Here is a 261,681-nt window from a genome sequence, read left to right as displayed (position 1 = left end):
CCAAGTTGATAGCATTGCCATTCAAATGGTGTGTGAGCACCATGTCTTGTGATCGATTATGCAGTGCTTACCTGTCCTCCCCCAATATTTTATTCAAGTTGCCACTGCTGCAGCACACTAACCACACTTGATCTGTAAGCCAAGAATTGTGTGTTTGTGTGTGTGTTTGTGAAGCATCTTTTCCCTTGCTTCGAAAGTACCTGCCTGGACCGGCAGGCTGAGATCTGCCCAGCCTATCTAGAAGAAAACCAGCAGCCTTACTAGACATTGGCCAGTGTCCCACTGGTGGTCGCCAGGCACAATCCAGCTTGTGCCCACACCCCTCAATACCAAGGTTATGGTTTCCTGTAACAATTTTTTTAAAAAAGGAATATCCACCGCAATCCGATCCCCTGCATACGTTTGCTTGGAAGTGAATTCCACCGAGTTTTGGGGTGAAAGACCTCCTCTGGCTGCCTCCTTCCAGCAGAGATGATAAGACATTAGGAGCCAGATGTCTGAGATGACCTTGTCTCTGCCTGTTTCCAAACTTGGCTCACATCTTAGACTGGCAGCCAAGCCGCCTGGAGGGGTGGAGGGAGAAGGCAGCTGAACGCAGTCTGCCAATGAGTAGAGGGAGGGGGTCACCTCAGTCTCTGCTTTTCTTGACACAGCTTCGTTGAGGAAGACGGTTGTCAGTTTTATGTGGAGTTTTTTCCCCAGGTAGAAGGTTTCTGTTTTATCTACAGATTCTTCATCGCATTGGTTTTTCAGTCTCCCTTCAAGGATCTTTAAGGGACGCGGGTGGCGCTGTGGGTTAAACCACAGAGCCTAGGACTTGCCGATGAGAAGGTCGGCAGTTCGAATCCCCGCGACGGGGTGAGCTCCCGTTGCTCGGTCCCTGCTCCTGCCAACCTAGCAGTTCGAAAGCACGTCAAAGTGCAAGTAGATAAATAGGTACCGCTCCGGCGGGAAGGTAAACGGCGTTTCCGTGCACTGCTCTGGTTTGCCAGAAGCGGCTTAGTCCTGCTGGCCACATGACCCAGAAGCTGTACGCTGGCTCCCTCGGCCAATAAAGCGAGATGAGCGCCGCAACCCCAGAGTCAGCCACAACTGGACCTAATGGTCAGGGGTCCCTTTACCTTTACGGCTACTTCATACCTTGTTTCTCAAACCAGCTTCATACCAGTTGGGAGTCGTTAAGCCATTCCTAATTAACCCCTAGCAAAGCGTGAAGACCACTTCATAGGATAAAGACATCCCTGGCCCTGTCAATGCCCCCCGGTATACAAACAGAAATGAATCTGACATTAATGAAGTCCTGTGCTTTTATACTATGCAGAAGTTAACACTGGTTGAGAAATCAGAGAGAGGAGCTGAGGGAAGGCGTGGGGGGGGGGAGGGTTTGTTGGGGAGGTGGGAGGGGGGAAATAGGGGGGAAATAATGAAGTTGATTTGTTTTGATAATTTGTTATGTTTAAATTTTATTTAAAAATTATTTTTTAAAAAAAAAGACGGCATGGCTGAGTGGAGATTTGTCTCTTCCTGGTCCAAGTCTGACAGGGAATGGATAGGAATTGTTATTTTGCAGGCATTTAAAGGAGAATCTACCCAATTCACACTTTCCAAAATCATTTGGGAACCAAAATGTAGTCATTCTTTGAAAATTGCATACAAAATTGCATACAAAAACATGGGCGTAGCCAGGATTTTTTGGGGGACAGGCTTTTATTGGGGGGGGAGAACCTCAGATTTGTATTGATTTTTAATGATGATTTAGGCAGGAGGCAGCTGCCCCCCCCCCCGCCTAATGTACAAAAACAACATCCATTACTACAAAGGAGCTGTCGCTGAAAATATTACACAAACGGTACTCCCCAGTTATTACTGGCAAACCCTAATGTTTCTCCTATACATTGCAGAGGGTGTGGGATCTTTGGCACGCCTCCTGGACCCTGGAACCTTGGTCCCTAGATTGCGAGCCCTGCTCACTGCAGTCCTAGAGAGCGAACCCCAAAACCCTGGAAGCAGCCCAGACTACAGTGATGATCCCAGTGCCAAGGAAAGATCCAACTGAGCTGAGCTTCTGTAGGCCAAGTCGCCTAAGTGAACCAGGATGCCAAGATTTTAACAGTGGTAATGGCTTAAAGGTTGGATGTTTTTATTAACAAAGATCAATCTGGTTTCGTTCCAGGAAGGCATACAGAGAGCTCTGTTTGAAGGACACTCAATATAGTGCAACACAGCCAAACACAGGTCTCCTCTTTTTCTGGATATACTTGGGGCCATTGACAGCCTCGCATGGCTTTTTATGCTGTACCAAAATGGGGGATTGGGCCGCAGGTTGCTGAACCCTGAGGCGGAAATGTACTCATGCTCCAATGGCCATAATGCGACTGACACACCCTTTATCACCCTAGGTGGGGACACAGGGGTGTCCTCTGTCACTCCTTCATTTCACACTAGTGCAATAGAAGCTTTGTGTTCAGGGCAGCTGTTTACCAGCTCCATCTGGTATGCAGGCTGAGACCCTACCTGCCCGCAGACTGTCTCGCCAGAGTGGTGCATGCTCTGGTTGGAGGATGGATGGCGGCTAATGGATTGAGGTTGAATCCTGACAAGACAGAAGTACTGTTTTGGGGGGACAGGGGGCGGGCTGGTGTGGAGGACTCCCTGGTCCTGAATGGGGTAACTGTGCCCCTGAAGGACCAGGTGCGCAGCCTGAGAGTCATTTTGGACTCACAGCTGTCCATGGAGGCACAGGTCAATTCTGTGTCCAGGGCAGCTGTCTACCAGATCCATCTGGTACGCAGGCTGAGACCCTTCTGCCTGCAGACTGTCTCGCCAGAGTGGTGCATGCTCTAGTTATCTCCCGCTTGGACTACTGCAATGCGCTCTACGTGGGGCTACCTTTGAAGGCGACCCGGAAACTGCAACTAATCCAGAACATGGCAGCTAGACTGGTGACTGGGAGTGGCCCCCAAGACCACATAACACCGGTCCTGAAAGACCTACATTGGCTCCCAGTACGTTTCTGAGCACAATTCAAAGTGTTGGTGCTGACCTTGAAAGCCCTAAACGGCCTCGACCCAGTATACCTGAAGGAGTGTCTCCACCCCTATTGTTCAGCCCAGACACTGAGGTCCAGCTCTGAGGGCCTTCTGGCGGTTCCCTCACTGTGAGAAGTGAGGTTGCAGGGAACCAGGCAGAGGGCCTTCTTGGCAGTGGCACCAGCCCTGTGGAACGCCCTCCCATCAGATGTCAAGGAAATAAACAACTATCTGACTTTTATAAGACATCTGAAGGCAACCCTGTTTAGGGAAATTTTTAATGTTTGATGTTTTATCATGTTTTTAATATTCTGTTGGGAGCCACCCAGAGTGGCTAGGGTGGGGTATAAGTAATAGATTCTTGTTGTTGTTGTTATCACAGTGGTACCTCGGGTTAAGTACTTAATTCGTTCCGGAGGTCCGTACCTAACCTGAAACTGTACTTAACCTGAAGCACTACTTTAGCTAATGGGGCCTCCTGCTGCTGCCGCTCCGCCGAAGCACGATTTCTGTTCTCATCTTGAAGCAAAGTTCTTAACCTGAAGCACTATTTCTGGGTTAGCGGAGTCTGTAACCTGAAGCGTATGTAACCTGAGATACCACTGTATTAGGCTGATAAGATCAGAGCTGATGTTAAGATCAGAAAGACCATACTAGAGACCGTGATCATGTCATCTGTCTCTTTACTGACGACACTCCACTGATTCTTTCTGACACTCAAGAAGGCATCCACCAGGTTAAAGTCTGAGATTTAACACTGCAACTAAAAGGTTGCAGGGCTGGAAGCTGCTTGAAGTCACAGGCTGTGTGCTTTCATATGCAGTGACAGGACCACTTTGGTTCATGGGCATGGGGGGGTGTGCACCTGCCCCTACTAAATTAAGTATATAAAGATACTTAACTGAAAGTAGAAATAAGCAGAATATTTGAAATTGAAATGATTGCGGAGGTCACTTGGATGATTTTGTGAAAGGGGTTTCCAGGAAAACCTATTTTAGATAGTTTTATAAATAAGATGAAAAAGGCATGTTCTTTGTAATTTTGCAAAATATACTCATTAACTGCATGAAAGGTACACCCTGATGTTAATTTTTTTTAATTTAACTTCCTAGTTTTCAAATGACTGAAGATTTTGACTGGTTTTTCTAACCACTTGGGGTCAAAAGAAAGTACGGTACCTTAAAACAACTGTTAGAGAGACATTTCATTCCAAATCTGCTAGAAAGAGCCAGACAGAGGATGATGACAGGTGGGCGTCGTGCTCCCCCCCATAACATAAATCGTGGCTATGCCCATGTTTCGACTTGACTCATTTGACTGGTTTGTCCTTGCAGGCTGTGGGGCAGCTACAAAAGCTTCAAATACCTGGCAGCAATTGTCAAAAAAAGAGACTTGAATCATCGTAAAAGAAGGGAGATATTATTATATCTTGGTTGGAGTGGCACTCCTGTGCTTGGAATTATGTCCTTATCAAAAACACAGGGATTTGTTTCAGACTCTTCCTAAATTAGCTCTATATAGAAAAGGCCAGAAGGGAAGCTGAGACTGCAAAGAGAATCCTGTCAGCTACACCAATTGCTACTATTGGTTCAAAATAACCAGAATATGCCATAAGTCCTGATAGAATACAGTAAACTAGTCTGAAACCTACCATCTTTACCTTTCTGTTTATTGTCTCCTACAACACTACAGAAAACTGATCACTTTTCTTTTTAATCCAGCTAATCTGGAGGAGCCGAGACAGGGATCTGCACCTCACCTCTCCCCTAAGTGTCCCTAAAGCCAGTGCTTTTTTTCTTAGAAAAATAAGTGCTGGTACTCACCACGAAGTTGTTACAGCAACTGCCACACTTTTTAACAACAAGGTGTCGGTACTGTGTATCCTTGAGTACGCCCTGAAAACCAATCAGAAGGTCGGCGGTTTGAATCCCCGCGACGGGGTGAGCTCCTGTTGCTCGGTGCCTGCTCCTGCCCACCTAGCAGTTTGAAAGCACGTCAAAGTGCAAGTAGATAAGTAGGTACCGCTCTGGCGGGAAGGTAAACGGTGTTTCCGTGCGCTGCTCTGGTTCGCCAGAAGCGGCTTATGCTGGCAACATGACTCGGAAGCTGTACGCCGGCTCCCTTGGCCAATAAAGCGAGATGAGCGCCGCAACCCCAGAGTCGGACACGACTGGACCTAATAGTCAGGGGTCCCTTTACCTGTTAAAGCTATGTTGTAAGGGTTATATAAACCATGGGTGTAGCCAGGGGGCAGCTGCCCCCCATACAGTAAATACATAAAAATGCTTAACTAAAAGTTGAAATGATCAGAACATTTGAAATTGAAATGCTCACTGAGGTCACTTGTTTGATGTTGTTGGGGGGGGGGAATGAGGAATTTGAGAAGGAAGTGCTGAAAACCTTTTCAGCAAATCCAAGAAAACTCAGTTTAGATTTTTTTAAAAAAATTAAGATAAAAAGGTGTGTTCTTTGTAATTCTGCAAAATAAACTCATTAACCGTATGAAAGCTAATTTTTTAATTTAACTTGCTAGTTTTCAAATGACTGAAGATTTTGACTGATTTTCTGAGCTGACTTGTGGTAAAAAGAAAGTAATTTAAAACAACTGTTGGTGAGACAGTTGATGGCAAACACCGTTGAGTATGCTTTTTTCTTTTTTAAAAAGGCAAAGCATATTTTTAAAGAAAGAAATAAACAATAAACTGGCACAGTAGCTGAAGCTGCTAAACCGCCTTCAGCTGGGCTTCTAAGCATAGCCTTAGGTATAGGAGCACTATAGCCAAGCCTATAGCCTATAGCAGAATTAGTGGGACCCCAGACCAATTAGGAGGGATGAGCAAGCCTGGGGGGAACAGGAGAATCTTTCAAGGATTTGCTTCCTCCCTCCCTACACTTATTTGACTTCCACTGGTAAGATCCTGCTAGCATAAGACTTCTGCTTAACATGAGTCAACAGTGTGATGCTGTGTGATGCAGCTGCAAAAAAAAAGTGAATGCTAATCTAAACTGCATCAACAGAAGTATAGTGTCCAGATCAAGGGAAGTAATAGTACCACTCTATTCTGCCTTGGTCATCATACCACACCTGGAATACTGCGTCCAGTTCTGGGCACCAAAATTTTAAAAGGTTGTTGGCAAGCTAGAATGCGTGCAGAGGAAGGCAACCAAGATGATCAAGGGCTGGGAAACTAGGCCTTATGATGAATGGTTGAAGGACCTGGGTATGTTTAGCCTGGTAAAGAGGAGACTGAGAGGAGAGACGGTAGCCATCTTCAAATATCTCAAGGGCTGTCACATGGAAGATGGAGCAAGTTTGTTTTCTCTTGCTCTGGAGAGTAGAAGTTGAACCAGCGGCTTCAAGTTACAGGAGATTCCGACGAAACATCAGGAAGAACTTTCTGACATCAAGTGCTGTTCAACAGTGAAACGGACTTCCTTGGGAGATGGCGGACTCTCCTTCCTCGGAGGTTTTTAAGCAGAGTTTGGGTGGCCATCTGCTATGGATGCTGTAGCTGAGATTCCTGCATTGCAGGGGGTTGGACTAGATGACCCTTGGGACCCGTTCCAACTCTACATGTATATGATTCTATGCTCCCTATATTATCCATTAAAGGTAAAGGGACCCCTGACCGTTAAGTCCAGTCGTGGATGACTCTGGGGTTGCAACGCTCATCTCGCTCTATAGGCCAAGGGAGCCAGCGTTTGTCTGCAGACAGTTTTTCCGGGTCATGTGGCCAGCATGACTAAGCCGCTTCTGGCAAACCAGAGCAGCACACGGAAACGCCATTTACCTTCCCGCCAGAGTGGTACCTATTTATCTACTTGCACTTTGACATGCTTTTGAACTGCTAGGTTGGCAGGAGCAGGGACCGAGCAACGGGAGGAGCTCACCCCATTGCGGGGATTTGAACCACCGACCTTCTGATCGGCAAGCCCAAGGCTCAGTGGTTTAAACCACAGCGCCACCCACGTCCCTTATTAGCACAAGGCTATTGTTATACCAATATAGATTCCGTATGCCACTATATCTTTTGGCTGTGTTCATCATGCAAGGGTGTTTAGGTGGGGATTAGATTCTCCTGAGGGCTGTAACGCAACATTATTAGAACGAGCATGCACATGCTCAATAGAAACCATTGCTTTGATCCCTGAAGTCTGATGCAAGATCCTTCTCAATGAAACTGCATGATGAGGCAACGCCTGGGTAGCTTCCTTCTCTGGTCTGTGATAGATGAACCTGAGGAGACTGAGGCTTGCGAAACAAACCATTTCCAGAAGATGGCAGTAACTGTGCCATCCAGCCAGTCAATACCGTTGGCAGGCATTACTCCTTCCTTGAAGCAGCAAAGAAGCCCAAGGACAAAAGAGTGACTTGCTGACATAACAGTGACAAAGCCCTTACATTCCTTTCCTGGTGGTCACCACTGCTGTGTGCTGGCAGGACGCTATCAATCACATTTCCCAAAATGGAGCCGAATTTCAGGTCGTCTGAAATGTTACGTGCCTGCTCAAACAACTTGCCCCTGCTTTAAGGACAAATTTAAGATAGTTGGGTGTTGGAGCAGGAGCCATGGAACCTCCTAGGTCTGTTAAGGCTGTGTGCGCAGCATATTTTTAAAGCAACCCGCAAAACAAATCATGGGAAGTTTAAGGGCAAAGGAAATTGTCCCTCTGCGAGGGATAAACTCCCAGGATTCTTTGGGGGATGTCATGTGCTCATGCATGGCAAGACACCAGCTGTAGCGGCTTTATAGCCAGGGGTGTTCCCAGGTACATAAAGGGCACAGGGCTTTGGCACAAATTTGCATAAAATCTGCATGTGCTCATTTATATGCATAGATGCCGATTTTAGTCTCTTAGATGGTGGGTCTCACCAGCAGTGTGTTTTGCAGCATGCCTATAAGCAAATTGTGTGTGTGTGTGAGAGAGAGAGAGAGAGAGAAGGCAGAAAGGTTTGTGGGGTGTATGAAGGGGCAGAGGGCAAAAGACCTAGGGCTCAGCCTGTTAGTTTCTGTTTGCCACTGAGCAGCGCTTTGGAGTCACAAGACTCTGTTTACATTCCAGAGACAGTCCAGGCTGCTGGAAGTCTGACGGGAGACGGGATGTGACGTTAGTGGTTTTCCTGTTCCTTTGTTCCTTTGTTGTGCAGTTGCTCTCTGCTCTCACAGAGAGAGGATCTATTTTTCTTTGCTCTCTGCGTAGCTTAGTAATAAAGCATAGCATGTAGCCATAAATCTCATCACTTCCGTGTGCTGCTTTGGATTCTCTGCTGAATCGGGGATGTGCCTGAGGCCTCATCAAAGGCTCAGGTTGTTAATTATCGTCGGGGGCGATTCCGGAGGAAAATGAGCTTTATCAGCTTGGCTGAGCGGAGATCCCGACACAGCCCCCCTGGGCCACCCCTGAACAACACACCTATTTATAGCTCCCAGATTGTTCCCATCAGCCATACGGAAGCTTGACAGGGGATCACTAGGCTGAAGCATTCCCCCTATCTACACTATGGGCACTGGAAGTAGTGAAACAACACAAGGGCTTCCTTAAGTAAGGGCCCTGTGAACCAGGTGCCCTAATGCTAAACCAACTAGGCTGGGAAGAAATCCATTTAAAGGGTAGTCCTGCGTATCCACAATTTATGCTGCCCAGAGTGGGATGGGCAGGTATAGGCTGGTGGTGATGGGGAGGAGCACGAGGTTGGTGGTAGAAGAGGGTGCAGATGTGTGTTCACCTGAGCCCAGCGCCACCAAGCTGGCAAGCAGGAGCACCACCGCAATCAGAGGATAAATGATGGTCCCTGTTTTCTTATTGATCCGTTGCTTTAGCAAAGCTAGTCTCTACAGTGGATAGAGGGCCATTATGGTAGGAAGTCCCTCATCAATCATCAAATTTCCTCTACCCACCCGTCTTGAGTCCACATTCTTATTTAATATTATTTAATGGGCACTGATGGCTAGAAGATGCTCGCTTTAAATGATAATTGAAGGCTGGCAGCTATTGGACATATTTCACTTGCTTGGATGGTGAGGGAAAAGTAATTGGGGTTCTGCCAAAAGAGAGGGAAGTCTGAATTTTGCAGCAGTCTGGCAAGAACAAGCTGTTTTGGAAGGACTGTTCGGCTTTTGAGGAACTGTGTGCTGCTTTACAGCAGAGCACGGTCTTTTTGAATGCCTGCCTAACACTCCCCATTCTCGACTTGTAAATTTATGATGATGGTAATTGTAATCACTGGAGTCCATAGCACTTAATATACTTTTTAAAAATTAAAAACATACACCACCTATTCTGAAATATTAAGGTGGTTTACAGCTACCCAATCACAGTTGTCTCTAAGCAGTGTGCAAGAGACCCCATGCAATAAGGCAAAAATTAGTTTGAAATATAAAATCAGAGTTCTGTTCAAAAGCCTGATGGAGTGGTTTTTTTTTAAGCCTTCAGTCAAGGCCAGAAGTTCAATGGGTCTGAATGTGGAGCAGAACAAATGTTTGGATAGGCACCTGCTAAAAGTAATGAAGTGTTTGTGGGGTGTGTGTGACTTTTTCTTCATATCTGCATCTGAGTTATACCCTGCAATTCACCAAGATAAGTTGCCACGCTCTACTTTTCCGGACCCCCTTTTCTGTGCAACCGTGTCTCCAGTTTCCAATTTGGAGCAATAAACACATTCAGAGTGCTTCTCACTGGGTGTTTATTATGGGATGGGTGCTCTTTAATAGAACTGCAGCGTTGGAAAGGACTGTGAGGGTCATCTAGGCCTGCAGCAACGCAGGAATATTTTGCCCGATGTGGGGCTTAGACCCACGACCCTGAGCTTACGAGTGCTGATTTTGCATCTGTGGAAAATCAGAAGTGCCCTTCTCACAATCCACTTCTTGCCATCATCATAAAAACTTTGCGCATGCCCATTAATCTGCGTCCTCCCTTTCCAGAAGAAAAAATAATAATCGTTTAACAAAACAAAACAAAAAGCTGCTGTCAGCTACCAGTCTGGATAGTTAGCCTTGGTGAAGACTTGACGTTTTTATCCCCGAGAAAGTTTTGATTGAGTTTCCACTGAAATGAGGCTGCATTTTAATGTTTTAATCTTGTATGTTAATCTTGTTTTTTAAGCTGTATTTTAATCCATTGTTTTTATATTTGGTGTTAGCCGCCCTGAGCCCGGTCTTGGCTGGGAAGGGCAGGGTATAAATAATAATAATAATAATAATAATAATAATAATAATAATAATAATTATTAGGGATGCGGGTGGCGCCGTGGCTTAAACCACGGAGCCTAGGACTTGCCGATCAGAAGGTCGGCAGTTCGAATACTCGCGACGGGGTGAGCTCCCGTTGCTCGGTCCCTGCTCCTGCCAACCTAGCAGTTCGAAAGCACGTCAAAGTGCAAGTAGATAAATAGGTACCGCTCTGGCGGGAAGGCAAACGGCGTTTCTGTGTGCTGCTCTGGTTCGCCAGAAGCGGCTTAGTCATGCTGGCCACATGACCCGGAAGCTGTACGCCGGCTCCCTCGGCCAATAAAGCGAGATGAGTGCTGCAACCCCAGAGTCGGCCACGACTGGACCTAATGGTCAGGGGTCCCTTTACTTCTTCTTCTTCTTATTATTATTATTAAAACACTCATTCATATATATTAAGGGGTGTGTGCAGAGAAAGCTAAGGAAGACCTTCTCTTTCTCTTTCGCCTTGCCCAAATCCTGCCAATGTGTGCCCTAGTCTGGAGTGGCCGCTTCGCCACACTTCAAAAGGCCTTGGAAAGAAACCAGCCCGCGAAGGAAGAAGGAGCAGCGCTTCTGCTCCGCTCTGCTGCAGATCCCGGTTGCGGCTGAGGTTGCGGCATGACGTCACTGGCCCCCAGCGGAGCCGAGGATGCCGTCATCCCGTCTGGGGCGAGGGAGGCGGCGCTGCCCGTCGGAGCGGCGGCTGATTAGTGTGGACGGCACGATCCACTGCAGCAGACGCGGGAGGCGGGCGGCCGGCACGGAGGAGGCGGCCTCGCCGCATTGCAGCGCCTTCGCGGGGACCCAGGCGGCTGATGACCACCTTTGCGGGGGGGGGGGAGGCAGACGGCCGTCGAGGGTTGCAGAGGAGCCGCAGTCTCTGCCCTTCCTCTGGGCGCTGGCAGCGGCGGGTGCGAAAGGGTTAAAAAGCACCGCCCCACTTTCCCAAACGAATTTAGCCCCCCCGAGAATGCCTGTAGGTTTTGGACCTAGATGACGGTCAGGGTCCCTTCCAATTCTATGATTCTGTGACTTCAGTTCAGTATCTCCCAATCCCCCATCCCATCAACGATAATTCAAGCAGATGCTATTTTTGTTGTGCTGTAACTTTTAAAAATACAATAAATGTTATTTTTTAAAAAAGCATTGGTAATTTAAGCATCTCTTAGCCATAAGTGCCCATTAAAGGAATATTTGTTTCCAAAATCAGAATGTTGACTGACAGTGGAAAACTGGGCGGAGGAGGAGGAGGCGATGACACTAAGTGAGGCTAAAAAGCACCGCCCCACTTTCCCAAACGAACATAGCCCCCCCCCCCCCGAGACTGCCTGTAGGTTTTGTGTCGTTGTTTTGGCTGCTATGAAGTTTAAAAAGATCTGACTGGGGAATTCTGACCTACCGGGCTTCATAGAATTGGAAGGGACCACAAGTGTCATCTAGTCTAACCCTCCGCAATGCTGGAATCTCGAACCCAGGACCCTGTGGTTAAGAGTCTCTTGTTCTACCGACTGGGCTTGGTCTTAGGAAAGTGCAAAGTGCTCTAGGCTGTTGTTGTAAAAATGCAATCTGAGAAGTGGGCAGCAAGTGATGGGCAGTGCTAGCTTTTAAAGTTGCTGGCACGCGTTTCCTCAAGCGCTTGTCATAAAGGTTGCAAAACTTTGCTGTTTCCCCCTTTTCTTCCTAATGTCTTAATAAATGAAAATGATTTGTAAAAATGTTACATGGGGAAAAAACACGAGAGAGAGAGAGAGACACATTGCACACTTTTGTAAATCAACAAAATCTTTAATAAAAGAAAAAAAGGAAGGTTGCAAAACTGAAACTTTCCTCCCTATTGACTGTGTCCCGAATGCTTGCCTCCTGTACCGACTCAAGCATATTCCGGCTAAACACCAGGAAGAACTTTCTGACGGCAAGAGCAGTTTTGACAGTGGAACAGATCCCCCAGTGGTGGGTTCTCCTTCCTTGGAGGTTTTTAAGCAGGGGAGCCATGGTCACCTGTCATGATGCTCTAGTTAAGATTCCTGCACCAGATTGGACTAGACAACGCTCAGGGTCCCTTCCAATTCTATGATCCTATGACTTAAGTTCAGTGTCCGTCCCCCCCCCCCATTAATGATAATTCAAGCAGATGCTATTTTTTGTTGTGCTGTAAGTTTTAAAAATACAATAAGTGTTATTTCCAAAAATAAAAAAGCATTGGTAATTTAAGCAAGCATCTCTTAGCCATCAGTGTCCATTAAAGGAATATTTGTTTCCAAAATCAGAATGTTGACCGACAGTGGAAAACTGGGTGGAGGAGGTGATGGCACTAAGTGATGCTCTCTGCCTACTGTAAAGACCCAATGCAATGAGTCCACCTATTTCACCAGGGTTTGGTGAAGGGCGTTTTCCTTTGCAGTGCCCACATGGTACAGATCAAGAGAGCACCAGTAATGGGATGCTTCTGCAGTGGGGATGCTGTTTGTGCATTTCCTGACAGCTGATAACTGAACTTGTTAGTTCTGACTACTGTGGTTGCTAAAATCATGTTTTATTATTATTTATTTTTACATTGTTGTTACTGATTTACTGTTATTTATATATACGGTGACCTTTCCTATTTATAAACAAAGCTCGGTGCATAAGTTTTTACGTAAATAACAATGATATTTGGTATGTAACAAAATATGAACCTGCCTTTTTACAAATTCAATAAAAGGGCAGCCCAATAAGGAAATGCAGTATTTGCAGCTCTCTCACTAATGGCATGCAGCCCAACCAATCAGAGAGCAGAACACTGAAGTACTAGCAATCACTCTGTGTGGGGCTGCCTTTGTGTTTCCGGAATAGACTATTGACCAGAGTGAGGTGTTGGGAGCTGTGACGTACATAACCTGCATCGTTAAAACTGTCTCGCGGGCTTCTGATGTGTTTCTGGAACCCATTGAAAGTGCTGGTTATCTCCTAAAAGCAATAAATGGCTAGGAGTGTTTCAAGATGGGAGTTTATTGAGGAACCAGCGCTGCTCATTCCAATAATTTTGTGTTGCTCTTTTGTGGCTCCAACATGACACTGTTGCATAAAAAAAGCCAGCCATTACTACTTCTTCTTTTTTTTACATTTAATCCTGCACACACAAACCCCAAAGCACAAATCTCTAAATTCACTCACTGTGAGACTGGCTGGATAAAGTTGGTAACATTTATTCAAGTGCATTTCCTGAGATTAGTGGTGTTTTTTAAAAAATACCCGTGTGCATGCCCAGAATGGCAACAGGTAATGGAGGGTGTGGGAAAAGTGCTTGTGGGGAGGATTAAAAAATTTAGCCCGTCACGCTCCGCCCACCAACATAGATGTCAAGCGGGGGAAGAACAAATGAATATTGTGACTCAGAAAATTGGGAAGTCATGGAAGCGAACTTGTGAAACATGCACAGTGGAATTTTTTCGCAATGTAAAGTCCCTGTCTGGAAGCATCTAGGCCATATCGCTTCCTCCCTACTTCCTACGTCAAGATCTGTAAAAGAGTATCTGCTGTGTGACCTGGCAACAGAGATGTACCGTATTTTTCGCTCCATAAGGCACACTTTTTTCCCTCCTAAAAAGTAAGGGGAAATGTGTGTGCGTCTTATGGAGCGAATGCAGTGGGGAGGCAGGCAGGAAAAGCCCCCAAGAGCCGCTCACAAGCTCCACGTGGCTCTTGCGGGCTTTTCCCCAGGAGGGAGAAGGGACTGACGCCACCAGTCAGTCCCTTCTCCCGCCTCGTAGAAAAGCCTGCAGGAGTTGCACGCTCCCTAAAGGGTGTGCGGCTCCTGTGGGCTTTTGCGGGAGGTGGGGGAATTGCATCCCGCTCGCTGTCTTGGCTTCTCTGCTCTTTGGGGCTGGCGGGGGAAACCTGGGCTTCCCCCGGCAGCCCCAAGAAGCTCTGGGAGAAGCGGACAGGCTGTGCACAGCCTGTCTGCTGCTCTTTGGGACTGGGGGGAGGGAATAATATTTTTCTTCTTGATTTCCCCCTCTAAAAACTAGGTGCGCCTTATGGTCAGGTGCGCCTTATGGAGCGAAAAATACGGTACATGGCTGGTGCACACACCATATGTACACACCATACATTTAAAGCATATCCTTTCCCCCAAAGAATCCTAAAAACTGTAGTTTACCCAGGCAGAGCTACAATTCCCAGCACCCTTGACAAACTGCGGTTACCAGGATTCATGGGGGGGGGGGGGCGGTACTTTAAATGAATGATGTGTACGCAGCCTACAGCCTTCTCTTGGTGCATGTACCCAGATTGTGGAACTCCCCAAAGATGCCTGATGAACTGCCCCACGCCTTAATTTTTATTTTTATGTTTGAAACATTGGGATGCAACTCAGCTTGCCTTGAAAGCTGATGTGTCAGCATGGGAAAGAGTACGAGAGAGGAAGCCCCTTGTAGACTGTCCTTCCTGAGCTAAGCTGTGCTTGCCTTCCCTCTACACTTAACGGTTGCTGACCTAAATTTCCTACTTTTCCATGTTTTCAGGAAAGGAAACATCTGTTTTGGACCTCTCTCCATCTGAGAGGCAAGAGCAAGTTAGAACCAGGATTTTTCCTCTCAGGGATGCATTATCTGCAATAAATATTATTTATTTTCCAAAATGGAGAGTGATTATATCTAGGGTAAGGGGTGCTCCTCTAGCAGGGATTCAGTGTCCAGTTAAGCTTCTGTCAGTTTTTAACTCCAAAAGCAAATATTTTGGCTGCTTCCTGGACATCTTTTTATTCTGGCCAATGTGAGGCCTTGGGGGCTGTTTTTAGGTTATGGACTTTTTTCTTCTGTCTCGGTTCCCCATTTCAATTCTATTTTAGTACGCTTTGCTGTTTTTGACAACGTAAAGCGCCACAAGTGTCTCTTGCGAAAGGGTGGATTATAAACGATGCAAACAACTTACATAAATAAATAACAAAATTCCCCTCCAAAGACAGAAAATGAAACCATTATCAGCTGAGCCAGAAAACATTCAGTGTCAAATGCCCACTCACTGCCGTCCTAAGGTGGCCTAGCCCCTTCTAAAACCATATAACTGAGGCCCCATCTGCGAAATATATTTAAAGCAGTACCACCCAAAGAATCATGGGAACTGTAGTTTCCTAGGCATATGGAGAGTTGCTAAGAGATGCCCATTCCCCTCAGAGAGCTACAATTCCCAGAATTCCCTGGGAAGAGGGATTGGCTGTTAAACCTCTCAGGGGATTTTAGTTCTTGTAAGGGGAAGATGCAGGGTCTCTAACAACTCTCGCCACACTTAAAAAAACTACACTTCCCAGAATTCTTTGGGGGAAGCCACAACTGTTTCAAGTGTTACGATACTGCTTTAAATCTATAGTGCAGATGGAGCCTAAGACAAGAACACACAGCTCAGTGCTTCATTTTACTTACTTTATCCCACTTTTCAGATAATTATTGTCTCCCAAAGGGGCTCACAGCAAAAAAGAGAGAGAGGGGGAACCTGCCATCGAGCTGATGAACTTAAAAAACCAAAATGCACAACGAAAGGGAGCTGGAGGAGGAAAGTGCCGTGAGGAAAATCAGTTTTTAATGCCAAAACAGAATGGTGAGCTATAAGCACTGCAAGCATTTATAGCTTGCTAGGACCCGGGCAGACCTGCCCTTGCTGCTGTTCTTGCTTGAATAACGGCAGGCAGATTTTGTTCTTTTGGCTGATGCTTGAAGCCAGAGTGTCCTTTCCCACAGCACTCCCAGGGCAATAACAGGGAACTGGAGCTGGGTGTTCCTTCTGGCAAAAGCAAGCTCTGATGGAAGCCAGGTTGGTCTCCCTCTTGCCTTGATATTATTGCCGGGAGTCTGGATGAGTGGTGTGATGTCCCCTGTCCCAACAGCAGAAACCAGAGTTCACTTCTTTTCTGCTCCCCAGTTTCCAGAGCCAGTGTGGTGTAGTGGTTAAGAGTGGTAGTCTCGTAATCTGGGGAACCGGGTTCGCGTCTCCACTCCTCCACATGCAGCTGCTGGGTGACCTTGGGCTAGTCACACTTCTTTGAAGTCTCTCAGCCTCACTCACCTCACAGAGTGTTTGTTGTGGGGGAGGAAGGGAAAGGAGAATGTTAGCCGCTTTGAGACTCCTTAAAGGGAGTGAAAGGCGGGATATCAAATCCAAACTCTTCCTCTTCTTCTTCTTCTTCTTCTTCTTCTTCTTCTTCTTCTTCTTCTTCCACCTGTTTTTCAAAGCCACACCTTCCACTTTTGTGGTATACACTTTAACAATCTAAGGTGTACTCTTAAGGCTGCCAACTTTTTTAATGGGCCCCCTGCTCTTCCTCCTTCTTTGCCTTTGACAGAAGCTTGGTTTGCTTACCTCTGCTTATCTCTGTACAGTATCTTGAAAAGTACTACTGGCTGATTTATGCAGGTCATGTTGCTGTTAAAGAGATAAGTGAAGGCCAGGCGGTTGCTGATAAGAGCTAACAACTCTATTCACATTACGGATGTGAAAAATACAAAAAAAAAGCACCTTTAAATATGTTCAGTTCAGGAGAAAGACTGCCGTTCCTGGACCGGGACAGGGCGTAGCTTATTGCAATGCACCTAATGTAGGTCTACCCTCAAGATAGTTCATAAGCTGCAGTTGGTTCAGAAGTACAGTCATACCTCTGGTTGAAGTAGCTTCAAGATGAATATTTCGAGTTGTGCTCCGCGGCGACCCGGAAGTAACGGAGCGTGTTACTTCCGGGTTTCGCCGCTCGCGCATGTGCAGACGGTCAAAATGACGTCACGTGCATGCGCGGAAGCGGCGAATCGCGACCCGCGCAAGCGCAGATGTGGGTTGCGTTCGCTTCAGGATGCGAACGGGGCTCCAGAACAGATCCCATTGGCATTCAGAGGTACCACTGTACCCTCTCCAGGGTACAAGCCTGGGCAGTGTGTGTGGAGATCATGGGCTGCAAGACCCTCCTCCTGGCCTTGCTGATGTGGTCCAAAGGAAAGCAGAGTGAGGCATCTGACACCAGCTGGACTGCAGGAGTTGCCAAAAGGAGGCGTATAGGGTGCCGTCTCTTGGGGAATCCGCTCCTGATTCACGTAGGATTTTCTCCCTGGCCCTTTCGTCTCCCGAAGATAACCCTGCAAGGCAAGAGAGGTTTAGGACTGGTTTTCTTTCTCCTAAATGGGCTGCCTTCCCAGTTTGATGAGCCCCTTCTGCCCTGCACTTACCTCCGCAGCATGTGCAAGAAACTGCCTTTGCATAAGGCAGCTGCTCTCTCTGCTCCGCACATCATCCGCCGCTGCTGCCAGGAAGAGGCATAAGTTGCAGACTATCCAGCTGCCCTAGAGGACGGGGTTGCTCCAAGGACAAGATCTTGTGCATTTGGTGACTGTCACCACTGCATTATAATTTTTCTTTCAGAAAGTTTAATAAGTGTTCCTTTTCATTTACAGCCAGTCAGCTTAGAAGCCGGTGGAATATAACTGATGTTGCCGACTGCTTGGTTTTGCATGAGTGTGCGTATAAAACTTATTTGCCCTGTTGTTGTTTCTTATGAGGAGCGTGACCTTCAGAAATCAGCAGCCGGAGTGTTTCAGGATATTGTGCGTAAAATATCTGTGTTTGTGCTCCATTAAAGTGCACAGCCTAAACAGAAAAGACAGGTGCAAAGGAACAGAAAGGCTGAATAACTGCATCAAACCAGAAGGAAGTTTCCCTCACATTTTAAAAGAGTGTGTGTGTGTGTGTGTGTGTGTGTGTGTGTTTAGCTTTTCAGCAAGGGATATGCCAGTGTAAATAACACATGAATTCAAAAACTTATGTCATGTAGTATGGCTTAATTTCTAAATAAGAGGTATGGAGTAAATATTGTCTGAAAATAATACAGGCCTCCCTTTTCCGTGAAAACTCTTCTCCTGTCTATGGAAATACAAGGATGCACTATATGTACGTAGTGAAGAGACAATGGGACTCAGCATATATAAAATGGTGTATTTTCCTAAATGAGTGCTGTGCAAGTCCTATTGTGATTAAAACAGCATGGTTAAAAACTGCAGCCCTACCAAAGTCGACATGTTCCAGTCACCACAAGCAAGAGCTCTGCAACGAGACTCCAGGCCCTGTTTTGATTTTGGAAAGCAGCCCTCCACCAGTAACTTTCTAACTGAAAATTATGCGGCTTCAGCACTCCCTAGACCAGTGTTTTTCAACCTTTTTTGGGCAAAGGCACACTTGTTTCATGAAAAAAATCACGAGGCACACCACCATTAGAAAATGTTAAAAAATGTAACTCTGTGCCTATATTGACTATATATAAAGTAATTCTCTTGAATAGGAATCAAATAAACACAAAGAAAGTATTTTATAATTATTATGAAATAGTAAGTAAACAGAAATATGAAAAATTATAAAATACTTTATTCAGTGCGCAACCTGGGCCTGTTTGGCTGAACACAAAGCTGATATTCTGGCTGGAATCGAAGAAAGACACACATGTAGCTCTTCGCCAACAGCTCTCAGTCTCTCTCTGTATTTAGTTTTTATAGCAATCATGCTTGAAAAGCTCATCTCACACAGATATGTAGTGGAAAATGGGAGCAATGTCAAAATAGCTTTGTTTGCCAGAAGGGGGAACTCCTTGGCAGTATCCAACCAAAAACTGTCCAAAGGTAGATCAGCAAATCTTAGCTTGAAACCACGATTTCGTCTCAGTTCAGTTAGTTCCTCCTGATCCTGTAAAGTCTTGTCCTTTCCACCAACTGATGCTGAGCTATAAGGGTCCCTAACCCAGTCAAGGCATTCAGTGGAGACTGAAGAGAAATAAAATGACAACTTCTCTGGTCCTCCTGGTGACTCGAGTCGCGACGTCTTCTTCGCTCTGCTGCTGCGCACACTGTGCACGGAAGATGATGTCCTACTGTGATAGGTCCAGGCTGGAGTCTGGACCAATCACAGCCCGGACATCAGAAAAGTGGAGGGTGTCCCCCTGAGGAGCGCCAATCGGTGCCCCTGCTGGCCAAGGGTGGGGTCAAAAACCCCACCCCCCCATACCCAGGACCCAGTCCGGCGCCCGCCTAGTGGGCGAAAATTTGAATTTTTTTTTTCGAATTTTGCATTTTTTCCCACGGCACACCAGGCAAGATCTCGCGGCACACTAGTGTGCCGCGGAACAGTGGTTGAAAAACACTGCCCTAGACTACTGTATGGTCATGGTAGGAAGGCAGACTGCCATTCCAAGACTGATAATAAATAACTTGGAAAACAAAAAGCAACAATTCCTAGCAGTGCTTGATTTAAAACAGAACGCAACTGTTTTATAATACAATCACAGGACATCCCGAAAATAGAAAACATAAGAACATGAATAATTCCCAAAATATGAACAAGCCTCTTGCATATGTAATAGTAATTTATTATTTGTACCCCGCCCGTCTGGCTGGGTTTCCCCAGCCACTCTGGGCGGCTTCCAACAAAGATTAAAAATACATTAAAATGTCACACATTAAAAACCTCCCTGAATATATGTACCTTAGGTATGTATACAAGCTCATAGAGAATTATGTGTTTGTTTCTGCTGGATAATCTCAATTATACTCAGCCTAATTTGAGACAAACAAACTCTCCTCATCAACAAAAAGAAGCCTTTCTCTTTTCTTGTTTTCCACTTTTGTCAAAGTTGAAAATCCCTGTTCTCAACAATATGTCATGGAAAACCGTAGAAGAATCGCCAATGCCCTTGAAGAGAGGCATTGATACTGGTTCTGGTTGTATATCCTAAAAAAAATATTTCAATCCTATCCTATACTACGCTAAAATGTTCAAATGTTTCTTTGATTGTCCTTAACAACCACGGAGCATATTTTACCAGAACGGTCTGTGAAAACCCAATTGAAATGAACAGAAGTTACTCTGTCATTCATGTTCCTGCTTAATTTCTGTTCATTTTAATAGGGCTGGCGGAGAATTCCCCAGTAGATAGAATGTGTTCCACCACATTAATTAGTGTAAACCGGGAACACCATTTCCATTTTCCACCTCAGGCACTAAAACTTCAGTTTCAGATTTGTAAAGTACGCTGCTGCATTCCTTAAATGCTTATTGCTACTAACAATACCGTTCTCCGTATCTTCAAAGCCACAATTAAATCATTAACAATTACTCTTCGAGGCCACAGTTAAATCATTAACTAATTAATTAATCAGCTCTCCGGGATCAGCCTGGTACCAACTAGTGATAATGATCCAGCAAGGCAGAGAAATGTACAAAGGTGTTATTGAAAATTCCTACAGTGCGTCTGTTTGTATTTCAGTCGTTGGGAAGTCTGGCTTATTTCAAACCTGTTTATCTGAGGGTTCCTTGAATCATAAAATGTTAGACTGGTACCTGACTGGGGCTTTTTCTTTTCCAAATACAGAGTTCTGGTTTTCAGCTGCAAATAGCTAGAGGAAGCAATAATAATATGGGATATAGATAGAGGTGGAGAAAATTTAAGATAGCCAGATGAGAAGGAAGATGGGGATACTGCACTATTAAACAGTTGTGTAGGTGGCACTCAGGGATGTTGGATGCTTGCCATGCAGACTACATCTGCTGAAATCCCCTCTGTTTCACAACTATGGAATGTGTTATGTACTGAAGTTCCCACCCTGGGCCAGCAGGGGGATACTGTAGATAGCTTTCACTCAGGTCCACATATGCAAATAAGGAATTGAAAGTGACCTTCAGTGATTGGATAGTTACAGAAAGTTGTTACTGTTGTGTTGTAGTGGAGCTCTATATAAGCAGGCTGGCTGAACCCTTTAGTTCAGTTCTGTCCTGGCCTGTGAATAAGCAAGAGCTGTTTGAAGAATCACTATGTTGTCTGATATGTTCACCCACAACTTAACAGAATGTGAAGGAGGAATCCTTTACAAATATGAGTGGTGCTGTCTCCCTGCAACTGGAAAAGAAGAAATATGACTCTACAGTCATGAGCAAAAAAGAACCTGCAGTTCCCTCTTGCTCTAAGACAGTCTGAAATCTGAATGCCGTTGCATGCCTTGTATTTCTTAGGTATTTATTACACTGTCGTCCCACCTTTCCTGCAAGGAACTTGAAGGTGGTGCACATGGTTCACCTCCTCCCCTTCTCACAACAACCCTGAGAGGTAGGTTGTGCTGAGAGGCAGTAATTGGCCCAAGGTCACACAGTTGAGCTTCATGGCCAAGAACAATGATTTGAACCCGGGTCTCCCAGGTCCTAGTCCGACACTCGAACCTCTGACTGCATTGGTTTGCGTGTATTTTTTTCATGTATTTTAATGTCCTGAGATGTTTACATGTCAACAGTGCTGTACAAAAACAATCTGTTAGTGCCGATTAGCTTTCATATCTATGTAGAAGGCTGAATACTTCAGAATACTAGACGCTGAGAAGGGATCCACTTGGAATCTGCTTGGAAATTTTTCAGAAACATTTGGCTGGCTACTGTCCTAAACAGAACATGGGAGTTTGTGGCTCTTGGGCTGATTCAGCAACACAGTTTTGACATTCTGACTCATCAAACTGAACAAAAAGTATTTTTTTGCTGTAACATGGCATTGTTTGTTTTTGCCCGGATGATTGTTTGAAGAGAGGATATGTTCACCCTTTCCAACTTTGATCAGATGGATTAGGAAAACAGGTTTTACATCCCAGAAAATGAGCAGTGAAAACAAACAAGACGCTGCTGTAAGATCAGGTGGCTGCTTTTTGTCTCTGCCCAAAGAATTGCAGAAACGTAAAACTTTTGCTCTGTGTCATTCCCTACGAGCTAGAAATTTTCAATGTACTACAGCTCATTTCTGCATTCTATATATTTAACAGAGCTTTTTGTTCTGGTACCACATCAGGAAAGTTAGTATTCCAACAGGCAAACAGGTGTATTTGGTTTCATGCAACTTAATTGGTCAATTAAATCATTAAGCTGATTTATAGGCTCATTTGAATTGCGTTTCAGTTCCACTTTCAACACCAAAACTGCCTTGGTTGCCCTGAGGGCCTGGGCTTAGAGAGGGACAAGGGGAGGGCAACCCTATTTATTTTCATGGCTTTCTTGGCAGTTTTTCATGCCATCACCAATGATATTCTCCTGAGCTGTTTACGTGAACTTCGAAACAGGGGCACAACGATATGATGGTTACCCTGCCGTCTGCATAGCTGGGACATAGAGGATAGTTTGGAGGTTTAATTGTTTAAATCCCTCATATATGCACACCCTCCAACATTTCTCTGATAAAAATAGGGATGTCCTATTCCATTATTATTATTATTATCCCTCCTATCTGACTGGGTTGCCCCAGCCATTCTGGGTGGCTTCCAACATATATAAAAAGACCATTAAACATTAAAGAACTTCATTATACAGGGCTGCCTTCAGGTGTCTTCTAAAGGTTGTATAGTTGCTTATCTCCTTAGCTCAGGGCTATAAGCAAAATAAGTAAAATACTTCTTTTTAAAATGGCCTTTAATATATGTTGCTTATATCAATTTCATGCCAGATGGTTAACCACTCCTCTTCCTCCAAATAGGTGTGGATATTTTTCTTGTTTTTATATTATGTATGGTCTGTGAATTATCTCAAGATTAGGAAGGGACAGACTGGGAGGAAAGAATATCATATTTTATTTATTTAAAAGCATTTATAAGTGGGCTTAATATGTTAACAAAAAAACTACTCCTAGAGGTAGAAAGCATAAAAACAAAACAATAACGTTCAAACCAAAATACAACCTGAAACCAGTAAAACAGCAGTATGTAAGAGCAAATAAAAATGGGAGAGATTCAAGCACAAAACAACTAGGTCCAATCCTATGGGTCAGGGAAAGGTAAAGTCTCTACAAGCTGTGCGCAGAAACTGATGTTATTCCATAGCATACGGGGAACAGCAGAATATGCCCATTTTTTGGTGATTGCCTTATGATACTCTCATTAGAGCGTAGTGCCATAATTTCCCCAGATGATGTGTTAACATGTTCTGAAATACATTCAGAATATGAGTCATGTTAGATACCTAGCAACACTCCAGTTACAGCAGTACAGGACCTGCTTATTCTGTCTAGTCTGCCGTCCCATTATCTGATTGGAATTTGCTGACAGCTGATTCTGCAATGGCAACAGAATTCCAGTTCCAACCTAACATACATCATATACTAGACTATTATCTTCCAACAGAGCTTGCAGGCACAGTTATATTTTAAGGGCACAGCCAGCCAAAAAGTTCTCTTGCACCTCACTGAAAGGAGTGGCACGTGTGCAAGGAAACTACTGTGCTCTTCCCCAACTCTGTCAGTGGAGAAATCTATGAGACGCAACAAAATGCGGGTGGAACTTTGGTCCTATTCACACTATACATTTAAAGCACATGGCTTCCCCCAGAGAATTCTGGGAACTGTAGTTTGTTAAAAGAGCTAAGCATTGTAGCTCTGTGAGGGGTCAACTATAGTTCCTACGATTCTGGGTGTGTGGGGGGGGAACCATGTGTTTTAAATGTGCTTCGCATCTATGGTGTGGCTGTGACCTTTCACACAGGCTTGATTTTCTGAGAAAGCTGTAGAACAACAAACAGAGAGGTTTATGAGTATTGATGTAGATTTATGGTGAACACGGTGGTTTGTAGAATCATGTATAACTTTACAAGCTGGTCTCTGCCCAAGCCAGAGCACTTCTGCGGCATGTAACCAGCCCCAGAACATTGGTACCAAATGAGTGTCACATTTAGTGCCACATGCACTTCATTCTAATTCAGTAATTTTGGAACTTTCTGAAAGAGGGGAATTACATGCACTAAAATATATATTGAAAGAGGAAGTGTGAGTCGTTGGTGCTCCCATTCCCCAGTACTGTATATCTAATATATGTACATTTTGGGGAATGGGAGCACCGGTCACTCACACTTCCAGTTTACTGTACAATGTTTCCTCAGATAACTAGCAGAAATGTGCATGTTTCAGATTAGTGTGGAATTTGAAAATCTCACTGCGGGGAAAGGTGTGTTGTTCCCTTCAGCAATATACCGCCCCAAAGTAAGTAAGAAATTTCCACAACCTAATGTGGAAAATGTTGCACAATGCAATTCTGGCCCTTCTGAAGATCTGGGCGGATAGTTCTTCTAATATCTGGGTATCGCTGACTTGCAGTGGCTCTGTAAGGATCTTTCCTAGCAGCCTTATCTGGAAATGCCTGGGACCCCACCCCCTGCATACAACACATGCTACAGCCCTGCCCCAAAGTGCACTTACAAGGGAGTAAGTCTTTGGAAGCACACAGACTTCCTTCTAAGTAAACTTACTTAGGGTCAAACCGCATTCCTCAGGATCAGGAGAAAATAAAAGGGCCTGACTGAACATGCAATATCGCATCTGCAGATACTCCCAATTGCAGAAATTGGACATCTCTTTGCTTAGAGTAGCCATTGACACTTAGCCATATGAATATTTGCTGTTCTTCTTCTGTTAAAGAGTAAACGTCATGCCATTTCCTCTTTCATCCCAGCCTTTTCCACATTCTGAATAATCTAAATAGGATCCGTTTGTTTGTATATTTAGGTTACTTCCTAAACAAACAATGCAAAATTAATAGACAGTCTTTTCTATATACATAAAAGAAATAAGTGTTTTGTTCCCTATGACAAGGAGTGCTAGGATGGGAAGCATCCATGTAATCCACCTTGTCTTAGACACACAGCAGTGATAAATCAGAGGAGCACTTTGCTTCATTTAGTTCTTAAGGGGGAAAGATAAAGAGAGAGAGAGAGAGAGAGAGAGAGAGAGAGAGAGAGAGAGAGGTTGCATTGGAAGTAAGCAGGGACACCCCCCAGGCATGCCAATCAAGCACGTTGAATATTTCATTCCAGCTAAGCGTTAACCACAAGCAGGGTGCTACACTAGGATTACAATACTGACCATTGAGGAAATCCGCAAGATAAATGCCCTCAGGGCAGCGGACAGTACTGATGTTGCAATCGAGGCAGCTAAAACTCCACTTTGATGGCCCTGCCCCACCGAGTGTACGACCCCCTGGAGTCATCCGACGCCCAGGACCACAGACCTCCAAGCACTTGTAACCAGAATCCTTCTTTCGAAGAGGACCCGGCCAAAATAATTAGGGCTTTGTCTTCAAGCAGCCAGAAGGCCAGAGACAAAGACTTAATCCCGAAGGGTGTCCACGGGAGGGGCAGAAGACACCTAGGGAAGAAGCCAGTGCGCCATCTGCAGGCAAGAGGGTCACTGGGAAATGGAATGCCCACAGGCCCCACGCCCGACACACCCCACCCCCACTGGCTGGGAACAATAAGATTTCTCAAAAATGATTTCTTCTCATCTCTGTTCTTGCTCAAAGACTGTTGCAGAAAGCATGTGAACAGACTGTTTTTTTAAAAAATCATGCAAGTAACAGGACATCAGCTTTCCCCCCCCCTCCTTGTGCCAGGCGCTTGGAGGTAGCTTCAGAGCATTATCTCTTGGCTGCTATCCCAAGAGGAAAATGAAATATTCTCCCCAGCCAGCTTCCCTGAACCCCACACTGTCTGGATTTACAGTCAAGCGACATAAACCCGAAGGCCGAAGGTTACCCACCCCCCTTGCCCCAAGCACTAACCTGAAGAAGTGGCTTTCTTAAAAAAGCAAGTGAATGCTTTCTGTGAACTTTGTCAAAAGGATTTTTCTTTTTAAGGTGCAATTTTACTCTGAAAAAGGAGCCGCAGCATAACATAGGAATTTTGAAACTTTGAAACATTGCCAGAAGCAAGGAACACATCGTTACGGACACTAACAATCTTTGACAGATGGAAAGTGAAAATTTGCAACATGGCTTACAGGCCACAAAAGCTCTGAAACTTAGAGCACAGGAATGAGACTTTTGAAAAAATCTCAGCTGGCAAAACTTAACCCAAGGAACAGAACTGTTAACCCCTTGCGAAGTTTCCTGCCAAGCATACCCTTTTGAATTCATGTTTGCTAGGCCTCTACCTTATGTGCAAATGTTATCTATCAATATATTCTGTGCAGTCACTGCCGTCTTTGTTTTTCTGTTCTCTTAACAGGTGGACTTTTGCCAGAACGCCTTGTGCCTTGGTCGAGCCTCTGCATCCCTATGAACCAGCTGATGAGGACTCAGATTGGACCCAGACGCCCTGACATCACTCCAGCCTTGTTGGAAGAGACCCAAGACGTCCAACGCCCACCAGACGCCCGGACGCCCGTGAGATGACCACCCTGCCTTCCTGCATCACGCTGACGCTTTGCACAGCTGAAGAATCCAGCATGGATTGAAAAGGGGACATTTTCTTTCCTTTCCTTTTGCATAACTGAACTTTATATAGGTTGCTGGGCCCCTGGATAGCCTTACACCACCCCTGCAGAGAAGGGTATTTGTGTGGGACGTTCAATCAGGGAAATGATGCCCTAGCCCCCTTTCATTATCTTGCCACCTGTTAGAGCTCCACCCAGAGCCTCCAGAACTTAACTAAAGCCCCTCTTTGAACCACAGCACCGACTTGGTAATAACCCTGTGCACGAATGGCACAGATAAGGCTAGGTTCACCGAATTACTGGCTGGCTTTGTGTCAATAAATCAAAGAGCGCCAGTGACAATCTGACATGTACGTTCCCAGCACAAACCGTTACACCTGAGTCCACGCCAGGAACTCTTTCTGGCTTGGTGTGGCCTTCAGAAGTACGTTTCCGAGCACAATTCAAAGTGTTGGTGCTGACCTTTAAAGCCCTAAACGGCCTCGGTCCAGTATACCTGAAGGAGCGTCTCCACCCCCATCGCTCTACCCGGACACTGAGGTCCAACACCGAGAGCCTTCTGGCGGTTCCCTCACTGCGAGAAGCCAAGTTACAGGGAACCAGGCAGAGGGCCTTCTCGGTAGTGGCGCCCTCCCTGTGGAACGCCCTCCCACCAGATGTCAAAGAGAACAACAACTACCAGACTTTTAGAAGACATCTGAAGGCAGCCCTGTTTAGGGAAGCTTTTAATGTTTGATGTATCACAGTATTTTAATATTCTTTTGGAAGCCGCCCAGAGTGGCTGGGGAAACCCAGCCAGATGGGCGGGGTATAAATAATAAATTATTATTATTATTATTATTATTATTATTATTATTATTATTCAGAAGGGGAAGGTCATGTCTCTGCTCACAGACGTGTGTCAGGCAGGCTTATGGAAGGCAAGCTTCTCACATCCACCCACAGGGATGATATGGAGTGTGCTTCCCAGCCTACCTAATGCCTACCATGTGGATTCCTGAGCAGGTAGCCACTGCACCCCATTGAAGGAGGCGTTCGGCTGACCTAGCAACAGTTGCAGGAGGCAGCTCCCAGCTCCCAAACTTGGGGCAAGCATCAGTGGCCTCAAGAAAGGATAGTGGTCCATTTGGGACAGGCCTGGCGGCTCTCCAAAAACAAACAGGGGGGAATGAAGGGACAGGATACCCAAATCCTCTCTGAAATCACCCCAGGCTTCAATAATCACCCCAGGCCTCAAAACTGTCCAAAACTCCTTTTGTCTTCTAAAAATCCAAAACAGCTTTTCTCTGCTTGTCTCAGCTTTTCTCACAAGATGCTGTGCATAGGCAAAATGTTACTTTTAAAGGCTAATGAATAGGCTCTGTTCAAAGCAGGCCTGAGAAACGAATCTTATCTCATTCTAGTTGCAACATCTTTGGACAGACTGAACTGCTTTTCATTCCCCTTTTCCTGGGAAGGGTACCAAGAGTCCAAGAGTCCCGAGACAGCTTTCTGTTCATGCTCAGAGGAACTCATGGGGCAGGACTCCTGAGGGAGGAGAAAGGGGGAGGGAACTGGAAAGGGGTATATATGCTCCGTGCACATGACTGTGAACCTGTGCATGCTTTTTGTGAACTATCACACTTGCTCCTTCTACCAGTTCATGGATGGTAGAAATAAAGCTTTTTCTCTGAAACTAATCCTTGAGTGTCTGTTGACTCCCACTTCCCTTTCCCGGGCGCAATATTTTTCCCACCCGAGGGCAAAGCCTCATAAGGCTACAGGGGAGTGGGCTTAAGAGGAGTGTGATAGGAATTTTATGGTCTTAGATATATGGTAATGTTCATAAGCATACCAATCAAGCATGTACATAGATCAGCACAGGAAGACCAACCAGAACCATTTTGATTCCTAAACTGAGCAAATGTTTTCTCTGCAAGGTCAAAGTGGGAAAACCTCCCATTGTCTCTTTCCTCACAAATCCTGTCTTAAGGGCACATTTAAGATATGAATAGGGTGTGAGCCTGTGACCTGGCCCAGGAACTAAGTATTTATCATTACAAAAGACTGGCCAGGCTCCCCAGGCAATCCAATCAAGTAACCTGCCAGACAGGAGATAAACAAGGACAGGAGAAAAACAACATTCAAATTTCTGTTTTAGACGCCTTTTTTGTGATGTAGGTATGATGTATCTGAGGGGTGGTCTTAGGTTACACCCCTTCTGTGATGTATGTATGATGTTTCTGGGGGTGGTCTTGATCTACAGGATTTCGGAAGTCTTTATAAGGCCTTGTGCCCCATTTTTCTGGGTTCCTCCTCCTCTTCTGCGGGTGAGGGGAGCACCCTGTTGCAACAGATCAATAAAGAACAAGCTTACTAGCTGCTTTGCTTCTCAATATTCTCTGGTTGGCCTCTGTTATTCTCTCCTACCAATAGGGAACCTATGTAAGGACTTTATATGGGCTCTTAGATACCCCATAAGGGAAAAAGGCAAAATTTTGTTTACAACAGGAGTTAGCTCCTAAGCTGGGGTATGTGTTGTTCCTGGATCAATGTCTTTGCTTGCTTGGCTATGTGTAGCACCTGCTGTGCCTTTGAATGGCATTTTGCCCATGTATCACACTGATCTGAGCATTAAAGATTTTGGTAGACCCTGCAACCTCTAGTTCAAATTCTTCACTGAGCGGGAGGAGATGGGAAATTCTCCTCCACAGTGTGCTTTTCTAGAGATTCTCCTGACCCTCCCAAAGCCAGATGGGGGGGGGGGGCATGTGGATGTCTATGCTCTTCCCTTTCCCTATAACAAGATGTTCTTGTTCCTCCAATAATTTATATCCAGTTGTAATTGAAAGTGGCACCATGGACAAACATCTCCTAAGGCAGGGGTCAGCAACCTTTTTCAGCCGTGGGCCGGTCCACTGACCCTCAGACCATGTGGTGGGCCAGACTATATTTTTTTTTGGGGGGGGGAATCAACGAATTCTTATGCCCCACAAATAACCCAGAGATGCATTTTAAATAAAAGCACACATTCTACTCATGTAAAAACCCCAGGTGGGCCCCACAAATAACCCAGAGATGCATTTTAAATAAAAGGACACATTTTGACGTTTTCATTCCCAAAAAGTTTTTGATTTGAGTTTCTACTGAAATGAGGCTGCATTTTTAATGTATTTTAATCTTGTTTTTAAGTTGTATTTTAATCAATTGCTTTTATACCTGGTATTAGCCGCCCTGAGCCTGGTCTTGGCTGGGGAGGGCGGAGTATTGTATTATTATTATTGTTATTATTACTCATGTAAAAACACTCTGATTCCCAGACCATCCACGGGCCGGATTGAGAAGGCGAATGGGCCGCATCCGGCCCATGGGCCTTTGGTTGCCTACCCCTGTCCTAAGGGATCGCAGGTAGAAAATGGTCTTTCTAGCTTTTATTTAATAAAAAAAATCAAAAACTTTTCAATTCTGAAATTGGAAATATTATTTAAAACAATATTGTTAAATATTGTGTTGGTGTTGGTGTGCCAGGTACAGAGAAACATTTTTGTGTTGGATTAATTCCCAAACCCAGATAAAAAAAATAATGATATTAATTCCTTTTGCCTTCTTAATCTTCTGAATCAAGATCAAAAAATGTTCACAGCAGTCTGGTCAATAGTTTGAGTAGTAGTGCTCCAGCTGTAGGAACATCTGCCCACTTCCAGTCTTGTGGTTCCTTTAGAATTTCCGAAAAGTGTAATTAACCACTGACATAATACCTGCAAGTTCCTTTAGTACCCTAGGGTGCAATTCACCAGGCCCTGGAGACTTGAATTAGTTTCAATGGGCTAAGGGCTCCTGTATCATCTCTTCCCCTATCTGGGGATGCAACTCTGTCCATTTATCTCTTAATCTGCTTTTATGAGGTCAAGCACAGTTTCCATTGTGTGAGAAGACTGAAGCAATCCTGTCTGCTCCCTGTCACCTGCTAAGACTTTTCCGTCCTTCACACCGTGAACCTACCACTTCCTGAACACAGCAAAACACCCACCCACCCTCCTTTTGGTTATTTTGAACACCTCTAATAAGCCTCACACGCATTGTGAGCTTTAGCCCTGCTGATAATCTGTACAAGTTTGGCTATTTATCTGAAATTGCCCTCAGTGATTTTCCCTTTCAGAACTCTTTGTTTTCAGAGCTCAAGAGAATACCATATTTTTTGCTCTATAAGACTCACTTTTTCCCTCCTAAAAAGTAAGGGGAAATGTATGTGTGTCTTATGGAGCAAATGCAGGCTGCGCAGCTATTTCAGAAGCCAGAACAGCAAGAGGGATTGTTGCTTTTACTGCGTAGCGATCCCTCTTGCTGTTCTGGCTTCTGAGATTCAGAATTTTTTTTTTCTTGATTTCCTCCTGCAAAAACTAGGTGCGTCTTGTGGTCTGGTGCGTCTTATAGAGTGAAAAATACGGTAAATATGTTTGGACTGAACATACTTGGGGTGTTTCTAAAGTGGTCTCCCAGCTCTAAAAATGTCCTAGAAAAATATAATTGTCCATCACTAGGTTATCATACAGGTTATCATACGGGACGCGGGTGGCACTGTGGGTAAAAGCCTCAGCACCTAGGGCTTGCCGATCGAAAGGTCGGCGGTTCGAATCTCCGTGGCGGGGTGCGCTCCCGTTGTTTGGTCCCAGCGCCTGCCAACCTAGCAGTTCGAAAGCACTCCCGGGTGCAAGTAGATAAATAGGGATCGCTTACTAGCGGGAAGGTAAACGGCATTTCCGTGTGCGGCTCTGGCTCACCAGAGCAGCGATGTCACGCTGGCCACGTGACCCGGAAGTGTCTGCAGACAGCGCTGGCTCCCGGCCTCTTGAGTGAGATGAGCGCACAACCCTAGAGTCTGTCAAGACTGGCCCGTACGGGCAGGGGTACCTTTACCTTTACCTTTATTTACATAGATCCTCACTTTAGCCAAGATGCGTCTGTTCCACTCTAGAGATTAAACCTCTTGAGGTCCTCCTCTGCTTCTAGATGTTAATCTGAAGGTTTAACAAGATTTATTAAGACTCCTTCAAAGGGGAAATAGGGGCATATCAATTATTTCTCGGGTTGTGCTCTGGGGCAGGGAGAGGCAGTTCTGCAGGTTTGCAGCCCAACTGGTTGTGAATGTGGGTACCAATTATCCAGTCTATGATTCCCACCCTCAGACCATCCTCAGGGCACTTTTGCTTCTATTCTAAACACTTCCTTTAAAAAAAAAAAAAGGCAAAGCATGAATGCTTAAATTAATCTATCTATACTTTTAAAAGGAGGATTCAATGTGCCAAAATAATGTACAGTGGTACCTCGGGTTAAGAACTCAATTCGTTCCGGAGGTCCGTTCTTAACCCGAAACCGTTCTTAACCTGAGGTACCATTTTAGCTAATGGGGCCTCCCGCTGCCGCCACGCCGCTGAAGCATGATTTCTGTTCTCATCCTGAAGCAAAGTTCTTAACCCGAGGTACTATTTCTGGGTTAGCGGAGTCTGTAACCTGAAGCGTCTGTAACCTGAAGTGTCTGTAACCCGAGGTACCACTGTACTTCTATCCGATGAATTGGAAAGCCAGTAGGAAACTGTATTTCGAACACGAGTGAAGAACCTGCCATGACTAGTCTTTAAATATTGGGATGATTTAGATGTAATCTCAAGCGCCCACAGTCCCCATCCCACTGGCATGGCTGTGAGAAAGAAGTTAGAAGCTTTTGCCTCTGTTTCAGAGCACAGCTTGCCATGTTGTTCAAACCAGGCAACCTAGGATATCTGAAACAGGCCAACGTCAAGCCAGAGTTGACCAAATTGGTAGCTAGTGTCAACTAACCATAGGGTTGATTATGCTGTGTTCACATGACAGACGGAACTGGAGGTAATCTGAAATGGGTGTTTCTGATCTCTTATTTGTGGCTGCCCTGGAGAGGGGCATGGAAGAAGCCAAGGCTCAATGGGGCTTATTCTTGTTCTGTTAATCCATCTGTAGCACATGAAGGGGGTGGAGTGGTCGGGGCACCCTTTTGTTATTGTGATGCACTCACTGGGGCAGGGATGAAGTGCAGCAAGGTGGTGGCAAGGCTCGGGGTGAGTGGCATGTATGCTTTCAGGACACCAAGACTCCCAAACTGCAGCTCCCAAATCTCTCTGCCTCTACCCTAGTAATCTCAGGGTTGCCACCAGGAAAATCCCCACCCTGCTCACATGCCACTGCTTTGCTAAACCGAGGCTAATGCTTTATCTGAACACACTTGTGGAAATATACTTGGAGTCCTGTTGGGATTTCATGCTCTTTATTGCAGCTTGTAAAACAGTGATTTAACTGCCCCCCAAAGCTCAGGTTTTTATATAGATCATTTACACAATGAGTCCTGTCTGATTGGCTGATTCTTCTTCCCTCCTGGAACCTGATTGGTCTTTTCCTGCAGGCCAATCATTTGCTGCATTCTAGGATCCTACTTGCCTATTGTTCTAGGATCCAAGATTAGGACATAACACTTGTTATGCCTATCTTTGCATAGCTGTCAACGTTTCCCTTTTTTCCCAGGGAAATTCCCTTATTCTGAATAGGATTCCTCGCAAGAAAAGGGAAAAGTTGACTGCTATGCTATCTTTGCCCTATATCTAAAATCTACTAAGTGCTGAGGGCATATGTGCAGCAAATAAACATGAATCCATGTCGACTGCAAGAAGGTACTGTTTCTGTTGAAAGTCTCTCAACATATTTCTGTCCTGGAACCAATATGATTGGAAATAAATAACAAGTCTTTTAGGGAGAGCTGAAAGCAGTTTGAAAGAGGATCACTGCTTATGTTGTACACTATCATAAGAATATACCCTCCAACATTTCTCTGATGAAAATAGGGACATCCTATTCAATAATAATAATAATAATAATAATAATAATAATACTTTTATTATTTATATGCACACACCATGGGAAATGTTATCTCTCTCGAGCTACTTTCAGTACTCATAAAAATGATTGTCTGTCTCCAAGTAGCTGAAAAACAAAGTCCATTTCCATCAGCATGACTCAGCACACCATGTAAGAAAAGAAACAACCTGTGAAAGGGAAAAAGAAGAATTAGTGTTTTTAGACCACAGAACCATGAGAATTAAAATCAGATGTGAGGTGGTAAGTCTGTAGCTGCTTGGCTGTATAAATTCAGGCTACAGGTGGGGCTCCATTGCTGAGTTTTCCTACAGATTAAAAAAAACCCCTTAACTTTAATTTCACTATATGTAGAAAATTGGTGTGCCATGGAGGAGGTGAGGCTTCTATGTGTAAATGATTTTGTTTGAATAGAATAACATGCAACTATGCAAGCCCTTTGTGTTCTGAAATAGTACGAGTCAGACACAATTTGACCACCTGAACAGGTCCACACAGGCAACTTAAAACACAGCGAAGTAATTTCCCCACACACATTTGCACTAGCTGTACACACTAAAGAGGGGTCAGGGTCATTACCTGATTTGTTGTCTTGTCCCCACAACTCCTATTCAAGGAAGTTGTCATCTGCCCATGTGCAATGGCAGCTAAAACTGTGCACACTTCAGCCACGGCATGTGTTTTCAAACCGGATGTAAGGTGGTTTGAGGGAAAACACATCAAATGAGAGCATTTTTCGAGGAACTACAGGATGCATATGGATTGTAGCTAATATGCTCTGTGCTTGGTTTCCAACACCTGTGAAATATACTCGGAGTCCTGTAATGATTTCATGCTCTTTATTGCAGCTTGTAAAACAGTGACTGAACTGCCCCCCCCAACCTCAGGCTTTTATATACAGTGGTACCTCGGGTCAAGTACTTAATTCGTTCCGGAGGTCTGTACTTAACCTGAAACTGTTCTTAACCTGAAGCACCACTTTAGCTAATGGGGCCTCCTGCTGCTGCCACGCCGCCAGAGCCCGATTTCTTTTCTTATCCTGAAACAAAGTTCTTAACCTGAAGCACTATTTCTAGGTTTGCAGAGTGTGTAACCTGAAGCGTATGTAACCCGAGGTACCACTGTACATTATTTACACAATGAGTGCCATCTGATTCTGCTTCCCTCCTGGAGCCTGATTGGTCTTTTCCTGCAAGCCAATCAGTTGTTGCATTCTAATAATAGTAATAATAGTAAAAATAAATAAATAAATAAATAATAAATTTTATTTATACCCTGCCCTCCCCGGCTCAGGGCAGCTAACACCAGTAAAAATTACAGTAAAAACATAATAGGGGAAACAAAAATATAAAATGAAATACAGGTTAAAATGCAATTTAAAATGCAGCCTCATTTTAAAAGTGGCCTCTAGGATCCTACTTGCCTATTGTTCTAGGATCCAAGTTTAGTACATAACAACCTGTGTTGGTAGTGCCCTCGCTCCGGAGTAAATAAGTCGCAGTGTGTACAAATGCCTAGGGCAGAAAGAACAAATGCAGGCATTCCTGCACGTGGCGACTGTTTCTTAAGAACGGAAACAGCAGCCTTGAAATTGGTCACTAACTAAAAACCGTAATGGAATTTATGGGCTGGGCCAAGGACCCTCCCAATGAGAGCCAGGTAAATGCCTCAGGATACCCAAATGATAAGATAAGGCAAATCAATGGCAGCCTAGGAAAGTGGTGATGTGGAGAATTAATGGGTGACTGGAAAGAGAGGGAAAATTAGGGGCAGAGCAGTGTGCAGCTGACCTACTTCACAGATACGGCACACTTGTATATTTTTTATGTTTTTAAAAGCTGACGGCGGCCAACTTGTATTACAAGACAGTAGGCCTGGTATAATAATATTTATCATTGATACAGTGTGGTTTATGTCTGCTTTATATACATGGTCAACAACCCTTCAAGATAAGCCAGAATTATTATCCCCACAAGGAAAGAAAGGGGGGCTGAGACGAAAAACAGTCTTTCCCAAGCCTCACAGTTCTAGTGAGTTCTTGGCTAAAGTCAGAATTGAACCATGGGCTCCCCAGCTAACATCCTTACTCATGACACTAAGCCAACTCTATTCCATGTGTCATAAAGGTAAAGGAGGCCTGGACGGTTAAGTCCAGTCAAAGGCAACGGTGGGGTTGCGGCGCTCATCTCGCTTTCAGGCCAAGGGAGCTGGCGTTTGTCCACAGACAGCTTTCCGGGTCATGTGGCCAGCATGACTAAACCGCTTCTGGTGCAACAGGACACCGTGATGGAAAGCAGAGTGCACAGAAACGGCGTTTACCATCCTGCTACTTGCACTGGTGTACAGTGGTACCTCGGGTTAAGTACTTAATTTGTTCCGGAGGTCCGTTCTTAACCTGAAACTGTTCTTAACCTGAAGCACCACTTTAGCTAATGGGGCCTCCTGCTGCCGCTGCACCGCCGCTACACAATTTCTGTTCTCATCCTGAAGCAAAGTTCTTAACCTGAAGCACTATTTCTGGGTTAGCGGAGTCTGCAACCTGAAGCATATGTAACCTGAAGCGTATGTAACCTGAGGTACCACTGTACTTTTGAACTGCTAGGTTGGCAGGAGCTGGGACACAGCAACGGGAGCTCACCCCGTCACGGGGATTCGAACCGCCGACCTTCCGATTGGAAAGCCCAAGAGGCTCACTGGTTTAGACCACAGCGCCACCCAAGTCCCTCCCTTCATGTGTCATATAGTGAATATGAATTGTAAAGTGGGCAGTCATTCATGGGAGTGTTCTCAACACATTCCCATGATGAAAAACCATAAAAATATTAGCTTTGGTCACCCACATAGAGAGCCTCAACTGGCATATGAATGGCCTTGCCTCTTCTTTTACCTGGGTGGCATTCGGTTTTCATTCAGTTGCCCTTGTGATCCACACTTGTCAGGAAATGGTCACAGCCATGATAGCTAAAAAGAACTCCTCAGCTGAACTTTTTGTCCTAGGAGGGAATACAGTATGATCTCATTTCCCCTGTTGTGTGTATCATTTGAAGAGTTTTTAACAAAATTTGTCTCTTTTTGGAGGTGTTCCCTGCTGGTGTACATCTGGTTTAAGCTAAGAACACATAATGGCTGTCTATCATTCCCACATTCTGTTGGGTACGTTTTCCTTTCGTGCCCATGCTTTCCATCCAAAAGGTGTTTCTGGAGAACAACAGGCTCATGTGTCCTGTTAATGTAAAATCAGGTTGCACACAGATCCATCTGGTGCCTTTGAGACAGGATACACCCAGGCAGAATTGCCACTGAAGTTATCCCCAAGGGAAATATTGAGGTGAACCTCAGTGGTACAGCCTCTCTTCAAATATTAGATAAGCCACTTTGAATCAGAATTGTAGAATTGGAAGGGACCGCAAAAGTAATCTAATCCAACCCCTTAATGCAGGTATCTTCACACCAATGTGGGGCTCATAAACCTGAGTTTAAGTCTCATTCTCTACCAAAGGAGCTATCCCTCAGGGCTTGCTATTGTTTGGACTTTCCACAGCAACAGCAATACCTTTGCATGCATAGCATGTGGGCATGTGATGTTTTGGCGCCTGAAGCAAACCACCAAATGGTGCCTCCCCCCCCAGGAATGAAGTGAATATCTAAATCAGGAACAAGGGAGAAATAAAAGATCTACATTGGGATCTGCTGCCCTTGTGGACTCTGCCACCTGAGGCAGTCACCTCATCAGTAGGCTGAGAGAGAACAGAAAGGACTGAGGGATTAAGAAAAACAGAAACAATTTCGAAAGAGGGATTAGATTTAAACTGAAAATTATGTCAGCCAGTTGCCAGCTGATTATGCCAAACTCCACTCTTGAGTCAGCTGCTGTTTGGTGACTGGTTCTTCCATTGCATCATCAACTTGTGACTGATGGGCCTCCATAATTTTCAACTTTCTCAAGTGGGCCCTGTGGTTTGAGAAACCCTGGCTCCAGATTGTCGTGCTCTTCTGCTAGCAAGGAGCAGGATAGCAGGCTGTGAAGTGCGCACGGCTTCATGGAAATGGGTGCATGATTGCTCCACAAGGAAGAGTGTCTGGCTTTTTCCTGGTACTCATCTCATAGTGTTCCTGATGTGCAGATATAGTACCAGGCAGGGAATGTGGGGCTTTCCCATTAGCTGGGTCAAAACATAATGATCTACACTGGCCTTCCTCAACTGGTGCCTTCAGATGTTTTGAAATACAATTCCCAGGCCAGGAAAGGCTAACCATCTCAGATAATAGTTTTCAAACTGTTCCGGGGAACTCCAAGCTCAGGAATTGAGCATGTGCCATGTAGCTCAGTTCTGTGAAGAGAAAAGGCTTGTTTGCTGGCCAGTAAGAAGCCAAAAGGGACGCGGGTGACGCTGTGGGTTAAACCACAGAGCCTAGGACTTGCTGATCAGAAGGTTGGCGGTTCGAATCCCCGCGACGGGGTGAGCTCCTGTTGCTCGGTCCCTGCTCCTGCCAACCTAGCAGTTCCAAAGCACATCAAAGTGCAAGTAGATAAATAGGTACCGCTCTGGCGGGAAGATATATGGCATTTCCGTGCGCTGCTCTGGTTCGCCAGAAGCGGCTTTGTCATGCTGGCCACATGACCCGGAAGCTGTACACCAGCTCCCTCGGCCAATAAAGCGAGATGGGCACCTCAACCCCAGAGTCGGTCACGACTGGACCTAATGGTCTGGGGTCCCTTTACCCTTTACCTTTTAAGAAGCCAAAAAGTTTCAAAGCCACTGATCTACAGTGTTGAATCACTTCCCTATTGCCCCATTCTTTTTGCAAGTTTATATCCTGGGTTGGGGTAATATTTCAGTGATCCTTCACCCAGTTGTCAAGATTTCAACAACACAGCTGAACTTTTGCCGCTTTTATTCTGTGCTCCTAATCCCCAGGTGTTTTCCTTAAATCACAGAGACTTTCTGCCTTGGCTGTGGTCTGGGAAGGTTACTGACCTGACGGCAGCTCCATTCCCTCTTTGTCCATGTAGCACAGAAGTCAAGGGTGTAAACTAAAACCGGTACCTGCCAGGCAACCTGAGTAGTAGGAAGAACACCTAGTTTATATCTTTACAGAGCTCATAAATAGTTATGTACGTGCCATGTGATTTAGGGATGGGCCTAATGCCCCACCCTGTCGAGGGAGGTGTCACGGAAGGCTTTCTACAAGATAAAAGAGAGAGAGAGATCTTCGCCCCAGTAAGAAAAAGAAGCTGGAGACGCAGATTGACACACACCCCTTACTCACTCTTTTGCAATACGCCACCCATTTCCTCAGCTGCCTTCCTGCTCTTTTAAAGAGGCCCAGCTGGGAGGGCAAAAGAGGAAAGAAAAACGTTCTCAGGTGGATAAAGGAGACAATACTATTTGGGGGGAAAGATCGTGAAATCTAAGAAGGGGTAGCTCTCTGTTTCTACACTCGCAACTTCCTCCTGGGATGTGCCCTTAAAAGGGTGAAGACGGGAAGCTGCTGGCGTTTCTTCTCTTGCTGGGAGCCCTGGCAAAGGAGCTTGCAATCAGTTACTGGGGGATGACAACAGGAGAGAAGACCTCATGGCTGAGGCTGGTGCAAAGCATCCACGTTTGGTGAGTGACCAGGGCTGGTCAGGGGCTGCTGCTGTCAGAGACTTGTCTGAGTGCTGCTTGCGAAAGTAGCCGAGGTGTGTACATGCATGCGGCAAAGTAAAATGAAAAATACTGAGAGCATCGGTCACATGTGTGTTTCTGTTTAGCAGCAGAATCCTTTTACAAAGCTTTAAATGACCTAAGTGTAGTTCCTTCTGTCCTGTGCAAGAAGTCAGCTGGTGCTCAGACATTGCAATCACATTTGTATTTACTCGGGAGTAAGCTGTGCTCAGTGTGGTTTACTCTCTACTAAGCCTGTTTAGGTTTGCAGCCTGAATTATGAACAAGCTTGATTGGTAGATAGGGAGGGGGAAAAGCACAAACCCACTAAAGTAACTACTCCTGTAAAGTTGAGCCAGCATTTCCAAACTACTGTTGCTACTTTTGTCTTCCGCCATCATTATTACAATACTTCTTAAGCTTTTTTTTTTAATATACAGATTTAACAGCATCTCGAGGCTGTGAGCTGTCATTGATAATATATGCATGCTTCATCGTTACATTGCAGCAATAACCATGAATCATAAATGCAATGTATCTTAAAGGTTAACCAAGAAATTGGTGTTAAGTTTTGAATACTATTGCTAAGATTTAAAACAGTTTCCCATGATTTAAGAGTAAAGATGAGCTATATTTTTAATTAGTGAAGATTTGGCTCTCTGTGTGTAAATAGATTCATTTATAATATATACATGTTTACAATTTAATGTGCCTTTCTTTAAGGCACATGTGTGGCACTGTGGTCCAAACCACAGAGCTTAGGGCTTGCCGATCAGAAGGTCGGTGGTTCAAATCCCCATGACGGGGTGAGCGCCCGTTGCTTGGTCCCAGCTCCTGCCAACCCAGCGGTTCGAAAGCATGTCAAAGTGCAAGTAGATAAATAGGTACTGCACCAGCGGGAAGGTAAACGGCGTTTCCGTGCGATGCTCTGGTTCGCCAGAAGCAGCTTAGTCATGCTGGCCACATGACCTGGAAGCTGTGCGCCGGCTCCCTCGGCCAATAAAGCGAGATGAGCGCCGCAACTCCAGAGTTGGTCACGACTGGACGTAATGCTCAGGGGTTCTTTTACCTTTACATTCTTTAAGGAACGTGGTGTTTAGCAACCTCCCCTCCCCATTTTATCTTCACAATAGTTTAGGCTGAGCGATGGTGACTGGTCTAAGGTAACCTGGTGACTTTCATGGCTGAGAAGAGTTCAGAACTCACAACTCCCTCCCTGGTCTTCGTTGGAAGCTAACCACTACACCACATTAATTATCATAATTATGTTAAGTATAGGTATGCTTGGATTCGCTTGGGCTTTCTTTTCTCAAGTGTTAGTTTCATACCATGTATGATGCTTACATGACCATTTCTCGGCCATCTTGGATAGCCTAAACGCAATTGGAAGATACACAGTTAGAGACACTCTGAAAGTGGGTTTTTTGTGTTTTTTTAAAAAAACAAAACTATAGCTGCTAATCCAACTGAGCATGTGAGCTAGTTTAAAGTCAAAAAGCTGCTTGTCTGTTCAATCAGATGATTGACTATAGTAAAAATCTCCAGAATTCCCAGCTGTATGTACATATGGGTCAATGTTTCTGGCTGTTGGTGGTTCGGGCCTACCCTGGGACGGCATTACAGGGGGTTCGACAAGGTGACCCTCCCCTGGGATACCTTCCAACTCTGCAATTCTATGATTCTATCTCCCCTCCATCCTTCAGAATACACAGTGGTACCTTGGGTTAAGTACTTAATTCGTTCCGGAGGTCCGTACTTAACCTGAAGCACCACTTTAGCTAATGGGGCCTCCCGCTGCTGCCATGCCGCCGCTGCATGATTTCTGTTCTCATCCTGAAGCAAAGTTCTTAACCTGAAGCACTATTTCTAGGTTAGCGGAGTGTGTAACCTGAAGTGTATGTAACCCGAGGTACCACTGTGTTTGTGTGTGTGTGTGTGTGTGTGTGTGTGTGTGTGTGTGTGTGTATATATATATATATATATATATGCTAGATAAATGTATCTAGTAAATGGCACCTGTCCTGTGGAACGCCCTTCCACCAGATGCCAAAGAGAAAAACAACTACCAGACTTTTAGAAGACATCTGAAGGCAGCCCTGTTTAGGGAAGCTTTTAATGTTTAATAGGTTATTGTATTTTAATATTCTGTTGGAAGCCGCCCAGAGTAGCTGGGGAAATTATTATTATTATTACGCTGCTTTGTGAAGGTGAGATACCAGGAAAGGGTACTGCAGCTGAGAGACAGGTAATTTTTTCAGACCACTCCTGCCACTCCTCCTCACCCTTTCTTCCTTTTTCTTATTCACTTCCTTTTCTTCCTCTGTCCTTTGTTTGGGTTTTTGCAAGCACCTTCCGTCTCTGACTCTGCAGAGTGGAATTTTCCTGCGCTGCTGCTAGACTCAGGCGCACACAGAGCTTCAGTGTTTTTGTGTGTGTGTGTGTGTTTTTGAAGGCATGGGAAACGAGAGTCCAGTAAGAAAGCTATTATTAGTGCAAAGCAGAGGCCAATAGCAGAACTTCCTCCATCTGGGATTTCCCTGTAGCCTGAAAGGAGCAATGTCCATGAGTGGCACAGCCTGCCTCATGATGACCATGCATGCTTGCCTGAAAGCAGCTGCTTAAAAGGGGTTGTGTTGCTGTCAGACATCAAAGGGAACAACATGACTGTGCTGTGAACATGCAAGTGAAGCCAAAGTTAGAGAGCCATTTATTTCACCTGGGGAGCAAAGGATGCAGTTAAATCAGACTGGGTGACCCTCTCTGCTTTTTCATCAGCGCTGGGTATAAGTAAACTATTATGATTATTATTTAATAGGTAAAGGGACCCCTGACCATTAGGTCCAGTCGTGACCGACTCTGGGGTTGCGGCGCTCATCTCGCTTTATTGGCCAAGGGAGCCGGCGTACAGCTTCTGGGTCATGTGGCCAGCATGACTAAGCCGCTTCTGGCAAACCAGAGCAGTGCATGGAAATGCCGTTTACCTTCCTGCCGGAGTGGTACCTATTTATCTACTTGCACTTTGACGTGCTTTCGAACTGCTCGGTTGGCAGGAGCAGGGACTGAGCAACAGGAGCTCATCCCGTGAGGGGGATTCGAACCGCCGACCTTCTGATCAGCAAGCCCTAGGCTCTGTGGTTTAACCCACAGCGCCACCCGCGTCCCTCTATGATTATTATTTATTGCACTGGATTTTTTCCCACTGTTTACCTTTTTTTTTGCCTGCTTCACAGACCCCCTGAAGCCCATTCACGGACCCCCTAAGGTCTCCTGGTTTCATTTCTCTTGGGTAAAGCAGCATAGGAGACTTACAACGTCTTCTTCATGTTTTTTATTTACAATTTAAATGTACAGACAGAACATATGGGAAGCAAGAGGATTTCTGCGGCGCGCAGCAGAACCACTGATCTTGCGCCAGATTCCCAGAGCGAAAACTGCACCCCACTGTGATTTCATCTTTAGTAAACTCACAGCTGTGTCAGCTTTCTACCTGGCTCTGCCTGCATTGGCTTACAAACTTGCCCATCCCACTAGCCAAAAGGTGCTGCCTTTCAAAGGAGCAGAGAGATTCCAGGTTGTGAAGAAAGAGCTTCCCCAGCCATTGAGAAAACATAATCTTATCTTCCCCATTGGCAAGTCCAATTAGCTATTTTGGATCGATGGATAGAAAAGAGGGACAAATGATGTTGGGAAGTCTCACACAATGTAATCGTTGTGTGGGATTTGTTCTGAAATGTGTGGGTGGCATTCAACTAAGAGCCATTGAAATTAATGAACATACTGAGATAGGTCCATTAATTTCAATGAGTCTACTCCAAGTAAAGCTTAGTTGAATACCCCCCTATGTTTTTCTGTGTAGTTGCTTGATTCCATTGGAATTTGTCCTGGCAGCAAATTCCTTTTGTCCGATGCATATTGCATTTTGGGTATGTCCTCATGGCTATGTGTGATATTATACCTTTTGAGAGACGCAAAAAGCTATGTTGAAATGCTATTGTTGCCCATTGCTTATTTCTTGTGTCTCCCTAGGGTCAGTTTAGCGTGCCTTTGTTGCACTTCAGGTTCCACAAGGAAAGCTGGAATTAGTTCTCTGAAGTGCTGCATTTGGTCTTTTGTCTGCATCTTAGCATGACTATCACGGATATGTACTAGGAACAGTAGTTTTCAGCCTTATCAGACCACTTTTAACTCAATCATGCATGCAGGGGCTAATTTCTTAATTTAAAAAAATTGCTTAAAAAAACCCCAACAATCTATTTGTGTGGTGGTAGTGCTGTTTTTGCACGCACGCCCACAATTTCCAGCATCTGTGTCTGTGCAGATGTGATTTCCACCGCCATGGAAGCAAGTCCCCGTTTAGCGAGTGCACCGGTTTAGCGCAGCACAGGGGGACTCGCGGCTCGGTTCAGGGGCAGCTTGTGGGCCGGTTAAACGACCCCCGTGGGCCACTTGTGGCCCATGGGCCTAAGCTTGCCTACCCCTGGATTAGGCCATGCCCTGGCTTGGGTTGCCGACCTACCAGTTGAAGACCAGATGGCACTTCCAATTCCTAGTGTTCGCAGCAGTTTTGGACCAGTTTTTAACTTTAAAATTATATATTAGAATATATTTGCTTATCTAGATATCCGCAGGAGCATTCATGTAGCCCTTTAAAGGAACAGCACAATTTTATTCAAGGGTATCTATTTTCACTCAACTGTGACCTAACATTTTTCATCTTATCTGTCTGTCTATCTATCTATCTATCTATCTATCTATCTATCTATCTACCTACCTATCTACCTACCTACCTACCTACCTACCTATCTATCTATCTCCATGTTTTCCTTTGAGAATCCACTAGGGCAGGAGGGGCGGGGGGAACCTTTCGCCCTTCAGATGTTGCTAAACTACACCTCCCATCAGCCCTAGCAAGTATGGCCAATGGCCAAGGATTATGGTAGTTGGAGTTTGGCATCATCTGGCAAGCCAAAGCTTCTCCACAGTTGCACAAGAGCAAAGTCTAAGGAAGAGCAAGATCTCCGCTCATCCTCCTTATTCCAGGAATGAGGGATGTCTTTCAGCACAAGGGCGGAAGCCACATACTAGTGGCAGGTGGAGCAACAGAGACCACATTCCAGCCATGAAAAAGTCAGCTGTTTCCACAACCAGAGGCCACACACGTTTCTCCATCCATCCAGGAAGAGGTATTATCTCAGTTCTAGTAGGCAAAAGTAGTCGAGGAGGGTTGGTATGGCTTGGGGTGGGAGGGTACAGCTTGGGGAGTCCCGGGGGCCAGATACAGAGGGCCACATTTGAGCCCCAGGCCAAAGGCTTCCTACCCCTGCCCTAATCCTTCATTATGTTGTATATTTATCCTGGATGAGGACTAGTGCTTCAATAGCTGTAAGTGGTTACTTCATTGGAATGATTGCCTGTATATATTTGCACTCATGTCATCAGGTACTTGGCTTGCACATGGCGTGTCATTTGAGACCCTTGCCGTGTGCTTGAGTCGCATGTGCCCGTGTCTCTTCATCAGCATCACTGCCTTTCATCTCTTTGACAGATGCCCGTTCTTGCCGCTGCCCAGCTTTCTCGCATTGACTGCCACGCTCACCATTCCCTCTGCCATGTTATCCGCGTCACACTGGAAGAGCCTCCGTCAAACGTTAATGGTGCTGTTCACCGCCACGCTTCTCATTGGAATAACCATGCTGGCCCTCTCCACTGACATCAACCCTGTGGGGTTTTTCTTCATTGCAGTGGGGGGTCTGTGTTTGCTTGGCTACCTCATTAGTTTGGCAGCGGAGTTCTACCTGAAGCAACGCAATCCAGCGGAAGAAAATAATCCAGGCTCGCGGAGACAAAGTCAGGCTGGGTAAGCAGCTGCGTCTACTTTCCTCTCTCTTGCATATGCTGACCCTTTAGTGGTAATCTATACAAAGAGCAAGGGACGCGGGTGGCACTGTGGGTTAAAAGCCTCAGCGCCTAGGGCTTGCCGATCGAAAGGTCGGCGGTTCGAATCCCCGCAGTGGGGTGCGCTCCCGCTGTTCGGTCCCAGCGCCTGCCAACCTAGCAGTTCGAAAGCACTCTCGGGTGCAAGTAGATAAATAGGGACCGCTTACTAGCGGGAAGGTAAACGGCGTTTCCATGTGCGGCTCTGGCTCGCCAGAGCAGTGATGTCACGCTGGCCACGTGACCCGGAAGTGTCTCCGGACAGCGCTGGCCCCCGGCCTCTTTGAGTGAGATGGGCGCACAACCCTACAGTCTGTCAAGACTGGCCCGTACGGGCAGGGGTACCTTTACCTTTACCTTTATACAAAGAGCAGATTGTGGTAGATCGGGCTTCCTCACCCTCGGCCCTCCAGATGTTTTGAGACTACAATTCCCACCTTCCCTGACCACTGGTTCTGCTAGCTAGGGATCATGGGAGTTGTAGGCCAAAAACATCTGGAGGGCCGAGGTTGAGGAAGCCTGTGGTAGATCATGAAAAGAGCATGGCCAGATCAGACCATGGATCTGTTTGTCCTGCATGCTGATGATAATATCGTTTATACTCCACCCATCTGGCTGTGTTTCCCCAGCCACTCTGGGCAGCTTCCAGCAAAATATAAAAACACAATAAAACATCATTAAAAACTTCCTGATACAGGGCTGCCTTCAGGTGTCTTCTAAAAGTTGTGTAGTTCTTTATATCCTTGACATCTGATGGGAGGACATTCCACAGGGATGGTGCTACTGCTGAGAAGGCCCTCTGCCTGGTTCCCTGTAACCTCACTACTTGCCGTGAGGTAAATGGCAGAAGATCCTTGGAGCTGGACCTCAGCTGAACAATGAGGGTTTAGGGCTTTAAAGGTCAGAACCAACACTCCAAGTGGCCAACCAATAATTCTGGGAAGCTTACAAGCTGATCATGAAGGCAACAGCCCATTCTGAGGTATATTGGCTCTCAGCTGTTTAGCTACTTAACTGTAGTGGCAAATACCATAGCTTGTAATTGATATATTCTCCATTGACTTAAGCCTAAAGTCTTAAAAACTCCCCTGAGCTACCACTTACCACCTCCTCTTGGGTCAGTGAATCAAATAATGCATTGTATGAAATATTCCCAGTGGAGGGTCATATTAACAAAACTGCTCGTGGCTGGTTGTTAAAAGCAATGAAAACCATGAGTTGGCATTGCATCTGAACCAACCTCAAGAAAGCCAGGGGCAAGAGTGAAAGGATTTGTTATTTTTGGGTGGGATTCTATCTGGAAGCACCCTAAAAGTCTGTCAAATTCTACAGTAGGTTTAATAGTCACTCCTCCTCTGCAGCAAAGTTTGGGAACTATAGCTCCAGTGAAAGGGGTAGGAGTCCCTTAACAACTCTCAACTCTCTTGGCAAGCTACAGTTCCCGGAATTCTTTTGGAGGAAACCCTCACTGTTTAATAATAATACTAATTTTATTATTTATACCACAAACATCTGGTATCATAGTGTTTTAAATGCATGGTGTAGGTGAGGCCTGTGATTGTGGGGGCCAGAATGCACTTGATGATGTGCACTTGCTTGAATATGGTAGATATTATTGTTTGTTGAGAGCACAAAGAACCCTCCTTTGTGGAAAGTATGGAGCTATTATAATGTTTTGTGTTTTTAACTACTCCCCCTCTCTTTTACCAGCATAGACAATGAGGCCTATGAGGCACCGGCATATGAGGAGGTGGTGACTACTGGCTACTTATCGGGACCAACCATCTGGACCATCACCTCCAGCCCAGGGACAACCCCAGTGGAGCCCCCTCCGTACAGCGTGGTCATTGAGCCTCCTGCCCACGGAGAGACTGTGGTCGAGGCGTTTAGTGTTTCGGTGGCACCAGGCACACGGCGTGCCTCAGAGGCAGATCTACAGTCCAGGTTCCGCCTCAGGTTGCTCATGCCGCCAAAACTGCAGCGATTTGTCTCGGATACCCATGAACTCAAAGGTGTTGAAGAGCGGACAGAACGTCCGGAGCCCCTCACACCTCCTCCTGCTTATGAGAACGCAACTCTGGAGGAGGTCCTTGAAGAAGAATTTCAGCCCTCCAGGCTATGAGAACAGTGCACCACGGGCATTTTTTCATCAGACTTTCTCCAGTGCCTGTCCTGTTGCAATCCATACGATATGAGAAACATGGCCTGTGTGCAAGATGTTAGCTGCTGTACCCGCTTTTTAAGAACTCTCCTGAGAAATGTGCACATACAGGTCTGAATTTCTCATGGGAAATACAAATATACAGTATATAAAAAAACGAACTTGTGTTTTCTGACGTTTCCAGAATGTTCTTGGACTTACAGTGTAGACTGCTTGGAAGCTGGCTTTAAAGAAGGCTGGACTGATTGGTGTAATGATTGCTGCTCCTTTTTTAAAAAATAACCACATCTGAAACCAAATAAAATGAGAGGGCAAATCTAGGATCAAAACTACGAACCACATCTTAATGATTTCCAAAACCTGTTTAAAAGCTTTGAGTCTGAGAGTTAGCAAACTGAGATTAATAAGGAATTCAGCTTCTGAAAATAGCACTTACTCAACCCATATTTCTTTATTGTGGAACGAACTGCATATTATGTGCAGAACAGTGAATTTGTAAATATGTAAAATCATGAACATTGATTGTGTACAATTGAATAACGTTGCTGAGAAATGCAATTGCTTCCTGCCCTTTTAAGAAACATACCAGCTGATTACCAAGGAATTCTGTAATGAAAGGATTTATGAAATAATGTGATCACAGAAAATCTGTCTGTAAATCTATTGCAGCCAGGATACCAACTGATGGAACTGATCTGTTGACCAAGTCTTTTCCTCAACATTGCAAATAGTATAACTTTAAGAAACTTGAAAACAGGACAATCTGTTTAACAGCTGTGTTTATTGTCCAACATACCATGTACGCTACTGGGTGTCAAAAACAGATGACAGGCCAAGGGACAGGAGAGTATGGAAGCCTGGAGATGGAATGGAAAATGGGTAAAGTGTTGCTGTATTTAGTCATCTGAAACTGGGTCCAGAATGGACGGACATAGGGCTGACCCAATCCAAAGGCAAACTGAGACTATTCTCCCAGGTTACAGGGTGCGGGTGAATCCACTTCCAGATGTGGAAGCAAATTCCATTGATATCCAAGGGATTTACTGTTGATTTTAATAATCTTTTAAATGTTTTTAACTCTCTGTTTTTATCAATAATTTCAATATTTTATATTATATTTTTGTACACTGCTTAGAGATTTTCTTACGATAAGTGGTATGTAAATTTTATTAAATAAAGGATATTTTGTTCTACCAGCTTCACTCTGGCACCTTTAACAGCTGATTGACATGCAGAAATTAAACAGATGATGTTTTGCCCAGTAACAGATGGTAGCACCTATCTTTAGAATTATGCAGCAATCCTCTGCACAATTTCACACATTACAATCACTTGACTGCAGCCCTCTGTCTACTTAATCTGAGAGCAAGCCTCGCTAAACTCAAATCAGATTTACTGCTGAACAGGCAAGTATGGGTTTGCACTGCAAATTTATCTATGGCTATAAGAAGAAAGAGGAGAATGGCTGGTAACTGAGAAACAGACAGGCAAGTCTCTTTAAAGAGAAATCTCCAAATGAGTGAAATCTAATGAATATGCACATGTGAAACATGGAGACACTAGGTGCATTGGACTTTGGTTATTCTTTGAAGGGTTCCACCACCCTATTTGCCCAATCTGATCTCCATCCCACTCCACCATTGCGTCAGGCAACCTTAGAATGAGCACCATATAGGAGTTCCATCCCAATTGCAATATCCAGCTTTGTTGAAAGGTGTCCCTTCAGTTAAAGGGTCTCACGCTGCTCTAGGAGTCTTTTACTGCAACAAAGCAAGGGAACTTCTGTTTGTATTGGAGCTTCCACAGTGGAGTCCTCTCCTCTATTCCAGACTAAACACATCCAGCTCCCTCACCTTTTCCTCGTAAGGCTTCCAGACCCTTGATCATCTTGGTTGCCCTCCAACTTGTCAATATCCTTCTTAAACTGAGGCACCCAGAACTGCACAGTTTTCTACGTATGGTATGACCAAGGCAGAATAGAGTACAGCGGTACCTCTGGTTGCGAACGGGATCCGTTCCGGAGGCCCGTTCGCAACCTGAAAAGAGCGCAATCAGAAGCGCTGTATCTGCGCAGGTGTGCGGCATGATTTGGCGCTTCTGCGCTTCGTGAGTTAGCGCTTCTGCGCAAGCGGCAAAACCTGGAAGTAACCCTTTCCGGTACTTCCAGGTCCCCGCAGGACGCAAACTGAAAAGACGTAACCTGAAGTGTCCGTAACATGAGGTATGACTGTAGTACTATGGCTTCGCTTGATCCAGACACTATACTTCTGTTGATGCAGTCTAGATTAGCATTCACTTTTTTTGCCACTGCATCACACTGTTGACTCATGTTAAGCAGAAGTCTTATGCTAGCAGGATCTTACCAGTAGAAGTCAAACAAGTGTAGAAGGGGAGGAAACAAATCCTTGAAAGATTCTCCTGTTCCCCCCAAGGCTTGCTCATCCCTCCTAATTGGTCTGGGGTCCCACTAATTCTGCTATAGGCTATAGTGCTCCTATACCTAAGGCTATTCTTAGATGCCCAGCTGAAGGCGGTTTAGCAGCTTCAGCTACTGTGCCTGTTTATTTGTTTCTTTAAAAATGTGCTTTGCCTTTTCTAAAAAAGAAAAAAAAACATACTCAAGGAAGCTTGCCATCAACTGTCTCGACAACATTTGTTGATGCAGCCTAGAATAGCATTCGCCTTTTTTGCTGCTGCAACACACTGTTGACTCATATTAAGCTTGCGGTCAACTAAGACCCCTAGCTCCTTTTCACACGTACTACTGGCAATCCAGGTGTTCCCCATCTTGTATTTGTGCAGATGGTTCTTCCTGACTAAGTGTAGAACCTTGCATTTGTCCCTATTGAAATTAATTTTCTTAGTTTTGGGCCAGTTTTCCAAGGCAGTCATCTCGCATCTCAAGGCAGCTCTCACTTGTTGCTTAAAGGTAAAAGTAAAGGGACAGGTTCTGTACTTAGGGGTCTTAGTTGACCACAAGCTTAATATGCATCAACAGTGTGTTGCAGCAGCAAAAAAGGCTAATGCAAACATCCCCTATATAGCCGTAGGAATCATAGAATCATAGCTCTGAAGAGTTGGAAGGGATCACGAGTCACCTAATCCAAGCCCCTGCAATGCAGGAAGCTTTTGCCCAAAGCAGGGCTCGAACCCACAACTCTGAGATTAACAGTTTCATGTTCTATCGACTGAGCTGCCCCAGCTGTAAAGGGGCGAAAGAACCAGCAAGGGGGGATGCACCTGTCCAAACACCGAGGAGGTGGGTCTTATAGCGTCAGGCTTAAGAGAGTCTCTCAATGAGGGTTTTTACCCCAGACGTTCGGTTCCCAATTAACAGAACTTAACGTCCTCCATATGCGGGGCAGGAGGGCTGGAAGCACCTTTAACCTAGTGAATAAATGCACAAGGCTAGCTTTCCCTGCCCTTTGTTTGCATGTGTGAGTGGAAATTTGTTATGACCGTCATGGTCCCTTCCAGCTCCACAATACTATGAATCTATTATCAGCATAATTTCAAAGCCCAAAAGGGAACTTTGTTCTGCAGGAGCTTCTTCTCCTTTCGCCTCGTGCAACGGTGTCCAGGAGCAAAAAGAAGGCAGGGCTCCTGAGAATATGAGAGCGTGAATTCCTGCCACCCTCATTCCCGGTTGTGGAAAATGCTTGTCGCTATTCTATTCAATATGTTGTTGTTGTTGAGTTGTTTAGTCATGTCCGACTCTTCGTGACCCCATGGACCAGAGCACGTCAGGCACTCCTGTCTTCCACTGTCTCCCACAGTTTGGTCAGACTCATGTTGGTAGCTTCGAAGACACTATCCAACCATCTCGTCCTCTGTCGTCCCCTTCTCCTTGTGCCCTCCATCCTTCCCAACATCAGCGTCTTTTCCAGGGAGTCTTCTCTTCTCATGAGGTGGCCAAAGTATTGGAGCCTCAGCTTCAGGATCTGTCCTTCCAGTGAGCACTCAGGGCTGATTTTCTTCAGCATGGATACGTTTGATCTTCTTGCAGTCCATGGGACTCTCAAGAGTCTCCTCCAGCACCACAATTCAAAAGCATCAATTCTTTGGCAGTCAGCCTTCTGAATGATCCAGCTCTCACTTCCATACATCACTACCGGGAAAACCATAGCTTTAACTATACGGACCTTTTTTGGCAAAGTGATGTCTTTGCTTTTTAAGATGCTGTCTAGGTTTGTCATTGCTTTTCTCCCAAGAAGCAGGCATCTTTTAATTTCATGACTGCTGTCACCATCTGCAGTGATCATGGAGCCCGAGAGAGTAAAATCTCTCACTGCCTCCATTTCCTCCCCTTCTATTTGCCAGGAGGTGATGGGACCAGTGGCCATGATCTTCGTTTTTTTGATGTTGAACTTCAATATACAGTACTGCAAAACACGTGGAAACAACAACGACTAGAACTGGGGAGCCGGAATTCTGTAGCGCACGTGACTGGTTTCTGCCTGTACCTCTACGTCGGCTTTCCGTTTCCTCATAGGAGCGCGTGAGAGAGAATCTCTGCCTACGAAGGGCCGGCCGGCGCGCACGCGCAGTGGCCGGCCGCCCTCCCATGCTCTGTGTTTACATTCGAGGGCTGCCCGGGCGGGCGAGGGGGCGATACTTCCGGCCCTCAGGTGGCCGCGTGCCTTTCCCTTGACGTCTGAGGGTGAGTGGGTCGGTTTCACCTGTGGGTGCGGTGAGGTTGCGGGTGGGTGGGTCTCCTCCCAGTCCCGCGGCAGCGGCGGCGGCGGCGGCGGGTTCTTCAGGCTGGTGTGCCGAAATTGTGCCTCCGGTGCGCAGGGTTGGATCCTGCTCGCGGGGGTTCCCATGGCTACCTGGCTGGATGCTGAGGGGGCAGGATGGTGCGCTAGGTCAACCTCTTTGCGCTCGTTTTCAAGAGCAGGGAAGATTTCCAGGTGCACCGACCATGGGCGTAGGCGGGGGGGGGGCAGGGAGGGGAGCTGCCCCCCTAAAAATCAATTAAAATACTTAACTAAACGAGGTTCTGCCCCCCCAACATAAAGCCTGCCCCCTCACCAAAAATCCTGGCTACGCCCATGGCACCGAAGGCTACTGGATTGGAGGTTGGAAATTTTGGGGGCTTACCAGGCACCCCCAAATTCGGCCCTCCAGCTGTTTTTGGACTACAGTTCCCATCATCCCTGACCACTGGTGCGGTTAGCTAGGGGTGATGGGTGTTGTAGTCCCCAAAACAGCTGGAGGGCCAAGTTTGGGGATGCCTGGCTTAGCCCCTTCCTGTGCTTCTATCATAGCTGGTCTTGCTCAAAACAAGGCTTTGCAGCTTAATTCCTATGCTTTTGATTCTGCGGTGGGGTGCTGTTGCCGCAGGGCACAATCCATCTACGAGCAGACATCAAGTTACGAACATGATGGAACGCAATCCAAAAGAGAGCAATCTCCCAGAAACAAGAGCTTCACAGAAACTGCGCCTCAGTGTCTGCAGCTTTCAGATACTGCTTGTCCAAAGCTGCGCCCAAATCGAACACAGCCTCTCCCGACTCGGATGTTTTGCTCCTGATCGCATAATAACCAGTTCTGTGTGGGTCGAGGGTTCAAAGCTATAACTCTGCCCGAATGTACATGGCAATTTAGATTTTGATTTTCCCATCGTAACATAATTGAAAATTAATCACGCGTCTGAAAGTGCAAGGTTGAAATAATTTTGATCGTCACAATTGATAATTAAAACTTGTTAAGCAGAATTGAAATAATTATTTCTTGGCAGCCTTGACAAAAATCCCATTGTGTGCAGCATTTGAAATCCGTCAGATACCAGGCGCATTTTGCGCCTGGCAATTGGCCGCTTGCGACCAAGTGAAGATGACCGGCTGCCAGGATGGCATCTGATGTCTCCCCCATCTGGAGGTGCATGCCTAGGGATCCTTGGATCTGTACTGCTCTTACACACTAGCAACACATCCTGTAGAATTCTATCCACTATATTTTATCAGCACAATCAGAATTAAGTTCAGGAACCAAAAATTCATATTGGAAAATACGACTTTCAAGTCCTCTGGCCCCAAAATGGCAACTGGACATTCCATTTGGTGCCTAGCTTATCTATCTGAGTTTGTAACACTGCTGTGTGTAATGCATATTCTATATTATCCTACATATGTCATTTATTTTTATTAACCTCTTAGTTGAAATTATTTTCCCCCTTTTTTGTGTTCAGATCAGTTGTGTATACAGATACAGAGACTCCTGTTTCAAGTTTTTCAGTATGTTTATATTATGGCTGTAGTCAGATCAGTCTTGTTTCTGAGAAGTAAATTCAGCTGAAATTAGTTGAAGTTGCTCTCAGGTTGACTAAATGCGTTGAGACAGTCATATGCTGTTGTTTATAGTCATGTGATTGCTTGCAATGTAGGTCAAAATCAATGCGAAATATGTTGAAAACATGGAACTTGCATTTCATTACGGAACTTCCTCACTATTGCATGACTTCCTTCTTGGCTTTCAACACAAAGTCCACTGGAACTGCTTTGCTTGCGTGAGAATCTGACTTTGAAAAGCATTGACGTTGATTTCCTTCTGCTTCCCTCAATGCTTCATAGTAAAAGCACAACTTCAGGCAATACCAATGAGACGGAAACATGGAAGGTGCCTAAAGAAGCCAGGGTGGCTATCTAAAGAACTTTTAACTGAGTTAAGATTAAAAAAGGATGTGTACAAAAAATGGAAAAGGGGGGAAACCACCAAAGAGGAATTCAAACAAATAGCCAGCATGTGTAGACACAAAGTCAGAAAAGCTAAAGCACAGAATGAACTCAGGCTTGCTAGAGAGGTTAAAAGCAACAAAAAAGGCTTTTATGGGTATGTTTGTAGCAAAAGGAAGAACAAAGAAACAGTGGGGTCACTCAGAGGAGAAGATGGTGAAATGCAAACAAGGGACACAGAAAGGGCTGAACTCCTCAATGCCTTCTTTGCCTCAGTCTTCTCCGATAAAGAAAACAATGCCCGACCTGAAGAATTTGGAGCAAATGATTCAGCAGAGGAAACACAGCCCAGAATAACTAAGGAGATAGTACAAGAATACTTGGCTAGTCTAGATGTATTCAAGTCTCCAGGGCCAGACGAACTGCATCCAAGAGTATTAAAAGAACTGGCAGATGTGATCTCAGAACCACTGGCAGTCATCTTTGAGAATTCCTGGAGAACAGGCGAAGTCCCGGCAGAATGGAGGAGGGCAAATGTTGTCCCTATTTTCAAAAAGGGGAAAAGAGAGGACCCAAATAATTACCGCCCAGTCAGTCTGACATCAATACCAGGGAAGATTCTGGAGCAGATCATTAAGCAAACAATCTGTGAGCACCTAGAAAGGAATGCTGTGATCACCAATAGTCAGCATGGATTTCTGAAAAATAAGTCATGTCAGACTAACCTGATCTCATTTTTTGACAGAATTACAAGCCTGGTAGATGAAGGGAACGCAGTGGATGTAGCCTACCTTGATTTCAGCAAGGCATTTGACAAGGTGCCCCATGATATTCTTGTAAAGAAGCTGGTAAAATGCGGTCTTGACTATGCTACCACTCAGTGGATTTGTAACTGGCTGACTGACCGGACCCAAAGGGTGCTCATCAATGGTTCCTCTTCATCCTGGAGAAGAGTGACTAGTGGGGTGCCACAGGGTTCTGTCTTGGGCCCGGTCTTATTCAACATCTTTATCAACGACTTGGATGATGGACTCAAGGGCATCCTGATCAAATTTGCAGATGACACCAAACTGGGAGGGGTGGCTAACACCCCAGAGGACAGGATCACACTTCAAAACGACCTTGACAGATTAGAGAACTGGGCCAAAACAAACAAGATGAATTTTAACAGGGAGAAATGTAAAGTATTGCACTTGGGCAAAAAAAATGAGAGGCACAAATACAAGATGGGTGACACCTGGCTTGAGAGCAGTACATGTGAAAAGGATCTAGGAGTCTTGGTTGACCACAAACTTGACATGAACCAACAGTGTGACGCGGCAGCTAAAAAAGCCAATGCAATTCTGGGCAGCATCAATAGGAGTATAGCATCTAGATCAAGGGAAGTTATAGTGCCACTGTATTCTGCTCTGGTCAGACCTCACCTGGAGTACTGTGTCCAGTTCTGGGCACCACAGTTCAAGAAGGACACTGACAAACTGGAACGTGTCCAGAGGAGGGCAACCAAAATGGTCAAAGGCCTGGAAACGATGCCTTATGAGGAACGGCTAAGGGAGCTGGGCATGTTTAGCCTGGAGAAGAGGAGGTTAAGGGGGGATATGATAGCCATGTTCAAATATATAAAAGGATGTCACATAGAGGAGGGAGAAAGCTTGTTTTCTGCTGCTCCAGAGAAGCGGACACGGAGCAATGGATCCAAACTACAAGAAAGAAGATTCCACCTAAACATTAGGAAGAACTTCCTGACAGTAAGAGCTGTTCGACAGTGGAATTTGCTGCCAAGGAGTGTGGTGGAGTCTCCTTCTTTGGAGGTCTTTAAGCAGAGGCTTGACAACCATATGTCAGGTGTTTCCTGCTTGGCAGGGGGTTGGACTCGATGACCCTTGTGGTCTCTTCCAACTCTATGATTCTATGATTCTATGATTCATGCATTTGTTGGTGTTATAACATGGAAACATTATTTAAAGTAGCATTTTCATTTTCTGTTATGCTTTTTATTTATTGGCTGATGTTGCTATTATAAATTGATGATTCTCATCCTACCACCAATTTCATGTACAGTCATACCTCATGTTACGGCTGCTTCAGGTTTTGGGTTGCCAACCACAGGAAACACGGAAGTACCAGAATGGGTTACTTCCGGGTTTTGCCGCATGCACAGAAGTGCTGAATTGTGCTTTGTGCATACGCAGAAGACCAAATCGCACCGGCGCAGACACAGCGCTTCAGGATGCGAATGCTGCGGGTTGCGGACGTGCCTCCATCATGGATTATATCTGCAACCCGAGGTTCCATTGTATGAGCAGAAGCATTGCATGGTTTGTCTCAGAGTTATTCTGCTAGCTGTGCAATCATCTCTCTGACTTCAATGAGGCTTACTCCAAGTAAGTAAGTAAGTGTGGATTCTTGGCCCTTATAAAAATGTTGAAATGTTACTTACTACATAAGGAGTTATAGTGGAGAGCAACTCTTTTGTATTACCACAATCCTAAGCATGTTTACTTTGATGCACTTCCTACTGTTTCCGAAGTTCCTTAATTACTAAAAGTACAATCACAACATATTTAATCTGCTATTCTGATACTGGTATGTGATGATATAGCATCAATTTCACTAGTGCTAAAAATGGGATGCTGGTGGCGCTGTGGGTTAAACCACCGAGCCTAGGACTTACCAATCAGAAGGTCGGCGGTTCAAACCCCCACGACGGGGTGAGCTCCCGTTGCTCGGTCCCTGCTCCTGCCAACCTAGCAGTTCGAAAGCACATCAAAGTGCAAGTAGATAAATAGGTACTGCTCTGGCGGGAAGGTAAACGGCGTTTCCGTGCGCTGTTCTGCTTCTCCAGAAGCGGCTTAGTCATGCTGGCCACATGACCCGGAAGCTGTACCCCGGCTCCCTCGGCCAATAAAGCGAGATGAGCGCCGCAACCCCAGAGTCGACCACGACTGGACCTAATGGTCAGGGGTCCCTTTACCTTTAAATGTGGTACCTCTGTTGTTTTATATGAATCCTGCTATGCTCACTCTCTGCTTTGTTCAAACTCTAGGTTTTAGGTATTGGTCATGTGACAGTCGGGGTCGCCATGTCTGCTCTGTGTCCTCCTCCTTCTCCTGCTGTTGCCAAGACTGAGATTGCCTTGAGTGGAGAGTCCCCATTGCTGGCTGCTACTTTTGCCTACTGGGACAATATTCTTGGTCCCCGGGTCAGGCACATCTGGGCCCCCAAAACAGACCAGCAGCTTCTCAGTGATGGAGAAATAACATTTCTTGCAAACCATACTCTGAATGGGGAAATACTTCGTAATGCAGAAAGTGGTGCAATAGACGTGAAGTTTTTTGTTTTGGCTGAGAAAGGAGTCATTATCGTGTCCTTAATTTTTGATGGGAATTGGAACGGGGACAGAAGTACGTATGGACTATCGATAATCCTTCCGCAAAGTGAGCTTGGCTTCTACCTTCCCCTTCACAGAGTATGTGTCGACAGGCTGACACATATTATAAGAAAAGGACGGATATGGATGCATAAGGTAGGATACTTCTTCATGGTAACCACTTTTACCAGTGTGGTGGTGTGGTTAAGAGCGGTAGTCTCGTAATCTGGGGAACCGGGTTCGCGTCTCCGCTCCTCCACATGCAGCTGCTGGGTGACCTTGGGCCAGTCACACTTCTCCAAAGTCTCTCAGCCCCACTCACCTCACAGAGTGTTTGTTGTGGGGGAGGAAGGGAAAGGAGAATGTGAGCCGCTTTGAGACTCCTTAAAGGGAGTGAAAGGCGGGATATCAAATCCAAACTCTTCTTCTTCTTCTTCTTCTTCTTAAGTCTGGAGCCTTGTGATTGGCTAAGCATAATACTTGCCAGCAGATGGTGATCTAGCCAAATAAATTCAAAATCTTCCTTCTCCTGCTCTTGACTTTGGGAGCCCTGACACTCTCATCCATGCCTACACAAGAATAACCTTTTCCTTGCACACACAAAGCCACTTTGCTCTATCTGCGAGGTGCAAGTCCCACAGAACTTTAACATGACCTACAGCAACACAAGAATAATCTTCGTTCTTTGTAGTGTGTGTTATTTTTACTTAGTAAAATACACATACGGCTTTTTCATACGCTGCTCAAGACTTTGATGGCCATCCATGTGTATTTATTTCAGTTATTTAAATAGTTATCAACCACACTTTCATGGAAAAATAACAAGGCAGTCTACTCTCAGGCACCCTGTCTTGATCATTGCCTGCAAAAGAAATACACAGTGCACAAGGCTTTACTTCGAAAAATATCCAGGGCATTGGTCTTTCCAAGAAGTATAATCTTTCCAGTTCATTTTAGAATGGGACACTTGGGCTTTTTATTGGAAGAATCCTATGATCTGAAGTGCAGCTGTGTGGAAGTAAGTCACTCAAATAAGACGTTTTTCTCTTTTTTCTGTTTGTTGGACCCTACTCAACTACAGAGCTGCTCAAGGCAGCATACATATGTGGTGGTTTTATCCCATTTGACCTCACAAGAGCTCAATGGACTAAGTTAGGCTGAAAGCATCTGGCAGACTGAGGCTGCTTGCTGAGATCATGGCTGAACACAGATCTCCTCCTTTTAGCCTGTTTAGAATTGAATGTGATTTTGTTTTGACTAAGATACAGCAGCTTAGTTGGGTCGTTGTGAATCTGATGTATTTTTATAGAACACTGGGTGTACAGCGTGTGGGTTAAAACATGTACACATATGTACTAGAACCTTTCTTTTAAAAATAACAAATTTTCCCATGCCTAGGAAAGGCAAGAACACATTCAGAAGGCTGTCCTGGAGGGCACAGAGAGAATGGAAGACCAGGTAAGAATGATGCAAGCGGAGAGACTCTGCGCACATTTCAGTATTGACACTTCATGTCCCATCAATTTCAAGTGGAAGGAGTACAAGTGTTCTTGGTTCCTTTCCCATTCAACCATTCATCCATCTGTAGAAGCTGCTACTGCGGGTTCCTCTGGGTATCGGGAACGTTTTCTATAAGAGAATGATTTCCATGAAAATGGAATAGAAACACTGAGCAAACTGGAAAAAACATATGCCCACTCCATGTCATTGTGGAGTGAAGTAGAATTCTGAGTGGTATTTTATTTTCTTCATACACAGGCCATCTAAATGAAAAATTGTTTTTGTTTTTTTTAAAGTGTTGGCTTCTTCAGTTTATTTGTACTATCAACCTCCTGTCAAAACATAAGATCTTACTAGATCATTGGTTTATCTGGCAGAAGAACTGGCAGTGCATGTGTGTTGGGCTGCAGCTGGCTGGGAGAGGGTTTATTATACAGCAGGGTTGGGGAACATCAAGCCCAGAGACCAAATGTGCTCCTCCAGGCATCTTTGTCTAGCCCTTGGGACTTTCTCCAAACCACCCCCCAACTCACACTTCTCATTGGCTCTGCTTCACACCCTCCTAAAATGCTTTTGCCTGGCTGGAATATTTCCTTGAATTCTGGTGGCACCTTTCTGTTGCCTGCATGGAGGATAGAAGGGCATGTGTGAATGTGTACAGAAACAAGCCTGAACAAAGGTAACATTTACTGTCACTGTTCCACCCACACTTGCCTCTGGCCGCACCCACCCCTGGGATATGGCCCCCAGAAAGTTTCCTAGTAGGGAATATGGCCCTCGGGTTGAAAAAGGTTCCCCATCCCTGTTGTAGATGACCTTAGGGAAACGGTACTTAACAAGTATTTTCTCTTTATCAACTGTAAACTCTAGCAATACATTAACTTATTCATTTTTCTCTGTTTGTCTTATATATGCCCAGGCTCTTGAATTTTATTTAACCAAGCAGTCTAACACAACAGCTTAGAAACTCAGTTTTAAAATTGCATTCAGTTCAAAAATTATATTCATGGTTTACTAAGTAATTTTTCTGTTAGGTTGGAACAAATCTGGAAAATAAAGCATTGAATCAAACTTAAGTTATATTCTAAGCAGACTCATTAAAATCAATGGGTTCAACTAACTGACTTGACCCACTGGAGCAGATTTTGGGGACGTGGGAAGATATTGGGTTGGGTGGAAGGTGAAGTCCTGTCACACAAGTCCTGTCATGGAAGTTACATAACATTGGATTGTTTTACTAGTTTATTGTTATTCTTTCCTCTCCAAAAAATGTTCACCCTATTCAGGTTCTGTTCTTTAAGTACACACTCTGCTTTTTATTTCACAAAACATTATTTATTGCACAGGGCCAGAGCATCATTCCAATGCTGACAGGGGAAGTTATTCCTGTAATGGAGCTCCTTTCATCTATGAAATCACACAGCGTGCCAGAAGAAATAGATGTAAGTCTTACTGTTAGCTGCTTCATGAAAGGAAGCAGCTCTTCCATCTTTCTTTGAAGTGCCTTTAATAAAAAGAATTTCAGCTCATTAGTCAATGGATTTCTAGCTTTGGGGGGGTTTTTTGGCCAGTACAGTACAGAATTTATACCAGGGTACATTTATTTGTATGCCAACCTTTCAAGAGTTAAAACCTTGCTTAAGACTACTTACAACATGAAAAAATACATAATTAACAAACGTAGTCTTAAACAAAAACATTGAGAAGCGCACAACCAAATTGAGCAATATAAATCATAGTAAGATCTATAATAAAGATACCAAAAATTAAAATCATAACAGCAACCCCCCCCCAAACCTCTAAACAACACCCCAGCCCAAGAATCTGTTCAGCATTCTCAGCTTTTGTAGCTGGAGTCAGTCCTGGCCCTGCAAGGCAAACAGCAGATCTTCCAGGACCTGCAGCCAAGGGCACATCTCACAGACATCACAGCACTTTTTAAACTCTACTGGACTAAATTGCATGTGGTCTGGTCTGTACGTAGCTCTTTAAAGTGCAAAAAATTATCAAAATTGTGATTCATTCCACAGGTGTTTTTTAAAAAATCTAGGGAGAGTTCAAAGGTAGGATCTTTTTAGATCCTAGGCATTCTTTTCCTGGATCATTAATGCATCAGCAAAACAAATATACTGATATAGCAGTGGGTGTGGAGCTTGTAAAGCTGGCGGTGGGGGATTGTACAGGCAAAGCAATGAACATTTAGTTCCAAAGTCAGTCTCTCCCTTGCTTGAATTGTGAGAAAGGATTGGCACTTGTGTCCACGCAGGACCCTGGATGATAAAGGTCCTTTGGAATAAGATGTAGGATAGAAAATACATGAATAAATGAAATGTATTAAAATTCTGACTTCGTCTACCTCCTTATTTTGTATAAATCTCAGTATTTTTTTTGCATTAAAATAGGATCGGTTCCTGGGCTGTTTGTGATTTGTAGCGTATACACCATGACTAATCTTCCTCCTTGTGCTTTTATCACATTCCAGATAAGTGACACGGTGCTTAGCGATGATGACATTGGAGACAGCTGTCACGAAGGTTTCCTTCTTAAGTATGATCATTTGCTCTTGGGAAAGTACTTACTTCTAAAGCAGAGATTTTGGGAAAGAGGGAGGCGATTGGTGACTGGATGAGTTGCCTATAAGTAAGCCTCTTTTCAGGGACACATGTGGCACTGTGGTCTAAACCACAGAGCCTAAGGCTTGCCGTTGTTCGGTCCCTGCTCCTGCCAACCTAGCAGTTTGAAAGCACGTCAAAGTGCAAGTAGATAAATAGGTACCGCTCCGGCGGGAAGGTAAACGGCATTTCCGTGCGCTGCTCTGGTTCACCAGAAGTGGCTTAGCCATGCTGGTCACATGACCTGGAAGCTGTTCGCTGGCTCCCTCAGCCAATAAAGCGAGATGAGCACACAACCCCAGAGTCAGTCACGACTCCTGTCCTATAATGATTACTGCAGAGTAAAACAAGATGTTCACATAGGAGTTTAAGGCAATTCATACACTTACACAAAAATGTGAGTAGCTATTAAATGGTATCCTTTAATTTTGTTTTGTTTTGCAAATTTTGTCTGAAGTCTAGATTTGTAGTAATTTAATTTCAGGTGGCTGAACTAACCATATAGTTCTGGCCCTTGGTGTTTGATTTTAGTACAGACTACACACCACATTTGGAAACGTTAGTATCGTTGACAGTAAAACGCTTTGCAAAGTCTTTTTAGCTGCTGCATGTAAACTACTTGTGAAGTATTTCATATTACTTTGTATGCCTCTCTTTTCAATTTGCAGAGCCATCAGTTCACACCTGCAGACCTGTGGTTGCTCGGTAGTTATAGGAAGCAGTGCAGAAAAAGTTAATAAAGTAAGCACCTCCTATCTTATAAAGGTTAGATTACCAGGCAGAACAATATGCTGCCAGAAATCATAGGCGTTAGTCCTTTGATTTCATATACAGTATTACCTGTAAAGGGCGGGGGGAGGGATTATTCTAGCAACAAAATATGAAGCTTGTGTACTTAGAAAATGGCAATATAACTGGCAAAAAGTCATTTGGGTTCCTGTAATTGGCAAGTAGCAACTACCCAGTTACTATATCATATAACAATTTTCATTTACAAGTTTTCTCTTTGCTAAATTTCCCTGCCTATATAAGTATTTTTACAGTATTTTTGTATTACAGATAGTACGGACTCTGTGCCTCTTTCTTACTTCAGCAGAGCGAAAGTGTTCTAGGCTGTGTAGAAACGAAACTTCCTTTAAGTATGAATCGGGGCTTTTTGTGCAAGGATTACTGAAGGTGACGTCTTTGATTTGCTCAACTACATTTTGTCAGGAGCCAGTAACTTTAGTTTTCTAACCAAATGAAGTATTGTTGTGCTTAGATTAATCAATTATTTATTTTGTTAGCATCTTTATTAATGTCCTTTAAAATTAAAATACAGGTTTCTAGTAGGTTTTTCCTTTAAGTGAGGAGGTTGGAAGCATTTATCCAGCAGGACAAAGGAAGCATAGATTAAACTGCTAATTTGCATTAACACAACTACTATTTTTTAAGGGAAATGTACTTTCCTGTCTCTTCTTCTCTTGCTATGAAGTATAAAGATAAATCAACATCTTTCCTTTTCTTCTCACACTTAAATATGTCATATAGTGGAAACTGGAGAAATCTTTTTCTGAAAGTGATACTGGTAATTGACTAGAAATGTTTAATGTAAAAAATAGGTTGGTTTTTAAATATATATATAAAAAAATGACAATCCAAACTGGACCTTTAAAACTTTAAAAACCTTTAAAAGCAATGATTGCCCAAAAAACCCATCCCCAGGGTGGAGGGAAGAAAACTAGTAACAATAGTGAATAAAACTACAAACTGCAGTTGTGTTTCCCGCTCTAACACAGTCATAAATTTCATTTATGAATCACTTCTCATTAGGCATCATGAAGTGAATTACAGTGTAACATATATAAAAACCAGCTAAAGTATTTGCAGACACAAAAATTTCAGTGATTTCAGTGGAATACTTCCTTCTGAGTTTTCTATAAGGGCACTCGCTATCCACAATCTGGAGTCCCCTGTGCATTTGTGGAGTTTCTGTGCATGTTTACTCGTAAGTAAGCCCAAATGTAAGGCTGTAACAGAGTCTACTTTCTGAATGGAGAACATTCAAACTCTTATAATTCAAACCGTAGCAAGTTTACTCGTGTGTTAGCCCCACTAAGTTCAATTAAGCTTATGTCCACAGACATCAAGGCAGAAATCCTAAACCTGCACCCAAGGGATTAAGTAGCTTACTTGGTTAGAGCATGGTGCTGATAATGCCAAGGTTGCAGGTTCGATCCCTGTATGGGACAGCTGCGTATTCCTGGATTGCAGGGGGTTGGACTTGATGATCCTCAGGGTCCCTTCCAATTCTACAATTCCAGGATTCCTACTGAATTTGTTGGGACTGTGTATGTGCTAAGAATTGAATTGTATGGTGTTGAGTGCTGTCCATACAGAACACATCCTCAGTGTGACATATGTATATATCTGTATATATGTGTGTGTGTATGTGTGTGTGTGTGTGAGAGAGAGAGAGAATTGTCTAATTTATTGCCATATTATGACAATAAATCAAAATGTTTCAAATTGTAATCTGGTAGTGCCTTATAGTTTTTGATTCCTCTGATTTTTTTTTTTAGTAACTGGACTAATTGTTTTCACTGTGACAGGATGGCACTGGAAGTTTTACGTTGCCTTTCCGTCAAGTGATGTATGCTCCGTATCCTACCACACACATTGATGTAGATATCAACACCGTGAAACAGATGCCTCCTTGCCACGAACATATCTATAACCAGCGGCGGTACATGAGATCCGAGCTAACAGCTTTCTGGAGAGCCACTTCAGATGAAGAGATGGCTCAGGATACCATTATCCATACGGACGAGAGCTTCACCCCTGATCTGTATGTGTTCCTGTACAGTCGCAGAATTTCAGATGTTGACGCCTATCATGGTTTAAATGCAGGGTCTGGATAATGTTTCGGTTCCGTTTTGCCATCCAGGCAAAATTTCTGCCCTGAAATTAGGACCAAATTACCCAAGCAATATTGAAAGCCGGCAGTCATTTTTTCCCATTTTGCATGGGTGAGATTCTACCTTTTGAATCTGGAGTCTTTTGTTCTCCCCCAAGAACAGTAAAACAACTGAGCACTTGTTCCCTATGAGTTTCTTAGGGTGCTTCCGCAGCTATGAGAATTTGATTTCTGTCTCCACCCAACACTCTTCTGAGATGCCATCCTTTGGGAGGCTAACGGCATGAGAAGTAGGATCACCAAAGTGGTTATCCTCTACAAGATTTGGAAGCTTCTTAGCTTTTTTCATAAACTAGCAGCAAGAAGTGATCAGGTAGACTTGTCGCACAATTCATTCAACACTCGGGTCCAGTTTATCCATGCATGTATATGGGGTGGCTCCACTGAAAAACACAGGGCCAGATTCCACTAACCAGGTACATTAGCGAAAGCCTGTGCAAGGTCTTCTGCTAGCACACTGGGGCTTTCTCCCGTCTCTCTGCCCCCCTGTGCCTCTCCCAGATCTGCTCAGGAGGATCTGGAGGACCCCCAGTGGCAGAGGAGAGGGTTCCATATAGCAAGCAGAAATGCTTGCACTGATGGAACGATTGCCTTAGTGTGACACTCAGTTCCCACCATGGTGTTTGAGATGATGAGAGAAGACGTTCTCTGGTATTTGGTCAGTGATAGCTTATTCATAAACACAAATTAGCACTTGAGGCTGTAGTAATCAAGTCATGAGCCAGCCTTCGTCATGGGTTATCCTTTAATTACAATTGGCACAGTTTAGTCTCATTTTGTATATGAAGTATTGTGTGCTTCTATAAAAGTATTTAGTTTGCCTGCTATTTTTTGCATGATTTTTTTTTAACTAGCCCTACTTTATATTTTCCTTCCAACCTAGCAGTTTGAAAGCACATCAAAGTGCAAGTAGATAAATAGGTACCGCTCCGGCGGGAAGGTAAATGGCGTTTCGATGCGCTGCTCTGGTTCGCCAGAAGCGGCTTAGTCATGACCCGGAAGCTGTACACCGGCTCCCTTGGCCAAGAAAGCGAGATGAGCGCCGCAACCCCAGAGTCAGTCACGACTGGACCTAATGGTCAGGGGTCCCTTTACCTTTACCTTACTTTATATTTTAGATCACATATAAGAACAGTGGGACTTCTGTGTTTTCAAATGCTGTAAGGAATTCTTACAGATACCGAATGGTACTTCAACTTTGCATTGTGAATGAAACTCAGCATATTACTGCATGCTTCCTCTGTATTTTTACAGGAACGTTTTCCAAGATGTCCTTCACCAAGACACTTTAGTAAAAGCCTTTCTGGATCAGGTAACTGTTCATTCTAATGCGTTAAAACTGATGAGTGATATATCACCTGTTTTAATTTTTTTAATGAGTTCCTTTTGTGTAGTTGTAGCCTTAAAAAACACCACTCCAGTGGTTCCATTCTGTAGTATTTTAAAGCGTGATTTCAAAGAAGCTGCTCTAATCTAATACTAATGAGATTAATTACCTACTGCCTGTCTTTTCTCTGTATTTGCACTCTAAAGTCAAGTCATGTGGCAATACTGGGAAAGTGCAGGAAAGCTTCAAATACAGTTAAGGGATGTAGGAATAACATGTCTTTGTTCTGTATGCATTTAGCGTTTAGCAGATTAATTGTAGTTGTAATTGTAGAAGTATCAGCAGTTAACAAACCACTGACTTGAGTGAAATTTCTGAAGTTAATTATGGGACTTCAGGGCCAAAAATTCACTCAAATATTTTATGTTTATTGTTGATACATAAATATGTGCATCTGCATAATCTCTTTCTTTGCAAAAGCTGGTTCCCAGCATTGCCAAACACGAACACAGCAGAACTACACACATGAGCAGATTGGGTCTCAATGGCTGAAATTACCAGAGAAGGAAGCAGGTTTAATTCTCGCCCAAATGTGTTTCTGTGCGCATCCTTTTACATTTGCTATAAGTTGTTGCTGCCATTTACCTCCTACAGGTAAAAGTAAAACACTGCACTTGAGAGTGGCTGTTGCAGCAAGAACGAACCACCTCTCCACCCTTTTATTTTTATTTACAGAAATCCTATCCCACTCAGCATATAAATATCAGGAATATAAGAAAACCAGTATGATTTTCTAAAACTTGGCCATTCACAAAACGAAACACTAAAATAGAAAATTTCAGTATGAAACATAATAAAACAGAAAATTTCAGCAAGGCACATGGCTGGGTCACAGTGCAGGGAAAGCCTGCTTAAGTAAATAAAACACTTCTTGAGCAAGGGCCGAAAACAGTATAGCGGTACCTCGGGTTAAGTACTTAATTCATTCTGGAGCTCCGTTCTTAACCTGAAACTGTTCTTAACCTGAAGCACCACTTTAGCTAATGGGGCCTCCTGCTGCTGCCGCTTTGCCGGAGCATGATTTCTGTTCTCATCCTGAAGCAAAGTTCTTAACCCGAGGTACTATTTCTGGGTTAACCTGTAACCTGAAGCGTATGTAACCCGAGGTACCACTGTACTGTGTGTGCCTGCTTGATATCCAAAGGGAGTAAGGAAATTCCATAAACTAGCTGCAGCAGTTCTTAAAGCCCTGCTCCAGATGGCTAGGAAGTGAACCTAAGGAGTATATGGAGTAGCCAAAAGACAGTAGTAGCCAGGTAAGTGCATAAGAGAACAGGCAGTCCCTCAAGTAAGCTGGTCCCAAACTGTTTAGAGCTTTGTATACCACCAGCAGACCCTTAAATGTGGCCCAGCAGCATACTGGCAGACAGTGCTGTTTCTTCAGAAACTGTGGGTAGCCTGCTCTTACCAATGGTTCCTACAGAAGTGCATAATGTGTGTGCATGCAGAGCATTGAGATGCACTGCACCCTGCCCCACCCCCAGAGTCCCTGCAAGATCCACGCTTGTCCTCTGTGTAACCAACTCCTATCATAATGTATATTTTACTAGGCTATAACAGAAGGCAGCGTATGGGGTGAGCCATGCGAGAGAATGCCACTAAACGGAACCCTTTTCCCTCTTAATGTAATGTGTACTGATCTTTTATGTGGCAATTCTTAACAGGTCTTTCATTTGAAACCGGGATTGTCCCTGAGGCGTGTGTTCCTCGCACAGTTCTTGTTAATCCTTCACCGAAAAGCCTTAACCCTAATCAAATATATAGAAGACGATACGTAAGTATAAAGCTAAAGGGAGCGGTGTGTTTTCTTGGCACGGTTTTCACTGAAACCATTCCGTTTAACCACACTTTCCCCTTACCATCCCACAGGCAGAAAGGCAAGAAGCCTTTTAAATCGCTCCGTAGCTTGAAGATAGACCTGGACTTGAGGGCAGAGGGTGACCTTAACATAATAATGGCCTTAGCTGAGAAGATCAAGCCGGGATTGCATTCATTTCTGTTTGGCCGCTCATTCTACACTAGCGTGCAAGAGCACGACGTTCTAATGACGTTTTAAAGGTTTATTTATTTTTATGTGGGTTGGTATCTCTTCACAATGCTTCTCAAAGGTATTGTTTAAAGGGAATATAGCATTTCTCTTCACAAACACGTGTTGTGGTCCGGTGCAACAGAATGTGTGGTTGACACTACAACAGTCTTCGTCCCCAGCCCAGTGCTGTCCAGCTGTTGTTGTTGGACTCAGACTACCATCAGTCCCACCCAACATGGCCTGTGGCCAGGGATGATGGGAGTTGTAGTCTGCCAATGTTTGGAGGGTATCACTGTGGGGAAGGCTGCGGGAAAAGTCAGAGAGGCTGCTGTTTAGACCTGCGCAGCCCAGGTAGGGTGAGGTTTCTCACCTGCCTTCTGAGCACCAAGTGCCACTGCTGATTCCTGAGAGGGGAAGGAAGAAGGCACAGGAAGCTCCGTGTGGTTTGGGTTTGGTAGTAGGAGTGTTGGGTTGGCTCTTCCACCATGCCACTTTGCTCCCTGTGCCTCTCCCTCTCGGGAGCTGGCAACAACATTCTGTGTTTGGAAAGCAAGAGAACAGCCCTTTGCCACCCCACCAGTTGCTACTGGAATCGAGTCAGTTCAACTTAGGCATGCATCAGATGTTCCATTTTGATTACAGGGAGAGTAAACATTGGTGTGGTTTGTTTAAAGGTTAACTTAATGGCATTTTCGAAACCACAAAGTTGAGGACAACTTTTAATGGTTTTTTTAAGAGGATATTGGTTTATAATTTTTCTTTGGGTGTGTGGTATTGGGAGACATGTTCCATTTCCTCCTTTCTGTTCAGGGACTGTTGACTGCAAAACAAATGGTCAGATGTAATTTTAGGACTATCGCTTCCAGTGTGTTTGGTAATATGAACGGTGCCACCTGCTTTTTCTCCCTGCCCCACCCCCCATAGCCTTCAAAAGCCAGCAGAAACTTGCGGTGACATCTTAAGTACTTCAGCACAGGCATGGAACAGGCAATGAGGCAGTACTTTTAGATGATGTCATCAAAAGTGCCAAGCAAGTGCCAAGCAAGACTGTTCTGTTGCTAATTATGTCACCCATCATGCATGTTGCACTGTGTTTTGTCAGACATAGGTGCAAGTCAAACAGAGGGCAAATTAGGAAAGGTATGTTTTATGCTGATAGGAGCAATTGCCAAGCTCTTTCTGATGAGCTACTGAGTGAAAGCCATATAAAAATCTCCTGGATCTCCAATGCCTCTGAGCAGTTTGGGGTGAGGGGACTGGTTAGAGACAAACTTAGTTGGTACCACAACTGAAATAAGGGTGGTAGTGGCAAACTTCTACTTTTCCTCTTCAACTCTAGCATATTTACCTCTCACCTCTCAGCTTCTTCTAAACCGAACAAAGATAAACATTATGTATTTGCCTGTTTTCCACTGCCTTTCATACCTGTATAATATGGAATATTTATAATGGCTTTAATGTACATGTCTTGCAAAATGCAAAGAGCTGCCATAAAAGTGCATGTCATGTACTTCAAAAGGTTTTAAATGCATGCTGCTGTTTTTTAATTTCATTTTTTAATTGTTTGCCAGGTTGGGGTTGTTCCAATACACTAATATGTTTCTTTAAGTGCAATATTTTGTGTTCATGATTAGGGAAAATTTACTGTCAGAAAGACATCTCTAAGCTGTTATTGAGCATTCCTTATTATGAATTCTTATTTTCTTGGAAACCTGCTCTCCCTTCTCATCTGATGGCTGTTGCCCACATGTGATGGTGATGGCTCAGATGAAGGGTATCCAATTTAACTTTTGCATCTTGGGAAGTTGTGATTGCCAAACTTTCCCCTGTAGTAAAATGAGCAAGGTGCAGTATCTTATGTGAAGCTAACTGCATACAACAGGCGCTCACCATTCATTGGCTTATTACAGCCAGTAATTTAATTTGTAAAGATGTGAAGTTGCCATGTCAAAAGACTAAATATTATTGTGGAATTATGGGGCCTAACAAAGCAGCTTCTACCCTTTGGGACGACTGGGATGAGGGCAGTAGAAGCTAAGCAGGAATGAGAAATGCCTCTTAGCTTAGCTCAGTGTAGGTAGCATCCCAGTGAATGGCCTGAGCACAACTCTGGTAGCCTGTCAATAGCTCTACTGTTGAGATTAAAAGTCCTGTGCAGCCATAACAAAAAGACAGACAACTGACATTTTTCTGTCTTAGGGTTAGTGATAAATTTAGAGGGAATACTGTCAGACCATGAAGATGTGTTCTTTTCCATAACTTATTTTACAGAGTAATAGCCCTAGGTGTTGGTTTAAAAGCAGCTTAAAGATTTGAAACTAATATAGTATCCATTTACCTGGGATTTTCTGTATTTTCATGCTGCTACGTCTGTGGATTGCAAGGTACTGGAAAAATATCAGTAGGAGAATTATTGCTGATATAATCTAGTAATGAGACAAATTCCATTTGCCATTTTAAAAAATGCATACTAGGGATAGCAAGCTATATTTTAATGTTGTTGTTGAAGTGGCTTTAGCATTCTGATGAATAAATACAGGAGACATTGCCACACAGAGAACACATTCTTGAACCATATGCCTAATTGTAGATTGATGCATTTTTTGGCAAATAAAACTGGCACTACCAAAATGAAATCTCTGTTGCCTGAAATATATCCTAGTGTCATATTTTCTCTATGAAATGTCCAAATGCTAATAATTTGCTCTGATTTTTTGGTGCGCTTTTCCCATGCATGTACATTATAATAAAACGGATAAATACCTCCTTATTTTGTGTTGCACATCTTATTGCTCAGGGTAAGATTAGGCTGTTGAAAGCAATATTGCAAGAAGATTCATTTACCAAAAGGTCTTGGCTACAATACACATCGTCTCAGACAGCATCGCTACACTTTCTCCAGCACCTGTGTCACAGCACCATCCATAGGGACATAATTGCCATGCAAAACAGCACCAGTTCCTCCCTTTAGCTAATTTACCGGTCCAAATATTTGTTTCTTGTAACATTAGTGCAGCTTGCTTTCTCTAGGCTACAAGTTTGTGCCATTTCCCAACTACTGTATTGGTACTGGGATTTGACCAGAAAACAGCAACCCTGTCAAATATACAGCTTCTTGAACATTGAGGGCAGCCGGGGACAGTGTGGAATAAATAAAATGTGCATGGATTATTATTTATTTTTTTAAATGGATTGATATGATTTCTAATTGTTTCTAATATGCATTTTTATAAAACCATTGTACTTTAAGTGATCTCACCTGATGTGAACCACTTTGGGCACAATTTTGTGGGAAAGTGGCATACAAATAAGCAGAAGATGATGCTATTGCTGGAGCAAGTCCTCTTTTTTAAAACTAAGAACTACTTTTGAAACTGCTCTGTTCTTTTAAATAAAAAACCATCACCGCCTTCTTTACGGGAGTGAAGACAGAATTTAAGATCGGGCAGAATGCTGCAACAAAAAAAAGGGACCCAGGCGTGTGAAAGCACGCCTGCGCAGTAGAGGCCAGCGAACGGACCCAGCGGAATCCCCAAGGAATAAAGAGAAAGGCACGCATGCGCCCCACTATAGGCGGGTTCTGGGTAGTTTTGTTGAGGTATCGAGGCGTGCGGGGGAAGAGACTGGCCAAGCGAGTGGGTTGGAATGCGCGCGCATTCGCTCTCATAGTCCCGCCCGTCCTGCGCAGGCGCCCCAACCTAGTTGCAACCACGTGATCGGGAATAGTTCCTCCTCCTCCTCTCTCGCCCCCCCTCCTCCCCACCCCCCCCGTCTTCTTACTTGCAGGCCGTTGGAGGAAGGAGAAATTTTAGGCGGGAAAAGCTGCGCCTCCTGCCTCGCGCCCCCGCGGCCTACCGCGCGCCGGGAAGCGCCAGGCGACGGCGGATGCGAGTGAGTGGCTTTCGCTCTTCTTCGCGGTTCGCTGAGGCAGCAGGGGCCGGGCGGGGCGGGGAAGCGGGGCGAGAGGGAGCTGGAAGGGGGCGAAGCCCCTCAAGGGAGGAGTGGAGGCCGGGGGGTGGGAAAGGCCTCTGGCGGCAGAGCCCCAGGCGGGAAGCCGCTTTTGCTGAGGGGAAAGAGGTTTGACAGAGCCGCGCATCCTGCCAGGGCCGCTTCAGCGTTTCCTCCCTGGCACTTTCCTCCCTCCCCCGACATCCCCGCCTCTCTTTTCATCGCTCTTCATCGCAGAGCCACGAATAAATAATGCTTGGCCTTTATATAACGCGGTTTTTTTATTGTTCAAAGCGTTGATCAGTCTCACAGCAGTTTAATGGATGAGCTGTGAACTGATGGTAGTTTCGGTGTGGCTTGCAAATGTAAAATCCAGGTGGAGAAACACAAGGCAGGGGTGTGAACTTAAAATAAAATATTTTTTGGGAGGGCTAGGTCAGCCCTGCCCAGCATAATCGATGACGAGATGTGGCACATGCACACCATTTGAATGGCAGTGCCCATCAACTCGAGGGATCTGGCCCCCTCAAATATTTTATTGGAGGGGGCTTAAGGGACCTCAGCCCCCAGTACAGTGGTACCTTGGGTTAAGTACTTAATTCATTCCGGCGGTCCGTACTTAACCTGAAACTGTTCTTAACTTGAAGCACCACTTTAGCTAATGGGGCCTGGCACAGCCACGCGATTTCTGTTCTCATCCTGAAGCAAAGTTCTTAACCTGGGGTAATATTTCTGGGTTAGCAGAGTCTGTAACCTGAAGCGTATGTAACCTGAGGTACCACTGTAGTTGGCTCCTACCATCACAGGGATGCGGGTGGCGCTGTGGGTTAAAGCCTCAGTGCCTAGGGCTTGCTGATCGAAAGGTCGGCAGTTCGAATCCCCGCGGCGGGGTGCGCTCCCGCTGTTCGGTCCCAGCGCCTGCCAACCTAGCAGTTCGAAAGCACTCCCGGGTGCAAGTAGATAAAAAGGGACCGCTTACTAGCGGGAAGGTAAACGGCGTTTCCGTGTGCGGCTCTGGCTCGCCAGAGCAGCGATGTCACGCTGGCCACGTGACCCGGAAGTGTCTTCGGACAGCGCTGGTCCTCGGCCTCTTAAGTGAGATGGGCGCACAACCCTAGAGTCTGTCAAGACTGGCCCGTACGGGCAGGGGTACCTTTACCTTTACCTTAATGCACCATCAAATCTAATGCACATCTCAATTTTCAGAACTGTGAAACCAAAAAAAGTATTTGCTGGCAAATGTAAATGTGCCATTGAATCTAACGCACACCTTAATTTTTGCAACGTAATTTTGCCCAAAAAGGTGAGCATTAGATTCAAGTAAATATGATAGATTTATATTGAATAAAAGTCAAAAGAGCTACTATGTTGCAGTAACTATGTATGAACAAAGTATCTCTGTTCAGCATGCAGTGTATATAATACAGTATTTTGTTATGGCCATTCTAGTGTTTATAAAAACGATGGTTTTGTTTATTGCAGAATTGAACTGAGGAAGTAATATAGCAATCTTTCCCAGTTTGCATGTGTATTAGACTTGGTTTTAGTTGTTTTCATTTTATTGGTTGTGTGTTTGCCGCCTCGTGCTTCTTTGGGAGGAAGGGCACGCTATAAATTTAATAAGTAAATAAATTACTTATTAAAATAAGTAAATAAATTACTTACTAAAAATAAATTACTTTTACTTTTAAAATTGTTACCTTTCAGCATAGACATTTTCAAATTCTTTCTGAATTCCATAATTTGTGAGCCACTACTAAGCTGTGAATGTTTTCATTGTAAGGCTGATGTTTAGGAAACACTGGTCTAGAAAGTAATCCAATGTTTTTGGAAGATGAGAAAGTCAGAGCTGGTGGCCTATAATTTTGGTCAATAAACAGGGAAGCTCTTTTTTCTAACTGGTGTTATTTCTAACTCCTACACACTCCCATCAGGCTATTGGCGTGATCACAAAAGTTCTTGTTTTCCTTCTTCCAGCCAGCAGATCCTTCACCAATCTTTGTTGGATATTGCTGATGCAAAACTGTAGTTAGGGAGAGAGGAAAGAATGTTCAGGAATCACTGAAAAAAGGTGTGTGTTCTCTACTAAAAGATCTGTGTAATAGAATAAACAAGTGTTTCAAAGTTAGATTTCTTTTCATTCAGAATTCCCCATGATACCCCTCTTCCATTTACCAGACAAAATTCTATGTTCCAAAGAATTCATAATGGAAACACAAGTTTCACTTCTCATTTGGTGTATGGTTAATGTGAAAACTTGTTCCAGTAGATTGTTAGAAGACAAAGGATTTTTATCTCTTCTAGGATGCTGGGCGCATGTGGCATGCAGAAATGTCACCAAGAGGCTCTGAAAAAGAATCGTGTTTCCCTAGCAAAGCAGCTAGTTTTGAAGGAACTGATGGAACACCTCATAGAAAAGGATGTGATCACTGAAGCAATGATGGAGATGATACAGGTACAATTACTCTTGTCAGCAACTGGAATTAAAAGTTTAATTATCCAAAATTATCGTTGCTGTTTATGCTTCTAAGTGCCGCAATTATTCCTGCGTGTCAAATGAGATCAGTAGTATTCGGCAGCAAATTAGATAAAACAAATGTCATAGATTAAGACTGGTAATTAGGGATGGACAGCTCTATCTGTTTCCAGTCCATTTCCCATGTGTACATTTAGAAGTCCATTCTGTCTGCAATTTTCTTTTCAATTCAGTTTTTGGTACGCACCTTAAGTATGCATACTTTATATCCCTTGTGCTATGTTTTTGAAACGGAAAACCATACCACAAAATTGGAGAAGTGCAAAAACCAACCCCCCTATTATTCCAAGTGAAATCAGGGTAGTTTGCTTAACAATATGGACTCAGCTTCTTATGTGGTAAGAACTGTCTGAAAGTGACCTTTTTAAGATGGAAAAGGGTTAGTACCCTCTGTTTTCAGACTCAGTGTGCTCCAGAAGACTAAGGTAGGCCTTCTAAGAAAAATATATAGGGTAGGCTAATAACTTTCAAGGACATTTGTGAGGCTGGGCTAAAGAGCAAGAGAATGAACAGAAATGAGGCACTTGGCTAAGTTCTAAAAGCCCATGCTGGCATAAGTAATCAAACAGCTATTGATCCAAGCACCCCTTTTGTCACTTATGTCTCAGTAGCTCCTAAAAGTTACGGTAACTTTTTAAAACAAGTGTTTGCATTACAGAGCATCATGCCTCTTAAAACACTGGGTGCTATTGAAGTATTCCCATTCTATCATCATCTCTGCAGGAGTCCAGCTGTGTTGTTGGATGATGCAGACTTAACCAATAAATTCAAATAATGTAGAATGCTGGAAAGGGAAATAATTTTTCCAGTTCGCAAGCTGTGAGGCAGACTTTTGCAGTAATAAATCACAAACATTTTTATTTCTATGTATTTCTAAAGAACCAATATTTTAATATAAATGTATGTTAAACTATCAAGGGGATGCCAACTTCTTTGTGTGTGAATCTGTGTTAGAAACTGAGATATGAAAGCTAGGAGCTAAATGGCACCTTAAACCTAGGTTATGGGCACAGTTTATTTAGACACACTTTTTTATAACAAGAATACAAAGCTGACTGAATGAACCACAGCTAAAATCTTATGTTCATTTTTCACATGGTCTAGTCCTCATCCGAAGACTGCAAAAAATAAAGTCATGCTTCCCCTGTCCACCCCCATAATATGCTTAAGAGGATCTCTTCTCCAGTCTTCAGAGTGTGGCTGGAAGTGGGGAGGCAGAAGAAGGTCCTCCTTTCTGTCCACTGTGCAGTTTTAATCTGAAATCATAGGCACAGTACTGTACTACGCCCAGAGCTCAGAAATTGCTTGTGCTAATGAAATTCTCTGTCGCAAAATGTGCCTAGAACAATGGGAGTTTCGAACACTGGTGTGAATAAATGTGTAAAGTGTGATTGTCTGATTCACCCTGAGTAACGTTATATAGGGGTTTTTTTTTAGCAGCTGCTCTGTGTTTTGCGTAACATGACTTGGCCAGGCGTTATGTCTTGGGTATGGCGGATATATTCAAAGAGCCATATAACCAAACCAGCCCTCTTGTGAGAACCTCCCAAAGCCCAGTAAGCAAGGCAGACAGCTTAAGAACTCTTTCTGTGCTGGTGCAAAAGGAGCTTTTAAACTCCTTGCCTTATGTGCAAGTTGCGGGATTTCAGCTGGCCATCTTAAAACCATGTAGGCTTGAAATCACACAAGTTAATCGCGTGCAAGATGTGATTGTTCCTTGATGTAAAATATTTAATCCTCCCTGTGCAAGTTCCTTGGAGGTTTCCGTACAGGGTTGCTATATGGGAGACAAAAGGAGGAAAGAATAGTGAAATTGAATATATTTATTAAATGTATGTTAACATTTGCATGATTCCATTCTTTCAAATTAGGCAGCAATCCTAGTATACACACTAAGGAGTTCTAGATATAGGTAGGTAGCCGTGTTGGTCTGCTGTAGTCAAAGCAAATTTTTTTTAAAAAAATCCTTCCAGTAGCACCTTAAAGACAACTAAGTTTGTTATTGGTATGAGCTTTCATGTACATGCATACTTCTTCAGATATGCTGAAAGAGAAGTCACCAGACCTTTATATAATAGTAAGAGTGGGAAGAGGTATTACTCCGAAGGGTGGTGGGAATGGGTGATTGGCTGAAAGGTGTGGTAAACCAGTTGACGACGACTGCAATTGGTCTTACAGGAAAAAGGAAGGGGTGAGATGGCCAAAAATAGCTTTATCATGTATAGTGAGATAAGAATCCAATGTCTCTATTCAGATCAGGTCTCTCCATGGTTTTGAGTCTGGTAATAAGTTGTAATTCAGCAACTTCTCTTTCCAGTCTATTTCTGAAATTCTTTTGTAATATTACAGCTACTTTGAGATCTTGTATAGAATGTCCTGGGAGATTGAAGTGTTCTCCTACTGGCTTCTCTGTCTTGTGATTCCTGATGTCAGAAACTAAGGAGTGCGATTCATTAAACTCAGTGAGAGTTGCTTCTGAGTAGATACGTACAGGATTGCCAGGGTGAGAGCACTTCAAAGCTCCATAGGAACAATGTTGGTTCACCTATCCAATTCAGTGATCTTTTAACATGTTTGGTTTTTTTTCTGAATTCAGGGCAAGTCTGGAAGTTTTAGCCAAAACATAGAATTCTTGAACCTGCTCCCAAAGAGGGGTCCCAAAGCCTTCTCAGCTTTCTGTGAAGCTTTACAAGAAACCAAACAGCAGCACTTAGTGGAAATGCTCCTGAGCACCATTCCCACCCATAGCAACGGGAATGCAAGGGTAAGGAAGGATCAAATAAAAATGGGGTGGGGGGACCCCATATTAGTTTAGTGATCTCCTGTTGTCCTCTCCATGCTCCTGAATACCCTCACTTCTATTTTTCTTGTTATGCTGGAGTGGCACATGATTCCTGTGGTGTTTTATATGATAATTATTTTCTGGGGATGTATGTCGGGAGGTGGAGTAAATACATTTACACACCTGGCTTGAAATAAATATTCCCCAAAAGAGGACCAGGAATCCTAACTTAAATAGATATACACTTACATGTGTCTTATCTTTTCTGTGCTTTGTGTAAAGACTACCTAGGATGATTGGTGTGTGTATAGATACCCAGTAGACAGAAGGTGGTTCTTTTCCTTTACATCTCTGTATTTCTGTTTAATAATGCTGTGTGGACTCTTTCAGCTGAATTCTGGCTATGAGGAAAAGCTGCCATTTCCTATATCTGAATCAGAAATCTCTCAAAAAAGGCCACGGTGGCAACTTGGTAAGTTTATTTTTGTGAAATGTGACTATTGCAGTTGTAATGGCTAAAAACTTCCTTTTGTTGTTTACTAGCATTCTATTTAATCTGACACACTAAGAACAAAAGAAAGAAGATTTCTGTTGTGTGGGTAGGAAAATGCATGTGGATTTTCCAGTATTGCCTTTGGTTAAGAAAAGATCAAGCATTTTTGTTAGGTAAGAGCAAGCCTGAAAACATTTAGCCCCAAGGAGCTATTTTTTAAATATAAAAAAAAGTCAGAGATCAGTGTGCAAGGCTTTTGTAATCCAAAATAGATTTCCACCATCTTTGCTTTTGTTATGGCAGCCACATGGTGGTGGTGCTGCTTTATTTGTTTGGAATATTTATATATTCCTCCCTCATAAAGGCTATTTTTAGTAGTTGGATACTATAGGATACTTTGAAAATTGCCAGAATGTGTCCATTGATGAAATGCTATTTTTGCTTGAAATATCTATTTGAGCCAAGAATAATGTGTAGAAAAGATAGTATATATGAAATCACATAAAGATAGGGAACTTGTGGCCTATTTTTTCAGACTCAGCCTATGAAACAATATTATCTGACCAAATGCAGCCTTCAAAATTGTAATGAAAGGTTGCCTGCAATTCCATTTATAAGGAGAAATTCCCACTTTAATATTACACTTGTTTCTTTCTTTTGGATGTTATTCTCCAAACTGTAGTTGCTTTCTTTTGTGGTGTAGTTGCTTTTGGGACCTGGGGGCACATTCAGAAATGTAATAAACTGTTGTGAGCACCACAAAATGCCCTGTTGGTGTTGCTCAGAAATGAGCCAAACACACATAAAAAAGACAAATAAACAGACAAAAAGGTGGCTCTTCACCTACCACCCTAACAACAAAGCTAAAAAAGCACAATTTTATAAATTAAAAATTGTCCAAAACTGGGAGAGGCAAGAGGCTTTGGGGTGCAATGGGGGGCTTTGGGGTGCCATGAGCGCACCATTTTGGGGACGCAGGTTGCTTGGAAAATAAATGCTGCAAAGGGCTCTTGTATTTTCCTCTTGTTTTACTTGTATCTCATGCATATCGTTCATGGCCAGACTTCTTTGAGGGAAATTGTTTTCTCCCTATATATTTTGAAGGGACAGAGATATATTTTAAATAAATTAGATATAAATAAAATTAAAGAGAAGAATGTGCCTGAGATTCACATCTCCATAACAGAAATACTTAAAACTAGGTGACATGTGTTTTTAATAAAACATGGCTGGGATGTGTGGCAAATTGTATTTCAGTCCCCAGACTATTGTTTTCAGAATGGTGGCTCTTAAGAATACAATATATTGACTATAACGTTCTTATATTTTCCATGCAAAAAGCTGACCTACTTTTTACATCCAAATTTTATGGCCAGGTCTCTTGGTTTCGGTTGCATCCTGCTGATCTTCTAAATTGCAAACTGTTTTATTATTAACTAGCAACCAAATAAATTATTCAGGATATGCGTTTTTTATCCATGACTATTAACAATAGCTGTAACACAGAAATAACCACAACACTATAATTGGTTGCCATTAGTCATTATATTTGGCAGGTTGCACAGGGCAAGGTGGCTAGACTTGAGCAAGTCATATGAGTTTAACTTATGTATTAACCAGCTATGGCGAACCAGTGGCCCTCCAGATGTTATTAGGGTCCAACTCCCATCAACCCCAGCCAACATGGGTTATGGTCACAGAGGATGGGTGCTGTAATCCAAGAACATTTGGTGGGTTTTTTCTAAAACGTGGCTCTGTCTGTGTTTCACTGGTAGCCTCAACCCTTTCTCTCCTTGATATAGCCCCAACAAATGCCTATTTGAAGTTGCTACTTCCACTTCAAAGAAATGCTCCATTGGTGTCAATAGGGGCTTCCCTTGAAATGTAGAAAGCAGCATCAGAGAGGCTATTTTTGTTAGCACCATAGTAGGGAGAGAATTAGAGAATTGTAGAGATGGAAGGGAACACCAGGACCACCTAGTCTAACCCCTTCAGTATTGGAATATTTTGCCCAACATGGGGCTTGAACCCACAACCCTGAGATTAAAGGGCCGCATGCTCTACCAACTGAACTATCCCTCAGAGCTAGAAAGTAAATTTGCCTACTGTTAGGATAATTAGTCTGGTGCTGCCAATAAATCTTCCCAGATAGATTTATGGCCCCCTTTGAAGTCCGGCACGCTTCCGCCGCGTGAAACTCTGTTGTAAAACACCTTAGCAGAATAAGCGCAGCATACGTGTGATAAAGGCTTAAATTAAACGAAGGCAGATTCTTTCCTTAAAGTCTTTTATTGCTCCGATAACATTGGCAAAAAACCATCAGAGTTCAGCTCCATCTCTGCCAGCTCCTCTCACCGAGCGAGCTGCTGACACACTGACACTTTCGCTTTCACAGCACACAAAGAACATTCCAGTCTGCTCACGTCATTTCCTGGCAGACGTCCCAGGAAATCCCTCCCCTTTAGAGCCGAGGCATAGCAGTTTACCTCATTACTGCTACCAACATCTCCACAGCCATGAGGCTTCTGCAGCTCCCCTGCAAATGCTGCCTTCATAACAAAAAATGCACACTAATTACATTCATACACTTTATATCAAGTCTAATTTAACCCTGAGATTCTCCCCACTTAATTAATACACACATATGTTCTAAATATCACAAAAATGGTGTTTTAAAAAGCTACATAAACATGCATTTGATTTGCAATCATTTTGATCTCTTTCCTGTAACTGGGAAGTCCATTCTGGACTTACTCCTCCGGTGCTTAAAAAATTGGCGAGTTATATTATTAATCTGGTATCCCTAAGTAGTTGTAAATGCCAAGTTTACACCTGCACAGAAGTTATTTTGTTGCTCAGCCACTTAACATTTTGGTTGTTGGCCTGTGTCTCAGCAGAACCAGTGGAGCATTCTTTGGATGATGGAGATGGTCCTCACTATCCTCAGGTGAAGCTATGCACCCCAGAATTCTATCATGAGCATGAGCACATGGTGAGTATCCTGAAGGGTGGAAGTTTAGGGTTCCCCCCCCCCCAACAAGCATTGGGTGCTTTTATTGGTAATCTGCAGAAAGCCAGCTTCAAAATGTGAAATAAATGCCTGTTCAGGGGATGACATATTTTTTACTTTCGCATGCAGTTCTAAGAACATGAGCCATCCCAAACTGAAAAATAGAAGCAGGTGGTTTAATAAGTTTTATTTTGATGTGTGCTTCTCTTTTAGATACCTGTATTTTCTTCCCAAAGGCACTTACATATTTTCCTAGGAGCTTATGCCATTTCTGAGTCCAGTTCTTAAAGTGTGATAGCATGAGTTCCATTGCAGTCATTTGATTTAAGTACAGTCTCTGCCAGGCATTCTCTTCTCACTGGTGCTTCTACCAGACTGGGACATTTTTTTCTAATTCTTTAGGTAAAAGAATAAAGTTCTTTTAAAATCATCATTAAATTTCTAAATGGAAATCCTGTACACTGATAGAAACAAATATGAACTTGTTTGAGTGTTAGCATGAAACCTTACATTGCTGGGATTTTTCTGGCCATTAGCCTATAAATCCTTTTAAACTACAGTGTTTTTTCTGCTATAAATGTAAGGTGTCCTCTCCCTTTGTGTTTATTTATGTAGGTATGCAACAGGATTCTGACTGTCATGAATAAGTATCTTGTGATTTTGCTGTTTTACATAATATACCAGGAATCTGGATCCATCAGGTTACCTGTTTTTCACAGGCATACAGGATGAAATCACACCCACGGGGCTTGGCGCTGATACTTAGCAACGTGCATTTTAGCAGTGAGACGGACCTAGAGTTCCGTTCTGGTGGCAATGTTGACCAAGCTGCCCTAGAAATGCTCTTCAGACATGTTGGGTACCAAGTGATGGTACGGCATGATCAAACTGCACAGGTGAGCCCTGAGAATGGAACAAGCATGATGAATGTCTCCATCCTGGAAGTCATTTTTTTATAATTGGCTCCTCACAATAAATTGGGTAACTGACATCATTTCTAATGTGAATCTGGGTAGAGCTGGATAGCTCAGTTGGTTAGAGCTTGGTGCTGATAATGGCAAGGTTGCAGGTTTGATCCCCGTATGGGACAACTGCATATTCCTGCATTGCAGGGGGTTGGACTAGATGACCCTCAGGGTCCCTTCCAACTCTACAGTTCTATGATTCTATGATTCTATGATTCTATACTGGAGCAAGCATTTTATGTATACTAAGGATTGTATTTCCATGTAGAATTTTTATCTCTACTAATACCTAGATAGCATAATTTACTGTATTTTTATTAAGTACTTTATTTAGTTTGTTCAGTCTCACAATTTTATTAGTAAATTCCTTTATTTTAACGCATTTCACTTACATTACTCTCACACACGTTCAATAAAAATCTACAGAAAATTGCTTAGGTCAGTAACTTTGTTATAGTGATTAAATAACTTTGGTCCCCCAGAATTTAGAGGCTGGGCACAGCAACCAGAAGTTTCTCTCAGCCTTTGCCTAGACAGCCAGTGCCACTTGGGCTGTTTCTGCCATCAGGAGTCTTCTGCTTCCTACTCTGGAGTCAGTGGATGTGGTTAGTAGAGGCCCCAGGAAGACTGGCTGGCTGGTTACAGAATTTTAGAAATTTGTATCTCTGAATACTTGGATTAAACAGAATATAAAATCTTAAAATTCTCTGGAAATTGGGCCATGTTCAACCATTTTTGATAATTAATTAGCCCTCTTTGGCTCCCCATTAAGCTTGTTATTGGTACATGGCTTTGCTCTGTTAATTGTGCCTTTCCCACTTCTCTGGTATTTGCAGTTTCAGGGATTGCTGATTTTAGTTATCTCTTTTCTCAGGAAATGCATAAGGAGTTGGAAAACTTTTCAAAGCTTCCAGTCCACCGAGATGTAGATTCCTGCATAGTATCACTTCTCTCACATGGCATAGAGGGTGGGGTCTATGGAGTGGATGGCAAATTGCTTCAGGTAATTTACCTTTGTGGATTCCTCCTTTGGGTAGGGCGTGGTCATCTAAGGATGATGAAATTGGCAACCAGCTAGTGGCAAATAAAGTTATAATAGATTTTGTCCTGAAGCAGAAATGAAGGTATTTCTAGAAGTTGGAAAGCAATTAATGGAAACATATAGGAGCAGAATGTATATTTGAATGATATTTAGAATATTGTGATTGCTTGCCTATTTCATTGCCACCCTTCAATATAAATATTCTCATGATGATTTACAGAATAACATATATAACAATTAAAAAGCATGATTCAGATAAAGCCGGTTTAGCAGTTTTTTCTAACAAATGTTTACTGTGGTTTCTTTTCCCAGCTGCAGGAGATTTTTAGGCTCTTTGATAACGCAAACTGCCCTAGGCTTCAGAATAAGCCCAAAATGTTCTTCATTCAAGCATGCCGGGGAGGTACGTAACCCAAGGAGAAGGGTATGGGGGTATGGGGGTGGGGCTACCTGTGCTTCACAAACATTCTCCATTCTACACAGCTTGCGCTCAACTCTCCTCTTTGCTTCTCTCAGGTATAAGCGGAACCCACATTCACCTCCCTGCCTTGCTGTTGCCACTACCTCTCTCTGTAAGTGCTTCTCACTCTGCATGGCATGTGGTCAGCAGATTGCAGACCCTGCAGCACCGTGACAAAGGGGAGCTTTGTAATAATTCCCATATCTTGCATGTGTGGTGTGGGGCGGTTAGCCACACTAATCATAACCCAGCATGGAGATTTTACCTGCATCCTGGAACTTGATCACAGTTGCTCTTTGGTCTGGACTATAAATTTCCGTATCTTTTCTGGATCTGGGGGAAATGAAAAAAGCAGCAGTCCGAGGGCCAGTAACCCACCTTCTATGACACCATAACATAAAACAAGCACTATGAATTTCTTTGAAGAGAGATTCCATTGAAAAACTCTTTTATGCAGTTCCTTAAAACCAGATGGGGAACAGGGTCTTCAGCTGCATTTAGAGCATGTACAAGAAAATTTAGACATTCAAAGCTTAATGTCACCGTCTTCAGTGACATGATCCTTCATGGAAGAAACTCTTAAGTCCGTTGAAAGGAATTTTGGAAGAAAAGTACCAAGAAACACAAGAAGGGCATAAGCTTCTTGGCATAAACTTTCTAGCGCATCTTCCAATTATACTGTGTTTTAAGAGACCGTAACTTGTATAGGAGATGGTGGGAGATTCACAAAACAGGTCACTTTCCTTAGCCATTTAAGGCCATGCTGGAACATAAGCCTACAAGAAATGTAGCATTACTTCCCAGTAACCTTACTAATTCAAGCACAGGACCTTAATGAATCCGCCCCTTCAGCGAAGAAAAGGCTCTCAGAGTGGCTTCGAGTTCTTAAATGCAATAAAACTAACATGTACACGCGCCACCTCTTTTCTACCTTGCTCCAAGCTTGTGCTTTTCTTTCTTAATTGCCTCCTTCACATTTTATTTCCCTCACCGCCTGCCCCGCCAGCAAATGTCACTACAAGTGCCTCTGGGGCTAATGTTTTCCCAGTTGTTTTTCTGATCTGAGAGAGAGAAGGAAGAGGGGTCAGTTTGCTCTTGATGCTCCTTTTAAAACACCACTCTGTTTGAATTTCACCTGCTCAAATTATGCAAGAAGCGATCCCAAAATGGGACTGAGACATCCAGAAGTGGGATTTAGGCCTTCCAAGTTAACAATCAACATTTCCAACTGTGGTTTATCCGTCTTTAAGAAATTCGTAACATAGAAGCTTAAGTTCTTCCAAAATTCAGTTCTTGTGCCTTTGCTTGGTGGCTTCAGCAAGCAGTTCAAAACTGAATAAGCCTGGCTGGATGGACTAAACCAAATGAAGCTTTTGCAACATATTTGTGCTTGATGCAGGCCTAGTTTTTTTTTAAAAAAAAAATCTATAGACACTATAAAACCATTATGACCTGGAGATCCTTTGCACAGTATGCTTGGAGTGCATATATAGACTATATAGTCCAACTCCAACTTCTGAATAGAAAATGGTTTGAAGAAGGGAACAGTTCAGCTGATAAGAGAAGTAATGAAAAATAGAAGCCATTCCTTTTCATCAACAGTTGAAAGTTATAGCCCTCCTTCATGCTTTTGTATTTTCCTTTTCAGTCTTACCTTGATAGTGAAAAAACAACACACAGGTTTTATTCTAAGAAACAAATGGAAAATTTATAGTATCCCGTGCTCATGAAGCTACCTTGAAGGTTCTGTCTGTCAGCCTCGTACCTACCAAATTAAATTTCTTCTAAGCAGAAACACTGTGGTCACTTACAGAAGATTCAAGGTGCAGTTTTGCTAAATTTTGATTAAACCTGAGTAGAGATCACTTTGATACAGGAGATTCAGGGCTATTCAGATGAGCTTTAAAGCAGCAAAATTGAAATAAATTAGTCTCTCGAAAATAAAGCAGAGTTTCTGATCTTGAAGCAGGTTTTGGGCAGTAGTTTACCGTTTGGCAGTTTAATCCAACTTTGCAAGCTCACTGCTGGTGGAATAAATTGTGAAATTACTTTGCAAGCATTATTTGATCAAACTTCATTTTACTGGACACCATTAGAAACTAGCTTGAGGGTGTCACTTGAAATAGTTTGTCCTGAGTCAGATCTTCCCTTCTCGCCATGCTTTTGATAATGATGATGATTTGAAGTTTTAAATATCAAAAGTCACAGTGGCTAATGCCTGTATATGTATAGATCTTACTAGACATGTTGGTGATGCTGCTTGAGAGCAAAAATATCTGTTCTCAGTCTTTCTTAAAATGGTTTTGTGTGTCCGATTTATTAGTTGGTGGATGCTTGATGTTTTCAAAAGTGGTAATGCAATCCAAGAAGATTGTGCTGTTTGAAACCAGGCAGTTTTCATTCAAGTCTATCAAAAAAATGATCAAGGACTCTGTCCTACATTTTTCTCATTCCTTTTATCACCTCTAACCTATGTATACACATCTTTTGTACTGTTTAAGATGTATGGTGATTACAGAGGGAAAGCAGCTGGAACAACCTTTCCAAGATGTATAAATACTTTCTCTTCAGATTTTATTCCCAGATTTGCTTCGCCTCGGGTTTATACCCTTACTTAAATATGCTTAATATTACTTAATAACCTTAGGTCCCCCCCCCCTTGCTCTTCCTGTACATGTTGCTTTTTCCTGTTTGCTCTGGCAAGATGTAGAAAGAACAAAGAGTCTGTAGCACTTTAAAGACTTAATAATTGTGACATAAACTTCCTTAGGCTGGAGTCCACTGAATCAGGTGCATGAAGTATTCTCAGTTGGTTAAGTCTATGCCAATGGGATTTTCCTCTTCTATGGCAGGTGATTCTCCAGGGGCTGATGGGGAAGGAGAAAGCTAAGGTGAAAACAGTTGGGATTCTTAAATCAGTGCCTGGCTTACACATGACTACTTTGGACATGGGTTCCCAGAATTAACCCCATGTGTACCAGGGGAGTGGTACCAGTGCTCTTTGATCATTTAATTACTGCAAGGTAGATAAGTGGCTAATAAGACTATTGTAGGCAAATTTGTCATTCTTGCCAAAAGTAAGGAGGTCAGGGAATGTAGATGATGCTCAATAGCAAACCCTACTAATTGAACATACAATCAGAAATGTACCTTTAGAAAATATGCTTGACGGAGGTGAGTGAAATTCCTGCCTCCTTGTTTTCTCTTTATTAGATGAGACAGACCGTGGAGTGGACCAAATAGATGGGAATGAGCGTGCTGACTCCCCAGGTTGCGAAGAAAGCGATGCCAACAAGAAAGAGAATCCCAAGCTGCGTCTTCCCACTTGCTCTGATATGATATGTGGCTATGCCTGTTTGAGAGGTATCTGGATTAGTACCATAAAGGTCTTTTTGTTACGTTATTTTAATGAACCGCTTAAAGGTGGTTTTACATCTTTGAACTGAGCTGCTGTTGGTGGATCATCTTGCACTTGTCCCTCTTTTTCTACTTTTCATTGACTTTACTTACTTACTTACTTACAGGCACAGCTGCAATGAGAAACACCAAACGTGGGTCCTGGTATATAGAGGCTCTGACCTCTGTGTTTGCTGAAGATTCCAGAAATACGCATGTGGCTGACATGCTTGTAAAGGTGAGCTGGGATGCTGTGCTTCACTCTTGCTTCTCAACTAACTTCTAGAAGGTGCTGCACTCTTGAGATACTTGAGATACATTCTTGTTTAACTTTTGTTGGACCTCCTGTAGCATTACTTTTGGGGCCTCTGGGAAGCAAAGTGCAACTTCTGCAGACAGACATTTGATATAATTTAGGGGTGTGCTGTCAAGAGAACAAGCTGGTCATCACACTCCTTTCCAACAGCACAAGAGACGACTCTACGCATGGACATGACTAGATGGGCAGCATCGAAATCAGATTGATTATATTCTCTGCAGCCAAAGATGGAGAAGCTCTATACAGTCAGCAAAAACAAGATCTGGAGCTGACTGTGGCTCAGATCATCAGCTTCTTATAGCAAAATTCAAGCTTAAACTGAAGAAAGTAGGAAAAATCACTGGGCCAGTAAGATACAATCTAAATCAAACCCCTTATGAATACACAGTGGAAGTGAGGGACAGGTTTAAGTTCTTCTTAGTGCCTAAAGAACTATGGGTGGAGGCTCGTAACATTATACAGGAGGCAGCAATGAAAACCATCCCAATGAAAAGGAAATGCAAGAACGCGAAGTGGCTGTCCAATGAGGCCTTACAAATGGGTGGGGAGGGGGGAGAAGGCAAGCAAAATGCAAGGGAGATAGTGAAAGATAGAGGAAGTTGAGCACAGATTTCAAAAAAATAGCAAGGAGAGACAAGAGGGCCTTCTTAAACGAGCAATGCAAAGAAATGGAGGAAAACAAAAGACTGGGAAAAACCAGAGATCTGTTCAAGAAAATTGGAGATATGAAAGGAACATTCCGTACAAAGTTTACCATAATAAAGGACAAAAGTGGAAAGGACCTAACAGAAGCAGAAGACATCAAGAAGAGGTGGCAAGAATACACAGAGGAATTATACCAGAAAGATATGGAGGTCTCATACACCCCAGGTAGTGTGGTTGCTGACCTTGAGCCAGACATCCTGGAGAGTGAAGTCAAATGGGCCTTAGAAAGCAGTGCTAATAACAAGGCCAGTGGAAGTGATGATATTCCAGCTGAACTATTTAAAATTTTAAAAGATGATGCTGTTAAGGTGCTACACTCAATATGCCAGCAAGTTTGGAAAACTCAGCAGTGGCCAGAGGATTGGAGAAGATCAGTCTATATCCCAATCCCAAATAAGGGCAGTGCCAAAGAATGCTCCAATTACCGCACAATTGCGCTCATTTCACATGCTAGCAAGGTTATGCTTAAAATTCTACAAGGCAGGCTTAAGCAGTATGTGGACCGAGAACTCCCAGAAGTGCAAGCTGGATTTTGAAGTGGCAGTAGACCAGAAGTCTCGAGTAAACAAGTACCCTGTCTGGTTTGAATTTCAGTAGAGCATCTGAACCAAGATAAAAAAATAAAATTACTCAAAAATGAATACTGTTTTAAATTTCTAAACCTTTTGCCTTTTGTTACCTTTTCATTTAGGTGAATGGAATGATCAAGCACCGAGAAGGCCATGCCCCAGGCACCGAGTTCCACCGCTGCAAGGAGATGTCAGAGTATTGTAGCACTCTTTGCCAGGACCTTTACTTGTTCCCAGGAATTAACTCTGTCATCTAAGGGGGCCACTGCCTCTAAGGCCAAAGTCCATGTAATACTCTGTGCCATAGGATGACCTCCTGTAGAGGTCTAGGGCTACTCTTCCCTTACAGCATTTGATACTGAAGGTAGGGGGCATTAAGCTGTCCTGTTTAGGAAGCGGTTGACTGATGAACATATGATACTTGTTCTGTTGTTTCTAACAGTTTTTCTGATTTTATTGGGAATTTCATATGTTATCAGATATTGTGACCTATGGAAATTAGCATATAAATGTCTTTAAGTTGATCATGCCTGGCTAAGCCAGCTTTCTTACTCATTGTGCAGCTTTTTTACTCATTGTGCAAACTTCTCTAATATCACTTTTTCAGACAGACTTTGGCACCTTGTTGATGCTTGCCACCCAGTTCAGGGTTTGTAAGTATAGTGTGTTTATGTGCCAACATTGAGGTTAATGGGGAGCACCTAGGTAGCGAGTATTTATCACAAACAGGAGTGTGAGAAATAGCATTCATAAAGCTTTTATAAAACAAAAACAAAAACAAAAAGCATGCTTTATAAATTGAATTTTGTTTTAAGACAAATTTGTGGACAGCTAAGCAAATTTGGCAAAACCACTAGCTAAACTGAAAAGGAACCTTCTAAATAAATGAAGGACATGCAGACTAATAAAGGCAGTGTGGAATAGTTAGGTTAATGCTAAAGTCATTTTATATCTTTCATCACCTCCCCCCCCCCCAAAAAAAATGGATACACGTGCAGTTTCTATTTTGCTAAAAAGACAACCCTCCCCAAATCTGTTCTGCTTATTTTCTCAAAGAAATTGATAATTATTAGCACAAACTCACACCAGGACTTGGGAACAATTGAAACAGGTTTCCATTCCACAAGGTGTTTCTAATTATATAACAAGTTTGTCTTTTTGACTTCTCTTGTTGCTATTTCCATTCTCAATGGTAGCATACCCTGTGATTGACTATTGTAGACTTGTCATTTTATTAGGAGATGTTTGCCTACACTGTATTTGCCTATATTTTCTGCCCACCCATCCCATGATTCCCTATTCATTGTGGGTGAAATTGATCCTCATGAGCAGAGGCATGGCTATAAGCCCCCCCCCCCCAGCTGCTCAGATGCCACACATGGCTTTTTAAGGGCAAATCTACACATTGGCAGAGTTAGGGAAATCATCTCTGCATGCCCATTTGCACATCTGCTTTGCTCCTCCCATTGTGTGAGCAAACAATTCAGGAAGTCTTCAGTTAATTATGCATTCTTTTCTCCAGTACTGTAACGGCCCCCTTTTGCGGGACCTGCCATTTTAAGAAACTCACTTGCAAAATGAGGACAATCCTCAAGAGCCAGTCTTATTTATATGTGCAAATGTATACTCCCAGTGGTGCAACAGTCCTGGCACCCAGTAGCTGCAGGTGGTTAAAAGCCTGGACTTCTAACTGGTGCGTATGTTTGCTGTAGAGGACAGGAAATGTGCTCTATTCCCTCTCCCCCACCACTTTTTTTTAAAAAGTTGCATGCCACACCTAAGTTTTGCAGTTACATTCTTGTATATTGTTGCCTTTCGGCATCCTAATAACCCTGCAGCCAAGGACTGTATGCTTAAACCAGCTGCCCTTTATCATTCTCTTTTGCCTAAGATTTTGAAAAAAATATTTTTATAGGATTTTGATATATATTTTTAAAAACAAACATAATGTTTAGGAAAATAACATGAGGCAGAATAATCTAACAGGCCAGAAGCTTAGAAGGTCCTCTTGTCCTGCCCTAGTGCAGTTGAACTGCATACCACACCTGTTGAGCAGTAGCCATTTCAGGGCCAGTGAACAGCTCAGGGTGACAACTCAAAGGTTCTTTCCTCTGAGTAAAAATAGAAAAAAAACATGGGAGTCCTCTCTGGAAATTGGTGCTTGATAACTGTACTGTGTTAGTACAGATGTCTCCTCCTAGTTTGAGAAAGGAGAGGGCAGGTCTTTGTCACTGCCACTTTTTATAAACTTTGTATATAAACTATATCTCCATGTGCCAAAATAAAAAGTGATCTTGTTTTCTAACTGGCGTACTTTTTTTTTTAAATCCACTAAGGAGGCATGGTCTCTTTCTCTATATCTGCAGTGCAACTAGGTTACAGAACAGGCCTTTTACCAAAGAGCACTGGTACAAAACATGATTGATTCTAACCCTGGAGTCATGAATGTGGGTAAAGTTTTCATTTCTGTGTAGTTGTGAGTATGAGCCCTTTGTCTGGAGCATGGGTAGGCAAACTAAGGCCCGGGGGCTGGATCCGACCCAATCGCCTTCTCAATCCGGCCCATGGATCTGTGTGTTTTTACATGAGTAGAATGTGTCTTTTTATTTAAAATGCATCTCTGGGTTATTTGTGGGGCATAGGAATTCATTCCCCCCCCCCCAAGATATAGTCCACCCCCCCACAAGGTCTGAGGGACAGTGGACCGGCCCCCTGCTGAAAAAGTTTGCTGACCCCTGAGCATTCAAAACAGGGATCCTCCTTAGTGACACCTTGGTTGATTTTACAGGAGAGGAGTGTGGTTTATGATAGCTGTATAAATAGGGTTCTGACCTCATGTGACCACACTTAATCTTTATTAAAACCACCATGCTTGCGTGAATTTACCCCCAATAATTATAGTACTTGTTCACATGGTTGCATTGGATATGATGTCTTTTCCTCCATATCGTTATCTGGCCCACAGCATACTTTGAATTTGCAGGTTGCTTATTAAGAACATCTAATGTCTTAATTTGTAAATACACAAATTAAAGGATTTAAAAACCAAAGGAAAAGCCATTTAGGTTTTTCAGAAGAAAACAGCCAAAGAAAAAGGAAAACTGTAGCCTCAGGGAAAGTGGAAAGGAAACACTTTCACAAATATATTAAGCAGACACTGGGATTCTTATGAAAACGTCAATTGCATTAATAAGTAAAAATGAAAGAGGTCACTAAAATTGCCGGGCTAATGAGCTATTATTTTGCATGCTTTTGCTCATAATTATAGTCGGCTTGACTGAGTTGAAGGATTCACTTTAGTAACTGGAGACGAGTTATTCAGAAACCGTTTTTAGTGTGTATGTAGTTTGTATGTAGTTTGAGAAACTACATGTTGTGTGTGCATATTTTATTCAAGGTACTACACCATTAAATAAACCCTTAGGAATATGATTGTCCTGGGCTACCTCTAAGAGAAGAACTGTTGCCATCAAAGCAAAAGTGGTTTGGTAATATCCATGTTTTGCAGTCTGTACTCTTCTACTAAATAGGTATTTCAGAATCCTTCTAAATCAGTACAAGTGGGGGGGGGGGGCTTGGTAGTTCCACCACCTTCAGAAATTCCAGGGTGGCAGTGGTCTGGAAGAGGGCATTCTCCATGTGATTCTCCCTATGCTGTAGAATTCCATCCCCACAGGTGCACTGGGCTTCATTACATAGATTTTGTCATAAGCTGAAGATGCACCGGGTAGGCAGCTGGAGTGGTTCAGATAATTAGATGTGCATGACAGAAATCTGAAACAGCCCCTAGAAAAAGGGAGCCTTAAGTAAAACAGAAAAGGAATTGTTTAGAATGGGCATTGTGGAACAGAACAAGAACTAGTGGGACAAAATTATGGAAGCACCACGTCTCAGCCCTAAGCATGTTTACAGTTATATCCTGCTGACTTCATTGGAGCTTATTTGCAGTAAGGACTGTGGCTGTTGCCTGCTTATGAGAACAAACTGTGAAGCCTGTGGGATTTGAACTTAGCTTCCCAGGGGATGCTGTTGAGAGTATGTCAACAAGGGCATTCGAAATACAAAGCTTTGGATTATGGGCTGTAATGGTAATAGCTGGGCATTGGCACCTTTGTCACTAGGATATCCTTCTCAGTCTAATAATTTTGGTCATTCTTCATTCTTTTTTCCAATGCTTTTTCCATGTGTTGAACAAATGTCGACCTCCGGTCCACCTCCACCAAAACTCTACCAATCACCCTTCCAGTTCTGGAATCATTGGCCTTGGACAGAAACAACCCCACTGGAGCCAGGAGAAAGAAATCTTATCACCTTTTAATTTACTGGGCTGACTCAGTGCCAGAGCAGCAGTTAGAGGCATTAGAGCAGAGACACGAGTGCTGTGTCAGAGCATGAGCAGAACCAGGGCATCTGGTTACACATCCCCCCCACAGTGAGCCTTTAGCTGGAGCACTCACAACTTCAGTTTTGTCCCATTCCATGATCCTGCAACCGGGAAGCAGAAGGGAAGGCACCTCCCCCGGGATGCCCAGTTTCCCCATTTGCAAACACTGGATATGACTGGGGACAACCGTCCAAAAAGGACATTACAGTATCAGCAGACACTGGTGAGTACACTGGTGTTGCATACTTCTCATTTACCTTGGGCACCAGCCAGGGAGCCTTCAATTGTTGTCTCGTACCCTGTAATCTGCCACTTGAGAACCACTGTTTGGGATGCCTTTAGTTGTCCAAGCATCATGGAAAACCAGTGTAAAACGTGAAAAATCATTCCTACACTTCCTGGGTGGAGTGAAAATCCTTTTATCGTTTGAGAGGCAAAAGCAAAACAAAAGAAAAACAGAGTTTCTCCCTCCCCAAACAATTGTCCAAGCAGTTAAGTTCACTTAAGAGATAATTTGCAGTTTGGTTTTTGCCTGTGCTGAATTGGGAGGTAAGGTTGTTTGAGGTTCGAAGTTAGAAATACTGCCATTTAGCTTGCAGCTGAGGTGAAGAGTTGCCCCAGGATAAGGAAAAGGCAATAAAACCAATGCTTGAGTGCTTCAATCTTTGTAACGCCCGCTGCAGTAAAATTACTCTTCTGTCTTCCATCTATTGTGCTGGCAGCTATAATGTTTGGGTGGTTTGAGGTTACATTAGTATTCTGTTCTGTGTTGCTAAGCAGGGAAACGTTCAGCTCTTAGATTCTGTATTCTGTTTTTATTTGTATAATTTTGGAAGATTCCTTTCTCCAGGGAATGCATGGGGAATTATTGATGAATATTATAGAAGGTGTCTTAGCTACTTCTTTGAATGATCATTGCCAGTGACCTGCATACTGTATTGCAAAATAATGAGCGCTCTGTGCTGTTGTGCAGAAATGATTAAGCAGTTTGCTCAGATGGGCAGTGGTTATCCAAGGTTTTGGGCAGAGGTCTTTCCCAGCTTGTTACTGGGGAGTCTTTTAACTGGCAATACCTGAATGGTGATTCTGTTCGCTGCCTTAAGCATGTCAGTGGAAAGGCATTACTGTATTATCAATCTAACAAATTCTCAACACTCCAGAAAAAAATTAATGATGGAATCACAAGAGATGGACAGATAATGTGGGGAAAGTGGTTGCATGACACATTCGTTGTATTCACATGCTTTCAGATACACTATATGCTGAGAAAAGCTTTGGTATACACCTTAGAAACTGTGTTAGAAACTCATATATAGAATCTAGGTGCCAAATGACTCCTTAAACCAAGGTTGCAGTCACCAAAACGGAATGTCTAGTTGCCATTTTGGGGCAAGATGGCTGTAAATTCTTATTTTTCAAATGAGGGACTGACTGATTGATTCTCAGTTAAACATCTGGATAGTTCAGATGACAATCTTGAACTAAGCTAAGAGCTCTGAGAAGAAAAGTTACTTGATCCAGGGACAGTCCATATATATATTGACCTATACCGACTTCTTTTTCTTAATGGTGACTGCTTCTGCTCAAGCTGCACAGAAAAAGCATTTGGCTCTTGAAATTAATTTGATGGTGCAGGTAAAATATAACTGTCAGAGCTGGCTCCAGGTCCCAGCTCACAGAGGACCAACGCTAGCCGGTAGTAATGTACAAAAGTCTTTATTGAAGTACAGTTTCCATTTTCAAGCCGGAGCGCCCCAGCTCTGCGTCTAGGGTTTAGATCGGCGAAGCTCCATCTGAATCTCCGCCCCCTGTACACCAGTTTAAGATTCTAGCCTTACTCCACCTCTTCCGTCTCTCCTTTCTCCTCTGGGTCCTGCTACCCCCTGGGGTCCCTTCCTTCCTGGATTCCTCTGACGCTGATGCTGACCCCCCTGACTCCTCCCGCTCTTTTCGGCGGGCTTTGGGACCTGGCTCCCTATCCGGGCTGCCAACTGCGCCGCCCTCCTGTACATTTGAACTTGGCGCGCGCGCCCAGCCTTCAACCTTCCTCTCGACCGTTTCCTCGCTCTCCGATGGAGGCGTGGCCAATCCTGACTCATGTCCTCCCGCTGGCAGTGCACCGCCTGATCCCGATGCCTGGGACTCCTCCCCCCTACTGCACTCTGGTGTGGACGCTGGCACTGATTCCCGACGGCTGCTCTCTGAGTCCCCTCTGGCCCTTTCTTCCTGGGGTGCCCCCCTAGGCACCCCCCTTGCTCTGACCATGGGAGCCCCTTTCTGTGAATCTTCCGATTCGCTGGAAAGACTCAGAGACCTCGGACCGCTGTCATCGCTAACATTTCCTTCGGACTCCTCCCCCTCGCTCTCTATTTCCTCCCTTTCCTGTGCCTCTGCTCCTGAACCCCTGACAATAACTGATAAAATTCTACAGGTTGTGGTATTAGTGTGTGAAAACAGTCAAGATCTAATGATCCCCAGGCATGCACCTCCAGATGGTGGAGATGTCAGGCACCCTCCTGGTGCCCAGGTATCTTCACTTGGTTGCAAGTGGCCGATAGGTTAATTTCAAACACTGGCTAGAAACATAACTTATTACTTAAATATTTTAGTCGTAATGGAACAAACTGATAAAAACGTTGGAATTGTATTGGTTTGTAAATTTCAATTAAAAATAAGCCAGTTATTGGCAAGGGATATCCTTTCTTGGGGCAGGATTTTGGACTAAATAGCCCACTACAGGCCTCCCTATGCCACACCAAACAAGAACCCTTCATGCATTCTCAGTGGTGTACATTCATTTCAGTGGATGCGGTAGATTTGTGGAAATGCTGTTGGTGTGTTTGGGCAGTGGCGTTTTGTGGACACAATAAAGGTCCCATGCCCATTAAGAGTTCAGTGGGATAGTGTTCATTATGGAAAAGATCGTAGAGTGGACCTACAGTTAAAATAAATTAGCTGTACGTCTGCAAGACTGCGTTATTACAGGTTACCTGAACAAGCGATATTTAACAGGTCCTGAGAGAGACTGACAGGCCATAATTCATAACATAGCAATAACTCAAGGCAGCTTTATTGCATTACAGTTAATGCCAAATACCCAGAAAAGCTTCAGCTTGAAGGCAGGGATACTTTGTGCCAGCTGTCATCTACTAGGCTCATTTTTTAAAAAAGCGAAAATAAAATAGTATAATCATCACCCAAAGAATTTAATCACATTGATTTATTCACACAAAGTGAAGCATTTTGGCATAGCTGTGATGTGGGTTGGGCTATGAATGGGTGTAAGTTTCTTCTTCAGTTGAGATATTTGGCCTGTAAGTAGGGGCTGGCTCAAACCAACAAGCAGTACTTATGGCTATGAGGGTTGCCAGGCTAATTGGCATAATTTCTTTGGTGGAAGAACAATTGTACTGATATTAGCCAATAGTCCTTGCTGCGTTATTAGATGCCTGCTGAATACTATCCACCCAGAGACTTGAGTTGGCATCCGTCTGTCTTGAGCAAGTGTTCCTCCAGGGGTGAAGTCAAACCGCTGTTATAATTTAACTAATTATTATTATTATTATTATCTATTACCATATGTAACTAACTATACATGCTTTCAAAATCTTGCTGATTTTATCTATTTACTGATAATTATATTATTTTTGTATACTGCTTAGAGATTCTTAATGATGTTTACTGTTTTTTCTAAATAAATAAAAGCCTTCCTGTGTCTGCAAACAGGAAAACTCAAGACGGTGAAAACATGCCCCTTTCACCCACAATATGGAGGGAGTAACTGCTGTTGTCATGTATTTTTACATTTATTTTATGAATTTGTTCTTAGTTGCCTTGAGTGCTTTTTTTAAAAAGCAGAAGAGAGGAATTTAAATAGTTTTTAATAATAATAATAATAATTGGCATGCAGGGCAGCAAAAATAGCTTGAGCTGGCTCTGACTCATTTGTGTTTTGGAAATGCATTTTGAGAACGGCGACTCTTTATGTGACTCTGGTGAGCGTAACGTTCAGTAGACCAGACACCAGTCTGAACTCAACCGCTTTCATGCAAGCATCTCAAATGCAAAAGAGAAACACTTGCACCACTTTATGACACATTCCGCTTGAGGCCACATACCCTACTTTATAGAGGTATGCCCCCTGTTTGGAGAGTAGGGAGGGCTTTGAAGTTTCCCCATTTAACACCAGGGTAGCAGGCTGAGGAGGCACATAAGTCACCTTCTTCGCTATTGGAAGTGTCATTGCATTTCTGCTTAAATTTCTGTAATTTATAAATCTGCATCTATACTTGTAAACTAGTGTATGTACATATTCAAATCTGTTGCCCTCTTTTGTCTCTTTTTGGGAGATGCAGTTCTTCAATTTTGGCATTGTGCTAGTGACCAAACTAGAGACTCCAAGTTAATCCGGACTAATGTGGAATTTCAGCTTCCAGTGTTCATTGTGGACAGATCACTTCCTTGTGAGGTTTAGACATGTGATATTTTTGACTTTCCGCACGAGTGGTGGACAGGTTATAACAGCCACCTCCAGAGGTTCATGGATTCCTGAAGGGCACTGAAGAGTTTCCAGTATGCAAAGGCGGTACCTTTGTTGAGCCCTGGTCACTGTGTGGAAGTTGGAGATGACCTGGTAGAAAGGGAAATTCCATGCGAGAAGCAAAGAGGTAGAAGAGATTTTTGATGGGCTGTACAGGCAATCCCAGTGCATCTTTTGACGCCCAGCTGTTGCTGGACACCCTTTTAAAAAGTGATAGATGAGATCTTATTAAAGCTCCATTTAGATAGTCCACCGCTTTCCCCTCATGCTTAAGACCTCACTGTGGTGGCCACTCCCTTTGCTATTTCAAAGTTGCAGGAACTATTTGCCATCTTAGGGCTGTTTGGAAGCTTTATCCGGCGCCAAATGCAGCTGTCCATGTGTCAAGCTATATTTCTTTTGAGTGTTGGGTGTGTCCCAGTTTCTGTGCCATAAAGGAATGGCGGCAGAGAGTTCTCTCAACGGGTGGTGTAACAAATCTACTCCACTTGCTGAAAACAGCTGATGCCATTTTTACATAAACTGTTTTCATTTGTGCATCCATATAGGATGAGAGAGGATCTACCTCATTCAACCCTAAAGCTAATATTGCAATTTCAGCCTTGTTAAAAAGTGCAATAGTCACATGTAAGATCATGGAGGTCTTTTTATTTCCAAACACCTTAGAGTTGATGTAAACCATCTCCAATCTAGAAATATATGTCAGGGCTCTATTGAGCCATTTGTATGGCATTCTGGATATATGTGGTCCTTCATTCTCGCATTTAAAGCCCGAAGTGGACATTTGTTTAGCTAATAACTATCTCCAGCACTGAGAGATGTTCAGGGAACCAAGATGGCTGAGCTTGGCTGTTGCAAAATATGCTGGCAGACAAATATGAAAGCACTCTGGTAACTTCCAAAATGGATTAGACACCCCACATTAGTCAAATGTTTAGTCATTAGATGCGCTGAAATAAATGAATATGACTAACTTAGGTTCATTAATTTCAGTTAGTTTTCTCTGAATAGAACTGGGCTGAATACAACTCAGTGTTTCCTGTTTGTTATGTTCCTATTTATTGTTGGATCTAATATTACCCAGCTGATATTTTGGCCACATGGAATGCTCATTGTCTTTCAGGTCTGAGCACAGGCAATAGAGAGTTAAGGTGTGCTATAAAGGGATAAAGTAGCAGCAGCACTACTGAACATTTTAAGAATCCTAAGTTACTCCTGCAGGAACAAGGGCAGCAGCAAAGTCCCCATTTGGTTGCCGGGATAATTTCAAGTTGTTAACAGTGTCTCAGGTTACTTCCAGTCAACCTGTTTGTTGAGCATTCGTCCTGATTTGCTTGCACAAGATGTGCAGGGAAGTTAGATGAGGTCGGCAATTTAATGAGCAGTCTTTCTGATTTGTTGTACAAGAGCACCAAATCAACTTTGAATTGTGTGCAAGCTGAATTTGCTGGAATGTGATTAATCCCACTCCAAAACAGTGACCGTCTTGTTAGTGCCCTCTGAGTCAGGTTTAACTAATTTGCACTAAAAAAAGGCAAACTTACTGAATGTGCCGCTCCCATGTGACACTTCTCACTTGATTAGGCTCTTCACCTGAGTGTTTCCAGCCATTATATACCAGCTTCTTAAGGTGTAGGGTGACTTTAGAGTCCCTACCTCCCTACAGCTACTTTGTTCCACACTGGGCAGCTTGAAAAAGTACCACTGAAATTTAGGTAAAGGTAAAGGACCCCTGGACGGTTAAGTCCAGTCAAAGGCAACTGGGGTGCGGCGCTCATCTTATTTTAGGCCGAGGGAATGGGCATTTTTCTGCAGACAGCTTTCTGGGTCGTGGCCAGCATGACTAAACTGCTTCTGGCGCAATGGGACAGCATGATGAGTGTCAGAGCACACAGAAATGCCGTTTACCTGAAATTTAGGTACACTGAAATTTAGGTCACCTTCATAGAGAATATCAAGCTGCTGTTGAGCAGCTGTGCATGCAGGAGAAGGAGCTGCGGTTGAGCAGCTTCTCAAGAAGTCGCAGAGAGACTATTGCAAATGCATAAACCTAAAGTGGCTATTTGGCTCCCACACTTTATCCAAAATCACTCTGAATATTCAACGTTGATTCCTCCTTCCTTCTTTGAGTTGCCCTTTGTATGGCTTTATTATTTAATGCTAAAAGGTGTATCCTACCAGCTGGCCCGGATATGGCATCTAACCAACAACAGGAATAGATGTGCAATAAAAAGTGATTCAAACAATAAAATATTAAACAAATGAATTATTCAAGCAACCTTACAAAGTATTAAAAACAGCCAGCCAGCACTGAAAAAAGCTTTCCAAACAGCCAAACTTAATGTGTGGCAGATTCTCATGATTGGGAGCCCTGATTCGTGCTGAAAATAGAAGTAAGCAGTGGGAGTGAACACTTAATCTGGAGGGGAGAAGCAGAAGGCAGGGGGTGGGTTACTTAACCCTTACCCTCCTGCTGCTGTTCCCCTGCACTTCCTTCCCCCATCATTCCTCCCCAACAAGCACATCTATGCAGCCCTGCTTTGATAGCCATTCTCCTCCTAGCTTGGTCCTAAATAGGAATATATTTACTAGCTGCCTGTCAGTCCTCAGTGAACTGTCCAAATTGGCCTCACTCATCAGGGAGCAAACTGAGGAGGAAATCGTTTCGTGTTGCTGCTTGTCTTGTCTCTGACAGTGAAGCCACCTGAGGCAGGGAGCCACATTGGACATTCACACACATTCACACAGGCTTCAAAGGTTGACACCAAAGGGTGAATTGAAACTAACTGGGTTTCACCGAAACTCTCTTGAGGGACAGGTGAAACGTGCTCACTTTCAAATACCTGGCTGCTGCGTTCTAGATAGCCAGCCAGCTAAACAACAAAGTGAATAAGTATGTGTGGGTGATGGCTGGTGGGCTGGCTGCCTTCATTGAGGAGGCTTCCCCAAAAGAGCGAAACACGAGGATCTGTTTCTGCACAATCTGATTTCAAATGATAGATAACAAAACTTGTCCATGCAATTTTTTAAAAGTATCTAGGTCTGCACTGTGCTGTCATGTACAAACAGTGGAAATAAAGCCCCAAAGCCCACAAGTTGTATCCAGATATGTTGGTCATGCCCAGTGGATCCCCTCTGAATTGGGCTAACATTGGATTCAGCTACATATCTTAATTACGGTAATTGCAATGTGTAATTAATTCATTGCAATGTGTATGACAATCATGAAAACATGTTTGCTTATTTCCTTGGCCTCAAAAATATGAGATTCAGTGTCATTGTCACTCTTTCAATGGCCATATTTCATGATCCCCCTGCAACTCCAGTGCATTGTGGGAAATTTTTGGAGAAGCTTGTTCAGTGTGGAACACTGACATGACAAAGCCCATCTATCAATGGCAATTGCTTCATGAAGTCATTAGTTGTTATATTTATAGTACATGGCTGGCTGACTAGGACCAGTTGAAGATTTTGACACACTTTTCACAAGCAGCTTCATGTTGAGTGCATTGCAGGAAGTCATCCAAGAAGTTGCCACAACAGTCCTCCTCTTGTTTTTATGGTGTGCTTTGTTTTTGTTTGTGCTTTGAGCTCTTTAGTTAACACAGGATAATTGATTAAAACTGCACACCTCCTTCTGTACCATATTGCATTGAGAATCAAAAGTATAATTCCCAAATGGGAGCCCTGTCCTGATTGCCATCCTGAATGCACCAAGATACACCTCACTGCTGTTGATACAATTTGATACCCCAGACATGTGGTTTCCTTGTCAATATTCCTTCACCTTGTTTGCCCGGGAGACTAATTTTGCATGACACTTTTTTCACAGTTCCTGCCACCGATCATCACAGAGGCTCGCATCCAGGTTAGTCAGGTGAAATTGTTCCTGCAAGCTGTCAGTGGCTTGACGTGCCTGGCTCCTTGAAGTTTCTTTACAGCTGCTCCACAGGAGAGCACTAGGCTCCCAGCAGAGTTTTAAGTCACATTTTAAATTTAAACCCCTCGCATCCTTAAATGTGACAACGCTCGTAGCTTTGGACCAACTCATTTTGCAAACCACATTTCAGCTCCAGTGATGTATAAATAATCGTTCCTGTAGTGTTACAGAACGTTTTGTTAACAGGATTTACTTACTAATTTCAGAAACCCTGTTATTAAAGATTGTCAGTGTGGCACAAGTATACCTGTGTTTATTCTACAGTAAATCCAAATGAGTTCAAAGGGGCCAACTGAGAAGGGGGCAACACCAAAATGAAGTGAAGACCAGTATTAGGGAATGTTACAAAGGAGGACCATAATATACTATAACAGAGAAAACAGAGAGAGCAAACTGGGATGAGATATTTTAAAGTGCCAGCTCCTCTTCACTATCTTCCAGAGTCATTCATGCAAGTTAAGTGTGAATGTAAATTAAAACCCCCCAGTGCATTTGACCTTCATTGTGCAAATAAATACTTTGCAAAACTGCTTCAACCTTGTGGGGTGGGCATGTCTCCTCTTGGTTTTTGTTGTCAGATAGTGGGGTTGTGTTACATCTGTGAAAGTTGAGAGATGCTTTGGATATGACTTGTTTTCCCCCTGTTTATGGCATGGAGGGTTTGAGGGCAAAGAGAGGTTATTTTATAGGATGGGTGGATGGATGGGTTTTTGCTGCACCAAGAGACTCTGGCCAGGAAGCTGAAGGGCCTTGGGGCACAGGTGGCTTTTTCATCACTCTTGTTGAAGGTTACAACCTAGGTTACAGCCTAGGAAGAGAGCAGAAAATACTGGAAATAAACCACTGGCTGCATAGGTGGTATCATCAGGAAAGGTTTGGCTTCTTTGATCATGGTGTCTGCTTCCTTGAGGAAGGACTTCTGGCAGGAATTTGTTAAGATTTTCACAAACCTGATCAGGAGAGCTTTAAACTAAATCCTGAAGGGGTGGGAGACAATATTACAGACAACAGGGGAACACCTAGTACTGGGGATAATTGTGCCATTGATGCACAGAAAACTACCAGAAGGAAGCAGCTAGAGGGAATAACTCATGGTTTTAATTCTCTCTATGCTAATGCACAGAGTATGGGTAACAAACAAGATGAATTTGAGCTCTTAATGCAGGATGGCAAATAAGACTTGATAGGCATTACTGAAGCCTGGTGGGATGAAACTCATCAGTGGAATGTAGGAATTGAGGGGTATAACCTGTTCAAAAGGAATAGACTAAACAGGAAAGGAAGAGGAGTAGCATTATGTGTAAATGATGTGTGCACTTGTGTAGAGATCCATGCCTGGAGCATGGAAGAAAGATGGAGAATATATGGGTAAAAATTGGAGAGGAAAACAACAGTGACCTTACTGTGGGTGTCCTCTATTGACCTCCAAGCCAGACTGCAGATTTGGTTATGCCTTCCTAGAGCAGATTACCAAACATTCAAAAAGTAGAGATACAGTAGTCATGGGAGACTTCAACTACCCCAATATCTGTTGGAACTCAAACTGGGCAAATAATGTATGATCCAACAAAGTCCTTGATTGCCTCACTGGCAATTTCATTTCCCAGAAGGTGGAAGAAGCAACATGGGGGTCATCTGTTTTGGAACTGGTCCTCACCAACAAGGAGGAACTGATTGAGAAAGTGGAAGTACTAGATACCTTGGGAGGAAATGATCATGTCCTCTTGGGTTTCATGATGCAGAGGCAAGAGGGAGAGTTGAGTGCCATTGGGACATGCACTTTGGGCTTTAAGAAGGCTGATTTCAAAAAGCTTAAGGAACTACTAGGTGAGATACCCTGGTTAGAAATACTCAAAAAGGAAGGGCATCCCATTTTATGATTCTATACTAATTTACTCAGCATGAACAGCCAGGTCTGGTCAGATGGTTCATTACCTCCCCTTCCCAATATGTTTAATTCTTTCTTTCTGAGAAGATGCTCTATATTCCTCCTTCGTTTATGTCTCTCCCTCTCCCACTTTCCCCTGAGGAATATTCTAAATTTGCACACACAGTCACTCTCCATTAGTATATATGTGTGTGAGAGAGAGACAGAGAGAGAGAATTACATTTCACTGCTGTATGCCTCCCTGGCTGCGTCACTGCTGCAAGACTTAGTTCTAAAAATATTCCACCATGCTCTGCTTCTAAGGGGTAGGGTGGGGATCCTCTGGCACATTGTTCTCTCCCTGTGTGCTCCAGAAATGAATATTGGAGGGTGGAAAAGGAAGGGAGGGCAAGGGGCAGGACTGACAGGGGATCCCATTGCTAATTCTAGCCTTGGAGAGAGAAAGGCCAACCAGCCGGATGAAGACTGAGCCAAACTATGCAAACCAGGATACAAACAAATGCCAGGTGTTTGCTCCAAGCAAAGTGGAGAAGGGATTGAGACTTCTCCTCTTGCTGTGGTTCGGTGGGATCAGACATTACATGGGAGTTATTAGAAAGTGCTGTGAACTGCTCTCAAGGAAATATGGCCAAGTTCTTGCACTGCAGGGATGGGGCAACAAGGGATGGTGCCTATTTCATGGAGGCAGGCAGGGGTGGAGAGGGGAAATGGTTTATGTTTTCGATTGTCTGCAAGACGAACTGGACTTGCCCACTTTGCTCCTTGTCACCTTTCTGTTCACCGTGGCCAGATTTATAATGGTGTAAGTGGTCCAATTGCAGCAGGACCCAAGTAAGCCTCTAGCCCTGAAGGAAGGAAAGTTATTAAGCAAAATGTGCAGGCAAGCTTCTACATCATTTCCTCAAGATAAGCCAGCCTGATTGCTCCCATATTTCAGTGTTTTTAGCCAATGAATGAGGTGATGAATTAGTTATTTGAGCAATAGGCTATAGGAATTCCTGGTGCCCTAAAAAGCTACTGTTTTGCCTTTTCTTTCCTGCTGCTTTTTAGTGCACTTTTCTTTCCAATCCTTGGGGCTTCAGTAGTTCTTAAAGATGTCATGGGATCACCCTTTGCCCTTTCTTTACTCCAATGTGATTTTGGCTGAGAGAACTTACTCCCTGCAAGTTAATTTCCGCAAATGCCTAATTTCCCAAAATCCAGTCATTGAGAATTCACGGTAAAGGTAACTTATAATACAACAGTCTACATATTTACCCCCTTTTGCAGCTGTTTTATGCCTCCTTCTGCATCTTCACAATAGCCAGGTTAGGCTGAGCGTTGGTGAATGACCCAAGTTAGGAAGGGAGCAAAAAACGACCAGAAGTAAGATTAGAATAAGAAACTGCGCGTGCTCAGAGTATTTCCTTTCTGTTTGTTAAGGGTGCTAAAACGTTTTTGCATTCTGTTGAAGATTGTGAAACTGCACGTGCTCAGGCTATTTTTGGTAACCCACAGAAGCGTATGTCTCAAAACATGTTTTCTGTTACCTTATTTCATGCATTCCTTTTTTGGGGGAAGAGCCCCCCTATTATGAGGCCTGCACCAGGGCCCCTAACCGCTTTAACCTGGACTTGTTGACAACACTGTCATAGTTGCCTTTGGGGTGTGCAGGGCTAAGAAAAAGATATCATAATGGAAAGGAAGAGCAGGGAGCCAGCAGGGGCTGTTTAGCTTCTGGGTGAGTTGAGCTGATGCATTTAAGAAGCGATTGCTTTGAAGCCCTCAATTTCTCTCCCACCCCCCAAAGGCTGCAGGCTTTTCTCAGTGTTCTAGAGGCTTGAAGAAAATCAGTATTGAACAAAGGGTTTATTTTTTTAAAAATAACTGGATTCTTCCAAATGTATTGAAGGGCATATGGGAAAGAGGACAGAAATAAAGTGTTCTGTTAATTGCACTACTATAAACTTCACAGCGCCTTTTCCATTTCATCCCCGCCCACCCCCCTCCCAAAATAAATCTGCCAGGTTAACTACTTGAGATGAACAATACATCAGGGTTATCATACACAACCTCCACCCTTCCTTCAGTAATATGAGAATAACAAGACTGGGTTGCTTTGCATGCCTCTTGTAATATGAGCAGAATAACGCTGGACTTCCTACACACCAGCATTAATTGTTGTTGTTTTTTAAATGGAAACTGGAAATCACTTAGTTTTGTATGGAATAAACCTGAGCTGGAATGATCACGAGCTCCTGTCTTTGCTTCTACGTTTTGCTTTTGAGCTGACATATTACATACATCTCAGCAGTGCTCCCCCCCCCCCGCAAATGTTTAGTGGTACTTTCATTTTGACTCAAGAAAATCACCATTTTATAGTTCAAATCAGGAAAAATAAATACAGTAAATGGGCAAAAGTACAAAGATTCACAAGATGTTTAGTGGTCTGCGCCCCCCCCCCCCGAAAAAGGCACTGCATCTCAGTCACTGCTATGCTACAATCGGGGATGCCTTCATTGTTTTCTATGGGGAAGCAATCAACTTTTCCACCAGGGAAGACCAGCGTTAAAGACAAAAACAAACCATAAAGAGTGTTTAGCATTTTTCTTTGTCTAATGGCATAGATCCACATTCCTAAACGTCAGTCCTTGTTACATTCCTCGATTAAAATACTGAAGGTGGGGTGGGAGGCTAGTTCTTCATCAAACAAATGAGTTGGACGGACCCTGCTCATTTTTGTCTCATACGTCAGGTTTTACAAATATTAGAAACTTTCTGCTAAAAAAAAGGGGGGGGGGGAGAAAATGGAATTGAAGGAATCAGGCACAGCAGAGGGGACGCAATTGAACACCCATGCCTGAGATGAGTGGTTACTGTTAATCAGTGCTTTTTTCTGGGGGGACACGGGTATACATACCCCTAAACATTTTGTGAATCTAAGTTTGGCCTCATTGAGGGGCAGTATTTCAATAGGAGTAGGAAAATGAGAGTACCCTAAACATTTTTTTTAGAAAAAAAACCACTCCTGTTAATTCAGACATACAGTGGTACCTCAGGTTAAGAACTTAATTCATCACGGAGGTCTGTACGTAACCTGAAACTGTTCTTAACCTGAAGCACCACTTTAGCTAATGGGGCCTCCTGCTGCCGCCGCGCCGTCACTGCTCGTTTTCTGTTCTCAACCTGAAGCAAAGTTTTTAACCCGAGGTACTATTTCTGGGTTAGTGGAGTCTGTAACCTGAAGCCTATGTAACCCGAGGTACCTGTAATAGTCATGTCAGTGGCTCCACAGTTCACCGCAGGAAAATGCCAATGAAATAAATATGGCAAGGTTTCATTCTTACACTCATACCAAGCAGGAAAGAGGGGGAAAAGAGCCCTCCCCAATTAATGTGTTAGTCTTTAAAGGGCCATAAGACTCTCTTATTTTTGCTACAACAGACTAACCAGGCTTCCACTCTGGCAATCAAGCTGGAGCTCTGCAGGACTGCTTTGCAAGAGAATACATGGAAAAGAAGGTCTTTTCACAGGAAAAGAAGATTAGACCTTCAAGAGAGTGTCGTTTGAACCTCCAGTGTATTGACCCTCTGACATGGATAAAAATATAGGTAGTCTCTAGGAAAAGTCAGATGTTATCTGAAACGAGGAGACCGATGACCTTCTCTGAAGGAGGCACTCAGGACACTTCATCATCCCATAGTATCAAATGTATATTGTCAAATGCATTTGGTGCACCTAAGGAAAGGGCAATAAGTCTGTCCGTACGCGAGAGACCAACTTTTCATTTCTCTCCCTATCCCCATAAGCTTCTGTTTTGATTAAGTTTAGGTTAAGTCAGGAAGCGTCTGACATCTCCAGGAGCCAAATCGGGCTCCAGTAGGAAGGCTATCAGATTACAGCCCTGAGCAACTTTGGACCAGGGAAGCAATATGTTTGAGGTTGCTATGGCACTGGCTGCCAAGCAACCCACAGCGTTTTCACAAGTGGTGCTAAGACACTTGTGAATGTTGCTAATGCAGGGCAGAAAAAGCAGGAAGGAGTCAACTTGAAACGGAACGTGCATTGCAGCCAGTTACAGTCAAACGATAAATTGGAGGAAGATAGTGCCACAACAAATACAACGGCGTGCAAACATGAAGGAGAACTCTATTCCCCCCCCCCCTCAATTAATGGTCAGTTTCAGCTAAATGCGGTTCATATTGCTGGTAGGAAAACCGTTGTCATTTCATACAGAAGGCTATATTATCCACTAGTCCTGGATACAAACTGTAAACTGCAATCCTCGCTCTGGGAATAAGCACCACTGAATTCATCGTTTCTGGATTGACATGGTTAGGATTGCAGCCTTAAATTCCTTTTAATAAAGGTTAAATGAGAGAGGGAGATGATGCCCCCTCTATCTCCTTTCTCCACAAAGTACCTAATTTTATACACCCCTGATGTGTCTTTTTGAAAAAACAAAAAAGCCCCAAATGATGTAACCTTTCCTCCAACAAGAGTTCCTTTAGCCCTTGATTATTTTGGTTGCTGTTCCCACCTCTGTTATATCCTTTCTGAGGTGCAGTGTTCACAATTGTACCCAGTAGTCATGCCATAGGTTTCCTTGTGGAAGGAGACAGCCAGGTTGCAGATCTTAGCACCACTTTTAGAATGTTGTTGTTGTTTAGTCGTTTAGTCGCGTCTGACTCTTTGTGACCCCATGGACCAGAGCACGCCAGGCACTCCTGTCTTCCACTGCCTCCCGCAGTTTGGTCAAACTCATGTTGGTAGCTTCGAGAACACTATCCAACCATCTCGTCCCCTGTCGTACCCTTCTCCTTGTGCCCTCCATCTTTCCCAACATCAGGGTCTTTTCCAGGGAGTCTTCTCTTCTCATGAAGTGGCCAAAGTATTGGAGCCTCAGCTTCAGGATCTGTCCTTCCAGTGAGCACTCAGGGCTGATTTCCTTAAGAATGGAGAGGTTTGATCTTCTTGCAGTCCATGGGACTCTCAAGAGTCTCCTCCAGCACCATAATTCAAAAGCATCAATTCTTCGGCGATCAGCTTTCTTTATGGTCCAGCTCTCACTTCCATACATCACTACTGGGAAAACCATAGCTTTAACTATACGGACTTTTAGAATATCCTTGCCATTTCTGGCCCAACCTTAAGGGCTCAAGTGTGTCGTTAAGGCTCCTTTCTCAGCCTTGATTCTTTCTACTCGAAGGCGTTGAGGATTGAACCTGGAGCCTTCTGCATTCCAACTCTGTGCTCTGCTAAGGTGGCCCCTTTCTAAATGTACAGCTGCCCAGGGATGCTCCCTAACAGCCCACATGGTCAGTAAGAGACAGCATCCTTTGTGCATTCTGTATGCCTGGCTTCCCGGACAAAGCACAGGAGTGCCCCAGGACAAAAGCTGCCTGTTTTTTCTCTCTGGGGAACTTCTGACATTCCTGATGCCACCTGAACGACAAGCCCATCCTAGATGAACAATGCAACAAGGGGACAAAGTCCAGCCATTATCAATTATACATCCTCTTCCAAATCTGCTCTCTGCGTAAGTTACAGCCTTGAACGTGTCGCAGATAAGAAGATAAACAAGCACCGTGACGAAAGACTGATTTAGAGAATCTGCTAGTATATTTACACTGGGTTTTGAAACTGGGGAGGCTTCCCTCGCCTGCTGCCATCCAGATGTTTTGGACCACAGCTGCCATCACTCATGGCTGCCACAAGTTCAAGAAGGCTGATCCACACCAGTCATTGTGTTTAACACTTTCCTGCGTTGCTATGTTTTTCTCAAACTACTCCTGACGAGATGTGGATGGTAAAATGTGGTTTTTATGTGGTTAGTTACAGAAGCACAGCACCTACAGACCCCACTCCCGCCCCTATTTCTTAACTGTATCTTTTATTACATTTATAAACTCCCATATCCTGTAGGATCACAAGTTGGTGAACACACACCACAACAAACTAATTCAACCATCGTTTTTTTAAAATCACACTAGTCCAATAAAAACAGTTCAGTAGCAGCAGCAGAAATAACCACAGCCACTGGCAGACGTCTCCCAAAGGACTGTCTGGAAAGATGTGCTTTAAAAGCCACACAAAATCTATATAGGAGGTAGTTGCACAAACGGAGGCGGGGAATGTCAGCTTGCCTTACTGAACATTCACTTCTTTCCTTAGCCTCTGGGGGGTGGTTCTCACCCCTGAGCCACTTTTGAAGCCCCATGGTGCATGTGGAAGTCCTTGCGCTGGGGGAGGGGGGGTCCTACTGCTTGCAGGACTTCTTAGGTGAATAGCCACTCTGGGTGGCTTCCAACTGAATATTAAAAACAATACAGCGTCAGACATTAAAAACTTCCCTAAACAGGGAAGACAGTTGTCTTTTAAAAGTAAAATAGTTGTTTATTGCCTTGACATCTGCTGGGAGGGCGTTCCACAGGGCAGGTGCCACTACTGAGAAGGCCCTCTGCCTGGTTCCCTGTAACCTCACTTCTCGCAGTGAGGGAACTGCCAGAAGGCCCTCAGCACTGGACCTCAGTGTCCGGGCTGGATGATGGGGGTGGAGATGCTCCTTCAGGTATACAGGACCGAGGCCATTTAGGGCTTTATAGGTCAGCACCAACACTTTGAACTGTGCCTGGAAACGTACTGGGAGCTAATGAAGATCTTTCAGGACCGGTGTTATATGGGCTCGGTGGCCACTCTCAGCCACCAGTCTAGCTGCCACATTCTGGATTAATTGCAGTTTTCAAGTCACATTCAAAGGTAGCCCCACATAGAGCGCATTGCAGTAGTCCAAGTTGGAGATAACTAGAGCATGCACCACCCTGGCAAGGCAGTTTGCGGTCAGGTAGGGTCTCAGCCTGCATACCAGATGGATCTGGTAAAGAGCTGCCCTGGACACAGAATTAACCTGCACCTCCATGAACAGCTGTGAGTCCAAAATGACTCCCAGGCTGCGCACCTGATCCTTCAGGGGCACAGTTATCCCATTCAGGAATCCCACTCAGTGTCTCTTAAGTTGTTTAGGACTTTGTACAACTGAAGTCAGCACCTTGACTTCGGTCCAGTAGCAAATGGGCAGCCCATGCCCCGTTTGTGCTGGGTCAGTGTTATGTGATCCCTTCTTGCCGTACCACTTAAAACATGTGCGGTTTCCTTCTACACCAGCTGCAGTCTCTGGACTGCCCTCAAGCGTAGCCCCATGGAGAATGCTGTGGCTGGTATTCCCCAGTCCTTTAGTTCCTTTTCTTGACGTATAAAGAGAATGTGAAAGCTCCATTCTCTATTAAACAGAGGCATTACACACACCTGCTTTTTTACTATAGCCAACATTACGTCTGCAGTGGAAATGATATGTGGCAACATGGGAAACCTGAAAACGTAAGGATATGTGTGTGAGAGAAAATATATTGCTTTGGGTTAAGACCCTTCTATTCCTTCCTTGCCTTTATGAATTCCCTGTTTCACCAAATCCTTGGTTAGGATGATTTTGCCTCAGTGTCTTGTTTATTTAGTTATATTACAGTTGTTTACACTCTGTATTTCAGGCTCTGGATACTGAGGCAGCATGCAAGAAACGTCAAACCACACTTATTAAAATAAACAATACCAGCCTATGAAAAGTAATTGGGATCCTTCTCATGAAGCAGTTAGTGCTGGTGTTGCCGGAGAGGGGGGCACAGTCCGGACACAGCAGACTCGAAGACACTTGCCACCCCCTCTTTGAGAATGATGCAGGGCTTTTGCAAGGCACTTGTTTTTCCCCAGAGGTAACTGTGGCAGAACTTCCCACTAGAGGGAGCTCCGCAAGAATAATAACTGCAGTGACTGGTGAGAGACAGACATTGCTTAAATCTCAAGCGGGAAAGCATTAGGCAAAGAAAACTCACGCATAATGATAAGCCAACTTTTGTCAGTTTAGGGTGATTTATCAGAAACTCCTTCCCTGGTGCAAGTGCGGGGGAAAACAAATTAGGAAGCCTTGGCTTCTCCTTATATCCAAATTAGGGTTTGTGGTTTACTTTTCCCTAGCAAACCATAGGTAAAGGTAAAGGGACCCCTGACCGTTAGGTCCAGTCGTGGACGACTCTGGGGTTGTGGTGCTCATCTCGCTTTATTGCCCGAGGGAGCCAACGTTTGTCCACAGACAGCTTTTGGGTCATGTGGCCAGCATGACTAAGCTGCTTCTGGCGAACCAAAGCAGCTCACGGAAACGCCATTTACCTTCCCGCTGCAGCAGTACCTATTTATCTACTTGCACTGGCATGCTTTCAAACTGCTAAGTTTGCAGGAGCTGGAACCGAGCAACGGGAGCTCACCCCGTCGCGGGGATTCGAACCACCGACCTTCTGATCGGCAAGCCCTAGGCTCTGTGGTTTAGACCACAGCGCCACTCGCTACCTAATCTGAAGCCATGGCTTGCTAATTGTGGCTTCTTGGGCAGCCACAAACCATGATCCTTAGTTTGAACATAAAAGGAAGACAAGGCTTGCTGGTTTCTTTATTCCAATCGCACCAGGGGTGGAAAAAAGGCGCAACACCAGCATATGGCTTAATCCCAATAAACAAAAAAATCTGGTTCATTGTTACAGGCGCACTTGGCCAGAGATGACTGCTAACTAAATCCAAATGTTATTCATTACCCCTTTTTTCTTTTTTTTAACACGGTGCACAGAAACGTTACTTGGAGAAACAATTCAATTCTTCTGGGGAGACCGTTAATGTGTTTGTCTGAGACAGCACTCTTTTTTAATAAATAAATAAATATCAGCTGATTTCCAGAAGTACTGGATGTTTGTGTCTGCTTTGCTTCCTTTGGCATTGTGGACAAAGAACAATGCAGAGTTAGTTGCTCCTCAGTCTGTTGATTTCAATTCTGTATGGTGTTAAGCTATCAAACACAGTGGTACCTTGGTTTTCGAACGTCTCTGTTGACGAAGATTTCGGTTTTTGAACACCGTAAACCCAGAAGGAAATGCTTCGGTTCTTTAACATGCCTCAGAAGTTGAACATGCCACACAGCTTCCGTATTGAGTTTTCCGTATTGAGGCTTCCGTATTGAGTTTTCAGTTTTCAATCGTTTCAGAACTCAATGGGTCTTCCGGAACTGATTACGTTTGAAAATCGAGGTACGACTGTATTTATTCATGCAATAATTGCAATTATTTACACCCTACCTTTCAGGATACAAATCCTTCTAAGGCAGCTTACCAGTAACATGAAATGATATCCGAATACCACTTGCTAGGGATTATGGTAAAGGTAAATGACCCCTGGATGGTTAAGTCCAGTCAAAGGCAACTATGGGGTTCTGGTGCTCATCTCACTTTCAGGCCGGGGGAGCCGGTGTTTGTCCACAGACAGCTTTCCGTGTCATGTGGCCAGCATGACTAAACCATTTCTGGTGCAACGAAACACTGTGACAGAAGCCAGTGTGCACGGAAACGCCGCTTACCTTCCTGTTGCAGTGGTACCTGTTTATCTACTTGTGCTGGTTTGCTTTCAAACTGCTAAGTTGGCAGGACCTGGGACGGAGCAACGGGAGCCCACACCGTCACGTGGATTCTATCCGCCAACCTTCCAATCGGCCAGCCCAAGAGGCTCAGTGGTTTAGACTACAGCGCCACCCTCTCCCTGGCGCTAGGAATTACAAGCAGGGAATGTGATGCTGCACTCAGGTCTTTCTTACTTCCCATAGGCATCTGGTTGGCTACTGTGAGAAAACAGAGAGCTGGTCTGAAAACGGGGTCTTTGGCCTGATGTAGCAGGGCTTTTCTTATGTTCTTAATTTAATAATTATGTTCTTAATTTAATAATAATAATAATAATAGCACCACTATACTATTAACATAAACATTTTTTAAAAAATCAGCTGCTTCTCACAGAGCAGTTGGGGGCAGAAAGGCCCTGTGAAGTACAAGAAGCAATCTAGACCGTGCAGGCTCTGAGGTGGTCTTTGCCTGCACCTGCCGTCTCCTGAAAGCGGACGGGGAAAGTGAATTAGTTTTGTGCAAAGTGTTGAGCAATCGCCACAGGGGTGACACGACAACAGCCTTTTCTCTCACCCACTTGAACTTCACAACAGGTAATCCAGCCATGAAGCCAGACATTCCTGTAATTAAGCACATTAGTCAAACAGCACACATCGCACAGGATGAAAGATGGGGAAAGATCTGGGAGGCGTTTGCTCCCACACACAAAGGGGAATTGTGTGCCCTCTTGTGTGTGCACACACACACACGTCTGAGCGAGGAGGTTGTTCTCAGATGAGATTTTTAGGCCACACACAGAAACATGGAGTTGAGCAATTTAACTGACCTAACTTAAAATATACAGTACAGCTAATTCGCACTGTAACTTCCCACCAGAGGGGCCTCTTCATCACAGTGGCCTTGATCTATCATAACCGTGTTTAAATGCCTCTTTATATCACCTTCCTGTTTGTACTAGAGTATCATTTCCCCCTGCAAGGTCAGGCATTATCCAGAGCCAGAGGGTTTGGCAGGCTATTGCCCAGAATGCTCATCTGCATGACAAATTAGTCTATTCTGCCTTTTCTTCTGTTTGCATAGTGCTCAGGCATTTTATTTGTGAGGTATACATGCGTTTATGCCTCATGAATGAGAAAAGAAAAGTCTCAGGTTTTGTTGTGGTTGAGAATTAAGGCTGGGCTGAAATTCCCCCCGCCCATGTTTCTCAAAAACATCGTCAACATCACCCACTCCTGAAAATGATTTTCTACTGCTTTCTTTGGCGTGGGGTATTTTAAGGGGGTGATGTTGCTGCTTGCTTAACCTTACAAGTTAACTGTCAGTCAGGGGGAAGGGGTGTGGGTGTGTGAATTTAAGCCCCACACTGCCTGCAACAGCATGAGTTGTGTCTTTGCGATAGTCTGCTGGCTATACTTCCCATAATGCTTTAGGAGTGATGTCGCGTCACATTGCATTGCACTGAACAAGCTTCCAGGGCATTTCAGGAAGTGCAACTGGTAGGAAGATGTCGAGTGAGCAGTGCTCCTGATGCGTGTCTAGCATAACATAGTCTGAAAACGGAACACCATGAAGCATCCTGGCCACAATGTTTTGCATAACCTGCAGTTTCCCAACTGGGTAGATGCAAGGTAGAGCATGTTGCTGTAATATAATCTATTATAATAGAAATAATAATAATAATTCTTGCAGTGCATTGCAGCCTATTGGAGGGCGGTGGTGTAGTTGTTAATTGACTCCCCCTCTGCCTGGTTCCGGTGGTAGAATGCATGGCGGGCAGCAATCTTGGATGGCTTTGGTGCATAGTGGTTGCAGAGCTTCTCTTGAATCATGTCCCACGGTGCTGCCTGGACTGCTACAGGCGCAACCAATGCTTGGGCTATCTCGAACACCTCAGGCCCACAGAGGCTGAGGAATAGGCCCCGATTACGCTCCTGTGATACTTCCGTCAGCTCGTTGGCTTGGGGGTAGCAGTCGAACCGAGCAAGGTAGGAGTCCCATGATTCAGAGGCTGGGGCAAACGGCGGTAGAGGCACAAGTGAAGTCATGGTTCTGATGCCGGCGTAGAGGGCGATGGATGGAACACAGTGCTCTAGCCAGAACAGTCAGCTCTGAATTGGTTCTGTCCAGTGATTTCGCTCAGTGATTTCGCTCAGTGATTCAGCTCAGCTCAGAGGGTGGCCACAATCTGGCTGTGCTCTGATGTCCATCGATCCCATCCTCGTCGCCAGTGTTAAGTTGTGGGCGAACATATCAGACGACACAGCGATTCTTCAAACAGCTCTTGTTTATTCACAGGCCAGAACAGAACTGAACTGAAGGGTTCAGCCAGCCTGCTTATATAGAGCTCCACTAGAACGCAAAAGTAACCATTTTCTGTAACTATCCAATCACTGAACATCACTTTCCATCCCTTATCTGCATACGTGGACCTGAGTGAAAACTATCTACAGTATCCCCCTGCTGGCCCAGAGTGAGAACTTTAGTGAAGAAGAAGAAGAAGAAGAAGAAGAAGAAGAAGAAGAAGAAGCTGCCCATCTGACTTGGTTGCCCCAGCCACTCTGGATGGCTCCCAACAAAATATTAAAACACAATAAAACATCAAACATTAAAAACTTCCCTATACAGGGCTGCCTTCATATATTCTGTCTATTTCCTTGACATCGGATCGGAGGGTGTTCCATAAATGTCATTGTGACCAAATCCATCTTCTCCAGGAGGGGCTCAGTTGGCACACCAGCTGAAGCTAAGCAAAGGCACTTCTGGCCACAGCAGTGGCCTGCACATCCAAAATCAATGTCGTATTCAAAAGCATCCCAAAATTGCAAACCTAATCCCTTCGAGGGTGTGCCAGCACATTTAGAGAACATTGTACTCCCAGTTTTGGATCACTTTGTCTACTGACCATCAGGACCTCCACCCTGTCTAGACTGGCGATACCTAAAAACCGCAGATGCCGTTTCGCAGCAACTGCATGCTTTAAAGCATGTGGGACAAAATAAGGACCTGAGGAACCTCACAGACCAGTGTCCAGGGGGCCGAGAATAAGCCCCTCAGCACCAGCTAGGAATATTCATTTAAGGGTGATGAGAACCACCATAATACAATGCTCCACAGCCCACGTCAACCAAAGGACCCAGGAAGATATTATGGTCATTGGTATTGAATGCAGAACTTCCAAGCGTCCCTATTTTCCATGGATAGTCCCAAATTTACAAATGCTGCCCCAGCTTCTGATCTGATCCCAGAACAACCTGCTTTTCCTTAGAACATCCCTATTTCCATTGGAGAAAAGTTGGAGAGTATGGATTTATATGACCCCCCAAGCCGGGGTGAGCTCCCGTTGCTCGGTCCCTGCTCCTGCCAACCTAGCAGTTCAAAAGCACGTCAAAGTGCAAGTAAATAAATAGGTACCGCTCCAGCGGGAAGGTAAATGGCTTTTCTGTGCACTGCTCTGGTTCACCAGAAGTGGCTTTGTCATGCTGGCCACATGACCTGGAAACTGTCTGTGGACAAACGCCGGCTCCCTCGGCCAGTAAAGCGAGATGAGCGCTGCAACCCCAGAGTCATCCGTGACTGGACTTAAGCCAAGGAGATAAGTAACTATACAACCTTTGAAGGCAATATAGGGAAGTTTTAAAATGTTTGATGTTTTATTATGTTTTTATATATGTTATATATGTTGGAAGCCGCCCAGAGTGGCTGAGGCAAACCAATCAGAAAGAGTGGGGAATAATAATAATAATAATAATAATAATAATAATGGAGTAGGACATCCCTAATTTCTTTGAAGGAATGTCTTTGAAGGGCATGTGACTGCCATTGTTCCAGCAAAACCAGCAGGTACACCCTCCCCAAACCTGACCCAAACTCAAAAGAATGCAAAAGTCTGCCCCAGCCACATAAAAAGAGGGAGTGGGGCCAGTTTTTAATAGCAAAGCGAATAGGAAGGTAAGGAAGGCAGAACCCCAAAGAACAGCATATCTCTTCTGCAGTCGGCCCTCTACAGTGCCATTGTCCTCACTTAAGCTCCTATCCCTCAAAGGTATTCAGGTGAGAGAAAGAACTTGGAAGGAAAGGCTGTGGGAAAGTAAGCAGTGGATTGGGGAAGTTTATGCACCCCTCGCCAGCAAATGCTTCTTTGCTGTTAAAATGGTCACACACACAATTTTGATGTGTTTGGGGCATCTCCATATTTAAACAGATTTTCCATCACGAAGCCTTACCAGACTGGCCCTGCAGCTCACTTGCCCGGAGAAGAGGAGGTTAAGGGGTGATATGATAGCCATGTTCAAATATATAAAAGGATGTCACCTAGAGGAGGGAGAAAGGTTGTTTTCTGCTGCTCCAGAGAAGCGGACACGGAGCAATGGATCCAAACTACAAGAAAGAAGATTCCACCTAAACATTAGGAAGAACTTTCTGACAGTAAGAGCTGTTTGACAGTGGAATTTGCTGCCAAGGAGTGTGGTGGAGTCTCCTTCTTTGGAGGTCTTTAAGCAGAGGCTTGACAACCATATGTCAGGAGTGCTCTGATGGTGTTTCCTGCTTGGCAGGGGGTTGGACTCAATGGCCCTTGTGGTCTCTTCCAACTCTATGATTCTATGAAATTGCACGCCCTCCAACAGTTCTCTGATGAAAATAGGGACATCCTAAGAGAAAGTGGGACATTCCGGGATCAAATCAGAAACCGGGACGGCTTCTGTTAACCTGGAAAATAGGGACACTTGAAAGGTCAGAAACTGGTTAGCCTCCAGTGGGATAAAATTTAAAAAAAAAGAAAGGTCTGTGCTGCTTCCCACGTTGGAATTACCGACAATCATGTCACAGCAAGTGAGAAATGAGGGAGGGGGGAAGCAACTTCCAAGACTGCCAAATGTAATAAATCCCTCACAGGCAAGGCCAAAGCAATCTACTTGTCTTGTAAAACAACTGTCACCGGCCTCTGATAAGGGGATGACAGCAAAACACACTGTGACACTTGTGGAGCCTGGGAGTGTGTGTGTGTGTGTGTGTGTGTGTGTGTGTGAGAGAGAGAGAGAGAGAAAGAGATTTCAGTTTCAGGGGGGCAGCAGCAATGAGGCTGTTAGGACGTGTGTTGCGAGGCTGTGCTGAAACTGTGGTAGCGCAGGGAGCTCTGGCTGGCTCTGAATTTATTGCCTGGCGCATCAGGCACTTTCCCTGCAAAGCTTGTAAAACCAAAAGCTGGCGAAGATTATGCAGCTGAGAAACTCTGGCTGCTGCAGTGAGCGCTGAGGGTGAGGGACAGCCAGCAAGGGCCGAGGGAAGCCACCTGCTGGGCACCGAAGCTGGCACGCTCTTTCCTCTGCAGAGTCAAGGGGCAGGTGGGAAGGACAGAGAGACACTTGATAGGGCCTGAATGGGTGTCCTGGGCCAGAATATGGAGGGTAGGGGTGGGGGGGATATTGCATTAAAAGCGGGGCACAATCTCTATATTAAAAAGTATGAGTTTTCCTTTCCAGAATTAGACTTTTCCGCAAATCACATTGGCCATCCTGACAGTAGGCACATGAGGGCATAATGTCTCAAGAAGACTGGTGTGAACCAGAGCTTTTCCTCTCATCTTACAACCCCCTCGTCTTCCTTAGTTATAAGCGCATCAGAGATTAAGGCTATGTACAGTGGTACCTCAGGTTAAGAAAATAATTCGTTCTGGAGGTCCGTTCTTAACCTGAAACCGTTTTTAACCTGAGGTACCACTTTATCTAATGGGGCCTCCTGCTGCTGCCGCACGATTTCTGTTCTCACCCTGAAGCAAAGTTCTTAACCCGAGGTACTATTACTGGGTTAGCGGAGTCTGTAACCTGAAGCATCTGTAACCCGAGGTACCACTGTATTGTACATGTTAGCAGCTTAAAATGCAGCACAGTCCTTCCCTCCCCCCATTTTGTTTAGAGTCTCATTTGCACATTGCTGTACACATTAGAGAGCCGGGTAGCCATTATCTTCACCTGACATGCATGCTCTCTTTGGTTTCCCTACCCCCATTAAGCTCTTACATGCGTATGTGCAAATACTGCATCAAATGTACACACTGGACTTAAGTACAGTGGTACCTCGGGTTACCAACGCTTCAGGTTACAGACTCTTCAGGATACAGACTCCGCTAACCCAGAAATAGTACCTCAGGTTAAGAACTTTACCTCAGGATGAGAACAGAAATTGTGCAGCAGCGGCGCAGCAGCAGCGGCAGGAGGCCCCATTAGCTAAAGTGGTACCTCAGGTTAAGAACAGTTTCAGGTTAAGAACGGACCTCCAGAATGAATTGCCTCGGGTTACAAACGCTTCAGCTTACAGACTCTTCAGGTTACAGACTCCGCTAACCCAGAAATAGTACCTCAGGTTAAGAACTTTACCTCAGGATGAGAACAGAAATTGTGCAGCAGCGGCGCAGCAGCAGCGGGAGGCCCCATTAGCTAAAGTGGTACCTCAGGTTAAGAACAGTTTCAGGTTAAGAACAGACCTCCAGAATGAATTAAGTTCTTAGCCCGAGGTACCACTGTACAAAGTCAACAAGGTTTAATTTTTCTTGTTGGGCTGAAGCTGGTTGAGAGGGGAAAAAGTGCATCAAGCAACAGCATTTCTCAAGAAACTACTTGATCAATATGGATAGTAGCTACTGCTAGGTGTACTTAGCTTCAAAAACTAGCAGGGGGAGTGCACTGAATGCAAAGTAAGCTGTAAGGTGCCCACAGACAAACTCTCTGTGTCACCTGTGTCTGCCAACACAGCCAAATGCTCTCGATTGAGGAAGAACAGCTTGGAGCAGTTTGGAGACTCCATTCACAGTGGCAGGAGACAGGCAAATTCAAACGGATTGTGATTGTGATTTGCTGTGCGGATAGCAAGATACGGTCCATGAATTGCCTCTTCTTTTCATTAGAGAGCTGTTGAAACTGATCCCTCTTCCAGGAGGCAGCTGTTATTTTAAGGCTGTAAGCAACCTCAGAGTCCTGGCACCGTTTTTTAAAAGGTACCCTTACGGAGATTCCTGAGACTGAGCACTAGGAGGGGATCTGTCTTCAGGATATGTGCTTTTCTGGAGTGACTTGTTCCGTTTACAAAACAGACAGAACACCTGCTACCTTCAGATGACTCAAAACCTTAATTAATTAGTCTGGGAAACATTTATGGTTTAATTCCATATGCTTTATTTACAAGAGGCAGAGCACCTCCAGACGGTTACTATTTTGCAGGATTCTAGCACAGAGCAGAACTCTAGGTTTGCACACTTAAAATGGATTAACAGAGCTCTTTCATCCTAGCACAGCAAATCTATTTAAAAATGACAACACAGAGACTGTTTGCAGTTTGGAAAGTGACAGTAATGCATTGAAAAGTATGGGATGAATGAACAGCTGATGGGAAGACATGTAAGCACCCCACAAACAAATCAGGGTGAATGCTCATTGTCACAACAGATTAGACATGATCTAACCTCCATGTAAGTTTTGTGCGTGTTCAATCAATTAATCATCTTGAGGGGCCCTAAATGATACTTCGCATGTAGCATTGCTGCAATGGGCATAGCCATGATTTTTTTTGGGGGGGGGGAGAACCTCAGTTAGCTATGTGTTTTTATTGATTTAGGGGGGGGGCAGCTGCCCCTCCGCCTTGGCTACACCCATGCAGTGCTGCCTGTATTAAGTTAACATCCCTTAGGAAGAAATCACGTTGGAATTGCCAAAATGAAATGAAGAAAACAATTGAACTGGATTTTTCTATGTATTTTAATATGGCACATGAATTCTGGAAGCTGCTACATGTTCCCAAGGTTAACATAAAATATTAATAAAATTCTATGCCATGGAAAGTTGGACTCTGTGGTCTCCATAGGCTATTCAGAACCGAGCAACTATGTATATAGGGTCAGCCCAGTTCTCTTAAAGGTAAGGTACTTCTAAGCCCATAGATTTCAGTGGGCTAAGGCAACCTTATTTAACCTGATGCCCTCCCAATGTTGGGTAAGGTTGGGTAAGGTTCAGTTAAGGCATGGCTAGCTCTATAGAGGAATGGAGTGCCATTTATGTTTATAGGTCAATGGGTCTGGGCAAAAAGCTGAGAGGCACTGGAGCGTTGCCCTCTTGGGAAAACACCACCCAGTCTTCCCTTTCACCTGTCAATGCCCACACACTTTAAACATGCCTTGACAGGCATAAGGACTAGAAAAATAAATATATGATATTCTAAATATACTGAATTTTGCAACTGGTATGGAATATTTCCGATATCAAAGCCATATAACATAAAGACCAAATGGGTGTTTAATAAATTATTTTGTATGAATTGTTTTAAGTTGGGTTTTTTTTTTTTTTACCCTTTATATAATTTGTGTCTGGAAATGATCCCATTTTTGTCTCCATTATGAGAACCATTCATATTCACAAAATGTAGTAATCGTGACTCATAAACAGACAAGGCTTTTGCATTAATTCAGTCCGTGTTCTGGTATTTGTCGCATGGACCTCTTTTTCTTACATGCCTCTGGCGTTTCCACCTTTTTTGCTTTTTCATTTCCACCTGATTCCTTTGTCTGCAAACCTCCCCAATCCGTCTTTTCACACCTCCTCCCAATCCCATCCCTTCTTCCCTGTGGATATCCCAGTATATGCTATTCCTCATACTTTCCCTCAGTATTTTTTTCCTTCTCACACTGACCTCATCCAGTCCACCATTCCAACCCTCCCTTACAAAAAGAACATTTTGCAAATCTGCAGCCTCCCACACAGCCCAGCCCCAGATTATTGCTTCTCAAATAATCTCTCACATATCTTTCTGGCATCCCAGGCAGGCTGTCACATCAAAATATCGAGCCACATTAACTCTCCTCCTCCTCCTCTTTCTCCCTTAATTAACAATCCTGCAATCTTTTCTCTCTCCTCCACATCCAGGATCTCTCTCTCTCTCTCTCTCCTTTTGCTCTGTCTTCCCTCTAACATTATCAGCAGAACACACGTTATTACATCTGCTATTCTGGGCACTGGAAACATATTGAATATAAATTTAGATGTAGCTAGGGTTGACAGGTGTTGGAGTTTGAGCCAAAATCTCAGAATCTTATGGCAAAATCCTATGCATGCCTACTCAGAAGGAAGACCCACTTAGTTCCAGGTAAATAGATAGGATTACAGAGGTAAACGGCCTCAAAGGAAGGAAATGCATATTATGGGAAGGGTCCAGAAGACAGCAGTTTATTTTTCCATAGGGTTCATTCCTACCTTGGCTCCCATTCCAGAGCATAACCCAGCCAATATTCAGGGCATGTTCTTCCACTTCAGTGTTTTTCTGTCTGCCGGACAAAGAGACTGTGAGGTAGACATCAATACAGGCTTAATCGGTGCTATTTTTCTAGAAAAATAGGTGCTGGAGCTCACTATGAACCTCTCCCTTCTTCTCTTAGAATGGCAATGGCGCCCACCTGGAAAAAAGATAAATCTATTTTGAAAAGACATGGGAAAGTGCCTTGGATGTCAGTTTTAATAAAGCTGACAGGACTGAAACCTTCATGGCTGGAACTAGGGTCTGGGCAACGTGGGCAGAGATTCAGACCTGTGGATTTAGGGAGGTCCAATTCAACCTCCCATGATGGGCTGTGCCTCTCCAGACCTGTGGTGGCTGTGCAATGTATGCATTACCAACTAAATATCTGGCACATAGCTCTTTTGAGACAAACAGCTGTGACCCAGGAGGGCATCTCTCCTGCGGAGTTGACTCAGGGCTCTTCTGAAACTACACTTGTCCCCATGCCTAGAAAGGTTGAGTCCAGTAAGTTTCCCCCTTCCTCCTGTTTTCTATACAGTGGTACCTCGGGTTAAGTACTTAATTCGTTCCGGAGGTCCATACTTAACCTGAAACTGTTCTTAACCTGAAGCACCACTTTAGCTAATGGGGCCTCCCACTGCCGCCGTGCCGTGGCAGCACAATTTCTGTTCTCATCCTGAAGCAAAGTTCTTAACCTGAAGCACTATCTGGGTTAGCGGAGTCTGTAACCTGAAGCAAACACCTGAACCCCAAGCAAACACCTTAGTATCCTTCAGGGAGAGGAATACCTGGGAAATCACAGACCTTTTAATTCTGCAGCTTCTAGATGGGAACAAGAGGCACTTACTAACCCAAATGAGTAGGAAAACAAATAGGTGTAAGTGAGGGGGGGGGACATAAAACTAATCCTTCCCCCAGTGATAGATAGTGGTAGCATATGAGGTGATAAATCTCCCCTTTGGCAGAACTATGAGAGAGGCATTGGCACCCAAGGTCAGTCTGTATATTTTCCTCTTCCTCACAGAGCCAGGGGTTGCCAGGGGAAGTCTCAGGGTTTTCACCATAATGCTGAAACCGATGACCTGAAGGAGGGGAGGAGTAAGAGGCTGGGCACTATATTAGAGCAGCCTGAATTTCAGCCTGCGAAACAGGTGAAAGAAAGGAGAATTGGGCTGCAGTGGTAGGTACAGGTATGGCTGCCGGGAAGAAACATCCACCTCAGGTGAGCTCCACCTCCCGTCCCCCTTTCCTTTCCTTTCAAGGCTCTCCCATTCTTTACTCACATGCACACACATCTTATTTGAGGACCAATTTCATGTTTTTTGGTCGTATGGAAGGACTGTTAACAGTCATGTTGAGTGAGGTGGCCAGTCATGAAGAGAATTTGCAATGTCAAAAAGAAAAAAAAAGGGAGCCGGAGGACACAAATATGCATAACATATGCATATGGAAATGTATATGTATAGATGCATGTTTTTGAAATAATTACTACCATTTGAATAGAAATATCTAGAAATTACTACCATTTGAATAGAAATATCTTTATACCACTGATTGTACAGTGGTACCTCATGTTACATACGCTTCAGGTTACATACGCTTCAGGTTAAAGACTCCGCTAACCCAGAAATAGTGCTTCAAGTTAAGAACTTTGCTTCAGGATGAGAACAGAAATTGGGCTCTGGCGGTGCGGCGGCAGCAGGAGGCCCCATTAGCTAAAGTGGTGCTTCAGGTTAAGAACAGTTTCAGGTTAAGAACAGACCTCCAGAATGAATTAAGTACTTAACCCGAGGTACCACTGTACATCTGATCACAGTGGGGAAAACACCAGGCGTCTTGTATGCTCGCTCTGATGACTAGAATCTGCCAACTGTCAATGAGCTAACGTTAAATAAATTGGAGTTCTTGTTATTAAATATACCAAGAGAAAAGTTTGTAATCTCTATCTGAGTTCGTAATCCTTGTCAGAATACATACCTTTGAATGGATCATTTTTGTTAAAATTGACTATTGATTTGTGAGTAGGGACCCCTCCCACTATTGAAACTTACATTGGCCTGAGTTCTTGGTGGGCTTTTCTCTTGGTATATTTAACTGTCAATGAGCAACATCAATTCTCCTGTTTTATGGTTCCTTATCTTCAAACCAGACTTGGATTGGAGAGCCCTCAGACTAAGGACACTTTCAGATAGATGGCTGTCCTCTGAGAGCCCTCTGTAGAGTAAGACACAGGACCATCCTAATTCTGAGGGAGACATGCACAAGAATACCACGTTATTTCCATGTGAGTGGTTGTTGTTAGTGTATTGTTTAGATTTCTTTCCCGTCCTTTGCCATAAAATCCTGGAGTGGGTTACAACAATTTTTAAAATACAATATTAAAGACAGTTAAAAACAAGCTGCAGTCAAGAGAATAGGTTGGGTCCTAAGATATACATTTCAGGTGTCAAAGCCAAGGGGGAATTAGACTGATATTGTGAGATCAGTACTGCTCATGCATAGAAGTTTTTTTTTCTTTTATTCCAACATCCACATGACATTAGTGGCACCAATATGCCATTCAATCCATGTCCCCCATTCATATTCTGTTTCTGTTTATAACGTTATAAATTGAAACATCCTGATATCTCAATGGCCAGTTTGTGATATCGCAAGAATGTGGTATTAGGTCCCTGTGTGCAATCACTCCCATTTTCAGATTTTACCAGTAATCGGAGCACTTTGGGCCACATGCATAAAATATTTCAGCTTTCTAGGTTACATGGAAGTGTCTTAACTGCTTTAATATAATTGATACTGAGTTTCATTTCCGTAAAAAATCTCAACAACTTTGAGTTTCATTATCCAAAAAAAGCTTCTAGAAATATGGCATATTTCTGCATTGCAGAGGGTTGGACTAGACGATCCTCAGGTTCCCTTCGAATTCTACAATTCTTTGATTCTTTGAAATGCAAATTTTTTCTCTCTCTCTCTTTTTGTGTGTGTATTAGTGGTGTGCCAAAAGGAGAAGTGAGTGATGTCTTGTGAACATTTTTGTCCCGTGTGAAAGATGACCTCCCTATTTGGTGATTCCCAACCCCCACCCCAGTCCTTTGTGAAAAGAGGCAAAACTGTTTGCAAATGTAGCACTTTGTCCAATCATATGCAGCTGACTAGTTGGAACTGAATGTGGAGAAGGAGGCACATTCAGATTCACATCAGAGTGTGCATACAAGTGCATAATGTGATGTAGAGAGATGCACGTTCAGATATGGTTATTATAATCCATCCACACTGCATTAATTTCAATGGGATGAGCAATCGGCAACTCATCCAGATGTAGATCTCTATCCACATTTCAGCCTAGCTAGTCATGCATGACTTACTGCATGCAACGAGAGCTGGTTTAGGGTGAAAGTGATGCCACAAAGCAGGTAATGGAACTGCTGGACCCTTAGCATCACCCCAGTTGCCTGGGCTATAGGGATATGATCCCTCACCTCACACATGCACACTGTAAACGATGGCGTTGAGAAGACTTTATTTGCCATCAGTGTAGTCAACACATAGTCAGATCTGTCTGGCTACAGTCATACCTCATGTTACGTCCGCTTCTTGTTTCGTTCTTTCAGGTTATGTCTCACGGCGACCTGGAAGTACCAGAAAGGGTTACTTCCGGGTTTCGCCACTCGCGCTTGCGCAGAAGCGTAAAATGACATCATGCATATGCGCCGAAGCGGCGAATTGCAACCCGCACGTGCGCAGATGCGTCGCTGCGGGTTGCATTCTTTTCATGTTGTGAACGGCCTCCAGAACGGATCCCGTTTGCAGCCAGAGGTACCACTGTATATGGTTTGCTACTGTCATTATATTCCAGATGTGATTGGCTGGGATCAAATAGTGAAGAAACCCTTTCAAGTAAAAAAAAAAAAAGTAGCATTGAAGAAGCTAAAAACAAGTGTGAAAAATATGTGGAGTGAAAGGCAGGGTTTTTTTGTTTTTGTTTTTTGCAGATCTCAGAAACTGCAACATTCATGTCAAAAATTTAGTATTTGGCACGGTATGTGTTAATATTTGAACTGCAGTGCGAATGTTTTTCTGCTGAGAGTATATGGATGGATAGTGTTTGAATCAGATGTATACGCAAAGCAAACCTTAGCAGATTACCAACACCTTGAGTATTTAACATATTTTAATTAGTTGGTTCTGTATATTTAAGCCTCATTAGTGTGCAGCTGAAAAGCTGCCTTACTGTATTTTAAAACAGGGATGGGCAGCATAGCTGTCAACTTACAGATTTGAAAATAAGGGACCAGCAACCAAAATAAGGGACCTGCAGCCTCACCTGTTCCAGGCACTCCAGTCTTCCTGTCGTCCTGCAGTCTGGTCAAACTCATGCTGGTAGCTTCAAGAACACTGTCCAACCAACTTTGTAACCAGAGGTTCAACTGACTAGAATCTGAATCACATGCACCACAAGGCCTATGCAGCCTCAACTTAAGATGGCTCCCCGGCATGGCTTTGCACTGCAAAGTTTGCAGCAGCACGTGCAACAAAATGGCGTCCAGCATTCAAAAAACCCCTCAGCTTGCATTAACTAGCCACACACAAGGCATGCAAGCTCCACCCCCCAGTCATTCTTAGACTTCTTATTGGGCGAGAAACACAGCCAAGCAACACAGTTGGAGCCTCCCTCCTCCCTGGCTGGCAGGGAGGGAGGGAGAGGAGCTGCTTCCTTTGAAATTTAAGGGACATCATTTAAGGGACATCCATCAATAAGGAACAGCAGTGGGACATGGTGCTGGAATAAGGGACTGTCCCTTCAAATAAGGGACACTTGGCAGCTATGATGGGCAGACTTCAGGATGGCAGGCTCCACTCTCCTTGTGAGACCCACCAACCAGAGCCAGTTACAGAAGGTGTGCACTTGAAATTAAAAGTCTTCCGATCCCAGGAATTTGTTTTGAATACAATGGTACCTTGGTTCTCAAACTTAACCCGTTCCGGAAATCCGTTCTAAAACCAAAGCGTTCCAAAACCAAGGCACACTTTCCCATAGAAAGTAATGCAAAATGGATTAATCCGTTCCAGACTTTTAAAAACAACCCTTAAAACAGCAATTTAACATGAATTTTACTATCTAACGATACCATTAATCCATAAAATGAAAGCAATAAACAATGTACTGCAGTCACACAATCAATCAATCAATCAATCAGTAGCTGAACTGGGTTCCACACAGTCACACACACACAAAAAAGAGCTGCAAAAACAAAAACGCAAAATAAATAGCAAAAAACTCAGCATAACACTCAAAACTGAAGTGTGGCACTCAAATCGGAAGCATAACACTCAAAATGGAGCATGTTCGACTTCCGAAAAAAGTTCACAAACCGGAACATTTACTTCCAGGTTTGCAGTGTCTGGCTTCCAAGTTGTTTGAGTACCAAGGCATTTGAGAACCAAGGTACCACTGTACTGGTACTGAATGGAGCCCATGTTCCTTCCATGCAAAAAAATCCATAGGTCACCCGAAGTTTTCTTCATTTCAGAGTATTGGGGGGGGGGGTATTTTGTTGTTGCTGCTGTTAGCAAACTGGGAAGCAGAAATTATTGTCACTTTAGTGTCAATCAGCTTCTAACCAGTTGTAGGAAGTTTTGCTGTTTATGCATAGACAGCATCAGAGGGGCAAGTGGGGGGAGGATGAGCAGGAGACAAGTATTCCTGCAGGAAAAATGCCCCCAAATCTTTATCCCTCCACACCCCCAACATGTGGGGACCAAGTTCACTGGCACAAAAATGTATTTTTCTCCCCCTATGCCCCTGCTACAATTTTTCTCCCCCTGGTGCTGCCACTGTCTTTGTGTCATACTCTCTTTGGGATCAAGAGATAAAAAAGAGGTGCTGGAAATTGCTCATTGGCAGAGGGGTCTTCTTTCCCTGCACACAATTCCTGCTTGGAATATGATCTGGGGGTCTCACACTCACTTCCTCTTTTCTTCCTATTAATTGCCCTTGTAAAAGCTGTCTTGTTTACAGACAGGCCAAGTCATGAGCAGGTTCAAGAGCTGTCAGTGGGCCATCAGGGTGGAAAAAATGTGCCCTTCATTCTTCTCACAGCTAAGCAAATAAATGAGCAGGTCCCTTCCCAGCTGCTGCAGATAGAAGTGTATATAATAGAAAACAGAGTGAGAAGGGGGGAAAGTCTGTGTTGGGGAAGCCAGCACTAGACGACAGCACTGGGGTCAGTTGTACCCATAGGGGTACACCTATGGGTTTAAAGAAGCAGCAAGGAACATGTTATGTACTGAAGTTCTCACCCTGGGCCAGCAGGGGGATACTGTAGATAGTTATGCAAATAAGGGATCACAAGTGACGTTCAGTGATTGGATAGTTACAGAAAGTTGTTACAGTTACGTTGTACTGGAGCTCTATATAAGCAGGCTGGCTGAACCCTTCAGTTCAGTTCTGTTCTGGCCTGTGAATAAACAAGAGCTGTTTGAAGAATCGCTGTGTCGTCTGATATGTTCACCCACAGCTTAACAGAACATGCACTGCTCCTTTAAGCAGAGAACCATAGAGTCTGGGGACTGGGTGGATAGTGGCATTCCGACAATCAATAGACACTCTACCTCAGTGTTTCCTAGCCTTTATGGTATGATGACCCATCAGTTTGTTGACAAGTGAATTTTGGACCTTACGTCCTTGGCAGCCATCAGTTTCATACGTTTTAATTGCAGTTATGTCTATTTCATAACCATTTATATTGTTTTTCTCTTATTTATTTATAAAAATATTTATATACTATCTAATCATAAAAATATATCTAAAGTTGTTTACAACATTGAACAAAAACAAAAACCTGTACAAAATAGTGTAAACAAGTTAAGAACAATTTAAAAGCAAAGAAAGGTAAAAACATTGCAAAGAATTCCCCTTTTATATGTGGAATTCGATGATGTATATATCGTACAAAACACCAACACCACAAACTGGCTTATAAGTATAAAACCAAATTTACTAGAATAATAGCTAGAATAGAGATAGACTTGTAACCACTCAAACAACAAACATACTAAGGTGCCATATGCAAGACAAAGCCTGGAGATACTGTAAACATGGAGTGGATAAATGTACAGCTGCATCTTAACAAGTTACATGTGCAGGAAATGTTATACAGACTGGATAAACGAACCGTTCAACAAGTAGCATAAGTCCAATCACAGAACGGCAACCCCGTGCCGCCACAACGGCAAGGGTAGCACACTGGAGAATATGAAAAAGTTTTTCAAAGTTGTTTTTTCAAAGATTGAACTGGATGAGATGTTCTTCAATGGGTCTGGAGCTGGAAACACAAAGCCGATTGCATGGCTCAATGGAAGGCAAAGTTAATCACAGTTGTTTGGGGGGGGGAGTGTAAGAACACCAATGATCTTATTGCATGATATTTCTTCATAAGCGATAAACATTTATTCTAAGAACATACAGCTACACAAATATGAATATTTTTAATAGTTTTATTCACAATAAAGCCCATTTGGGCACGTATCGGTGGAATAGCTTGCATTTTGCCAATGATTAGGCCAATGTGAGGTTTGATGAGTGTCAGACATGGTCTCAGATCATTATTGATCTACGGCCTGCCGTTGCATTTTCTCTTCATAACAGTCATTGCTGAACAGCCTGTCTTGCAAAATGTATGTGCTACCAAATGGCAGTAGCACAGGTACTGCTTCATTGGCAAACTCAGGATGCGAAATGCCGACTGGTTTTAATAATGTCAAGCAAAATTCAGGTAACCTCGCTTTCAAAAAGGTATTTTTTGAAGATCCTGTCATGACAGTTCAGTTTAGTTGTTCTTTTTGCAGGAACCAGAGCTGCGTTACACACCATGCGTGGAATTCAACCCTGCTCTGATTTGATTGTTTCATCAGCGCAAACATTTCTGCTTGTTAGATAAAACAGTATTCCCTCTCCTCCCCCCGGGGCAGTTTTGTGGGGGTTCTCATGACCCCCCAGAGCAGACTTAGAGGAAGCATGGGGATGCGGGGGGCAGGTGGTGGGGAGAAAGCCCTCTTCCTCCTCTAGCTGGAAATTTGAGCTGCCTTGCACAAGTGCCCTGGGGTTTGTTTGTTTTTTTAAAAAAATATTATTTATTGATTAAAAAAATTGCATGTCTATACAAACATTATGTACTATCTCTTAACAGGTAGAAAAAAAAGAAAATTATATAAAATAGAAAATTTATAAAGCAAGGAAAAAATAAAGAAGTAACAAAAATAAGAAACAAAGGAAAAAAAGACAAAGTTATTTACATAGTAAAAGTACTGATCCTTCCCATCCGTCTCATTACACTGTTTGATATAACATTCTTTTTTACACAGGTTTACATTATATAATATCACTTCTTTGTGCTTTGTAGACATTCCTTTGATCTTTTTCTTTACAAATATCACTCAGTTTCTGCTAATATGGAGTTATTTGTACAATAAAGTTGTACATAATTCTTAAATCCATTCTCTAGTTGTTGTCATGACCCTCCAGAGCAGACTTAGAGGAAGCATGGGGGTGTGGGGTGGGGTGGGGAGAAAGCGCTGTTCCTCCTCTAGCTGGAAACCTTGAGCTGACTTGCACAAGCGCACTGGGTTAGTTGAATTCAGCCCTATACATTTGAAACACAGAGCTACACTAACCAGAGTTCCCTGTGAAGAGGGATTGATTGTTGTTACATCATTCTGGAAGCTGTAGTTCTGGGAGGTCCCTAGGGGTCTCCTAGCAACTCTCAGCACCCTTGCCATAGACTACAGCTCCCAGGATATTTTTTGGGAGGGGCAGCCATGACCAGTTCAAGTGGTTATCATTGTGTGAAGGTGGCATTAGCAAACCCTCCAAGTGTCCCCATTTTCCAGGGACAGTCCCAAATTTACAGAAGCCTTCCATGTTTCTGATTTGATCCTGGAACTTTTCCTTAGGATGTCCTTATTTTCATCGGAGAAATGTTGGTGGGTATAGTTATGCGACCCCTGAGCCAAGGAGATGCAGTAACTATGCAAGCTTTAGAACAGGGGTCAGCAAACTTTTTCAGGGGCCGGTCCACTGTCCCTCAGACCTTGTGGGGGGCCGGGCTATTTTTTTTTTTGAGGGGGGAATGAACAAATTCCTATGCCCCACAAATAACCCAGAGATGCATTTTAAATAAAAGGACACATTCTGCTCATGTAAAAACAGGTTGATTCCTGGACCATTCGTGGGCCGGATTGAGAAGGCGATTGGGCTGGATGCGGCCCCCGGGCCTTAGGTTGCCTACCCATGCTTTTTTAGAAGATATTTGAAGGCAACCTTGTATAGGGAAGGTTTTTAATGTTTTATTATGTTTTTACAGATGTTGGAAGTTACCCAGAGTGGCTGGGGGAACCCAGTCAGATGGGTGGAGTATGATGATGATGATGATGATGATGATGATAATAATAACAACAATAATGGAATAGAGTTTCCCTATTTTCATTGAGAAATGCTGGAGGGCATGCATTATTTGTGCTGTTATTTGGACTTTAGCAGCCGACGTAATGAACTGCCAATACCAATGCATATCCTAGCGTATCAATACGTAAATATGCAGAGGGGAAGACTGGCTACCGTGAACAAGAGGGGAACTCTGTGTGCTTCTGTCCCATCCTGCCGGCCTTGCATTGCCCGGCTGCTTCTTCCTATCTCCCTCATTGCTGCCTTCTGCTCCCCACCCCCGCTCCTTCAGGGTTCCCTCCTGTCACACACCTGATATTCAATCCAGGCCGAGTTAATGCCTCTTGCTCAGATCAGATGTGGCTTTGGTGGGGGGGGGGGGTCATGTGACAGAAGAAGGTTGTTCTAAATATAGTTAAACCCAGCTATCACTACCCCAGACGCCTTTGGGGGCTAGGAAGAGAAGAAAGTGAGAAAGACATAAGGGATAGGGAAGGAGAGGTCGGCAGACAAGAGGCCATGCCTTGGGCCAAACAGCTTGTGGGGCTCGGCGTTTGTCCTGCAGCACCCGTGTCCCAGCGCAGAAGAAGTCGAGTATAGCGCAATGGAGCATTCAGAGCACAAGGCGGATGACACCAAGAAGGGCCCAGCGTTGTGGGGCGGTGCCCCCCAGTACGACTACATGCACTATGAAAATTGCACCAGTTATGGGATCCCATCCGAGGTGGGGCACGAGACCGGGGGAACTGGGGACGGCGTGCAGTACCAGGAGAAGGCCCTCAACCACGTTCAGGTAGGGTGGATGTTATGGAATACTAATAGGCGGATGTGTCAGAATGGAGCCCATCACATGCGTGCTGGTCCTGAGGGCAGGCTAAAAATTTTGCTAACAATTTTTTGCTTAAAATTTGCTGAGCACCAGGTGAACCAGGAGGCATGTACAGTGGTACCTCAGGTTAAGTACTTAATTCGTTCCGGAGGTCCGTTCTTAACCTGAAACTGTTCTTAACCTGAAGCACCACTTTAGCTAATGGGGCTTCCTGCTGCCGCCATGCCACCAGAGCACGATTTCTGTTCTCATCCTGAAGCAAAGTTCTTAACCTGAAGCACTATTTCTGGGTTAGCAGAGTCTGTAACCTGAAGCGTGTGTAACCTGAAGCGTATGTAACCTGAAGTGTATGTAACCTGAGGTACCACTGTATGTATGATGTGGGAAAGATGGCTGTTTCACTGTAATATATTGAATGGAAGTGTTAGTAATTTCCACCACGACGCCCACAGCAATCAAATGGATTCCTTGGAGATGGCGTGGAAGGAAAAGTCCAGACCTGAACATCTGGGCCACAGTTCAATCTTATCTGGTACAGGGACCATTATTATTATTATTATTATTATTATTATTATTATTATTACCCGCCTTTCACCAGACTCTTTCTACATATATTCAGTGTCAGAATTTTGGAAAGGTTGTTTATGAACTTGGAAGGTTGTGATGTAGAAGACTTTGGGATTTTGCTTTAACACGGGGTGTGGTTGACATGGCCAGTCCTCTGTAGTGGTTTTAGGAGCTGGTCAGGGGAACCAGGCCACATTGGAATTCTCGGTGTGGGAAGTAAGAATGTGGCCTTGAGATGCTAAAATAAAATGTAGTATAAAGTAATCAATGATATAGGTGTTATGCACAGCAAAGATCAGCCTGTTCAGTCCTTTCACCTTTCTATATCAAGTGGATGTACCGTATTTTTTGCTCTATAAGACTCACTTTTCCCCTCCTAAAAAGTAAGGGGAAATGTGTGTGCGTCTTATGGAGCGAATGCAGGCTGCACAGCTATCCCAGAAGCCAGAACAGGAAGAGGGATCGCTGCTTTCACTGCGCAGCGATCGCTCTTGCTGTTCTGGCTTCTGGGATTCAGAATATTTTTTTTTCTTGTTTTCCTCCTCCAAAAACTAGGTGCGTCTTGTGGTCTGGTGCGTCTTATAGAGCGAACAATACGGTATTTTGCTTCTGAGGATCTTGTTAGTGTGTTATTTGTAGCTCAGTCCAACAAGTCCAACAGAGTGATGCTGTTGCCTTAGAACAATTCTGTGTGATAGATTAGGCCAGGGGTCGCCAACCAATTTGGGCCTACTTCACATTTAGATTTTTGAACAAGTGCCATGGGTACCACCTCTTCTGGTCAGTTCTCTCCCCCATCCCAAGGGTCAGCCTCTCACTGCCTTGGAGAAAAAGACTGAAAGAATAGACATAGACACACAAAGCACACACTATGCTTTTCCGAGGTGCATGGGTAAAATTTGGATCCTGTAGAATTTAAATGGAATCCCTTGAGGTTTTTTTAATTTTACAGTCTCCCCCCCCAAAAAACAACAACCCCCCTACTGTCAGATTAAAGCTTACATCAGTAGATAGCACAGTAAACAACACAGATCCAGTGTTTGGTATGGATTCCCTTGGATGGATAGCAGCAAAATTACCAACAAATCACAGGATGCGTCTGTGTACAAAGAGGCGAGTTATGATTTTATGGTGACTTTGAAAGACTCCCTTCAAAGTTACGTCGATTCATAAGGATCTTCATTGGATCCATGGTTTTATACCAAGGCAAAGCTGGAAAGCACTAGATCCATGATTTTTATGGTCTGCAGTGGTGGTTGGGGGGTGAGGGGAGAGACTCATGGGAAAAAATAAACAATTTCTAGAGGATTGATTTTACTGGGTCCAACTTGCGTGTCTGAGAGAGGGAGGCAATAAAGAGTGTCTTGCAGTCTGTTCTCCGTTTCCTGACTACTGTGTCACTCACTTTTCCTCCTCCTACTCCTGGGACGTGGGTGGCGCTGTGGGTTAAACCACAGAGCCTAGGACTTGCCGATCAGAAGGTCATCAGTTCGAATCCCCGCGACGGGGTGAGCTCCTGTTGCTCAGTCCCTGCTCCTGCCAACCTAGCAGTTCGAAAGCACATCAAAGTGCAAGTAGATAAATAGGTACCGCTCCGGTGGGAAGGTAAACGGCGTTTCCGTGTGCTGCTCTAGTTCGCCAGAAGCAGCTTAGTCATGCTGGCCACATGACCCGGAAGCTGTACACCGGGTCCCTTGGCCAATAAAGCGAGATGAGCGCCGCAACCCCAGAGTCGGTCACGACTGGACCTAATGGTCAGGGATCCCTTTACCCTTTACCTAGTCTCCCAGATTTCTCTCATTTCCCTCATTTCCTCTAACCCACTAGATCGTTCCACTCTCTGATCATCTTCCACCATGGTTATCTGGGCCTTGAAAAGCATATGGAGCTGAAAGAGGAAGTGGGAACAAGTATCATCCATACCGCTTCCTCTTTCATCTCCATGTACTTTTCATGGGAGAATAAGATAGCCGCCTTCATCTCCTTAGGAACTTGGAAGCTTTGCAGGCACCAAGGAAAGTGCTCAGTGGCACAATTCTGCCCACAGAAACTGTACTGGGAGCCCCATGGCTTGGCTAGACTGAGAAATTGGGCCTACCCCCAAGCCTTACCCAGAAAGTAGGAGGGATTTGTAACTTGTCCCCCATATTCAAACCCATCATTCTAACCAGCAGACTACAAGTCCTCTTCAGGCATTGCAATATTCAGAATAAGAGGCACGTTTGCCAACGCTGCCTTTGCCATGCTGAGCAGCAAAGTCTAAAGGGGGTTAATAAATGTATTTGCCTGTGTGCACAAACATGCTTCCATGTGATCCCTGCATAATGGGTTCTTAATCAGGTTGCAAGTGCATTCAGGTGAACATGTTTGTAAGCCTCCCTTTAGAGCTTGCTCATCACAGCAAAGGCAGGGTGAAGGGGGCATGGTGCGTGTTTTGAATTTTTAATGCCCAAACTGGCTATTCTGGTCCATGAGAATGGCTCTGTTTTTTAATGACTTGGGTGAGGTTTATATGTTGAATGGGGGAAAGTGGCTCTAGGAAGATGGAAGGCACAGCTTGGCCAAGAATATCACGACTGCTTCACATACCGTATTTTTCGCTCTATAAGACGCACCAGACCATAAGACGCACCTAGTTTTTGGAGGAGGAAAACAAGAAAAAAATTATTCTGAATCTCAGAAGCCAGAACAGCAAGAGGGATTGCTGCGCAGCGAAAGCAGCGATCCCTCTTCCTGTTCTGGCTTCTGGGATAGCTGCGCAGCCTGCATTGACTCCATAAGACGCACACACACATTTCCCCTTACTTTTTAGGAGGGAAAAAGTGAGTCTTATAGAGGAAAAAATATGGTACGTGGCCTTAGGTGCATATTGGACATAGGCAAGTTTTGCAACTAGAATTCACATATTCTGGGGCTTTGCAAAATTGGTGTACTGTGTAAAAGCAGCATGGATGAATGCTGATTAGATGAAGCTCTCCTAAATTACTTAGGCTGGTTTCCTGGGAATATTTTGTTTGAAGTGGGAATTGGTAATCATTCATTCATTTTTTTGGTAACTGAACGTGGCAGTTCTATGAGGCATTGGGATCTGAGTGCAGCTGAGAAGAGTCTTGACAACATCCCTTTGATAATCAAGTGCCTTCTTCCTTCATTGACTCACATTCATCAGCCAACTCATTGAGAACCCGTTGGCATGCGAATAAGGAAACTGATACTTCATCAGAATTAAACCCAACAGAATCTAAAGAAACAGCACCAGCCACGAGTTCTGTGTGCAGAAACAGGTTTCTTTGTACAGCTAATCACCTTTGTAATACATATCAAATACATTTTACACTATTTACATATTTGCAGGTAGGCAAGTATGTGCACAAGTCAAAAATTTCATATGCCTTGTTGAAGCATCATTTTGATGCTAAAATATTTTTAAATCAGAAATCATATTCCAGGTAATCAGCAGTGACAAAAAAACCCTTCCTTTAAAAAGTGATTTTCCAGCACTCCTTGTGAAAATGTTCACATTCATTAACCAAACCAGATCTGATTTGCTATTCAATGTTATCACATCATTCCATTCACTCTGTGATCCCTGATTGGGCAAGAGCATACCCTCCAACATTCCTCAGATGAAAATAGGGACATTTCTCACTCTCCACTGACGCTCCTCGACCCCCCATATTTGCCCCCTGCCCCGAGCATTTCCACTACATCAACGGGACACAGACACCCTCCGCCATCCTGAGCAAACCCCTTAATCCTGATTTATTCTATTCTTTGATAGATTTATAAAAAGATTTATAAAAAGAAAAACACACCAAATAAATTTTAGGAGGGGGCAAGATCATTGAGAACCCGTTGGCATGCGAATAAGGAAACTGATACTTCATCAGAATTAAACCCAACAGAATCTAAAGAAACAGCACCAGCCACGAGGGACACGGGTAGCGCTGTGGGTAAAAGCCTCAGCGTCTAGGGCTTGCCGATCGAAAGGTCGGCAGTTCGAATCCCCGTGGCGGGGTGCGCTCCCGTTGTTCGGTCCCAGCGCCTGCCAACCTAGCAGTTCGAAAGCACTCCCGGGTGCAAGTAGATAAATAGGGACCACTTACTAGCGGGAAGGTAAACGGCGTTTCCGTGTGCGGCTCTGGCTCGCCAGAGCAGCGATGTCATGTTGGCTACGTGACCCGGAAGTGTCTTCGGACAGCGCTGGCCCCCGGCCTCTTGAGTGAGATGGGCGCACAACCCTAGAGTCTGTCAAGACTGGCCCATACGGGCAGGGGTACCTTACCTTTACCTTTAAGATTATATATATATATATATATATATATATATATATACACACACACACACACACACACACATATAATGCATCCACATCTAATCTTGCCCCCTCCTAAATTTATTTGGTGTGTGTGTGTGTGTATATATATATATATATATATATATATATAGCCTTGGGCTTGCCGATCAGAAGCTCGGCAGTTTGAATCCCCGCGGTGGGGTGAGCTCCCGTTGCTTGGTCCCTGCTCCTGCCAACCTAGCAGTTCGAAAGCATGTCAAAGTGCAAGTAGATAAATAGGTACCGCTCTGGTGGGAAGGTAAACGGCATTTCCGTGTGCTGCTCTGGTTTTGCCAGAAGCGGCTTAGTCATGCTGGCCACATGACCTGGAAAAACTGTCTGCGGACAAATGTCGGCTCCCTCGGCCAGTAAAGCGAGATGAGCGCCACAACCCCAGAGACATTCGCGACTGGACTTAACTGCCAGGGGTCCTTTACCTTTTCATACACACACACAAACACACACACACACACACACACACACACACACACACACACAGTGGTACCTCAGGTTACTGATGCTTCAGGTTACAGACTCCGCTAACCCAGAAATAGTACCTCGGGTTAAGAACTTTGCTTCTGGATGAGAACAGAAACCGCACAGCGGCCCCATTAGCTAAAGTGGTGCTTCAGGTTAAGAACAGTATCAGGTTAAGAACAGATCTCCAGAATGAAATAAGTTCTTAACCCAAGGTACCACTGTATATATGTGAGATAGATGATAGATAGATAGATAGATAGATAGATACCAAGACTTCTTGCACTCCAGTCTACTCCTGGCCAGGGTGGCCCTGCTCTCTGCCTGCCCCTCTGAGCCGGCACATCACACAGGGCTGGGCCTTGGTGGCCACAACCTCCCCTCCTCCTCTTCCACCCTCCAGCAGCTGCTTCAAGCTGTCCAAAGGAGGAGGCTGGAAGTGGTGACCAAGGAGAGGCAATGGGATGCTCCCTTGCAGCCTCCACTGCTGCTGCCATCACCACTCAGGGCAAGCGCTGGCTCATTTGCAAGATCGGTGGCGGTGGCACTGGCTGGGGAAATAGGGACATCCTAGGATCAAATCAGAAGCCAGGATGGCTTTCGTAATTCCGGGACAGGCTCTGGAAAATAGGGACACTTGGAGCATATGTGAGGTGCAAGTGGAAGAAGCACTCTGCCCACCTCCTGTAAAGTGGGTGCATGTGTGAATATTCACACAGTTTAATTAAATATCAGTGCAGTGGTGGTGGGGATGCTATTCCACTTAGTATTTCTGCTTTTAAAAAAATTAAACCTGAGAGTATTTGATGCACCTCTAAAACTGATTCTAGAGATGAAAAACGGAGAATTCTCTCAGCTAGGAGAAGAGAACTGCCGAATGGAGGTGTAGGAAACGACAGTGGGGAAAATGAAGAAAGCAATGTCACTATTATTTAGTTACTCAGTTTGCAGACTTGACTTAGTGTTTAAGAATACTGGGGGGGGGGGGGAATTATCCACCCCTGCCCCGGCTGCTTTGACTCCCAGTTCAAAGTCCCAAGAGGACGTGTGTGTGCATTGCTAACGAAGGGTTAAGCAATAAAAGGCCAAGAGCAATGGCAGAGCTATGGGGGGAGCCCAGGACAGAAATAGCAATCGGCAAGGTTGTGTAGCGATAAACATTGGCCTGATGTGCTCTTGGAGAGCTACTGCAAGGGGTGAGGAGGAGTTCAGGATCAGGAGAGAGAAGGAGCTCACGGATTAGGCTGAGAAGAATGGAAAGGGGTCTGAACTTTGTGTACCCGCTGCTATGTGTGGAGCCCAAGACAAGAATAGTAAATGAAAAACCTTGTGAGGTCATCACCACCCACAGCGCTTATATCTTCAGGCTGCATCGGAGTCAACTCAAGCGCTAGGGTTTCCCCCTGTTCCAGTGTAACTACATCCTGCAGTTCAGGAGTCTCCGGTATTAAGAACTGCTTATTTAAAATACCGGGTAGCAATGTGTGCATTTATCCTTATTTTTGCATTTTTACTCACAATTTCAGCTTCTCCCTGCTTGATGTTTACACCCTTCGGATATTTGTGGGCCGTTATCATATTGCTTCTTAGTCATCGTTTAGCCAGCTCTTTTAATCTTTCTCCTCAGGTCAGCCTCACCAGCTGCTGTCCAAGGATCTCCTGCAATTTTTGCAGGCCCTTCCTGGCCCTGTGCCCACGCCATGGCATAACAGCATACTGCAAAAGCTCTCTTTAGAACTTGCAAGCACTATATTATAGAGCTCGCATGCGGGAGAAGCAGTTGGACTGATTTTCAGTATTGATCAGAAGAAGGTAGTTGTTTTTTTGAGTCACATCGTTTCCAGGCTGTACCCGGGATTTTTGTGGTGGAGAACTTAATGATATATTTGTGACTGAGTGGGGCTTATCAATCAATATGGAACAATAATTCCCCTCCTCTCTCTGCTGTTTTTGGACTACAACTCCCATCATCCCTAGCTAGCAGGACCGGTGGTCAGGGATGATGGGCGTTGTAGTCCAAAAACAGTTGAGAGACCCAAGGTTTGGAAACGTGGATGTAAAGTCAATCTGTGTCAAAGCTATATAATTTACTATAGCTTTAAAATAATGAATTTAGTTGCCCTTCCTCCCCCCAAAAAGAGTATTTCTATGGCTTTCCAGGCTTGAGAATGTAAGAGGAGTATGCTGGATCAGGCCCCATCTAGATCACCATCTTGTTCTCCCTGTGGCCAGCCAGAATGCCTATGACTAAACTGCTTCTGGCACAACGGGACACTGTGACAGAAACCAGAGCGCACGGAAATGCCATTTACCTTCCTGCCACAGCCGTACCTATTTGTCTACTTGCACTGGTGTGCTTTTGAACTGCTAGGTTGGCAGGAGCTGGGACAGAGCAACAGGAGCTCTCTCCGTTGCAGGGATTTGAACTGCTGACCTTCTGCCTGGCGAGCCCAAGAGGCTCAGAAGAAGAAGAAGAGTTTGGATTTGATATCCCGCCTTTCACTCCCTTTAAGGAGTCTCAAAGCCGCTAACATTCTCCTTTCCCTTCCTCCCCCACAACAAACACTCTGTGAGGTGAGTGGGGCTGAGAGACTTCAAAGAAGAAGCCCAAGGTCACCCAGCAGCTCCATGTGGAGGAGCGGAGACGCGAACCCGGTTCCCCAGGTTGCCACCACGCTGGCTCTCTGTGGTTTAGACCACAGTGCCACCCGTGAATGGGAGTAATAGTCTAAAACATCAAGAGGGCAGCAGTTTGCGGAAGGCTGGTACAGGCAGAGGCCTTTCCTCACCTGCCTTCTGGTCCAGATGAGTTCCAGTGTTGAATGCTTGTACTGTGCCCTGATCTCACCAAATAGATTGGGCGTTCTCTTTAGCCCTATCCAGGTGTTTAAGATCACACAAAGAAGAGATAAGTAATGCTGCACACATGCACCTTGCACATCTCACCAGCTCTTTCTACGTATTGGGGGGCATGCCCCGAATGCACAGAGGAAATTGGGGAGGGAGCAGTGGAGGGGGTGGTGTGAGTGTGCGGGGTCCAGCTTTCCTCCGTCACCATGATTATTGCTGCGTGATCCTCAAATAGGAAAAGTTGTACTCCTAACAAACTACCAACCTGAGCTAATGGATGTAATATGTGGTTGGGTGCTACGGAGCTCCAGTCTGTATTTTTCATTGGACCCTCAAAATTTATGTCATCGCTGCCTTGTTTGGAAGGCTCTAGATTTCCTGGCAGCCAAGACAACCAAGGGACAGTTTTCTTATCTGGTTCAGAAAAGGGTGGTCTAGTGGTAATCATGGGCATAGCCAAGGGGGGCAGGGAGGGGCCCCCAATCAATAAAAATAATTAAAAATAGCTAACTGAGGTTCTGCCCCCCCCCACAAAAGGCCTGCTCCCCCTAAAATAAATCCTGGCTACACTCATGGTGGTAGTGGGTGTTTTGTTGATTCCTTTATTATGTTCAGACGAGTTTCTAGTTTCGATTTGTTGGTTAGCTTTTCTAGTAGGGCTGTTTCCCACACTATCATTCCTGATAGGTCCTTCCAGAGTCTAGATATGATGTTCCTGGCTGCTAAGAGTAGGTGGCTTATGAGTGCTTTGTAGCGTGAGTGTGCGTTATTGTCTTGAAAAATATTCAATAGGGCCAGTTCTGGAAACTTTTGAGACTGACTGGTTAAGAAGTAAGAAAAAAAAAAGCTAAGTGTGTGTGTGTTTTACAGCTGTTTTTAGTTTAAAATAGTTTTTTCATTGGACTTACATAGAATCTAATTTTTTAATTGTTAAGTGTGGTTTTAACAATTGTCCAATAAATGTTACTTTTTATCTTTTAAGATAAGCCCTTGACAAAAGTGTTTGGGGCAAAACACATTGGGCATATTGCATGACTAAAGAACCTGTTCTTAGCATCTTTGAAATTTTGCACTCTCTCTTTTGCATGACTATTCTGTTCTGAAGGGCTGCTGGACCCTGGAAGATAATGGAATCTCAGAGGCTTCTGAGAGCTCTTGCAGGATTTCCAATACTGTACAGTACTGCTGATGCCTTGGTCTCCCTGTGAAGTTAGGGCAATAGATGTACTTGATCCAAATATCCTCTCCCACTGAGAAAGGCCCAGCTGGCTCCTTAATTCACTGGAAAGATCTAAGCTATGAAGCAGTTTGGGAGGTGGCTTGAACACAAGGTGGTAGATGACTCACAGTGTGTCTCGCCAAACATGGACGAAAGCTTGTTATTGAGCTTAATGTGGTATAGGACCAGTCTGGACGGGTGTACCTCTACATGCCCTACCTGTGCCCTTCCCGGCAGATAACATCAAGTCTGGAGGGACTTTGATCAGCTGGACCAGGGAGCCAGTGAATACCTCATAAGTGGGGAAAGACCCGGCAGCCCTAGATGAGGCAGTCGTACATCCGCTAATGAAAAAGCCCTTCTGAGACCCAGAAGATTGTAATAAATATTGGCAAATTCCAAATGTTGCCTTCCTGGGCAAGGTGCTTGAGTGGTTGGTTGCAGTTCAAGTCCAGTTGCTCCTAGATGAGACCAATTATCTACATCTATTTCAATCATGTTTCAGACCTGTTTTTTTGGCATAAAAGCTTGCTTGGTCTCCTTGATGGATGCCCCAGCCTGTTTCTAGGCACAATTCCAGGTCCAACATATTCTTCCTTTCAATTCAAGAAGTAAGAGAAATAGAGACACACACTGGATTATTCAGATTTATTTGTATGCAAGTCCTAATGGATTTATTCCAGTGTAAGTGCTAGACAGTTTCAGATTAGGGCATTGTTGTTGTTGTTTAGTCATTTAGTCGTGTCCAACTCTTTGTGACCCCATGGACCAGAGCACGCCAGGCACTCCTGTCTTCCACTTCCTCCCGCAGTTTGGTCAAACTCATGTTTGTAGCTTCAAGAACACTGTCCCAGCATCTTGTCCTCTGTTGTCCCCTTCTCCTTGCGCCCTCCATCTTTCCCAACACCAGTGTCTTTTCCAGGGAGTCTAGGGCATATCCACACATACATGGGTTGCTGTTTCCACATGTGGGTTTAAGTGCCTTCATCCCCACATGAGTGCTTTGAGCTTCATTCCTCCAAAACCCACCTCCATGTTTCCCTTCCACACTAGTAGATTAATGCTTGATGGGGTGTGTGGGTGACACTGTGGTCTTAACCACTGAGCCTCTTGGGCTTGCCAATCAGAAGGTTGGCGGTTCAAATCCCCGTGACAGAATGAGCTCCCGTAGCTCTGCCCCAGCTCCTGCCAACCTAGCAGTTCGAAAGCACGCCAGTGCAAGTAGATAAATAGGTACCTCTGCAGCAGGAAACGGCATTTCCGTGCGCTCTGGTTTCTGTCGCGTTGTTCTGTTGCTCCAGAAGCAGTTTAGTCATGCTGGCCACGTGACCTGGAAAGCTGTCTGTGGACAAACGCCAGCTCCCTCAGCCTGAAAGCAAGATGAGTTCCGCAACCCCAGAGTCACCTTTGACTGGACTTAACTGTCCAGGGGTCCTTTACATTTTTGCCCTTTTAATGCTTGAGGATATTGGTACTTTGTCTTGTTGTCACCCTCCCCTCAATTAGTACTTACTCATCCATCATAAAATCCAGAAACCTGAGGTCCAGTTTGGGCATATACGCAAGAATTTGTTTATTCATGCACAAGCACCTTTTAAAAATATTTTTTATAATAGAAGTTTTCCAATTTTCCAAACCTACAGTAGAGAGGGGAGGTGGGGAGGGAGGAAAGGAAAACAGCAGGTGGATTCTCTGTCTCTGTCTCAGACTCTTTCCCTCCCTTCCCTTCTGCATGAAATGAGGCTGGGAACCACATGTATCCCACTTTCTGCAGGTTCCCCACCACTGGCCTATACAGATGTTTTTATATTCTGTATTTTCCATTCTAAATACAGGTGTTTTATATTCTGTGTTTTATATATTCAGTGATAGCTGAATGTGTGTACATACACTGTACCTTTAAAGCACATTCAAAACACATTCCCCCCTGCAAAGAATTCTGGGTACTGTAGTTTACCCCTCACAGAGATAAGAGTTCCCAGCAACCCTTAACAAACTACAGTGTCCAGAATTCTTAGAGGGGAAAGAATGTGCTTCAATTGTGCTTTGAAGTGTGTATGCAGCTGTAGGAGTACGATTTAGTCCTCAGCTAAGCATGCTTTAGTTCATATGTGTCAGGGGTTCAGGAGCAGAGTCACAGGAGAGGGAAGAAACGGAGAGCGAGGGGGAGGAGTCGGAAGGAAATGTCAGCGGCGACAGTAGTCCGAGGTCTCTGAGTCTCTCCAGTGACTCGGAGGATTCACAGAAAGGGGCCCCCATGGTCAGGGCAAGGGGGACACCTCGGGAAGAAGGGGCCAGAGGGGACTCAGAGAGTAACAGCTGGAAATCCGGACCAGCTTCCCCCCCAGAGTGCAGTAGGGGGGAGGAGTCCAAGGCATCGGGATCAGGGAGCGCGCAGGCAGAGGGAGAGCGTGAAGCAGGAGTGGCCACACCCTCGTCAGGGAGCGAGGAAACGGTCATCAGGAAAGTTAAACGCGCGCGCGCGCCAAGTTCAAATGTACAGGAGGGCGGCAAGGTGGGCAGCCCGGGTAGGGAGCCAGGTCCTAAAGCACGCCGAAGAGAGGGGGAGGAGTCAGAGGGGTCCAGCTCTGCGTCAGAAGAGTCCAGGAGGGAAGAGACCCCGGGGGGTAGTAAGACCCAGAGGAAGAGAGAGAGAAGGAGGAGGTGGAGTAAGATTAGAGTTTTAAGCTGGTGCACAGGGGGCGGAGATCCAGATAGAGCTTCGCCGGTCTAAAGCTCAGACGTAGAGCTGGGACGCTGAGATTTGTAAATGGAGACTATTCTTCAATAAAGACTTTGATACTGTACTACCGGCTAGCGTTGGTCCTTGGTGAGCTGGGACCCGGAGCCAGCTCTGACAATATGATTTAAGACACCATCAACGCCTGTCATAGCATGGTTGAATAGAAATAAGACACAATGGATTACAGTGTATAAGTATAGTATAAGGACTTTGTTTTTGTTTTGTTTTTAAATTTCTTTATTGCTGCATCATCATAGTTAGGTCAACATCATAGGTAGTCACATTTTATGCCGTCTGCAATTCTTCCTGAAGCTGCTCTGTAATTCTATCCCATCATATTTCCTCCCTCCCTCTTTGTTTCCTCTAAATTTCTTGGCTTTAAAAAGTGTTTTTCTCCTCTTTCTATGCAGTTTAAAAACAGTCAGAAGGGTAAATATTTTATTTGATATACTGATGGCTTTTTACTATATCCCATTGACTTTGGGGAAAAGAAGTCATTGTTTCCAAGCTCCCTGGGAATGAGTTGGTAGGCTTCCACCATGTGCATGTGTGTATTTGTGACACAGTAAAGTCAGAAAGGAATTATTTTCACTTGCTTTCCAGAACAGTAGTTGTATTGATCCATTTAATAATAATAATAATAATAATAATAATAATAATAATAATAATAATATGTATACTTATTTGAAGGCTCATCCAGGCTTTTGTTTGTCCTGCTGCTTTCCCCCAGGAAAACCTGCTCTTTAGTGCTGAATCGGAGCAAACAGCAACCAGGTTTTCTGCAGATGGACGTTGGATCCAATTTAGCACTAAAGAGCCTGTTTTCCCTGAGAAAGCGGCAAGACAAGTGAAAAACAGCTCAGACCTGTGTCTAGAAAGCATGGGGTAGACGATAAACTGCTTGGACCCATGCCTTCTACATATGGGACAAGCGGGAGTGTGGGCAGTCCTTGAGAGTAACTCTATCAAATACAGTAGGTCTTACTTTTGTATAAATCTACAGAGGATTCGAAATCATTCACTGAGGTAGACACTGTGAAAATTAATGTACTGAGGTGTTTATTGCAGGTTAGTTCTGCCCGTCCTTGGCTTTAGCTCTGCCCCTTACTGGCATGCAAACACCCCGCCAACTGTTAGTAGAGCTCAGTCGGTAGAGCATGAGAATCTTAACCTCAGGTTCGTGGGTTCGAGCCCCACGTTGGGCAAAAGATTTCTGCATTGCTAGGGGTTGGATTTAGGTCCCTTTCAACTCTATGGTTATATGAGGAGGGCTCCACACATTGGTGGCATGGGAATGTGCCCTAACAAACTGCTGATGAGGAAATGGAACCCTCAAAGGAAGAAAAGTGGGGAAAAAGATTGCCCACCCTTTTGATAAATGGTGGTTTATTTCAAGAGAGAGGAACCTTCTTCAGCCTAAGGACCTTTAGGGCAACTATCTGTGGACCATTCATCAGCGGTGTGTGGGGCAGGCCCAAAGTGTGTGTGGAACAACAGGTATTAATTTTACCTTTGTATAGTAAGCTTGTTTCTGCACACACCCGTATACACGACTCTCTGTTCTCCATCCAGACAGGAAGGAGGCATCTTGGATTACAGTTTGCACAATCCCAGACCACTTGTCCTCACTGGATGGGGCTGACAGGAGTCCAACAGCATCAGAGGGGCACCACATTGCTATCCCTGTGCAGAAAAAAACTATTGTCCATGCCCCGCCCCCCCAAAAACAATTGTTTAGGTCCTTAGGACAAGGATGGATGAGGAAATAGAGGGTACATTTCAAGGTAAAGGTAAAAGGACCCCTGACCACTAGGTCCAGTCGTGGCCGACTCTGGGGTTGCGGCGCTCATCTCGCTTTATTGGCCGAGGGAGCCAGCATACAGCTTCCGGGTCATGTGGCCAGCATGAGTATGCCGCTTCTGGTGAACCAAAGCAGTACACAGAAACGCCGTTTACCTTCCCGCTGGAGTGGTACCTATTTATCTACTTGCACTTTGATGTGCTTTTGAACTGCTAGGTTGGCAGGAGCAGGGACTGAGCAACGGGAGCTCACACTGTTGCAGGGATTCGAACCGCCAACCTTCTGATCAGCAAGTCCTAGGCTCTGTGGTTTAACCCACAGCGCCACCCTCGTCCCTTGGGGTACATTTAGGAGTGGTGAAAACCATCAGTGGTAATGAAGATGTCCCAAACAGGGAGTCCCATTGCACATTATGCACGGATCTGTGTTTTAAAGCCCCAACACCATGGTTTATTTTTAATAAATGCAAGGAGGAGGACATTTGGAACAAATAAGCAGAAGTGGATTCATGTATTCTTAACCCTTTCTCCTGCAAATCCAATGGCTCTTCCCTCTCCCTGTAAGAATCACAATGTCACATTTGTCAGCATGTGGTTACCCCTAACCAACCAACCCCTCTCCCATCCTTTCGTAGGAGATGCAGAGTGGGGGAGCTGAGTTTTATTTGGCTCAATGCTCTCTGTCCCTCCCCAGCAATAGTGGCAAGGGCAGTGTCTTGTTCTGCTGATTCAAGCATCGCCCAGCCTCCTCCTGGCACTTGGAGCATGTGTGTGTGTGTGCGAGCAGAAGATGGGGAGGAGGGCCGTGTTCTGCGAGGTGTGAATTGCCAAGAGCTCAGGACATTTGCTAGTGGGGGAACACGAGCCTCCTAGTGAGCCTTCAAGCCAGTGCTGGGTTATTGAAGGGCATGTGACAAAAGAGCTGTGTGTTCTCAAATAAATCCTTCCCCAGACCGCTCACCGAGAAATGGGGGCCATGCAAAAAGAAAGGGAGAAACGGGATTCAGAAATCTACTTGGCGTGTAAGACAGCATATTCAGCTAGCTCAAAGCCCTGTTGATCCATAGCACTACCTCAAGAGCAGAAAAGCACCTTGAACTCAGAACTCTGCCCAACCTAGGCTCCACAATCTTGCCTGCAAGCCCCCGGGGCATTCATCAGCAGAAGTTAAATTGGACAAAAGAAGCAAGAGGGAGAACAGGAAGAAACTAACCCTTGGATTATTATTTTTTTGCTGCAGTGGAAAATCCTCTTTTACTACTCCTCTATTTTATTGCAACTCAAAACTCACCTAGAACCACTAGGGGGAAGATCACGCACAAGACACAGCCACTACAGAGTTTCTCGCTGAGCCCCATTATAAAATATATTGCAGCCTTGGACTAGAGGACTCTGTTATTTCCCACTGGGAATGCTTTGTCTCCTCGGTGGCTGAAAATAGTAGTACTTCCTTCTGAGGTTCAGTGCTAAAGTATTCAGTGCTGTGGTTCACCAGAACGACTTAGTCATGCTGGCCACATGACCCGGAAGCTGTACGCTGGCTTCCTCAGCCAATAAAGCGAGATGAGCGCTGCAACCCCAGAATCGGCCACAACTGGACCTAGTGGTCAGGGGTCCCTTTACCTTTATTTGGTTGGCGATCTGCATCACAAAATTCAGAGAAGTGCAATTTCAAACGACGGTCACGTTTAAATTAGCACCAGGAGTGGATTGCTCAGTGGGGAGAAGCCTCTGAAATGGACTTCTGACAGGAATTGGGAGGAGTGAGGCCTGGGCTGCCTGGATGCATCCACACCTTGTGAGGCAGGTTAGGCAGAAAGACCAGGGCTGGAACAAAATACCGTATTTCACCGCATCATTGTCGCCACCTCATAATATTCACACCCCTTTATTCGGTCCTTAAAATCGGTCCCAAAGCATTCACTGCATAATAGTGGCAGGGCATTCTCAGAGCACATTCTCAGTACCAGCTGAAGGTGCAACGGGAGCGGACGGGCGGACATATCTGCCATGAGTGAGGCACGAGAGACCTTGATTGCACAAAAAAACAGTTAGTAAAATTAATAAGCAACATAAACATAAGCATGTTCGGTAATAAAAAATTGTTTCCTCACATAATGGTTGTGCTTCGGTTTTTCACCACATAATCGCCACACCATCCTTTTTTTGGAAAAAAAGAATCAGCATTAAAAATGTGACTATTATGCGGTGAAATACAGTAACTCAGTGAATTTTGCGGCTGAGGGACAAATTCTGTTTGTTAATGAATATTAGTAAGAAGAAGGCTGATAATTTCACTGGAAGACTGAAAGGATGAGCTTCACTGGGTACATGGCAGCAGCGGATAAAGATTTCTTCATCACCATCCCTCCTGCCACCTCATAGACCAGCAAATGGACGTAAAGCTTCTTCCCAGCCCAGGTCATGGAGAGATTTGGGGAGAGGATGCTGAGAAGCAACCTTGTCAAATTGCTCCAGATCGTCTTCCGTTCCACATCTCCACCAGGGCAGTGACAGAAGTGGTGTCATGGTATTCTGTATCATCCTTTGGATATTTTGGAAATCTTTTGGATTTGTTAGAAGAGTTTGGATTTGATATCCTGCTTTATCACTACCCGAAGGAGTCTCAAAGCGGCTAACATTCTCCTTTCCCTTCCTCCCCCACAACAAACATTCTGTGAGGTGAGTGGGGCTGAGAGACTTCAAAGAAGTGTGACTGGCCCAAGGTCACCCAGCAGCTGCATGTGGAGGAGTGGAGACGCGGACCCGGTTCACCAGATTACGAGTCTACTGCTCTTAACCACTACACCACACTGTTAGTCTTTGTGGGGTGCGGGTGGCTGGCTATTCCAGTGACATAGCATGGGTGGGGCAGCTGGGGCAGTGGCCCTGGGTGCATTTTTTAAGGGCATTTTTTTGGGGGGGGGATGCCTGTTGCATCCTCATGCCACCCCGCGGCTCAACCCCGTGCCACTCTGTGAGGGCAGCTGCATTTTGTTTCGCTGGCATGCTTGGTGGAAAGACTATATGAACAGAAGTGTTTACACAGAAAGTTGGGGTGATAATTTTCTGAGCTTCTTCTGCAGAAGTATGAGGAACAATTGCTTTCTGTGTACGATGGCTCCATTTGGTGAGTTGTCTTAAGGTGGGGTTATTATTATTATTTTTAAATTGCAGCCTCAGCATCTTCCATTTATTGTTGATCATAGTCATTTTGAAAATAATGGATCTTATTTTCTTCCTGTTGCTCTGCACCACTGGCTTATTTCCTGTGTCTGGCTGGTCTGTTGATTTTAATGCCAAAGAACTAATTACACAGTGGTAAATGATAATGGGGACGCGGGTGGCGCTGTGGGTAAAAGCCTCAGCGCCTAGGGCTTGCCGATCGAAAGGTCGGCGGTTCGAATCCCCGCGGCGGGGTGCGCTCCCGTTGCTCGGTTCCCTGCTTCTGCCAACCTAGCAGTTCGAAAGCACTCCCGGGTGCAAGTAGATAAATAGGGACCGCTTACTAGGGGGAAGGTAAACGGCGTTCCGTGTGCGGCTCTGGCTCGCCAGAGCAGCGATGTCACGCTGGCTACGTGACCCGGAAGTGTCTCCGGACAGCGCTGGCCCCCGGCCTCTTGAGTGAGATGGGCGCACAACCCTAGAGTCTGTCAAGACTGGCCCGTACGGGCAGGGGTACCTTTACCTTTTAAATGATAATGATTTGTAAATTATATGATTATGTGGGTTACAGGGATTGTACACGCAGGTCTGGCTATTGGACTACTTCTCATGCAAAATTTCAGTTATCTGAACACAAAGAATTATACTCAAACAAATGGTTGATTCAGATATCCGAATGTCCAGAGTTTGCCCACTTCTTTAGTTGTTTGTGTTTTGCTGGTCACTGGCAGTCATTTCAGGCAGAAACCATGGAGGGAAGAAGGGAGATTAGCAAGATCAGGGAGCAGGAGAGATCAGACAAATCACCTTTGTTTGCCTTTTTTGGGCAGAAACCAGGGACAGAAGGAGACAAATCACAGATTAGCAATGTTCCCGTCTGAAATAATGGAAATCACCAGCTCATTATGTGAACACTCGCCTAATGAATGATTTTCCTGGGAATGCATTCTGTTCAGAAAGCAGGATTTGTGTGTACACATAATACACACAGTCTGTGTTCATATCTTTCCCCTTACAGATGGAAAAACATCATAATTGGAAAAATGGTCCACAGGAAAGGGCTATACATCCCAATGCATTTTTTATTTCATTTTTTTAAAGTACAGTGGTACCTCGGGTTACATACGCTTCAGGTTACATACGCTTCAGGTTACAGACTCTGCTAACCCAGAAATAGTGCTTCAGGTTAAGAACTTTGCTTCAGGATGAGAACAGAAATCGTGCTCCAGCGGCACAGCGGCAGCAGGAGGCCCCATTAGCTAAAGTGGTGCTTCAGGTTAAGAACAGTTTCAGGTTAAGAACAGACCTCCAGAACGAATTAGGTACTTAACCCGAGGTACCACTGTACAAGTACAAGTTTGGAGACTGTTACATGCATCTAGTTTGGACCTAACATTTCTCCAGAGATATGGTTTGATCACACATGCAGATTCATCAGGTGGTTACGGTCTGCATGCTAGTTACACATCATTAAAGTAGATGTAAATTAAAGACGGCACGGATCTAGGGAAACCACCTATGGGGCCTTGCTGCTATCAAGTCCGCTTGGCCTCTTTTTCTTGTCTTATGAGTGACATGGTTGTGCTAACTGCCCACTCCTCTGTCCTCAGCTCTATGGCCAGTACACAGACAACCTCTGCAGTCTTTCCCGGAAGGAAGAAGATGAACTCCTGGGGGAGAAGAGGCCCCAACGCAATGGCCAGGGGCCCCTGAAGCGAGTCAGCCAGGCCGAAGTGAAAGCAGAACGCTACTCCAAGTGCCATGGTAGGGCTCAGGGAAGCCCTGCTTTTCCAACGGGCTCTCCACACTGGTACACTATCCAGCGTGAAAATGGATGGAGTTAATTGTGTCAGGGTGTGTGTGGATGCAATGAAACAATCCCAGAGGTAAACAGAAAGCTTTGGTACTTTCATTCCATCTTCTGGAAGCTATCTACCTTCAGGAGAACCTTCCTACCACACTGGTGTGTACTGAGGAGCTGCACATTGACCACCAAATAACTGTGGCAGAGGTGTGGAACCTCTGGTCCTTCAGATGCTGCTGAACTACATCTCCCATCAACCCCAGCCAGCATAGACAATAGTCTAGGCTGATGGGAGATGTACTGTACCACAACAACATTTGGAAGGCCAGAGTTTCCCACACCTGCTGCATGGGTTACAGAGGGTTAGGTTTTCAGAAACAGGCTTGAGATAAGAGTTGAGGAACTTTTCACAAGTGACTAACTGGTTAAATGGCACTATTATGTGCTACTCGTTTCCCAGCAAGGTGATGCATTCCAGGAGCAGCTTCCTGGGTTTGGTTTCTGAGGTCGCTGGACATTTATGGTGGATTCTGTAGCATTTGAGTTTATTTACAAATATGCATGTTGGACACAGGTGGTAGAAATAAGGACTTAAATGCTCTTACAGTCGAAAGGAAGCTATCACCAGGAATGACTGGCCATAGCAGTAGGAAGACAGTGGAATAAATTGGCTCAAGAAAAGGATTAGGTGAATGTAAGGGTGTCCGGGGCCATTAATATACAGAATAAGATAATTCAGAAATGATAACTTACTCTCAAAGCGCCTCTCATATTTTTGAGCTCTGGAAAGTAGGAGTTCATAGAAGGACTGACACCACAGTGTGGCTTTTATCATATTTTTCTTGAATGCACAACATGTAATGTCCTGTTAGATGGACTATTCAGGTCTGCCAGTTTTACAATTTTCACAGATTAGGTGAAATGGGAAACATTTCTTATTTTTTCTTGTTTGTTTTATGCCTACTGTTTGCTGATTTAAAGCCAAATGCACAGTCAATATTTGATTAAGTACATGGATCGAAGCTGATTTGATTCCTGTTGAATTCATTGAAGCTGATTGAACTGATATCCATGTACTGCAGCTTTACCTGAGTTATGAAGTGAACCAGCAGCAAGTTTAGGGTGCACCATCATCTGTATGAGAAGAAAAGAGCACAGTCTGGTGTCAGTTTGCTTCTTTTCAGTGGCACTGCTTTCTGTGGGAAAGATCTAAGCACATGCCAACTCTCCCAATGAAATAAATAGGACTATGAAATACTGAGCTTCTGCTGGTTCAAGTCCAGAAGCTTTTTGTCAGCTCGCACAGTTATCGTCTGAAATTTCTTTATCCTCCACAGCCTGTGCTAAAAGAATCCAGAACTATGTTACCAAGAAGATGGGAGAAGACTGGATCTTCTTGGTCCTCCTGGGCCTTGTCATGGCACTGGTGAGCTGGGGGGTGGATTACTCCAGTGCCAAGAGCCTGCAAGGTAGGTGGACCGACCCTTTGTGAATCCCCCCCCCAACTCATTTGTTGTTCACCGGGTACATTGTTTACACCAAAAACCCTTCATTAATAACACAAATCCAGAAGAGTTGGACTTTAGGACATTCCCACCACATGTGGAAGTATGTGCCTGTGGAGGTGCATCCTCTCTAGCATTTTGGTGAGACTCCTGGGCGTAGCAGCGCTAGTTTATGTGGTGTTAGGTACCATCTGTAAGTGAGTTTCAGAGTGAGTTCTTTTCGCTGATAAGGATTTAAAGGGAGGTTTAGACCACATTTTAGTCCATTAGGTAGGGTTAATCTCATAGCCTATGTTGTCCTCCAGTTGTTTTTTGATTATGTTGAGGGGGTTTGTGGGATTTTGGAGCAGAATTTTGTCTATTGCGGATACCATCCCTTTGCCATGTTCCTTTGTTGTTAGGAGGAGGTTTTCAAAGGTTGTCAAGGGCCTAGCTGCTGCTTATTTTACTACTGGATTGTTTAAGAGGGCATGTAATTGGTGTATGTAACACTAATGTCTCACAACAAATGGAGCTGATCTGTAGAAAACGCAACTTGAAAAAAGAGACAGTGCACATATTTTTGTAAACCAAGAAATATATATATATATAACATGAATCCATGCTACAGGCTGCTGGGAAGAGCAATAACAAGGGAGAAGATCTGTGTGAAGTTTGAAAGGTCTTAAAAAACAACAGACCAGGTTTGCAGAGGCATATATGTACTCTTGTGTAGACAGCTATGAGCAGACGGAGGGTGTCTCCTCAGCAATCTACAACAACTCTCACCTGCAAATTTGAAGAAAATACATCCAGATCCCTGTTCCTCTATCCAGGCTTTTAGTAATAGCTATGACATGGCTGGGACCCAGGTGGCGCTGTGGGTAAAAGCCTCAGCACCTAGGGCTTGCCGATCGAAAGGTCGGCGGTTCAAATCCCTGCGGCGGGGTGCGCTCCCGTCGTTCGGTCCCAGCGCCTGCCAACCTAGCAGTTCGAAAGCACCCTTGGGTGCAAGTAGATAAATAGGGACCGCTCACTGGCGGGAAGGTAAACAGCGTTTCCGTGTGCTGCGCTGGCTCGCCAGATGCAGCTTTGTCACGCTGGCCACGTGACCCGGACATGTCTCCGGACAACGCTGGCCCTTGGCCTCTTAAGTGAGATGGGCGTACAACCCTAGAGTCTGTCAAGACTGGCCCGTACGGGCAGGGGTACCTTTACCTTTACCTTTATGACATGGCTGCCTTTACCTTACACAGAGTCAGGGAACAGCATTCAGTCTGCATGTGGCTCCAGCCTCAGTGACCATTGAGGGGAATCCCCGACCCCTGCTGAGGTGCACAATACGAACTCAGAGCTGAAGCAGTCACGAGAGAGTTAGGGGAATGGGGTGCGGGTGACCGTGACACAGGCAAACAGCTATGGCAGGCTTTTGGTGCCTCCTGCATAAGCAGGTGTTATAGATTGGGGGGACCCATTCTTAACCTGAAACCGTTCTTAACCTGAGGTACCACTTTAGCTAATGGGGTCTCCCGCTGCTGCCACCGCGCGATTTCTGTTCTCATCCTGAGGTAAAGTTCTTAACCCGAGGTACTACTTCTGGGTTAGCGAAGTCTGTAACCCGAAGTGTTTGTAACCTGAGGTTTTTGTAACCCGAGGTACCACTGTACTACATTCAGTGCAAGACCAGGCATGGCATTTCAGGTGCAGGGGGTCAGAAGTGATTTTAAGATTTAGGGCAGTTCTGTTTAGATGCTCATGCTTGGATAAATAGTTAAACAACATTATTCATTTGTTGTGGAGGTTTATTAATACTTCAGAATAAGCACAGCATTTCCCCCCCCCCTTCTTTTTCATTTCTTTGAAATCTCCACTGAGCCATGGACTCGGTGCCCTTGCAACAACAACAAAAGCATTTAAGTGTTTTATCTGCAGCAACAACTCCTCCTCAAGAACCCCCATATTCCCCCCTCCCCGGGTAGGAAAGCAACCAGTCTCCTTGCTACAGTCAACTTAACCACCCCACTCCGCCCATATCTGTCAACGTTTCCCTTTTTTAAAGGGAAATCCCCTTATTCCGAATAGGATTCCTCGCAAGAAAAGGGAAAAGTTGACAGCTATGACCCCGCCACTGCTGTCTTCAGGAAGTCAGGGGACACATACTAAGAGATTGGGTAGCCATAACACTCCAATCAGTTATGAAGCACACAATGAACATTTCTCTCCAGCACTGTGGCTGATGGGAATTGTAATGCTCAACAGCTGGAGGGTGCCAAGTTGGGGAATTTGGTTTAGTTTGCTTCTCATTGGATTCTTTTCATGTTCTGAAGTTTCTGGCATTTGTTTTTATGCCCCCACTACAGCTTACAAGTGGATGTACAATTCGCTGCACCCAAGTATCCCTATGCAGTACCTGGCCTGGGTGACCTACCCGCTCGTCCTGATCCTCTTTGCTGCCCTCTTCTGCCAACTTGTCTCTCCGCAGGCTGTGGGTGAGAGAGAGCAAGGGATGGGAAGATTTGCTTGTCTGTCTAAGGATAAGACACCTCCTGACATCTTTTTTGTTTGCATTTGTGATGTTTTGTGCTGGTGATGCTGTCGGGAAGGTCACAAACAACGCCTCTTTCAATGCAGTTTGTGCCTACAAAAGTTTGGTGGCAGTCACACAGCCATATCCGTCAAGTGTCCTGGAAAAAACGGGAAATCCTATTTTATTGTGCAAGATCGTGGTGGCCATTTAGGGTGCTACGCGCTCTCATGCCGCAGTCTTGCCCCCTAAAGCACTTTGGGGGTTGTGATTGCAGCGTGAATCACGTGACTTGCCCAGGAGTTCATCCTTGAAGACTTGTGTCCCGTTTTTTAATCTGAAAAAGTTGGACGGTGTGCATTGCTTCATTTCTAGTCAGGACATAACTTTAACTCCCTGCTGGAATTCTGCCACTTTCCACATCACAAACATTCTAGTTTATATTTTTGTCCCTTCTTTGTTGTCTATCGCTCCTCCAGAAAGCAATAACGTGGTAGCATAGGGGAAGCATTGCAAAACCCATCCAGGTGGGCAGGGTATAAAATAATAATAATAATAATAATAATAATAATAATAATAATAATAATAATAATAATAATAATAGAAAGCAGAATAAACCCACTGCGAATGCACTGTTACTGTGTTAAGAACATGTTGCAGAAAATATACCTGCAATAAAACACCAGTTTGGAGGCATCCTTAGATTATCCACAGCAACAAATCCATTTCTTTTGAGCCTAGGCTTGCCCCAATCATGTATGCAGTCTCCCCCCCCCCCCGACTCCCATTTTTAGAGGAAGAAGGGAGCTGTTCTTTTCTGTTCTTGCCTCTTAATTCCCTTAGGCGTTTTCCTCCCAGAAGATTGGGGTGGGGTGAGGGGATGACATCAGAAGAAGGACCATGGGGGGAGATTAGTTACAGAGAGGGGGAAGAATTTGGCTCCCCACATAGGGTTTGCTCAGAACCGCCTGCTTTCTTTGCAATAGGAGCCAACCTTGTTTTCAGCTAACAGGTGTTTGTCACCAGTAGTTTGAGCCACAGTCTCTCTGCGCTGGGTCTCTTCTGTGGCACAATTCCTCACCTTTCCTTTCTGCTTTGTTCAGGCTCCGGGATCCCTGAGCTGAAAACCATTATGCGGGGAGTCGTCCTCAAGGAATACCTCACACCCAAAGCTTTTGTGGCCAAAGTTGTAAGCCTGACAGCTGGCCTAGGAAGTGGGATACCTGTCGGGAAAGAGGTGAGCACCGACGGGGCTTGGGGAGGGGAAAAGGGCAAGTCGCAGAAGGCAGGGGGTGTAATTTCATTATACACCTTTAGGCTCCAGGCAAAAATGTTCCTCTTTAACCAGACCTTTTGCTGATTGACGTCCAATGCCTTTTAAAAATGTGTTGGGGAGGAGAGAGGTTACTGGGTTGTTTTTGTTTTTATTATGTATTTTATGTTGTGATTTTATGTTGTAACTGCCCTGAGACCTGCAGGTATATGGTGGTATGCAATTATTATTATTATTATTATTATTATTAGTGCTGGGGAGGCAGATTTCATCCCCATCACCTCTATTTCTGATGTTCAGGCTATGAGTGCTGTTGCTAATGAAGCCCAGACAGTACCATCTACACATAAGGGAAGTATTCTCAGGCTTGGGGAAACCCTGAGGTTTGCAAAAATAGAAACATATACAGTTGTACCTTGGTTTTCGAACAGAATGTGTTCCAGAAGTCCATTTGACTTTCCGAAACATTCAGAAACCAAGGCGCGGCTTCTGATTGGCTGCAGGAGTGTCCTACAGCCATTCAGAAGCCACGCTGGATGTCCAGCTTCCGAGGCAAAGTTCACAAACTGGAACACCTACTTCCGGGTTTGCGCCATTCGAGTTCCAAGCTGTTTGTGAACTAAGCTGTTCGAAAACCAAGGTATGACTCTATAGTGAAAGGCCCATTGAGGACTGAGGGTACTTAGTGGCCACGGAGTGCTGTTCAGCTGTTGGAGAAGAGAGAATAGAATGAAACAGCTGAGATACAGAACAGCGGCACTCCACACTGCAACATTTTGTTGCAGTTTCTACTTGTGGCCGTCTGTTTCCTGTTGCCTTAGGAGGTTGATGGTGGCTAACTCAGCCACTCTAATTTCTTAGGGGGGGGGCAGGCCAGGCAGAAGAGTTGCCTTTGGTCGAGCTCCTAGGAAGGGGCATGGGGAATGATGGGTGTAGTGGCTGTAGCAGGCAGAACCATAGGATTGGAAGGGAACCACAAGGGTCATCTAGTCTAACCTCCTGGGGAAGGAGGCAGGTAGAAGGTAAGGTTGGAAGATGGAGCATGAGGACAGGGCCAGGAGGAACAGGGCAGGTGGTAATAATTATTATTATTATTATTATTATTATTATTATTATTATTATTGCTAACAAGCAATAATAAAAACAAGTTAAATGAATACAACTTAAAAACAAGATTAAAATACATTAAAATACAACATTATGTGAGCTTTATCATGTGACCCAGGAGCTTCTGAGGTGGGGAAGGCTGATGTTCACACATTGCTTTGAAATCATAAGCAGCCAATCCTTCGACTGGAGGCCTCTCTCTCAGGCTCCAGAGGAAGACACAAACCTAACCTTCTTCTTCTCCCATTAAGGACCCTTTAACTCACCTTGTCATTCTGATTACATTTATGATCTTGCCAGCCACGCATGGGCTGCCTAGAGGTAGATTTCGAAAGTGTGCCTTTTCAGTGGCATGAGAGAGTCTTACAAAGATGTCGGTGGGTGTGGGAGTGATAAAAACAGTTAGGAGAGGCAGAATCTTTGCTACTTTTTTTGGCATGAAACTGAACTGAATGATGCTCCTCAACCTCCCTCCCTCCCTTCCGCAGGGCCCCTTTGTGCATATTGCCAGCATCTGTGCTGCCGTCCTGAGCAAGTTCATGTCCATCTTTTGTGGTGTGTATGAGGTAAGTGTTCTGCATGCTCCATCTGGTCTGTGATGGAGGCTATCAGGGGGGGGGGGGGAAGCCTCAGAGACCCAGAATATTGAAGGCCGAACCAGAATGAATAAAAAACAGAATAATTCTAGACTAGCTGGCAAGAGGGAAATGACAGCAATTGGCTGTGTGTTACAATAATATAAAATACAGAGGAACCCTCCAAGAATCATGAACCAAAAAGGCTTTGGAAGCGAAAACCACTCCATGCCTGATTGTAGTCAGAGTTAGGGTCACCCTATTTTCTTCTTTAAAAAACAAAAACAAGCAATCCTAAAATATTGGAAGCAAAGCTTGGCTCCCTGAAAACCACAGCTTCTTTGTAAACCAAATTGCCATTTTCTAGACCATTTGCTGAAAAAGTTAAAAGGACTTCTGTCAAAGGATCAGAAATCAAAGAGGGTTTGAACAGGGCTCCTGATAGCTGGAGATGAGTGTATGATAATCTGCACATCCTCCTATTCCTCATGCGTCACTCTACTTGTCCTGTTCAACACCTGACTTTGTAAAAACATGTATCCGCATTCTTGCAAGCCTGAATCTTGGAAGCGAAATTTTGCAAATGGGGTGGAATGTACGTAAAACAGCGTACACCGGCACAATTTCACTTTCTTTTGCCCAGAAAGAGTGTTTTGTATTTTGGCGCACAAGGTCCAAACTTTGGTCACTGCTACCCATATATACGGGACGTGGGTGGCGCTGTGGGTTAAACCACAAAGCCTAGGACTTGCCGATCAGAAGGTCGGCGCTTCGAATCCCCGCAACGGGGTCAGCTCCCGTTGCTCGGTCCTTGCTCCTGCCAACCTAGCAGTTCGAAAGCACGTCAAAGTGCAAGTAGATAAATAGGTACCGCTCCGGCAGTACGGTAAATGGCGTTTCTGTGAGCTGCTCTGGTTCACCAGAAGCGGCTTAGTCATGCTGGCCCCATGACCCGGAAGCTGTACGCCGGCTCCCTCGGCCAATAAAGCGAGATGAGCGCCGCAACCCCAGAGGCGGCCATGACTGGACCTAATGGTTAGGGGTCCCTTTACCTTTTTACCCATATATACTGTGTGGTTGAGCAGCTGTAAATAAGCACAAATGATTTCATCGAGGCTTGTGCATTAGCAGCAGGCATCAAGACGTCCGGTGGGATGGGGGCTTTTAAAAATAAATAAATAACTACACATAAACATTACAGTAAGAAACGTGGCTGTTGTAAGCAGTTGTGTTTTGAGGCTGGCGTGGCTCCGGACGCTTATTGCACACAACGCTGGCTGAACGACTAAAGAGGCTCGAGCTCTGTAGCAGTGGCTGGCTTGGTGACTGGCTGCGCAATACCGTTCCAATAGCTGGTAACAACTGCCAGGCTAGTATGGAGAACTGGCACATAGGCTATATAGTATTTGGCGGTGTGTAGAAAGGAACGGGGTCACCGTAGCTGCTGGCTGTGTATAGTGACTGGCTCACTGCTCACTTCCTCTATGAGAGAAGGCTGGTTTTCCTGCTCGCTGTTGCTTTGTGCCGGAGGAGGAGGGGGAGGGAGGAGAGGACTAACCTTGTGGCTGTGCTCCCTCCTAACCCTGGCATGCTTCTCTCTGGCCGGGCTCTCTATTCCAGAATGTGCACAGGCAGCTCGACCTCCTGGTGGCGGCTTGCGCAGTTGGAGTTGGATGTTGCTTCGGGGCTCCTCTTGGAGGCAAGTGCAATTCCCGTATTTATGCCAGGTGTTTACCCACCCCACCCCCCCGCTCCCGACCGAGGAAGTTTCTGGAATGGAAGCCGTGTTTTCTGCTCAACTGACAACTGTCGTGGTGCTGCGGTGTGGTTCTTTTATGTCGTGTAACCCAACAGAGAAACAGAAAATGCAGCGAAGGGACATCCTGTGGGAAATAGAAAGTGACTTTGGTGCAAGGATGTGTTGGGCAGGGAATAATAATAATAATAATAATAATAATTCTTATAACCCGCCCATCTGGCTGGGTTTCCCCAACCAACTTGGGTGGCTCCCAACAGAATATTTAAAAACACGATAAAACATCAGACATTAAAAACTTCCCTTAACAAGGCTGCCTTCAGATGTCTTCTAAAAGTCAGATAGTTGTTTATTTCCTTGACATCCGATGGGAGGGAGTTCCACAGGGCGGGTGCCACTACCGAGAAGGCCCTCTGCCTGGTTCCCTGTAACCTTGCAGAGAGGAAACTGCCAGAAGACCCTCGGAGGTGGATCTCAGTGTCTGAGCTGGACTATGGGGGTGGAGATGCTCCTTCAGAGAATGACATAAATCACATATGCCAATAATCTAGCTGCCTCTATTTTTCAGGGACAGTCCCTATTTTCCAGCTCTCTCTGTGTCTCCAGTAAATCACAGTTTCTCTTCCCCCTACCCCATTTCTTTTGCATCTTGGGGGGAATCTGGGGTGCTTTTAAAATAACATTATTAGCATGGATACAGCAGGGAGTTCTACCTTCTCTGTCATTCTTCTCCCATAACTGCCTATCCAGATAGAAATGAGTAGGAGCTTTACAGTACAGTGGTACCTCAGGTTACAGACGCTTCAGGTTATAGACGCTTCAAGTTACAGACTCTGCTATCCCAGAAATAGTATCTCAGGTTAAGAACTTTGCTTCAGGATGAGAACAGAAATTGCCCTGCGGCGGCAGCGGGCGGCCCCATTAGCTAAAGTGGTACCTCAGGTTAAGAACAGTTTCAGGTTAAGAATGGACCTCCAGAATGAATTAAGTTCTTAACCCGAGGTACCACTGTATTTCCATATTTACACTTCCCTTCTGAAGTAGCACAGTTCCATAACCATATTATATTTTTTGCACATAGAGTGTGGCTCTAACTTCCCCATCTTTCCTTGTCCAAACTTCAACAAAGCAAGGAAAGTGTTGTACACCTATTCTGCCATTTTCCATTGAATGTCTCCAAACTGCTCATATGTTGTTTTATTGCAGGAAACTGTGGAAATCCTACACATGTGCCAAGCGCTGCACTGGGAAGATGCTGCCTATTGTAGCTTCCTAGCATGTTTACATGCAGCCATTGACACATGCCCTGAATTTTCACACATGACCATCTACTTGATAAATCATTGCAGTTTCGTACACTTCTGGGTTGGAGCTGTGTGATTTGTGAACATACACTACTTCTCTTAACCCTTTGAACAATTGATACTTAAATACATTGTTCACATGCGACTCTGGAAAGATGGGGGAATTCTGCATTTACAAGAGCTGAGGCCTTGTGTCTTGCATGAATCCCTTTTGGTATTACATCACCATCTTGCTATGTGCACCTAAGCTTGTGTGTTGGTAAGAAATGAGGCGGAAACTTTTGACATATACAGTGGTACCTCGGGTTACAAACACCTCGAGTTACACACACTTCGGGTTACAGACTCAGCTAACCTGGAAGTAGTACCTCAGGTTAAGAACTTTACCTCAGGATGAGAACAGAAATTGTGTGCCGGCGGCGCGGTAGCAGCAGGAGGCCCCATTAGCTAAAGTGGTACCTCAGGTTAAGAATGGTTTCAGGTTAAGAAAGGACCTCCGGAACAAATTAAGTGTGTAACCACAGGTACCACTGTACAGGATCTTCCAGTGGGTTCTGTGTGCGTTGTTAGATAACATCTACGGTATTGATCATTCTTTGGCACTAGCTACCAATTCTGTCACTCATTCTTCCCTTTCTCTGCTTCTGTGTCTCTGTGTGTCTTTGTCTTTCTCTCGCTCATGTCTCTTCCACCAGTAGCAGCCATATTATTACACAGATGTCCTGACTGTGGGATGTGCAGTAGGGGTTGGCTGCTGTTTCGGGACACCACTGGGAGGCAAGTGAATGCTGGCTATCGTCTAACTTTCCCTAGAAACCTTGCATCATTCCTCCTCCCCACCCACCCCAAATTATAACCCACCCTCTAAATTCCATTTTCTAATGCAGGCAGGCAGATTCAAGGCTTGTTAGGACTCTTTGGTTGTTGTTTTTGTTAAACTAGAAACCCACGATCTACCATATGCGAGACATACACAGGTGAATCAAAAAACAGGGTGCCTCTAGGCACAGGAATTTGCTTTTCTGTACTGGAACTGAACATCCTTATCTCACACAAAAGACCACTTGTGGTTAGCTTTCTTCATTTCAGCAACCTAATTTATAAAGCCATGTTGCTCCTGCCATTGTTTAAACAGTTGGGAGTCAGAAACCATTCTTGATCCACAGCAAATCACCCAGGGATCTACCAGTAGACCCCAATCTACCTTCTTCTCTAGCTATGTTTTTTTAAGCATTTGGTTTTGGATAACTGGCCAGCACAACCTCTACCCTGGCAGCACAGAAGCTGTTTCCATATCGACTCATACCATTCCAGCCAAACACTTACCTTGGAATCGTGTGTCCAGGGCTGATGCTGTGGTTCAGAGAAGCACCCATTAGTGTACTAGTATGGAAGGAAAGCAATTGGGAAGCAGTTCCCACTCCACTGAGCTAGCGGTTTCCAAACTTCTTTCTGGGGAACTCTGCGGTTTTCTTGGAAGTTTATCGATAGTTCCTCAATGAGACCATCTGTAATGGTGGACGAGCTTCCCTAGAAAACAGCTTTTTTCACTGTTATTGAGTTTTCCTCCACTTTCAGTTCACACAGTAAAGACCAACACTGTCCATAATTTCATGTGAAGTGATGCACAGAATATGATCCACCAATCCTCTGCAATGCACAGGGTTCCCTCAGCAGAGATAGAGACGGTTTCCTCAAAGCAGAAAGTTTGGAAACCCATGTGCTGTTGAAATTGGGAATTGTTTATTTTCACTCATGCTTAGCCTTAGCTGAAGGAAACCGAGTTAAGGTGAAACAGTTCAAACACAACAACCCTGCTATTATTTTCTCTCTGCTACTTTTGCAAATTCCTGTTAATTCATGCGCTGGGGGAGTAGAATTCAAGGTATTCTCAAGTGACTTTGGGAGCAGGTTGTGGTTGGTGAGAGGAGCTGTTACGCATTGCTGAGAACGTCCTTCTTCCCCATAGGTGTGCTCTTCAGCATAGAAGTAACTTCCACCTACTTTGCAGTTCGTAACTACTGGCGCGGATTTTTTGCGGCTACGTTCAGTGCCTTTGTCTTCCGAGTCTTTGCTGTTTGGAACAAGGATGCAGGTAGGATTCGAGGATTGACTTCCTTCCTAGTCTTTGCTCTGACTGTACGTCCTCCCCCATCCCAAGGGCGTCACTGCACAAGCGACTTCTTCAAGGTTGTAGGGATGGAGGGAGAGAGTCAGGTGAACTCTTTTAGCATGCTGTTCTAGTGCTGTGAGTTGCTACCCGCTCCCTGTTCCAGTTCTTACATTCATCTACATGACAGGCAGAAGCATAAGAGCCACCTCCTAGGGACCGAGGGAGCTTCTCCACCCCCAATAAAATACTTGAAGGGCTGGGCTCCGCATAGTTGATGGGCACTGCTATTCAAATGGTGTGCATGCACCACATCATGTGATCAATTACATGGGGTGGGGCTTACTTGCCCCCTCCCTAATATTTTATTCAAGTTGGCATCCCTGGTCAGAAACATCATCCTCAGGATAGTTTCATGCATATATGGAGCCACTTGCTTCGACCGCTTTGCTAAACAATTGCGAAACCTGCATTGGCTAGAACATTGGTTCACATTACAAACAGGAACAGTGGTATGAAACCATGACAGCCTCCACTGTTAAAACATTGTCAGCCCTATTCAATCTGCCTCCAATTTTCTCATTGCTGTGCTGTGGTGTTTTAGGAGGCCACAGAGATTTTTCTACTAGTTTGCTTGCCTTTGATATCCATATAAATGGCAGCCTATTTTCAAGAGGGTTCAGTATTGGACTTTTCTGGGACGATGCAGGAATTCATACCAAAACAACAGCAAACAGGAAGAAGAATTTTTGAAAGAGCAGCTGCTTCCCTCTTCCTGTTCTATTAAACTGAAAGAGAAAAATGTGTAAGGATGCCAAATCAAAATACTACAGACCATTTGGTGCTACTTGTGAGCCAGAACTACTTCCTGATGACAGCAACAACAAAACCTTTTCTTAATGAAGTGCTCTTGAGGCTAGAAGTATTCCAGGCCCGTCCCAAAACATATCAAAATAACATCCGCATTACCAAGTCTTTTCAAGTGAGGTGCTAAGAACTGTGGCAGTGCTGAAAGGAAGGCTTCTGCGATGCTCCCTTGTGCTTGCACATTGATATCCCATATTTTTCTAGGCTTTCCACCACCCCTGGGGCTCCTGCTTTCTGTAGTTCACATTTAAAATTCTCTCACATTCTGTTTTTCCACGGTCGTAATTCCTCCTGTCTGTTTCACCCTCGCTTCGCAGTCACCATCACAGCCCTCTTCAGAACCAACTTCCGCATGGATTTCCCCTTTGACCTGCAGGAGCTGCCAGCTTTTGCCGTAATAGGGTAAGCCCAAAGGGACGTGGGTAATTGTGATGCAAAACGATGCAAGGCGAGTGCCCCCCCCCCCATTGAAAACTCTCTGTATAAAGCAGAGCTACTGCTTGCTTAGAGTCCTCTGGAGGATCCGGGTTAGACACAACAGCATTCAGCAAAAGGGGAAAAACCTCACTGCATTGCTTCCAGCAGCCATTGAATGACTCAGTTCAGAATAGAAACATTGTGGTGTTTTTCTCATGAGAAATTATTCCTGCAAGGTGGCCAGATGCAAAGAAAAAGAGCAGCGCCCCTGAATGGCACCTAGGCGGGCATTTTTGCGGATGCGGCTTGCTGTCGCGAAGGGTTGAGAAAAGCTGGCAAAATTCCCGCTTGCACACAAGTTTCAAAGGCACTTTGGGATGCTGCTTGCTCCTGGCCACCACAGCAAAGAATGGGTTTCGTTTTCTCCTAAATCAGCCTTGGAACTTGCTTTCGTTCACTTATCAGGGCTGGGTTGAGGGAAAGGGGCCTTTTTATTTTTTTAAAAAAGCCATTTAAAAACAAGTTCACCAGTTGTAAATGGTGTTAGATGCTTGTTGAGTTGAAAGAAACAATCCTCTCCCCTCCATCTACCCCTTTTGTATCTCTTTTGGACCTCATTTGTCTCTCTTACGAACTTCCCCATGGACAAAATGACAGGGCTTGCCCAAGGGCTGTGGGGTGGGAATGAGGTTGTGGCATCCTGAGGTGGTAGAATGGCCTGTAATAATGCAGGTAACGACTCACATTTTTAAGAGCTCTCCTGATTTTTTTGATTTTTTTTATAACCCTTACTGCAAATAGAAAATTAGGGGTGCACAAAGTGAGTCTGGGTTCACTGATGAGACTTGGTATTTTTTTGATGAGAGCGAGAGAGAGAGAGAGTTTGTGTTTACATGGAGGAGCATTCAAAATACAGTGGTACCTCAGTTTAAGAACAGTCCTGTTTACAAACAATTCGGTATACGAACTCCGCAAAACCGGAAGTAGTGTCCTGGTTTGAGAACTTTACCTCGGTCTGAGAACGGAATCCGAACGGTGGAAGGGCACCGGTGGCGGGAGGCCTCATTAGGGAAAGCGCACCTTGGTTTAAGAACGGTTTCTGTTTAAGAACAGACTTCCGGAACCGATTAAGTTTATAAACCGAGGTACCACTGTAGGATTAACCAGCTGCAGCTTGAAGTGGACAAGACCCATCTCATTCTGCTGGATTTGTACAGACCAGGCTCTAGGGCAGCTTTTCTCAAACTGTGGGTCCCCAGATGTTGTTGGACTACAACTCCCATCATCCCTGATCTCTGGCCTTGCTAGCTAGGGTTGGTGGGAGTTGTAGTTCTACAACATCTGGGGACCCACAGGTTGAGAAAGGCTGCTCTAGGGTTGGTTGGTTTTTTGGTTACTCATATATATTTTCTGGATATGCTGCTGTCAGGCGGCTGGAAGCAACTCCCACGTCCGGTAGCCCAGGAATGTACAAAGACAAATAAAAGTTTCTTACCACCCGCTTTTTCTTCAGAGAGATGCTTTGGAACACATCCTCTTAGATAATGGCATTGTCCCGAGTGAATCTCCACCCCTTCCTTCTCTCCCACTACCTCATGCATCATCTCTATGGGTGCTGACAAGCTCCCTCTGCTTTTGAGCTCTTTGCTCTCCTACTTTCAAGGCTCGCCAGGTTCTGGGAGGGGGGGGGTCTGGAATGCTTTGTAAAGACACTGTGTTTGTCAGCTGTCGCCCTCCTGGTGCTTCCTCCTCCTCCTCTCCCATTATTTCCCAACTTTTCCCCTCATCAATTTCTGAGCTGTGACCTCCCTCAAACCCCTCTTGGAATTCTGAACTTCCTCTTCTCTGGAAGGGTCAGGCTGGGGAGGGGGTCTCCACCATTCCTCCTCTGCCCAGTCCCTGACAGCTGCCTAAAGGTAAAGGGACCCCTGACCATTAGGTCCAGTCATGGCCGACTCTGGGGTTGCGGCGCTCATCTCGCTTTATTGGCCGAGGGAGCCGGCATACAGCTTCCGCGTCATGTGGCCAGCATGACTTAGCTGCTTCTGGCGAACCAGAGCAGCGCACGGAAATGCCGTTTAGCTTCCCGCCGGAGTGGTACCTATTTATCTACTTGCACTTTGACGTGCTTCCAAACTGCTAGGTTGGTAGGAGCTGGGACCGAGCAACGGGAGCTCACCCCGTCGCGAGGATTCAAACCGCCGACCTTTTGATCGGCAAGTCCTAGGCTCTGTGCTTTAACCCACAGCACCACCCAGACAGCTGCCTACTTTGATGCTTATCCTCGCTTAAAGAATAATGTTAGGCTTTGGGGAAGAGGGTGCTAGGTTTCATATGGGCCCTGAACATGATCCAATGGGGCTCTTCTTATGTAAATCCATACACAGACAATTTTTAAAAGTTGGCAATGCCCACATTTATTTTATTTGTTTTAAATTCCTTTGCTGTAGGATCTGCTCTGGGTTCCTTGGAGCGTTTTTTGTTTACTTCAACCGGCAGGTGGTTTTGTGTGTACGTCGACATACGGCTCTAAGTCAATTCCTAACCAAATAGTGAGTATGCTTTTCTAGAGTTATTCTCCTCCTTTGCTCAAGAATAATGGCAGCAGGGCCTACCCTGCCACTGTACCAATGACCCTGCTCTAAAGCCCAGCCAGTAGGAGCCGCTGGGAAGCAAATGTTCAGCAGCAGCATCTGAAAAGACAATGTGCTGCATTGATTTTTTATAGGGAAGATCGGGATTTTCATTTTAACGCGAACTGTATTGGTCAGGCAAAACATTGTGCAGAAAGCACTCTCATATGTAGAAAGTAAACAATACCCTTTCATGAGTGTCGCTTTTCTTTTGGAATAAGTTTAAGGGAGGCTGCCAGCTTAAATACCATAATGCCTTCTTGTTTTGCAGAAAGCAGATATTGTTGAAGTCAGGCTAGAGACCCTGACAGAGTTCATTGGGCTTAGGAGAGGCGAGGGCAGAATTGCTCTCTGGCTTGGTTTAAACAAGGAAGAGGGGCTTTTGCAGCAGTTTTTTCTGGCTTTGATGTATGCTGGCCCTTAACTTCTGTTTCTTTTCTATTCTAGCCGCCTTATATATCCAGGGGTTATAACCTTTGTGATAGCGTCCTTGACATTCCCCCCAGGCTTCGGGCAGTTTATGGCTGGAGAGGTGAGAATATTGCCATAGGTCCATCAATGCCTAAAGCCTATTTCACAGAATGAGGGGTACAGTTTTCTCAACCTAGAATTTGTCTGTGCCTCGTTTTCCAAAAACAGTAGCTTCCATCAACTGCGGGGGGAAAACACTTCTCTATTGATTGTGCTGTCACTCCGTTGGGGAGTGAACTAGCACCATTCCTCTCTGTTTTGTGTGCATGCTGAGAAGGAAAGTAGTAGTAACAGTGGCGTAGCGTGGGGGGTGCAGGGGGTGCCGGCCGCACCGGGCGCAACATCTGGGGGGGGGGGGGCGCACTCGCAGCTCTCTGCCCCTACCTGGCTCACTCACTCTCTCTCACTGCAGTGCTGGCTGTGCAAATCCAATCCAAGCCGCCGGGTCGCCGCCCACTGTGGAGGGGGGTGTGCCAGGCATGTGGTGCGGTGCGGAGAGAGAGCGAGGGACTATCTGGGGGAGGGACAGTGCAGTGGGGGGCGCAAATTACTTGCCTTGCCCTGGGTGCTGACAACCCACGCAACGCCACTGAGTAGTAATCCCATCCTACCTTGCATTGACTAAGACGGGTTAGGGAACCTCAGGCCCGGGTGTCAAATGTGGCCCTCAGGGCCTATATGTCTGGCCCTCAAGTCACATCCCCTCCCACTGGCACAGTCCCCAGAGCACTTTGCTGTGGCTGAAATGTCTCCTTGCTGACGCATCTTGTGCATGGAAAGAAGTCCACGTGGGATGTGCCTAGAAACCTGTGGCTGTACCTAGCCCACTCTACAAAGTTCCCATCTGTTGCATGGCCCACTTTGGACTCTGACAGTGGCCACTGCTGCTGTGTGGCCCTTGGGAGGCTGGCTTGTGAGGGAATCTGGCCCTGAAGAAGATTCGCCCCTGGAGTAAAAGGAAGATGGAGGATCTTGTCTTTCCTATAAGGCAATAAGTAACCAAACAATTAAACCCCGTGTTGCAAACAACCATCACTAATATCCAAGGCAACACGATGACAATGCAATGACAATATAAATTCTTTATATAATCTATACAGAACATTGAACAATATGAAATATATGAAATATGCACTTTCTGCAAAACCAAATAAACAAAAATCTTATAAATCTATGAAAGTCACAAAATGTGCACTCTAGATGGATTCCCATGAAAACATAGAACCAAATAAACGTAAGTCTTATAAGTCTCTGAAAGTCTTTGTAGACTATGCAAGTCTCTGAAAGAAGCAATGGGTCAGATTCTTATCTGGTGAAAACAAGCCATATAGATTTATAAGATTTCTGTTTATTTGGTTTTGCAGAGAGTGCATATTTCATATTTCAGTGGTTCTGTGAACTGTGATCTGCTCACAATTATATTGCAAAATATGGGACTCTGAACACGCTACTGGTTCAAAACATAGCTATGTCATTCTTTTTGTCAATTCGAAGCTAGTTTGGGGGCAGTGTCACCAAAACACAGTATTTCATAAGAAACAACAGGCAATACACAGGGTATGCTGCATGTACACCACTTCCCAAACCATTGGTGGGGACGCAGAATTAGTGAGTGTGCATAGCTTGGATTTCCTCCTTGCAAACCCTTTGGTTTCTGAACAATTGTAACCTCTCGGCTGCATGAAGAGGTATTTATAAGAACAAACTGAACAGGAGGATGTCGAAGATAGAATTGTTTCTGAAAGTGCGGAAAGAGCCTCTGCAATTCACATCCAGATATAAGCAGGGCTTTGTGTATGCCATGATTTCATTGGAGTACAGAGACCTGCAGAGAGTGGTACTGGCAACAGAATCCAGCTTCCCGAGTCTCTCAGGTTTCATTAGGAAAGACAAAAACTCACAAGCCAGTGCACTATTTTCCTAGCTCTTAATGGCCCTGAAGATGTGCTTGAAAGTGTGCAGGCAATTTCTCACGAAACCTCAGAGGCGAGACGAAGCAAAATAATGCCAGGCAAGCCTGTTTGTTCAATTTGTATAACTTATGCAGATCACAAATATCAGTCCTTGCTGAATTTTGTTTTACCTTGTCACAAAGAGCCTCCACCCACCCAACCCCCAGTTTCTCAGCACCTAATACACACATTTCCAAACAGAATATTGTTCCCTTTGTGGCGAAATCCTAGTCCCTCATTGCCTTGACTCTCCTTGCAGCTGATGCCCAGAGAAGCCATTAGCAGCCTCTTTGATAACTTCACCTGGGTCAAGCATACAGGGGACCCCCAGATCCTGGGGAGATCTGCCGTCTGGATCCATCCCAAAGTCAGTGTGTTTGTCATCATTCTTCTCTTCTTCGTCATGAAGGTAGGGAGCCCACCCGACTGCGCTGAATGTGGATTGTTTCCTCCTAGCCCCTTGCAGCTATTTCCCCTTAGCGGGAGCAGCGAGCTGTAAAGTCCTCAGAGAAACAGCTCATTATTTTCCAAGGCAATTGGTATGTTCTTTTTGACCAGGCCAACTGAAGAGGTTTTATTGGAGAGAGTTTAATGTAGTGGATGAGAAACCCTGATTCACCCCAGATCATTCAGGGATAATGGGGTTTTCTTTCACATCAGCCACTTAGTCTGGAATAGGGATAATGTCTGTTCACTTAGCTGGTATGGACAATCCAGATAGTGTCATTGTCAAATAATTGCATCCCAGTGAGTTCTGTGATATCCTTCTGCCTTTTTTCCAGGCTCATTTTTTTATTTTTAAAGTACAATTGCAGCGCTAGCCTTATCGAGTATAGACTTGTCAAGTGCTATAGAAGCTTTTCAGGCTATTACCCCTTTAATTAGTAGCTTAATTTTGGTAGCCCTTTATTTTAAAGTGGCCAATTAGTTGCTTCCTGTTCATTTGCAGCCATTGCCCTTTAACGGGTCCCTTCCTGAAACTTTAATTACTCAATTAATCTTTTATCATAACCATTTAAAAGAAAGTGAGAAGCCACTAATTAAAGGATGCGGGAGCGTAGCTGAACATAACTTATTTCTGACTATACATAAGCCCATATGGGATGGGGCATTCCGAGATTGTCATGGAGAATATAAAAAAAAGGTAAAGGACTCCTGACAGTTAAGTCCAGTCGCAAACGACTCTGGGGTTGTGGCGCTCATCTCACTTTACTGGCTGAGGGAGCTGACGTTTGTCCGCAGACAGTTTTTCTGGGTCATGTGGCCAGCATGACTAAGCTGCTTCTGGCGAAACCAGAGCAGTGCACGGAAATGCTGTTTACCTTCCCGCTGGAGTGGTACCTATTTATCTACTTGCACTGAGTGCTTTCGAACTGCTAGGTTGGCAGGAGCTGGGACCAAGCAACGGGAGCTCACCCCATTGCGGGGATTTGAACCGCCGACCTTCCGGTCGGCAAGCCAAGACTCAGTGGTTTACACCACAGCGCCACCCGCATCCCCATGGAGAATATAGTCCAGTATAAAGTGCTGTGTATATTCACTAGGTTAATTCTGCTTCCATGTGGTTGTTGAAAAGCAATGCCTCAGGGGCACTAAGGGGCCCTGGTGTGGAAACAACCTGAATATAGTGTGTCCTTTATTCAATCTGTCCTGCAGCCAGAGTAGGGGAAGAAGATGAACGTGGTAGTTGGTGGGATGTGACCCTCCCTTTGGAATTGCATTAAAAGGTGCTATAGTGCCAATGAAATAAGTGGTTCAAAAGCTCAGGGGAACTATACTTCCTCACCTATGGGACTGTGTTGAATGCACAAGCACACAAAACACTATACCTCCAATAGTCTGGAAAATCAACCTTGAATCTGCTCATGGCTTGCAGCAGAATGCCAGTGATTAGGTTACTTAAGAGCTGCTCACCTGGCAGCAATGTTAAGTCTTCCTTGGAGCTGACATCTCTTTTATGTAGCACTGGGAGCCATAGACAATAAGCACCAGGGGACCCTGCTTTTACATGGCTGGCAATAGCCATGAAGGCAGATATTCTGCATAGTGTTCACGGAGAGTGTTTGAGGTTTTATTTGCCTTACTGGAGATTTTTCAGCTGGCTCACAGAATCATAGGCATGGTCCATCACCTGATCTAACCTGCTACTCAATGCAGGATGAAATTATACCATCCCTTCCAGTCTCTGCTAAAATATCTCTGAGAGAGCCTACAAATGATTCCCAAGGCAATCATTCCACTGCTGATTCTCTCTTGCTCCCATGCTGCTCCTCTTGATATTTAGCCAAAACCTGTCTCCCTGCGAGTTCCAGTCATGCAGGAAAAGTCTGCTCCATCTTCTGGGTGGCAGAAAATAGCCTCTTGTGCTATAGCAAGTATTGAAGTTGAAAGTATCAAGCAATCTACACAATGAGCACCTATATAATTTTCCTACCTACGCATATTAGGGAGGCTTACTGAATCAGACTGGCTTCATGCAGATGCAAAATTATTCCCTCTATGAATTTTAATGGTGAATACTCTCCATTAGGTGCACTGCTTTTGTACCATCAACTAGAAATCACTTTGCTAGCATTAACCTAAATATGTCTCTTGGGCTGCCTGCAATTCCGTGAAGTCCTCCCTCCTCCATAGCTTAATGAAAGTCCTATAGGGAAAAAATGTAGTTACATGTTTCCTACTTCTGAGCAGTGGAAAATTCTGGGGGAGGTGTTTTTGGGGTTTTGTTTAGATGAGAGCGAGCGAGCGAGCACAGAACCCTTAGGGTGCCTTTGTAATATTTTATTTGTTTACAATTCCGCAACAAACAGAGTATAAGAGGGGGCAAAAAGAACTTCTACTGCAGGCAGCTAATGCATTAACAATGCTCAGATTCCCAGAGAGCAAGGTTCAAAGAACTGTAGGTATAAACTCTTGACTCTCCCCTCCCACGCCCCATCATCCTCTTTCCAAAATTGAGCCTCCTTTATTTCTTTCCCTGCACCTCTGCACCAGCCCTGGGGTGGATATACACACAAGGTGGGGTGGGGAAAAGAAAACAGGTGTCAACATGTGATACCTCCGGCAAGAGAGACCAGCTCAATGTACTCAAAACAGCTAAAAAATTAACAAACTTATTCTTTGTGCGCTCATATACACAGGTCTGCTTTTGGGGGTGGCTGCTGTTTGCACAGAAGCACAAAGTTCCGGAATACCTTTATGAACGCTTCCTTCCTTTTTAACCAGACTGGACACTGAGACTGAGAAGGGACAGGGAATGTGGTCGTGATGAGCCAGGTTGACCATCATTGTCCTGGGCAGTCAGCCACCCTAGGGGACGCGGCTGGGTTTCTTGAACTGCCCTTGTGGCTTTTATGCTCCCCCAACTCCTTTGCTCCTTCCCCACATCTGTCATCTTCTTGGTCCATTTCTGAGTAAGTTCAGTGGAGCTGTGAGAGAGGCGCTACCAGTGCCACACACTAACTATTGCTGCCTGTCCCCTCTGTTCTAGTTCTGGATGTCTGTTGTTGCCACTACCATGCCGATACCTTGCGGAGGCTTCATGCCTGTGTTCGTGCTAGGTGAGTTTCTGTATTTTCCTCAGAGGGGAATTTTTCAGAGGCTGGGATTGTGAGATAGGGGGAGAACTGAATGAAGGTAGATCCACACCACATGTTTAAAGCACCTCTGACACACGTGACACCCCCCCCCAAAAAAAAAGAATGCTTGGAACTGTTACGTACTGAAGTTCTGACCCTGGGCCAGCAGGGGGATACTGTAGATAGTTTTCACTCAGGTCCACATATGCAAATAAGGGATTGAAAGTGACGTTCAGTGATTGGATAGTTACAGAAAGTTGTTACAGTTACGTTGTACTGGAGCTCTATATAAGCAAGGCTGGCTGAACCCTTCAGTTCAGTTCTGTTCTGGCCTGTGAATAAACAAGAGCTATTTGAAGAATCGCTGTGTTGTCTGATATGTTCACCCACAACTTAACAGGAACTATAGTTGGTTAAAGGTGCTGGGAACTGTAGCTCTGTGAGGGGGAAACTATTCTTTAAAAGTGCCCTTGAATGTGCTTTAAATGTATGGTGTTGATCCGCTCAGAGATGCAAATTGATGTTGGATGGTGCTTCTTTGAAATGTTTGGGACCCTGGTTCTCCTTCTGGTCCCCATTAGGGAATCCCTTGACATTTTAGCTCGTAGCCAGCTTCTCACTCCCAGCTCCTTCTTGCTCTCTAGCTACTTCCTACAACTCACAAATGCTGGGCTGCACCACTCCTATTCATGTGGCTCCAACACAATGCCTTCCTTCGATAAGAAAACTTACTAGCGGTCAGAAGAGGAAAATAGAAACGAAAAGCTAGCTCTTCCTTTGAGCTGAAGTATAGACCTCTTGAGCCAAAGGAGCAGCAGTAAGCTTATTGTTCTTCCTCTGCAGACGTACAGTTTTAAAATTTAAAGTGTGGGTTAGTTTGCTCAAGCCCTGTGTGCATCTATTATATTACACAAGTATCAATTATGACGCCTGCTAGCAAATCCTGAGGCAGAGTGGGAAATTCATCACAGGACTTAGAAGATCGTTCTGTCAGCTCGTCTTTCAGCTTACCAGATGAAATGACCTCTTCTCTTCTTCTTCTGGGGTATTAGAGAACCACCCCCTGGCTGTTCTGGGGGTTTCCCCAATACCCCAGGGCTAATTTGTGGGGGGGGGGGGGGACGCACAGAGGGAGGAGAAGGAGGGAAAAGCTCAATTGTGCTAATGGAAGAACTTCTGCCGCCTTCTACTAGTGGGACTCGTTAACTGCTCAATATTTTCTTGTACTTTGTTAGCAGAACACACTTAGACGCAGAACAGCTATGAAGGCAGGGAGGGGAAAGAATTTTTATTGATCTTGTATTAACCAGTGGTCTCATGATGGCTTATAGGGGCTGCCTTTGGACGCTTGGTTGGTGAAATCATGGCCTGGTTTTTTCCTGATGGGATTGTCTTCGATGACATTGTTTACAAAATCTTACCTGGAGGTTATGCCGTGATTGGTAAGTCCACATCCCTTTTTCCTTAGGTTGAAATCTCAATCTAAGCTACGGATGGTCCATATGCTGCTAACTTACCCACTCTTTCTAATTGGGAAAAGGAGCCGCCGCTTTGACTGGTGCAGTGAGCCACACGGTGTCCACAGCAGTGATTTGCTTTGAGCTGACAGGTCAGATCTCCCACATCCTGCCCATGATGGTGGCCGTCATCCTTGCCAACATGGTGGCCCAGAGTTTGCAGCCAAGTCTCTACGACAGCATCATCCAAGTTAAGAAATTGCCCTATTTGCCGGACTTGGGATGGAATCAAATAAGGTATTATAACAATAAGAGGAGATGAGAGGGAGGGAATGGAATCAAATGATGAGATGATGAGAAGGGGGTGCGGATGAGTCCACCCAGTGGTGTAGCGTGGGTTGCATGTTGCCCAGGGCAGCGTAGAGCAGGGGAGGAAAATGGACAGGAGTATGCATGCGCATTCAGCTGCCTAACGGTGTCTGCATCACCCAGGAGATTGCAGGTGCAGTGATAAGAAGATTCGTTTACGTTGTTTGGAGAGGACACTTCCTGGTTTGCTGGAGAGGTCACTTCTTACGTTTTCAATGGAGCTCAGTGATGGAAGCACACAACTGTATTGAGGCAGTGCTGGGTGTTGAAATTTTGTGCCCGGTTTTCCCTTTTTGCCCCATCCCTTTTCCGAGGGAAACCCTGTTCTTTAGCAATAAAGGTAAAGGGACCCCTGACCATTAGGTCCAGCTGTGACCAACTCTAGGGTTGCGGCGCTCATCTCGCTTTATTGGCCGAGGGAGACGGAGTACAGCTTCCAGGTCATGTGGCCAGCATGACTAAGCCGCTTCTGGTGAACCAGAGCAGTGCACGGAAACGCAGGTTACCTTCCCGCCAGAGCGATACCTATGTATCTACTTGCACTTGATGTGCTTTTGAACTGCTAGGTTGGCAGGAGCAGGGACCGAGCAACGAGAGCTCACCCCGTCATGGGGATTCGAACCGCCGACCTTCTGATCGGCAAGTCCTAGGCTCTGTTGTTTAACCCACAGCGCCACCCGCGTCCCTATTTAGCAATAACCCGCGTCGTCTATTTAGCAATAACCCACATCGTCTATTTAGCAATAGAGCACACCAAATGGTGTTCTGGGGAAAACTCAATTTGCTGTTTGCTCCAATTGATGCTAAAGAGTGGTGTTCCCTGGGGGAGAGCAGCAGGACAAGAGGATAAGCCCACAGTATGTTTCCTGCCTCTTGTCTGAGGCAAACTGCATTGCTTCCATTTCTCTATGACCTTAACTCCTCTTCTTCCTGAAGCAAATAGCCTGCACCCAGGCTACCTCAAGGAATGTCCTTCTCCCATACTGGCTTTCCTGGGATCTTCAGTCTTCAGATAGGGTCCTGCTCCAAGTGGCAGCAACATTAAACTGGTGTGAGGCAGTGTTTTCTCAGAAGGGGGACCCCTCTTTGGGGAACTCCCTCCCTGGAGGCATTTGGCTAGCCTGCTTGATAGTCTGTTTCAAGAAGTCTCCTATATATAATTCTGGCAGACATTTGAAGTTATTTTAAGTGGAATTTCTCCTCCTATGGATTTTACTACCATTTTATCTCTCATAGTCATCTATCTATATTTTCATTGTCTGGATTTTACTACAATCTTATATGTAGCAGCTGCCCTGAGGATTCTTCAAACAGAATACAGTTGCTGGTGGGTGGGTGGAGGGCTATTAACTAACTAGCTGACAAATTAGTTAATTAAGCCACCACCTCTTTTTTCTTTAACTTACTCATTTTCTTCCCTTCGATTTTAACTTCCTTCCACTTAAGCAAATACAATATATTTGTGGAGGATATTATGGTGTGCGACGTGAAATTCATCTCCTCCAACTGCAAATACCGGGACCTGCAGGATGCTCTTGAGCACACCACTGTCAAGACCTTTCCTCTTGTGGATTCACCAGGTGAGATGGGCGAGGGACCAGACCCACTGATGAATTCAGAGGTAGCTCACATCCGTCCCGTCCCCCTGCCCGCCCCCCAAAGTTTCCAAGCACTTTGGCGTTCAGCAAACCCTAAGAACTGAATTCCTGGTCAGTTCCTTGGCATGATAACATATTGTTGGTTGGCAGAGGAAAACTCAATTAGCACTAAAGCCAAACTATCTGCATGGTTTCATTCTCACTTTTTGTTTAAAGACAACTCTGGTTTTCATTGGATTAGATTTTTTTTCATCCTCTGTTAGTATTTTATTTATTTTGGGAGGACATGGCCTGAAGAAGCCGTGTGGTCTGATGAAATGAATTCTTGGCTCAACCCTTTGTTTACCAATAAACGTCTGTCAAGTCTCTTTACATGTGTTTCCTGTAGACAAATAATATCTAGTTTTTGTTAAAGTATGTCCTATTTTGTTTCTCTTTGCTTTTAATATTCAAACCATTTATGTTCCATGATAGTACTTTCGAATCCATCCTTTCTCCTTCTCTTTACTCTTCCCCTACCCTCCTCCTATATTCTAACTTTAACTTTTTACCCTCTTTACTTTTATAACTTCTTCTTCTCTTATCCCTCCCTCCCTCCTTCTCCCTTCCTCTTTACTTCCTCCTTTCTCTACCTATCTCCTCTCCTTCTGCACTTTCTTCTCTTTTGCCTTCTTCCACCTCTTCCTGTTGATGTTCTACTAATTCTCCAAAGTCTTTTCTGTATTTGCTCATGAATGGTTTCCCAAGCTAGTCCTAGAGGGCCAAGACTTTCCCAAGTCTAGTTTGTAGGCTCTACGCCTCCAGGGTGAAACTGTCTTGAAAATAATCTGCATGTATTTCATGGTCTTGAAACAGTAAAATTTCAGTGCAGCCATCAGATCCCACCAGAACTGTTCTCAGGTCTACTAAAAAAACCCCCACAACCAACCCTGAACGCCTGCCTAATAATAAGTCATGTGAATGCCTTTGTCACTTCTGATGCCTTGTACAATTCTGTGAGTTATGACTGGTGGAGAGGGTTGAGGAATCTGCTCAGAGAACTTGGCAGGAGAAGAGGGAAACTGCAACAGAAGGCATGAACAGCAGGAATTGGCCACCAACCACTTGGCTCGATGGACCGGTGCTTTCTGTGGGAGAGGAGGCTTCAACAGGCTGGTGTCAGATACAGAGTGGGCTCAACTGCTGCTGCTCTGTGTGAACACCTCATACTGTTTGTGAAGAGGGAGGAGGCACAGGAGAAAGATGAGTATATTTCTAGAGGGACAGCAGTGTGGTTAGGCATGTGTTTGAGAGCTAGGATGAGAGCCAGAAGCAGGTTGTTCGGCTGCAACGAGCTTTGACTAAGAAAACCAGGACCTTGCAGAATTTCCCAAGTGGAAAATTATATCACCACATACTGGCTCCAGACCAAAGATTTAAATAACCTTGGGTGCCACCTTTTCCTATCCAAAATGGCTTTGATTCTGTCAGGTCTCTAGGACAGCGTTTCCCAAAAGTTCTACCTTCAGAGAACACTTTCTGCATCCAAGGGACTCCAGAAGTTTGCAGAGAGGATTCTGGGGCATGTTCTATGCAGTACAGTTGGTTCTTTTGCAGGAAACTGGCCAGAGCCCTGTTGAGTCTTATCTTTTACCCCACGTGAATGGAGAATGGGCCCGAGAGGCCTAGAATGCAACTAACGCTTCTCTGACACCACATATTGCAAAGGATGAAACCTAGTAAAGATAGGGAAGTTGTCTTTTATGAAAACATGTTTATTATTCCTGGTTTTCTCATTGAGGAGACAAATATAAGCTTCCAAGAGACACTAGAGCTCCTCTGAACACAGTTTTATTTTTTCAAAAAGACTAGTGCTCTAGAACTTGTGGAGATGGTCACCCTCCTTGAAGTGGCATTCCTATGAAGTGGCATTCCTAGAGATACTAAGTGGACACTTCTCTGCCTTTGAGCCTACATAGAACTGGCCTGTTGTGTAGGGTGGGAGGGTGGGGAGTAGGGTATGATCCAGCCTTCAGAGCAGTAGCAGCCAACATTGAGCTCTCCCCATGTTTGACTAAAGTTTTCACTATCCCTAGTTGTACTTGGTGAGGCTGATGAGACTGGCAGTTTGACTATGCTGGCAATCTCTGCTTCAGTGGCACCTTGTTTGCTGCATGACTAGAGCCTGGTTCTTGGTCTTTCTAGACAAAATGCATGTCAGGACCCATGGGTCATTCTAGAGAGACCTTGTCTTCCTCATATGAGTTTGACGGCAGCGGTGGAGGAAACCACTCGGGTGCCTGAGGCGGTGTGAGCCGCCCATAGGAATGGGGCGCACCACGGGGCTTCCAGAGTCTGCCTGGCTCCTCCTACTCAGCTGCCCTAAAGCTGGGAGGGGGGAGCCAGCGGGCAGACCATTTGGGCAGCATGGAGCCTGCACGCCCCCAAACCACCACATCTCTCCCAGGAGAAATGAGTGGCTTGGGCACGCTGCAGCCCCGCAGTGAGTGCCGCCCGGCATTTTGTTACCCGCCTCAGTGGTGACACCCAGGGCGGTCCGCACCCACCTTCCTCCGCCCCTGTTTGATGGTCCAGTTGACTCAGCAGCCCACTTGGGGCCTTCCTCCTTTGATAGTCCCTGTGGTTTAGACAACTTGCTGCCAGGCCACATGTGTGCTGGGCTGGATCTGTACTGATAAAAAAAAGGCTATAGGAAAAAAACGCTATAAAAGCTCTCAATGCAAAATTCCATTGGTGATGGATCACTGCTCTACAGAGCCATCTGGTGTACATGTTTATAACATAGTTATAATGATATAATTGACAAGTGTAGCTGAGTCCCTGGGGAAAGGGAAGAAAGCCCTACTTGGCCTTACCTGCTTTCGTTCTTTCCCTCTCCTCCTGTAGAGTCCATGATCCTGCTGGGCTCTGTGGAGCGGCCAGAGCTCCAGGCCCTTCTGCTCAGGCACCTCAGCACTGAGCGCCGTCTGCGCTTGGCCAGGGAAACACAGCAGCAGAAACTGGCCGAGACACCGTATGACGGGCACAGGTGGAAGCACGAATCATTTGCTTTTGTGGATGAGGATGAGGATGAAGAGGAGAAGCCCGAGGTAGTGAAGGAAAAGGTGAGGAACTGAGCCAAGGAGGAGAGTGAAAGAAGGAACAGGAATGGGAATAAGGAAAGGGAGAGAAAACAAGAGTAGCATTGTTATAAGAAGATGAGATTTGGACCTGGAAGTCTCTGGTTAAAATCTCACCTGTTGAGAATTCACTCATGGGGAACCTTCTCATTCAACATCAGTCCTATTTTGTTTGTAATGTATGTTTGGAGAGATTAATGCAAAGATTGCTGCAATAATGTAGGCAAAGGATATTTGGGAAAGTTGCAAAATAGATGGAAAATATTTAAAGTTAAATCCTGGTCCTTGTTTTGCTCACCTTTCTCCTGCAGCTTCCACAACAGCCTGCTTTCATCAGCAGTTTCTCAGAACCACCCAATGGCCCAGTGGCTCCTCACAAGCCGTTGCCAGAGTCACCAACCCCTCAGGAAACTCCAGGTACAGAAATATATACCCTGTTGTCTTGGGGTGGGACAGAAGAGTGTAAGAGGAGTGTGCTGGATGAGGCCAGTGGCCCATCTGGTCCAGCATCCTATTCTCACAGGGACCAACCAGATAGCTATGGGAAACCAAGCAAGCCAGACCCAAGCGCAATAGCACTCTCCCCTTCCGTGGTTTTCAGCAACTGGTATTGCTCCATGACTTTGTCTAATCTTCTTTTACAACCATCAAAGCTGGTGGCCATCCCAGTGAGCACTTGGAAGCTGACTGCCCTTGCTCATCTGTTCTGTGGGAAATGGGAGGGGAATAGAGACCGCAAGTATGATGCTACAGAGTGGATCATGAGTCCCGTCATCTACCGTATTTTTCGTCCCATAGGACGCTCCGTCCCATAGGACGCACCTAGTTTTTTTGGAGGGAAATAAAGGAAATTCCCCCCCCCTTTATTTCCCCTCCAAAACCAGGTTGGGGAAACTGAACCAGGTCGAGGAGCAGCGGGATGGTGGCGCTGCGCCTCCCTGCTGTCCCCCGAGCTTGTGGGGCTGGCCGATGTCTGCCCGGCGCGCGGGGCGCTCTGCTTCAGGGCGCCCCTCGTGCCGGGTGGCAGGCTGCTATCCGCAGCGTGTGGAGCCCTGCGGGGAACTCCTGCAGGGGTCCCCACGCTGCGGATGTCTGCCCGGCGCGAGGGGCGCTCTGCTTCAGGGCGCGTCTCGCGCCGGGCGGCAGGCTGCTATCCCCAGATTGGGGAGCCCTGCGGGGAACTCCTGCAGGGCTCCCCACGCTGCGGATGTCTGCCCGGCGCAAGGGACGCTCTGCTTCAGGGCGTCCCTCGCGCCGGGAAGCAGGCTGCTATCCGCAGCCTAGACAGCCCTGCGGGAACTCCCGCAGGGTTGCCTAGGCTGCGGATGTGTTACCGAAGCGCCAGGTGCTCTGTTTTCAGCGCGCCCGGCGCTCCGGGAATCAGGCTGCTATTCGCAGCCTAGACAGCCCTGCGGGAACTCCCGACCCCTCTCGCTCTCCAAGCTTCAGCGAAAGCCTGCATTTACCCTAAAGGACGCACCCAGATTTCCCCTTCATTTTTGGAGGGGAAAAAGTGCGTCCTATAGGGCGAAAAATACGGTACTCATCTTTGCTCACTTGGAGGAAAACAGGTGCGAAGATACAGGAAGCCCCATACTTTGGTCACCTCTCCTGCCAAGGCTTCCCTTCATGCTGCTACAATGATTTCTGTTGTTTCACAAATTCAGTCATGTTGCTTCCTATCCTCTTTCTTTGATAATCCCTGTGGTTTAGACAACTAGCTGCCAGGCCACATGTTTGCTGGGCTGGATCTGTACTGATAAAAAAAAACACGCTATAGGGAAAAAATGCTATAAAAGCTCTCAATGCAAAATTCCATTGGTGATGGATCACTGCTCTACAGAGCCATCTGGTGTATATGTTTATAAGATAGTTATAATGATATAATTGACAAGTGTAGCTGTGTCCCTGGGAAAAGGGAAGAAAGCCCTACTTGGCCTTACCCCCCTTTCTTAGCTGAGCTGTTATGGAAATTCCATCCCGGTATCTGGTCCCGTCATCACCCTGAATAAATCCCTGGCTGTGCCTCATCATTTGCCCTTTAAAACTCATCCCTTCCAGAAATTTCTTTCCCCATCCCACTTGATCACGTATACTGGTTAATCACTTGATGTCTGCAGCACCAGGTGGTTGCTTGCATGTGTGGATGAGCCGCCATAGATGAAGCATCGCAAAGCGCATTTATGCGACCGCACATCAACCCCAAGCACAACACTTTTCACAAATTCAGTTGTTGTGAGCCATGAGGTGTTGAGTCATCAGGGGGTATTCACCCTTGTGTGAACAACCCTTTATTGTCCTAATGTAGGGAACATCGCCTTCTGAATCCGGCCCACGGACGGTCTGGGAATCAGTGTGTTTTTACGGTCTGGGAATCAGTGTGTTTTTACATGAGTAGAATGTGTCCTTTTATTTAAAATGCATCTCTGGGTTATTTCTGGGGCATTCAGATTTTTTCCAAAATATAGTCCGACCCACCACATGGTTTGAAAAAGGTTGCTGACCCCTGGTCTAGATTATGGAGTAGGTAGGGGCACCACACATTCCTTCCTCTGGTCTTACTTCCCACAGGACGGAGATTCTGGCGCTTGAGGAGACTGATACGGTACCTCCTGTGCCTTTACCACCCTCCACATCAGCAAGAGATGGCTGAGCAGGTGAGGAGGCCTTTGTGCCTGACTGGAAAGCAGGAGCTGCTGGCTTCTAAGACAGGAGCATTTGTTGGGATGGCACCTCAAAATGACGGACTGGTTGGTCCAGGACTGTGACCAAAATGGCAGCGGACAGGGGCGGGGAGCCTTTTAAAACGTTTGATTGACCTAAAACTGCCTTTTGGTCCCTATTGTGTTTCTTCTGTTTTGCTTTCGTACTATTGGATTGCAGACAATTTCACCTCACAGGTATATAGTTTGCATTTTGGGCTTTATATCTGTTTTGGGGCCTTTGTGCCGTTATATCCAGGTGGGTGGGATGAGCACTATTTATTCGTTTGTTATTTCATAAAATAAAAAAGAACGTAACAATAAAACGATCAGTAAAAACATTGAAAACATTTTTAAAAAAAAAAATTAAATCCTTGATGACCTAAAACCGGATTAAAACTCACATCAACATTCTACATATTTGTACTATGTAAAGAAAGTGAATAAAAATAAGGAAACCCTGAGGCTTATTAAGGAAGATACTGCATTTCTCCTATCCTGAGAATCTGATGTGTATTCAATACTTGATCTAATCTTGGGATTTATTTTCTGTTCCCACCAGGAGTCCCCAGAGTTTGAAGACCCAATGAAGCCAGAAGAGGTATGTTTTGAAGCATAAGAGAGGGGCGGGGGGGGGGGGAAGAACTGACCAGCCTGCCATCCCCATGTCAGGAGATGCCATGGACCAGTCATGGGATTGCTTTGGAAAGAAATTGCAATATTTGCCCCCTTTCTCAGTTGGCAAGAAGTTGGGGCTTTTGTGCTTTACATAGCAATGAACAGTAAGCACCTTCTTGTCCCAGGTAGCTCACAATCTAAAATTTAACCTAGAGGGAGGAAGATGGAGGAAAACGTAGGAGGACACATATATGCATTCAGGTCAGCTACACATATTGAATCTTCTGCTCTGCCTCTAAAGCAGAATTCTTTGAGGCGGGAAATGTGTTTTAAAGGCAAATTGCGTAAATGATGGAATACACTGAAATGGCAAAGTTAACTGAAAGACTTCGAGATAAGGACAATAGAGACTTTAAGAAAGATTGGGAACCATTTATGCTACACCTACGGAACCAATGCGGTGAAATGGACTCACTAGTAGATTTTGATTAAACACTTACAATTACCAAAATAGATACAGAAAATATAACAACAACAACAACTTATTATTTATACCCCGCCCATCTGGCTGGGTTTCTCCAGCCACTGTAGGCGGCTTCCAACAGAATATTAAAATACAATAACCTATTAAACATTAAAAGCTTCCCTAATAACAATGATGTTAAAATATCAAGAGGACAATAATAACTATTTTAAAGACTTTTAAAGTTAGAATACCCAACAAGCAGGAGAAATTAATATGTAAGAAACAAACAGATGAGGGAGTTGAGGGAAGTCACGAGGGGTGGGGGAGATTTGGGAATAGTATTTCTTCTTTTCTGTTATGTGAATGATACATTGATGATAAAATTATGTAAAATTTAATAAAAAATATTAAAAATAAAATAAAAAGGTAAATTGTGTGCGCAGCCCTAGATGTGAACTAAGAGAACTGTCTCAGATATTTTTGGGTGAGTGGATTCTAAAAGAGATTGTCAGCAAGGTTTAGGGAGACAGATCCTTTCAAGATTAATTTGCAAAAAAGGAAATGAAACTATTTTAATCTGTGTTGCTTCTTAAACCCCATCAGTCCCACATAGCCATGAACAGGATTGCAGCCTAGAACATTAACTCTTCGTTAGTGTGCCAATAATGTCCTAAGAGAAGGGTCTATAACAAATCAAATCAAATCTTTATTATGGTCATAGAAAAGGGTCTGTAACTTCTCTCATTATTTGCTCAAGTGGCATATTGGTGAGGACACAAGGTCTAAATTGCTACTTTGATTTCTAGTCTGACCCAGGACAAACCTGAGCTGTGTATACACTATACCTTCAGAGAACATTTCCCCCCTCAAAAGAATTCTGGTGGGAACTGTAGTTTATCCCTCATAGAGCTGCAATTCCCAGTAATCCATAACAAATGGCAGTGCTCAGAATTCAAGGCAGGAAGAGTGTTTCAGACATGAAACTTACTAGTTTAAGTGAAGACTCTCTTAAGGCAAATATTTAAAAATGTAGAATAAGCACCGACAACTGGGAAACACTGGCCTGAGAGCGCTCCAACTGGAGAACAGCCTTTACCAAAGGTGTCATGGGCTTTGAAGACACTCAAACTCAGGACAAAAGGCAGAAACATGCTAAGAGGAAGGCACACTTGGCAAACCCTCACCATGATCAACTCCCACCTGGAAACCTGTGTCCCCACTGTGGAAGGACATGTGGAACCAGAACTGGCCTCCACAGTCACTTACGGACTCACTGTTAAGACCGTGCTTATGGAAGACAATTTTACTTGGCTATGAGTGATCTCCAAAGAAGAATTAGTTTCAGTAGGGGATGAGGAGTAATGAGTTAAACCCATAGACTTTATGGAAAAGGTCGGCTGGGAAGAGGGGAAGTTGTTCTGACAAGGAGTTCCAAGCACAACAGACAACAAGGGCGAAAGGGGTAGGAGAGACTTGCAAGGAAGGCAGGAAATAAGGAGAACTTAATCCCTGTTAGAAATGGCTTCAGGCAGGCTTCCAGGGCACTAAGTGCAGGGAAAGTTGTTTGAAATGGCCCAAGGAAGGTAGAGCATATATGGTCTACGGGATATGGGTGGTGGGAGCAGGAGCAGCCTGGGAAAAGATAGGAGTGCAACCTCTGTGTGTGAATGCATCTTTCCTGTGTCAGATAGAAGCTTGGGAGCAGGAGGAGCTAGAGAAAAATGTGTGCTTCAACAGCTGCCGCATAGACCCCTCGCCCTTTCAGCTGGTGGAGAGGACATCCCTGCACAAGGTGAGTGTCACTGCCCTGTCCCTTTCCGTCTTCCACTGTCATCTTTGGCCAGTGGCGTAACGTGGGTTGTCAGCACCCGGGGCAAGGCAAGTAATTTGCGCCCCCTAACCCGCGGTTTTGCGCCCCCTAACCCTAACCCCCAGATGTTGCACCCGGTGCGGCCGGCCCCCCCTGCACCCCCCACGCTACGCCACTGTCTTTGGCCAGCCCCCACAGTCCCCAGCCCTCCTCTTGCTTTCCAATCTTGTCTACTTTTCCCTCCCACTTCACCTCCCCTGGAATGCACAGCCATTCCTGACCATAAACTGGACAACTTGTGATTCCCAAGTAGAGCACAGCCATCATCAACTGTCTACTGTGAGCTGCCAGGTATTTGAGAACTTTAGGTTTTTTTAGTTTCAGGTGAGCTCCATAAACAAGAGGTTTGTTTGGTGGTATTTTTCTAGAAAAATAGGTGCTGGAACTCACCATGAACACCTCTCTCTTTCTCATAGAATGGCAATAGAATGGCACCTGAGAGTTCCAATGAGTTTTCCCTCAAAAAAGCCCTGGGTTTGTTGAAACTTTGGTGGGTCACCCAACTTGTGTGGTGTCATTTGTCTGTTTATGCTGCTTGCCTGGACTTATGGGGGAGGTGGGGCAGACACAAAAGGTTCTCAAGCACCTGACAAGCCAACACCTGGCAGTGACCTGGGCTGAGCTTGGAGGGTCACATGTAGTACAGAACTGCTCATCAGATTCATTCAGTCAAAAACATAATCTGTAATTCAGTTTCTGTAGTTATGGTTCTTATGCTACATTAATTTCAGTATGTTATGCTTCATACCAGCTGACTTGCCACAATTTCTTCTTAACACCAACAAAACATTATAGTAGGTGGGATCTGCCCCATTAATGGTTCAGGTCCAAGCACGAAGATTTCATCTCTTGGCTTTGCTGAATTTTCTCTTCTGGACTTGCGTGCAACAAAATCCACCACGTCTGATTCAGATTCTCCATGAATCTACAATGACCGCCCTGTTCTCTTTTCTCACTGATAGAAACTGTCTTATCTCTCCCCTCTCACAGACACACACCTTGTTTTCATTGCTGGGACTCAGCCATGCCTATGTAACCAGTATGGGGAAGCTGAGAGGTGTGATTGCCCTGGAAGAGGTAAATTTAACTTTCCTACCTTTGTATTCCTTTGATCAGTCTCAGATAGTCATTGCATTGTCCAATGCCAGTTGGCTCTTGCCTAGAGGAGTAAAAGATTCAGCCACTACGATTCAAGGCAGACAAATAGTTTTAAAGAGAGGTATGATCAGGGCAGTTTTGCCATGTTTGTACATTAACATTTTTCTAGAAAAAGAGGTGCCGGATCTCAGTTCCAGCGAGTTCCTGCTGGTTTTATCTCACAGTTGCCCCACTAGTGGGATGTTAGCTTAATGACGGTGCTGATTGTTTATTAAAGGCTTCTAGGCCCTACATGTAGGGACGCGGGTGGCACTGTGGTCTAAACCCCTGAGCCTCTCGGGCTTGCTGATCAGAAGGTTCGAATACCTGCGACAGGGTGAGCTCCTGTTGCTCGGTCCCAGCTCCTACCAACCTAGCAGTTCGAAAGCACGCCAAAAAGTAGATAAATAGGTACCACTCCGGTGGGAAGATAAACAGCGTTTCTGTGCGCTGCTCTGGTTTCGGTGTTCTGTTGTGCCAGAAGCGGCTTAGTCATGCTGGCCACATGACCCGGAAAAACTGCAGATAAACGCTGGCTCCCTCGGCCTGTAAAGTGAGATGAACGCCGCAACCCCAGAGTCGTCCGTGACTGGACTTAACTGTCAGAGGTCCTTTACCTTTACCTTTAGGTCCTACGTATAATTGTCATTGTCAGGGTCCCCTGGGATGACGCAATGTCTGCTCAAACCACTGATATCTGTGGTGTAGATATGGCCGAGTATTTCTACTGAGATTCCACAAATTGAGACCCAGCATCCTTTGCATAGATATTTTCTGATCTTTTGATTCGAGATGGACTCATTTATAGCCATACTCACCCCCACCTGCCAAGGAGGCGCCGGGCACTCAGTGAATGTTGGCGGAGACTTCCAGGTCCTTCAGAACTGTAGACTTGTTTATTTGGTGGTGGTGGTGCATCTGTTAATTCCCTCTCTGTAACTCGCAGCTCCAGAAAGCGATTGAGGGCACCACAAGCTCTGGTGTTCGCCTTCGTCCTCCCCTGGCCAGCTTCCGTGACACTACCCAGACGGCGGGTGGCAAGGAGCAGGCCAAGTGGACTGCACAGATGTGGAGCAAGCACGACAGTGATGCAGCGGCAGCGGCGGCGGCAGCAGCTCCGAGCAGTACCGCAGTAGACTCAGGGACAGAGAGCCCGGTGGCCCCTGGCTCTCCCTTCCCGCCACCCTCTCCCGCCCCCAGTGGAGGGAGGGCGGTGGTGCGCTCTGCCTCAGTGGCTGATATGGAACTGGAGGAACTGGAGCTTTCTGGCCCAGCTGCTGAGAACATCTCAGGCATCCTGAAGGACCTCAACCTGCGCCCCCCAGACGTGTCTGAGGATGACGACGATGACGTGCCACTATAATTGTACAGAGGAGGCACCCGTCTTGCCCCTTCACCCAAGCTACTCCTGCCATACTTGCGCTTCAAGGAAAGGCCTGTGGGCAGCTTCTCTGGCACTAATGGATGGTAATTCGCACTGGAGAGCCTTGGCTACGTGGGCTGACTCTTCCTTCTGCCACTATCAATGGGGTGGGGTGTACTTTGATTACCATGCTGTGTTAGGCATTCCATAGGGCTCCATCCCCTGTGGAGAGATGGTCATGGCAGGCTGTGCAGAAACTTCTCTTTAGACTGAATGACACTGCCACCAACATTTTCCTCGCCTTGCTTGATGAAATACTTAGCTTAGAGAGGAAGTAGACAAAGGATTTAACCCAGACTGGCTGTGGAAAGAATGCAACCCAGGTTGTCAACAGGCCCATAAGTGGAGAATTTATGCGGTGGTGCCCTTCCCTTCGTGCTCCCGGAGTGAAACTGTCTCGTCTTTACCACTTTGCACGTCTCAGAAGCCCCTCTCCTGAGAATTGCAGCTTTAAGCCACATGTGTTTTTTGCTGCTTTTCCGGACCCATCCTTGTCCAATGTTCCCATCCGGAAATCACAACATTTCCCCAATATATCCCACTCAAGTGTGTGGCTCAGGTCAGGATGTGTTATGGAATTTAAAGGCCAAGCTCAATCTGAATAGAGAAGAGCATCTCTGCCCCACCCGCTAGAGAAAAAGAAGGCAGCAGTAGGAAGGCAGTTGCTCAGTCTGATCACTTGTTTTGTATATTTTTTGGAGATGTGAAAATTAAATGAAGTAAAGACTCACTGTAGGAAATGTAACACAACCAGGGCTCTGTTTGCAGAAGTCTTTTAAAATCCTGCTTTGGGTTGCTGAGCGGGAAGAAGGGGAATTAATCTGGCTCCCTGAAACCCAATAAATTAGTGCCCCCACCTCAACCCCAGAAAATCTATTAATAAAAACAAATTCAACCACCACCACCACCACATCTGCTGGATTAGAGAAATGAGCATATACACAGCGCATTGCTCCCATATAGCTTCCACCCAGCTAGGGAGACCTATGCAGAAGGCTTCTCTGGCAAACATAATGGCTGCAGCTTTATCTGAAGGCTGTAAGAAAATGATACCAACCAGAAAGGGTAGTATTCTGAAGTTTTCTGATCATTAGCGGGGCAAAAGTTTGAGCAAGGTAGCACATAGTCTTAAATGGTTTTTTTAAATTTTTACATTTTTATCATGACATGATGGACACTTATGCAAAGCAGTTGTCTTAATCACTAGAATTCCTGTGAAGACAAGAGGCGGCAAGTGGAGGAAGAAACAGTTGCTGCATCTCTATTACAGTTACCTATAGGCTTCCTACCAGTTTAACAGCCATGGCTTCTCCCCAAAACTTAAAGTTTGGCAAAGGTGCTGAACATTCTATTATGAACAATCTGCAATGACATTTCCTGAGAGAGAATGACGGTTGACCCTGTTTTAAGTGGGTGGTATCTAAAAGAGAGGAAAATGCCTGTCTCTTGAGCTTGCCATTACAAACACAGTTTGGTCCTCCCCAAAGTCTTAGCTGTGTCTTCCAGTCCTGCACTCCAGTTCCCTCGCTGCTCAGTTAGGGTGGGGGAATCAGTCAATTTTCGTTTCTCTTGGTTCCTCCTTTTTCCTGCGCTAATTTCAGTTCGCCACATCAGTTTCTTTCTTCTTTAAAAATAATAAAGCCCTCGTTAAAATTCATCAACACTTTAGGGCCAATTTCTAATACACGTTTTTGTATGCCATTTTCCCTAATGCAATGTGTTTTGTACGTTAGGGTTAGCATTTTTGTGGACGCTTCTACACCAGTATACGCTCTCTGTGCAACGTCAAAATCTGGCACCTTCCGTTGGACTTCGCAGCTGCGGCACCCCAAAAACTCTGCACCTGAACTGGTTGTGCCCCCCTAGATCTGCCTTTGCTCAACCCCCAAATGCCTCCACACAGTTTTGCCAAAGCTCCTCAGCCACTGTCTGTGAAGTGGTCTCAGTTATTCCTGCTCCTACTCCTGAGCAAGCCTTGGCTTACAGAGAGGAGGATCTGCATTGGCATTTCTTGCACATGCAGGGGAATACCACCTGGAGGAGTAAAGTGCCTGCCCTGCCTATGTGAAATTGATGGCATGCAATGTTTACCGTTTTTAGAATTCTCCAGCCCTCTTGGACAGTTCCATGGGGAAATAAAAACAAAGTTATTACAAGCAGAAATCACCAGCCCGAAAGCTGTCTCACACACATGGAGAAAACACTGGAAAGGACATTTATGAATACACTCATGTGATGGTAGTTTCTTAGGCTCAGAAATGGCACATTTGGGTGTCTGTGGGCATATTTTCAACAGCTGCATGCTACTTGGAAATTCAGTAACCGCTAGGAAACAAATCACCTACTGAGTTTGTCTGCCATGCAGTTGTTAGGAGCCCTTCTGGGGAAAGATGGTGGCAATCCTGTCTGTGCTGGGTTTGGAAGCTAAGCTTGACATCAGTTGTCTACTTACCCGAACTCCATCAGAACTATTTTGGACAGCGTTTTGGTATAGCTCACTGTCTTTTGTCAGCAATTCACCTGTTCTATTATATGAGCAGCATCTCAGTTCCCAGGGAGCTTGTGGCAAAACTGGATGTATTGAATCAGTATGCTCAGTCACAGATAAAATCCCCATGTGGTCAGGCCCAAGGGTGTAGGCGCAGGATTAATGACAGGTCAGCTGCATCTTAACATTTAAGCAACCTGTTGGTGACACATTCACTGCTGTTAAAGAGGAGTGTGCATAGAATGGGGATTCCGACATATGCATTCATCACAAAGGGGATAGTGATATAATAATAATAATAATAATAATAATAATAATAATAATAAACCTAAGGTTACAGATTTTTTTCAATGTATCCGGGGACACTTTTCAACTTCAACGGATTTTGTATGGGGACTGATGTGTAAATCTGGGGACTGTCCCCGGGAAACGGGGATGTCTGGTAACCTTAAATTAACCTGGTTATTTAAACATGTGATTCTGGGCAGATTTCAAGGTTAGACAGTTCTGAGCTCTAGGCAGATTCCAAAATCTGTGGGGAAAGGGAAGCAGGTCTGCTGCCAAACGTGCTCATTTTGCTTGCCACCTGCATGCACTTCAGTGCTCTGCAGAGTTTTCAACTGTGGATATGGAAGGCAAGAACTGCATAGTGCCTGCCAAGCGGTAAACATGGCACAGTGACTCAACAGCAAAAACTATTTTTATTCCTCTTGTACTTGCCTCTCATGTCTGCTGCACCTGTAGCCCTACCTTCAGCACCCTGGAAATCTGCCTTTAGAGGCCTAGTTCTTGAAGCAGTAAGCCTGCTTCTGGGCAGCACCCTTTCAGACTGCATGTGGAAGTTCACGTGTTTGAAAGCCCTAAATGGCCTTGGTCCAGTACAGTGGTACCTCGGGTTAAGTACTTAATTCGTTCCGGAGGTCCGTTCTTAACCTGAAACTGTTCTTAACCTGAAGCACCACTTTAGCTAATGGGGCCTCCCGCTGCTGCCGCGCTACCGGAGCACGATTTCTGTTCTCATCCTGAAGCAAAGTTCTTAACCTGAGGTACTATTTCTGGGTTAGCGGAGTCTGTAACCTGAAGCGTATGTAACCCGAGGTACCACTGTATATCTGAAGGAGTGTCTCCACCCCCATCGTTCTACCCGGACACTGAGGTCCAGCACCGAGGGCCTTCTGGCGGTTCCCTCACTGCGAGAAGCCAAGTTACAGGGAACCAGGCAGAGTAGTGGCGCCCGCCCTGTGGAACGCCCTCTTGGTAGTGGCGCCCGCCCTGTGGAACGCCCTCCCACCAGATGTCAAAGAGAAGAACTACTACCAAACTTTTAGAAGACCTCTGAAGGCAGCCCTGCTTAGGGAAGCTTTTAATGTTTGATGTATTTTAACATTTGGTTGAAAGCTGGTTGCCCAGCCAGATGGGCGGGGTATAAAATTATTATTATTATTATTATTATTATTATTATTATTATTATTATTATTATTATTATTCTCCATCCCAAAGTTCTTCTCGCATAGAAAACTCAGTGTCAGGCAGGTGTTACACTCCAGATGCAGGGCTACTGCCACTGTAAGAATTAGGCCAGCATCTCAAACGCTGAGTCCTATGGGAATTTTGAAAGCTTTTGCAAGCTCCAAAAGCTAAGACAAACTCACAGGCTGCTGCATATGTGCACACCTTGGGGAATAGTAACAATTTTGGCTTAGGCCCAACTATACTAATGTGAGCCACCTTGAACATTTACAGCAGCACACAGATCCATACAATAAATAAATATTGTCAAAATATGCTTCCAAGTTACGACGACACATATAAAATATATTTATTAGTACATACAAATGTTAAGATACATATTCTGTGAACACAGTGACAGCACTTGGACATTTTACTTAAAAAACAAAAACAGAAACCCCACCCCCAAACAGAATATGGCCTGGTTCTCATGGACAGCATCAGCCCATATCTGTGTCCCAATGCTTTCGGCAGCAGGAGTGGGTGGGGACTTAGAGAACTGAATGCTCCTCCGTATAGGATTTCATAGGTAAAGCTATCGAGCACCCCTTTCTGAAGGGTCAGCAGTGTGAAATTGTACAGCCCAGACACTGGTCAAAAAGGTATAAAGCGGGATTTAAAAAGAAACCAAAACAGCAAGCATGTTATGTATGTTACTTTTTGCTGTGTGAGTCAGCAAGCAACTCTGTGTTTTGAAGGGTCTGGGATGTACCCATAGCTTTTTAGGTTGGGTTATTGGTTTCTAGGCCAACAATCTCAACAGGTGGTATATTATTATTATTGTGCCGGGGATACATAAAATGTCCAGTACCTGTCAAGCTGCACTTCTCGGAGTTGGTGGGGAAAAAATTCTTCTGATAATGGTCTTGCTCACATGTGTGGATGGAAGTGTCTTCGCTGAGAGCACAGGCCTTGGTTAGCATGGAGGAGAAGTGTTCTTCTTGGAAGTTGCTACTCTCTGTTTGTTTGCCTCTTGATCTTGGCTCTTAGAACTGTGCTCCTCTTCTGGGTTATGCTGCATTCTTTCATAGAATGATCCCCCCCATCCCCAATGTTTCATATATAATGTGACTGTAATGGAATGTCATTCTGAGGCAGGGGAGGGGCCGGGGCAAGGAGGTTACAAGGCTCCTTGGGCCAGGCCAGGATCTCCACTGCCAAAAAGGCTGTTTTCTGGCAACAGGTCATATTACCTTTCATTAGTATCAGGCAGTGTCTGAGCATCATCTCCATCGATAGAAGGAGGAGCCCCAAAATGAAAATCCTAACGTCTAACAATGTATGTAAAGTTAAAGAACGGAAACATTAAACTTTGTCTTATTTTAAAATACACACTGCGTCGTCTGGCTGAATATGCTACATATGCTTGGGAGCTCGGCCAATGCAAAGGCACAACCTAAGCCCCCAAAACATAATCACTATAAACCAACCTTTCCCAAACTGGTGCTGATGGGATTTGTAGTCTCAAGCAGCTGGAAGGCACCAGGATGGGAACAGCTGCTGTAGATGCACTCGCTGTCAGAAATCGCAACCCCCCTCCATAAAGTCTAGTGGGCGCTCCCTCGGGTTATGCCATCATTATGTCCTTGTTATCTGTCCCACCACCCCCAACCCCATCATTGGCTTTTCATAGAATTGTAGAGTTGGATGGGGCCACGAGGGTCATCTAGTCCAACCCCTCGCAATGCGGGACTCTTTCACCGAACGTGGGGCTTGAACCCACAACCCTGGGATTTAGAGTCTCGTGCTCTACTGGCAGGGAAATGTGTGAAATTGTGACATGAACTAAGGCAAGTTCTACAGACCTTATGGAGGAGGGGAGAAACATGGCTGCCCTTTTGGGTGGCGTTTGCCGCCATTCGGTGACCTAGAGATGGCCAGTGTTCTGCAAGTCAAAAAGGTAGTAAATATGTGCCAGACATGAACTGGGAATACCACAGTGCCCTTTTTCTAACTCGGTGGAGAAAAGCAATACTTTGTCTACACAAAACGAGAGCTTTTGTGGAAGTGTGGGTGGGTGGGTTTTATATCGTTGGTGCTTTTTCAGCCCAGCCACATTTTCCCATCCTTTTCTCCTGCTCCCTGCTGTGACGTTAGCATATGAGAGTGATGGAGGTGAAATAGTTAAACAGGTTACCCAATCAGGACCCAGGGGGGTGGAGTCAGAGGGACTATAAAACCAGCTCTGGGAGGGGCGGAGGAGGAGTTCGTTGAGGAGTTTGTTGGGAGTTGAGTGGTTGGTTGGAGTGGGAGTGAATTGGGATAGAGTTTGTGGGTAGGTTGAGTTAGTGTAGAGAAATAAGCCGAGTTAGGAATAGTTAGGGGCTAGGAAGACAAGTAAATATCTGAGAGGTGGTTTAGTGAGTGAGAGCAGGGAATGGAAGTTATAGGTCCGGATAGGCACCCCATGTTTGTAATTGACCGATACTGTTTAAGAAACCACATGCTTGTTAAACTGCAATAAATAAACAAAAGTTTATGTTCCAATTTAACCCTGACTGGGCCCAGTATTGTACCAGGTAAGGCCTGGGTGGTGGCAGCGAGAAATAAAGTGGTGGCACAGGGATCAATAGACGGTGAGAGGTCCAGGGACCCTGTGTGATCGCCACACCCGCCACCTCCCTTTCAGAATACACACAGTGCAACTGGTAAGACCTCCTGCACATAAATAAAACACACTTCCACCAACCACAATGGCAAAACCACGTGCTGTTTAATAACAATAACTTCACGAGGTTCATACATGCCCTTCCAGGCCATGTTCCCACATCCTCAGTGGGTGTGAACCACAACCAGGCATGGTCGCCAGATAGTTTTTATATCTATTTGTATAGTTACATATATATATTTATATATATGGTAATATATATATATATATTTATAGAAGATATAATTCTCATAAGTCACATTATCAAAACATGCGCAGAATAACCAGCAAAAAAGTTTCAAGCAAAGACATTTTGGAGCTGGAAGACCAAAGGCAAATCTGTTTGTTGTTTTGTTGTTTGTTTGCTTGTCTGGTAGGGGGTTCCCCCCTCCCCTAGACAGAAGGGGTGTCGGTAGTGGTGAGAGGGTTACAACTGTAGACCCATGTCTTCTCCTGCTCTTCCCTATTACCCTCCTTTCTCCCTGAAAAGTCACAGACCTCAATAAATGTCATCCGTAAAGGATGGGAAGATTCTACGCTTCACCCCTTGTTCAGAAATTCAGAGCAGGAAAAGGACTTAGAGCTGCCCCTCTCCTCGTAATCTCCTGATGCAATTCATATATATATATTTAAAAAACCACCCAAACTTAAGCCCCCAACCTTTGGTAACTTTTAAACGTGCTTTAATAGATCAGTCCCCATTGCTCCCTTGCACACAACCCCTATAATCTGTAGTACACCCCCCCCCCCGCCCACCCCTGAAAATAGCTGTTAAAAAAAAAAAAGAATTTGCTCATTGCAAAATTATTTTTGAGGCTCATTTTGTAGCTGGGAGGACCCCAAGGATTCCACCACTTCATGCACAGCACCAAATGAACCAGATAAATATTAAAGGATAGTAGCTTATATTCACAAAATTGTTTCTGTCTCACACATAGCATGGTTTCTGGAAACAACAGAAGGAATCGGAGCAAAGGTTGCTCAAATGGACTTTTGGACAAAACCCAGACATAGGCGGTTGTAGACTTTAAGGAAGAGGCATTCTGGGTCTGAAGAGATGCCTGCAGGAAAAGGGTTCGGGTAAGCCTGGCCTGGAACGTGTGGAAAGTGGAACCCATTTCAGAGAACACGGAAGCCCTTCTTCTTTATCTTTTAGGTAACTCTGCATATGGACTGCACCACTTCAGGCTGCAACTGGGGGTCCACGCGACTGAACGCTCTTACATACAAAAACTTCCTTGCACATGGAAAACCTATGTTGGGGAGAGGTCTAAGTTAGAACCCTTCACCCATCTAGTACTCTATTTTGTCTGGAGGAGCGTTCAGACTAGAGTGGATTAAACACTTCCAGTGCTTTTCTTTCTTTCTTTCTTTCTTTCTTTCTTTCTTTCTTTCTTTCTTTCTTTCTCTCTCTCTCTCTCTCTCTCTCTCTCTCTCTCTCTCCCCCCCCCCCCATTTTACTCTGCCATGTCACTCCCTGCAGGGTCTTCAGACCGTGCAAGCATTGCAAGGAGAAAACAGCTGGAGGGAAACCAGTTTTGGGAGGAGAGGGTAGAAATACTTGCCTGTTTCCTTCTCACTTCAATCATTTCCCACTCCCATGGCTTTTATATGAAATGGTCTCAGCTTGCTCACAAGTCAAGGGTTGTGCCACCATTAGATAAAGAGCTCTTTCCTTGTACAGATACTATAAAAACTTCTCCTAAGCATTTCATGCTTTTTTTTTTTTTAAGAAAACAGAAATAAAGTCTTGGGTAAGTGGATGTTCCAGAATAAGTATCCCTCTCTCCTGCTTATGAAATTAAAGGAAGACCCAGAGCAAGGCTGCAGCAAAACCTCTGGTGCCGGAGCTGATTTGATGCATGGAAAGGGGACATTCAGGTGGGAAACGGCTACAGAATTTCACTCCTTTTGCAACCAAATCACCTACCTCCATCTGCCGTCTTACCACCTATTTGTTACATGACCACAAAACCCTAAAATGAGGGCACCAGCTCAGCCACGGCTTGGCTACCCGAGACTCAAGACTTCAATCTTATCAAAGTAACCAGAGAAAGGATGGTAAACAGAGGCACTAGCCAACGTCCAACTTTCCCTTCCACAGCACACTGGTTTATGGGCCACAATGGCTGGTTGTACAACACTTCTAGCTTTAGAGGCTGTCCAACAAATACAGAAAATTATTTTCCCTCTAGGCCAGTCTGAGATAGGACTGTGTTGGAAAAAAACCAAATGACACCCCTCCACTAATGTATCTTATTTATTTCTTTTCTTACATCTATATCCCATCTTTCTTGTGTTCATCACTGATCACAAGGCATTATGTTTGTGATTCCCAGGTAGCCTGGCATCCTGGCATTGCTCAGACCCAGACCTGTTTAGCTTCAACAAAGAGGTGGCTTCATGTGCTTTCAGACCATACCTGGAAACCCATGAAGTGCAATTCATTAAAACAGCACAAAACAAGTTCCATTGACACGAAGAGGATCCATTATGCACTGGCTCATTTTGATGGAACTGGTGTAGAAAAGCTTCGCAGAAACCACCCTGATCAGCTGTTTGGTAAGGGGGAAATAAACCAGGACGCCACCCTCTCCATCCTGAATAGCAGCGTTTCCCAAACTTGGGCCTCTAGCTGGTTTTGGACTACAATTCCCATCATCCCTGACCACTGGTCCTGCTAGCTAGGGCTTGTGGGAGTTGTAGTCCAACAACAGCTGGAGACCCAAGTTTGGGAAACACTGCTGAATGGCATCATTAGCAACTGCTGGATGAACAGCGCCGGTAGTGGCAGATCAGGCCAAACTTGAATATGTCCGTTGAAAAGAGGTGGAGTCCTTTGGGCACTGTGTTTGAGACTAAATGGGGACGCGGGTGGCGCTGTGGGTTAAACCACAGAGCCTAGGACTCGCCGATCAGAAGGTCGGTGGTTTGAATCCCCATGACGGGGTGAGCTCCCGTTGCTCGGTCCCTGCTCCTGCCAACCTAGCAGTTCAAAAGCATGTCAAAGTGCAAGTAGATAAATAGGTACCGCTCCAGCGGGAAGGTAAACGGCGTTTCTGTGCGCCGCTCTGGTTCACCAGAAGCGGCTTAGTCATACTGGCCACATGACCCGGAAGCTGTATGCCAGCTACCTTGGCCAATAAAGCGAGATGAGCGCCGCAACCCCAGAGTCGGTCACGACTGGACCTAATGGTCAGGGGTCCCTTTACCTTACTTGAGACTAAATACATGCAGCCCTGTGAGCTGGATCAAGAGAGGAAACACAGAATCGCAGCGCCTGCTTGTGCTCAGAGCCACTCAACCAGCTAACAAAGCCCTCTGTTGGGGCATTTATGCCATGCACAGAGAAAGCCTACATGGCTAGGGCAGGCTCCCTGTCACTGAAGTCACCTCTTTAGCTTACTGAGGGGAAGCGGAGCAACACAAACGTGGCAGAAGGCAGCAGAGGGCCCCTCCGCAACCCCTGCAATTTGACCCACACGTGGGGTGAACGCCTGAACAGGGTTATCAAAGCCTATTAAACCCAGGCTATCCTGCCAAACACACTGAAACTGAAGCCACGCATCTCAGCCTGAAATCTCTCTCTCTAAGCCATTCCATTTCCGAGCTCGTCAATCAGACATGGAAATTACCACGGCCTCAGTCTGCTTGATCTGAGGGCAAGCTGTCAAAGAAACTAGTGCAATGTACTGGTTAAGAGAATGTGCTGCAATGTGGGAAGCTCTGGGTTCAAGTATCTCTGCCACGAAATCCCAGGGCGGGCCATAGCTTAGGAGGTAGAAGGCACCAGGTTCCATTTTCAGCATCGCCAAGTAGGGTGAGGATGCAATCTTGAGAGAGCCACTGGGAGTGCAGACGATACGGAGGAAAATGGACCAACGGTATGACTCTGTGAAAGGTGAGCTGCTATCCCCTCAGCATCATCTACTCCAGTGATGAAATGAGGCCAAGACATACTTGTCTAACTTACAGGTTTGTCATGATGGCGGCGGAAATGTTCTTCTTAGAGAGGCTTGCCTGGCGCCTGCCTTCATGTCATTCTAGCTTCAAACCAATTCTGTTTTTGTTTTTTCCAGTCTTTTGTTGCATTTTTCTTCTAATTTGATTTCAACTCTGCTGTGTGCTGCCTATACTAAGGTACGCATTCCTTATGCACTTTGGCTACTTGGTATTCTAACTGTGCAAGTCACCTTATGCAAGCCACCCAGGTAATTTGTTGAAGTCTCACAAAGCAGAGGTTGTACGTGAATTATTCTGAGCGCTTGGGGAAAGTCTTACATATTCTACAAACCGAAGTAGAATTCCGAAGGTTTTCAAGCCACCTTGGGTTTGCCCGCCCATTGGTAGCAGGATGTATGACTCTGTTGGTTTAACTGCATGCCTTACTAAGGAAGGAGACAGAGACAGCAGGTGCTGCTTAACAACACGCTACCAGATGAGAAATGGAGAATCATGAATGATGGATGCATTGCACTCAGGCCTAAACTAGGCTTGATGAAGGAGGCATAATAAAATACCTTCGTCTTGTTTATTTCCTTTAGTGCAGCTGCAGAGTGCTCCAAATTTTTATTTGAGCTATAGGGTGGAGGGAGTTGCCTTAACCCTTTCTCTGCAGGCTGCTAGTTTTCTAAAAACAAAACACTCCACCCATCTGCTTCTCCCCTCACAAGGGATAAGACTCGACATATTTCCCCCCTCAGAGCTGGGTCAATCTGAAAGGCTAAGTACCTCTCCCAGCAGCAGCCTCATCAAATTCAAGGAACCTAAAGAAACATCACCTTTAATTTGACCCTCAGGCTTCAAGGACAGAAATTGGTTCTTTTTTTAAAAGGAATTTATTCCTAAATTTCTTAGTTTACTATGCCCAGTGCCAGCACCCAGCAAGGCTAGATAGGTGTCTGATTATCTGTGGCTGCTTTAAGAGCCCACAAGAGGCGTGGTGTGATCTGAAACCCATGCTCCACTCCTAGTTTGCTTTACTGCTCTTCCAGCAATGCGGATGGTGAGATAAGATTCATGGCTGGGGGCGGGGGGACGGGAAGAACCATAGGTCTTTAACCTGGGGCCCCAAACTCTGAAGGCACCAGCGCTCTCAACAACAGACATTTTACAAAGCTACCCTTCCACAATGCTCTGGCAGTGCTTTCACTACCCATTCAAGCAAATTTTCTAAAACTGAAGCAAAAAATTGAAATAAAACTATATAGCCGATGTAGCCAAGTGTGCATTATGATATTGCAGCAGAGTGGACTATGTAGTCAGACAGATATGCTGGTCTTTGTTTCCTAGGCTCTGCTGAATGGTACTTTTGCATTCCTACGAAGGGACTAAGCGGCAGATTTTTTTTTAAAGGCTTCTAATGGGCTGAACCCAAACAGCCGTGCCATGAAAATGCAGAGCCAGATACCACCTCATTAACAACTGGCTATTTCTAATTATTTCAAAGATAGTCCCTCTATGTGGAAAAGGGATATAAATCAGTAATTTTGTGCATAAGCCTCCAGGCACCTTGTAACAATATCTTGTACATGAGCACACATTAATTCTACTGATGTTACTCTACAAACCAAAGACCATTCACTCATCGTGTTTAACATCCACTGCTTAAAGCCCATTGCTGATCAATTTACATAAGCCATATGGGAGTACAAAATACATTTGCCATGGGCCATATATTTGAACTGTGTGGTTTCCAAGCTGGCCTTGGAGACCAGATCCTCTTCACTGCTCACGTGTCTTTGGAGAGACCAAGCAACTAAAAATAAATAAATGCACGCGCAGTTCAGATGTGCTGCATGTACATTACTCAGGTACCATAGCAAAATACAGGAGGGGGGGGGACCCATTACTGCACATGCAGATATTAATTTATAATCAGTGAGAGTCAAGAAACATGGCACCCTTCGACCTAGATGGTTGCTTTCCAAACAAGCAAAGCTTCAGTTTTTCTCCCTTGTTGAGCTTTCTACAAGAACTGAACATCAGGCTGGGGGGGGGGGGGGCTTCAAAATACAGGAACACAAGTGCTGCCACTTTCTCCTTGCAAAACTCTGCCCCTGCCCCAGCTGCTTTTCTCTCAGCAATGCTTCATGTTCAGAAATAAATTGAGGTAATGGAGAAAACATCCTGAGGGGAGAGTGGTGGGGGGAGAGTGGCGGGGGGGGGGGGGGTTCATTACGCTCTCCTATCTGCCGCTTCTCTGATAATGCTAAGAGCAATTTTTCTACCTACCACTTTATTGCGGCTTACTTACGTTTGAGGACACCGCTCTAACCTCACCACATGGAGTCCCGGTTTATCTTAACAGCTCCTTCAGGACATCTGCTGCTAATGACTATCCGATCTGTCAGGAATTGCTTTTGAGCTGCCCTCATCCATTTCAGCTGATGCCACGAGACACGTGGCTTAATCTTTAGGGGGCCACAAGTGCTTTTGCTGACTATTGTCTCTGAATTCGGCTCAACAAACCAAGTCCCTTACCTCTTGAGAGCCTGGAAGGCAACATCAACAAAGGGCTGAAGTTTAATAATTCTTCTAATCTAAGGCCAAGTATAAAATTGGGGGGGGGGGGGGGAGAGAGAGAATTCTTGCTAGCCAGGCAAGATTTTGGTAGTGGGTTAAGGACAGAGTTAGAAACACATACACACACTGCCTTAAATGTCAGACGAATTTCAGAATGGCAAGGCAAGACCCCCTTATTTAAAAAATAAGTTAAAATTGAGTTGAATGGTCCTGAAATAATGTTTATTTAGAAAACGTCTCCAGGAATTGTACAGTTTAATAGAGAATGGAGTCTCTGTTTTTTAGTAGGACTTTCTAGTGGCAGGCTGTAGAATGCTACAGCAGAGTTGATTCTCTATTCCACTCTACAGAAATGTTCAGCGTGGTTCCCCCAAAACACAAAATTAGCCTCCTTCTCTTTCTCCTGTTGTTTCTTTGCTAGATGCCAAGCCATGTGCCCCTCCATAGCAGCCTTCCCAAACCTTTTGTCCCCATATGTTGTTAGACTACAGCAGAGGTGCCGCTTGTGGCTGAAGATTGGGGGGCCCCAGCGACGCGTCACATCTGTGACATCACTCGCGTGTCGCATGCTTGTGATGTCACGCCTTGCCTAGCGCCGCACAGCTTCAATGGCCGCAGCTCCTCCTCTCTCAAACTCTGGAGGAGCCTGCTTTTGATGTTGTGCCACGCTCAGCTCAGTGATTCAGCCTCCTCCCTCAATATTCAAGGGGCTGAGCGACACCTCTGCCCCCTAGAGTTAGCGCACTCAGACTACAACCCACGTCATCTCTAACCATTGGCCATGCTGGTTAAAAGGCAACAGATGTTGTAGCCCAACAACATCTGGGAGACCCAAGGGTGGGGAAAGCTGCTCTCTTTATGCACCACATCTCAGACAGAGGAAAAAAGAAATATACGTCTCCCAAAACATTAGTGTCACATAATATTACCAAATGCACACAAGTTGCTTGCATTTTTTGTTTTTAAAAAAGACAGACAATAAAAGAACGGGTTTGGACAAGATGAACCACTTGTCTCGAGTCTGGTGAGTGCCAAGATGACAGCAGGATACATTTACATTGAAACAGAATTACCGTAAACATCCAGGTTGAGTCCTGGTCCTGGATAGGCACGTGGAGCAAGAATGGTTTGGAGGAAAGAAGTATCAGGCTGCCTGACTCACTGCCCCCGCCCCAGCCCCAATACTGAGGACATCTCAAAGCTTTCTGGAGAACCCGAAGGCTCTAAAATGTCGGGGCAACTGGAATTCCATCCATTCTTCACTTGCAGAGAAGTTGCGCTCTGCACTTTCTTGCTTCTACATCATCACCAGCAGAACCCCCCCTCCCCCCCCAAAAAAACCTGACAGCCAGCCAGAACGCAGCAATTAAGATAAATGCAGGAACACGAGGGTTTGCCCTCATATTCAGAGCAGTGCTGTATCCAATCCTCTTAGCCCTCAGAGGTTGGCACTGTAGCATGTAAACATATTTTTAAAAGAGAGAGGTGGATTCCCCAGAGCTCAGAATCCGAGCCGCCTCTCCACTGGAGGAGCCAGGAAGAGGACGGGAAAGGAGAGAAGGGTAGGGGAAGGGTTGCCAAGAGGCTTCTCATTCATGCATCTGCTGCGCTTGCTTCTGCCTGAGCACGTGTCCGCGGTCGTGAAGGCTTTTTCAAGGAAAGTGCAGTGGAGAGGGAAGACGGGGCCCTCTTAGCTTTTGAAATCCATGAACTGAAAAACCTCCCGCTATTCTCTCCATCAAAAGTGAATGAACAACAGTGTCCTGTTCACCTTCTGTTCACAACTTCTGGATGCAAACCAGAGTGTTCTGAGCTGAACACTCATCTTCTTTATCTGCACGAAGCGCCCCAGATGGGTAAGCAAAGCACTCCTCCGTCTTGGTGCACTCCTCGGTCTTGCAACCGGTAGTCTGCCGAAAGTAATTAGCGGCAAGCCTCAGAACAGGTCCGGCTTGGAGAGGAGCAGAGACAGGGCTGTTTCCTGAAGAATTCCCTTCATCACATAGCCCTACAGTCACCTTTGGCAAGACTTTCCTTATCAGAAATAAGCTTCCACCGCTTCAATAACAAACGGTTTTGCCCAGCAAAATGTAACTGTTCACTCCATCCTTTTCTTCCAGTTTTAAAAAATAATTTTCCAGAGACTTGCAGGAGGATAAAAATGTGGGTTTTATGCTGATAAAACACTACCCCTCTTGTCTTTTGCAGCAAAGCAGCAATTGAGGATGGACTTCAGATTAAAAAGTATGTCCTATAAGCCATGACTTCTCATTCACAAAATCACTCCCCGTCAAAAATAAATAAATGCCCTGCAAAACTTAAGAACCCCCAACTCACCCTTTCTTCGTTCCTAATCAAGATGAAGCCTGAGAAATATTTACATTGTCAACGTAAAAAGGAGACAGAGAGATTTCAACGGAAAGAGGAAAATCGCCCTTTTCCCAGTCTCTGCTTCATCAGTATTTTGGCACTACAGAAGATCTGGTGGTGCTAGGAAAGGAATATGACCTCACGCTAAGTGGCACCCAGGCTATTCCCTCTCTGTTAGCTTCTGCTTCAAAAACTGTTACTTGGAAATACAAAAAAATTAGGGAGAGGGGAACAGCGACCAAAGTTCTAACAGAAACTGGGAAAGGGTGGTGCTGAAGCCACGCATGCTTGCTTCCCTTGGTTTCTGCACCTGCAGACTGCTGGAAGGAGAGGACTCCATGGCTGCGTAAAATAGAAAACTGGCAGATGACCCACCCTCCCCCTTCCCCTACCCTGCATGCAGTATCCAATATGAAATAGGGGGAGAAACCCCTCTCTCCAGCTCCCAGGTAGGCAGAGGTAACGGGGTTAATAAGGAAGGTTTCTGCAGAGGCCAACCAACAACGCACACGGGCTGGAGAATGAGGTTTGGGCTGGACTCATAGAGCAGCTCTGTCCACATCAAAGGATAGTTGGTACCCACAGAGCCTCATTCTGGTGCATGGCCTGCACATCCACAGAGTCACTCTCTCTCCACACATCACTCTCTTCTCGGACTCAAGTCCAGAGTGCCTCTCCAAGCAGCACCGCACTTTAGGACGGGCCCTGGGGCTGCAAATTTTGCTGCGGTACATTTTTGTCTACAAAGCCGCACGCCCTCGCTGTTCCTTTTCCATAATGCCACCGTTTGAAACTCTTGCCTGTATCCTCAATGACCCTCCAGTCCCAAGAGCCAAAGCACATCGTAGCAGCATCTTCTGCGTCGCTGAATTAAGTACGGATGTGTGCCTCCCCTCAAAAAAACCCCACATCTCTGCTAAAAGCACAACCTGTATCCACCACACAGCCAGTGGAGGCCACCGTCTTGCATTCCCTGAGCTCTCTGTGTTTGGGTGTCCAAGGCAGTAGGTCTTGAAGGCTCAGCCCAACATGTGGAGGAGGAAGGGGTGGGTCGGTGGGGGAGACTTAGCATTGCCCAGCACTTTTGGTCCTCGGCTTACCTTGCCGTGAAACTAAAAACAAACAAACAAGTGTGCTCGTGCGCTTGGGGACTTCAGGAGCTGGAGAGGGGGTTTCCCTATCACTTTTCCCCACCCCACCCGTGTGTTTCCCATGCATAAGAGCAAAGGGTTCCTCCATGGCAGCATCAGTTGTTGGCTTCACCTTCCTCTTCGTCAAAAGACTGCACCCCGGACGAGGTAACGTCGGAGACCTTGCGGCTGAGGGCAGCGGGCTCCGGCTCCTCGCGGGGGGACAGGGACTCCAGGTCCCGGCAGACAGCATCGTCCTCCTCGGGCGAGGGCTTCTTGTTCAGTAAGGGGGCCTTCTCCAGCAAGGGGTTTCCTTCCTCCTCCTCTGTGTGGATTCCCACAAAGGTGCTGGAATCTGTGCTGCTGCCGCCGCCACTAGGAACTGTCTGAGCAGGCCATACATCCACAAGGCTAGTATTAGAAAGCAGTTGTTGTTGTTGCTGCTGCTGCTGTTGTGGCTGTTGTTGTTGTTGTTGCTGCTGCTGCTGCTGCTGTTGTTGTTGTAGTTGCTGTTGTTGTTGTTGCTGCTGCTGCTGCTGTAGCTGCAACAACTGATGCTGTTGGATAAGGTTGTTCTGGATCAGAACGCTTTCCTGCAAGCTGGGCTGGGACTCTTCAAAGTTCTGGCCCTGATAGGAGCCAGTCGCTGGGGATGCAATGAGTGACTGGTCGCTGGTCTCCCAGGCGTCGGAGGAACCCAGGCAGTACATGCCTTGCGAGACGTAGGAGTGAGGCCAAGTGTCATACTGTGCCTGGGCCAGGTGCTCTGCAGGGAAGGGAGGAGTCAGGGGGAGAAACAAAATTTAAAAATGGAAGAAAGGAAATCAGAGTCCAGCCATTTCTGGACGTTACAAATAGGGCTAAGAAAACACCCAGGGTGGGGGGGGGGAGGGAATGGGAACAAATGTGTTAGCTCTACCTTTCCACCATTTTTTAAATTAACCTTCTACCTCTTATAGAGAGCTCTTTGTTTCTGTGGAGGCTCCCATGCCTCTTTAAAGGGTTTTAAAATGGGTGAGGAGCCTCCCCAAATGCCCAAGACAGTCTCCTACCACTAGATTAGGCCAAAATCCCCCTCAGTGAGAGGATTGAGAACCACAGATGCCAGAAAGGGTTGGGGGGAAAGAGGTTTACAAATAGAAATATGGAAGTATAGAAATAATATAGAAATATAGAAACAATATAGAAATATAGAAATAGAAATAAACAAACATCTAGCATTTATTTAGTGCTTTAGTATTTAGATACGTTATTAATTTACAAATCACCATCCACTTGAATCTCAAGGTGATTTACGTAAAAAACAACTAAAAGCAGCTTTCAAAATGGTGCAGAATAAGCAAATTAAATGCAAGTTTTAAAACAGTACAGAATAAACACATAAGGCAGAGAGGCCTGTTCACTCTGGTGGAAATACTTGTGGAAACAAAAGTGCCTTCTGGGAAGTATAGAGAGGCACCACAGTGGCTCCCAATTTGCTAAGTCCTGCAGACTCCCGGTTTTTCAAAAGCCTAGCCATGGGCCCTGTGCTTTTGAAAATTTTGGTATCTCTACCATAGTTTTAGTGATATGAAAGGCACTGCAGACCCCGTGGGGTCCATAGACCACCAATTAGGAACGACTGGTCTATTGTATCTCCAGAGGGGATGCAGTTCTACAGAACAGGGGCAGCTACAATGAAAGACTTGCCCTGAGTTATTGTGAAGAATGCTTCTGTTGTTTTATCAGAATTATCTCAGAATGCTCATTGCTAAAACAAAATTAAAAAATTCCTTCCAGTAGCACCTTAGAGACCAACTAAGTTAGTTATTGGTATGAGCTTTCGTGTGCATGCACATTTCAACAATTCTCACAATATCCATATAATGTAGGTCCTTATCATTAACCCTCACCCACCCCGAATTGCAGATGGGGACAGGGAGGGTTGTGTGCCTGACAGAGGAGAGCAGCTTCCTTAAGACCACCTATTATGTTCACCCTTCTCAGCTACGATACTGTACTAGCAATGGCTAGAATGGGGCAGATGGATGTCCTAAAAGGAACTGAGAAAGGAAAGTGTCAACAATGGGCAGGTTTGGGTAATGAAGGCTTCTCCCCACCCAAAAAAATGCAATATAGCCTTAGCCAACACAGGAAAGTCAAGCTGCCTACACCAATTGGCTTTGTTGAATAATTCCCTGTGGACCTGTGCTCACTTCAACCAAATCCAGGAGGAAAAGCCAATGCTCACCCTGGTTCTCCATCATCTCCTGGTAGTTCTCGTTGTAGTTGCCAGCTTGGTTCTCCTGGTTAGAATTGACGCTCACATCCTCGCCATCCATAGAAGACCAGGCCATGAGGGTGGCTTCTGAGATAGCAAACTGCTCCATCACCCCTGTGTTGAGCAGAGAAGAGAGAAGGATAGCGGTACATGGAATTGCCCCATTCTTCTCCCCCAGCCAATAGCCGCAGATCCTGCCTCTTGGGTCCCATTGCCCAGTCCATGCCAGTTCCTGAGAAACTCTGGCTGGGATCCTAACTTAGCAATATGGAGTAGCCTGATCTTCTGTGCAATTGCCCAAGCTCCCAACCCAAGTATCAGGAATTGGTTTTCTGAAGGGTTCAGAACCCCAATCCAGAATAGCTGCCGTTACCCTGGTTCCACTAATTCTCATAAGCATGCCTGCAAAGGGCCGTGGAAGAAATGTAACCCTTGTAAGCATCCTGTTGCAACTGAACCTTAATAGGGAACGCAGGGCAGAGAGTGGCAAACGGCAGCCCTGTGCTGAGCTTCCTCTTCCCTGCTCTGTAGTGCATAGTATACTTACCCCATGTCTTGATGTCATTACACGGAGAATTCCCCTCCCCCTCCCCCCCGCCACCAGTGGCAGGCCAGCAATATGGAATGGGACTGGGACGTGCCCAGTATATCTCACAGCCAGATAACCAGAGGAATTCTGCATAGCACTAAGGAGATCGCTCCATCAGCACAAGCATTTTGGCTTGCTTGGTGAAACAATCTCCCCCCTCCTTCCCCCCTAGGGGCTCTCCTAACCCCCTAAGTCAATACCGTGGGCACAGGAGGTGGGGGAGCCCTTCTGAGTTAGTGGCAGTCCTCATGCAAGCTTTCGCTGGTGAGGATGGTGAGTTGACTCTGGCCCAATAAGTGCGCTGAGTCTTTCCTGACACCTTAATTATATTTTTCAGACGCCAGGCGAAAATGTTCCTCTTTAACCAGGCCTGTGGCTGATTAATATCCTATAGCCTTTTTAAAGTGTCTGTTGAGAAGAGTTATTGCTTTGCTGTTTTGCTTTAATTATTTACTTGTTTTTATTTTATTCTGTGAACCTCCCTGAGATCTGTTGATGAAGGGCAGTATATTAATTTTAACAACAACAACAATTTCCTCAGCATGCGTGTTCTCCTTGGAAATGCCTCTTGGGCTATTTCCACTTTGCTCCCAGAAAGAAGGAAGGGATCAAAAGGTCATTGCTTCTAAGTTTCCCCTGCACCCATGACATCAAGTGGGTTCAAAGAAATGGCTCAACCAATCCAGTCCAGTTGAACTGTTCCCACCCCATACTCTCCTGTTCCACCACACCCACTGATGGACAGCCAAACAGTAGCAGCCTACCTGCAAGGAATCGGGCCTCCTTCTCCCCATCACTCAGGTCAGAGTAAGCGTCGGCGTCCTTGCGCACCGTTTCGTGAGTGTGCTGCTGCTGCTGGGTGTTGCCGTTGCCCCAGCCTTGCCACTCAATCATGTGTGCGACCCGACCCGACCCCATGGCCGTGGGCTTGGTGACGTGATCCTTCATGGTGCGGGATATCCCTAAGGCGCCAGACATTAGGAAAACGAAAAGGGGCTATTATACTGCTCCAGAGACATTGATCGTCAACCTAGGATGGGCCCATTTTCACCCAGTTCTCTCATTCCTCCTTCATACCTGCTTCCAAAACTCTATCTATATGCTGGTCTAAGTAAGGAAACACATAAAAGTCATAAGACATGGGGCCCCATAATGAACTTAGTTGCCATGTTTTAATCTGACAAAGTATGGACAATGCAGCCTTTTATCATACCAAAGGGGGAAATGGACTGGGCATCTGGTTATTGGGGGCCACAGTGTAATCACTGATATTTATTTCATTTTCATTATTAGTTGCTTGTCACCCAAGGATCTCCAAGCAACTTACAGCAAAAAAAGAGAAAAAATGTATACTACACATATTACCATGGGGGGGGGGGAGAGGGGGGAGTCATATAATACATTAGTATATCATATAAAATCCATTAAAAATACTCAAATAGTGAACAAAGCAATACTCAGACCCACTAATGAGCAAATACACAAAACCTCAACCTCCCCATAGTCTAAAGATCATTCGCATCAAAACAATTTTAGTCAATTTCCTTCTTTTTTAAAAAAAAGTTTACTGATTTTATATAACATTCAGCACACATAAGCAAATATAAAGCAGCCCCCCCCCCCCGGTCTTAAGCACTCTCCATTAGCTGACAACATATAAGCAATTGGATATTTTTGGAGAGAAATTTTATGCAAACGCATCATTTCACCAATCTCCATGGGTCCTTGGTGGCCTGTATCCAATTTCTTTTGCTAATGCACGCATATGAAATGCAATTAAGCCATATGCTACTAAAGGCGTTTGAGTTGTCACAATGTCTTTCTGAGGTGGGGACAGGTATTCTACTAGTCACACATTTTGAGATATTCACTTGTTCCACAATGGAAATTTGCCATAGGAAGTCGTAGTGCAAGTCTTAATGGAACTGGTGAGTATATTGAGACACAAGCCTGGAGTCTGAGGGTAATGAAGTCACTTCCGGTTTTAAAAGGGTATGTGTGGTTCAGTGTAAAGTAAGGGATATACATATACATATATATGCGCAAGATAAAGCCAAGATTGGTGAAAAGTGAGAGAGATGGCTTGAGAGCCACAGGTTTGAGATCCTCACCAGAGAAGGAAGACTTGGCCAGAGCTCCAATCCCATATGCATTGGAGTTCCGCTTCAGCTTGGGGAGGATGGAGGTTGTGTCTTCCATGGAGAGCTGCAAAGAGAGATCATGTAAAAGGAATGAAAAGGTAAGAGGGGGAGGGAAGGAGACATTCCAGTCTGGACTTCTAAGAACACAACAAGGAACTGGGAAGCAGAAGAAACCAAAGGAGAAGGGACAAATAAAGATGGGGAAATTAGTAACTAGACTGAAAACCTGCATGGGGCTTGGTCAGGGACTGCCCATGGGAGGGAATTATTGGATTGTGTATGCCATTTTGGATATTCCTGTCTTGGGCCAGCCCTGATGTGCTAAGATGTATCTCATGACTAGTCGGGTGTGCTTTTTTTGGCCAGAAATTTGTTCAGGTGAAGTATTTATGAAAAGATGAAGATAACAACAAGCAGCAACGACGACAACCCTAAAGATTGTTCTATATACACAGCACTGGAGCGAAAGGAGAAGAATGGGAGAAGTTTAATACTGACTGGATGAAGATATTACTGAGGAAAGGAGGTCAGAAAGGTCCTTTAAAAAATGTAACTAAGCAGGTGTCCAGGCCAGTGTCCCTGGTGCCACACATTTTTTTATTTCAGTTTGCCCCATGTTTAGAGCAGGGCTTTAAAATTACAATAAACAGAGGACTGCTGTTGAAAACTGTGGCATAACTGAGTTCAGTAACATGTGGCATAACTTACTTAACATTCTGATGTCACTGTGCTCTTCATTTCCTTGCCTCTGCCCCCAAAACATTGGCTATCACTGGAGGAGCAACACTCAGTGCAATTGGCGTGGGCCATGGGGCAAATGGAACTGAATGTTACAAAGGGAAAGGAGATAACCTGAAAGGGGATGCTTTGTGTTTATCTGTATGGTCGCTTTCATGCTTCCTATTCTTGAGGTTGTGGGGCTGCATTTATAGTATAGTTCTGCTGAGTAGTCAAAGCCTTCTGTATAAGGATTTCTATCACCTGGAGATGTCTCCATGGGAATGTGACGCTGAGGTAAAAAAATAAAATCGAACCTTTTCCTTTCCTGCCATTGAACAAAACCATTCCAGAACCTTAAACACTGTGTTGATGGTGAATCAGTCGATCTGTACAAAAGAAAATCTCTCTCTATTTCCACCTCCCTCCCTAAATAAAAAGGCTTTGCTAATGAAGAAGACTAGAATAATGGCTGGGGTGAGGAACATTGTGTTAAAAAACAGCCCAGAGTCTTGCGGCAATTTAAAAGATTTGACAAATGTATTCTATGGCAGAAGCTTTTGTGGAAGTGACTAATACAGCTACCCCTCTGGATCTGGGGGGAGGGGATGTACAAAGTAATTGTTGAAAGGTTAGCACCTCTCCAGAGAAGCACAAATTTCTTTGTGAAAAAGAGGGAGTAAAACATGAATCACAAGGGTGAGCCATACCGGGCAGGTGAGTCTCAGGCATGCCAGCATGCTTCACTCAAGCCATTGTACCCTTGTCCTTGCCTGATAGGTGTCTGAATCGGCCATTCTTGAGGATGCTCGCCATGCTATCTAGCAAAACTCTTTGCAACTATTGATCTTAGGTGAGCATGTGTACAGGTGTATGTGGCAATAAGCCCCAGGCCATCCCAGCTCTGCAACTCCAGGCTCGGCCCAACAGAATAAAGCTAATTTAAGTTGTCCTCCTTCTCCAACTCCTCCTCCTCACAGAAGCCAAACATAATAAAGTTCACTTCAGCAGGAATTTATTATTCTTGTATAAAAATGGAAGGGATTTGTTCATTTAAAAAAAATGAAGGAAAGCTTTTGTTATGTACTGAGTTGAATAAGATCCAGAATGCAGCAGTCTGATTGGTCCACAGGAGCCACCCAATCCAGCTCCAGGTGGAAGGGAATCCGCAACCTGATTGGCCTACAGGAGAATCCCGGAATTAGCCAATCACGTGGGGCCCATTGTGTAAATGATGTATATAAGGCAGACATTCTGGGGGAACTTCCATTCCGCCTCACCACTATGAGCTGAATAAAGAGCATGAAATCCACTCTTGACTCTGAGTATATTTCAGCTTTACTTGCATTTCCTGCCCACATCCTATTTGTATCTGGCTTGGGTTGTTTTTAAAAGGGGTTAGAGGCACAAATTCACAGAGGGTAGATTCACCAGCAGCTATTAGCTAAGAATGGAAGTTCCGTGTACAAGGATTCTGATCCACATTTAGCCACTGTGTGAGTTTGGGCCAGTCACTTGGTCGAATCTACTGCGCAGGGTTCCTGTGAGGATTATTTATGTATTTATTTCATTGGTATCCCACTTTTCCTTCAAATCAGCTCAAGGTGACACCCCATTTCATCCTCACAGGAACCCTACAGGGGTTAGGTCAAGAGACAGTGACTGGCTCAAGGTCACCCAGTGAGCTTCATGGCAGAGTGACCTTGGTCTCCCTAGTCCTAGGGCAGAACTCTAACCACTGCACAACTATGGCTTTAACTCTGTGTTTGCCTTTCTGAAGGAGAAGCCCATGGCTTTCGTTCTAAACTATAAGCAGCACAAACCATAGCTGGCATGATGTCCACACTGAGTAAAGGAGAGTGACAAAATTTCAAAATAAATGGGAGCGCCTCCTATGTTTAGAAAGAGTGCAATATGAAGAGTTAAACTAAAATGTATGAGGCAAATCACTACTTCTATTACTGAACAGAGAAAAGTAGGCAAATTGTGGTTTCAAATTATAGTGCTTGTGTGCCGCAGAGATGCCCTCATAACCGAAATCCTTAAACGCAGGAAAGCATAGTTAAAACGTTTAGCAAAATAAATATTCATTTATCCATCCACCTAATTCAAAAGTACAGATCTCTGCTGCTGCTTCCCTGCCTCTGGGTAACTAATGCAAAGCAGGAGTGGGTGGCAAGGAGGTGCCAGTCCTCACTGGAATGACTGCAGGGAGAGGTGCTGGGCCATTCACATGCCCTCTGAGGGCCCATTTTTATTTGATGCGGTTCCTAAATGTTCAGCAGGCACCCATGTAATCACTATGGGTCAGACTGGAAGCAGCAATACACCCATCTTGAGATATAATCCAAAACCCACCAGTAGCAAGATAGGCTCCCACACAGACACATGGAGTCTATGCAAGAAAATCTCTTGGGGCAACAGGGGGGAACCTGCAGCCCTCCAGATGTGGTTCGACTGACGCTCCTATCAGTCCTAGTCAGCACAGCCACTGCTCAAGGATGAGGGGAGATGTAGTTGAGCAATTCCCAGAGGGCCAACCTCTGTCTTAGGGAATGGGGACGGTACTCACGTTAATGCCATCCCAGGAGAAATCTGTCCGTGTTTGCTATGGAGAAAGAAGAGGCCAAGTTAATGTCACGTGTGAGTTCCCTGCGTATAACATACATTGCTTCCTCTACCAGCTGATCCTACTGGTTACTCTGAGCAACCTCCTACTTAATCGCTTATTGAAAAAGGGTGTTACTCCTTCACTTTAAGGGTGCACGCTTGGAAGAGCATCCCTGTCCAATTTGCTCCTGATGGCCACAGCCGTACGTGTGCAGCCATCATGTGCTACATAAAGAATAAGAAAGATGAAGAGACAAAGAGAAGAACAGAGGTGGGCTGGGAGAAAGGGAGAGAGAACCACAGACACGCAGAAAATATATATAAAACTCTTCTGGGATTAGGAATCCCATGGCGATCAAACCCCTTCAGTCTTTTATGGCTGAACACTAGATCTCTGACACCAGCAGACGTACATTCAAAGGGGATGAATGTGCAAGATTAAAAGCTTATTCACAACAGTAACGGATGATTAAGTGCATATAGATTTATACAACAATATGGAGCTCTCTGTACCTTGAGGCTAGAGGCTTTCTTCTGCTTCCCTGCATGCTGCCCATTTCCCCCCCTGTTTTTCTACATTCATTCAAGCTCCTCTGGTTCTGCTGCTTCCAACTTCTCTTCATGAGCCCTGTCTTCCTTTTCTTCTTTCCTTTAGCCCTCCATTTTCTATTGTGCCATCTTACTTTCAGAATTCCCTTTCACTGCAAATATATGTTCTGCATTGGCTATACACACATTAAAATTTAGCTTTTCTCACATGCTTCTGTCCCCAGTTCAGGGGTGGCCTTGCAGGGGCTGCTGGGATGTAATTCCCATCAACTCCAATGATTGGTTTTGCTGGCTGTGTCTGATGAGAGTTGTAGTCCCGCGGCACCTAGAGAGCCACAAGCTAACCAGCCCTGCCCTGACTGAACTGTTTCTCTTCCCTCCCCATCTCAGCTCAGCCCTTCAATTCCCCTCTTCAGTCTCTTTCATGCTCTGTCCCGTTTTCTTCAAATTACAAACTCGCAAGCAAAAACTGTGACACACACCCTATGCACAATCCAGCTCGTCATGAATATACATGACGGTAATGCACAGCTAGTTGCATGGAAAGGAGAATGAGGATGCACATTTGAAAGCACACAGAAATGTGCCCACCATTCAAATTCATGCACAGTGCGCCTCTGAATGCACATCCAATTTATCCAAATCCAGGCAGTAGATGTGTCTCACAGGCTTGCTAATATGCACAGATCTCCTTAGCTGAGGGAGGGAGTTTGTCTAGCTAGTTATTCTAAAGATAAGCCTTGAATATTAAACATAGACTTTGGGAGATGCTGCCAGTCAAAGTAGACAGTACCTATGCTGGATCACATCTAGGGTCTGTCTGGTCCAGCAGTTGCTCTTCAACAATGGGCAACGAGATGGAAAGTTCACAAGATCAGCAAGATGGCACTGAATGAGTCCCCTCTTGAGCCACTCTAGTGCCAGCGGGTTAGGTGGCATCCTGGTAACTCACTGACACCAACCATCATCGCACAAAGAGAGGGATTTCTGGAGTCATCCCCTACAGCTTAGCAGAGATGTACTGAAATGAAACTCTCAACCTCATTGCATTTTGCAATGGTGAGAGATTCATAAAGCTAAAGTGGCCTGTCTGAATAAAAATAGTATTCATCTTTTGAAAAGACCAAAGGTCTCATCAGATTGCATTCACTGAAGCTTATTACATAGATAACTCACATGCATAAAATTACAGATGGTGAAGAAGCGGCTGCCAAACAACAAAAATAACACCGTCTACGGAAACCACTGCCTGGTAATCAAACGGCAGATATCTGACAGCAAATTTAGAGCAAAAAGAGGAGATTCTTCTCTGTATGGCAACAGCAAGGCAAGAATATGCTATAGATTCTGTAGCATCCTTTTGCATTGCTGCAGCCATCCAAGGAAGCTTCTCCTTGAGAAGCCAGTGTGGTGTAGTGGTTAAGAGCGGTAGTCTCGTAATCTGGGGAACCGGGTTCGCGTCTCCGCTCCTCCACACGCAGCTGCTGGGTGACCTTGGGCCAGTCACACTTCTCTGAAGTCTCTCAGCCCCACTCACCTCACAGAGTGTTTGTTGGGAAAGGAGAATGTTAGCCGCTTTGAGACTCCTTCGGGTCATGATAAAGCGGGATATCAAATCCAAACTCTTCTTCTTCCTCTTTTTGTTGAAAATTGGCTATCAGGACCCCTGCCTCTATACCAAGAGTGGGCAACTTCCAGACCTAATTATGCTGGCTAAGTCATGCCAACTTGTCATCAGTTGTCTATGAGATCAGGTATGGAGCAGGACCTGGTTCAGTCAAAAGGTGATGCCTGAAAATCCCTATATGAAGTGCTGTGCACACGTCTCTGCCAGGTCTTATAAAGTGCCCCACAAGGTATTTATAAAACATAATAAAACATTAAAAACACAACAACAGCAACAACTAAAACTAAAACAGTTGCAAGCATTCTTTAAAAAAACACCATTGCAAACATTATCAACTCGAGATCTCAGAGTTGCCAGGAACAGTGGCTTTCAACCACCTGATGCCTCTGTTAACAGGAATGTTTTTAAATTCCTTCCAAAAGTCAATAATGAGGGAGGGCATTCTGCAAATGGGGAAGCACCACTGAAAAGGCCCTGTCACTCCGCCAACTGGGCAGCCACCAGTGGCACTTTGAAAGTGGCTATCTCTGCAAAGTGCTCTTTCAGATCCATGCAGGCAGAACAGGGCAACCAACATCATTGCGACATCAGATGATTACAGGTGGGTGGTCCCACACACCTGTCATACTCGGCCCATGAGACGTAGGGGAGATAATGGTCTGGCTCACAGTATAGAGAATATCACAGTATTGCCAACACACATCCAGACCATTGGGCAAATTGTTTAGACTGTCCCAGACACCCACTTCATGGAGAACATCTGAGATGTCCCAAAGTTTCATGTACCTGGAATCAAACTCATTTGGCTCTAATCAAGCAGTCTGCTGCAACTCAAAATTCAATTGTGCAGAAAATGAATAAAACTAACTATGCCTGGGACTCATTCTCTAATGCAAACAAAGAAGCACACTGCCTTCTGTCACTTTATGATCTCCAAACTTGATCCTGATACCCTGTCTTCTTAAGAGGACACGGAATGGATCCTTACCTCGGTGGACGGCCGGTGGATGCTGCTGCCATGGAGTGAGCTGGTGCTGTCCATATTGATCTGGTCAACATCTTTTAGTCCTTTCCAGTCCACAGCAATCACCTCGTTTCCTGTAATCGCACAGAAACTGCGTCAGAGCTTGCTGCTGCTTCCATCATACAGATTTCGTTCCAAAACTGGAACATCCACTGCATTTATCCAAGCCATAGTGATACAAGCTATTCGTTGGGTCAGTAACTCACGCTCTTGTTAAAATTAAGGAGAGGACGGGGAGTTGTTTTATGGTTAACAAATCAAAGGCCACAAATTCACTTTACATTCTTACAGGATAGCAACAGGAAAAATACCTGTGACGGCCAGGAAAGGCTCTTTTTTTAAAAAAAAATCCCCGGGCTCACCATCCACTAAAGACAACGGATGTATTTCAATGCAGAATACTAGTCAAGCGGAGAGGTAAAACAACTTTGCTCCAGGTGCAATAAAATCAGCACAAACTCTAAATATTAAGTTCAAATATTGGTTATCAACAACCTATATCATCGATCAAATACGGAATACATAAAATATAATTCTGTTTTAAAATACAGATTATTAAAGGTGACTGATGATAAAACATAAGTTATTCAGTACTGCTTGAAGGCAAGCTTCAAATAGGATGTGTTCAGACAGACCTTTAGTGGAGGGCTTTCTGCTTTTTTACCGCTCATAAGGTAACCCAGCTCCTTTAGCTTTCAAAATGCCTTTGACAGATGTCCTCCTTACTAGCAATTCAGACCCCATTATCAAACATATTCCCTGTTCCTCACTCCTTCATCAGGCTAGCTGTTTACCCTATTTATTTTTTAAAGTATAGAGCTAATGTCTATACATTAAACATGAATGTGTTCTTGTTTTTGTTGTTGTTAAAGCAAAATCCATCTTAAGGGAGCTGCAAAACCTTTCTAGGGAGAAGGATTAGTGGTACCCCACATGCTGGTCAACTAGTACAGTTCACAACCAGCTTCAGCTACAAACTGGCTTAACTGGTTCCCCACCTTAGCTTCATCCTGAACAGGGAGCCTTCTGTGTTTGTAGTATTCTGAGCCATGTTCCACAGCCACTCAACTGCTCAAATAATATAGGACTGTAAACACACCCTTAAATATCAAATATCAAATGCCAAACAGAAACAGAAACAGTCTATGTGCAATCCTTACTGAATCTACAAACAAAGATAAATTTAAATTTGGTGTAAAATAGTTAAACAGAAAAATAACAGAACAAAAATAGGATGCAATACAGATCCTTGTGGATTCAACTTTCTACATTCTTCCATTGAGATAACTGTCCATTTATGCTTAACCTCTGCTTCCTGTTTCTTAAGCAGTTACTTCTCCACATGAAGACATCTCCTCATATTCCATGACTTACTCAAGAGTCTGTCTGAACTGCACCAGAAGATTTTGGAGGAGTGTGAAATGTGAAGGGTAGACAAATTTTGACCTGCACATTGGTCCAAGAGGTGTGGATCAGGTCATTTCATTTAGGAATTTGCAAATATCTAATTCCTTAACCATCATTCTTAAGGCTGAAAGAAGAGTTCAAACAAGAGAGGTGGTTTTAAAAGAAAAACAGCTTGAATGGCACATATCGTGTTGTCTTGTGTTCATTCCTTTGAGTGCAATAAAGCCAGTTATCATCTGTTAAGAAGGAATGTAGAAGCCTGCAAGAGGGACTGTGAGATCAACTATTCAAAGACTGAGGATGAATGTATAGGTAGCCTTGAAACAAGGTTTGAAACTGAGAAAGCAGAACATCTGATCCTGAGGTGAGAGACGATGATAAACCAAAAGAAACTTTATAGTCACACAAAGCACCTGTGAGACTTGATGACAATAATATAGACACAGAGATTCCCATTACTAGCTTGAAAGAGAAAGTGACCCAGATCCCTAAGAACCCTTACCTTCTAAAATGTTAATTTTATTTCATGGCTCTGAGTGCATCATATTTGCGGCAACAGATGTTATATTTTATTTTTATTCCCCAGCCAAGTAAGTCCCTTTCCTGCTCAGCAATGATCCATTAGCTCATATTTTCAAGTGCATTTTTATAAGCCTAATTTTCTACCTGTGCATTAATCACAGCTTTTCTGCCCACATGACTTTAGCATTTGCCATTCTCTATAATTAAATAAAAGTGCATTGCCCATATTGCAAGCAAAAGTGTGTTGCCTTTGTACAGCAAACCAGTTGTCCGACCTAAAGCATTTAAACTCTCAAGATATGGTCTGAACAGAAGGCACAAGGCCATCATCTTGCTGAAACTCAGCAGGTCTTGTCCTGGTCAGCATCTTTCACAGGAGACCTCCTGGAAATCACATGTATTCCACCTTAAGGACCTAAGAAAGCCGCTGTTGCATCAGGTCAAAGGCCCATCTAGTTCAGCATTCTGTAAGATACACATATAATTCTATTTGTACGCCGCCTTTCCAGCCTTTGCATTGTTAAAACCATGCTCAAGGCAGCTTACAACATGAAAAATACCTGATTACAAACATAACAAAAGTAAGGTAAAGGTAAAGGGACCCCTGACAATTACGTCCAGTCGTGAAAGACTCTGGGGTTGCGTTGCTCATCTCGCTTTACAGGCCGAGGGAGCCAGTGTTTGTCCGCTTCTGCAGTCAGTTTTTCCGGGTCATGTGGCCAGCATGACTAAGCCGCTTCTGGCGAACCAGAGCAGTGCATGGAAACGCCGTTTACCTTCCCACCGGAGCTGTACCTATTTATCTACTTGCACTTTGACGTGCTTTCGAACTGCTAGGTTGGCAGGAGCTGGGACCGAACAACGGGAGCTCACCCCGTCGCGGGGATTCAAACCGCTGACCTTTCGATCGGCAAGCCCAAGCAGAACAGTGGTTTAACCCACAGCGCCACCCGCGTCCCATATAACAAAAGTAGTCATAACCAATAAATAAAACATCAAAAAGTACAAAACCAAGTTGAAGCAATTTCCACATAAATCCCAACAGCATCTAAAATAAGGATACACAAAAATTAATACCTCCACACCAAAACCTCCTAAATAACACCCCAGCCCAAGTGTCTGTTCAGAAGCCTCCGCTTTTGTAGATGGAGTCAGTCCAGGTCCCACCCGCCCCGGTCAGGTGGAAAGAGGCCTGCAAGACACAGAGCAGGTCTTCCAGGACTCACAACCAAGATGCCCAAGGGAAGACCACAAGCAGGACTTGAGTGCAACATCATTTTCCCCTCTCAGGATTTCCAGCAACTAGTATCCAGAGGTCCACTGCCTCCAACAGTGCAGGCAGAACATAGCCATGATGGAAGAAAGGGTGGGTATAAGTGCATGAGAGTAACTAGACTGGCTTGGTATTATTTGTTGGCTGCTAAAAAAATTGTTGCGACGTGGGTGGCGCTGTGGGTTAAACCACAGAGCCTGGGACTTGCCGATCAGAAGGTCGGCAGTTCGAATCCCCGCGACGGGGTGAGCTCCCATTGCTCGGTCCCTGCTCCTGCCAACCTAGCAGTTCGAAAGCACGTCAAAGTGCAAGTAGATAAATAGGTACTGCTCCGGCGGGAAGGTAAACGGCATTTCCGTGCGCTGCTCTGGTTCGCCAGAAGCGGCTTTGTCATGCTGGCCACATGACCCGGAAGCTGTATGCTGGCTCCCTCGGCCAATAAAGCGAGATGAGCGCCGCAACCCCAGAGTCGGTCACGACTGGACCTAATGGTCAGGGGTTCCTTTACCTTTACCTAAAAATATTGTAGTATTTCCCCCCCTCCCAGATGCTTACAAATCCTGTATTTTATATAGTATTCCAAAAATGTGCTTCTGCAAACACAAGTACAGCAACCTGTGGACAGGATTACATCTGAGTTCTTCCTGTGTTGCCCATCGACATCAGATATTAAACACTAGGAAATGTAGAATTCAGCAGGGAATAGTCAGGACAGGAGCATGAGGTCTCTATAGATACCAGGATAATCTTGACTTTGAAGTGTGTGGCACCTACGGTTAAAACAGGGTTCCCCTTGAATCTGGCCTGGAGCCCATCACTATGGAAAAGGCAGCAATGTGGCTTTCCTGCAGCTGCTCTTCTCTCGTTTTATAGCAGGAACTTATTTCCCATAGCTAGGCAACCAAACCTCTCTGCAGTTCAGGGGCTACTGGTGTCACATCCATATTCAGCCACTTCATAGTCCAGAGTCATTTGGACCAGCAAAGTACTTGGACTTGTCTTTTGCAGGTGGGCAGTGCATCTATGTGCCCATTTAATGCTCATGAAACTCCCAGAGGTGGGATCAGTGCTCAGGGATCGACTCTGGAGCAATTCCTATGAAAGCACACTACTGCTCATTGATTACCATGCGGCTACTACTGGAGAATGGGACGCGGGTGGCACTGTGGGTTAAACCACAGAGCCTAGGACTTGCCGATCAGAAGGTCGGCGGTTCAAATCCCCGCGACGGGGTGAGCTCCCGTTGCTCAGTCCCTGCTCCTGCCCACCTTGCAGTTTGAAAGCACGTCAAAGTGCAAGTAGATAAATAGGTACCACTCCAGAGGGAAGGTAAACAGCATTTCTGTGTGCTGCTCTGGTTCGCCAGAAGCAGCTTAGTCATGCTGGACACATGACCCGGAAGCTGTACACCGGCTCTCTCAGCCAATAAAGCAAGATGAGTGCCGCAACCCCAGAGTCGGCCACGACTGGACCTAATGGTCAGGGGTCCCTTTACCTTTACCTTACTACTTCACAGGATATTGTACCTTTAGTATTCTGCAAGTTACCTACAGGGCTGACCCGCCCAGTGCTTTTTAAAAAGAAAAATAGGTGCCAGAACTCACCATGGAGCAGCCCTGAATGGATGCCAATCTGACAACAGCTACGTTCACACACCCACAGAGCTGCTAAAAACTACGGCAGACTCTCTCACTAACTGGTTTGGGGGTCGGTCCTGGTTCTGGCACAGGTCAGATAAATGCACCCATGTACCCATGTTCTCTTAGATTCAGGCAGATGGCTAGGGCAGCTCGGAAGGGCCCTTGCGCAAACGCACACAATGTTAGAGGCCTGGGTGGAAAGCTTAAAGCCTGCCACTACTACACGGGAGAAAAGGAAATGTGAATTGGCCCCACCTAGTAGCTTGACCAACTGCGGCTAGCAGCAGCTAGAAGCTAGGTGAAGTCATGGATGTGTAGATTCGCATATGTTGGCTGGTTTTGAGTTGAAGTGTTTGCTTTGGGCTTCTTGGAAGTATGTCAAGGCAAGAAGTGGGTGGGAGGAGTGTTGGCCTGCAAAGGCGCCCGCCTAAGAGGTGCCGGAACTGCGCTCCGGCTGAAAAAAAGCACTGGGCCCGACCATGAGGTGAGGTGAGGCAGTTGCCTCAGGCAGCAGATCCAGCCTCTGAGGAGTGAAATGCTTGTTGATTGCTCCTCTCCAGACTTCTTTACTTTACTCCCTTGCTGCCTTCAGTACTGGGGGCAGGGGGTTGCAGAAGAGGAGGTGGAGGCAGTGGGGGTTGGGGGTGGGACATTATCTGTTTTGCCTCGAGTGGCAAAGAGCATCCTGCCTTTCTGACTCGAGTCTTACCCAGCTGGCTTCCAACATACGGAATAACTCAGCTCATTTGCTTCATATAAGATGAAGCCATCATTGGTCAAATACGCTAGCAGTGGACTCTCATCTGCACCCTGCTAAACGACAAATAATTAATTTTTTTTAATATAGGAGAAAAGCAATTACAATATTTAGATAATTTTCAAGTTGGCTCTGAATTATTGCACAGAAGCAAGCGGTACGGGTTGCCACCGTGCATAGATGCTACTGATTAGGAGAGATCGTCTGACTCATTGAGTGCATCAGCCATTAGTGAAGCTGGGCGGAATCGGAAAATTGAAGAGGATTACTGACATTTTAAAAGTCGCAGGGGGAAAGCAGCTCCTGCAATTAGGCGGCCGGTGAGAACAGAAAATGTAAGGCCCAAAGTTGGGTGCAACAAGGAAGGGCAGGGTGCACAGGACACGCATGAGAAAAAGCTGATGTCGTTGGTATCAGATCCAGGACGGAGTCGCTGACTGGTGTCCCACTCCAAACTCTGATGGCAAGGAGGATGTTTATAGAGCCACATAAAACTAGCATTGCAACTTTAAAAACAACAACAACACAGCAAACCAGTTAAACATCAAGAAACCTGCTGATAATTTTTTTAAAAAAAACCCTATGTGATAAATGAGGCAGATTTTTAATTTTTAAATGTGTTAAATTATATTTTTACCACAAACTTGGCACGGTGGTACCATCTCAGAAGAAGCATCCTATTTTCTTCTCTCTCATACATACACAGTACCAAGTGTACCAGTACATGCAGTACCCTACTGGTTTTTTCCTTTTGCTTCTTGATCTTTGTTTTAATCATATGCAAATATATGCAGCTTTAATAAGCTAATCAATCAATTAATAATAACATTTGCATAGCGATATGCAGTGCTCAAAGCCCTTCACATGCATTATCTAGATGTAATTCTTACAGCATCCTGTGAGGTACGACAAGTATAATTATCTCCCATATTACCAACTGGGGCAGGGAGATTGAGTCACCCAAGGCCACCTATTGTGTTCATAGCAGACACATGAGATTCAAACCAGCAACCTTCTGATTTGCAGGGCCAGTCTCTTTGCCACTAGGCTACACCATTTCTTTAAATTGGGCAAAAGCCCTAGGACACACACATAACGGGACCATCAGACCTGCCAACTGGGAAGAACTCCCATTTACGGCTTGAAACGGAGCCCAGCTCTGACAGATCTGCTGCAGCCATTTATCAGGTAGATCTGTCAACCAGGAGGGTTTTAAACGGCAAGATGGAGCTCCACCCCTGCCAGAGAAATGATCCATTAGTAAATGTTCCCTCCGGGAGGAGAGCTGAAGTGGATCTGGAGCAGATTCCGCCAGAGGTAGCAGGCAGCAGCCCACCCAGACAGATTTACTCAAAGGGAAGGAGCCCAGCTACTTAAATAATATGCTGGCCTTCTGCTGCTGTGCTTTGCAGCCGGAGCAAAAACATCAACAAAGATTCAAAGAAGTGGTGGCACATAGAAAAGAAGATTCCTCCCCTTGTAGGATGACATACACTCACCCATGACTGTACCTACATCCTTTAAAGCTCCAGTAGGAAGTTCTGGTAGCATTAGGCTGCAGAAACGTGATTTGCAAAATCCAAATGGGAGCAACTCCCCATGATGCTACCACAACACCAACCTTCACTCCAGGACGAGTCGGTTGACATAAACTGTATAAAAGCAACCAAAGGGATGGGAGGAACCAATTTCAAACTGGTGAATGCATGCCAGCCAAACAGTGGACAGTGATCCATACTAGGCTTTTGGTTTTGTTCTGCGTGCTAGGGGGTTTGTCAGGCATGCGGGAAAATATTATTCTGATGAGAGAGAATGCACCCCTGTTGAGGGCTGTACGTGCTCAAATTGCTCCTGTTAAGTTGTGGGTGAACATATCAGACGACACAGCGATTCTTCAAACAGCTCTTGCTTATTCACAGGCCAGAACAGAACTGAACTGAAGGGTTCAGCCAGCCTGCTTATATAGAGCTCCAGTACAACGTAACTGTAACAATTTTCTAAAACTATCCAATCACTGAACGTCACTTTCGATCCCTTATTTGCATACAGTATCCCCCCGCTGGCCCAGGGTGAGAACTTCAGTACATAACAGCTCCCATACAAGAACATTAGAGAACACTTTCAAAGTTCTGGCAGTGGTGAAAGCAGGGGAAGAGAGACTAGACCTTAAAGAGAAGATTCCCTTTCCTCACACTCTGCCCCTGTATGGAGAGGAGTGGGTAGAGCTCTCTTCCACACCAAATTGCTCTCAGGTTGTGAGCTGGTTGAACAGTTTGCTGCACAACTACCTCCAAATTCTCTTTCCCGCCTCTACAACAATGCAACACAGCTATGCTGGTTCTGAACCTGCCAACGCAGCACTAGCAAGAGAGTTTGGTTCCCCTCCCCTCTACCACTTTCATAATACAGTGGTACCTCAGGTTACATATGCTTCAGGTTACATACGCTTCAGGTTACAGACTCCGCTAACCCAGAAATGGTGCTTCAGGATAAGAACTTTGCTTCAGGATGAGAACAGAAATTGGGCTCTGGCGGCACGGCGGCAGGAAGCCCCATTAGCTAAAGTGGTGCTTCAGGTTAAGAACAGTTTCAGGTTAAGGACGGACCTCTGGAACAAATTAAGTACTTAACCCGAGGTACCACTGTATTACAGCATTCAACGTATGGCTGACCATACAGTGTTGAGAGAGGGATTAGATCGGCCTCCTTGCATTGCACTGCTTGGGCTGGGGGCCACCCACAGCACCCTACTTTCACTCGCCCTCCTCCCAGCAGCCAGCAGTTTGAGGAAGTAGGGAAACCCATCACACAGAGTCCACGCATGTCCCCAAATTGCTCCTCACCCATCTCTGATCCACGCAGTCCAAAGCGTGGTGAATCGCTTCTTGTTTCTTTGTTAGAAAGGCTTGATCTTTAGGAATCAGCAGGGGAAGCTTTTTGCAGCATGAGGGATTTTACAATCTCACTTGCTAATTCCTACAGGCCAAAGCCGCTGCTAAAAGCACCACCGCAGGGGGCTGGGGGGAAGGGGGGGGGAATCCAGTCCTAATTGTGCCTCGCTATGAAGGAACCTAGGTAGATCTGCTTCTTTCGAAGGGCTGCTGTACACATGCTGCCCAGAGCCCACCTTGATTTTTCCAGTCTAGGCAATTTGTTTCAGGCAGGGTTGCTTTGGTGATCTAGTCAGGCTTTCAAAGCAGATGGGGCCTGCCAGGGTAGTAGATGTTAAGTTGTGGGTGAACATATCAGACGACACAGCGATTCTTCCAAAGCAGCTCTTTATTTGTAAGCTGGAACAGAACTGAACTGAAGCGCTCAGTCAGCCTGCTTATATAGAGCTCCAGTACAACGTAACTGTAGCAACTTTCTAAAACTATCCAATCACTGAACATCACTTTCAACCCTTCATTTGCATACAAACTATCCAATCACTGAACATCACTTTTGATCCTTCATTTGCATAACTATCTACAGTATCCCCCTGCTGGCCCAGGGTGAGAACTTCAGTACATAACAGTAGAGTCCATAGCTGAGATGGCAGTGGCAAAGCCACTGACATGATTCCTGTGTTTGCGGCATCTGGGAAGATGGATAGGCCAAGAAACCTAAGTCATTAAAAAAAACAAAACCCAGGCACAGGAAGACTCTAGTAGCATGGAGAACCAGAACTCATCCTGAATGAGAAGTGCAGCAAACGTTGGTGCTATATAGATGGCAAAGGTATATAGGGCTGGCTCTCCTAGGTCACCTGACTTCTGAAATCAGGAGGATTTGGGCCAATATTGCCTGTTGCCTGATGGGAAACGGCTCAGGACCGCAATACCTCAAGGACTGTCTCTCCCCATATAAACTGCCCCGGACTCTGCATTCATAATCTGAGGCCATTCACCTCCCTCTTCCATGAGAGGTCCAGAGGGTGGCAACATGAGAATGGGCCTTTTTTGCAGTGGCTCCCTGTTTGCGGAATGCTCTCCTCAGGGAGGTTCCTCTGGTGCCTTCCTATATCTTCGCTGCCAGGCGAAAATGTTCCTCTTCAACCAGGCCTTTGGCTGATGAATATTCTACGGCCTATTAAATGTGTTTGTGGGAGGGCAGGTTATGGGGTTTTGTTTGGGTTTTTAAGTATTTGTTTGTTATTTTACCTTGTTCTTTTATCCTGTGAACCACCCTGAGATTTTAAAATGAAGAGCGGTATAATAATAATAATAATAATAATAATAATAATAATAATAATGTGGACATAGCTCCCTCCTTCAACTCACAATCCTGGCTGCTCAAATCTAAGGGATTTGCTGCCTGCAGTCCCCAGCTTCAGTCCCACATTGCTTGACAGTAGCTCATGTTGGCTATTTCTGATGGGAAAAAAGTACATCTTACACAAATAGTTGAAAATATTTTTAATTTTTACTTGTCAGGTTGGCAACAGTATTATTTACAAACTCCTCCAGACAGGGTCTGCATGAAATCTCCACACCTCTCACCTTCACAGTCAAAATAGAACTAACAGAAAAAACCAACCAACTGCCAACTGCCAATTTCCAACTGTCAATTGTCAACTACCACCTCCTTTCTCCATCTATTCTTTGTGAAATACATTTTCAATGAAATTACAAATACTAACAGCTCAACACCCTGAGCAAGTGGCTGCTGGTCAGATTTTTTTTAATTATTATTATTCTAGAGTTGCAAACTATTCAATCAAGTGCTCAGCCATGTTCCTCCTTTCCCCTAAAACGTAAAATGTTGAAAAATTGCGGTGGAGATTGTGAAGAATGGTAAATTCATCACGCCACAAGACAGCACCTCTAGGCAGATCTTTTGATATTTAAGTTCTACCATGTTATGGAACCTAAACAAAAACAAAAACTTGCCTCAAAACAGAAGTAGCACACTCGTTTTACAAAAGCAGCAAAACTGCCTCTACCATTTTCACAGCACCAAACCTGTACACACTCCTTAAGATAACACAACCATAGCAACAGGAAGCAGATATAAGCAGAAATTAACAAGGACTGTAGAAACACAACTAAAAGTAGTTTTTTTTTAAAGCCAGCTAATTAAATTATGCCCATATACAGTAAATGTAATAAACAGTATGCAATACGCAATTATGTCTACCTACTCTCAAAGGTGAACGCCAAGAGATTCTGTTCCACTAAGCCATAATTTGTTTTATTGGCTCTGTCCCCAGTGTTTGGTGTTTTCTTAAAACTATCACCATATATATACATATGCTTTTCCTTCATTATTAGAAGCTTCCTTACAGCTCCCATTTCCCTCTGAATTTTTTTTAAAGTAAGTTTATAAAAAGAAAGCTGACAGGGGTTATTTATGGAACTGGCTGACAGGGTAGAAAAAGGCATTAGAACTAGTAACTTGCCTACAAGGCCATCACTCCTGATCTCTCCTGAAATAGCAGCTAGGAAGAGACAGGTTTCTCCACACAAACCTCTCACCCTTTGCTTCCAGTGCCAGCCTGATGCAGGCTGAGAAGTACCTGGCAGCCAAAAAAACTCAGCACCAGGTATACCTGCCTCCCAAGGATCAGGCAGCGGTGGCACATGTTCCCCAAACCCAGCAACTCACCATCTGCCACATAATGGCGTAGGAGAGCTGATCTCCTCCAAGTTCCACCAGGCTTGTTGCTTCCTGGCTAGTCCAATGTGCAATGCCATCGGTGGCAAATTGCTTGGACTCTGGAGGGATGTTGCTTCTGCCGTTCCACAGCTCCATTTGGCCACTGCTTGGTAATGGGGCAGGAGAGCTGAAAATAATGCCAATGTATTTCACACCTTTTGTTTTAGATAGTACACAGGTAAAAGGTAAAGGTAAAGGTACCCCCTGCCCGTACGGGCCAGTCTTGACAGACTCTAGGGTTGTGCGCTCATCTCACTCTAGAGGCCGGGAGCCAGTGCTGTCCGCAGACACTTCCGGGTCACGTGGCCAGCGTGACAAGCTGCATTTGGCGAGCCAGCGCAGCACGCGGAATGCCGTTTACCTTCCTGCTAGTAAGCGGTCCCTATTTATCTACTTGCACCCGGGAGTGCTTTCGAACTGCTAGGTTGGCAGGCGCTGGGACCGGACAACGGGAGCGCACCCCGCCGCGGGGATTCAAACTGACGACCATGCGATCGGCAAATCCTAGGCGCTGAGGTTTTTACCCACAGCGCCACCCGCGTCCCATAGTACATGGGTAGATGAGTGTAAAAAGCCCGGGACACAAATTTTCACATCCCTCTACGGTGGCTCATTTACCAGAAGTAATGCATTGAGTGTTAATTCTGGAAGTGTATACTTGATTCTGACCAAACTTAGCCTCCTAGGAGTATACACTTCCAGAGTTAACGCTAAATACGTTGCTTCTGGTAAATGAGTCAACATAGCTGCTAGAGGGCTGTGAAAGCTTGTGACCCGTGCTTTTTAGACTCGTCTACCTGTGTACTAAGGGACGCGGGTGGCGCTGTGGGTAAAACCTCAGTGCCCAGGACTTGCCGATCGCATGGTCGGCGGTTTGAATCCCCGCGGCAGGGTGAGCTCCCGTCGTTCGGTCCCAGTTCCTGCCCACCTAGCAGTTCAAAAGCACTCTTAAGTGCAAGTAGATAAATAGGTACCGCTTTATAGCAGGAAGGTAAACGGTGTTTCCGTGTGCTGCTCTGGTGCCGGTTCGTCGGAGCAGCTTCGTCACGCTGGCCACGTGACCCGGAAGTGTCTCCGGACAGCGCTGGCTCCCGGTCTCTAGAGTGAGATGAGCGCACAACCCTAGAGTCTGTCAAGACTGGCCCGTACGGGCAGGGGGACCTTTTACCTTTACCTTTTACCTGTGTACTATCTAAAACAAAAGGTGTGAAATACATTGGCATTATTTTCAGCTCTCCTGCCCCATTACCAAGCAGTGGCCAAATGGAGCTGTGGAACGGCAGAAGCAACATCCCTCCAGAGTCCAAGCAATTTGCCACCGATGGCATTGCACATTGGACTAGCCAGGAAGCAACAAGGCTGGTGGAACTTGGAGGAGATGCAGGAAGATACCTGGGGATGCAGGAAGGAGATGAAGGAAGATACCTGGGGACACTTTCAGCCCATGGACCTATAACCAGTGCAGCTGCATTGTGGCGGGCCAAAGAGGAGAAGTTGCCGCATTTGGGCTGCACCAAGGCTGCCCCCCACTTTTGTTGTTGCTTTTTGGGTGCCCCCTAGTGAAAGCAAGGCGCTCCAGGGGTGGGGACTGTACAATTTTGCCTCACCTTTTGGTGTGAACTTAAGATGGCAAGATAGCAGCCCAAATAGTATGGCCCTGAAATGGACCAGAGTTGGAAACAAGTGTTATATATATATAACCATCTAAGGAGGAGGAGCCCAAAAGGCTAATAAACCCGTCGTATAAAATTTCCTAACTGTGCCACTGTCACTCTGGAAAAGAAAGGGTTTCCATGGAGTATATAATTAACACACACATCAGTTGTTCTTAAACATTCTGCTTGTTTAATTTATTTGCTCAGCTTTGGCCACTGTTTAACACAGGGCTTTCCTGGACCTGCTGTAGTTCTTTAAAGTTTATTTTGTTGATAGAAATCTTGTGCGGTTTGGAAGATTTACACAATACACAAGTTTTTCCATCAACAAAATCAGAACGAAAATTAATTGCATTCTACAAGCCTGGTGGTTTTTAATATGTGGTCTAAGAAAAGAGAGTTGCTCTCTCCTGCCCTATAGATTTGCATCACTAAAGAGAGCAGGCTTGTGTATAGCTACTAATTTGGTCATCTGTGGCAAGTGAGAATTGCATCCTGTCAACCCCGAAAGGAAGCTGTTGTAAACTGGAAATGAGTTTACAGCCCCCCAAAGGACTAGTGTTGGTACATGTGGAAAGGTTGGCCATTAAACATTTCTGGCGGCTAGTAAGTTTTGAAGGTTAATCTGCATGGGTGCCTTAATGTGCTATTGCTCTCCACTTAACATACTGCAAGATGCAGCTCACTTGCACATCAATGTAGGAAATTTATGGGAATGGTCACAGGCACGATCTATTGGTGCTTTAAAAACAAACAAACAGTACAGTGGTACCTCAGGTTACATACGCTTCAGGTTACATACGCTTCAGGTTACAGACTCCGCTAACCCAGAAATAGTGCTTCAGGTTAAGAACTTTGCTTCAGGATAAGAACAGAAATCGGGCTCCGGCGGCGCGGCAGCAGCAGGAGGACCCATTAGCTAAATTGGTGCTTCAGGTTAAGAACAGTTTCAGGTTAAGAACGGACCTCCGGAACGAATTAAGTACTTGATCTGAGGTACCACTGTACCAGATTACAGAGAAAACTTTCCAGCTCCAATTTTCTGATAAATGTGTGTACACACCAAGAATTTTCTCCCTACAAAATACAGTGCTATTGAAGTATGGATGGTTGCCTCTCCACACATACTTGGTCGAACCAAAACCTACGTATTTAAACTTATCATCTCTGTTTGGTTCCCTTTGGTTCAAGAGGCAGCATTTGTCTTTTTCAATTTCTATATGATACTTTGCACTGCATCTGGTCAGCCTGTCATCAAGTTTCCTGGGCAGCCTTAGGCAAATCATTCTCTCGGCCCAAATCCAAGAGAGGTTGCAAAGCTAAAAGTGGAAGCTGCCACGTATGCCACCCTGAGCTCCTTGAAGGAAGGGTGGAAAGTGTAACGAGCAAACGCAGATACCTGGCTTCTTCAGATAAATCAAAGTTTTGGAAGCTCGGTTTTAAATCAATGTCAGAAAGTCATATCAAAGACTATCCAACATCTATCTGTGGGAAATGAGGTGTGGGGGGAATGAAATGGAAGATGGTGGAGGCTGGCGAGGCTGACTGATTGGAGCACTCCATGCTGAAACTGGTTCCCTAATTTATCATCAGTTATATAGTGCCATCAGCACAACTGGAGCATTTTTATGTTTAAAGCACAGGGCACTGCCTCACCTCTAGTCTGCCTCTCAGTAAGTAGGTCCAATTTAAATGAGTTGCGCTAAAAAGCCACTTCCACCTTAAGAGGAGGTGGAGTTGCAGGCTGCATGCCCCCACCACGCGCGCAGCGGCTGGCTGTCAGCCTCCACGCGATTGAGGGAATCCCCAGCTGCATCATCCCCTGGACAGCCAATTGGCTGGATCAGGGGGTGTGGCCTGCACTATTTAACACTGGCACAGCCAGGGATCTCCCTCTTTTGCTGCCTCCAGCTGCTCCGGTTTTCCCACTCTCCCACCCTTCAAGGTTTCGTCTTTGACCTTGCTATGGACCTCGGTTGGTTTGCCGTTAAGGGGCTGGGTAGGAATTTTTTCCACTTGGCAAATTGGCACCAGCCACTTGCTTTTTTACCTTGTTGTTGTTGTTTAGTCGTTTAGTCGTGTCCGACCCTTTGTGACCCCATGGACCAGAGCACGCCAGGCACTCCTGTCTTCCACTGCCTCCCGCAGTTTGGTCAAACTCATGCTGGTAGCTTCGAGAACACTATCCAACCATCTTGTCCTCTGTCGTCCCCTTCTCCTTGTGCCCTCCATCTTTCCCAACATCAGGGTCTTTTCCAGGGAGTCTTCTCTTCTCCTGAGGTGGCCAAAGTATTGGAGCCTCAGCTTCAGGATCTGTCCTTCCAGTGAGCACTCAGGGCTGATTTCCTTCAGAATGGAGAGGTTTGATCTTCTTGCAGTCCATGGGACTCTCAAGAGTCTCCTCCAGCACCATAATTCAAAAGCATCCATTCTTTGGCAATCAGCCTTCTTTATGGTCCAGCTCTCACTTCCGTACATCACTACTGGGAAAACCATGGCTTTAACTATACAGACCTTTTTTGCTTTTTCACCTACCTCGTAGCAAATCATCACAACTTCCTTGGTATTGGCAGTTAGGCATTGGTATTGGTATTCTTATGTAGATGAAGGGGGGGGGAGGAAGCACCATCACCTCCCCTGCATACTGAAGGGTAGTCCGATAAAGGATTCCAGGGGGCGTGGCCCTGTCCCGAAGCCTATGGAGGTGTGGGCCCAAGGCACGCCCTCGAGCGGAGACCCCGGGGGAATTCCTAGTTGATGTGCATCAGCAGGACTCTCCCTACTGGTGGTTAATCCTTCCCGGACTTCAAGCGGACAGGCTGAAGCCGGATAGTCAGTTAGGACCAATGCCTAAGCCAATACCGCTCATCACCTGTAACCAATAAAGTTGTGGCCTTATTTAGCCCAATTGTGTCATGTGTCTTTATTTCCACTGGGGGGGGGGACAGGAACTCGCCACGCAAGCACCGGCTCATATAGCATACCTTCCAATACTGGAGTGAGGGAAATTGGGACACAAACTCAATAGAGGCTGCAACCCCTCTCACTCACCCTCGGTTACCTCCCCCCTTCACTCCTTTATCCACCACCTACGCAGTGGCAGCCTCCACAGCCATCACACAGCCTCTGCCTCCACCATACTTCCAGAAGCTTTTGGAAGTATGTTGGCTGGAAAGCCGCCGCAGAAGGAGGAAGAAGATTGGGGGCACGCAGGTGCAACTGACTCGGGCCACAGGCCAGGACGGGGGGGGGGGGGGAATTATTTTGGTCCGCCAAAAGGGGACATCCGAGATTTGGGTCAGAAGTTGGGGTGGCTTCTCTAAACCCAGGGTGTCCTGCTTAAAATGGGGCTGTGGTGTGGTATGGTATAGGGTCCACTGCAGACTTGCATCACATTTGAAAGGTGTCTATTCCATGTGCAGCCTTTTACAAACTCAGTATGCACAGCCAGTATGTATAGAGGCTTGTGCATTAGCTAAAAAGTGTATGCGCCCTATAGCAATAAACTCTTTTTTTACAAAAATCTGCATTACATTCAGGTCTTGGGGTCCAAAATGATATGACCTATTTATTCAAAAGCACAGCATGTTATTTATTTAAAGCAGTCCATAAAATACAGAATTCTTAACTTTGTTTAGTTAGTTTAGCTGCTGCGCTTCCAAGACTGGCCAATTTTGAACCAACTGCAAGTGCTGCCAATTTGAGTCAATCATCCTACAACCCTTCAGAGAAAAAGCCCACCCCACCCTCCCACTATATATAAGGGTCTGGTGACTTCTGTTTCAGTGTATCTGAAGAAGTGTGCATGCACACGAAAGCTTATACCCAGAACAAACTTACGTAGTTGGTGTCTAAGGTGCTACTGGACAATTTTAATTTTTTTATTTATTTCAGCTGCCATTCTGTTTTGGAGTGGGGCACCTCAGAGAGTTGGTGCTTACCTTTAAAGCTGGAGTGGCTGCCCTTCCAATATTGCTGGATTACAACTCTTACCATCCCTGAATATTGGGCCATGGTGGCTGTGGCTGAAGGGAGTTGGGAGTCCAACAACATATGAAGACCAAAGGTTAGCCACTCCTGCCTTAAAGCTTGGAACCTGAACGACTGCTTTCTTCCATCCAAACCTGTCTTGTGTACAGATGTCTCCATCAAAGGCTCTTCTGCAGGTGCCGCAGGTCTCTGAAGTCAGGTGTTTGGCTTTCTTGACCATTTGGTGCCAGCTGGAAACCTTTTCATTTCCCCAGACCTCTGTTGTTTTAATATGTTTGTTTTGCTATTTTGGTTTTGTTTGCTATTTTGGTTTGCTATTTTGGTTATTATGTTTTAATTGTTCTCATAGCCAGCTGCCTTGAGAGTACGTTTCTGAAGAACAGGATATACATATTTTTTTAAAAAAATGCTGCAAGTTGCTAAAAGCTGGGAAATGACACAGATCGATGGTAAAACACATGCCTTGCATGCGAAAAGGTCCCAGATTTTATCTGCAGTACAGCTAGGGAAGATTCTTGCCTGAAACCCTGGAGAGCCATTGCCAGTTCTTTTGTAGATCAGGATTAGCTAACCGGTGGTTCTCCAGATGTTTTTGAACTCCAGTTCCCCTCATCCCTGACCACTGACCATGCTCGAGGTTGACGGCAGTTGGAGCTCCAATAATATCTGGATGGCCACAGATTTTCCATCCCTGGGGTAGGCAATACTACATTGGCCGGACAAATGATCTGGCTTCCTATATGGCAGCCGCTTATGTTGCAAAAGTATATTTTCTTCGCACTGAGAAATGACAGCTCTACTTGTCCAGGAATAACATTATGCGCATTTGTCAGTGTACAAGTGAATAGAGATAAAATGGCCAGCATAACACGCTCATCATAAACATGCTTTTAAAAACAGCCACGCTTGCCGGATGCATTTTGACCTGCTGGTCTCCCCCCACCCCCATCAATATCAAATTACAAATATAAGTAGGTTAGAGTCACATAATGCAAATAATCCGGCTTAATGGGGCAGGCAGAAATTCACTTGGTATTTAATTCAGAGGCAATTCTCTCCTCTGCGAGTCTTCAGTTCTCTTCAAACTTACAGCCTGCTCAGTTTCACAGTGTTCTACAAAGCAAAGGCTCTGTCTCTTTTTCCAAAGGTTTGTAAGCTAGAATTTCATGAGGTTTTGAATAAACCTATTTTGTGCCCTTGCTGCTGAATATAACATGTAAGTGGACAACTCTTTAAACACAAAGCTGGACCAGAGATCCCCATTCAGGCTTCTATTGCAACTGGAAGGTCACCGAAATTGGAGCTTATAACAAGAAAGCTCAACTCCACAGCCTGGTCTTCAATGGCAGTGTTCCCTGGATCTTAACTACTCCCAACACAAGCTTATTCAGTCTGCCAGAAGTTTCTATGCCTCTTGTTCCATTGTCCAAATGTCCTCACAATTAGAAAGCAATCCCAGGTATCTACCCTAAATCTGGTTGGCTGCAACATGAACCCATCATTCTTGTGCTCTCCTCACTGCCTGTAGGAAATTGGGCTCTTTCTTTTATAACAGCATCCTTACACATAGCAAAAAAAATGCTTCCATGTTCTATATTTGGTTGTTTCCACGAAAATCCACGCCAGTCCTTTTAGTTTTTCATCTATCTAGAATCTTTGTAGATCATACTAGCAAACTTCTTGCCTTCCGGCTTTTAAGCGCCTGGAATTTTTGAGGAAGAACTGTCCCATGTCTGTCTCTTCTTTCCACAAAACCCCCGTTTCCAGAAAGGTGGAAATGCACTTGGAATATTAGAATTCAGGTACTACTGAAAACCCTCTAGTGCAATTGTGACCAATCTGTGCATTCATGCCCTGCGGTTCACCCACCAAGTCTCATGTTGGGAGTTCCTTGCCTCTCTGGTGAACATTGCAAGCTTCAAGCATTTTCCTGATCTTGAGGGTGGAATACTCACCATGGCAAGCAAATATGCAGATCCATGGTATGACGTCAGCCCCGAAAAGTGACCTGCACAAGTGCATTCCACTTTAATGTCTTCCACTTAGAGGTCAGCTTGCCCTGCCTTCCAATTACACAGCTGTCTTGAGTTAAAACTGACTTAACAAAGGACTGGCTTCCCCTATCTATCCAAGTATCAGCTGACAACTAAGGTAGCCCTACAAAACAACTGGAGGTGGCTTAATTTGCACCAGAAGACAAATGTCTTAAGAGTTAACCCGGGGTTTGGGTGATCTTATGTGTTATACATGGGCAGAAAAATTGTGCCCCGTTTCCTCCCCCCCCCCCCGCCTTTACTACTACAATGAAGGCACAAGGACATGCAAGCTGCAATAAAAAAACCTTGTGAAACATACTTTTAAAAAAAGAGGTAGTCCAAAAATGCCATAGCTATGGGAAGACGGGAAGGAGCAAGACAGAAACGCAACATAAGTGATCTAGCCAACATTTTAATAAAGGCACAGGAGACAATTTGCAATGTAAACACATCTTCGAAGTCTGAACTGTCAGGCCCAAGTGTGAGCTGGGAAGATGAAGAACCATAAATACAAGATTAAAATATTTCATGGGGAAAGCCCCTGATGTGCCAATGGTACTCATTCACTTGTTCCTTTATGCAGCTGGTACATAAAACTGCCCTCCTAATTTCAGTAGAACTTTCCCCTACACGTGAAGTCCTCAGGGGCTTTGAGATGTTTAACAGCCGTGGCCACTCACTGCCCTCTCACATTCTGACTTTTCCCTTGAGCACCATGGCCATTCCAATTACCTCAGCTATCTAGATTCATTTGACTCTGTCTACAACCCGCTCAGTCTACTTCTGGACTGACTATCCAGAATGGGAATCAGGCTCTCTAGGTAGCTATTGTTCTGCCCCATGGAACTGTGTGCGTTTTGTACTCTAGGCTGTTTCAGCATCCACATGAATCCATTGAATGAGGTAATTCAGAATTTCAGGGAGGTGTCTTCAACATGCTGATGACACCCATATCTACTTCTCCTCTGATTCAGGCGAGGCTCTGCTGAAATATGGAGTGAGTAAAGAAGGGAATGAGGGACAGCATAAATTGAATCCACAAAATACTGGGTATGGTTGACCAGATTTAGGGAGGTGCTGTTCTAAATAGGGTTGCACTCCATTGCCTAAAGCAGAGATTATCAAGGTGACACCCATAGGTAGCACGGAATCTGTGCAAGCACTTGCTTCAACACCCACTAACCACCATAACTACATCTGAAAACTTGTCTAGAAACCAGGTTTCAAAGTTCTTTGCTAGGCCACATGTAGACTGAACACACACCCTTTCCGAGGGCAACTCCGATTGGATGCCAGCCCCCATCCTTTCCATTCTGGATGAGAGCAAAGATGGGACAACATGATGCACAGACCAAGAGGTGGTTGTTGAGTTCAGGTAGGTTGCTATGGCTTATTATAGTTTCGTGTGTGAGAGGGTGTCAAAAGGCACTTCTTTTTGAGTTTTTCAATTTTCTATTTTGCAGAACTGCTCCTGCCAACCATTTTATGACTGGCGTCCACAGCACATTCTCAGAATTCAAAACATGCCCACAGGTCCCAAAAGGTTGGCAACCATTGCCCTAAAGAGTCAGGTCCACAGCTTGAATATTGGAAATCTCTGCGGCTCTGGCATGAAAGTAACTTTCACCAGGTGCAAGCCTTCCTGGGCAGAGACATCCTGGCCAAAATCATTAGCATTCAGGCAACATCTCGTTTAGACTATTGTAATCCACTCTACACAAGGGCTGCCTTTGAAGACTGCTCGGGAATTTCAGCTGGCACAAGATGCAGCAGCTAGGTTGTTGACAGGGATTGGTCATATGGATTACATCGCATCAGTCTTGAAACAACTGCTCTGGGCTGCTGGTCTTTTGAAGTAGAATTCAGAGTGCTGATCTTACCTTTAAAGCTGGTACTCTAGGGACTCATTTATGAACCTGCCAGAGTATTAAGACTGACCTCAGAGGGCCTTCTCTGGGTCCCCCATAAGCTTTAGGAGTGAGGCAGGCAGTGAGCAGGGTTAAAGCCTTTTCCACTTCAACACCTGAGTTTTGGAAAGCTTCCCCCATGGGAGGCTTGCCTGGCATAATAAGCCTTGTTATTTTTTTGTGCCGGGTGCAGAATTTTGCTTTTTATTTTTCACTCTTTTATTATTCCGAATTCAAGGTGCTCTGCTGGTTTCAATAATTTTTATTTTATTGTTTTACATTTTGTAAGTCTTTTAACTGAACCATGAGATATTAAATTCTTGCAATAAATAAAATAATAATAATAATAATAATAAAAAACATTGCTTCCTGTAGTGAAAAACAAGAGTTTGTTTCTCTCTGTCTCTCTCTCTCACCACACTAAATCAGAAAGAGCTTAGCTAGCCCAGGGAATGAAGCTAGCTGGAGGAAAGGGGGGGGGGTCAATGTTATATTAATACCATTACGTGTAATAGCATCTCTTGATGTACTGGAATGATGTCACTGCGCAAGAACTAGATTTATACACACTAAACAGCATTGTATGACCGCTAAGCGGAAACCGTTCTAGAGAAATTAGATGGGGCAGTTTTGTGGGATCTGGAAAACAGTCAAGAGACTAAACAATGGAGGGTAGCAGCATTGTTTGGGGAAAGAAAACAGATGAACAAATGTATCTGCAGACTGACAGTGCTTTGGCAGCATGAAGGCAAACTGAGGAGAAGCAGGAGAGGGAGAAAATAAAGTGCCAACAACTGAACCAACACATAAGCAAGAGTAGTACAATACATGAGACCAGTGTTTCCCAAACTTGAGTCTCCCACTGTTTTTGGACTACCATAATCCCTAGCTAGGGATGCGGGTGGCGCTGTGGGTTAAACTACAGAGCCTAGGACTTGCAGATCAGAAGGTCGGCAGTTCAAATCCCCGTGACAGGGTGAGCTCCCGTTGTTCGGTCCCAGCTCCTACCAACCTAGCAGTTCGAAAGCACGTCAAAGTGCAAGTAGATAAATAGGTACGGCTCCGACGGGAAGGTAAACGGTGTTTCTGTGCGCTGCTCTGGTTCACCAGAAGCGGCCACATGACCCGGAAGCTGTACGCCGCCTCCCTTGGCCAATAAAGTGAGATGAGCGCCGCAACCCCAGAGTCAGTCATGACTGGACCTAATGGTCAGGGGTCCCTTTACCTTTACTAATCCCTAGCTAGCAGGACCCATGGTCAGCAATCATTGGAACTGTAGTCCAAAAACAGGTGGAGACCCAAGTTTGATAAACATTGCGTTAGATCAACCTTTCCCACCCAAGAGCCCTCCAGATGTTGTTGGACTGCAACTCCCATCAGCCCCAGCCAGGATGACAAAGCGGCTCCAGGAATCACAAGGCAGTGAAGAACTCAGTGCAAGCTGTTGGTAACCTGCTGCTGCTACCCAAGTTACTAATTCACATATTATACTCAGCTCCACAGTCCTTTGCCTTCTCTCTATGGACAGGCAGCTTCTAACATTAAGAAACTCTTGCACAGAGTTATTGTGTGTTGGGGAAACATATGTAAATGATAGCATGATGATAGCACATATGTTTTGCTGTGTGCATGCAGGTAACAGGCACTGCCAGGAAGCTACGATCGTGCTTCCTAGTGAATGAAAATGAAGCAAAACAGAAAATACGCAGTTGCCACATGTAGAAGCATGGTTTTCAGTCAGACAGAAAAGCTGACCTTCGTTTAAGAATGTTTTCACCCTGCTGAAATGGCTTGTTGTTGTTTAGTCATTTAGTCATGTCCGACTCTTCGTGACCCCATGGACCAGAGCACACCAGGCACTCCTGTCTTCCACTGCCTCCCGCATTTTGGTCAAACTCATGCTGGTAGCTTCGAGAACACTGTCCAACCATGGCTTACAGAGCAATAAAACAAGTTAGTTCCTGCCCTCGGGCTGTGTCCACACATTTAAAAACCTCATGTTAAAACCCTACTTCTTGTTCAATTCCAGGTTTGATCAGTAGTGTTTTTATAGACGATGAGGTGCTGGAAGTCACCATGAACGCTTCCCTTATAATGGTAATGGTGGCTACCTGAGAGGTGCTGGAACTGAGTCCTGGTGAAAAAAAGCCCTGGGTTTGATGAAAAAGGCTGCTGCCTTAGATGAAAATCTCATGCCAGAGGTAATTCAATTAGATTGTGGCCTGTGCTTTTTGCTTTCTTACCATGACAGACTAACAATGCAATTCTAGCCATGTCTCTTCAGAAGTAGGCCATATTGAATTCAACTGGGATCACCTCCAGGTAAGTGAGTTAGGATTGTAGCCCAGCACAGCTAACCTTCCTTTTTTTAATGATAGATCCCCCTGGTTCGCTGTATTCTTTTCTTCCATTTGCCCTCCCCTTCCTCCTCACTGCTTGAAGGCACGCTGTGGTTTGGCACTGCCTCCCCAATCAGCTTTAATGCATTATGGAGCTATCACCACCCAGCTCTGGTCTCTTAATAATGCCAAATTTGATTAGCTCTTTCTCTTTCAAGGGCCTCCATCCTTCCTGCTGTCCTTTTCACTGGCCTGGTTTACATAATCATCTCTCATTTGGTTAGCCTGATCCCTGTGCACGCAACCCCGACACTCTCCCCTTCACATGATTAAACTAGGAAAGTCTCTAATTAAACCACAGTTTCTCATCCTGTCCAAACCGGAAAACTATACTTAAAACCTTCAGTATAAGCTAGGATTGCAAAACAAAAAGAAACAAACAAAAAGGTGCTTCAAACTGTGGTTTGAGATCTTGGCTCGTTCAGAAACTGATAAACCATGGTTTTCCCTGTTCAGACAAACCAGAGTTAATTAGAGGCTTCCTGGTTTTATTGTTATGCAGCACAAATGGAGAAGAGAAACAGCCATATCGGCTCATGTGTATTTCATCTTAATAAGCCAATATATGATTGTCCAAATGTAGTCCTCCAAAACACACATCTTAAGATTAAGCAATGCCTTACTATTTCCTAGAAGCAGGAAACCACTCCCAAATGAATACCACATGACTTGGTACACTGATTATGATAAACAGCAGCAAATTACTTTGTGTTTATACAGTACTTTGGGCACTTTGCTTGCCTTATCTCAGCAATCCTTTCTTGGAAGATAGTTTGTCTACCGCTGTTGATCTTCTCCTGTTGGATCTTCTGCAGCTGTTGGAGATTGTTGGATGGACTCTGCAGTGATCTCATAGTTCAGGCAGTGCCAATAGCGAGGGCCAAGACGTGGCCAGCACTCCATCCAAACTGACAATGCACCATACCACCACACCACAAACTTCAACAATCTGTAGAAGTTCATCGAAGACACGGAGTACCTTAGTAGACACACTGGTTAGAAAACAGTTCCTTGAAGTCACAAAGTTTGAAAAACTATTTTGTTTTGGATGATCCTCAAAAGGGTCATGTAACTACACTGATAACCAGAACTAATTACACATACTTTATTTATTTTTTAAATCCTGCCTAATTTTCAGAAGAGACTCCAGGCAGCTAACAAATCAAAACATTGTGCCATGTTAAAATATGTCACGAGTCGGGAGTTCTTTGCCCCAGTTAAATAACTGTGACCGATATATATCATGCAAAACTGGCATAATGGAATAAAACTCTCTTAGCATCCAACGGCATCCTGGTGGCATAATTTTGAACTTGTTGCAGTTTCCACGCGGCAGTTTTCAAGGCCAGTCCTATGTAAAGTGTGTCCCAGTAGTCTAGCTACTAGAATGTGAATGATTGTTGAAAAATCCAAGGTTGTCTGGAAGAGCTGTAGCTGGCACCAAGCAACCTTCACTACCAATGCTGGCCACACATCTAACATGAGCAGCAGGTAAAAGGTAAAAGGCAAAAGGTAAAGGACCCCTGGATGGTTAAGTCCAGTCAAAGGCGACTATGGGGTTGTGGTGCTCATCTCGCTTTCAGGCTGAGGGAGCCGGCGTTTGTCCACAGACAGCTTTCCGGGTCATGTCCACAGACAGCTTTCCGGGCCAGCATGACTAAACTGCTTCTGGTGCAACGGAACACCGTTAAAGAAACCAGAGTGCATGGAATAACTGTTTACCTTCTCGCCGCAGTGGTACCTATTTATCTACTTGCACTGGTGTGCTTTTGAACTGCTAGGTTGGCAGGAACTGGGACAGAGCAACGGGAGCTCATTCCGTCACAGGGATTCGAATTGCCAACCTTCTGGTCAGCAAGCCCAAGAGGCTCAGTGGTTTAGACCACAGGACCACTCACTAGCAGCAGATAAAGCAACACCCCAAACCATGCACCAAAATTCCAGGGGGGGGTGCAGCTCTATCTAAACCAGGCTATAAATCCAAACCCAAGTACCAGACCAATACTCTGTTACTTAAAATAAATAAGATCTTGTTTAACGAGCTGGACAGTAAGCTGGATCCAAAGATCCTGCAGGCACGTCTTCATGGTTCACCGAGCAATTTCAGTGCCCCCACCCCTTACGATCAGCTCCTGAAAATTAGAATATATTTCAGAGCATCTATTTGAGGGGCATATGGAGTATGGCAGGAGGAACAGTGGAATTCTATATGGCGGGGATCCTGGAACCAGGAGGCAATGGGTCTCTTGGGGTTCTGCAAGGAGACAGATTGGATGTGTTCAGATGCCATACAAAAATGTGGCTTAACAAGACATGAACAAGCATACACTCCCCTTGTCCTCCCACACTAATACCTCACCCCTCTTCCTTCTGAATCATTTCAAGGCGGCATTTGGAAGTGTTTGCTTGCACTTTTGGCAAACCATGGTTTGCCATGTCATACAAACTATGGTTAGTTTTAAAACAAACCAGCTTCAAGTCATGGTTTCTGAAGATGGCTTGTTTTAAGTTATCAATAATTCTGGGTCCGGGTGACAAGGCAAGCTATATTTAACTAAAAGCAGAAGCATCCAAACTCCTCTTGGCGAAATGTGTCACCCTAGGGAGAGGATAGGCTTATTCAGGTGTTACTAAACTATAGTACAGTGTTTCCTAAACCTGGGTCTCTAGCTGTTTTTGGACTACAACTCCCATCATCCCTGGCTAGCAGGACCAGTGGTCAGGGATGATGGGAACACTAGTCCAAAAAAACCACTTGTAGACCCAAGTTTGGGAAACCCTGCTATGGTGTGACATCTGAACACAGCTTCTACACACAGGAATGACAGGCCCTCCTCCATACAAGGCTAACCAAATGTTTGCTGTAAGAACTCTCAAGGCAGAGCTGGGCATATTGCTACCTCATAATGAATGTTCAGCATCTGATGTTTATTTCCATCTTATAATTGATCTCAAGAAAGCAGACAGGCTTCTAGTGCTGAGGCCATCTGTGACTGAGCCCCAGAGAAAATATTATCTCTGTCAAGAAAGAGTCTGACCCAGTAGACTCAGGAGTGCCTTGCAGACAGAATGGGACATTTCAGCTCTCCAGGTGGTATTCAACGAACTTTCACCGAGAACAGAGCCCACTGAAATTAATGTACGTGGCTAAGTTAGGCCCATTAATTTCAATAGGTCTGCTCTGAGTAAAATGTGCTGGCCTATTACCCTTCGCTCCAGCTCTACTTCTTCCAAGCAAGGATAGAAGGAGCGAGTGATGTGCAGACTGTCAAAAATAAAATAGCAAACACTAACTCGCTCTACTTGTTCATTTCTAGCTCAAATTTCCAGTCTCCTTTATCTGTGTGTGGGGAAGGGGAGAAGTTATGTATCACCGGCGCTGCATCTTTTAACATAGTGGAGACCCACACAATTTGTCATCAAGCTACTACCTTTGCAGGGCGGCACAGCAAGGGCTCAATAGCCTCCTCAAAAGCTATTTCTAAATAACTTCCAAACTATTTTCATTAGTAGATTTCTATTCTCTTTCCCCACCTCGCTGTCTTTCTGGTAAAAAGGCACAGAACCCTTGCTTTTAAACAACCCTGACTAAAGCCCATATATACCACTTAGACATATTTTATTATAATGACAATCAGAGCACTTAAAAATAATTATGCCCAATCACTGGAAAGGGGTCCAGAATGATATGAAGTTAAGGTCTGATTTCAATAGATCTTTCATTGGAAGAAGAATTATTAAAAATGAACATTCTCCCCTGCTTTTATGGCTGCTCTGCTGGCTTTAACGTTTTGTTTTATTGTTTCTTGTTGCATGTACTACAAGAGTCTACGAAAGCCTTCAGAGACCAGAGTCTTAATTCCTACAATACTTGAATAAAGTGAGTTCAAGACCCATGCCTTTCTACCAATACTTCCAAAGATTTTTTTTTGTTGTTTTTTTTAGCAGAGGTTTAGTGGGTTAGATCCAGAGAAGCAGCTGGAGTCAGTTCCTCTCATTTGGGGGATTCACTGATGTCCTCCTGTCTGCTCTCTCTCCTAATGAAAACTACAGTAGCTTCAGAGGATTCGGAAATCCTCTAGATTAGCTACTTAAGGGACATTTGTAGTGTTGGGTTGGAGTAACAGCAACCCACCCAGTATGAATGCAAGTACCTCCTATGTGGGCCACAGGATCTCTGGATCCAAGCCACTATTACCTGGACAAAAGACAGTTTGAATTTCAATAAAAGGTATCCTCAGAAGAATTTTCCAAAATATCTGAAGTGCACCCTACCTTATTGGAAGAGTGAATAAAGTGGTAGATGTTTAGATAGAATAGAGACCAGAAAATATTTCAAAACTTCAGCACTTTTTATTCACTTACATGCAACAAATATTAGAAGGCAATTACCAATGCAACCCATTGTCATTTGACAATACAGAACTAAGATCCATGTTGCAGGTGTTATTTCAGCACACAAAGGTGATTCTTTTTTACACACACACATACATTGAATTCATGTGCCTCATGAGATCTTCACAATACAGCGAATCACCTATAACATCCCTTCTTAACGCAGTGTTACCCGTAAGTTACATGGCGGCATTTCTCAATAAAAAAATTTATCAGCAATATTTTCTTACACATCTTGTTGCCCGGTTGACACATGCAAAAGACAGGAAAGCAAGAAAATATGAAGAAAATGAAATGGATTAGAAAAGCAATGGACCTCGTGACATGCTATGTATGTTTCCTCAGTTCAGTGGGACTTATTCCCAAGTGTGCCTGGACTGCAGCCTCAGTTAAACGAACAGGGTAGAAAGGTTCTATATTACTGTATTAGCGCTTGAAGCCGGCAGATCTGTTGCTCATTATTTAGCAGGTGCCCTCTCTGTTTCTTAAACTAGCCTTGTCTTTATGAACAAGCTATAATAATTATTTGATTTGCTTTCTTCTCCTTTCATCAGTTTTATAACAATGTTGTTTTCGGTTTTATTTCTATGCTACGGTTCCCATCATCATTTTGTTTCACGTTGCTTTTGCTTATTTCATTTTATGTTCCTTTTATTAGAAAAAAAAAACCTAACAGGAAAAGGAATCTGATTAAGGCTGAAATCCTATGCGCACCTACCTGAACACAACAATACTTACTTTGAAGAAAACAGCACCATGTAGTACCTTGTTTTTAAGAAGATCCCCCCCCCCCACACTAAAGCATGAAATTGGCAGTCCTGGTTATGATCAGTTTTGCTGTCCTCAAATTTCACAGCTGATGTGCTTCCCAGATGATGAGACTAGTTGGAGACCGCAATGGAAGAGAACCACATCCCCACAGCAAGCTCTGAATCATATCCCATGTTACCAGGAGCCTTGTTCACATTGCTCAGAGGCTGTTAAACCCCCCAACTAGCTTGGCATTTCAAAGATGCATCAGCGGAGAGATTTATGCTTCCCCCACAGAGCTGAGAATACTAAACAGTGGCAGGTTGGGCAAGGCAAGTGCATTGCAATGCGTCCTACTCTACCCAGACTCAATAACGTTGTGCAGTCGCTTTGGAAGGGGGAAGGAAAGAGACAGCACAGGTGTGTACGCATGAAAACTGCAGTCAAGTCAGCAACAGCACAGCCATAAACAAATTTATTCAATTAAAAAAGCCCCATCCACTTGGGGGAATTATGATCTTCAGATTGCAGGCAGAGGAGGGGAGCTCACGGCAGAGGTGAGATTTTAAGTGGGGGATTTCTCCACCGCCATCAACCATCCATGACTGCCACTTTCTTCTACACAATTTCAGCAGGAGAACCCTTGTGGGAATATGCATAAACTTGATCCTTCACAATATTGTTTGCTTCAGGCACTTGGTCCTAATTTGCCTTAAAAGTCTCCTAAACAGATAATTACGAGCAGTTCGGTTAAATGCTTGGCCAACCAAGAGTGGGTGTCACCGGGGAGGGCGCTTGTTATTTTAGGAGAATGCGTGGGTGATACGGAAAGGAAGATCATCAGATGCTGTGGATTCGTATGCAAGAGAAAGAGTGCAGTATGTTTGGGGACACAGATGAGACTGGTTTTGGTTTAGATTAATGGGTAATATTCTTGAACCATGCCACCTTTGACTACATGCTGAAATGCTATAAGGAAAAGGCTTCAACAGGTGCCAGGGACAGGCTGGGCACAGAGGAGTGGTAGGAGGCACCAAAGGAAGAAGGCTCAGAGCCTGGGGAGTGGTGGTGAGACAACGATGAGTGGTCAGAGGGAGAAGACTGGGAAGAGAAGGTGTCGGAAGCTGGCAGAACTCAGGAAGGGGGAACTAAAAGGCGACATTATCAATTACTCTGAGTAAACAGAAGCATATGTTCATGTGTCATGGACTGGGTAGACTCAGAGGAATGGTGGGAGGAACCAGCTGTGGAAGATTAAGTGGTCAGAGGGAGAAGACTGGGAGAAGGAGGTGATGGACGCTGAAGAGGTATCAGGGCTTAGGGACCAGAATCAGAGGCAGAAGCTGAAGCTGAAGCAGAAGAGGAGGCCAAGAAGCAGAGATGAGTCTACCTCGTGAAGAAACCAGGGTGTCTCCCACTCCTGCTGCAACAAGCTCCCTTCCCCACTGGTCTCCCGGGTCCAGAAGAGGTATGAAGAGAGGGAGGAGCAGAGACAGGAGTGCCGGCTGAGTCTCAGGTTGCTTGGGAAGCACCCGGGATAACCACAAGTCTTAGGCAGCTGTGGGAACGCGGGGAGCTTCACTCTCCACAACCGCCTCACATGGGAGGCAACCTACTGGGAAGAGTTGCTGTGCTCTTTAGGCCTGGCATAACTGAGCAGCCTTGTTTCTTCTATTACAAAGTTAACTTCACTTACTCTGTGTAATTTATTGCTCACCTGACAACAGGACAGGAAGTATTATTGGGCCAGAGACAAGCAAGATTTGGGAGAGCTGAAGTTAGCATGATGAGAGTAGTTCAAAGATGGAGACCCTTCCTTTCCCCCCTCAAGGACACATTCCCTCAGAGGTTATACCTCTGGGGCTGTGTGCTGCAGCTGGTGGCCAGTGGTACCAAAGCCACATGAATCGCTTTCCACATGAATCACATTAGATCTAGGGGTGCATATGGTCCCTTGAGCCACAGGCTTCCCATCACTACCAGAGATCTAGGAGAAGATCTAGAGTCACACACAATGACTACCGTCACAGTCCTTACTGGCAATTTTGGTGAAGAATCCCCCCACTCTCACATCCAGATGGTTTGCACCACAGAGATTTCCCAAGAAACAGAGCAATGCTACCATAGGAAACCATAGCTAATGGTGGCATTCCATTCTTACCAGAGGTTCAGACTGCATCTCATTTGAGGCCTGGAGTGGCTAACTGGTGACTCTCCAGACAATGTTGGACTCCAACTTCAATCAGTCAGCACAGCCTATGATCAGGGATTACTGGTTGCAGCCTAACATCACCTGCAGGGCCACAGGTTAGTCCAGCCTTACCCAATGAACTGCTCTATATACCAGTAGATCTTTTTGGACTACAGCACCCATCATCCTTGACCACTGGTAATGCTGGCTGGGGCTGATGGGAACTGTTGTCCAAAACATCCAGAGGACACAAGGCTGGGGAACACTGGGTTAGCCTATATTCCAGATTTTGTTTATACCTATGTGAATGACAAAGTCATCATTACCCATGGTGTTAACATTCATTTCTTTGTTTGACCACCCCCTGGCTCAAACCGGTTGTAGATCACCTCCCATAAATATGTTGTTATTTTCAGCTTAACACATTAGAATCTGAAAGACAAATAAACAAAAGCAACATACTCCAACTATATCCATTGGTTGCAGGATATGGTGTGACAGAATGTCGAGGCAGTATAAAAACCTATCAGATCTATTTATCTAAAGGCAATCGTGGGATGGATATGCACAGCACGGACAATAGCTACCAGTGCATTGTGAAAGCTCAGTCTTCAGCCCTTAAGATAGTCCTCGCCAACTTGGAGCAGTCCAGATGTTTTAGCCTACCTGCCTATCAGCCCTTCTAAACCCTTGCAAACATGGGGAAAGCAGTACATGGGGGGAAGGGTTAGTGATGCAATCCTATACACTCCTGGGGGGAAATCCCACTGAACTCAAACGAGACATACTTCTTAATAGCCCTGGGTAAGATATCACGGCGAGCATTCCTCCCTGTCTGCTGCAAATCACGCCCTCCCCCAATTTTCCCAAGTAGTTTCAATCAGAAGCAGCAACCAGTTGACTTTAATATATGTTTGCCTTTAGCGTGTCACAGCAAAACCAGTAAAAAATCCTATGTCAACTTGGTAGTCTGACGCCTTTATGATGGCAACAGGGTGGGTTTTTTGGGTGTGTTTTTTTGCAAAAGATGCTGCTTCATCAGGTGCATGGGCAACTTTTCAAGGGAATCCTAACATGCTAATAAGCAAGGGACCACCCAATGTGCAATATGTTTCCTTGAGATCTGGTGGGACACCTGAAAACTAAGTCCAAAATACTTCCATCCCTACAGCTCAACGTTCTGTTATGTGGCTGTCAAATGCATACATTTAACACAGTCATTTTACAAAATATTGAAATTTTAGAGTAAAGGTCAGTCTAAGCATTTGAGTGACGGAGACAGAAGATACCTAGACATCATTCACGGGCATGCAGCACTGAAAGCTCTCCTACGTAAGTATCACTGAAGGGAACAGAAGCTACGCAAGACCGCTGTTGCATTAATGAATGGCTCCTACCTGGGGCTTATCGATCCAGATTTGGTTGTCTCCCGCTCTGCCACCAAAGGTTAGGGCCACTAGTAAGAGTCACCAGATTCCCTACACTGGCAAAGTCATAAGATCTCACTTCCAATGAAGGGTACAGCAGAATACCAACACTAGCATTGCTAGAAGAAAACTCTGACATTAGAGAAAAAATTAGGCTACAACTCATTTCAGGGTACAACTCCATTTCAGCAACGCAGGACCGCATCCTTAGTACGTGGCACAACACACTGTATGTTGTGGAAGCTCAGAAGTGGAACACCTACTTCATGCACAGAAGGTTCCATGTTCTACCCCTGGCATCTCAAGGTACGGCTGGGACAGACCCACCTTAAACCCTGGAGAGGCACTGCCACAGCCAGCAACACTGAGCTAGATAAATGATCTGACTTAGTGTAAGTCAGCTTCCTATGTTCCTATAGAGCACATTTAAGGGGTGAGGGTTCTCAGGTCTCTTGTGTCACTGCCCATACTGGGGCCACAGGTACGTACCTACTAAGCAGGTCCTATGAATCTGGAGGAAGCAAGGCTTCCATAGCCTCCAAACAAATTGCTACCTATAATGCCCTCTTGACACCTTATTCAAGAAAGCACCAATTCCCTGCTGGCGACTGCTATGCTTTCTGAAGTGTAGATACGGGGAGGAGATGTATTGGTTACTAGGAAGAAGGGAGAGATGCAGTCAGTCCGTCAGGACCCCTTCAAATCTCTGCCAAGCCACCAAGTTCACTGGGTGGGCAACGCAACGGGCAAGTCACTGCCATTCCTGAGCATGTTTGCTTGGAAATAACAAGAGTCCGTGAAGGGACTGCCAAGTGCAGCTGCAATTGCTGCCTCTGTCTAATTTACTCTTGCGTTGTGAGGGTGAAACGGGATCTATATTGCAATGCACCACGAGCCCCTGAGATCTGGCAGGGAAGGAACGTTAAACAAACGCGGAAGAGTAATTTAACTGATATGCCAAACATCGCACAGGGGGAAAGAGGCAGAGCTTTTGGGCGAAAAGCATTTCAGTGCCAGAGTCGGAAAAGCTAAACGGCAGCACCACCACTAATGGACAATGTGGGTGGGGCATAATCCACTGGGACGGCTTTCCTGGGCAATACTCATCCAACCCATTTTTCTGCACCTTCCTCCCTTTTGCACTGAGCCTTCCTGGAAGGTTGTGGCACATGGGTCAAAAGCCCAGCCTGGACGCCTCTTAAGTGGTACCCAAACCCACCCTGATACGCCTCGTGCCTGGAAGGGCCTTTGGAAAGACTCGTCCCAGAATATGTCCTTTTCGTTTTTGCAATGCCTGAGGCTGCAGCCCGTAAATCCCGCTGGGGACCGTGGTGGGCGGGTGCCATTCGATTCTAGAGGGATGCGAGGAGCTGTGTAGCAGAAGCAAGCGGGGGTGCCCTTGGCAAGGCGCTCCGGTCTTGTGGGAGGGATCCAGTGGCTGCTCCTTCTGCTGTGGCGTGGGCAGCCACAGGGAGGGAGGGAGAGAGGGATGAGCAGCCATCACTGCAGTGATATGGAGAATCTGATAACAATAACCAGGAAGGGGAGGGGAAGGGATCAGCCGGCAACCCGGGCGCTGGTGGGAAACTCACTCAAGGAGTGGTGGAATGGTCTGGCCACTGTCATTCCCTATTCTTTACCTTAAGGCTTTCTCCATCCATCTCCACGCCAAAGGTACCTAGGCCAGCAAGCTACGGGCATTCCTGGGGGAAGACGGAGGCGGTGACTCTCTTTCTGTCTCTCCTTGTCACAGGGGAAGCACACCTCCTGCCTCCGAGGGCACCTGCCGCCGCTGCCAACCCCTTGGGGATGGGGGGCTCTCATCCTGGTAGCAGGTGAGAAGCAGCCCAGGCTGCAAAGGGGAGACCCCGCACTCCAGACGTGGGGCCAGCAGCGAGGCCCCCTCCCCATCCTTCCAGACGGGGGCAGACGGCCCTTCCAGCCCAAGGCCCCTTCTTCCCCGCCTGGCTCGCCGCGGCGCTTCTCCGCCCCTCCTTACCGACAGTCCTGGAGCCGATGCAACCCATCCTTCCTCCGGCCCGCGGGGCTCCCTCGTCGGGGAGGGCGCGCAGGAGCAGGTGCAGCAGGCGGCGGGGGAAGCGGCCGCCGCAGCCTGTGCGCACCGAAGCAGAAGGCGGCGGCGGCGGCGGCGGGAGCGGGGCTGCGGAGCGGGGGCTCCGTCACGGCGAGTCCCCAGGGCGGCCCGCCGGGGGCCCCGCAGGGCTGCTCATCCCCGCGCCGAGGGGCGAAGGCGCGCGCGAGCCCGGCAGGCCGAGGCGCCCCGAGGGAGCCGCGCGAGACGCTTCCCCGACGAGCAGCCAGACCCGCCTCCTGCCCGCCCGCCCGCCTGCCTGCCGTCTCCCTCGCTCTCTGCCCGGCTCGGTGGAAGGAAGATGCTCCCGGGGCTCACGAGGGAGGGAGGCGAGGAGGGAGGAGGGCTCAGATTGGGTAAACAGCTCCCCAGCCCGGCGCGGCGCTGCCATTGGCTGAGCCGGAGCCGCGGCGGGAGGAAGGAGGGAGCGGGCGAGGAGCGCAAGGCGGCAAGGAGACGCGCGCTGCTGGGGGGGGGGGGCTGCCTGCCAGCCAGCAGCCGGCCTGGTACACGCCCTGCCATGCCGGGGGGGGGGGCAGGTGGGTGGAGAGGAGAAGCTGCAAAGCGGCGTGTTGGCACGTCCACACGAGAAAGCAGAGCGGGTCTCCGCTCTTTACCAGGGGGCCATTTTGAGGCATGCCGCCCTACGAAGCGGCACCGAGGAGCAAGCGGGGCGGGTGGGTGGAGAAAGCCAGCCAGCCGTGAGTGTTCACACGGGTTGTTGCGGCTTCTCCTCCCTAGGAGGTGGCGTGGCGGCCATCTGCCACGGATGCTTCACTCCAGATTCCTGTATTGCTGGGGGTTGCACTAGACGACCCTGGAGGTCCCGTCCAACTCTACGGTTCCTGGATTCTATGGGTGGCATCGTGGCGGGGGTTCAGACGAGACGCCAGGGTCGTCGCCTCGGGTCAAGGGTCGGGGAGGAGAGTCCGGCGGGCGCCGTAATCCGCACCTGTCCAGAAGCAGAGCCGCCGCTGGTCGGCTGCGGCTGCCAAGCCTGTGCGTGCGCCCACCTGGCTCCCGGGAGAGGGCACTGCGCACAGAAGGGCAGCCGGCGAAGAGCGGCTACGACTGCAGTCGTCTTCGGCCTTCGCCGGGGAGGAAGCCCACGCCTAACGCGAGTCGACGGGCGCAGGAGGGCGCTGCAGGAGAGGAACAGCGAGGCCCGTCGGGACAGAGAGCGCGAGAGGGATGGGCGAGGCCAGCTCCGGGGCATCGCAAGCCCCATAGCAGCCAACTCCTAGGGGCCGAGGGACCCCCCCAAAAATATTGGAGCGTAGGGGTGCCCACTTGAATGAAATATTGGGGAAGTGGGTAAGCCCCGCCCTCATAATCGATCACATGGCGGGATGCACGCGCACTATTTGAATTGCAATGCCTATCAACTTGGGGGAGGGCAGCCCTCTGAAATATTTTATCCCTCCCCCCCCCCCCAGCTGACGGGCATTGCCATTCAAATAGTTGTGCGTGCATGGCACCAAACGATCGATTATGCCAGGCGGGATTTACCTGCCCCCCCCCCCCATTATTTTATCCAACTTGGCACCCCTGGCAAGCCCTCTGCCCCGGGCGGACGGAAGGTGCGCGGCGAGGGATAGCAAGCTGGGGCCGCGTTTTTTCTTTTGGTGGCGCTTTCGGGCTCTGCGCCTCTGACCCAGAAGGAGGCGCGCGCGCCGGAGCCTCCTCGCGTCCGCCGCCGGGAAGTGCAGCGGCGCCTCCGAGCGCGCACCACACCCGCAGTGGACGGCGCGGCATCCATCGCATTGTCTGCGGCGCGTGCCAGGGGGGTTCCTGCCCGTGGCAGACGGAGCGTCCGCGGGGAGGGCGGGAGGGAGTAGCGAAGGAGGGGATCCCCGGCACGCGCTCGGGAGCCGGGAACCAGCAGGCAGATCTGACGGAGAGCTTAGAGGAGGGCGGTAGCCGGCCGGGACGGGGAGGGAGGAGCGAGCTACCACCGGGACGACCTGAGCAGCTCCACGCTGTCGATCCGGTCCAAAGATGCCCCTCCTCCGGCGACCTGATCTTCGGGGAACGCCCGGCAGACCCGCCGACAGCCCTTATCCCTCCACGTGGGTCGTCTCTTGCGGGGGGGGGGGGGCGAAAGAGCAACCCCGAAACACTGACAGATATACTGGGGCAGAGTCTTGCCTGGGCCAGAACCCACAGGTACGCATGACTTCCCCACACAACACCATTTCACAGATCCCCCAGCAGGGTGGTGATTGCCCCAGACTATAGGAGCCAATTCCTTTGCCCCCCCATGCAATATTTGAGGGGGCCGCCGCCCCCTCCCCAAGTTAATGAGCATTGCTATTCCAATGGTGCGATAGCTGGGGAGAGACATCTGGTGAATGAAGGTCAACAAACCAAACATTGCGAAAGCTTGCAAATGCAACTGTTATTGCTCTGCTAGCAGGAATGACCATGTTGAGCAATTGGACCCACAACATTAGTGCGGACTTTAGTCTGTTTCCAATGGGATCCTTCCCCATTGAAAGCTCCTTTCTAGGGAGAAGTCTCCTAAGCTTAACTCCTTAACATGCCCGTTTTGTTTTATTATTTTTGTTCTGAAGGTGTCCACTTAAGAACGAGTGGTACAGCCCAAATACTGTTTTAATCACAGCAATGAGAACGGAACCTGTTAAGTTCTTCCTTCTCCCATTGCCAAACTGCAAAAAGCGGGGGGGGGGGGGGTATCACTGAACAGAGCTGTGGGGTATGTGTGCCATAGGTAGCTCAGTAGCACAGCACATATTTGGACAGGTCTCAGGATCAATCCAGCCAACAACAAATCTGAGATTTTGTTGAGCCGCTGCCAGACAGGATAGACAGTCTTGGCTAGATGGACAAGTGAGTTCACCAATGTTCCTATAACACGAGCATAAGACGAGTTCTACTGGATCAGACCAAAGGCTCATCTAGTCCCGCATGCAAGCAAGACCTGAGCACCACAGCAAGCTTGCCACTCATTTTTTCCCCCAGCTCCTGCAATTCTTAGTCTTCCACCCTCTGACACTGGAGTTGGTATACAACCATTGGGAAAAGTGCATGATCTTATGCACAGACACATTCTCAGCCCTGGGCCACAGTTCCAGCTGATGTCATCTTTAATAATAATCAGGCATACTATTGCTGAACAATGATTTCTTTCCTATGTTTGAGCCAGTTCAGGTGTTACCTGAAGCCATAGCCGAAATTGTTATGTACTGAAGTTCTCACCCTGGGCCAGCAGGGGGATACTGTAGATAGTTCAGGTCTACATATGCAAATAAGGGATCGAAAGTGACGTTCAGTGATTGGATAGTTACAGAAAATGGTTACTGTTGCGTTCTAGAGGAGCTCTATATAAGCAGGCTGGCTGAACACTTCAGTTCTGTTCTGGCCTGTGAATAAACAAGAGCTGTTTGAAGAATCGCTGTGTCGTCTGATATGTTCACCCACAACTTAACAGAAATAGTGCCTGGTTTTTAAAAATCCTACTCTCAGTGAATTGTGCTGGGAGGAGCTCAGGGAGAAAAACCACGGTGCATCTGCAACAGCACAACATCTGCCTCAGCTACAACAAAACATGTCTCTCCCACATCGGGAGAGTGGTTCAGATTTCTTCTCTTGTTTGTGGGACATTTAAAATTTCAGTTCATCCTTTCTTGTGCCTCATGGTGAGAGGTTGCCACACTTGATGGCTGCCATTTATGACGTAGCTGCAAGATTTTGTCCCATGTACATATTGTGGAGACTGCACATCTGCTTCGAGGTCAAGGCAAGGTTCCAAATTTGTCATCACCTCCCAATTTGCCGGAATCCTGAGCAAGCAAGTTTGAAACTACCAGATGGTTGGATTGCCGCTAGAGGGCTGTGAAAAGTTGTGCCCCGGGCTTTTTAGACTCATCTACCTATATACTGGGACGTGGGTGGCGCTGTGGGTTAAACCACTGAGCCTAGGACTTGCCGATCAGAAGGTTGGTGGTTTGAATCCCTCATAGAATCATAGAGTTGGAAGAGACCACAAGGGCCATCGAGTCCAACCCCCTGCCAAGGAGGAAACACCATCAGAGCACTCCTGACATATGGTTGTCAAGCCTCTGCTTAAAGACCTCCAAAGAAGGAGACTCCACCACACTCCTTGGCAGCAAATTCCACTGTCGAACAGCTCTTACTGTCAGGAAGTTCTTCCTAATGTGTAGGTGGAATCTTCTTTCTTGTAGTTTGGATCCATTGCTCCGTGTCCGCTTCTCTGGAGCAGCAGAAAACAACCTTTCTCCCTCCTCTATGTGACATCCTTTTATATATTTGAACATGGCTATCACATCATCCCTTAACCTCCTCTTCTCCAGGCTAAACATGCCCAGCTCCCTTAGCCGTTCCTCATAAGGCATCGTTTCCAGGCCTTTGACCATTTTGGTTGCCCTCCTCTGGACACGTTCCAGTTTGTCAGTGTCCTTCTTGAACTGTGGTGCCCAGAACTGGACACAGTACTCCAGGTGAGGTCTGACCAGAGCAGAATACAGTGGCACTATTACTTCCCTTGATCTAGATGCTATACTCCTATTGATGCAGCCCAGAATTGCATTGGCTTTTTAGCTGCCGCGTCACACTGCTGGCTCATGTCAAGTTTGTGGTCAACCAAGACTCCTAGATCCTTTTCACATGTACTGCACCACTGTGACGGGGTGAGCTCCCGTTGCTCAGTCCCTGCTCCTGCCAACATAGTAGTTTGAAAGCACGTCAAAGGGCAAGCAGATAAATAGGTACCGCTCCGGTGGTAAGGTAAACGGCGTTTCCGTGCGCTGCTCTGGTTCGCCAGAAGAGGCTTAGTTATGCTGGCCACATAACCCGGAAGCTGTACGCTGGCTCCCTCGGCCAATAAAGCGAGATGAGCGCCGCAACCCCAGAGTTGGCCACGACTGGACCTAATGGTCAGGGGTCCCTTTACCTTTACCTATATACTTTCTGAAACCCAAGGTTGCCAGATGTGAAATTCCCCCCCCCCCAACTCTCCTACTTCACAACTGTCACTACATGCAGGGCACAGTTGCATTGAACCATCCAACCTCAGCCCTGGGACTAGGCACAACACCAGATAAATATGCTGTGTCAAGTTCAAGAGCCAACTGTGATTCTTCAATAGGCACTAAAGGCTAGGAGGTGCTTGTTCAATGTCATTTGAGGGCTGGTGGCTACTAGCTATTTCACACACGACGTTCAGGACCAGGTCAGATGATGGAGACTCTTTGGCAGTTCAAATGCCCAAGTCATTTCGTGTATTCGCTTCTTCCACTTGTACCCTGTCGTTCCGCCAAACAGTGCTGAGATGCTGATTGCCTTTAGGGGCGCTGATGTGGTATTAAAGCTAGCGTTGTGTCTGGATGCTTACCTGTGCCAATGCTCACCTTGTATATTTGTAAGGAACCCGATGGGGCTGGGCCATGGGCCAGCAACCAGGTGAGCCAGGAACCATGGGATAAAGCCAATCAAGACCAAAGCCAGGACAAAGGGACAACCAGAAATAAAGGTAGAGAAAAACAAGGCAGAAGCAAAGAGCAATCAAAGGATGCAGAAACACAAGAACTCAGAGAAGTCTTGATACTTAAGGATCACAGAGCAATGGATCCAAACTACAAGAAAGAAGATTCCACCTAAACATTAGGAAGAACTTCCTGACAGTAAGAGCTGTTCGACAGTGGAATTTGCTGCCAAGGAGTGTGGTGGAGTCTCCTTCTTTGGAGGTCTTTAAGCAGAGACTTGACAACCATATGTCAGGAGTGCTCTGATGGTGTTTCCTGCTTGGCAGGGGGTTGGACTCGATGGCCCTTGTGGTCTCTTCCAATTCTATGATTCTATGATTCTAGGAAGCTGCGTTAGTGGGTTATGAGTATATCAAACTGCTTATGCAGTTGCTGCAACATGCAGTTCAGCTGCCCGCCACATGGGGCAGCCCCACACAGTTCTGAATATTCCTGCCTCTGTGTGTATTTGAGTCCGGACGGAAGCAGATGTTGCACAGAAATGCTCTAAAAATGCCTGGGTTCCACTTTGGGAGCACGGTCAGAGGTGGGAGCTGCTAAGGCACCATCTGTCCATGTTGCAATGGATATATTTCGGTTCTCCCTGAGGATTTGCACAGGCTGCTTTGAGGTTCTAGGCCTTGCCCATCCTGGCTGGCTGAAGGGGTCAGAGCAGATCTGTCCATCTGAGTCTCAGAGATAGCCAGTGAGGCAGCGGGTAACTGAACTTGAGTGGGAGTTTGTTGTGGAAGGAGTGCTGCTCACGCACACAAGTTCAGTGCAGCTGTGCCACAATGGCAAAATGCCAGATTTTTAAGCATTTAATCTGAATTGCCCCTTTCTGTGGAAATTTCCAAAAGCAAGCACCGTCCGTTGTACATCTACAGTCACTGCTGATGTGGAATATTGTTTGTGGTGGGTTGGGACTTTTTTATTGGGGGGGGGGGGTCATGATATATGTGGTGATGTTTCAGTGGACATGCCACATACCCCATCTCCTGTCTGCTCCTCACCAGAGCACAACCAGCCATTTTGTTTCAGACAGGCCAAAGGCCTTTTTCCACCAATCACAACAGGCTGAAGGCATGTTTGAATTTAAACAGCCAAAGCTTGAGGACCTCTTCTTTCACATTCACCACAAAACACAAATGGGGAATTGCCTCAGGGTTTGTAATCATAGTGCATACATTGGGTTGGTTTTAAATAAATAAATAAATAAATAAAACAGAGGTCTTGTGCAAGGCCTCTTTATCACTCTTGTGTGAGTTTTACACAAATATCACTCTTGTTCAAGACATTCGTGTTTAAGGTAAAGGTAAAGGTACCCCTGACCGTTAGGTCCACTTTCAGATGACTCTGGGGTTGTGCGCTCATCTCGCTCTACAGACCGAGGGAGCGAGCGTTTGTCCACAGACAGCTTCCGGGTCATGTGGCCAGCATGACTAAGGCACTTCTGACGAACCAGAGCAGCGCACGGAAACGCCATTTACCTTCCCGTCGGAGCAGTACCTTATTTATCTACTTGCACTTTGACGTTCTTTCGAACTGCTAGGTTGGCAGGAACTGGGACCGAGCAACGGGAGCTCACCCCATTGCGGGGATTCGAACCGCCGACCTTCTGATAGGCAAGTCCTAGGCTCTGTGGCTTAGACCACAGCGCCACACGCGTCTTGTGCAAGGCCCCTTTATCACTCTTGTGTGAGTTTTACACAGATATCACTCTTGTTCAAGACATCCATGTTTAACTTCTGCTAAAAACCCAAACAGGCATGGATATTGCTCAGCCACCTTGAAAAATGCACGAGCCTCCATTTTGCCAATTGCAAAATGTTAAAAAGAAAAAAGATGTGCAGACACAGGTGTAGAAATACTTGTATACCTGGCGCCTCCAGATGCATATACCACCAAGCTCTGTCCCCTGATGTGGACACCAAGCAGCACAGTGACAATGAAAATCGGTGACTGAAACAGGGATTTGTGGAAGGTCTGAAATGACCCATTAGTGTTAAAACTTCCACTGGGAAGGAGCCTTAACTCTGCTGCATTCTCAGCCTTTAGATTCTGCAGCTGTTTTAAACTGTCCACTTTTATAGTTGTTTTGGGGTTGCTTTGTGTGTTTTGTTTGCGTTTAACATTTGTTAAGCTTTATGCGTTTTTGCATAAGTTAGGCCACTTCCGGGGAACCTGAATAATGAGCATTCATCCTGATTGACTTGCAGGGAGAGTATACAATGTTTGCTATTTAATTAACATCCACTCTGAAATATACTCGAAGTCGAGAGTGGATTTCATACTCTTTATTCAGCTCATAGCGGTGAGGAGGAATGGAAGTTCCCCCAGAATGTCTGCCTGATATACATTATTTACACAATGGGCCCCACGTGATTGGCTAGTTCTGGGATTCTCCTGTAGGCCAATCAGGTTGCGGAGTCCCTTCCACCTGGAGCTGGATTGGGTGGCTCCTGTGGACCAATCCGACTGCTGCATTCTGGATCCTATTGTTCCAGGACCAATCAGACTGTTGCATTCTGAATCCTATTGTTCTAGCACCAATCAGACTGCTGCCTTTTGGATCCTATTCAACTCAGTACATTACACCCTCTGATTTGTTTGAGGGGGAAGCCGGGTGACAGTTGCACCAAAGCAAGTGTTCTCCTACGATTCCCAGTACTCTTTCAAGTCATTTTACTTATCACCAAAAAAATATCTGACCTTTAGGGAAAGCTGGCTTGTTGCACAAGACCTTCCAGTGAACTATAGTTGCGCAACTTGAATTTACTAGTTACGTGACAGACTCCTGTCCAAAACAGCAACAGTCTGGAAGCCCCTGGTATGCTGCTTACGAGGAAACTGGTCCTGACCACGGCTGCTGCGTGTCGTGCTGTGCAGACTAATGCGACTTAAGTCACCAAGGCCGTGTGTATCTCTCCTCTATCCCATTAACTACTTCATTATAATCTAATCCCTTTGATTCTGAAAGGTGGATAATTCCTTTTTCTGCTGTTCTGAAGTCTCCCAAGAATGGTAGACATCTTTCCAGGACATATTTGCGCTGCAAATAACCAGGGCGGGGGAAAGGAGGGACATCGCAGAGACTTGTTCCAGGAATCACTGGTGTTATTTTTTCTTTGTTAGTTCTCTTCGTGTCTTTGTTTTTCCAAAACCAACGAGACTACAGATTCCCCAGGAATGCATGAAATCTATAGCCATGACATCATGCTATGAAACCTCCAGGAACACATCCAGCCAGGGCTGAAAGTCTCATGCTGTGAAGATGAAGCAGTACCTGATTATTTGTACAATGTCCGTTCTGGGATAGTTGAGCATAGCTCATATTGCAACTAAATTGTACACCAGCCTGATCACACAGACACTGATCTGAAGTTAATGCTGGTTTCTTGCATCAACCATTCTGTAGCTACACTGGACTCCGCCAAGTCCTTAGAGGTCATATTCAGCGCAATGCTCTCATATGAATGTGTGGCTGGATAAGATGAGACATACAATTTTTTGTCCTCTAAGGATGTATTCACCACCCTTGCTGAACAAGCTTGTTCTGTGTTAATTTAGGCTTGCAGATCAGTTGCAGAGCAAGCTCAGTGAATCTAGTTTAAGGAAATAAATAACACAGGAAACCATGTTTTCATGCCACTCTGGAGAACCAGTTCCACAGTGGCTGGAGCAAAAGTCCTCCCTGAGGCATAATAATAATAATAATAATAATAATTTGTAACCACATTTTTCTGTGCATAAGACGCCCCCATGTATAAGACGACCCCTATTTTTTGAGCCCAAAATTAAATAATTAATTGCAACATTAATTGTATAAGACGACCCCCAATTTTAAACTTAACTTTTTTTGCAGGGAGAATATAGTCTTATACACAGGAAAATACAGTATTTATACCCCATCCATCTGGCTGGGTTTCCCCAGCCATTGTGGGCGGCTCCCAACAGAATATTAGAAACACGCTAAAAGATCAAACATTAAAAACTTCCCTAAACAGGGCTGTTTTCAGGCATCTTCTAAAAGTCAGATAGTTTTTTATTTCCTTGACATCTGGTGGGAGGGCGTTCCACAGGGCGGGCGCCACTACCGAGAAGGCCCCCTGCCTGGTTCCCTGTAACCTCACTTCTTGCAGTGAGAGAACTGCCAAAAGGCCCTCGGAGCTGGACCTCAGTGTAAGCAAAGCAAGAGGGGAAAATGTCCATTTCACAGGTAGCTTTGTGGGAGGGACAAAAACGAATTAATGGCTCATGGCTATCCACTTTGTAGGTCTGTGTAACATCTGAAGACAAGTTCTGAAAAGACACAAAATAGGTAACAAGACAGAACAACACTTTATTGATGAAGAAGAAATAAGTCTTTTGAGTTACACATAAATCTTCATCAGTCAGAATGGAAAATCAAAATGCCAGCCCATACTTATTAGTTTTTAGTTAATCCAGGTGACTTCTTCCTGTGAAAAACCCATTAAGTAAAAACAACGGACTATACATCTGCAGGGATGCGGGTGGCGCTGTGGGTTAAACCACAGAGCCTAGGACTTGCCGATCAGAAGGTCGGCGGTTCGAATCCCCGCGACGGGGTGAGCTCCCGTTGCTCGGTCCCTGCTCCTGCCAACCTAGCAGTTCGAAAGCACGTCAAAGTGCAAGTAGATAAATAGGTACCGCTCCGGCGGGATGGTAAACGGCGTTTCCGTGCACTGCTCTGTGGTCCCTTTACCTTTACCTTTATATATCCGCAGTCATTGCTGATGTAAAAGCCTGTTAACACGCTTTTTCGGGATGGGCAGTTAGTCACAAACAACGTTTTGGCAGGTGGTCCCCATCGTCACCCTGATTCCTCTTGTTCCTCACCTGATGGCACGAGCTGGCCATTTTGTTTCCAGGAGCATACTGTACTTGTGTTTTCCAAGTGCTGAGAGTATGTTTGAATTTTGTTCAGAAGGACTATTCTCTCAAGATCTCAACATGCATGGGGAGTTACCTTGGAGATTGTAACTGAGGGCTCATCTATACTTTTGCTTGACCTGTATTTTGCTTGTGTTGTGTACTGATTAATTCCTCCAGGTCTAAGAGCTTCTCTGCGGCTGCGCCTTGCGAAAATTGGATTTTACCTGCTGAATTGGAACTTTCCATGCACGGAAAATCCAAAGAGAGACTTTGCTTACCGAGCTTCTGATTCAGCAGGTAAGACTGGATTTTCCCAAGGCACAACTGCAGGACAGCAAGAAAAGCTCTCAGACCTGGGGGGAATTAATTGGTATACAATCCAAACAAAATTTGGGGCAAGCAAAAGTGTGATTGAGACCTGAAGTACAAAAAAACCCCATAGAAGTCTTCTGCAAGACCTCTTTACTGGACAGCATCATAAAAAACAGAGACATCACCTTGCCGACGAAGGTCCGTATAGTTAAAGCTATGGTTTTCCCAGTAGTGATGTATAGAAGTGAGAGCTGGACCATCAAGAAGGCTGATCGCCAAAGAATTGATGCTTTTGAGTTACGGTGCTGGAGGAGACTCTTGAGAGTCCCATGGACTGCAAGAAGATCAAACCTCTCCATTCTTAAGGAAATCAGCCCTAAGTTCCCACTGGAAGGACAGATCCTGAAGCTGAGGCTCCAAGACTTTGGCCACCTCATGAGAAGAGAAGACTCCCTGGAAAAGACCCTGATGTTGGGAAAGATGGAGGGCACAAGGAGAAGGAACAACAGTGGACGAGATGGTTGGACAGTTCTCGAAGCTACCAGCATGAATCTGACCAAACTGCGGGAGGCAGTGGATGACAGAAGTGCCTGGCGTGCTCTGGTCCATGGGGTCACGAAGAGTCGGACACGACTAAATGAACAACAACAAAGTATAGCTAAATATCAGTCTTGCACAAGAGCTCTGTATAATTTTTTTAAGCACCAAATGTAAATGGATGTTGCTGCCTTCTGCCCCTAAAAACTCCATTTGCCCATACTGAAGCATGATAGCCAGGGGCTGATAACATTTGCTCTGTGCGCTTTCTGTGAAAAATACGTTTTGAAGATGCACACACAGATACAGAAATACCTATATGTGCATGCCCCTCAAAAGGTGAAGGCGCCAGCTAATAGCAGTCAGGGGAGAAAGGAATTGCATCATGAAAATAGCATTTTATTTTTATATTTAAGAGAATTTATAGACCAGACCCCTTAATATTAAAAAAATAGTGTAAAATATTTATTTTTAAAAATGCTGACAAGATCAAGGGACTTTAAAAAACAAGTAGACATAATAAGGTTATCATAAATATAGATAAAATCAGAATTTAAAAACAAATAGACATAAGTAAATTATATGTCTGGGTAGGCTTGCCTAAGCAAAACAAAATATTAGCAGGTGTCGAAAGCAGAACAGCGAAGGCGAGGGATTCCAGAGCAGACTAGCAGACTGATTTCTAGCAAATGCAGAACACAAACTATATAGCACTTTTGAAAGTGTAAGGTCTGAAGGAGTATAGCTTGACTGAAGCAGTTAAGTCGGCATATATAGGGTAAGCA

General features: G+C 45.2%; 5 protein-coding genes and 2 long non-coding RNA genes across 22 annotated transcripts; 5 read left to right on the top strand and 2 right to left on the bottom strand.

Annotated features, from left to right (window-relative positions):
• Positions 1-25,637: 25,637 nt before the first annotated feature.
• Positions 25,638-26,417, bottom strand: LOC310667996. The gene is made up of 2 exons (XR_014506523.1): positions 26,361-26,417; positions 25,638-26,329 (listed from the first exon to the last, which is right to left on the bottom strand). It is a non-coding gene; the product is annotated as an uncharacterized lncRNA (long non-coding RNA).
• Positions 26,418-38,311: 11,894 nt separating this feature from the next.
• Positions 38,312-48,286, top strand: TMEM139 (transmembrane protein 139). Of its 3 annotated transcripts, none has more exons than XM_083420645.1 (3): positions 38,312-38,956; positions 44,541-44,852; positions 46,640-48,286. In XM_083420645.1, the coding sequence occupies exons 2-3, from the start codon at positions 44,605-44,607 to the stop codon at positions 47,049-47,051; spliced, it is 660 nt and encodes a 219-aa protein (XP_083276771.1). In that variant the 5' UTR covers positions 38,312-38,956; positions 44,541-44,604; the 3' UTR covers positions 47,052-48,286. The 3 variants fall into 3 exon arrangements, with proteins under 3 accessions (XP_083276771.1, XP_083276770.1, XP_083276769.1); XM_083420644.1 differs by lacking the exon at positions 38,312-38,956 and adding an exon at positions 41,469-41,745; XM_083420643.1 differs by lacking the exon at positions 38,312-38,956 and having other exon boundaries at positions 43,823-44,852.
• Positions 48,287-51,567: 3,281 nt separating this feature from the next.
• On the top strand, positions 51,568-70,385 carry C9orf72 (C9orf72-SMCR8 complex subunit). Of its 2 annotated transcripts, none has more exons than XM_083420649.1 (11): positions 51,568-51,750; positions 56,811-57,290; positions 58,533-58,592; positions 59,981-60,076; positions 61,117-61,181; positions 61,915-61,987; positions 62,306-62,422; positions 63,838-64,073; positions 65,457-65,514; positions 67,254-67,367; positions 67,463-70,385. In XM_083420649.1, exons 2-10 carry the CDS (start codon positions 56,847-56,849, stop codon positions 67,365-67,367), a joined length of 1,263 nt encoding a protein of 420 aa, XP_083276775.1. In that variant the 5' UTR covers positions 51,568-51,750; positions 56,811-56,846; the 3' UTR covers positions 67,463-70,385. The 2 variants fall into 2 exon arrangements, with proteins under 2 accessions (XP_083276775.1, XP_083276776.1); XM_083420650.1 differs by lacking the exon at positions 51,568-51,750 and adding an exon at positions 51,768-52,000.
• Positions 70,386-71,227: 842 nt separating this feature from the next.
• CASP2 (caspase 2) lies at positions 71,228-90,148 on the top strand. 4 transcript variants are annotated; one of them, XR_014506324.1, is made up of 12 exons: positions 71,323-71,509; positions 73,871-74,021; positions 76,699-76,866; positions 77,275-77,356; positions 80,275-80,369; positions 81,107-81,283; positions 82,227-82,355; positions 82,707-82,797; positions 82,911-82,966; positions 86,068-86,217; positions 86,379-86,488; positions 87,966-90,148. XR_014506324.1 is itself a non-coding variant. In XM_083420347.1 (11 exons), exons 2-11 carry the CDS (start codon positions 73,872-73,874, stop codon positions 88,098-88,100), a joined length of 1,287 nt encoding a protein of 428 aa, XP_083276473.1. In that variant the 5' UTR covers positions 71,228-71,509; position 73,871; the 3' UTR covers positions 88,101-90,148. The 4 variants fall into 4 exon arrangements, 3 of the variants coding, with proteins under 3 accessions (XP_083276473.1, XP_083276474.1, XP_083276472.1); XM_083420347.1 differs by lacking the exon at positions 82,911-82,966 and having other exon boundaries at positions 71,228-71,509; XM_083420348.1 differs by lacking the exon at positions 82,911-82,966 and having other exon boundaries at positions 71,319-71,509; positions 80,272-80,369.
• A 1,289-nt stretch (positions 90,149-91,437) lies between these two features.
• CLCN1 (chloride voltage-gated channel 1) lies at positions 91,438-192,710 on the top strand. 4 transcript variants are annotated; one of them, XM_083419621.1, is made up of 23 exons: positions 91,438-92,450; positions 150,380-150,533; positions 151,911-152,042; positions 154,418-154,546; positions 155,685-155,818; positions 157,450-157,527; positions 161,295-161,373; positions 162,566-162,691; positions 163,891-163,975; positions 166,441-166,542; positions 167,071-167,155; positions 169,306-169,455; positions 172,537-172,606; positions 173,956-174,066; positions 174,165-174,378; positions 175,897-176,030; positions 178,935-179,152; positions 179,479-179,584; positions 181,739-181,824; positions 182,432-182,470; positions 184,641-184,745; positions 185,814-185,900; positions 186,907-192,710. In XM_083419621.1, exons 1-23 carry the CDS (start codon positions 92,400-92,402, stop codon positions 187,321-187,323), a joined length of 2,892 nt encoding a protein of 963 aa, XP_083275747.1. In that variant the 5' UTR covers positions 91,438-92,399; the 3' UTR covers positions 187,324-192,710. The 4 variants fall into 4 exon arrangements, with proteins under 4 accessions (XP_083275747.1, XP_083275748.1, XP_083275745.1 ...); XM_083419622.1 differs by lacking the exon at positions 161,295-161,373 and adding an exon at positions 159,157-159,235 and having other exon boundaries at positions 92,385-92,450; positions 186,907-189,040; XM_083419619.1 differs by lacking the exon at positions 91,438-92,450 and adding an exon at positions 131,210-131,576.
• An 8,037-nt stretch (positions 192,711-200,747) lies between these two features.
• Positions 200,748-249,679, bottom strand: FAM131B (family with sequence similarity 131 member B). 6 transcript variants are annotated; one of them, XM_083420350.1, is made up of 7 exons: positions 249,555-249,679; positions 215,534-215,643; positions 212,332-212,367; positions 209,017-209,106; positions 207,666-207,876; positions 206,283-206,426; positions 200,748-204,818 (listed from the first exon to the last, which is right to left on the bottom strand). In XM_083420350.1, exons 1-7 carry the CDS (start codon positions 249,580-249,582, stop codon positions 204,169-204,171), a joined length of 1,269 nt encoding a protein of 422 aa, XP_083276476.1. In that variant the 5' UTR covers positions 249,583-249,679; the 3' UTR covers positions 200,748-204,168. The 6 variants fall into 6 exon arrangements, with proteins under 6 accessions (XP_083276476.1, XP_083276475.1, XP_083276478.1 ...); XM_083420349.1 differs by lacking the exon at positions 249,555-249,679 and adding an exon at positions 249,148-249,226; XM_083420352.1 differs by lacking the exon at positions 249,555-249,679 and adding an exon at positions 243,926-244,398.
• On the top strand, positions 225,600-240,408 carry LOC310667953. 2 transcript variants are annotated; one of them, XR_014506476.1, is made up of 4 exons: positions 225,600-225,818; positions 235,355-238,192; positions 238,336-238,594; positions 239,608-240,408. It is a non-coding gene; the product is annotated as an uncharacterized lncRNA (long non-coding RNA). The 2 variants fall into 2 exon arrangements; XR_014506477.1 differs by lacking the exon at positions 225,600-225,818 and having other exon boundaries at positions 235,220-238,192.
• Positions 249,680-261,681: the final 12,002 nt, after the last annotated feature.

This window comes from Podarcis tiliguerta (assembly GCF_965153285.1).
Source record: "Podarcis tiliguerta genome assembly, chromosome: 17".
Taxonomy (NCBI): Eukaryota; Metazoa; Chordata; class Lepidosauria; order Squamata; family Lacertidae; genus Podarcis; species Podarcis tiliguerta.
The sequence above is the reverse complement of the archived record's forward strand: the minus strand, read 5'-3'. Positions and strand labels throughout refer to the sequence as shown.

Excerpts from the sequence above, each read along its gene's own strand:
- TMEM139 (XM_083420643.1), top strand. The coding sequence starts at position 44,425 with ATGTCATCAGGTACTTGGCTTGCACATGGCGTGTCATTTGAGACCCTT. Across the intron at positions 44,853-46,639 it reads CGGAGACAAAGTCAGGCTGG|CATAGACAATGAGGCCTATG; the intron begins GTAAGCAGCTGC and ends CTCTTTTACCAG.
- C9orf72 (XM_083420649.1), top strand. The coding sequence starts at position 56,847 with ATGTCTGCTCTGTGTCCTCCTCCTTCTCCTGCTGTTGCCAAGACTGAG. Across the intron at positions 60,077-61,116 it reads GCGTGCCAGAAGAAATAGAT|ATAAGTGACACGGTGCTTAG; the intron begins GTAAGTCTTACT and ends ATCACATTCCAG. Across the intron at positions 61,182-61,914 it reads CACGAAGGTTTCCTTCTTAA|AGCCATCAGTTCACACCTGC; the intron begins GTATGATCATTT and ends TTCAATTTGCAG.
- CASP2 (XM_083420348.1), top strand. The coding sequence starts at position 73,872 with ATGCTGGGCGCATGTGGCATGCAGAAATGTCACCAAGAGGCTCTGAAA. Across the intron at positions 76,867-77,274 it reads ATAGCAACGGGAATGCAAGG|CTGAATTCTGGCTATGAGGA; the intron begins GTAAGGAAGGAT and ends GGACTCTTTCAG. Across the intron at positions 80,370-81,106 it reads ATCATGAGCATGAGCACATG|GCATACAGGATGAAATCACA; the intron begins GTGAGTATCCTG and ends TGTTTTTCACAG.
- CLCN1 (XM_083419619.1), top strand. The coding sequence starts at position 131,388 with ATGGAGCATTCAGAGCACAAGGCGGATGACACCAAGAAGGGCCCAGCG. Across the intron at positions 172,607-173,955 it reads CATGCCTGTGTTCGTGCTAG|GGGCTGCCTTTGGACGCTTG; the intron begins GTGAGTTTCTGT and ends GATGGCTTATAG. Across the intron at positions 182,471-184,640 it reads ACCCAATGAAGCCAGAAGAG|ATAGAAGCTTGGGAGCAGGA; the intron begins GTATGTTTTGAA and ends TTCCTGTGTCAG.
- FAM131B (XM_083420349.1), bottom strand. The coding sequence starts at position 249,181 with ATGACAGTGGCCAGACCATTCCACCACTCCTTGA. Across the intron at positions 212,368-215,533 it reads TCCACCGGCCGTCCACCGAG|CAAACACGGACAGATTTCTC; the intron begins GTAAGGATCCAT and ends CTTTCTCCATAG. Across the intron at positions 204,819-206,282 it reads GGAGATGATGGAGAACCAGG|AGCACCTGGCCCAGGCACAG; the intron begins GTGAGCATTGGC and ends CCTTCCCTGCAG.